This window comes from Phascolarctos cinereus, unplaced genomic scaffold, assembly GCF_003287225.1.
Source record: "Phascolarctos cinereus isolate Bilbo 61053 unplaced genomic scaffold, phaCin_HiC Scaffold_2;HRSCAF=192, whole genome shotgun sequence".
NCBI classification, from domain to species: domain Eukaryota; kingdom Metazoa; phylum Chordata; class Mammalia; order Diprotodontia; family Phascolarctidae; genus Phascolarctos; species Phascolarctos cinereus.
In genome coordinates this window covers 199,984,138-200,229,179 of record NW_027555625.1, presented here as the reverse complement: position 1 = coordinate 200,229,179, position 245,042 = coordinate 199,984,138, and the positions used below count along the sequence as shown (strand labels likewise).

Below are 245,042 nucleotides of genomic sequence, written 5' to 3'. Positions count from 1 at the left end.
TCTAATGGGGGAAAACAACACACAAAAGAAAGCTAAAAAAAGAGGATATATCTATGACACGGCACAAGAGACCATAAGGAAGTGAAGATATGGTTGGCCTGGGCATCGTTAAATGGAGATTTGAGTTCTCAAAGACTTAAGCCAGGAATGGGAGGAAAGATATGGGATGACAATTCATGAGGATGATTGGATCAAGTGAGTTTTTTAAAAGATTGAGGACACATGGGCATGTTTCTACCCAGTAGGGAAGCAGCCAGTAGATAAGGAGAGATGGGAAGGAGAGGCCCTAGGGGCAAGATGGTGTTATACTGCTCTTTTTATGTAAAATTTTGTATTTTAGGCTTTACTTACAACTGTAGCATTACTTGGACAGATAGGAATAGAGTAACCCAGCCTCAAGGCACAGACCCCTCTTAGGCTTTTGTCTTTGTCTATTAGGTTTGTAAATGAACAACAGTTTTAGAGAAATTCATTTTTGTATTATACATCATCCTCTCTGGGCTTTATTTCTCCCACCTAAAGTCTTGGACCAATTTAGAAAGTTGTTGTAGCCAGCTCCTTTGAATTGCTAAGTTCTAGGGGGAGGACCATTGTTCCACTGCCTGTTTCAGTTTGCTTCCCCACACTCTCCCACTAATTATAAATGGAGCATAGATGAATTGGGTGAAACCTTGTTTTAGATCCCAGCCCCAACACTTACTAACTGTGACCCCTAAATAATGCACAAATTATCCCCAACTCCATTTTACATCAGCTACGTTCAGCTCCTCCTTGAGTTTGCCATTATGCACAAGTGTTGCCCTTCAATGTTTACGAACCCTTAAATTCTTTAATCTGATCATAATCTTTTATCATTCTAGCTTTCCCTTGACTTATAACCCCTAACCCTTTTCTTTGTTCTCACTGTGACTTTTAATCCCGACACCCCTCAGTTCTTTACCAGACCAACATTATCTATACTATCCTCCCTTGCCAATCTCTGCCCAATTCTACACTATCTTCTATAACTGAAGGTCTTGCCCCCTTGTCTGTTGCCAGTCATGCCTTACCAAACCCCAACCTTGACTTACTCTTGCAATCCTTCATATTCACACACTACTGAATGGAGCTAGAAAAAAATCAGGAGACCATGTTTACTGAGTCCACTACAAATTTAAGTTAGATAATCTAGACTGGATTCTCAATACACCAAAGCAATAATTTTACATCTCTCTAATTGATTAGTCATCCAACCTTCCACAGTGGCTATTCCAAGCCATTTAATCCCTCCTCATGTCTTCCATGGCACCTCCTTCCATCTATGCTCACTGACAAAGACTAGGAGCATACTTCAGTTGAAAAAATTAAGACTACTTGCTGAGAGCTCCCTTGTCTCCCCATGTTACTTACTTAGATGCCTTCCACTGTTATCTTCTCCTTCATTCTGATCTCACATAAAGAGGCAGTCCCCCTTGCCAAAGCAAACCCCTATACATGTACTTCCCATCTGGTCTTTGATAGTTTGCCCCCACTATCATCACTCTCCTACTAGTATTCAATCTCTCCTTATCTACTGGCTGCTTCCCTACTGCATACAAACATGCCCATGTCTCCTCAATCTTTTAAAAAACTCACTTGATCCAATCATCCCCATGAATTATCCCATATCTTTCCTCCCATTCCGGGCTTAAGTCTTTAAGAACTCAGTATAAAATCAATGCCCACATTTCTTTTCCTCTCACTCTCTTTTTAACTCTCTACAATTTACCTTCTGACTTCATCAAATAATTATGCTCTTTCCAAATTCCAATGATCTTCAATTGCCAAATCAAAGTACTTTTTCTCAATTCTCACCCTTCTTGTCAGCTCTGTAGCCTTTGACAATGTTCATCATCCACCTCTGGTTGCTTTTTCATTTGCAATGAAACTTTCCTCTCTCCTAGTTCTCACCTACCTGTCTGACTGCTCCTTCTCAGTCTCTTTTGCTGGATCTTTATCTAGATAATGTCCTCTAACCATAAGTATCACCCAAGGTTATATCCTGGGCTCTTTTTTCCACCTGTACTATCTCACTAATGATCTCATCAGTTCCCATGGATTTGCTTATCTCTATGCAGATGATTCCCATATCTTTGTATCTAGCCCTAACTTCTCTCTGCTCTAGTCTTATATCACCAATATCCTTTTGGACACCTCAAAATGAATGTCCTCTATATATTTTAAACTCAACATGTACAAAACAGAACTTGATATATTCCCCATTGTCACTCCTCAATCATCCCTTCCCTCTTCTGAACTTCCCTAGGGTACCACCATTCTCTACATCACATAAGCTCCCAATCTATGTCATATGGGATTTTTTTTTTAGGCAATTGGGGTTAAGTGACTTGCCCAGGGTCACACAGCTAGTAAGTGTCAAGTGTTTGGTCTGAGGCCAGATTTGAACTCATGTCCTCCTGACTTCAGGGCCAGTGCTCTATCCACTGTGCCACCTAGCTGTCCCCCCGTAATGGATTTCTTACTTCCTCTCATCCCACATATCCAATCTGTTCCCAAGTCAAATTGTTTGTTTCTACCTTCATAATATGTCATATGTGTGTATATATATGTGTGTGTATATTTGTATATATATATATATATATGTGTGTGTGTGTATATATATATATATATATACACACACACACATACACGTACATATATATTATATATACATATATAATATATAATCTTTTGTCTAGGCTACTACAGTAACCTTCTAACTAGTCTCCCTCCCAAGGAAGACCACCCTAATTCATCCTCCTCTTAGCTGCCAAGGTGAATTTTCTAAAGTATAGATCTGACCATGCCACCCTACTTCCCTCCTACCCCCACTAAATTAACTGCCTCTGGCTCTTCAAAATCCCTTGCTACCTTTCCATCCCTCTTAGACTTTTTTCTCCTTTGTGCATTATATAATTCATCTATACTAGCCTCCTTGCAATTACTGATACGTGCCACTCCATCTCCTTCCTCCATGTCTTTGCACTCGCTTGCCCCCTATATCTAGAATACTTGCTCTTCTCCCTTCCAGCTTTTTGTTTCCCCCTAACTTGTTCAAGAGTCAATTCAAATCCTGCCTTCTGTCAGAAACCTTTTATGGTACCTCTTAGCTGCTACTCTCTTCCCTACCTTCCATTTATTAGATAAATATAGATAGATAGATAGATAGATAGTATATGTATATCCACTTTTCCTGATATATATATACACACACACACACACACACACACACACACACACACACACATATATATATATATATATATATATATCTTATTTTACAATATATTAAAATTAAATATATATTACTTTTTTGCATATTGTCTCCCCTAAATTCAAATCTGGCCTCAGACACTAGCTGTGTGACTCTGGGCAGGTTGCTTAACCCTATTTGCCTCAGTTTCCTTATCTGTAAAATGAGCTGGAGAAGGAAATGGCAAACTACTCCTGTATCTTTGCCAAGAAAACCTCAGATGGGGTCATGAAGAGTCAGACACAACTGAAATGACTGAATGACAACAAATTAGAATGTGAACTTCTTAGGAGCAGGGAACATGTTTCTGTCATCCTTTGTATTCCCAGCACTTAGTACAGTACCTGGCACATAGCAAGTGCTTAAAAAATGCTTACAAGTAATTCTAAAGATTTTATAAAAATAAAAAAGTAAATATGTGTCAGCAAGTTAACGTTTTTTCACTCACTTTTGGAGCGGGCAGTAATCATATCCCCTGATTTTTCCATTCTTTTGCTCTCTTTCTAGGGATGTGCTACTAAATATTTAACAACAAAATGCACACATGACACACTTTTAAGACTAATCTTCATTATTAGCATTTTTGCCATTGCTTTCTTGAGTCTAGACAATCAACAAAACAAGAAATTAAGCCCTAATTTGTAACATTTACTGAATTCTGAGTTATAAATGTTCACACTGAAAATTTCAAAATCTTGTGCTAGCTGGCTCCAGTATGCCCCCTTTAAAATCTTCCCTTCTTTGAGATCTTGAAAAGTTATCCCTTAGCACCTTCAAAATGGTATCACCTTCAGCACAGGTATCTTCTAGGTATACTGGCTCTAGTCTAGCTACCTGTCTTGACTTCAGCTTCTTAAATTCCATTTTCTTCTGCCTCACATTGAATGATCACGTATTTCACATTGGGTCCTAAGTTCCAAATTGTGTTCATTCCGCTATCACTGATGGTGAATATAAATTGGTAACGGATTAGGGGGCAGAAGGGAATCCTTACCAACTTTCACTAGTTATGATTGCTGTACCCTCAAAATAAACGAGGTGCTAGGATTCCTAGGATCTTTTGGACTTAATCTTAGGATGCCAGTGAAGAAAAAGGTACAAAATAATTGCCCAATTTTTGCTCTATAAAGAGACACTTAATAGGGATTATCAGAATATAGACCCTAGAGAAATTCTTAGTTCAGCAACAAACACACCAATCTAGTATAAGTAAACTACCAAGCACACTGGGGAAACCCACCAACAAATGCAAATCTATTGCTAAATCTTCAATAATTCCAGAATTATCAGTACACAATTATTCCTATAAATCAGAGGGCACTGGATAGGATTACTTCTTATGGGGCTAGTTAGACATACCTGAACTTCATTCACAAAGGTTTTCCTAGCAGAGAAAAAAGGAAAAGGGGGAGAAAAAGGCTTCTAATCGCTTTTATGGGTGGCTGGGTGGTACAGTGGATAGAGCACCGAGTTCAAATCTGGCCTCAGACACTTATTAGCTGTGTGATCCTGGGCATGTAACTTAACTCTGTTTGCCTCAGTTTCCTCATCTGTAAAGTGAGCTGGAAAGGGAAATGGCAAACTATTCTAGTATCTTTGCCAAGAAAACCTCAAATGGGATCATGAAGAGTCAGACATGAATGAAACAACTGAAATTGGTTTTGAGTGCATGATCAAACCAATTCTGCCAACTCTTTCACCCCCTCAGGAGAACCTGTGAGCTGTCTTTCCATTTGGTTCCAACTTCTCGTGTCTTTTGGTTTCATCTACATTTTGAATTGAGGATATCATTATTATTATGGTTCTATTCTGGTTCTGTTCCTCCAGGATTAAATCAACTTCAGCATTAGATAAAGAACTCAGAGTACCAAGGGTGGGAGTAAGGGAATCAGCATTTATTGAGCACCTACTATATGCCAGGCGGTGAACTAAGCACTTTACAAAGATCTCATGTGATTCTCACAATGACCTTGAGAGCTAGGTGCTATTGTTTCCCTCACTTTACAGTTAGAGAAGCTGAGGCAAAGAGGCTAAATGGCTTGTCCAGGATCATACAGCTAGGATGCGTCTTGAGGCCAGCTTTGAATGCGAGGCTTCCTAACACCAGGCCCATTCCTCTAGTCACCGAGTCACCTAATTGCCTAAAAAATGTTTATAAGGTGGGACAGTTATTAAAGAATACTAGCTTCCTAGTCAGGATCCACTTCAATTCAAATCATGCCTCTGATATTTATTAGCCAGACCTGATTGTGGGCAAGTCTTTTAATTTCTTTGGTTCTTATGGCAACGACTTTACAAAGCTGTTTTATATGTTTAAATAATATATTTAAAGTACTTTGGGATCGTGCTTAGATGTTCTGTTCTCTTTCTTACCACTGCACTTGTGCAGTTGGGAAGTGAGCCATGTAGGACTGAAGGCTTTTTGGTATTTTTCTTTGTCTCACGGGTTGCCATTGCTAAAAAATTCATCATCATGAGTCCAATTTGCTGGTGACGACCCCAGCTGATTAGTCCTCAAATGGTATGTTAGATGACCATATTTAAGGCCAGTTTCCAGAATGGTAGAACTTGCTAGAACTTGTCTTCTGTTAGTATAACCTTTGATTAGCCAGGGTTACCACCTCCACACCACCATGGAGTGGGATGAGTAATGGACAGATTAAATTAAATACTTGTTTTCTACTCTTTTCTTCTGGAAGACAGACTAATGAAAGATCCTGGTTAATTGGTCATAGAATAGGAAACTCTGAAGGACCTAAGTAAAAACATAAAAACCTCTCCTCATTAATACTGATTTTTTTTTCTTATCTTAGAACAAAAAAGGACATGAAAAGGGATTTGAAGTCAAGACCTAACACTTTGAGGTAGATAGTGACTTTCCACTAATGGTAGCAGTAAGTTAGGCAGTGGAACCAATTGTCCCAGTAGATATTTGAGGCATCAGAATCATCAAGAGAAAATCATGTGACATATAATACAGGAAAATAGCCCACATGACTCAAAGTCATGTTTTCTGTCATCTGATTTTTTTTAATAAATCAGGGCAAGAAAATAACCCACTAATAGTGGGTTTCTAGGGAGATTTTATATCAGAGGTCATGAGCTTCTTGACATTTTCCTATTAAAAATTAGTCACAAACCATAATGTGAGCAGTTGAAATGCTAGCTATATGAGGTTAGTTACTAATGGTGTGTGACTCAGTGTGTGTAGCTATCTTTGCACCAATTCACATTCTAAGACACGGATTTAATATAAATCTTTCTATGCCATCACACACACACACACACACACACACATATATATATATATATATATATATACACACACACACACACGTGTGTGTGTGTGTGTGTATGTCTCCTATATATTCCAACAACTGGGCTGTCAATCCTGAAAGGCAATCCTTTTATTCTTTCCTGATTGACTTTTTCACATTCCATAAAACAACTGTTCTTTCCTCAAGTAATCACAACAACAAGGGTAGCTAGTACTTACATATAGTGTCTACTATGTGTCAGGCACATATGCTTTTTATAAATATTACCTCATTTGATCCTCACAACAAACCTGTGAGATAGGTACTATTATTATCCTCATTTTACACTTAAGGAAATTTAGGCAAACAGAAGTTAAGTAACTTGCCCAAAGTCACATAGTAAGTAAGTGTCCATGGCAGCATTTGAACTCAAATCTTCCTGACTCTAGTCCCAGCACTCTAGCCGCTGTAATACCTAGCTGACTAGAAGTACCCAATACCACTTCCAAATCACCATCTCTCAGCAGATGACCCTGCCTCCTCCTTTATTGAATAGAGTCCATCTATCTTGAGCTTCTTCATTTCCACTCTTTCATACCTCACAACTCTTCTACACCTTTATTCATCTTCTGCTTCTTCACTCTAGTCCAGTAGAAGAGATGGTTCTTTTCTGGGCTATGGTTAACTTATATGTTGTGCTCTTGATCCCACCCCCTTATTGTCTTCTCTATGAGGTTGCCCCACTCATCATTCCTTGCTTTTCACCTTAAATTTCTTGTATTCTACTGGTTCCTCACTGATGCTTCTAAACATGCCCAGGATTTCTTTATCTTTAAAAAAAAAAAAAACCCTTTCATTTGCCTCTTGTCATTCTTCCAAACTACTATCCTTATTTACCTTGGCTTTCGTTGTCAGACTTCTAGAAAGGCGTAGTTTCCACTCTGTGTTTCTATTTCCTCACCACCTATTGACTTCTAACCCCTTATAGTCTGACTTATGACCCCACCACTCTATAGGAATTGCTCTCTCAAAGGTTACCAGTGGTACTTTAACTGCTAAATCTTTTTTGCTGTTTCTTAATCTTTGACTTCTTTGAACTTTCTGCAGGTTTGACCATTGTGGGCCACCCTCCCTGATTAGGTAGTCTCACCTTTGTTAACTTCTGTGACATTATTTGCTTCTGGTTCTCATCCTAACTACCTGACTGTTCCTTCTTAGTGTTCTTTATTGGATTCATCTCACTCCCTAAGCATGATTGACCCCAAGGCTCTGATCTGTGGGCTCTGCTGTTCTATCTTGAATCTATGCTTCTCTTTTATTCTCCTGGGTTCAAGTATCATTGCTATGCAGATCTTTCTCCTGAACTCCAGTCATACATCTCTAGTGGACATGTCTCCCTGAACATCCCTTTGACACCTCAAATTCCACATGTCCAAAACAAAACACATAATCTGTAAAGTATATGGCAATTATTATCATTAGTCGTAATAAGCAGTAGTAGTAGTGGTAGTGGTGGTGGTGGTGGTGGTGGTGGTAGTAGTAGGAGTAGAAGTAGGAATAGTAGTAATTGTAGTTTTCCCTGACCACCCTAATTATATGTCCACACGTTGTATCACTCTTCCAACCCCAGTTTCATTCCAAACTCATTCCGCTTCTAAACTTCCCTATTTCCATGTAAGTTACCACCATTCTTCCAGTCTCCCAGTCACAATCTCCTTGTTACCTTTGATTGCTCTCTAATTTCAAAATTATCATTGACTTTTTAATTGTCAAATCTGATGGCCTTTATCCAGTCCTTATCATCTTGGCTTCTCAGTAGCATTTGACACTGTTAGCCACATGCTTCCCCTGGATATCACTGTTCTTGTTTGGTTCTCCTCTTACCTACCTGACCACTCCTTCTCAATCTCCCTTGATAATCCCTGATCAATCATTATCCATATCCTACCCCCAACTCTAACAGTATCACAGGTTCTGTCCTAATCATTCTTTCTTCTCTCTGTATACTTTCTTAGTTGGTGAGTTCATCAATTCCATGGATTTAATTATCATATCTGTGCAGATCTCACATATTTCTATATATCGAGAAACTCTCTGAGAAATACTAGCCTGATACTTAGATCAGAAGAGTCTATCTGTACAGCTGTCATCCTAAGACTAGAGGAGATTATGTGCTAAGAAGAGATGTCACACCCAACTAGGAATGGAACAATGAGAACAGCATGATGACATTACCAAAAGACCTGGTGACCCTATAGCATCAGAGGGCCCCTCCACATATATTCTCAATCTATAGGTATCTTATTTGTGATTACTATGTGTAATCACACCCTAGTATATATATTTGTGAAAGAGCATTCCCCAGATTTATGGGAAGAATATTAAAATACAATTTTTTTTTACTATACTATTTCATTAAATACCTTTTCTTTGAAGTAATTGTGTTTTCTGGTTAAGTAAAAAAATAAAAATTCCAAAGACCTATGGGAGCTTTTAGCTAGATGGGAACACACAGTGTTTCTTGAACCTGGAGTAGGTGTTTTCCAGTTTGTCCCTATGTGTGAGAAGGGGATGACCCAAGAACCACACCTAAATTGGGACTAAGATTACCTTGGACTACCAGCACAGCAGGATAAGCCTTCATACCTAACCTGGCCCAAGTGATTGCAGACCTAAAGAATGGAGATTCCCAGGTCCATGTAGTCTAGGAACCACATATATGAAGTTGTAGAAATACCTGAATGTCTCATGTATCATTTTATTGCAGTAGTGGGTAAATTAGATTTCAGAATGTCAGGTATCCCCTGGAGAATATTTTTTCTTTTTAAAATCAAACTTGACCTATAAAGAACTCTGAAAATGTGTTTATGGGCTTAAAAATAAAATTAAACCAAGTTCCTTAGGGCTACCTGACTTTTGTCGATGGCATTGTTCATGTTTCCCTTATTTCAAGTTCAATTGAACTTAATCAGACACCATTTTACGTGATGTTTTATCTAGACTTTTTCTGTGTAATAGCAGAGTTGAAGAGAAGCAAGGGTAAACAGAAAATAGTCCAATTAAACTAGATTACTAAAAATCCCCTTGCTCAATGTCATAAGTACCAGAGCCTGTATTCCCTATAGAAGGAAAAGCAGTTGGCAACTACTCATACAGGAATGATGCAACCTCGATGCCCATAAATTTAAAGGGAATTATTCTTTTCTACACCACTAAGGCCCTCTCAGACATCATGACAGTGTGCGGGTGACACTATGCTCTTGTAAACTATGGCAGTAGACAGCAACCTTTGGCAGGCCTTACCAGGACAGTGAATGTGGACATGGCAACAGATTCTTTGTCCTTTATCTTTAACCAATGTAACAGAATCCAAGGCTTAGGCATGTTAGGATTTGTAGTCTCAGAGAGAGCATTATTTTCTTAAAATGGAACGGCTCTTGCCTGGATTATTACCAGTTTTGAGTAGGAGGGTGGAATTTGTTTCTGTGCAGCAGGAAATTAGAGAGAGAAGGGGAGCTGAGTTACAATGAGAAAGAGAACCATGGCGTTGCTATGGCAGCCAGGTCCCAGAGGACATCTTGCCACGTGTGTCTGGATCGAGGACTAAGATGACCGTCTACCCTCAGAGCATTCTCTGGTTTATGTAACAAAGAACTCAGAAAGTGCCTACCGAGTGGCTGCTCCTTGGAGAACTGAGGAAAAGCCAGAACAGATTTTAAATCCCCCTTCACTAATTCTTTGCATGCTTGTGTGTGCTAATATGTGCCTTATATGATTGCTCTTTCAATACCTTCCCTATTCTACTTTTGCATAAAAATTCATGATGGACCATGAATGTTATAGGCTGTTTATGTTATGTACAAAGGTAAGAGAATACAAGATGCTAGTTGCTAGCTTAAATACATATAAGTTAACAGGACAACTCTGTTCAGATAGCCAGGATTTTCATCTTGCCTTGGGGACTCAAGAATTATGTTATGGTTATATTAATAGCTTTCATGAGCACCCTGAAATTAGCAGAGCAAGAAATCCATATGGATCTGAAGGCCATTGCCTCAAGGTTAAAATCTAAGCTTATTGTCTATAGCTATAAGTTGTTTTGAACATGGGGTTCCGGGCAAAACCTCCAGTCTTCATACTGAGATTACATAGGTTTCAGCAAGGACTGGGGAGTAAAACAGGAGGCTGTGGCTAGACATCTCCCTCCATTCAGCTCTGTGAGTGTGGATGAGGGCAGATGGAAGTGAGAGCAAAAGTACTCTACTACAAAGCACCAGAGAGACTATTTAAAGCCAGGCTTGCCAACAGGCATTGGAAACTATAAAGTCAGAGCAACACTAGCAGTTTCTAAGCTGTCCCAAACTCTGTACCCAGTGCCTCTACCATGCATCAGGCTCCTACGCCCAGTGAGGTGTGAGCTATGGCTCTTGGATTCTGCTCAATCTCCCAAATTTGGCAGTCCTACATCTCTGCTAATCTTGCAGTGGTGACCCTCTTCTCCTTGACTCATTCTTCCATCTTCTGCATATCATCCCCACATTGCAAATTACAATACTCTCTGGATGGTTGTCAAAGAAAGGATCCTCTGAAAACATTCCCTGAACCTGTAGGCACCCATCTCCTACTACTGATTTCTTTGGTGATGTCCACCTATAGGAGGTATGGCCAAGACAGTACAGAACTCATATATTCCTTCCTCTATGAGACAGTGACTAAGTACAGGTGATTGCCCAAGTGTTCACACATATATGTAACGCCTCCTTCTTGTATTCATGCTTACAGGCTGGGTGCTATGGTCTGCATTCCTAAAGCTCATAAGCCCACACCTTTGTGCTTCCTATTAACAACCAGCCAGTGGACACAAGTGACTCTTAGCAAAGCCATTAACTTAAATGGCATTAAAAGAACATTAGTTACAAAACAGTCTTAGCCCCAACCCCATAAACTTCGGTTATATGCTACGAATACACATAGTATCCATGGCATTAGCGGGCTCAAACTTAGAATGGGATGGTAGTGAGGCACATGTTTAGGATATCAATGTGCAAGGAAATTCATAAATATGGAGACTGCAAGGACTGGAAATCCTTTCTGGTTTTCTAGAATCCTCATGCAAACTCTTATGTGCAGCATCTCTGCTGGGCAGGTTGCTATTATCTATTGTAATTATCACCATGGACCTAAATTATACCTTACAGCTTTCTTAGATAAATATGCTATGACTAGCTGTGACAGTGTTTTGTCAAAAAAGTTTTTGTTGGGAGGGAGCTAAGATGGCAAAGAACAAGTTGTTATTGTTCTCTTTAGAGCAATGAAGGAAAGTGGATTTTGTTCTTTTGTTTCTATTCATTTTGGGGACTGGCCCAGGCCAGACACAGTTCCTTCCCTTCTTGGCTGTGCTTGTGACTCTGCAGACTTTACCACCATGCCCTGTTCCCTACCTTTTCAGCTCTCTTTTAGGTATTATCTTCTATTATTAGAATATAGTAAGGACCTTGAGAGAAAGGGCTGTCTTTCTTTTTGCTTGTATTTGTATCCCCAGTGCTTAGCACAGTGCCTGGCTAATTAATATTGTTTGACCTTTACCTTTAACCAATTAACAATTGGTTAAAGTGCTTTGTGTAGACTGCTGGAGGCAGAATGATTTTAACTGTACTGACAATGATCAAAGTCTTTATTAAGCACTAAGTGCTTAATAAATAAGTGTTTTTTACCTTGATGCCTTTATTCTAGCGCCCCCCTCCATCCCTACAAAGCATCATATCGTAGAATGAAAATATCTGATGTCTAATAGATATAATTCTGGGCCCAGTACCACTCTTGAAAGTAGAGATAGTAAAGGAGTGAGAATTCAACCAAAGCCCTAATCTTACTCCCCCAAAACATGGAAATTGTATTCTCTCTGGAGAAAGGACAGGCTGGATCCCAGCTCAAGTATTTATCTATCCATGCTACATAGGTTGTCCTTGGTCCCTGTGGTTTGGGTTTAAACCATCACATAACAGATTTAGCAAACTAGAAATGCTTTGGAGTTTATGGTTCATATACTCACTAACTCCTCTCCTGTTCACAGAATCCCTCTCTAATTCTTTTTAGGTTAAGTTCAGGTGCCATCTCGCTTAGGAAATCTTCCTTGATGTCTCCTTGGTTGTTAGTGTCCTCTCTTTCCTCAAATTATTTTGTATTTATTTACCTGTTTACATGTTTTATCCCCCAGTCAAATGTAAGCTTCTTGATGGAAATGAGCATCTTAATTGTTGTCTTTGTACTGCCAGCACCCAACATGGCACCTCATTTGGTAAGTCAACAAGAATTTGTTAAGCACCTACTATGTGCTAGTTACTTCCCTGTTCTTAAGGAGCCTGGAGAGGATGGCATGCAAACAACTATGATAATATACAGGATAAACGGGAGGTAGTCTCAGAGAGAAGGCTTCTTTAAGAAGGTAGAACTTTAGCTACAACTTGAAGAAAGAGAAACTGGGAGGTATAAATGAAGAGGGAGAGAAGTCTAGGCATAGAGGACAGTCAGTGAAAATGCTGGGGGTCCAGAGATGGGATATTTTGTACAAGGCAAAGCAAGGAGGCCAGTGACACTAGACTGTAGAGTATATGGAGGGGAGGAAGGTGTAAGAAGATTAGAATGGTAGGAGGGGACCATGTTATGAAGGGCTTTGAAATCCAGAGAATTTTATATTTGATCCAGAAGGTAATAAGGAGCCGCTGGAGTTTATTGAATGATTTATTAATGAGTTTAGAGTAAGACATGGTCAGACCTATACTTCAGGAAAATCATTTTGACAGCTGAGTGGAAGATGGATTGAAATGGGGAGATGTTTGAGGCAGGCTTTTGCAATAACCCAGGCATGAGGTGATGAGGACCTATATTAGGACAGTGTCAGAGGAGAGAAGAGTGCACATGACAGAGATGTTAACAAAGGTAGAAACAACAGGACTTAATTAATTGGATGCAGGGGATGAGAGAGAATGAGGTTGAGGATGACACCTAGGTTGTGAGCCTGGATGAGAATGGTGGTACTCTTGATACTAACAGAGATATTAAGAAAGGGGGAGATTTTAGGAGAAAAGATGTTGAGTTCAGTTTTGGAGGTTTTGAGTTTAAGATGTGTATGGGATATCCAAATCAAGGTATCTAAGTGGCATTTGGAGCTTGGAAGCAGGGTTAGAGCTGGACAAGTAGATCTGAGAGTCATCTGCATAAAGATGATAATTGAACCCACAGGAGCTGAAGAGACCACTAAACACATAATAGGTGCTTGCTAAGTATTTATTGAATCTAATTGCTAAGTGCTTGTTGAATGTGTAAAGGGAGTCTTTTGAAGTCTAGAAAATGGGTGAGCTCACAGGCCTCCACCTAGGGGGTGGAGGGATTAGTTTACTCTCTTTAGTTTTTTGTTTCTTTAACTACCAGAAAGAAGCACAGGGCAAATAAAACTCTGTGATACAATCATTCTATTTAATTAAATAAACATCTATTAAGTGCCTCCTGAAGTCATCCTCTGATGCTCTGTGGTTTGGAGGTATCAAGCCACTAGTTTCTTATTTTTGTTTTCCTGGACTTATAACTTCATCACTGTGGGAAACTTCTCATGTGAGAATTCCCTTCACCAAGACAGGTAAGTTATCTGCAACTTCTACTCCTAGAGAATTGCCTTGGGCACTGAGAGGTCAAGTGACTTGCCCTTGGTCAGGGAGGAACTATGTGTCAGAGTGAGGCCTTGAACTCAGGTCTTGTGGCTTTAAGTCCATAAGAGCTAAGTCAATGGAGCACAAGCTCTGTCAGGAACCGTTAAGCCAGAAAGGCTTTGAGTATGGGCCAGATGGTAAGCTATATGTTGGCTGAGGGCCCATCTAGCTAAGTTCAGGGGGGTTACTAGGTTGTCTGCATGATAATGATATTTTTGGCTATAAAAGTGCTAAAAGACAGTCTGTCAAGTCAAGGAAAGGTTCCAATCTGTATTGGTCAGGAGAACACCCACTCCAGTGAAACCACGGATCCCTGGAGAATGGAAGGAGGGAGTATCTACTCTGTGTAAGGTATTTGGCTAGGTGCTTGGGAAGTAGAAATAATAATACACTACACTTAGTATAGTAATAATAACTGAAGATTTTACATATATATATACTTATATATTATATATATATCTTAAGCTTTACAAAGTGCTCAAGGGAGATAATGTATACAACTGTATGAGGCAGCTACCATGGGAAGACTTATTTTCACGAAATCCATGCCTCAGACATTTATTAGCTGTGTGATCCTGGACAAGTCCTGTGACCCTTTTTGCCTCAGTTTCCTCAGCTGTAAAATGAGCTGGAGAAGGAAATGGCAAACCACTCCAATATCTTTGCCAAGAAAACCCTAAATGGGACCATGGAGAATTGGACATAACTGAAAAACAAGATCTTTATAGTTATTTCTTTTAGCTTGGTGTCATCTGTAAACATAATAATGTTATCTATGCTCTCATTCAAGTCATTGACAAAACTGTTAAACAGCAAAAAATCTTTAGTGACTTCTTATGGCAACCAGGATAAAATGTAAAATCCTCAGCCTGGTATTTATTTAAAGCCCTCCACAAAATGCCTTCTACCAATCTTTGCTTGTCTTATTTTTCATTTCTTTTTTCATGTACTCTCAGTTCTAGTCAAACTGCCCTGCTTTCGGTTCTCTGTCAGGGACATCTCATCTCCCTCTTCTGTACCCTTGCAAAGGTGATCTTTTACCTGTGGAATATAGTTCTGATTTATCTCCACCAGGCAGCTAGGTGGTACAGCAGGTAGAGGGCTAGGCTTAGAGTCATGAAGACCCAAGTTCAAATCTACCCTTAGACACTTAACTAGTTTTGTGATCCTGGGCAAATCACTTAACCTCTGTTTGTCTCATTTTCCTCAGTTGTTAAATGGGGATAATAATAATAATACCTACTTTACAATGCTGTTTTGAGGATCAATTTGTAAAGCACTTAGCACAATACCTGGCACATAGTATACATTACATAAATACTTATTCCCTTCTCCTGTTCCCACCTCTTAGAATTGCTAACTTCCTTCAAAACAGCTCAGGTGCTACAAGAAGCCTTTCCTGATATATTCAATTGTTAGTTATATGTCCCCTACACATAAGGATCAAGAAGAAAAGACTTAATCTTAAGGGGTGGACGTGTGAAGGTTGGGCACCATGCCTGGCTTTTATTATCTGTATTTTCAACCAATCAATATTGATTAAATATCTGCTGTGTGTCAGACACTGAACTGGGGATACAAAAAGAGGCCAAAAAAAAGTCTCTGCCCTCAAGGAGCTTACAATCTAATGGGAGAGAAAACATTCAAACAAATATATGTAAAGCAAGCTACACATAGGATAAACTGGAAATAATTAACAGATGGAAGACCCTGGAATTAAGGGAGGTTAGGAGGGCTTCCTGTAGGAGGTGAGATTTTAATTGGGACTTAAAGGAAGCCAGAGAGGTCAGCAGTCTGAGTGGAGAAGGGAGAGCATTCTAGGCATTGGGGGTATCCATAGAGAATGCCCAGAGCTGAGAGATGGAGTGTCTTGTTTGTTGAACAACCAGCCCAAATGTCACTGGATCTAAGAGTACATGTTAGGGAGTAAAGTATAATAGTTCTGGAAAGGTAGGAGGGGGCTAGATTCTGAAGGACTTTGAATGCCAAACAGTGAATTTTGTATTTGCTCCTGGAGGCAGTAAGTAGCCAACAGAGTTTATTGAGTGGGGGTAGGGGGGACACAAGATTGGACCTGTGCTTTAGGAAAATCACTTTAATGGCTGAATGGGGGATGGATAGGAGTGGGAAGAGGGCTGAGGTAGACAGACCCATTAGTAGGCTATTGCAGTAATCAAGGTGTGAGGTGATGTTGGCCTGTACTAGAGTTGGGGCAGTGTCAGAGAAGAGAAGGGGGAATATTCAAAAGATGTCGCAAAGGTGAAATAGGCCTTGGCAATAGCTCAGATGTAGGGGTTGAGAGAGATCCAAGATGACTCCTAGGTTGCAATCCTGAGGTACTGAGAGGATGGCATTGCCCTTGGCATTGCCCTCTACACTAACAGGGAAGGTAAGGGGAGTGAGGGGGAGGGTTTAGGGGGAAAGATGATGAGTTCTGTTTTGGACATATTGAGTTTAAGGTGTCTATTGGACATCTAGTTTGAGAAGTCTGAAAGGCAGTTGGACATGTGAGATTGGAAGTCAGCAGAGATTGGACTAGGAAAGGTAGACATAAGAATCATCAGCATAGAGATGAGTATTTTTTTTTATCACTTTTTTGTTCCTAGAACACGCTAGCAGATTGGTAGTAGCAGGCCTCCCCAAAAGGATAGAGCCCAGAGTTTGTAGCAAGTAGCATTACCTAATAGAGTGAGACCATGGTTTGTGAGACCAGAAGAGTGACCAGATCACTGGACTGCAGAGGAGGCTTAGAGAGAGGGAGAGGCAGGATGCTACTGCCCAGGGGGAGTAGGCCCAGAGAAAGCAGTGCAAATACCTCGCCAGATGCAAGATCCCATTGCAAGGATGTGAATTGAATCTCTGCATAGCTGTGTTACCTACATGTATGCACCTCCATACACGTGCCCTGGTCCCATGTACCCTGTATGGGTGTTCTCCTTATGTTTGATCACTGTGTATTTCTACTCTTTCCACTTATGTTGTATTTTGGGGGAAAGCATACCCTGTTTTGGATTATACTTACCTGTGAACTTCCCCCAGATTGTAAGCTCCCTAAAGGTAGCCACTATAGTGTTTTGTTCTTCTGTCATTGGTGCCTTGCACATAGTAGCCCTTTAATAAATGTTTATTGCTTTGAATTGCAAAGAATCTTAGAGGTCATCTACTTCAAAACACACCTGATCAGCAATCTCCTCTACAGCAACTTTTACAAGTGGTCACCCAATAATCCTACTTGAAGAATGCCAATGTCAGGTGATTTACTACTGCCCAGGACAGTCCACTTTTGGGCATCCTCAGCTCCATAATTTTGCAGAGGAGGAGTCAAATGCCCAGGTCAGGTCGCACCATGAATGTCAAGAGTTAGGTCTTCGGGCCTCCAAATCCACTTCCCTTTACATATGGGAAGAGCTGGTATTTGGTGCCCTGTTCTTCCCCGACCCGCTCCCTTCGTTCCTCCTCCTCCCCCTTTTTTCCCTTCCTCTCCTCCCTCCTATCCACTTTCCTGCCTTCCTCTCTCCTTTCCTCCTCCTCCTCCCTCTCCTTCCCTTCCTTTCCCTCCCTCCTCCTCCCTCCTTTCTGCCCCCCTCGCCCCGCCCTCCCCTCTCCCCCCTTCCTCCTCCCCCCTCCTCAGATGCTTCTCCTCTCCGCCCTCCGCCCTCCCCTCACGGCGGCACGTGATCTGTCAGTTCGAGGGAGAAGGAGGAAAATGGCCGCTCGGGCTGAGCCGTAGACGGCGACTCGGACCCCCCTTCTTTTCAGTCTGACAGCGCCAGCGGCAAAGAGGGCTCCTCTGCGGGGCCCCGAAAGAGGCCCCAGCCGGGCTTCCAGACGGTGAGTGGTGGACGGCGGGGACGGGGAGCGGGACGTCCATCCTGTTGGGCGGTGGCAGCAGCTTTGTGGAGAGTGGGGAGGGGCTGCTGGTGGCGCTGGCGGGGCCGGGGTGGGGTGGGGAGCGACTGTGTGTGTGTGTGTGTGTGTGTGTGTGTGTGTGTGTGGACACAGGAGGGAGCGAGCGGGTGTGTGTGTGGGTGTGTGGACGGACACAGGAGGGAGCGAGCGGGGTATGTGTGTGGGGGCACAGGACGGAGCTAGCGGTGGGTGGGTGTGCACAGAAGGGCGCTAGCGGTGGGTATGTGTATTCAGTGTGTGTGTTCACAGGAGGGAGCTAGCGGTGGGTGGGTGTGTTCACTGGAGGGAGCTAGGATGGGTGTGCGCGCGCGTGTGCACAGGAGGGATCCAGCGGTGGGTGTGTGTTCACAGAGGAGAGGGTATGTGGGTATGTTCACAAGAGTGAGCTAGTGGGGTGTGTGGGTGTGGTCACGGAGCGACTCTGGGATGTGTGAGGAGGGAGCAAACGGAGTGTGTGTTCATAGAGGATAGAGCTAGCGGGGTGTGTGTGTGTATAGCATTATATTTTCCTCATGTGAAATGAGGAAATTGAACCAAATGAGCTCCATGGTCTCTTTGCAGCTGAATATTCTGAAGCTATGAAAATGTGGCAGAGGCAGAATAAATGTATCAGTACATACATGTGTGTGCATTTATGCATACCCACCGATATAAAAACATATTAATGTACGTGTGTATGTACGTACATATGTATATCTGTCTCCCCAGCACAATTTTTGTATAGTCCCTTACCTGCCCGGGAGCCTGGATGGTCTTTACCTCTGCTCAGTCGAGGCTGATAAACAAAAGGTGGCTGTGGACGTCGGGTGGGGCTGCGGCAGCTGCAGTGATTTTTCTCAAGATCCTGCCAGGTGGAGGGGCTGGGCTGCTTGCTTCTGAGGGGCCAGGGCTTTGGGAGATTCTGGCTCTTATTACCTTTGCTACCTGATAACTTTGCTTGTTTCTGAGGCCCTTTCCTTTAGGGTTTTTTTCTTTAGTTTGTTTAAAGATTCAGATCCAGCCTTTGCCACTTGCTGTTCTGTGTGACCTTGAGCAAGTTATTTAATCCAGGCCATAGTTTCCTCAACTGTAAAAAGAGGGAGTTGTCTTCTAAAGTACCTACTCTCTCTCTAAGTATAAAATTCTATGAAGCACAACTGTGTGAGGTAGACAATGCAAATTTATCGTGATTTGTAGATGAGGAATCTGAGGTTGAGCCAAATAGTGACATGGCCAAAAATGTCAGAAATTGAGTTTAACCCAGGTGTTTCTACTCTGAAGTCCTTTGTCCTTCTCATTATGCCAGGCTACCACATACTCAATTTGGGATTGTATGGTAATGCATAGGGGCAGCTAGGTGGCACAGTGGATACAGCAGTGGGCTTGGAATTGGAGAGACTCCTCTTTATGAGTTCAAATCTGGTCTCAGACAGTAGCTGTGTGATCCTGGGCAAGTCACTTAATCCCTTTTGCCTCAGTTTCCTTATCTGTAAAATGAGCTGGAGAAGGAAATGGCAAACCACTCCAGTTTCTCTGCCAAGAAAACCTCAAATGGAGTCATGAAGAGTCAGACACAAAGACAAAGTAATAACGTATACAAAATTCGTAATCATAAGGTACTAAATTTATATACGTGAATGTGTGTATATATATATTTGTGCATATATACACATCTTCACTCACACACACTCACACATAACCTGAAGACCCAGTGGCCCTCAGGTTAAGAGCCCCTGTGCTTGATGATCTCTTAGACCCTTTCCAGTTTTGTGACACAATTTTTAAATGGTTGGCTAAATAGTATATATGTGTATTTGTGTCTCTATATTTATATATACACTATTATAACAAGCACCTTTACATAATTGAGCTTGATGACATTTAACCAATCATTTTAAAATCTAGAAGCTCAAATCATAGAATTTAGAACTAGAAAAAAGTATCTTGAGGATGATCTAATCATTTTACTAAGGCTCAGAAAAGTGCATTAAGTGGTATCCTGGTAAATGTTTAACAGCTGGCTCTCAAGAAGAAAAAAAGTCCCTACAATCAAACAATAAATTAAGCCCTGATTAGTAGCATTGGGTTTCCAAAATATAAATGCTTATATTGAAAATTTAACAATCAACTTGAACTGGTGCAAGCTTGCTCCAAAACAACCTTTTTGTGTATGTCTTGGACCCCTTTGGTATTTTGGTGAAGCCGTGGACCCATAAGTTATTCTGAGAAGAGTAATGTTTTTAAGTATATAAAATAAAATACAAAAGACTACAAAGGGAACGAGTTATATTGAAACAGTTATTAAAGTATTTGAAAAACAACTTCATGGAGCTCAGGTTAATAACACCTGGACTAGATAATCTCTCAGACACTTTCCAGTTTTGTAACACACATTTATAAATAGCTAAATGTCATCAAATCAGGCTTTCAAGGGCATCCTTTTAAAAAATGAATGCTAATAACTTTCATTAATATAGTCCATCAGGGTTACAAAGGATGTTTTCATGCATTATCTCTGATTTTCACAGCCACCTTGGTAGGTAGGTAGTACATTCTTGCCCCTGTTTTATTCATATGCATTTGGTTTTTTACTTCTTCGTAACAGTACTTAGCTCTTAAAATAGGGATTTAGTGACACTACCTTAGAGGTTTAGTGCCACTTGCTTATATAGGAACAGTAAATGGACAAACAGAGGGAAGGCTGTGAACTCTAAAGACTCACTGGTTAATTCTTCTGGGCAGAAAGATTACCTGTCTTTAGTGCTGCCTTGTATGTTCAGGCCCATTCAGATAAGTAGTTTATAATTTACTCTCTTAGTTCAGAGCAGATCAGTATTTGGAGAGACAGTGGAAAAAGCCCCAGACCAGGAGCCAAAAGACTCAGTTTCTTGTTTCTTACTCAATATTGTGGAGTCTTGGACAACACTTAATGTCTCTCAGACTTAGTTTCTTCATTTTAAAAACTTAGATATCGTAATGTCTGCTTTGCCAACAGGTTTATTGTATCAGTGTGTATGAAAATGCTTTGTGAGCTATAATATTGAAGTAATCTTTTCCCTCTTCAGCTTTATTTTATATTAAATTTCCTTCACATATTTTTTTTTGTACTAGTCAAACTGACCTGCTGGTTTCTTCTGATATTTAATACTCCATTTCCCTACTCTGTACTTTTGGATAAGACCCTCCTTCACTCCTACCCTTCTCCCACGATGTCTGTAATGAATACTCTCCTCTCTTCTTTGTAGAATCCCTAAATTTCATTCTTTCCTTCTTTCTTATTTTTTTTTGCTTGAGGCAGGTGTTAATATTATAATCATTTTATGTATCTTAAAAGTTTAAACAATCTTTTTCAAATTTGATTTATTTTAATTTCAGTTTTGAATTTTTTCCCTCCCTTCCCCCCCCCAACCCCCTTAAGAAAGCCAGAAGAAAAACAAACTATTGGAGTAGTTTTTTAAAAAGACCTGTGCCTTGCACATAGTAGATCTGAAGTGTTTATTGAATTGAATTTGTCTCGTCTTTATGAGCTGTTATAGCTAAGTCATCCCCCAGTGATCAATTCTCTGTACCAATGTAAGTTATTTTAAAATATCCTACTTAATACATTTAGATCATTGGGTTAAGCATGTTTGTCTTTAGGTACTATTTACTGAATCTATGGCAGGACTTAAGTCATAAAAATTTCTGGTTCTTGACAGTTCTGTGATTCTACTAGAGAAATAAATGGAACAACATGATTTCAGACTGGAAGGATATCACAAAATCATGAAAAATTCTGGAAGACAAGAACAGTAATGCTTCCTAACTATTTTACTCACTGGTAAAGCTCTCACTGTGTGCCCTGCTATAAAGGCTCTATCTGATGCTCTGCCAGTAACTGCTCTTTGACCTTGAGCAGGTCATGTGACCTCACTGAACCTCAATTTCCCCATGTATAAGTAGGACATTGGTGTGTGAGAAAATGAAAAGTTGTACTGATTTAGGGAAAGCTGGTGGCACAGTGGACAGAATGCAGGGCCTGGAGTCAAGAAACCGAGTTCAAATACAGCCTCAGACACTTACTAACTCTGGGACCCTCATTTAATCGCTGTTTACCTCAATTTCCTCATCCATAAAATGAGAACAATAAGAGCACCTACCTTCCAGTGTGTGATGAGGATTAAATTAGATAATAGTGATAAAGCACTTCACACAGTGCATGGCTCAAAGTAAGCAGAATATAGATATTAGCTATTATTTTATTATTAGGTGACCTCGGAGGTCTATTTCAGCTCAGTCTATTATAGATCCTATGTACAAGCTTATTTATCCTAGCTTTAGTTAGCTAGGTGTTTATACAAATATAAGTTATAGAGAACATAAGTATTGCAATTTTGTTAAAAATATTTACATGTCAGCTTCTGTATGCTATTTAATATATATGAATTACACTGGCCCCATTGCAGATTTTGAAAAGAAATTTTGTTTTAGAGATATATAGAATTGAAGGTACTGTCTCCAGGATTGTGTGTATGGAAATTACTTTCAGAAAGAATTGTTCAGAGAACAATTAATTGTGGATTTAGAATCAGAGGATTTGGTTTTAAATTCTGGCTTTACCACTGATTGACAGTCTGTGAAACCTTGGGCAAGTAACTTCACTTATCTGGCTTCATTTCCCTCTTTTGTGAAGTGAAGGGGTGAACTAGCTGACTTTTGAGGTTCGTTCTACCTATAAATATGTGATACTATGATTGCCTAATTGCCTAAGGTACTAGGTAGCTAGTGTATGGCTTTTAGGTAAAATTAAGCTTCCTGAGATTTTTAGCCACAAAAATTCATACGTAATTAGCCAGCACTCATGTAGGCAAGTAGAATTTAAGCATCTGTGTACTTCTGTGGTTGTATTTGTTAGATTTTATGCTAGCAGGCTTAAATCAGTAAATATAATTGAAACTAAAAGTAATGATCTCATTCAGGTAGCACATATTTCTGATCATGTGGCCCACTATTGAATGAAAAACACATATATGTCCGTGGTCCAAGACATAGCGGAATAGTGGAATGTTGTTGTTGTTTGTCCTTTGTTCTTCAAGAGGACCAATGACATCATGAGGGTGATGACTTGCTAGTGAGTTGGATTTAAGTGAGGCAGAGTTTCTCAAAGTCACCCGCTTAAGTATGTTGGACCTGGAATCAGGAGTTCAATTCAGTTAAAGCTGTGAGACTTTCTAGCTTTGTGACTTTGGCTACTTCTCTGATAAAATGAAGACAGTAATACTTTTATGTACTCATTGCTTCACAAATCCATGGCAAGGACAGTGCCTGTAGTGCTTGTAGCTTAAAGCTATATAAACATATGAGACTATTATAAAGCATGAGTCCTTGTTTATTCTCTTCCCAAAGATTTTTGCTTCAGCCTTGTTAAATGGTAGGTTAAAAGTCATTCTTTTCAATAAACATTCATTAAGCTCTTACTTTGTGCCAGGCATTGTGCTAAGTGCTGAGAATACAAATATAAATAAAATAAAAGTAAAGACAGTGCCTGCCCTCAGAGAGCTTATAAGCTAATAGGAGAAAAAACAAACAAAAAAAGAAGCTACAAAGGTTAGCAAAGAAGGTACCTGATAAATGGGTGTGTTGGAGAGTTTCAGGGAAGTCCAAAATCAGTAAGGTTGGTGGGAAGTGGAGGAAAAAACCTGCTGAGCCCCTGGTCCTTCCCTCCAGTCATAGGGGAAGAGGATACTAATGAGATGAAGACCAGGCAAATTCAGTCTTACAGTATAATGAAATTTCTCAATGATAGTTTCATAGGGAAGGAATATATGTTAGAGAGTTCCAACATAGGTGGTTTACTCATTTAAAAAGCACAAACTTACTGCAATAAGGAAATTTTCAGTTTTTTGATTTGGTGGTTCTGGGGGTAGGGAATAAGTAGCAAGATATGGGGTTTTAAATTTGTAATGAATTTATTGTGAGGGGGGGAAGCAATTGCTACTTCAAGCTTCAGTGTTGAGGGTGTTACATCTAAGAAGAATGTTTAATGAAAGGGGGTGGGAAAGGAGATTGGAGGCTGAGAAGTTTGCATTAGGAAGTCTGAATCTGTTTTCCTCTTTTGTCAATTGAAGATCAAGACTCAGGGAATCAAGTAGGAGCTTAAAGGGCTAGAAACAAGCTGTGGTATCTGAAGAATAGAGTCAAAATCAGGAATTCTAATAATGTTTGGAGACTTGCTGAATATGTTTGTAGTGGAGATTCCTTTTTTGAGGAGTTAAGTTAAATGGCCTTTGTGGTCTCTTCCATTTGGAAAATTATGTGATTCTGTAGTTCTGAATACCAGTCAAATGAGGGAATTGAACTAGACAAAGAGAGATCTCAGTTGTACTCAGTTTGACTATTGGATTTGTGTTTCCCAGTTTTTCCTGAAGCATCTTAAGCCCTGTTGGCCTTGCTTTTTTTTTTTTTTGGTGAGGTGATGGGGGTTAAGTGACTTGCCCAAGGTCACACAGCTAGTAAGTGTTAAGTGTCTGAAGTTGGATTTGAACTCAGGTCCTCCTGACTCCAAGGCCAGAGCTCTACTCACTGCGCCACCTAGCTGCCCCAGTCCTGCTTTTCTCATGGTAACAAAAGAGACCCTGCTGCTTATGTGAAAAAAAAAATGTTCACAGTCTTGAGTTTTTATTTCCATTAGTCAAGAAAATATATAAAGCTTTTGTTACAAGTGACCCATAGGACAGACTACTTTCTTACCTCAGTCTTTGTGAGAATGGTCAATGCCAGTTCTTGGTATTCAAATACTTCTGTGATCTCATCAGTTTGGCTGATGAAGATCATAGTCCATATATCTGTCCGTCCTTTGCTACTATTGTTCTCCCATAAGGTCTTCACAGAGGGTCAGCCCAATGTGCTAGAGACCTTCCTCATTTTCTCTTGATGCAATATGACCAGCCCTTATCTCCCTATCATACATTTCCTTTATGCCATTTTAATGAAGGTGATAAAAATAGCTAGCATCTATATATGACTTTAAAGTTTGCAAAGCACTTTGACAACAACCCTGGGAGGTTGGTGCTATTATTATTCTCATTTTACAGTTGAGGAAACTGAGGCAGACAGAAGTTAACTGACTTTCCCTATATCATATAACCAGTAAGTGCCTTTGGCAGCATTTGAATTCAAATCTTCCTGACTCCAGGCCTATCATTTTCTCCACTGTGTCACCTTGCTGACTATCTTTTACTCTTGTTCTTAAAAGTTCCCTACTGATTGTATGTTTACCTGCTCAGTCTCACTATGTTCCTCCATTGCCTTCTCTGTGATATTCACTTTGTTTCTTTGGAGAATGTTGTATGTCATGTTTTGCTGCCTTGTAATATCACTGGTAGAATGCTGATATTAAAAAGATGTGGTGTTCTGCCTGGGAAGATCTTTGTGTCATTAAAGAAGCTTTCTAGTTTCCTAAAGGCAATCCAGAGGCAGCCAGGTGGCTCATTGGGTAGAGTGCCTGGTCTGGAGTCAGGAAAGACCTGAGTACAAATGTGGCCTGAGACACTTACTAGCTGTGTGACCTAAGCAAGTCAATTAACCTCTGTTTGCCTCAGTTCACTAGGGAAGGAAATGACAAACCACCCCAGTATCCTTTTGAAGAAAACCCCATGGACAGTATTGACATGCTGTGGTCCACAGGGTCATAGAAAGTTGGATGTTATGACTGAAAGGCTGAACAGCAGTAAAGGCAATCCAGCATACTCTGATCCTGTTCCACTCTAGGCCCATCTCATTGTCCATTTGTGCTGCCTATTGTAGATGTGCATGTGTTCTCATCCAGTTACTCTTATCATCTCTTGTTTTTAGTGATGTATTTTCTATTGTCCATTTTCCATTTTGTATTATTAGTTACTTGTTTAAATAATTCAAGGATGAGATATTTCAAATATAAACCATATCTTTTTTGCATTAATTCTCCTAATATTTTGCCAATTCTAAAATTTGCTTCTACGAGTTGGTGGTCTTGTTGTGCAAACTTAAGTGTCAATAATTAATCTTTTCCGACTATTGAAATATAATGTTTCATATTTTTGTGTGTGATGTTATTCAGTGTCAGGAAGCTATGAATTCTTTTCTCGAAGTAATCGTGATTTAAAGGTATGAAACTTCTGAGTAGTTTACAAATAGTTGGCATCTCTCATCCCTTCTTTCTGAACTTTGCATTCTGATTTATTTCTTACCATCTTTACTTTTCCCCACCTTTTCATTGAAGTCACCAGTTATCAAAACGTATGTTGATTTACTTTGGTGTAGGGTGGAGTGTAGATCTTGTCAAGTTCTTCCTAAAACTTTTTCTACTTCTTCATCCTCTTCAACTTTTGTTAGTGTGTGAGTTGAAATTATTCTTGTGGTCATTTTAAAAAAATATTTATCATCAGTACTTCAATATGAGATACCAAAAAGCCTTAACATTTGTTGTTTCTATTTGCTTTTGGATGTACACTAAAACAAACATTCCCTTTGCCTCTTCGAGAGCCCATGAGTGTTCTTTTCCTTTAGTTGTAGCTTCCTTCTTGTTTTTTGTTTATAGCAAGAATGTCATGATTAATAGATTCACTTCCCCCACATTATGTCTATTTGTCTTTGGACGAGGGACTCACGTTTTGAGTTAGTTGTTGTTGTTGAGTCCTGGCAGCCTTAATTCCATATTTTGATTCATCCAGCTTAGCATTTTGCATGATGTACATGTAAGTTAAATAAATAAGGTGACAATATACAGCCCTATTATACTCCTTTTTCAATCTTAAACCAGCCAGTTATTCCATGTTCGATTCTAACTTTTGCCCCTTGGCCTGCATGTATAGGTTCCTCAGGAGACAAGTAAAATGATCTGGTGCTCCCATCTCTTTGAGGACTTGCTACATTTTGTTGTGATCCACAGTCAAAAGCTTTAGTGTAGTCAATGAAGCAAAAGTAGATGTTTTTCTGGAACTCATTTGCTTTCTCCTTAATACAGAGAATGTTGGCAATTTGGTCTCTAGTTCCTCTGCCTTTTTGAAAACCAGCCTCCTCTTCTGATAATTTTTAGGTCACATTTTGCTGAAGTCTTGCTTGAAGAGTCTTAAGCATGGCTTTGCTGGTGCGTGAAATGAGTGCAATTGTTCAGTATTTTGAACATTCCTTGGCATCGCCCTTCTTAAGGGTTGGGACATAAACTGATCTTTCCAATCCAGTGGCCACTCTTGAGTTTTCCAAATTTGCTGGCATATCAAGTGCAGCACTTTAATAGCATTATCTTTTAGCATTTTAAATAGCCCAGCTGCAATTCCATCACCTCCACTAGCCTTATTGTTAGCAGTGCTTCCTAAGGCCTTGGCTTTATTCTCCAAGATGTCTGGCCCTAGTTCAGTAACCACACCATTGTGAGTATTGGTTATGTTGAGCTCTTTCTGGTATAATTCTTTTGTCTATTCTTGCCACTTCTTAATCTCTTCTGCTTCTGTTAAGTCCTACGTCCCATTTGATCCCTACTAATGATCCACTGGAGAAGGAAATGGCAAAACACTCCAGTACCTTTGCCAAGAAAATTCCATGGACAATACTAAAATGATAAAAGAGATGACGTTGGAAGATGAGTCCCTCAGGTTGGAAGGTATCTAGTACACTAGTGGGGAAGAGTTGAGGACAACTACATGTAGTTTCAGTACTAATGAAGTGGCTGGGCTAAATCTGAAGGGGATGCTCAGCTGCAGATGCATCTGGCAATGAAAGAAAATTCCAGTGCTGTAAAAATTAATATTGCATAGAACCTGGAATGTAAATCAGTGAATCAAGGAAAGCTGAATGTGGTTAAACAGGAGATGGAAGATTAAACATTGATATATTGGGTATCAGTGAACTCAAATGGATGTGAATGAGTGAATTTAATTCAGGGGATCTCTATGTATACTAGTGTGGGCAATAATCCCTTAGAATAAATGGAGTAGCCTTCATAGTCAATAAAATGGTGGGGTTCAATCTCAAAAATGACTGAATGATGTCTATTTGATTCCAGAGGAAACCATTCAACATCACAGTAATACAAATTGGCCAAAGTTGATCAACTCTATGAAAACCTACGACAACTTCTAGAAATAACACCACAAAAAGATGTCACATTTATCATAAAGGATAGGAATGCTAATGTAGGAAATCAAAAGATAATTGGAATAAAAGGCAGGTTTGGCTTTGGGATACAAAATGAAGCAGGGCAGAGACTATAGAGTTTCGTCAAGATGACTACTCTTTTTCAACAGCCCAAAAGGTGACTCTACGTATGGACATCGCCAGATGGGCGATATAGAAATCAGATTGATTATGTACTTTGTAACCAAAGGAAAATACTTTCATTTAACTGAAAGGTCAGTTAAAACAAGACATGTAGCTGACTGTGGCTCAGATCATGAGCTTCTTATTGCAAAATTCAGACGTAAATTGAAGAAAGTAGGGGAAACTATCAAACAATATAGGTATAACCTAAATGACTACCTTATGAATATAAGGTGGAAGTGATGAATAGATTTAAGGAATTAGATCTGGTAGTTAGAGTGCCTGAAGAACTATGCACAGAGGTGTGCAGTTTTGTACAGGAGGCAGCAACAAAAATCATTCCAAAGAAAAAGAAGAGGAAGAAAGCAAAATGGCTATCTGATGAAGCTTTACATATAACTGATGAAAGAAAGAAAGTGAAAGGTAAAGGAGAAAGGAAAGATATACCCAACTGGATGCAGAATTCCAGAAGATAGCAAGGAGAGATAAGAAGGTTTTCTTAAATAAGCAACGTAAAGATTTATTATTATTTGTTCTAAGTCACTATTCTGTGAATATGTGTCTTAAGAAATGACACTTAAAACTCTAAATGTTCTATTTGTTCATGTGCCATGTGATAATAATGATTGCTTTAAGGTTTGTAAAGAGCTTTACATAGATTCTCGTGTATGTGCTCTTGGCTTTTCCTCTAGAAGTTAGAGTTTTGATTAACTAGTAACAAAAGACTTTGGTAGTGATGGTAAATAAATATAAGATCATTTTTAGGAGTTATGTTGTGGTCAGAAACTGTGGTCTGCCTCTGTTAAGGAGTAAAGACAGAATATACATTTGGAAATCTAGAAAGAAATATGAAATTAGTAACTGAACTCTTAAGATTTCTATTAAAGAACTTTTTTCACTGTAGCTTGTTGATATGAAATGAAAAGGACTGATTTAAAATGAAATTGTCTTTAGAAGGTATGGATTTATAGATGACTTTTACTACCTTTTTTGTTTTTGCTTTCTAACCACGTTCTTAAATATACTTTAATTTTTTTTAATAGCCACTAACTGAAGCTTTTCTGTGAAGATGGCAAACCTCTTGAGTGATAGTCTGCTGACTTATGTAGAAGAGGAAAATATTCCTGGCCTAAAAGCATTTCTAGAAAAATGCAAGGATGTGGATGAAAGAAATGAGGTAAGTCAAAGACTTATCATAGATTGTTTTTTTAATTGAAAATTTAAATTAGGTATTTTCATTTAAAAATAGTTTATTATTTTTATTTTTCAAGTAACAATTATTTTAAAAATATGTCCTTCTCACTATTCCCCCTCACTCTAGTGACCAAGTGAAAAAACAACAAAAAACTCAAAAAACTGTCCCTCAATATGTAGCTATGTTGTCCAGCAAAACAAATCCCCACATTAGTAATGTCTGAAAATGAATGTCTCTTCCTGCATTTTAAATTCATCACTTCTCTATTAGGAGTGAAATGGTTTGTTTTGTCTTCATTCTTTTGGACTCAAGGTTTACCATTGCTGTGATCGGAATTCGAAAGTCTTTCAGTTTTTTTTTCCTATAATGTCATCGTTGCATAAATTGTTCTTTTGGTTCCTGACTGTTGTTTTCTGCTTCAATTCACAAAAGTGTTCCCAGTTTCCTCTGAAATGGTCCATTTCATCATATTCAATAATATTCTATTACGTTAATATACCACAATTTGTTTAGTCATTTCCCATTAGAAGAACACTACCTTTATTATCAATTTTTGGCTACCGCAGAAAGAGCTGCAATAAATCTTTTTATACAAATAGATACTTCTCTATTTTTATTGATATCTTTTGGGGTATAGTCCTAGTAGTGATGTAGCTGGATCAAAGGGGATGTACATTTTGGTAATTTTCTGGGCATAGTTCCAAATTGCTTTGCAGAGTGGTTAGATCAATTCACAGTTCTGCCAACAGAGTACTAGTATACTTGTTTTCTGACAGCCCTTCCAACATGTCATTTTCTTTTTTGTCATCTTTGCCACTCTGGTGGTTGTTATATGGAATCTCAAAGTTGATTTAATTTACATTTCTACAGTTATTAGTGATTTAGAGCTTTTTTCCCACAGTATTTTTGATAGCTTGGATTTCTTCCTTTAAAAATTGCCCATTCATATCCGTTGATGATTTATCCATTGAGGAAATGGCTTTTGTCTTATAAGTTGTAAATAATTCCTTTTGTTCTTGGATGTGATACCGCTATCAGAAAAATTTGTTAACAGAGATTTTTTCCGGGTACCTGTTTCCCTTCAAAATTTTACTGCATTATATTTGTGCAAACCTTTTTAAATTTTATGTAGTCAAATTTGTCCATTTTATCTTTTGTGATCTCTGTCACTTGTTTGTTTAGGAACTCCTGTCCATAGAGCTGAAAGGTTAATTTCTTCCTTGCTCTTCCAACTTGCTCCTCTGATTATGCGACCATTGATATCTAGATTATGTGTCCATTTGGAGCTAATCATGGTATATGATGTGTGAGTCATTGTTCTAAACTTAATTTGTGCTGTTTGTTGTTGACTACTGTCCAATTTTCCCAGCAGTTATAACTATCCAGAATTAAGTCATTCCATGTGATGCCATGGATAGGGTTCTGGCTCTGGAGTTAGAAAGTCTCACCTTTCTGAGTTCAAATCTGGCCACAGATACTAGCTGTGTTATCCTGGGCAAGTCACTTAACCCTGTTTGCCTCAGTTTTCCCATCTGTAAAATGAGCTGTTCTGTCGAAAAGGCAAACCATTCCAGTATCTTTGCCAAGAAAACCCCAAATGGGGTCATGAAGAGTCAGGCACAATTGAAAAATGACTGAACAACAAAACCTCTGACTCCAAAGCTAGTGCTCTTTCCTTGACATCCTACTACTTAGAGAGGGTTGATTCTGTAGATTGATTCTATAAGTAAACTGGTATCATATGCAAAGAATAGTAATTTTGTTTGTTAGCCTGTTGCTTATTTATTTCCTCATTTCTTTTTCTTCTGTACTGTTATATTTGGCATTCAGCTTAGCATTTAGCTTCAGTGTTCATCAAGAATATTGGTCTGTGAAATTTCTTGTTTTTGGAAATACATTCTTAATTTATTAGAATTTTTGAGTTAAGTTGTACGTTAGTGTTTAGGGTTGGTGTTTTTTATTTCATGAATTGAAATTTGATTCCTAAATAAGGACATAGAGCCACAGAGTCAGAAGAGATCTTTAGGCCCTGCAGCTACTTAGCTGTGTGGCATCAGGCAATTAACTTAATCTTCCTAGATTACCTTAGTCTAGTCTGTAAGACAAGAGTGTTGGGCTCTGGTGATTTTTAAGGGCTCCTAGCTCTGAAATATATTTCTTCGACTCTATAAAATCATATAGTAGTTATATCATCTCTGTTTCCAGACTGATGAACATATACAATATAGACGTCTATTCTCTTCTTGAAAATCTCTGCCAGTTGGAGACTCTAAAGTGTTCCTTTTATGCTTCATTCAAATGGTCAAAGGTTAATTTTGTATGGATATTTATATGGATCTGTGTTCACATTAGTGTGGTGCAGGTCATAGCCCTTTTACAATTTATCATTCTGTTCAATTCTTGTTCATGGTTTTGTGTGTATCCTCCATAGAAATTCACTTAAAAACGTAAGCAAAAGAGGACCACAGAAAACCGAGGAACATTTTATATTTCTTTTTCATTGATAGCCATGGCCAAAGTAAAGTGTACCAATGGTCATTAGGCTTCTTGTGATAACCTTCTCTATATTTAACCAGGCTGATGATTATTGGTCAACAGACACCATTGAAGTTGATAACTGGACCTATACTGAAAGCCTTTCTAGTTTAGTAAAACCTGCCAGAACTCATTTTTTTACTGACATAGCCTCTGAGAACCTGCAGTCACTGCAGCCTCATAAGACAGGATTAGAATAGGACTTTTATACTAATAGGACTGTTAATAATTGAAGCAATATAAAAGGTGCTATCAGGGAGTTCTGTGACTGGAAAAGGAGATGGGCAAGTGGGCAGTCATGTTGCAAAAACAAAGGATAACTGATGTCACTTGCTCCGTTGGTATCTCAATTTAATTCAGTAACTATTAAGCTCCTACTATGTGCTAGATACTCTGCTAAGCACTAAAAATACAAATAAAAAAAGAAAGACAGCCCCCACTCTCAAGAACTCACAATCTAATGGGGGATGACAATGTATAAGAGGAGGCTGGAAAGTTAGGATCATGTTGCAGGGTACTCAGTGTGAGGGCATCTTGTACCACGAAGTTGAACCCACGAAGAACTGCAAGTGAAAAGTGAAGTCAGCTGTAAAATCTAGGTTGTGCCCTCTGTAAAGGAAGGTTTTGGGTTGATTTTAGTGTTCCATCGTCTAGCCATCCATTCAGAGGTCAGAAGAGGCTAAGGGATTTGGGAAAGTATTGAGTATATTTGAGGCTTTGTATCTAATTGCCACATTATTAAGATAAATAGAGGAAGTTAATTGCCTAATTTCAAATTATATTATAAAACAGTAATCATGAAAGGGGCAGCTAGGTGGCCCAGTGGGTAGAATGCTGGACCTGGAGTAAGGAAAACTCATCTTCTTGAGTTCAGAACTGGCCTCAGATGTTTAGTATCTTTGTGACTCTGGCCAATTTACTTAACCCTGTTTGCCTCAGTTTCCTCATCTGTAAAAAAGAAATGGAGAGGAAAATGGCAAACCACTCTAGTATCTTTGCCAGGAAGACCCCAAATGGGGTTACAAAGAGTTGGGTACAACTGAAAACAACTCAACAACAACAACAAATCATGATAATTATTTGGCACATGTTAAAAAAAAAGAATAGACCTGAGAAACAAGGTTAGGCAAGATCCCGAAGCATTTGAACATAGTAACTCAGTGTTAAATGAACTGAAAATATACTTGTTGGGGAAAGACTTTCTTCTTGAGAACTTACAGGAAAACTGGAAAGCAGTTTAGTAGAAATTAAGATTGGGACCATCACCATTTCCTCATGTCTGGAATGCACTCCCTCCTCACATTTGCCTCAGAATTCCTCACTTTCTTCAAAATGCAGCTCAAGCACCACTTTTTACATGACACTTTTCCTTAACACCCCAATTCCTAATGCTCCTCTCTTTAAATACCTTATGTGTCTTTATGTTTTTTGTTGTCTCCTCTAGTGGATGTAAGCTCTTTGATAGCAGAGATGTATTTTTTTAAAATTTTGTCCTCTGTATCTTCAAACTGTTGGTTATATAATAGGAACATAACAGATGATTATTGATTCATTGATTGTCCAGAACCAAATAGTAATCATTACTGGTTTAATGTCAGCTTAGAAGGAATCTGTAATTGGCCCCATGTTTAACAATTTTATTGGTAACTCGGATAAAAGTATAGATGGTTTGCTTATCAGATCTTCAGATGGCACAAAGCTAGGAAAGATAGCTGATATATTAGATCACAGTCAAGATCCAAAAAGGTATCAACTGGATTGAATTTTAGAGTGAATTTTAAGACAAAATTGAATAGGAATATATGTAAAAGTCTTACACTTGTGTTAAAAAAATTAGCGTCATGAGAACAAAATGGGATAGGCATAAGTGTATAGATGTTTGAAAAAGATTGGGAGGTATTAGTGGATTGTAGGCTTAATGTTAGTCAACTGTGTGAGTCTGCAGTACATCATTGGATATGTGTTCTTACTTATGGGTATTCCTTCCAGTGATGTGGATTATATCACATCCATGCTGATTTCTTGACCTATGTGACTGTTGTCCATTTAATCCCACAAGTTCACCATGGTTAAGGGGAGTTGGTGGTATTCAGCATTCTCTTCCTGCAGCTCTTTTGAAATCATGTTAATACCAGTAGAGCAGGCTGTCCATTAGTTATCTCTCTTACTATGTGACCATACTGACTTAAAAATAAGAGTATAAATTGGAGCTAATGAATATTTATCACATGAAGTTTTCTAGTGAGGCATCTTAGAAGAGGACTAATTTTTAAAATCTTTTATTAGAAATCTTTGTTTGATCTTCACTTGAATTCAGTAGACATTTACTGAGTGCCTACAGACTCACTGTGAAACTTGAGATATAACTCTTTTATAGACATTCTTATTTGGAATAGCAAATTGTAAATAGATTTCTTCTTTGGAAGACAGAGGAATTAAATTCTGCTTCACAGCTATTTTCATAGTCAAAATGAATCAGAACAAATAACTTCATTTAGTAAAGAAAAAAAGGTGACATCAGTAGACATTTAAAAAGAGCTTTTTTATTTTGTTGCTGTAAGGTATGTGGTCTGTTCATCATAGAATATAACATAGGATTATGTACAAAATATTGCTTAATGAATATAAATGAATATCATATCTAATCAGTGAATGATTACATCTAATTTGATGAAAAGTAGAATAATAATAGAATTTGCATCTATTTAGATTGTTTGATTATAGTTCCCTCTAAAGTTTAGGGAAATACTGTTAAATATTTTGATTCTTTAACTGCTGAGGTACATTATTTTATTTTCACAGAAATCTAAAGATAATTACATCTGCTATTCTTCACCCTTTAGTACCTCAAGTAAATTACTTAGGCAATTTTATTTTTTCTTTCTGTCCAGTAATATAATATCCAGTGCATGTATGAATGAATTGAAATACAGTAAACTCTTGTTAAGCTAGAATGCTAGTTAATTAGTGCTCTAGCTAATGGATTTTTTTTTCTGGCTGAGTATTTACCAGAAAGCAGAAAACATTTTTTTTTGTTTTAGTTCTTGTTGAAAATCTTCCATAAAATGATTTTATCTATGTTCCTGCTTTAGTAAGAACCACACAGTGAGAAAACTCATGCATTTCACACAGAATTATTATTGTGATCAGATGAGACAATAGGAATACACTTTTGTATATTGTTAAACATAGCATAGATATACTAAGATCAGTTCATAAAGTAATGCAAGTGATTTTTAAAACCTTTATCAGAATTTTATCTAAATGAGTGTTATCCCCTTTAAAATTAGTTTCCTTGAGACCAACCATCCCAGAATATCGATAATGATGAATGATACCTACCTCCTAACAGAGAGGAAATGGACTCAGTTTGTTGGATGAGATATACATTTTTGGATATAACTGTCATGAGAATTTGTTTTGCTGAAGGCTTTTGGGAAATGGAGAGAATAAATAATTGTTAATTGAAAAAATAAAGATTAAAAAAAGAAGAAATAGTTAATTGCCTTGAGAGTTTATATACTCATTCCAAATAATGCTGGCATTGCTTAAAATTACTGTAAGTTCTATGATTCTGTTTTGGAATTTTCTTTGGAGCCTGAAGTGCTTTCTTTGAAATATTAAAAATTATGGCAAATTTTAATCCTTTCAAGAGTGTATTTGATTTTTTGCCAAAAATTACTAGGTGTCAAGTCTAATCAGTAAAGTAGGTGAACAAGCTGGGCAATCTTATTTTGTGTTTATAAAGCAGATGTGACTATAAAATGATAAACCAAAATTCTTGTTTGGGAAACTGGTTCTGAAGATATTTTCAAGGGAGACATTTCCAGAAACACTTAAAAGCATAAGCATACTTGAAATAAGTAGATAGCCTCCCAGAGATACTGCTTTAAAAGACAACAGAATGGAATATATGGTATGTTTGTAAACAAAACCAGTTTTATTCATTTATTACTAGAGTCCTCCTTCCTGATAAAGGACCTTTCAGTGACCCAGGATGATTATTTCTGAAAATCAGTTAATTTTGTTTGGTGTTGTAAACATAGAGGTTTAATATTTTGGGTTTAAGTGTTGTCTTTTTCGTAAGTTATCTTTTAACTTAGTATGTAATTTCAGCCTATTTTTGTTGTCATGTGCTGTTCTTTCTGAGCCTTCTGTGGACAGTATTTGAAGATTCATAGATTTATCAGCTTAAATGAATAGCCATTGCTAGTCCTTACCTTATTTCTGCTGAATTGCTTTCCAATTTTCTTATCAGTTTTTAATCTGAGCATGTTAATACTAATACTATACATTTATGCCCCTCCTTGAAAACAAACAATGAGGAAATAGAGATTTAGAGTGAGAAAGTAGAGACCATTTATTCCTTCCCCCTCATTTTATAGGTGAAGAAACAACCTCAGAAGATCAAATGATTGCCTCAAGTTACACATGCAGCAGAGCTGACATTTGAATAGGGTTCCTTTGACCCTAAATCTTATGTTCTTTATACTATACAACATATAGAATTTGAAAGAAATATAAATTCTTTCAGATAATTTTAGATGACAGAAATAAAGACATAAATAGAAATAATACATCATTTGTCATCATACATAAACTAGCCTAGTGGACAAGTGGGGGCAGGGAGACAGGAACTGAACTCTAAAATACTAAATTCAGCACATCCATGAAAGGAAAGAGTGTACCCAAGATGGTGCTAGGGCTAGGTTTAAAAAAAAAAAATACATTCAAAAGTGAGGGAAGATGGGAAGGGTAGTGCCTTTGCAAGATAAAAAAAGAATAATAAAATACCTTTTAGGGCATAGATGGACTATATTTACCAGGGTTACTTGCAATAACTTGTAGGTATTATTTATCCTTAAAAAGTTATGGAGAATATAAGAACTTCAAGGCTAAGGCTCAGATGTGAAAATATTGACTTATTTTTATAAGAGAAAAGAAAGTGGAATCTTTGTATTATAAGCCAATGATGTTTATTTAAATTCCTGGCAAAATTCTAGAATGTATTATTAAAGAGATGGCTTGTGAGTATTTAGTCTTCTCAGACTAACCTAATTTAATTTAGTTCTTAGATTACTAGGTCAAGGGAATGTTCTACATATTATGTATCTGAAATTTAGCAAAGTATGGAATGGCAGAGATGAAGAGAAGTGGAGTGATAAATTAGTTGATGGTTTTGGAGCAGTTTGAATGATCAGACCCAGAATACTGATTAAAAGGTAATGTGGTATATGATTGTGATGGAATACTACTGGGCTATAAGAAATGATGAGCAAGTAGATTTTAGAAAAGCATGAAAATGCTTGCATGAAATAATGAGTAGTAGAGTGAGCAGAACCAAGAGAATCACAGTAACAGCTATATTGTTTGAAAAAAAAAGTAAATAAGCTGTTCTGAGTATTATAAATATTTAAATCAGCTACAAAGGACCTGTGAAGGAATATGCTATCCACTTCCAAAGAAAGAACTGATAAATACAAGTATGCAGAGGTATGCGTAGTATGGTTTTATGCACGTGTGCATGTACACACACACACACACACACACACACACACACACACACACACACACGTATATCAAATGGTGCCACTTCTCTAGTGTGAGGTGGAGAAAGAGGTAGGTAGGGAGACAGTTTAGAGCTTAAAATGTAACAAAAATTTTTTTTTAAAAAGGTAATGTTGATATCCCTTTTGATCTAGCTATACAAGTGCTAAGCCTATGCCACAGAGAGGATCAAAGGAGGAAAAAAATCCTGTATATACAAAAATATTAATGGCAGCTCTTTTTATGGTGGCAAAAAACTGGAAACTGAAGACATGCCTCTCAGTTGGGTAATAGCTGAACAAATTATGGTTTATTAATATAACGAATTCTGTTGTGCTATGAAAAATGAGGAAATGGATGCTTTTAAAGTAACACGGAAAGACTTGTATGAACTGATGTAGAATGAAGTGAGCAGAACCAGAATAACACTTAATATCAATATTAGTAAAGTGTTGAATTTTAAAGTCTTGCATAAACTAAAGAAGAATGAATTGAGCAGAACTGGGAGACCAGTTTATAAGAACAACACTGTAAAAACAAACAACTTTGAAAGCTTTAAGAACTCTGATTATAACAAGGACCATGATTCCAAAGGATTAATGGCAAAACATGTTATCTCTCACCTGACAGAGAAGTGATGAAATTAGGGTGCAAAATGAGACATTTTTTAGATACAACCATTGAAGGAGTTTTGCTTGACTATACGTATTTGTTACAAGAAGTTCTTTTTCTTTCTTTCTTTTTTTTTCTAGTGGGGCAAGGAATTGGAGGGACAGAAAATGGATTGATGTTAACTAAATTTAATTTGCTTGGACAGAGGTCTTTTGAGTGCCATAGTGGCCTGTCTTTAGCACTCATTTATTCAAAATTTTCGCAAGTAATTTAGATTAAGTCACAGATGATCTACTTATTAAATTTTCAGGGACTTTAAACTTAAAGATAAAACTAGTCTATTGGTTGACAAATGATGGCTAGAATGATGAGCTAAATCTAATAAAATGAAATTAAATGGGGACAAATGTAAAACACTGTAGTTGGGCTCAGAATATCAGCTGCATAAATGCAGGATGGGGGAAGCAAGCTAAGTAAATGTGAAATAGGTCTTGGGTTTAGAGGCAAATTTAGCTTGTTGCAAGGAACTCTAAAAATTAGAGTAATAAAATTTTCAACCACAGTAACTGTGAACGGCCAACTGTCCAAGTCACAGAAGGGTTGCAGTGTGTATTAGTAGAGGGAGTAGTTACATCAAGAAATCAAAGATATTGAAATATTCAGAGTTTCAATAATATTTCTGAATCATAGCATAATGTCTATAGGTAGCTGGAATTTTAATCTTGCCTTCATGAAAATCTTATTTCTGTTTTATTTGACCTGGCATTTTAATAAAAGCTAGGTTTTTTGACAAGTCATGTATTTTTCTCTTATTCCAGTGTGGACAGACTCCATTGATGTTAGCTGCTGAAAATGGCAATCTTGAGATAGTAAAAGAGCTACTTAAGAATGGAGCTAATTGCAATCTGGAAGATGTGGTATGAAATTTATTCATATTCTCTTATTTCTTTGCTTAAAAAACCTTTGATATTTAAATAAGTTTAAAATTTTATTTCCATGTATACAAATTAAATGCCTACTCTAGTGTTTTGTTTATATTTTTCTTTGAATTTATACATGTGTTTTAAAGTGTCTGACAGCTATTTCTGTCCATTGTCTAGAATAAATCATTTTGGGCCTTCTCTTTAGTTTAGTAGATGGTGAATCATTTTCTTAAGCATCATTACACAGTCTTTAAGTTTTAGTTATAGTAAATGATTACTTAAGTTACTGTGCTAGTAGAAATTTAGTGAAATGCCAGAGCAGGTAGTTGTAAAATCATTTCTAAACAATTATTACTGAATACTTTTAGGATGCAGTAGACAAATCTTTATATTGAGAAAAGTTGCATTTCAGGGCTAATCAAACCATTCCAATGTCCACTTCATTTTGTTTGTAGTTTAAATCTTTTTCTCAATATTGAATGAAATTTATTTTTGAAATGGTGAAATGTGTGTGTTTTTTAAGGATAACTGGACAGCCCTTATATCAGCAGCAAAAGAAGGTCATATAGCTGTTGTGAAGGAGCTACTTAAATGCAATGTTAATTTGGAACATAAAGATATGGTGCGTATATTTCCTAACATGTTACTAATTATATGCATTTTAGAGGCGTAGTCTTTTATTTTTAAGTAAATGAAATGATAGTAAAGCATTTTAAACTATGCAATTACCTATAAGATGTAATAACATTTTATCCATTAAACCTATAGGAATATAGACCTTTTTAGAATTTTTAAGTCAGTGTCAGTTTATTTGAGAGCTTAATATTCTGACATCTCTTTCAACATAACTTACTGCCCTTGGAGATTTTTTCTTCATAGGACTGCTTTGCTGCATTTTAAAATATTTGGAAAAATTACTTTGGTTTTCTACAAGTATGAATTTGGGAGGTAGAAAGTATAGTATTTTCACACTGTCCCCATTAAAAAAATTGTCATTGTTGAAGATTATAGCTTTCAATATATTTTTTCGCATTTTTAATAATTTAGTTCAGTTTAGGCATGCCACACAATTTTCAATTTTACAGCATGATTCATAATTCTCATTAGGTGATTTTGACATTTTTAGAAAATGTAGAAATGAACAAAGGAAATTCATATTTGTTGGATTTGAAAGTGTTCAGTTGTTAATTTAATCATTATTAAGCTTAACTTTTTATTGTTATTTTATCTTCCTTTGTGTATTAAACTGTCCCCTGCTAATTGACTATAAAATTGGTCTGATTAAAAATTCCTAGAAATGTACATCTCTAATTTGGTCCAAAACAAATCCTGTAAAAACTTTGTTTAAGCTAAGTTTAATATAAATATTAAGTTAATATTTATATTGCTGCTTCTCAATCATAAAACATATATGAAAGGCATACTATGTTCCAGGCATTGTGCGAGGAGCTGGCAATAGGAAGACAGAAATGAAATAGTTTCTGTTTTCAGGGAGCTTACATTTTATCAGGGAGACAGCATATGCAAAACTGAAAAGAATATGTGATCCTTCCAGGTATTGTAGCTGGGAGTTTCTTGCTGCATATTGGAGAGGTTATGCATGGCCCTGCCCAAACTGAAGCAAAGCTTCACTCTTACTGAAAGTAGGTCCATAGCATTGACTTGTCTGGACAATGGGGACCCCTATTGTGGTGATTGTGGTAGATGGAAAATTCTTTGATCCATGTGGGTAACCCATTAGAGGCACCCTGGTGTAGTTCAAAGAATGTTGGATTTGGGATGAAAGAACCTGGACCTCTGCCTTACCACCTGAGGCTTTGAAGCATTGAAGCATGCCTTTTGTTGTGATGGATTTCTTTTGAGTCTGGTGAAGTGTCTGGACCCCTTCTCAGAATAATATTCTTATATGCATAAAACACTGAGGAAATCAATTATATTGCAATATGGTTATCAAAATATTTTAAAAACAAGGTCTTGACTTTAGGTCAAGAACTTCTGGTATAGTGGAAAGAATGCTAGATTTGGAGTTGAGAGGGCCAATCCTGCCTTTGCCACTGTACTATCCTCCTCAGCACCCTCAGTTACCGCTCCCCTCTGATTGGAAGGCTTCAGGGCAGACCAATAAACTCCTCCCAAACTCCTTTCCCTTATACAGGGCTCAGAACTTACTCTAGCTAACTTTTCATTTTCTTTTTCTTTTTTTTTAGCGAGGCAGTTGAGGTTAAGTGTCTTGCCCAGAGTGACACAGCTAGAAAGTATTATGTGTCTGAGGCAGGATTTGAACTCAGGTCCTTCTGACTCCAGGGCTGGTGCTCTAACCACTGTGCCACCTAGCTGTCCCAAAGTTTCCTTTTTTTTCCTTTTTGGTGAGGCAATTGGGGTTAAGTGACTTGCCTAGGGTTGCACAGCTAGTAAGTATCAAGTGTCTGAGGTTGGATTTAACTCTTCATTTTCTGTGAGCTTCACTGCTTGATTTCAGCTTCATGAACATCATGTCCCCAGCTAGACATTTTGTGGTAGCCACTCAACCCCACTCCTTTTGAATGTTATCTTCCCCATTAGATTGTAGCTCCTTGAAGGCAGAGACTGTCTTTTTCTTATTTGAATCTTGCTTAGCAGAGTGCCTGACACGTAGTAGGAATAATGTTTATTGTTATGACTATGACTACCCATGTGACCTTGGGTGAACCACTTAAACTTTTTAGGCTCCAATTTTCTCAGCTGCAAAATGAAGGGTTTGCAGCTATCAAATAGGTAGCAGTAATTAAAACCAATGAAACCAAGTTCCTTGAAATCAGGGACTGTTATGGTCTTGGTATCCTTAGTGCTTAGCAGAGTGCTTGGCATATTATAAGCCTTTGATAAATGCTTGTTAACTGACTGACTGAAACCCATTGCTGAGGAGATTGTGGAGATAGGTATACTCATTGATTACTGTTAGAATTGCAAACTTTTAACCTTTTGAAAAGGATTTTGTCAGTTTTCAGTGGAAATTTTTAAAAAACCGTATTCTTTGACACAGTAATTCTCTTGTTGAAACTACCCTGAAAGTTTTGGCAGGAACAAGAAGTGGGCCTATGTTTAGAGATTTTCATAAAGGCATTATATAGAATTACAATAAAATTAGGGGAATAGTTAAATAAATTGTGGTATGTTAATATAGTGGAATGCTTAAATGCAACTAAGATAGACAAATATGAGGAATACAAATGAGTCCATGAGCAGTTTCAATTAAGTGATGAGGTCAAAAGCCAGCTGCCCAGAAAGAAGTAGGAGAAATGTGAGGAGCCCATTTTTTCTAGATGTTTGGATGCTAGTTTAAGAATTACTCACATGATGATTTTTTTTAAGATTGAGGAGGTGTGGTCATTCTGTCTCTTTACCTCTCTGGGCCTTATTTTTTGGGCCTTTCTGGCTCAGAGTGAATGTACAAAGTAACTGATTCTCTTTTGGCCAGCAACCCTGAGGATCTTCTCCCAGTTTGATTTTTTTTTTTTTAAATTGAAGGGGCCATTTCCTTGACTGACTCCTTTAAGGCCTGTTCACTGAATGGGCATTGCCTCACTCAAAATGAGAACTTGAAAAGACTTTAGCTTAAAAGAGCCAAGGTCTCCCACTGCATCTTGGGCCATCTCCAGTTGTCCTGATTGCTGTGTGGCAACTGGACCCAGATGACTCTGGAGGAGGAGAAAGTGAAGCTGGTGACTTTGCACAGCCCTCCCTCACTCAAATCAAAGTTAGTTTCAAGACATGTCATCATCTCCCTGATGTCATGGTCTTCTTTGAGAACGAAGGAAAAACCACCAGAACTTTGAATTAGTTTGTATAAGTTTTTCCGGGTTTTTCTGAAATCATCCTTCTTGTCATTTTTTATAGCACAGTAATACTCCATTACTACAACTTGTTCAGCCATTGCCCAGTTGATAGGCATCTCCTCAATCTCCAGTTCTTAGCCACCACAAAAAGAGCTGCTAACTGTGGATCAAAGGGTATGCATAATTTGATTGTGCATACTTCCAAATTTGTTCTCCAGAATGGTTGGATCAGTTCACAACTCTACCTACAGGGCGTTATTGTCCCAGTTTTCCCACATCCCTTCCAACATCTATGATTTTCCTTTTTATGGCTGTACTTTATGCTATAAAGCCCCACCTAGTAATTCTATCATTCCATAATTAACTGATTTCCAGTATGAGTGGATTTAAACATTTAGCAATTGTAAAAGTAAACCAGACTTTCAGACCATCAGAAGATTGCAGAGGGGTTTTAAATGTAATCATGGTTGAATCAGTCTTAAATCTAATTGGCTAAATAGTGCAGAAGAAGCTGCCCAGTTGCAGAGACTATATAGAATTAATTGCACGTGTGCTGTTAGGGAGGTATCAGTGAGATCTCTCCAGTATGCCAGATTAACACATTAATAATGCATGAATACTTTGAAAATGTATTCAGACCCAGCACCACCCTCCTTACAGTCATGCATATCTTGAAAACAAATTACAACACCCTTGATGACTTGGATAACCCATTCTATGATCCCTTTACTTCAGTCAAATTATAGATCACTGAAATACTGTAAGAGTATAGCTCTGGGACCAGATTGAATTAATACTAGATCTGGAAGAAGACTGAACCAGAGGGACATATTTTAACCACTGTTTTTAATATATCACACAAATACAACTGTGTCCCAAAGGAGTGGCAGTTGTTAATAATTATTTTAAAATATAAAAAAGATAATAGGAATCGGCCTTCGAGCTGTAGACCTATATCCCTGGGTAACACCATCTTGTCTAAATGACTCATCAATTGCAGTTTGAGAAATGGGCGCATCAGTAGGAATCAAAAAGGCTTCATGCCTACTGACAGCAACAGTGAACGTAGTTTTCTGTTGTGGTCTGTCCTGCATGAAGCCAAACATAAAAGGAAAATGTTTGGGGCAGCCTGGCTGCGCAGTATAAGTGAGATTGCTGTACCACATGGGCAAGATTGCCTTTTTATGGGACCAAATGTGTGTCCATATTGATTGATGATTGGGAGAAGAGGATGCTCTTTATACAATTTGAAATACAAAATCAGGGGACCCTAGTAATATCTGAGGAAAATACCTATTCTTTCCTTGCAGTCCCCCTTTGGATTCCATGACACATTCTGTCAAGGATGTAGTAACCAACATGACTATAGACTTAGACCTCATGGATAAGTCTAAATTGGCTCCTTGGCAGAAAACTTTCATCTTGCCCTGCTTCTTTTTCCACCTTAAGAACTATTGTTCCTCAAGAGTGCCCTCAAACTTTTGTACAGAACAGTTTTTTTTTTTAAATGTCAAGAGATGACTACAGCTCCCTCAGAGAGCCAGTGTTGAGCTTCTGTGTCTCCCCTATAAATGGAGTGGGTGAACCTACTACCCTAGTTGTAGCAGCAGACATAAGTCAGGTGACTTATGGGATGAGGCTTCTGGCATCAGCTGATCTGAGTTGACTGTCCCACAATTCTCTTAGCAACATAGTGAGGAAAAGAATCAAATATGACCCTCAAACAGAAGACCCAACTATTGATTTAAATGGCTCCGTGGAAGAAGAATTTGGAAATGAGAACACAGTAGCATTTAAAATCTAGTCTTGGCTGTGGAGATGATTATCACCTAAAATTTCAGTTGGGTGGAGAGCAAATAATGGTGTCCTTGCTCTGTGGCTGAATGATAGTCTGTTGGCCTGAAGGAGTGAAGAACTTGAAATAAATGCTGGGATATTATTTTAGATGGTAGTTTTTCTGCAAACCTGACTAGGGTAAAGTATAGTTACCTTGATGGCTTTAGCTTCAAAAATTTTTTGAGGGAGAGATCCTTTACCCAGTTCATGGACTGGTGATTCATTCACAGAGCCAGACTGGTCTGTGTTCCATTGAATGCGACTCAGAGATTTGGCTGTGTAGATAAGCAGTGTTGTTTATGTGGGGCATCAAATGAAATACTCCGATGTGTCCTCTGCCACTGTGCTCCTCACCTGATTGGGGCTATTATGTGATGGCACAGTGATTTCTTAAAGAGACTTAGTGCCATTAAAGTGCCAAGAAAAACAGACAGATTGAGATTTGGGTAGATTTAACACTTCCAGGGCTGAGAGAGGCCTTAAGACTGGATTTAGTAATTTAGACATCTTAGTATCATACTCTTTGAAAAAAGATATTCTGCCTTTCAGTCAGCCAGAGCCAGCAAAATTGAAAAATATCAGATAGTTTGTCAGCTGCTGACCTAGGAAGGCTACAGGGTATACTGCAGCATGCTGATAGGGCCTTTAGAATGTGAGATCCGTATTTTGTTCTCTAAATTAAAGATCAGTATGAGGTATGCTAGCCTGATGAACAAGTTGATGGTACAGTACTCTTATCAGGTGGAGCAGGGACACATACATAGAGCACATAACCAGAGTTAGCCAATGTACAGAATGAATTCTTGAGACAAATATAGTAAGAAGCGACTGTGTTTCCTTATTAATTTATACCCAGTATTCTATGAATTTTTTGTGTGATCTGTCTAATGATTAACATTAATCTCTTTGGATTTTATATTGCATTCTTACTATTATGAAGTATTTGATTGTTTAACCCTATAAAATGTAGCATATAATTGAAATGCCTGTAAACCTGTTCACTTAACCATTAATATTTATAAACCATAATAATTTAGTTTTTGTTATTTTATAGGTGAGGAAACCAAAGCTCTGGGAATTGAAATGATTTGATCAGGATCATAGAATTAAGAAGTATTAAGTTATGATTTGAACCCAGTTCTCTTGAGATCAAGTCTAGTGCTTTTTTCATTACAGTCTGCTCTCTGTCCACAGTCTTAAATGTCAGTATTACTGGATAACAGGAGTCTTTATATCCACAACACCTACTACTTAATAGACCTTTAATAAATAAATGTAAGAATTTAATCTCCTAGAGAGCAGCATATCTTTTTAGCCATGTAGAGTTTAAAGAGATTGTTCCAAAGTTGCGATATATTACAACCTTCTCCTGTAAGGAAGAAGAGCTTCTAAAGCTTTTGTGTCCTAGTAGCTGATATGTTGTGATGTATTATAATCTTCAGAATGTCTTTGGATTGAGGGTGAGTCATTTAATGTAATATGCCTTCTCAAGAAGGGATCTGCAGCGCTACCAGTAGTGCATCTAGACAGGCTTACTGAGAGGGAACAACTATCAATACAAGTTCTTGTTGCAAGTTAAATGCTATAGGTGCAACTAGGTGGTGCAGTGTATAGAGCACTGGCCCTGAAGTCAGGAAGACCTGAGTTCACATTCGGCCTCAGACCAAACCCTTGACACCAGGTGTGTTAAGTGCAAGTCACTTAACCCTAATTGCCAAAAATAAATAAATAAGAAATTTAAAAAGCAAGTTAAATGCTATAGAGGAGTACTTATGGAAATACTGTAAGGAGAGGCAGTGGGATGTAATGGAAAGCATGCCAGATTTTTGAGGATATGGTACATCGGTTACGATCATAGGTGCACTCCGTATATCACGGGACTTCAGTTTCCTCATCTACAAAAAGAAATGATTGAATTAGATTACCCAACCCTTCTCCAACCCTTCTATCTCAAAATTCTATTATCTCTAAAACCCCAGTATGATTAAAATACTGTTAGCAGATCTGATTCCTGTTCCCTGTACGATTGTTGGTTTTGTGATAATCTTAGGAAAATAATTTCAGTCCTGCATGGTATTATATCTGCTCTTTACTCTTCCACCCCTTCTCACAATGATTTTGTTAGAATTAGTAGTGGTTAATATATATAAGTACTTTTGTGTCATAGGCTAAATCGCCTGTGATAAGTCTCTACTGGAAAAAAATAGTTTTTATAATGTTCTTTGTTTTCTTTAGGGGGGATGGACAGCTCTTATGTGGGCATGTTATAAAGGCCGTACAGAAGTAGTAGACTTGCTACTTTCAAAAGGTGCCAATCCAAATGTCACTGGACTGGTAAGCTTTCGTTAAAAATTATTTGCAAAAGTAAACAATCATATTTCTCTGGATACTAGAAATTGATTAGAGTTTATCCTTTTTATTACATAAAAATAAATATTGATGAAATAGTTGTTCTGTTTAGGAAAATTTCATCACAGCTGCAGGATAGATAGAATGCTAAAGATTATCATGAGCAATAAACAATGAGAACACTGCTGAAAATTTTTTTTCTAATTATTTGCTATTGGTTATTTTAAGCAGTTACCATAAGACTCTAATGTTATTTGTAAAAAATAACAAATGTAAAATGCTAATATATTAAATAGTAAGTGATCTCACCAGGCATAGTAGCATATACCTACAATCCCTGGTACTAAGAATGCTCAGTCTAATGGATTGCTTGAATTTAGGAGTTCTGAGCTGCAGTTGGGCTAAAACCTATTGAACGTCTACACTGAGTCTAGCACCAGTATGATGATCTCCTAGGGAGCAGGTGACCACCTTGGGTGGGACAAACCCAGGATAGAAACAAAGCAGGATGAGCTTCTGTGCTAATGAGGAGTGGGACTGGGCTCATGAATAGTTTGGGCAAGATAGGGAGTGTCAAAAAAAAAAGTAATTTTTGGAGTTTAATTTTTAATTCCCACTAATTATAATGAGAAGTAAATTCCATCTGGCTTAAGCATTTAGAAATGCTCATAAATTCTAGATGTCAGGTTTTAGTGGAATTTAGTACTTCTATACTATGTATGTGAAATTATTTGAAAGACTGATAAAGAAAACTTTTATATTCTTATGACTTATACCTGCTGAACTAGTTACTCAAATGAAATGTGTTTGGTACATAAAATCGTTGAGGCTGATTGTGTCCTTTTAATGCTTTTATTAATAATTCAAACTATTCCTCAGTATAGAGAAGTGTGTTTGTGGGGGATATGCAATATGTAGATTTAACTTTAGCTTTTTTGACATTTATTTTGAGTATTTTTGATAACCTCTTACTAATTACATAAATATTTGCTAAATAGAAATGTAAGACCATTAATATACAAAATGTATAACCATAAAAGATTATTTCTTAAGCCTAAGATTTTCTTTATGTTTTCAATATTTCAGCAATACAATGTATATCCAGTCATTTGGGCTGCTGGGCGAGGTCATGCAGATATTGTATATCTGTTACTGAAAAATGGAGCTAAAGTCAATTGTACTGATAAGGTAGGTTTATTTTAAAGCTATTCTTAATTAGAGTTGATATCACGCCCCTCTTAGTGTATACAGGAACTAGGAGGATGCCCGTAAACAGTTTTGAGGGCATTAAGGACTGATATTCTAGGTATTTGAAAGAGAAAGTTTATTAAAGGCCTGAAAAAAATTGCAGAGTATTATTACCAAAAGATAATGAAGATTGTTAATAGCTACCAGCATGTGCCTAAAGGATTTCCTCAAGGTCATATCAAGTCTTAAAAGAGGGTAAATATCAGAGTTGGATTTCCAGTGTTGCTTTTCTGACTCCAAAGCCAGTGTTGTTATCCCCCACAGGTGGTGGCACAGTTATTCCCCTAAGGTGGTGGCAGTAGAAACAAAAAAGAAGGAAATCAGGTTAGAATTATCTGGCCTCCTTGTTTGCATGAGAGAGTGAAGATTCAAGGATAATTCTGAGGTTTTGAGCTTGAGTGACTGAGAGAATTATGTCATTAAAAGTCCTAGGAGACATCTGAAGGGGAACTGGTTTTGATAAAAAGTTGATAAATATACGTTAAGCTTGAGGTGATGGTAGGATATTTTTATGGAGATATATAGCAGCCAGTCTAATTTTCAACATCAAAATGATTAAGGTTGGAGATACAGCTTTTGGAGTCACATATAAGTGATAGTTCGATCTGTTAAGGGGCACCTCTTAACTTGTCTTCTTGAGTTGTCATATTTTCCAGAAACACAGGACCCAGAGTGTTCAGGAAGCCCTGAACATGTTGAGGACATGTTCACCCCCTCCTTTCCACCCCTCTGCCCTGAGCTGACATAATTTGATGTTTACACCCCTTCCTGGATTCCCTGTATGTCCTTGGAAGTTAAACCAGCTACAGAGACAGGAATCAGTCTGCTCCAAACGAGAAGCTATGCAGCTGGGATCGTTGTAGATAAGCAGACCATCCTGTCTTCGGGGTCTAGCAGTACCCAAGGGAAAGGAATGCTGCTTTTGCCATTGTCTTTCTTCTCCCCTTCCAGAAGGGATTAATCCTTTCCACATCCCTACTACTTTCTTCTTCTTCCCACGCATTTAGGAAGAGATTGCTGTCCCTCCTCCTCCCTTTGCTACAATTTCATAAATATACAGGCTTCCGTTTGGATTGTGAATTCCTTGCACCTGGAGTTCTATATGCATGTTCATTTCTCTTGAAAAAATCCAGTTGTAACACATGTCTCGTGGACTTGTGCTATTTTTTTTTTTTTGGTTAACAGATCTGTGAAAGTTCATATAATTTCTTTCTAATTGTATTCTGTTAATACCTGTGACTTAGGGCAAGTCACTGAACTGCTTTTGGACCAATTTTCTCTTCATGAAATGAAGGGATAGGTGATCTAAGGTGTCAAGAGTTATAAATCTTTGATTCTATAATCCTATGAAGAGAAGCAAAATAGGTCACTGGAGAATGGTAGTAGAGTTAAGGGCAGGATTTTTCTTTTAGGATGAGAAAACTTAAGCATATTTATATTCAGAAGAAAAAGAAGCAGCAGAACTAGGGAAGCAAAGTGTAACAAAAAATAGTTTAATTAATGGAGCAAGGCCCTAGAGGAATCAGGAGAGGATGAGGATCAATAACATAGTAAAGTAGGGGTTAGCTTTAAGAAGAAGGTCACTCTCATACTTTGAGACAGGAGGCAAAGGAAAATAATTTAAAAGATGGAAATAGTGAGTTTTTGGTAAATGGAGTAGGTGGAATGATGAAGGATCTTGTACTACACAACCCTGATCCTCCCAGTAGAGCAGGAGGCAAGTTTATCTGCTCAGAGTAAGGAAGGCAAAGGTGGAGTTGGAGGCTTGAGGAATGTGAAAAAAAATTTGGAATTACAGTGGAGAAAAAGATAGGGAGTCAATAAAGAATGAACAAAAGATTTACCAAATAATAATAAAGGCCTAATTGAGACATGAGTTTGTATGATTCAAGTGATGAATGAAGTTCTAAGCATGACATAACTGGTATAAAGAGTTACATAAATCTTTTCAAAGTATGATTTTAATCGAATTGAGTGTGAAATTTTTTTTTACTGACATATACTTAATATATACATGTTAATAACTTTAAATTTATCTTACAGTATGGAACTACCCCCTTTGGTTTGGGCTGCACGTAAGGGCCATTTGGAGTGTGTTAAGCACTTACTGCATATGGGAGCAGATGTTGATCAAGAAGGAGCTGTAAGTTGTGTGTGTGTATGTGTGTGTGTATATGTATGTATATGCATGCATATGTATGTGTTAAAACTGGAAGAGCCATAAGACATCATATTTTTGTTTATCCAAAGAGAAAGGTGATTAACTTTTAGGCAGCGAAAATAAATATCTCTGCATATATATGAAGCTGTTTTCCACATTTAGATGGAATTAATATGGAAAAAATTCTCTTTTAAAGTAGTCACATAGTAGATTACTTACATGTTGTGTTTTAAATTTTCACATTTAGGAATTTAATGTTAACATGAGTATTTTTGTAGGCTAAAGTTAATTTTAGTAAGTGGCAAAACTTAAAATTTCCAAGTAAAGCAGAAAAAATAATTCAAATTATTTTCAAATCCATAGTTTCAAAGATTATTTGTATACTGCCTTGAAAGACTTTCTTAAACATTTTAAAATGAATATTATTTTTATCCTTGGCAGCATATAGCGTATATTGCCTTTTGAGTAAACAGATTAAAACTGGCATGGAATCAAAGGTGAAACTTTTTACATTGTTAAGCACATCAACATCTGTCTTTTGATCATCCATTAGTGACAAACATTTTGCTACATAATACTTTGAGAGATTGAAGAAGAACCTAAGGTTATTTTCCCTTGAAGAGTTTTAATTGGAGCATATGCTTCATGAACAGTATAAAATAGCCTATTGTGAAATGCTGTGAAAATGTGTTATAGATAAAGGTGTAAGTATAGTGCTACAGGAATTTAACAATTTTTTATTGTTACAGGACTGCCATAAAGATAATTCACTGCCTGATTCTTTGATCCAGTGTTAGCTTCTTGAGGGTCAGCTTTCTGTCTACCCCAAGTAAAGATAAAATTTTCTGAGAACTATAACATGATTTTAGGCAATGGCATTATAACCACCTGTTTGCATAAGCCTTTGGCTACTTAATTCAGTAAACATTTATCGGTCACTTAGTTTTTATATGTTACTCTGTTGGTAAATAATGATATATAGTTGGATAGGGTAGACTTTGTTGGATGAATAAATGGAATTTTGCATAACTATTGATGATATTCTGTAGGTATTAAGTGCTGAAGTGGAAGTCAGAAGACAGCATGATTTTTAAAATTGAAGAACATTATGGGCATTATGGAGTTTGTTGAACCTTAAGTTCCTATTATGTTAATTGGTTCTTGAAACCTAAGATCTGGATAATTATGTTAACAACTCATTTTTATATATTAGTTACAGGTTTATAAAGTGATTTTTACCCAACCCTGAGAGGTAGAATCCAAAGAATCATAGGATTCAGACCTGAGTTCAGATTTAATCTTGAGAGACTGAATTGACTTTTCTTAAGGTCATAGTCCAAAAGAGATCATAAATCCTCATATGGAAATTATTTAACTTGAGGGAGAGAAATTAAAAATTCCTATATTCTTTTTTTTAGAGTCAAAGCTTAAGACAAAGTGAATTCCTTGTAGAAAGATAGGTGTTTGGGAATGACAGTCACTCTTTTAGAGTACAGATAGTATATTGTCATGACCTGAAAGAGAGCCTCATTTCAGAAAAAGGAGAGTTGCTGAGACATTGGCTAATACGGTTTTTAAATTAACATGAAAGATAAAATGTATTATATTTCTTGATATTGGCTTGTAACTGTTGCCATATTGATATTCTTGCAGTTTTTCTTAATGTTTTATAAAAATAATTATGATAGTAATTTGAAATCAATAACTTATTTTTGAGTTTTAGTTAGAACATATTGTTACGTCTTGATTATGTATGTCAGATGTTGATTTAACAAAAAAGGTAGTTTTGATTGTTGTTTAAAACTTGATTGTATTATAGGCCTTTTATATATTAATTCTTGAAACACATAGTATGAAGAGGTAATGAACCCAGTAATGAATCTTTAACAACTGAGCATTTTATTTCTTTATTATTAGTAGATATATTGCAATACCTGCATCATTGAGATCACAAAGCCATTAAAATATCATTGATATTTCTTTGGTTTGTTATTTCCTTGAGCATTTTAATACTAAAGGACTTTTAGCAAGTATATCAATCAGATTTTTGAGAATGACAGTCTTAGAAATGTAAGTGGTCTTCTTCAGTATGCACTAATAATCTTTTTTTTTTTAATTGAAGAATTCAATGACTGCACTTATTGTGGCAGTAAAGGGTGGCTACACACAGACAGTAAAGGAAATTTTGAAAAGGAATCCAAATGTGAATTTAACAGATAAAGATGGAAATACAGCTTTGATGATTGCATCAAAGGAGGGACACATTGAAATTGTACAGGATTTACTTGATGCTGGAACATATGTAAATATTCCTGATAGGGTAAGTGATGAGTCATAAAAATTTCCTTCTGAAGAGTAACTACATTAACCAATGAAGTTGATTAGAAAATGTCTTACATACTTGTGTTATATATTCCTCAGATGCTTAGTATATATTTTTTGCCATCAGTTAACAAATTTATTTTAATTCATCCTCTGTTCACCAAGAATCTATTTAAAGTTTCTGTTATGTGTTAAGCACTGTATTAGGTGCTGGGGCTTGTGTTGTGGTTTGGTCCTTCATTTTCGAAGAGAACCATGACATCAGGGAGATGATGGCGTGACTTTCAATTGACTTTGATTTGAGTGAGGGAGGGCTGTGTAAAGTCACTAGCCTCATTTTCTCCTCCAGAGCCAGATAGTGATCAGGGTGACTGGAGATGGCCCAGGATTAGATGGGGGACCTTGGCCCTTTTAAATTAAGGTCTTTTCAAGTTCTGACTTTGAGTGAGGCAATGCCCATTCAGTGAATAGGCCTTTTGAAGAAGTGAGTCAAGGGATGGCTCCTTTAATAAAAAAAGAGACAAAAGTCAAAAAAGAGCTAGTCCTTTTCTTTGAGGAGCTCACATTCTACTGAAACAGCATGTATGCAGAAAATGCAAAATTGTTTGCTTTTTTTGAGTAAATGTGATTTTTTCAGTAAAGGGAGCTCCTAGGAAGAAATGCTGTGTGTGTGTGTGTATATATATGTATGTATGTATGTATGTATGTGTGTATATATATATGTGTGTGGGTATATATATATGTGTATATATATATGTGTGTGTGTGTGTGTGTGTGTGTGTGTATATATATATGTATATATATAAATAAAAAAAGTACAGATGGGGGAAATTATGATCTTATAGAGGGCCCTGGGTGCACTGAGAGGTTAGGTGACTTGCCCTGAGTCACAGTGGGTTTGTATATGTCTAAGGTGTATCTTCTTGATTTTAAAGTGGGCATGATACCTCTCTCTAAATGCACTGTTTATACCTAGTCATTTAAAAATACATTTTGAAATCAACATCATTAAAAACTATGTATTTTATGCCAAAGTTTTGTGGTTTTGTTATTTTAAAGACTTTGTGTAATATTAGTATATGATTACTCTTACTTTTCTTGCTCACTTTACATTGCCACAGACATCAGCAATTTAATATTGATTGCTCTAAATCTAATAGTTTAGTTTAATTGTCCTGAGTAGGAGTATTTAGTAGTACATTAAAAGTGTATTTAAGGGGGCAGTTAGGTGATGCAATGGATAGAGCACCAGTCCTGGAGTCGAGAGGACCTGAGTTCAAATCCGACTTCAGACACTTGCCTAGCTGTGTGGACCCTGGGCAAGTCACTGAATCCCAGTTGCCTCACAAAAGAAAAAAAAAAGCATATTTAAAAGATTAACCAGTAAGAGGTTAGTACAAAAGTAACATTAAAAACAAAACGTCTCATTTTTTTCAAGTTTAGTTAAGTATTATTTTCTACTTCTAGGTCCCTAATTAGAATAGTTGTCTTCAATTCAACCATCAGCTTTATCAATACCTTGTGTTCTACACTTAAAGGTGTACATTTTGTTTCTTTTTTTTGGGGGGGGTTTGAGTTTTTGTTTTTAAAGTGAGGTCTACATGTCATCATGGAGTGACCAGGTAGGAGGGGGATACTGCTAGTCCAAAGGCTCCTGCCCACATCAAGTACTCCTTTCTCCATTAGCTTTGTTACCTTTGGACACTGAAGTTAGTGGGGACACCAAGTCTCCTGGATCCCTCTAGAAAACAATACATCTTTGTCCTCTCGCCACAGTATGGGGCATTCCCTCTTAAGCCCCTGATACATTGGGCCAGGAGAAAGAGCAGATATACATGTTCCTCATTGCCACTTCCAGACCATGCATTTGCGCTGTCATTCAGCAACTTTTCTTACTTTTAAGGTTCACTTCCTCTGTCTCTGACACCTAGTAAAGATTTTTGTTGAAGTCTGTCAGCTTCCAGATCTTTCTCTTTTTTCAAGGAGTTTCTTAGATACTCTCCTGGATTATAAACCTTACCCTCTTTCTGAAGTATTTCGGTATACACATTATTCATGTCACCTTGAACACCATTCTTATGACTCATATTTTCTCTCTACCTCAGCCACCTACAGGAATAGTCACATTTTAAGTTTTTACATCATCTATTACTAGGTTTCTTGTATGGTCTTGGATTCTGAAAGTCTTTTCTCTAAACATGACTTATCTTTCTATTGCTCCCTCAGCTTCACTTCTCTTAAACATTCTTACCACATCATCTAAGCCTTCTACCCTTTCCTCTTCTCCCAATCTATCACCCTCTGTCTGGCCTTTCTTGTTTTCATAGTCTGCATCTCATTGTTGATCATTTCAGTTGACATTTTTGCCTCCCCCAGAATCCCACATTCATTTGCTTTTGCCACTCAGAGCTCTACCCTGGGCTAACTGTACCGTTCTCTTTTCTCTGCTACTCCTAGCAGTCTAGTGAAGCCTATAGACCCCTTTGTTTACATGCTTGAAATAAAATAAATAAGATTACAAAGGAAACTAATTTTGTTGAAATAAAGTTATCAAAATATTTTTAAAAATTCAAGTTCGCGGACCCTGGATTAAGAACTCCTGTACTGTCATGTTGTTGAACATTGCTGGCAAATGTCATGTAACTCTACCAACGAGATCCATTATGAATTTATGTTCTTATCTCAGATGGGCCTTTATTGCTTCTTGGCAATCTTTTAATTTTTTTTTTCTGATTGAGTCCTTGTCACATACCCCACAGTAGCTGTAATAAACTATCTTCTGTCCCCAGCGCGCCCCCCCCAATACTACCTTCTCTCTTAAAATGAGAACCTCTCCTTCTACTGAGAAGAAAGTCCAAATGGACATAATCTTTCGCTTTTCTCGTCTTGTAAAACTTAAAACACCTCTACATCATTCCTCATTTTTTCTTTTCCTGTGGTTTATAAAGAGGTAAGGGGTCCTTCTTCCCAAAGTTAATCTTTTTTGTGCCATTGGTATTATCCTCTCCTATCTCTTTTGGCCATTCTCTTTCTTTAATCTTAAATTTTCCCTTATTTACTGATTCCTTGTGGATTGGTGTTGGGGATAGAACACTACAGTCAGGAAAACTTGTGTTTGAATTCTAGTTCAAATATACTTAATCTCTCTGATCCTCAGTTTCCTTATCTGTTAGGAAAAAAAAGGGGGGGGAGGATAGTAATAATAGCACCTTTCACATAGGGTCATTATGAGAAGCATATGAAATAATGTATATAATATACTTTGTAAACCTTAAAAACTATACAAATATGAGCTATTGCATTATGTCACCATGCATATACCTTTCTATCCCTAAAAAAAATGTTCAACCTTGTTTCAAGCCATTAATCTATAATAATTCTACTTTTACAATTAGATTACTAGAAAGAGTCATCAGCAATTATTGCTTCCATTTCTTCACTTCTCCTTACTTTTTTACCTCTGTATTCTGGTTTCTAACCCTGCTGTTGAACTGAAACTCCTTTCCAGGATTGTCAGTGATAGTTTAACAGCTTAATGTGTGTTTGTCCCCTCAGGTCTTATCCTATTTGACCTTTCCTCAACTTGGCTACTCTATAATACAATTAAGATTAAGATCCCCTACACCAGGCAGGGGTGGGGAACCTGTGGCCTCTGGGCCACACATGGCCTTCTAGATCCTTGGGTGTGGCCTTTTGACTGAGTCCAAGTTTTATGGAACGAATCTTTTTATTAAGGGGATTTGTTCTGTGAAGTTTGGAATTCAATCAGAGGGCTGCACTTCAGGACTTAGAGGGTCTATGTGGTCGTCAACCTGCAGGTTTCCCACCCCTGCCCTAGACCATTGTAATACCCTTGTAATTGTACTCTGAGCTGCCATTCCTCACCTTCTGCAATCCATTTACCACACAGCTTCCAAGTTAATACTCTTAAATCACAGGTCTCACCATGGTACTATAAAAAATCTTCAGTGACTTTCTTTTGCCCCTAGATGCATAGGAGTTCTTAACCTGGGGTCTGTAAACTTGTTTTAAAGGATATTTTGATAACTTTTTCAACATAATTGGATTTTTTTGTAATACTGTGTCTTTTAATTTTATGCATCTAAAAACATCTGAGAAAGGATATGTAGGTTTTACCATATTGCTAAAAGGGGCCCATGGTACAAAAAAAGTTAAACAAACAAACAAAAAACCTTATTCTGGGGTAAAATAGTGGGTAAATTTTCTTAGCCTGGAATTTAAAGCCCTATGAGAGCTCATCTGTAACTTATTTTCTCAGGAACCTGGGACACTTGATAGATTAAATATCTTGCTCTTGATCACTTAGCTCATATGTGTCAGAGATAGGACTTGAACCTTGGTCTTCCTAACTCCAAGACCAGGTCCATATCTCCTACTATGCCATGTTGTTCTTCTCTGCCCTGAGAGACTAGCTAACCAAGCTCATTAGAGTTGTGTATCAGGTAAGAATAAGTAGATTTTGTGTAGACAGTTTAATAAGCAGTCCTGTGAATAAGGTGCATGAACTTTGGTTTTGGTGCATGCATATGGACTTTGTGTTGTGACCTCTTTTGGCTTCTCAGATGGCTCTTTTGATGGTTTTGTCTCCTGCTTCTTATCAGTTCTGGATAGTTGAAGTTGTCATATTGAGGTCTAGATAGGTGATGTATCATTTTGATTTTAGTACAAATGAGCTATGGGAAGCTTATCGTAAGGAAATTTTTTGTGAGTTTTTGTCTCTATTCTTTTCTAGGTATTAAAAACATATTGTTGTAAAGACGAAGGCCAGCTGACTCTTTCAGCTAGGTCTCATTTGCCATTAAACTCTGTTTATCATCATGGACTCTGTTTATCGTCATGGTTCCAAATCTTCATGAGATCTCAATGGACAGTTCTTTCAGCATTGAGTCAACATTGCTGCTTTCTAAATTGATACAGAACTCATTTATAAACCAGAAAATTAACTTACTAATTTTCTGTATGGGATTTTTCATTCACAAAACTCAAATATTTCTTTCTGTTCTTCAGGATATTTATTCTCTTCTTAGTACCAGAATAGTTGGGAAAACCAAGTTAATGATCAGAAATTACATTTTGAAAATAGTTATGGGGTGAAGGGAGTCATATAACCATATAAGGAGTATTTTCATCAGAATATGTGGTAGCCTTCTAAGAAGTTACCCTTCTATACTGTATGATCATAGGAGAGGGTGAGGAAATAAGCATTACCCCTTGAATGGGTCTGAGACTCACTGACAGGGTATTACTATCTAACTCCTTTTTCTAGATTTCATAGTGACGATTACCTTTCTTTTTTGCACTTATCATTGACTCTTTATTCCAGCATATTTTTATCATGCTATAATTTCCAAATTTATGTTGTATGTACTGGCAGCTATGTCGATGATGATAGTTTGCCTTTCCTTAATGTTTTACTCTGGTGCTTCATTGTTGCATAAACAATTACTCTAGTTTCAAAAGCTATATCAGCAAGATACTTTAGCGTGTTCTCCCAAAGTGAAAAAGCTTCAGATGAGTGTCATCCTAGAACTAGCCTTGTTAAATTTAGAGAGGCTTATAAAAAGGTTATCCACCAGGTGGTAAACTTTTGATTACAGCATGTCACAAAACCGTCTCCTCAGACATGGAGGAATTGCAGTCTGCATTGGCAGAGGTAGTACCTAGTCCCAACAAACTTTGAAATCTTTTGAAGTACTAAAGATATAGGCTTTGCTCCAAATCAGATTTTTAAGAAAATATGTTTTATTAAATTTCAAATCTTAGTTAATTCTTTCTCATCATCAATTCATTGTTTTTCAGAGTGGAGACACTGTGCTAATTGGTGCTGTCAGGGGTAGTCATGTTGAAATTGTTCGAGCCCTCCTACACAAATATGCTGACATAGATATTAGAGGACACGTAAGTATAACTACATTATTTTTAGTTAGAATACAAATATGATGTTTTAGCAAACATCCACTATCTTAAAAACCAAAAACTTTAACTTGTAAAATCTAGCAGGTTTTTGTATACTTGAGTTATTCTAAAATTGCTTTGGAAAAAATCCTGTGAATCAGGGATAGGAGCAAGAACTGGACTTGTGATTTCATTGTGATAGGGAATTCCCATCAGAAGGGAGTATTCTCTGCTGGTGCAAGTCTTCTCTGCAGTTTATAGAGAGTTGCCCATTGAACTGACTGAGATTTAAGCAGCTTTTTAAGGGTCACAGAGCCAGCATTTGTCAGAGGCAGGCTTTGAACCTAGGTCTTCCTGGCTTTGACTCTGCCCTCTATTCGCTGCTCCATGCTATCTGAAGTCGGGCTACTTTTCTTAGCTTTTAGGATTTTTCTTAGGATAAAAAGTAGAATTTATCAGCTTCTACCCATTTTAATTTCTACGTTTTTTTAGCATATGCTTCTCCAGAAGAGTTGTAATGATCATCCATACTAAGAAAGAAAAAGGTAGAGAGCCTGTGTACAAAACACATATCTGAACGAGACTTATTGGAGGATATTCTTTATGGCTAAGACTGAGAGACTGAAAATGCTGCAGAGTTTGAAATCTGAATCAGATCATCTTTGGTTGAGAGGAAGGTAGCAGCTGCAAAGATGGTTTGCAGCTTTTCCTTTTGTTTGGGAAAGGCCCTGTATCTGATATATGTCATGATATTTTACCAGTTACTTGCTTACCTGGGATTCTATGGCATCGAGTGCTGGGGAAACAAGATACGATGTGGGCGGTTCTAAGCTTTGAGATCATTGAGAATTATAATTTTAGTTTAAGTGGGGTGAAGAGCACAGAATTATAATGCTCATTTTATTTCACACTACTTGAAGGTTTATTAACAAGGGTGAGAAAATCTATTATCTTTGATCCCAGGTGCTGTGGGGCCTTTTGGATTTAGGCTGATACTTACTTATGAAGTGGAATTTTTGAAGATTTGAGGGACTGTCTTAGCCAGTTTAGTAGTATAAGGCAAAGATAGAGGAATCATTTAAATCTGCAAAAGTATGGAGGATAATAAACAGTTTGTATAAGTGTGAGTATGTCAAAGGTGTTTTTCTCTCTTTAACTTGATAACCTCGCTGTTAACTGGAAGAATGACTTCAGGATGTCTTCTTATATGAGAGGATACAGGCTCTTGGAGAGAGGGGAGGGCTTACAGTTTTCCCTTGGGACTTCATATGTGAATGCTATCTTAGATTCTGGGGGGGAAAAAAGTATGCAGGGTAAGTAGTGGAGAAAAAAACTAAAACACCAATGATTTTAATTTTAGGGGAAAAACTATCAATATATCAATGGATAAATGTGCATAAGCACCTGTAATTTCTCTAAAAAGCAGTGTTAATTCATTTAAATTCACCACGGAAAGATAGCACTTGCAGTTACAAAATTGCTAAATAGTGAATATTATTTGAAGGGCTACCGCAGTCACAAACCAATGAAATGAATTGTGACAGTCATACCATAGCTGGCCCTGCTGCATAGTGCCGTGTTATATTTTTATTGCATTATGTCTCAAAGGCATATAAAGGCTGTGTATTCTGTCTCCATTCATCTGGGTAGAAATGTATTTATTCTAGCTATTCTTTGCACTAGTCACTGGATACACTTCCACAGCATTTCTTTTACTTTCATATTTAAACTCCCATCTTCACCCCAACCCTTTCTCACTCAGCAAGTGACTTTTTCTTCTACTCTGCTGAGAAAATCGAGGCCCTAATTTCTTATCACACATTAATACTGCTTTATATCTTCACCTACCATTTGCTTTACATGCAGAGAATCAGGTTGCCCTTCTCCTTGCTCATTCTAACCACTACGGTTGCCTCCTTTCTATCTCTTTTAGGAGCTTGCTGCAGTGATCATTCACTCTTTTATCTTTAGATTCTCCCTATCAGCTAACTCCTTTTCTGTTGCCTACAAACATGTTCATATGTCCCCTATTCTTAGAAAACCTTTATTTGACTCTTCCAAACGCTCAAGCTTTTGTCTTAAATTTTCCCTTTGTTTCCCTGCTGAATTCCTAGAGTATTCTACACTAGTTCCCTCCATTTCTTACCACTCCTTATTAATTCTAACCCTTTATAGCCAAGCTTGTGAAGTCACCATTGTACTGCAACCACTTTTTGTAAGGTGACCAGAGACCTTTTAATCCAGCCAGTCAACAAGCATTTGTTAGAAGTTTATATATACTGTTTTGTGCTAAGGAATGAGGATACAAAAAAAAGGCAAAAAACCCAACCCTCCACCCCCCCAAAAAAAACCCAACCCAGTCCCTACCCTGAAGGAACATACAGTTGAATAGGGGAGATAATATGAGAAATAAAAGGTAATTACAGAGTAGGTAGAAAGTAGTCTTAGGGAGGAAAGCACTAGCAACTGGGGGCACCAGGATAGGCCTCTTATAGAAGGTGAGGTTTGAACCAAGCCTTGAAGGAAGCCAGGTAAACTTAAGAGGTAGAGAGAAAGAGATGGAACATTGTAGGCATGGGGGACAGCCAAAACAAAGTCACAGAGATGTTAGATTAAACATTTTGTGTTAGGAACAGTAAGTAGACGAGTATGGCTGGAGGAGAGTGTTAGAAGACTAGAAGGGTTGGAAGGAATCAAGTTATGAGGAACTTTAATTGTAAAACGGAGAAATTTCTGTTTGATCCTGGAGGTAACAGGGAGCTCCTAGAGTTTATTCAGCAGGCTAGACTTATATTATGCTTTGAAAAAAAATTCTGGCAGCATAATAGAAGGATTGGAGTGAGGAGAGACTTGATACAGGAAGAATAATTAAAAGGTTATTCTGGTAGTTTAAGTGACAAGTGTTAAGGACCTAAATTAGGGTTGTCTTTCTATGATAGGAGAGAAGGGGATATATATGAGAGGCATTGTGATGGTAGTAATGATAAGAATTGACAATGGGTTGGCTATGTGGAATGAGTGAAAATGGGGAATGTCATAAGTCTGGGTGAGTGGGAGGAAGGTAGCGCCCTCAGCAGTAGTAAGGAAGTTTAGAAGTGGGGAGGTTTGGGGGCAGAGAGATACTGAGTTGTCTTTTGGATATATTAAGTTTGAGATATCCAGTGTACATCCGGTTTAGATGTCTAAGAGGCAGTCTTACATGTAGCTTAGTAGAGAGACCAGGGTTGCATGTGTGAAAATGGAAATCAGTCTGGCTGTAGATATTTGAACCTTTTGGAGCTGATGGTATCATCAAGTAAGGTAGTATCGAATAAAAAGAGAAAGGGGTCAAGGACTGAGCCTTGGATATCACCTACAGTTAGAGGGTGTGCTATGGATGAAGAACCAACAAATGGAGGCTGTGAAGAAGCCTTCTGACAGATAGGAAAAGAACTAGGAGGCATCATTGTCACAAAAACCTAGAGAGGACAGCATCCAGCAAGAGCAGGTGGTCAGTAGACTCAAATGCTGCCGTAAGGTCAGGGAGTATCAGGCTTGAGAATAGCCCATTAAATCAATCAGTAATCACTCAAGAGATATTTATTAAGTACCTACTATGTGACAAGCACAGTGCTAATGCTTAAGTATTAGATTTGGCAGTTAAGAGATTATTGGTAACTTTGGAGACAGAGTTGCAGTTAAATAATGAGTTTAGAAACCAGCTTACAGAAGCTTGTTGTGGAGGCACTGCTGAGAGACTTTTTTTTCAAGGAGTGTAGCCATTAAAGTGGGGAGAGATAGAGGATAATAGTGAATGGGATTAGATATATCAAGTGAGGGTTTTTTAAGTATGGGGCAGTCATGGGCATGATTGTAGGCGGTAGAAAAGCAACTAGTAGACAAGGAGAGATTTAAGATGAGAAACTTTTCTGGAAAAGATGGGATGGGGATAGGCCAATACTTAGTAGCTGTGTGACTGTGGATAAATTACTTAATCTCTCTTTGCCTGAGTTTTCTTGTCTGTAAAATGACAACTCTGGTACCTACCTTATAGGATTGTTGTTAGGCTCAAATAAAATGTACACGATGTGTACTTTAAAGTGAATATTTATTATTTCTGCCATGAATATTATTGATATTTAATATCCCCACAGCATCACTTTTTACATTACGTTTTGTATTAAAACATCTTCTTATTTTATAGGATAATAAAACTGCTCTGTATTGGGCTGTTGAAAAAGGCAATGCAGCAATGGTGAGAGATATCCTGCAGTGCAATCCAGATACTGAAATATGCTCAAAGGTTTGTGTTTAGCTTAATAAAAATTGAAATAAAACAGGAATATTTAGTTCCCTTGGTCTCATCATATCATTAAAAAAAGTTTATGGTTTTTTTTATTTCTCTTATAATTGAAAATCTTCAGTTAGGTACTATTCTAGTGAAGATAGTCCTAATTTATTGACAATAAATTGTGGTTAATATCATGGGAGCAGGTGATTAAGAGCTGCACAGAATGGGAAGGTGTAGATGGGATTGGTGTTATTAGAGGGAATGCCCCTATCAATATGAATATAGATATATTTGAATATTAGAAAGTAACTTTGTGGAAAGTATCCAGGCTGTTAGGTTACAGTTCTGGTCTGCAGTATTTTTCAGATTTGCATTTTATTGTGTCTGCATGGTATTTTAGCAATATTAATATATTATTATAATATGATAATTACGTTATTATAATGTATAATATATACTACAATAATAATTACATAAGTAATTATAATAATGAATATAAAATTAACTTCATATAGCTTAGGTAAAGAAAAACTTATTTTAAGGCAAATTTTTAACATGAGACCATCTTAAACTGAACTTTGTTAACGAGATATACCTCCTTTTTTTAGGATTTGTAAATTCTTTAAGTTCATAACATTTTAGTGTAATTTGTTTTTAAAAATACCGTAGTTAATTAAAGTTTTCAGTTTAGTAAACATGAAAAACATTTTTCTCCTTAGGATGGTGAAACACCACTTATAAAGGCCACGAAGATGAGAAATATTGAAGTGGTTGAACTTCTGCTAGATAAAGGAGCTAAGGTGTCTGCTGTAGATAAGGTAAAAAAGGGAAGAAAACCCCACAAACTCATACCAGTAATTTCTATGTAGAGGTAGTATTTTAGATAGCAATCCTTTGACCAGTTTTGTCCATTTATGCTCATGAGTGTTAAGGTCTGTTTTTGTGGAGAGAAGGGATACTTTGAGTGGTTACGTGTATGATTGTGAAATTCTGTTGTCTTTTCAGTTAGTAATATTAGTATGTCGTGTCAAAATAAGGAACTAGTGTGATAAAAATCTGTTTGAATTTCTTTTTATGTTAGTTGTAATAGGCCATTGTTGGACTTAATATTGAGCCCTTTCCAACTTAGTGTAGGATCTGTGGAGTTTGTGTTCCACTGGAATAGCCTTCAGGAACCCAAGGCCATCTCCAAATTATGGTAAGGCATTGAAGGGGTGGGTATGTTAGTGGAGGATATATATATTACATTTAATTACTTACAGTCAGAGAACACTTGAAGAACATTTTGATTGAGAACAAGTCATATATTAATTTGAACTGTTAGCTGTTCTTTAAAGTTATTCCCTAGGGACTTTGATAAAGTAACATTTTGTATTTACTTTGTATTTTGAGAGGGGCAGCTAGGTGACACAGTGGAGAGAATGCTGGGCCTGGAATCAGGAAGGCTCCTCTTCCTGAGTTCAAAGTTGACCTCAGACACTTACTAGCTGTGTGACCCTGGGGAAGTCACTGAGCCATTTGCCTATTTCCTCATCTGTAAAATGAGCTGGAGAAGGAAATGGCAAACTACTCCATTATCTTTGCCAAGAAAACCCCAAAAGGGGTCATGAAGAGTCAGACACAACTGAAAAACAACTAGACACCAAAATCATATGCTGAGAAAATAGCAAACGTCAGTAAATACTTGATAAATTGAACAGTTCATCCGAATGTTAGCTTTTTCAACAAATATTTACTCACCTCTTTTGTAATGTGCTATTTGTCACTTCTTGCCTCCACCTCAAATTACCTTTCTTCTTTTAAGATGCATTTTAAACACTGTCTTCTGCATGAAGATACCTTTCTTGACCTTCCCAACTTCTAATACCCTTCCTCCCAAACTACCTTATATTTAACTACTTTTTAAGAATAGGAATTTTTTTTTTGTTCTTTGTACTTGTATTCTCAGTTGTTAAGATGGTGCCTTGCAAATAGTAAGTGCTTAATGAAGGGTTATGGATTTATTGGTGGTCCTCACTCTTAATGACTTAAAAGTAGGAGGAAATAGTTGCAACAGTATCTGTAGTAGGAAGGAAGTATGTAATAAGTGACATATGAGTAGTACAGATTAAGATTTTAAAGATTCAGAGGCATTACTCTTGTTTAGGAGAATCAGAGAAGGCATTTGAGCTTGGCCTTAGAGGATGAGTTAGTTTAGAGTATGGTAGGGAAAGATACATCTTTCCACGTGCATTCCCGGCAAAATGGACAACATGAGAAAGGTATGAAAGCACCATGTAAGTTAAAGGAATGGTAAAAGTAGTCTAAATTGAGCTAAAGAATTGGACCTGTATCAGGAAGTAACATTAAATGAGTCTGGAAAAGTAGATTTGTACTGCATTGTGGCAGAACTTGAATACTAAGGAATTGAATTTAGAATTTATTTGGTAGACACTGGTTTTATGAGGGGGATGACAAATGTAATCAAAGTGGTGGCTATAGAGTCTGGGGACTGTTTGACCCAAAGAGTCCACTACTAGGCAGTCATATGTCCCACGGAGGTCAAGAACAAAAGTAAAGGTTCTGTGTAATACCAAAATATTCATAGCAGTACTTTTTTGTGGAAATATGGAATTCAGTGGGGAGGCTGTTTGCAGTAGTCTAGACTTGAGCTCTCAAACTCCAAATGTTAATTGCAGAAATAGGAAGGACTTCCCAGTCCTCAGATACTGGTTCCTCAACCCTTTGTCCTCTACTATTTCTTGCAGCAAATTAGCTTCCCTGGAATTGTATTCTTCTGGTTTCCTTTCTGCTTCTCTGGCTATTTCACTGACTCCTCTTTGAGAGATTGTAGACTAGTTTCAGTGATAGAATGTGAGCTCCCTGAGGGCATGGGGCTCTGTATTTCTAATGCTTATTGTAGTCCTTGGGACATGGTAGGCATTTAATAAATTTTTGTTGATTGATAGTAACTACTTGCCCTCCCTCTAATTCCTGCCAAACAGACAAAACCCACAAAACCCTAAACCCTGTTCTTTAAATATTATTTCTGGTTCTTTTTGGTCTGTTTTTTGAGAAATCTGTCAATGAAAAGAAGGAGAATTTGGGGAGTAACTGAAGAGAAGCAAGAAATTTTTTTTTTAATTATAGGAATGACAAATGCATTTTTAGGGAAAGAAAAAGGAGCCAGTAGAGAAAGAAGGAAAACTTGTAAGATGAAAACTTATAACAGAGAGAGGGATTGAAGGAACAAGGTTCTGGAGAAAATTAGAAAAGATGGAAACCAGTGAACAGATGGAAAGAAAGCATCTTTCTCATAAAATAGAGGGAAAGATTAAAGTAGGTAAAATTAGAGATATTTTAAATGGATAGAGGAAGGCATGGTGATAGATGGAATAGGAAGAAGAGTACAAAGAGCTTTTGCCAGATAATGTCAGTAAAGTAGATGACTTTCTCTAGTGATGATGAGGAATGTGGGTTAGAATTATTCATTTGAGAAGTATTGAAAAAGTTTGAAAGAGTTATGTGTGACTGAATTAGGAAATGATTTAAAAGAGATGATCAGATAGCAATTGAAACCTTTTTAAGATTAGATAACATTAAACCATAGCAGATCTAGTTAACATATTTTCCAGACTTAGGTACAGCATTGCTAGATTTCTCAAGAATGAAATTAGAGAAAAAATAGAATTGGAATGAGACATGCTGGTAATTGGCATAGAAAGTATAACAATCACAGAAAATGAAATTAAGTATACCAAAAAAGAAATAATAAAAAAGGAAATTCTGTTGTAGACAGATTTAGAGGATCTGACCAAATATTTAAAGAGAAATTAGTTCCCATGACATTCAGCTTATTCTTAATGACAAGAAAGTACTTAGCAAAATACCTTTTATGAGACAAATATGTTCCTAATGCCTTAACCAGGCAGGGCTAAGCAGAGAAAGAGACATAGAGAACATCACTAATAGTTACTGACACAACAATTTTAAACAAAATCATAGTGAAAACACCACAACAGCATAGCCAAAAATATTTCATTATGACCATGTTAGAATTATCCAGCAATTCACATATAGTTGTGGTAGTGAAGACTTGGAAAGAAAGTAGAGTCTTTTGATTAGTGAGAGGTTAAACAGATTGTTTTATATCAGTGTAATGGAATATAAGAAGCAGTGTAATGGAATATAAGAATATGAGGAATTCAGAAAAACATTGGAAGACATGTCAACTGATGAGCACGACATAAGCAGACCCAACGAGACAAAATACGTAACGACTAAAGCAATGTAGATGGAAGGAAAAAAAATTATTAATAGAGTCTTTGCAATCCCAAAGACTATACTTGGCTCTAATTGGATTTTCTTTACTGTTTTTGTTTCTTTATTATTACCAGGAAAAGTTCTAGATACGAATGAGATTAAAGGAGAGAAAGGTTAGGGGTTGGGAGATTGTGACTTAGAATAGTAAGTATAGATGAAAAGGATAATGATACTAGGCTGTTTCTCATTTAGTTTGAATTTGTGAGGTTTGATTGTGTATAAATGCATGAAAACCCAAATATTTGTCATAATTTTGTAGAAAGGAGATACTCCTCTCCATATTGCCATTCGTGGCAGAAGCCGGAAGCTAGCAGAACTTCTTTTAAGAAATCCAAAAGATGGACGACTGCTTTATAGGCCAAACAAAGCAGGAGAGACACCATATAACATTGACTGTAGCCATCAGAAAAGTATTTTAACTCAAATATTTGGAGCCAGTAAGTATTGTTTTATGTGAGAGTGAGTTTATTTTACTTTAATGAAATACATTTCCATTATGAAAGCATAAAGTAATCAAATATTTCAAGGAATATGTGTTTGTGTGTGTAATTATATGCATTTATTGATTTAATTGATCTATCTACCTGTGTCATATTTATGGAACAAAAATTCCTGAACTACTTTTACATTGTCACATACCTGAAATAGATATTCTGTGAAATATTAAATATGCAAAGTTTTAATATGGGAAAATATGAACGTTATAAAGTAAGTGTTCATGTGTGGCCTTTTAAATATATTAAGGAAGCTTTAAACACAATTTATTAATATTTCTAATAGATCCAGAAAACAATTCTAGGTACAAAAGTGCTTAAAAGCCATTTCCATTTAGTTTCTTATTTTGGCACACATTTATTTAGATTTAATTTTTAATTTTTTTGAGGGCTGTTTACATTATCTCTTCCTTTTATTTGTAAGGTAATTTTTTTTTGTTTTCCTTGATTATATGAATCCAAAAAAGTAATAATATTTCATATTACTTTGAAATGATATAAGTAAAACCATCTTTTAATACAGTTGTGTGATGTTTTTAATTCACAGGACATTTATCTCCAACTGATGCAGATGGAGACATGCTTGGTTATGATTTGTATAGCAGTGCTCTGGCTGATATTCTTAGTGAGCCAACCATGCAACCCCCCATTTGTGTGGGATTGTATGCCCAGTGGGGAAGTGGGAAATCTTTTTTGCTCAAGAAATTAGAAGGTAAAGTGATTGAACTAATTTTTATATTCATAAGAACTTCTTATATAGTAAGTTTTTAGATTATCATTAAAAATATTTCTAAAGAAAAGAATTGTATGTAGGATTTTGTAAAGTGTGATATTATCCCTGTTGTGGCACCCCAAGCCCTACCTTTACCTGGATGAAATTCAGTCTCTAGGGGCTGGCCTCAAATCATGTCTCCTGAGAGTAAGGACTGTTTTTTCCCCCTTTTTTTTCCCCCAGTGTTTAGTGTTGTGTGTCAGGCAAATAGTAGGTGCTTAATAAATGTTAAGTGACTGACTGACTTTGGCTTATTTTGTCCCCATCTAGAGTTTATTTTGAAACTTCAAAATATAGCTTGTGTCTAGGTTTTCACCAAGTAGTGTGGTTAAAACGATCTTAGCTCTCCTGCAACCATGCAAAGCAACAAAGTATAGTAGGCACAAGACAGCTTTTTTTCACTTCATAGAAAAATATAAAAGCACATAAAAGATTCACAGTGGCCTATAATAGCAAAATTATTTTCCCCTTTCCATTGTTTCCTTTCACCCTAGGGACGTATACTGACCTTTAGCCATACAGAACTACCTAAAAAGGTTGTACTTTCTTAGGAGAGAAATGAATTTCAGAGGTAATAGAGTCACCCTTTCTTTTACTCCCATGGTCCTAAGAACTTGAACTTTTCTCCAGAAGGAAGTGAACCTAGGTGTCTTAAAGAAGCAACTTCTTTCCCATCTGAATTGTAGTACTAGAATAATTCGTGGTAGTAACACATGGCAAAGTCCAGGTTTTTGCTTTTCTGTATCAGGGTTGAGTACTTTCTTGATCCTCAAATCTCTAGGGCCAGATGTGTGATCCTCAGTTTAAGAACTCTTGACATTCCTCCAGAAGGCTTGAATTCTGAAACTCTGAGTGTCTAATGACATAGATTCCCCCTCAACAGCAAAATGCCATTCCTGAGTCTAAGAGGTCAGGTCCCTGTCTCTCTACAGCTGAATCCAAAATCCCCTCCTCCATTTAGGATATTTTGTGATATGGCTGCATTGGCTTCTGCAACCATTTCGATAAGAGGTTCCATCACCATATCTCATTGCCATGGCCAGGGAAACCCTATGCAATTGTATGTGTAAGTAAGAGAGAATTTGCAACTAATTGTACCTGGTATTCCTATCCTTCCCTTCCCTTCCCCCAATTTTCCAGTTTGCTCTTAAGTGTCTGTTTTTTGGTTCATGTGCAGCTCTCACACAGTGGCCTGAACCAATCAGATCATCCTGAAATACTGAGATTTAATCATCCATCCTCAGTAAGTCAAATAAGTTGACTCACAAGTATTCAGCATTCATTGCCCCCAAGTATCCTTGATTTGCTTAGCAGGTCATATTCCTTGGGCAGGTAAAAGTGACAAATAATGCTTTACCTCTACAACCAGAAGTGGATCAGACAATCTTGATCACATTTATCTCCTTTTGAAACAGATGGAGAGATACTTAGTTATGAAATAGGCAAAAGTGCTTGTGTGGAATTGTATGCACATTGGGGAAGTGGGAAATCTATCAGTCTCAAAAAATTGGAAAGTAAAGTAATTGACCCAATTGGTGGATTTGCACCTGCTTTCAGGATGCATTTTCAAAAAGTTATCACACCACGAGTTTTTATAAGCAAATTGTTTTGTTGTAAATTTCTGGAAAAAATAAAAAAAAATTAAGTAGAATGAGACGTTAAAAATTACTAACATGCGCTTATTCCATTTTTTTCTGTTTTACAGATGTTTTGAAAATATTAGAACTTCAAAATGACTTTGTATGTGCTCATTTCTGTTCTTAAGAGTTTTGTCTTATTTCTCTTTCAGATGAGATGAAAACTTTTGCTGGACAACAAATTGAACCTCTTTTCCAGTTCTCATGGCTTATAGTATTTCTTACACTGTTGCTCTGTGGAGGGTTGGGTTTATTGCTTGCTTTTACTGTGGACCTGAAACTTGGAATAGCAGTGGCATTAAGCTTCTTGTCACTCCTGTATATATTCTTTAGTAAGTCTTTGCTTTTATTCTTTTCACACATTGAAAAATATGTCAGACTTCATTGTTTTATTTAATATGATTGACATTTTGATTTTTTGTATTGAAAGTTAAAAATACTATTGCTGGAAGTATAATATATGAATGTAATAGTATGAGTGGAAAAGTTTAACCACAAATTACATACACTTGCCTGCTAATTCTTTTTATCACACTAATTGGCTTGGGAAACAAGCTGTATTCTAATTGGTTTCAGTGTCTTTCAAAATGTATGTAAAATTTCTTTTATCAGACATAAGCATCATTATAAGAAAGCCTCTTAGTTATATATTGCCTACATTAGACTTTATTTAAATGAAATTATGTCATTATATTTTTCTAGTTGCAGATTGAATAGCTCCTCTACTTTAGAGGAGTACTGGCTATCATTGCATTTTTCCTGAAACAAAGGAGATAAAAATAATTCCTAATCCTTCATCTGAGTGTTGTCTTCGTTTGCAAGAAGAGAACTGTTTATGTATTCTACTACTATATGAACCATAGATTTGTTTTTCTAATTATATTTTACTTAGGCTAACATTAAATGAGCCCATAGACCCTAAATGTAAAGCAGTGAGAGGTGGGTGGTAGGTAGTATAATTGGATGGCCCTGGATTATGGCATTTGGTATGCAGAAGTTGGCATTAAATTTAAAAGTAACGTAGTGCATTATTCACTTGTGAGTCATTGAATTAAATCTGACTACTTGAATTTTATTCCTTTGGGAAATGAATGTGAAACTGATTACCTAAAATGCTTTTATTGGGTTTATTTTTATGTTTCAGCTGTAATTTACTTTGGTGGTCGAAGGGAAGGGGAAAGTTGGAATTGGGCCTGGGTGGTAAGCACTAGGTTAGCAAGACATATTGGCTACTTGGAACTCCTCCTCAAACTGATGTTTGTAAACCCCCCTGAATTGCCAGAGCAAACTACAAAAGCTTTACCTGTCAGGTGAGCCGAATGATTTTTGTTTTTCATTTCTTCCTTGAAAATACCATGCTATGTTCAGTCAAAAGTAAAAATGTAATGGATTAAGGAAAAATTTCTCTTCTGGTTATGTTAATTTTTTAGTATGTACAAAATTCTATGGAACATAAAATTTTAAAAGTTTGGTGGTTTAATAGCTAAATCTGTTAATAATTTGTTGCCATGAATGATTTAATGTTTTATTAGTTTGCAGATATTTCCTAATTAAGCATAATAGCAAGTTGATAAAGAATTTATATTCATAATTATATTCGTATACATATTTTAGACATGGAAACTCAGAAGCAAAGATGCCTTAGTCTTCTTAGAAAATCAGCTACACTTGTAACAGAAACTAGATTATGAATAATTTTATTTAGAATTCTCTTGATTTTCTTAAATTTATTTTGCAGTTTGAAAGTATTATTTGCTATGACTTTTTATCCATTAGACTTGTTCCTTTTGGCTTCAGAGCATAGATCAAAGAACAATAGAGGGAAGTTGCAAAAAAAGCAAATCAGCCTTGAGATCAGGAAAAACATATTTACCATCATTAGCTATCTGAAGGCAGAGTGAGGGGCTTCAGGAGGTGACAGAATGGGTTTCCCCAGTTTCCTACTCTGTGTGTGTGTGTGTGTGTGTGTGTGTGTGTGTGTGTGTGTGCGCATGTGTATAGATCTGCCTGATTTTCTTCCTATCTATCTAGCTAGCTATGTAGCTTTCACATAATTGTCTGCATGTTGTCTCTTCCATTAGACTTTGAACTCCTTGAGATTAGGGACTGTCTTTTGCCTTTCTTTGTACCCCAGCACTTATCACAGTGCCTGGCATATAATAGTAGATGCTTGATAAACGTTTATTGATGACTGGCTGAATATGAGGAATTCACAGAAATTTTGGAATATTTCTTTGGATCTGATGCAGAGTAAAATAGAGAACCAGAAGAATAATAAACACAATTCCCATAATAATGTACCTGAAAAAAATAATAAAAGTAACTCTTAAGTAAGTATAATAACCAATCTAGTCCTGAAGAACAACTAGTAAAGCACAGCTTCTTTATCTAAGCATAGAGCTATGGAATCATGGGGACAGAATGTTGTATATACATTGTCAGACTTAGTCATTTTATCAGTTTTTATTTGGGGCTTAACTGTTTATCTTTGTTGAAATGTACGATTCAGTTCCAGAGGTGGAAGTGGGGTTCCTCTATCCAGGAATGGATGTGATATTAAAAAAAGGCATTTATTAAATTTATGAAGTTAAAAAAAATTAGTTTGTGGACAAGGTCCACAGCAGCCTTTTTACAGGTAGCTAGATGCATGCAGTGGAGAGAGTGCTGGGCCCAGAGTCAGGAAGACCTCAAATGTGGCCTCAGACATTTACTAGGTGTTTAACCTAGGGCAAGTCGCTTAGCCCTGTTTACCTCAGTTTCCTCACCTATAAATGAGGTGGGGAAGGAAATGGCAAGCCACTCTAGTATCTTTGCCCAGAAAACTCCAAGTGGAGTCATGAATAGTCGGACATGACTGAAACGACTCCACAGCAACAACAAACAAACCTGGTCATGCGTCTTAAAGGAAGAGAGTGACTCTGAGATAGAAATAAGGAAGGAGTGCATTCCTGGTGTGTTGGAATGGCCAGTTCAAAGGCCTGGAGATGGGCAATGTGAGTATCATGTATGAAGATGAAAGAAAAAAGCAGTTTGGCTGGATTGTAAAATCACTGAGTATGGGAAGGGAAAGTAATGTCCAGTGAGGTTGAAAGGCTAGGTTCTCTAGGGCTTTGAGTGTGGAGTTTATATTTGATCCTATATTAGATCCTAGATAGAAAGCCCCCGGAGTTGCTTGAGTAAAGGAGTCTCATAGCTCTATTTCTTTAAAGGAATATTACTTTGTTAGTAGTATATAGGTCATATAGTTTATTTCTGCATCTCCTTACCACCTGATTATCGATTTCATGGTCCCAGTTTTGTTCTTTTATCTACTCCTTGATACTTGTATTTCACAAAACGCTCTATTCCTTTATAATGAAAAGAGTGCTTAATGTGTGGTTGGGAACATCTGGGTTTAAATCCCATTTCTGATCCTGACCTTCTGTCCCTGGTAGTTGGAGTTACTCTCTTATCCTAATTCTGCTTCATTGTATATATCTAACCTCAACCCTGGTTTCCTCATATATAAAATGGGGATACTTGCAGTATCTATCTCACAGGTTTGTTGTGAGGCTCAAATAAGAAATGTATGTAAAGTTCTTTGCAGAGTATAAAGCATTATATAGATGTCAACAATTACAGTTTGTGGAATTTAGAAAAATTGATTGCAATTTTAGAAAATATCTATGATAATAACTAGAGAGAGCCAACCTTGAAGCCAAGAAAATCTTGGTTCAAGTCTTGCCTTTGATCATGTTGGCTATGTGTTTTTTATTGTTTGGTTTTGTTCAGCAGTTTGTGACCCGATTTCGGGTTTTCTTGACAAACATACTGGAGTAGTTTGCTGTTTCCTTCTCTGGCTCATTTTACAGAAGAAATAAATGTCTGAGGCCAGATTTGAACTCAGGAAAATGAGTTTTCTTACTCTAGGCCCGACACTCCATCCATTTCGCCACCTAGCTGCCCTATTGGCTACATAACCCTAAGCAAACCATAACCTCTCCATACTCTAGGTAATTGTCTACTAAGGCTATAAAGAGAGTGTTTCCTCACCTGAGAGTTCCCTAGACTAATGAAATCAAAGGTATAGTTCCTATATGGTATATAAACATGTACATACATATCTTTTAAGACAATTTGACTGCTCTGGTTTTTGTATTGTCTTCTTGTAATCATTTTCCATCAAGGTGTGCTAAGAAGATGATTTCTTCCCTCCCTTTCATTAATTAAGAGATTATTTCCATCTAACTTTACTAGTAGGCGTTCTATAGCAATTGTCATCTCTTCACTTATTAATCATATGACCTCACCGAACCTCACTTTTTTTTTAGCAAAATAAAGGCATTGGGCAAAATGGGCCCTAAGGCCCCCTTTCATATTTAATATTTTGTGATCTTTTTCTTCTCATTGGATAAAAACCATTTTTTTAAAAATTGACATTTGTCAGACCTAATTCATGTTCCTTGACTGTTTGAAAATGTAGAGGTTTTTTTATATTTCTATTTAGAAAAAAAGATTAATTAAAAGACAATGAAATAATCCAACTGGTTTATAAGACTGTTGTAATCCAAATTTTATTCAAATAATGACAAAATATATTTTTCTTTTTTAAAAAGGTTTCTATTTACAGATTACAATAGACTCTCTAGTGTGGGTGGAGAAACTTCTTTGGCTGAGATGATTGCAACTCTTTCTGATGCTTGTGAAAGAGAATTTGGTTTCTTAGCCACAAGACTTTTTCGGGTATTCAAGACTGAAGATACACAGGGTAGAACTTTTATATTTCTTTGTTTTGTATTTTAATGTAATAGTTTTATTTATTTCTTTTTATATATATTTTAAATTCCTCATAGCATGTTGTCTTGTATCGTAATAATTTTATATTGTACTTTGACTATTGAATTAAGTTATCTAGACATTAGAAGCATAAATAATGTCCAAAACTCTTTTTATGTATTACAGGAAAAAAAAAGTGGAAGAAAACTTGCTGCCTTCCATCTTTTATCATCTTCATTTTCATCTTGGGTTGTATTATTGCTGGAATCACTCTCCTTGCTATATTTAGAGTTGACCAAAAACATATGACAGTGAATGCTATTCTTATATCAATTGCATCTATTGTTGGTTTGGCCTTCATTTTAAACTGTCGTACTTGGTGGAGAGTACTAGACTCTATCCTGAATTCTCAGCGTAAACGTCTCCATAATGCAGCAACCAAACTGCACAAGTTGAAAAGTGAAGGTTTCATGAAGGTAACTAAATATTGAAATATTTACAACAAAAACTCTAGCTCATAGATTTTCTAGGATTATAAGCATTGAGCTGTGTTTAAAACATTGTGACCTTAAAAATTTTTAGGTTTAATTTCATTTGGAATTAAATTCAGGTATATTCCTTAGCTGTGGATATGCTGTAAAGCTTTCTCTTGGCATCTCTCATCCACTGAGATCAATTATTATCTCTACACAGATCACTTTTAATGGCCATTGTCTACATGAAACTTTTCTTGATTTCTTTAGATGCTTGTTTTGTTCTTTCCCCTTGATTTACTGTGTATGTATTTGTAAATTCATGTTGTCTTCTTTGATAAAATGTGAGCTCCTTGAGGGCAGAAACTGTTTCATTTTTGTCATTGTATCCTTACCATCTAGCACAGTGCCTGGCACCCAGTAAGTGCTTCATAAATGCTTGGTGATGGGTGAATATATGTCCTACTATATAGCTTTCTATTTATGCTATTCTATATCAAAGGGCTTTTCAGGGCTTTCCATAAATAGTAATTATTTCTTTTATAGTAGAAAAAAGGAATAGATATTAGCTCTGCCCAAGGAAACTGAGGCAAGGCAGAATGACATAATAGAAAAAACATTGTTAGTTTGGAGACCTGGGTTCTCTGAGCCTTAGTTTTCTTACTTGTAAAATGAAAGCAATGGATCATGATCTCTAAGTCCCCTTCCAGTAGTGAATTTTTTAATTCCAAGTACCTTGATCATAGCTTTCAGGTAGACCAAAGATGTATAAATTTGATCTCTTTAATCTGTTTTCCTGGTCAGTTGTTTTCCTGTCAGATATTTTATCTTTTCTTCTATTTTTTTTTCCCAGTCTTTTACTTTGTTTGTTATTTCTTGTTATCTCATGGAGTCATTCCATTTAGCCAGTTCTAATTTTTAAGGCATTATTTTCTGCAGCAAGGTTTTGTACCTCTTTTATCAAGCTATTGATTCTTTTTTCATAACTTTCTTGGTTAGCTCATTTCTTTTCCCATTTTTCCTCTACATTTCTTATTTGATTTTTTTACATCACTTTTTTTTTTAGCTCTTTAACTCTTCTAGGAATTCTTTTAGGGCCTATGTCCAATCTGCATTTTTTCCTTGAGGCTTTGCTTGTAGATATCTTCAAGTCATTTTTTCCTTCTGTGTTGGTCTTGAGTTTCCTGTCATCACAGAAACTGTGGTCAGCTTCTTTTTTTGTTTGTTTGTTTGCTCATTCTTCCAGCCTACTTCTTGACTTTGGCTTTGCTCATTTCTGGGGGGATGTGGGAAAAGTTTGTCACTTTCTCCTCAGTCTGGGGGAACCTGAAGTTTTTGGTGCTTCTAAAGTGATGTGATCCAGGGAGAAGTCTTTTCACAGCCCTCCTTATCTGAATTCTGGAAGTCACTGACCCAGATTTGGGTTTGTTGGATTTTGTATAGTTGAGTTTAAGTAGACTGTGGCTGAACTTAGTCACTGTTGGCCTGTTGTGAGATTCTGCAGTTTCAGAGAGACTGAGCTGCTGGCTGCCCTTTGATCTTAGCTTCTGCCCTGGTTTTTCCATTGTAGTCTTTGTTCTGGTCTAAAAGTTAGAACTGAGTCATTTCTTTGATCTTGGGCTCAGAGCCACACAAGCTCAGTTTCTGGAATTTATTGCTCTGCTTTCCTGGATCTGTGACCTAGAACATCGGGTGACAGAGCTGCCAGATGGCTCCTGCCCCCATCACTAGTTGAGGAGTCTCCTGGGATTCTGCCTTGGTGCTTGCTCCTGTCTTGCTGCCACTGCCACCACCCTGTACTCCTGACCAACTTCTGCCTTAGCATCTGTAGACTTTTTTGTTTCTCTTCCTAAGTTGCCCTGGGCTGGAAAAATGACTCACTGTGACTTTCTCTTGGCTTTTTATCAGTCTGGCATGTTTTCTAAGTTGTGGAGGAGTGTGTGTGTGTATGTGTTGGTAAAGCTAAGCAAAAATGCCACTCTGCCATTTTGGTTCCACCCTCTAAGTAACTTGATCGAAGTAATGTAATATCATGAATGAAACCAGAATTTGAAGCTAGGATTCTAGACTCTTGAGTCTGTATTTGTTTTACTGGAGTATTTTGCATTAATATTAAAATAAAAAACAGCTTTCTTTTATGAAATATTTCATTATAACTTAAATGCTTTCTTTTGAACAGGTTCTGAAATGTGAAGTGGAATTGATGGCTAGAATGGCAAAAACCATAGACAGCTTCACTCAGAATCAGACGAGACTAGTGGTCATCATTGATGGGCTAGATGCTTGTGAACAAGACAAAGTCCTACAGATGTTAGACACAGTATGTTTTCAGTCATTTTAATTTAGTCAAAGAGTTTTATGTACTTGGTGGTTTACTATAGAGGCCAAATTTTATATTATTTTAACTGAAGTAAATTTGAGAGTTTTGCATTAAAAGTAGATGCCACAGGGTGTATTATGTTTCCTTTTTTATTAATAATTTTTGTGAGTAATTTTCAACTCTTTACATGGTTTTGATTTATCAGTAGTAATAAAAGATAGTATTTCTTAGGTGGAAACATCAAGCTCAAATATTTAACATTAAAAAAACAGATCTTATAGAAGATATGACAGCTGAAAAAACAGTGTAGTAAAGAGCAATGAATTTGGAGTCAGGGGATATATACTTGAATTTTCGCTTTGCTGTTCACTAACTCTGTGACCTTGGACCAATCTTTTAACCTCTTAGAGCTTCAGTTTCCTTATCTGTAAAATTAAGCTATTAGACTAGATGGCCTGTAAGTTTTTTTCTTATCTTACAACTTATATTTTAAGTCTAATGAGGATGTGTGATAGAAATGGTGAAGGTGTTTCTCTAGGGGTTTCTGTGAGTCATCACAGATGGTTGTGGACAGAACTGGAGGTGGTAGTGGGGAACCCCAAGTGCTGTTAATAAGCAGGACACATTAGGTATACTTCTAAGCAGTAGCATGAAGCACCACACCATAGACCATAAAGATGAGTATAAAGATACTGTAACCCATAAAGATGGTACCTGTGCTCAGTCTAGTTGAGAGAAAGGCTTTAAAAATAATTATGGAGGGACCAAATCATAGAGCAATGTGTATATGGGAAAGTGGGAGAGGAGAAGTGGGGAACCTCTGGAGTCTACCCTTTCTCTCTTCTCCCCTACCCAGAAAAAATTTGAATCACAGTGGAGAGAAGTAATCAATAGTTAGTCAGTTGATGAAGAATGTACCAGTGATTACACTTAGAGTAAACTATGTCAACTCTTACTCCTAAAACTTTTTCAGTAAAAGCAGTTTATACTGAAGATTTTTATAGTGAATCAGAAAAGATACACTTCCAGAAGGAAAGATGCAAAATAAGAATATTGGGAATGATACATCTCTATCAGCAGGACTTAACCTCAAACAAAGAAAACCATGGATTTTCTGATAACTCTTTTCTGTGGTAACAAAATATAAAACCTCACCTTGGAAATGTCCGTGACCAAGATGATGACTAAATGTTGTGTTTTGAGATTGATTGGGCTGTGGAGAGATGTGATATTAAAAAACTTTATTTTTTAAAGAATCTTTTAAAATTATTGTGGGAGTTACTTTTTAAAAAGTTTAAAATTAGAGATAATTCATGCTTCATATGTAAATTTCAAGACATTTGCTGATTTAGTAGTTACATGTGATTAGTTTTAAAGGTCTATAAAAAGGACATGACGGGCAGCTAAGTGGCACAGAGGACAGCAGCCCTGAAGTCAGGAGTACCTGAGTTCAAATCCGGCCTCAGACCAAACACTTGACACTTACTAGCTGTGTGACCCTGGGCAAGTCACTTAACCCCAATTGCCTAAAAAAAAAACAAAACAAAAAAACAAACAAAAAAAGGACATGATACTTTTCGAAGAATCTCATAATTAGTCACAGTTATTAGCACATTAAGAAGGAAGCCCTATGTTTCTGACTCTTTAAATGTTCAAATGAAAAGCGACTATATAACTTCAGCTTTACGTAAACCTGTCTAGCTTCCATAAAAAAAACCTTATAGAGAAGAATTATTATATTGCAAGGAAATTGATTTGAAAATAAATTATTAGACAAAATAGAAATATGAAAGCTTTTTTCCTGTGTATATTTTTTGTTTAATAAAATGCAAAAAAGCATGGCTTTGCTCTTAGAATGCTACAGAAGCTTAGCTCCTAATAGAAACAAGAAAAAAAATCAACTTCTTGACATGATACAGTTTGAATAACCCTAACAGGTCTTGTCTTATTTTCATGGTTTTCTAACTTAAATAGTCATTGCGGGAGTAATTTAGTATTTTCAGAGTGCCTCTTTGAGTTATCTGTATAAAGAAACTTTGGTAAACATTTATTCCAGAACCTAAGGTCAGTATTAAGGAAGCTGTTTCTTTTGAAAAGCAAGCCACTACCAAAAATAATTCTCATTCATATACACATGGACACATATTGTTATACACATACACACAGTACATACACATATATACACACGTATTTATACATAACTATATTTCTTAAATACATTTTGCTTCTTTTGGTTTTATTATACATTTGTTAGAACATATAAATTATTGATTTACTTGATGAAATCCAATTTGAACTTTAGCAAGGTCAATTTTCTCATTAATATACTAGTATAATAATAAGCTGATATTGGTAAATTTTGGTAAATATTTCATGAATTTTGTAAATATTCACAATAAGTCCAGATTTTAGATAATGCAAACAGTGTTATCCCCCTTAAATAGGTCTTTAAAATACTTGATGAAAGATCTTACCACTTTTCTACTGAGTCTGTTAAGTTCTGAGTGGCTTTTTAAATTTTTAATAGTATATATAATGTTAAGTTTTTTTGAATTATGAGCCATTTGAAAAAAATCTATACTAGCATTTTTAAAAGCTTTGCCATAAATAAATATTTTCTTTATTTTAAAATATTTTTATTTTCTTTTTTGATGCTTAAAAGATGTAATGAATTGTCTATATATACAGTGAGTATCCATCATTATCATGCAATAGTTATACAACTATTGTGAGAGGTTAACTGCCTCTGAATTTACCCAACATTTTCTTAAAACCAGTTGATTCAGCACTGTGTGCTGTGCATCAGCTCCATAACTCTCACGTCCTATCTGTCTCTTCTCTTTACAATGACACAGTTACACAGTTCAAACTAGTTTAAAAAGTAAAAAAATAAAAAATGAAAAATGAAAAATTTAAACAGGCATAAAGCAGTTCGAACTGCTAAAACCAGTCAAAACTGGCCCAAACCAGTTCTAACGGGCCCAAACATCAAAACCAATGCAAAAGAGCAAAAGCCATTTCAAAATGGCAAAAAACAGTTCCAAACCAGTTCAAACCGGTAAAAACCAATTCAAACCAGTCAAAATGGGTTCAAACCCAGCCAAAACCAGTTCATACTAGACAAAACCAGTTCAAACTGGCCAAAACCAGCTGAAACTGGCTCAAACCAGTTCAAACCGGCCAAAACTAGTTCAAACTGGCTGAAACCAGCCAGCCCAAACCAGTTCAAATTCGTCAAAGCCAGCCCAAACCAGTTCAGACTGGTCAAGACCTGTTTAAAACAGCTTTAAACCAGTTCAAACCGGCTGAAACCAGGTAGAGGTGTGCTTCCAACGTGGACAATGTACTGTCCCAAACTTTGGGGATTTGTACAGCTGTTTTCAGAGATACTTCTGGGGACCTGTAAATTTTCAGTTATTCCAAGGTGTTATGATAAGGGGCGAGGTGTTTACTCCTTTCCTGGCCTGTGCTCTGGTCTGTGGGTGACCACAAGCACCCTTTTTTATCTTGGAACTATGAGGAGAATTTGCTCTTCACCACCACTACAAGCTCTACCATGCCAGTGCTCCTCCTCACCCCAGGACTGTGACCCAGATCCAAGCACAGACAAAGCAAGAGATTCCTCCCTCAACACTGACAGAAAGATCCCTGCAATCCTCCTCTGATCAGCCACTGGGTTCCCCCTCAGTCAGTAGGCATGAAGCTGAGAAAGCAGCGTTGGCCCCAGGGCGGTGCTTGGGAACTGGGGCTGAAACCTAGCTTCTCTCTCACTACAGAAACAGACTTTTCCCACTGACCTTCTAAGTTGTCTTTGGCGTTTGTGGTTTGAGAGGTCTGGAAACCACCACAGCTGCCTGTGATTCAGTCCTCTGTGGCCTGTTCCAGGTTCACTGTGGTCTGCATGCCCACACCAAACTGTGCTTCTCTCCCAGCCTGGTGCGATATACCTTTCTGATCGACCATCCGGGTTGTCTTGGGCTGGAAGTTTGTTTCACTCTGTCTTTTTGTGGGTTCTGCTGCTTTAGAATTTGTTTAGAGCAATTTTTTATAGGTGTTTGGAGGGGTTTGGGGGAGAGCTCAAGCAAGTCACTGCTTTCACTCTGCCATCTTGGCTCCGCCCCATAAATGATATTTTCTTGAAAATTCCTTCAGTGTTGAATTTGAAGGTCGCTTCAGACTTTTATACTAGTGGTAAATGTTGATTAAGATGCTGCCTGACTTTTAATGTATATTTCTAATACTTTTATCCAGGTGCATCTATCCTAAGTAAAAAACTGTAGTTCTTCCTTATTGACTTAATCACATTGAGATTCATAAATTTACATTTAGCTGCTTTAGGCAAATTTTGCATTTTTGCCCATTTTATTATTTGGTTTAAAGTGGGAGTTATTAATGGTTTTTTTGTGTCATAGTCTCCTTTAGCATTGTGGTAAAGACTATAGAGCATTCTCAGAATAATGTTTTTAAATGCATAAAATAAAATACATGGGATTACAAAGGTAACTAATTGTGTTGAAATATACCTATCAAAATAATAATTTAATAAAAGAACACAGATTTGAAGTTAATCCTTCTTGATTTAAAGTAAGAATTCTTCTCTTGGGTATTTTCCTGATTCAGATGAAATAACAGTCTTAAGAGGGGAGAGAAAAATGAGTGAGAAAATGAATGTCTTTCCCAAAATACCAAAAATTTATTAAACTCAAACAGTAAAAATAATTATAATGTAAATGATAATATGGTAAGAGTTTGGAGAGCTATAAAAGAAAAAAAATACTATGAAATATCCAGTTGGTGTTGAGGAAAGCTTTGTAAAAAGGAAGTTTATCTGATGGCCTTGGAGAATGACTTTAAGGTCTTGCAAAGCACTTCACGAAAAGTCTGGATTGTAGGTAATGCAAGCAATATTATCTCCATTTTATGGATCAAGCAACTGAAACTCAGAAGCATAAAGTAAGTTCCCCCTAGACATGCCGCTAATAAATATCAGAATTGGGAGTTGAATTTGGGTCTTTTGACTTCTGAAAACCAATACTTTTTTAATCACACTGCTTCTTGAAGAGATTCATATTTCTTCTGTCACCATCAAACAACATTTTGGAGATGTCAAGGGAAGAAAAGATGAAGTGAGGGAGGGAGAAAAAGAAAGAAAGATAGATAGGTAGATAGATAGATAGATAGATAGATAGATAGATAGATAGATAGATAGATAGATTTACGAAGCACCTTCTATGTGCCAGGCACTATGCTGAACACTTTTTACAGATATCATTTGATCCTCACAACAATCCTGGAAGGTAGGCACTATTCTTATCCCCATATACAATTGAAGAAACTGAGGTATAGAGAAGTTAAATGACTTGTCCAGGTCACACAGCTAGTGTTTGAGGTCATATTTGAACCTGGGTATTCTTGACCTCCAGGTATAGAGATCTGGCTGCCTCAAAAAGCACACATTTCATTTTTCTCATATAGAAATTGTAAGCTCTTGAGAGTTATGGATGATGTCTCCTATTGCATTTCGTAGCATTGATTGTTTCCCAGTATAGTGTTTCTTATTAATTTATATCAAATACAAGTGTATATGTGTGTCTATATGTGAATATATGTCAATGTATGTCAAAATATATATGTATGTAAACTTTTCTTGTGTTACAGGTCCGAGTTCTGTTTTCAAAAGGTCCATTCATTGCTATTTTTGCAAGTGACCCACACATTATCATAAAGGCAATTAACCAGAACCTCAACAGTGTACTTCGTGATTCAAATATAAATGGTCATGACTACATGCGCAATATAGTTCATTTGCCTGTTTTCCTTAATAGTCGTGGATTAAGCAGTGCAAGAAAATTTCTCGTAACTGCCACTTCAAATGGAGAAGTTGTATGTTCTGATAGCGCAGGTAAAAACCAAGCCTCTAAAATATTAAAGTTCTTAGAACAGCTAAAAATTCTACTTGCTTTTAAAGAGAATACTTTTAACTTAAATATACTTTGGAGAGTTGTGACTGCTTACTTAAAGTAACAATAACACAGAAGCATTTCAGTGTGTAAATTGTTTGTCTTTGTAAATTATTTTAAGGATTACATGAAGATACTGACAGAAGAGTTTCGCAGAACAGCCTTGGGGAAATGACCAAACTTGGCAGCAAGACAGCCCTCAACAGACGGGTAAGATGCTTGTTTTCAGTCAGACTTCTGGGTTGAAACAAAGGTAAAATGTGTTATTAAAACCTTTTATAGCTATTGAATTATTAGTTTCCAAACGAAATTTATCATTGAATTTCCTTGCAGCAGTTTCAAGTTGGATTTCAGGGACTGTCTGAGTGTAGAGCCATAGTAACTCAATGCTGCTGTATACTTAGATGTGCCCCATCTTGCTCCTTCCATCCTTTTGCTCTCTTCTTTTGCTGCTAGGGAAGAACTTACACTACAGATATGGTGGCCATATCTACCTTCATTTACCTTAAATAAAGCTGAGCAATTTATTGTCTTTTCACACTGTTTTGAGAAGACGAAAGATATAAGGTAGTAAAGAGTTGGAAGTCAAAGGGAATTTCAAGGTCAAGGTAGGTGTAGTTGGAACATTTCAGGATCATATTAATAGAATGTGGTTGCAGCAAATCAAACAGTAGAACATTTCTCATAGTTCTTTAGGATGTAAATGTCTAGTTTACCTGCAGCACCTTTTAGTAATTTCAAGCTCTGAATAAGTACAATAAAACAAGGCCTAGGATTTTGATTGTACACACTGTTCTTCATTCCCCAAAGTCCTCTTTCAGTGTTGGCTTCAGATCAAAGTACTGTCATGAAACAGTTTACCTTATAGGTGAGTTCCAAGACTATTGCTTGTTCAGCATCAGAGAGTAAAAGTTGTGTCATCATACCATTAAATTTGTAACTCATGCTCTGCTTATGTTCTGTGCTGTCTCCCCCAAATCTGGTTTCAGGAAGACCTAAGTTCAAATCTAACCTCACACACTTACTGGCTATGTGACCCTGTGCAAGTTATTTAACCTTTGTTTACTTCCGTTTCCTTAATTCTTAAATAGGGATAATAATAGCATTGACCTCCTAGAGTTGTTGTGAGGATCAAATAATATTTATGAAAAAGAGTTCTGTTGAGTTTTGTTTCCTTTTTCTGATGGTTCCTCCTATTGGTTTTAATTTTTACTTACAACACCACTAATGTGAAAATATGTTTAATAGGAATGTAAATATATAGCCTATATCAGATTGTGCGCAGTCTTGGGGAGGGTGGTGGGGAGGAAGGGGGAGAAAAATTTTAAACTCAAAAGCATATGGAAGTGATTTTCTATAAATCAAAATAAATTAATAAAATAAAGAAAATTTAAAAAAATAAAAAAGTTTAGCACAGTGTCTGGAACATAGAAGGCACTATATAAATGCTTTATTCTTTCCCTTCTTCCCAAAACTGATTCTTGTTCTAGGTCTACCACTAACTTACTCCTTGATATTGGACAAATGTTTACTACTGGTGAGAGGCAGTGTAGGGTAGTGGAATGAGCTCAGGATGTCGATCCAGAGGGCCTAGGTTTGAATTCTGCCTTTTCTGTTGCTATCTATATGACTTGGACCAAATCACTTTAAGTTCTCTAGGCCTTAGTTTTACCATCTCTAAAATGGAGGGATTGGACTAGATAATCTCTAATATCCTTCCCAGGTTTAAATCTGATTCTTTGATCCTGTGATCCTACTGTGGTATGTATTTTGATTTTTAAAAATTACTAATATCTGGCCCTGAGAAAAAGTGCCTTGAGCAGTTAGGATAAGGCATTATACAAACTCAAAGTGAGTAGAATTAGCTATGATTTTCCCTGTTTTAGGCAAAACCAAATAGTAGATGCACAGTAAATATTAATTACATTTAAAGGGAAAATCTGAACTTCAAAACTCAGACAAACCAGGGAGACAAATCATATCTTTAAAGAATGAACTTCTTCAGCAGTTGTAAGGCATGTCTCTTTACAAAATTAAGTATATACATGTTGTATTAACATAGCTCTGTAAATTGAGTCACACCTGTATTTGAAAGTGTTTTTCACAAAATACTTCTGTTATTCAGTAAAAACAAATACTTTCATTGCTACTGTATGTAATTTTTACAATCATTTTGATAATTTTCTGTTTTCTTTTTGAGAATCTGAATTTTTCTGGTAGTAAAGTATTGATCAGAATATTTTCTTCTTTTGAGAGGTAGGCACCATAGCATAGTGGATAGAGAGCCAGCCTTGAAGCCAGGAAGGTACAAGTTCAAGTTTTGCCTCTGACACAGATTGTCTGTTTTATCCCTGGGCAAATCACAGCCTCTTTCTGTTCAGGGCAGCTCTGTAAGAGTATAAGTTGCATAAAAGATGTCAACTTGGTATTTGTAGGAGTTTCCTCACCTGAACGAAAGTGATATAAGAAATTTCTTATACCAGTGAAAGGACAGGTTCAGCCCTTCTCACTGTTCTCTTTTTCAAGTTCCTAGATTCTCTGACTTGTCATATGAATGAATTCTCATTTGCATTGTGTTGTTTTTAGGATACTTACCGAAGAAGACAAATGCAGCGGAGCATTACACGTCAGATGTCTTTTGATCTTACGAAACTATTAGTAACAGAGGACTGGTTCAGTGATATCAGTCCTCAGACTATGAGAAGACTACTTAATATTGTTTCTGTGACAGGTAAGTTTTTTACTCTTGTTCTCTTTACTATAGGAAATAATCTCTGACAGTCTCAAATGACATTTTCAGAAAGATGTTAAAGTAACATAATGTAGTGTGCTTACAAGATTTGCATTGCTAAGAATGCAGTAGAAACTGTTTTTAAAACTGTTTTTCACTTCTTTAAAACCTTGTTCCATAATACAACAAATCCTTAGTGAAATAGCTACACATTTAAAATTCAGCTTATGTTTGGGATGTTAAAAAAAATGTTGATAATCAAACATTTGAAAACTCAAATGGATCTATCATCTCACTGATAGCAGCATTCTCCCCAACCATGTGGATCAAAATCTTTTTGTGTGCTTATTCTGAATGGTTCTTTTTTGGTTCTTTGATCAGTTTACCTCAGGGTTCACTACGTGTGCTATGGGCTTTCCTCAGTTTCTTTTAACATTGTACTGATACCAGGGGATCGTAGGAACTGTCTAATGGTTTTTTCAAATACTTAAGACTGCTGCAGTACAAGATGACCAAGTGTCTCATCAAATAATGATTGTTGTTGTCTTTGAACACATTATAAAATAAAGTTCTCCAAAGAATCAGTGATTTTTTATTCCATTTAGTTGTAATATCCTATTGCCTTCTGTTTTTATTTATACCAAGAATGCTAAGATTTAATGTGATTGAGTTCCCCCAGGGATATGTCCTCTCAATGATCTGTTAGTGTTTCTCTCTCTCCCTCAATTGACCCCCAGCATTTACCTTGTATCTATTGCTTATGTACATAAAAATATCTCTGTGGATAGATGAAAATTTCTTTGAAGGCAGGGACTATTTCTCTTTTTTCTTTGAATACCAAATGCTTAGCACAGTGCATGTATGCAGCATAGTAGGTGAATGCATGCAACATAGTAGCTGAATAAATGCTTATTAATTGATTGATTGGTCACGGGCTAAGGATTTCACATTTAGACTGTTAGCATTTAAGTTAATGTTTATAAATAGTTCTAAAAACCATGTGAATCTTAGCTTCCTTTGTTACCCTTTTGTATCACTTTGTGATTATCCCTGCAGGAATGGAATGGAGCTGGATCATGGGTTACTGTGACCACCAAAAAGTTCCATACTAAGTGTGGTATGGAATTCCCACTTAGTTATTCTGAGCCTTAGAAAATGTCTATTAGAATTATCGTACTCAAAGACTTTCCAGCATTTTAGGACCTACTCTGTTCCCTTGTCATAGATATGAGGAACACAGGATAATTTCCATTTCATGATGAGTCATTACAGTAGGACTTTCTAGAATCTGATTTTGAACTCAGATTAAATTTTATATAAAATTTTATATTTATATAATTTACCATAATAATAATCACATTAGTGTTGGGATTTAATATTTATAGAACTAGTTTTTATAATTATCTCATTCACTGAAAGAACAGAGTTTGAATTTATAGAAGATAATCGATCAGCACAGATTTATTAAGTACCTGTCATGCCCCAACCAGTGAGCTAGACCCTGAGGATACAAACAATAAAGGGAGACAGTTCTTGTGTCATGGAGCATTTATTTTACTCTAGGAAAGATTGCAATATGTTCACAGATAAATAAATACATACATATGAAATAAAAACAAGTGATTTTTTTTTTTGGAGGAAAATGAGAGTGGTTGGAACTAACATAGAAGGCAAGCAGGAAAGGCCTTTAGAAGTTGGTAGTATTGGAGCTGAGCCTGGAAGGGAGCCGAATTCCCAAGCAGTGAAGGTGAAGAGGAGAACCTTTCAGGATGAGGGGCAGTCTGAGTAATCAGGCATCTTGTGGAGAGTAATATGTAAGCAGCTTGAAAAGGTAGTCTGGCTACCAAGGTGTTGCAGTGTATAGAGGGCTGGGCCAGGAATCAGGGAGAGCTGAGTTCAAATTTAGTAGCTTTGTGACTTGATTAAGTCACTTGACCTCTCAGCCTCAGTTTTCTTACCTGTAAAATGGGGATAATAGTAGCACCTGCCTCCCAGGATTGTTGTAAGGGTCAAATGAGATAATATTTGTAAAGCACTTAGCACAGTGCCTGGCATATAATAGGCACTATATAAACACTAGTTATTATAGTAATTATAAAAATAGTAATTATTACCTAAATTGTGAAGAATTTCAAATGCCAAATAAGAGAATTTATATTTTATTCTAGAGTCATTAGGGGGCTTGTTGAAGTTTCTTGAGCAAGAGGAGTGATATGGTCAGACCTGCATCTTAGAAATATCAGAGGTTCATAGATTTAGAGCTGAAAGGGACCTTAGGGAGTCATCAAGTGTAACTCTCTCATTTTCAGCTGAGGAAACAGAATCTCATGCCAGGTGACGTGACTTGTCCAGGATCATGCAACTAGTAAAGTACCAAAAACAGGATTTGAAAATAGATCTTCCTGAGTTCAAGTCCATCTTGCTCTGCACCATGTCATGTTGCCTCTTTCATTTGAGTAGCTCTGTGGAGAATGGATTAGGGAGGGGAGAGATGCATGCTGGGGAACCAATTAGGAACCAGTGGTCCAGGTGAGAGATAATGAGGGCCCCAACTAAGATGGTAGAAATTTGAATGTAGAGAAGATGATGAGTGAGCAACATGTAATGGGGGTAGACTTGGTGAGACTCGATAGCTTATCATTTATTCAGTAGTGAATGAGAATGAAGACTTGAGGATGATGCTAATATATTATAAGCCTAGTTAGCTGAAAAATTGGTAGTGCCTTGACATAAATAGAGAAGGTAAGAGAAAGGGTTTGTTTAGGGGGAAAAATAGTAAGTTCTGTTTTAGACATGTTCATTTTTAGATACATATGGGACATCCAGGTAGAAATGTCTAGGAGACATTTAAAGTTAGAAGGTCATGGTGAGGGTGAAGAGCAAGGTTTGGGGCTGCATGGCAGAGGCAGAGGTGGAATGACATCGGGAATTTCAGAGGTTGTGAATATGGACGTAAAACATTTTAGATGATAGCAAGATCAAGTGTGTGATAATCTCTGTGTGTAGCTGAGGTGGAGTAGCAAAATAAGTGGGAAATGAGTAAGATGAACTGAGAGCTAAGGGGTGTTGATGTGTATGTTTATGTTTCCTAGTTTTATGAAGACAGGAGTTGAGAAGGAAAGAAAGACTGGGTCAGCCACTGAACTCATTGAAGAAAGGAGAGTGGCCTGGAGGTTGTAGATAATAGTTATCAGCATTTTGATTGGGTTGATTAATCCTCAAAGTTGGAGAGATAACTGAATAGTGGAAGTAGAAGGAGAGTCTGAAAGTGGTAGTGAATGAGAGGAACAAGTGAAAGTATAGCAAGTGCCAGCAGGAGTGGCCACAGAGGCTGTGTAGCACCAGGAGGGAGCCAAGTCTAAGAGATCCAGAATATGAAATAAGTAGGAGAGAAAAAAGTTTCTGATAAAAGAAAGTTTGTTACCTACGGAGCACATATTCACAAGAACACGCTTGAAGGGATGGGCAGCTTTGTAATGGGCATTGGGTTGAGGGGAATGAGGATAAGGGAGCAGCAGAGGGCAGTGGAAAACGCAGTTTATATGAAGACAGTTGAGAGTTCGAGATCGTTGGAATGGGGAGGCTATGACTGGGTGGGAATTTGTTAAACATCATTACTGAATGAATTTGGGAAGTTATTAACTTCATTAAGGGCTTGGTATCTGGATGATACTCTTTCACTCTGCTCTGATGAAGAGGCCAGTTGGGGGAATTGGTGGAATAGTGTTCCTCTGCTTTTAACTATAGGCGGGTTAGGCCAGGGGATAAGTGGAGGGAATAGGAAGGAATGATGTCTCTCTGTCAGCTCTGGAAAGGAAGGGTTCCCTGCAAATGGAAAGAGGCTAGCCCAGAGGACCTGCCCTGGGAGTTAGAGGCTAGGTAAAGAATCTTGCATAGGATGGAAGGAATCTCTCTGATCCCCTGTTGAAGGAAGAGGCACAGGAAACTGGCTTGAGGCACCTTCTCTTTTATTGCCCCCCCCCTTTAGATTATTCTTTTGTTCCACACCTCTCCTCACAGATTCTCCCTTCTTCAAGGAACTTATTCTGTAACCTGTCCTTTGAATGTCATTCTATCAAAATTTATCACCCAGTCTAAATCATAGTGGCAATTTCCCCCCTGGCCTTAAGGTCATTCTTCTTCCTTTCTCACATTCTTTTGCTTTTTCCGCAACTGTTCCCCAACTTATACCAGGGGACTTCAGCCTGCATGTTGATAGTTTCCTAACCATCCTAATATCTTATCAAATCTGTGACCAGCTCTTCAGCTCCACCTCAGCTGTGCATAGGTACGGCTCCAGTCTAGATTCACCACCCCCTAAAAAATATTTCACTTCCGTGATCAAGAACTGTGGCATTCCTTTATCTTATCCCAACCCCTTTTAAATTCCCTCTCTCCCTGTGCCTTACCCCTCTTAAATCTATTCTGTATTCTCACAATGACCTCCAATCTCTCCACCCCTCAGTACTTTCTCAAGCCCTTCCCTTTGCACTTACTTCCCTTTCCTCCCTACCTTTTAGTTAACTAGTTCAAACACTACAGTATACTCTAAACTCAAATTCCCTCCCCCCTTATTAAATAGCTACTCTGGATTGCTCCTACCAGCTGTCTTTTTTATTCCATCTCGCATGTTGCTTAATGGAACTGCAGAAAATCATGCTGCTCTGCCGTCTTTGTCTATCACAGATTTAAGTTTTCTAATTCTAGCTAACCTCTGACTTCATCTAGGTAGTCTTTTCATTTCTAGCTGATTCTCTGGGCAAGTCACTTAAATGCTTTCTGTCTCAATTTCCTCAAGTGTAAAATGGTTATAAGTAGCACCTACCTCCCAAGGTTGTTGTGAGGATCAAATGAGGTAATTTTTGTAAAGTGCTTTGCACAGTGCTTGACATGTAGACACTTAATAAGTATTTGCTGAGTGACTGAAGAAGTATCCTGGTTTCACTCTGGCCCATTGCATAGAAAGACATACAGAGTATTTAATACTGGAGAGGATGGTAAGAGATGAAGTGTCATGTCTGAAAAGAGTTTGAGAAGAACAGTTTTATTTAAGAAACAGTTTGTTAATTGTAGCGTAGAAATTCCTTAGAGCTTAATGGAAGTGTAGGTTAGGGGCTACTAGGGAAATGGGAGGAGTACAGCCAAGAGAGAAAGGGAAGAAGTTGTCAGAGTATAGTGTTGGGGAAGTGAGAATTCACCCAGGCATTCTTTGATTTTGTATCATAGAGATGCAGAAATGAGGAAGAGAGTTTGATAGCAATAGTACAGTAGGGTTTTTTTTAGGTGTATGCAGCAATTTCACTTGGGTGTACACTTAGCAAATTTTATTTTTGAAGGTGAATATTGTTTTACATACAATTTTAAAGGCTATCTTACTCATCAAATTAAAAAATTAAAAGTCATCTTTTAAGAAAATTAAGAATTAAACTTTTAAAATGAGACAGTCTGGGTTTTGTTTTGGGTTTTTTTTTGTCATTTGGTTATACCTGGGTATAAACTATTGAGTCAGTTTTATAGTGTAAATAACATGCAAATAAATACTCTATCAGATTTATCAACCCACAGTTTTTTTCCTAATTCTTTTCATGTCTAAGTGCCAGAGCAATAATACACTTAAATCCTTTAAGTTCTCTGCATAATATCTATGAATTGTATTATCACTGTTGTGGTTTTATTTAAATGTTTTCAGGATCTTACTTGTTTGTTTCTTTAGTCTGGGACTAAAATCTTTCATTCATGAGTCCCTGGCTCTTAAACATCTTAGAGATTTATATAATCTAAATGACTTTATTAGCCAGCATAACCTATTTTCAGAAAGCCAGTCTATACTTTAACTTACTGAATAACTTGCTGCAGAGGTCCGCATATCAATCATATCTAAAGTGGGTAGTTTTAGGATTCCTGAAATGTATAGTAAGGTACACATAGTCTTAGGATAGCATAAGATATTATAGTTCTGGAATGAACATTAAAAAAACCTTTTCAGGTAGGTTTATGAGATCTTTGTTTTCATTGTGTATATATATAAAATACAAAAAAAAATCATTATACTAATAGCTATGATCAACTTATAGTCAAATAATTACTTAAAGAACCTAGAAAATTCACCACAGCTAAGATGATCACAAAAAATAAAATCAATGTTGACATACTTGGTGTTTTACTTTGTTTAGAGCAAAGTTAAATTATGTAATTTGTCTTCTGGACAGTCTGCTAATTTTTTTTGCTTGTACTTATGTTAATTTATAAAACATTATATTTTCTTACTCTATAGGACGGTTATTGAGAGCCAATCAAATTAATTTCAATTGGGATAGGCTTGCTAGCTGGATCAACATTACAGAGCAATGGCCCTACCGAACTTCATGGCTTATACTGTATTTGGAGGAAACTGAAGGTGTTCCAGATCAAATGACATTAAAAACCATCTATGAGAGGTATTATAATTGTTAACTCATGCTTTTTTTTTGTCTTTTAAGTTGATTTGTAGTTTCTTTATGTGCTAAAAGTGTTATAGAGTATGCAAAGTGAATATTTGTACATTGAACCAAATTTTCCTTTTGATATTTACTGTAATTTCAGAGTTGTGTTCCCATATATCCTTTGGTGCCAGTATGTAATAGATTCAACACTTTCATGCAGGAATATTTTGCCTTTATTGGTATATAGCACAAATTAACACTTAGTATACATATTCTTGTAGATGGACATATACACTCATGTGAACACACACCAAAATAGATAATAAAATTCTCTTTTCATTGAGCATTTTTATTTACTGCAGGGAGTAATGAAAACAGTCATACCACCCAAACTGCTACTCTGGTTATTTAGAAAAATGTCATGCTTAGAAGACCTATGTGGAAGTGCTTTCTCAAGTAGCTTAGAAAATAGTAATTGTCCCTGATTATCATTAAACGATAAAAGTATTGGTATCCCAATAAATTAAGTGGTATGTTAATTGATAAACCGTAAACATACATGGACCCTAATAAGTTAAAGAAGTTCGTCTAATTTCTTCACCTAATAAGAAGTGTTGACTGACTGTAGTCCTGGCTCTGACGCAAAATAAAAGATTTGTCTGATCTTGTGATTGCCATATTTGGTCAGATTTACAAATTGGACCTTAAGTGAGTATAGTTAAAATGAAGTTTCTCTTTAGTTACTCATCAAGCATTCACTGTGTCCTGTGGTATCTCAGAAATGTTTGTAAGATGAAAAATTACTAAATGAAAAACTCATCCACAGCCACTACCTTCCTTATCCATTTATTTGCCTAGTCTTGTTAATTTTACTCTCTCAAGATGCCTGTCCTCTTCTTACCATTTACAGAGTTACTGTTCTAGTTTAGTACCTCATAATCTCTCTCCTGAACTGCTGTAGTCACCTGCTAATTGGATCCCTACTTCCAACCTGTGTCATCTCCATTTATCTTCCAATAGGCTGCCAAAATAATTTTCATTGTGTGTGTGTGTGTGTGTGTGTGTGTGTGTCTTATCACATGAATACCCTTCTTAAGAAACTTTTTTGACATATTTTTTCTGATAAAGTACAAACTCCCTTTCTTGGCTTTTAAAGTTTTTCACAATTTAACTCCAACTCTCTTCTAGACTTATTTCACATTACTTTCCTTATATTTATTACCTTCTAACCATACTGACTTGTTCCTCCTTACCAAACTCAGAATTTTGTCTCCCACCTGTGTGACTTTGCATAGGATTTCCCTAATGCCTGGAAATGCTTTTCCTTCTTGTCTCTGCTTCTGATGAACTTCAAGGTTCAGCTCATTTTCCACCTCTTATAGGAAACCTTTCCTGATTCCTCACTTTTTGTGCTCTTTTCCTCCTCAGATCACAATCTGTATTTTTTTATCAGTTCATATTTTGTATCATCTCAGTAGAATATAAGTTCCTTGAAGAGAATATGTTAGTAGCACAGTGCCCTGCAGATAGTAAGGGCTTAAATGCTTAATTGAATTGTGGTAATATTGCTAGAAATACTCATGGACATAGTCTTGCCATCATGGAGAGAAAATTATGGCTTTTACCAGACCAGAAGTTTAGAACTTAGAAACAATTAATATGTGGCCATGAAAATTTAATTCTTTTATGAGTTAAGAGTATAGACATTAGCTTTATAGGTTTCCTTTCATTATTAGAGGTCAGTTTCTTATTCTTTCAGTTTCATTTAACAAGTCTGTTAGCCTGTAGGCAGCCTACAAGGTTCTATCCTGGGCCCTCTTTTCTTCTCCCTCTATACTGTTTCCCTTGGGGATCCTTTAAGACCCATAGATTTAATTACCATACATATTCTGATGATTCTTCAGTCTACCTTTCCCACACCAATCTCTCTGCTGACCTCCAGTGTCACATCTCTAGCTGCCTTTCAGATATCTTGAACTGAATGTAGATATCTTAAACTCAACATGTTCAGAACAGAACTCATTATCTTTCCCCCTAAACCATCTTCCCTCCCCACCTTTCCTATTACCATAGAGGGCAACACTATCCTCCCAGTCCCATAAGTTTGCATTCTAAGAGTCATCCTAGATTACCTACTCTCTCTTTTTACCGTATCTAAGCTGTTGCCAAGGCTTTTTGATTTCACTTTTGCAACAGTTTTTGAGCTGCCTTCCTCAAGTCTCTCCCCATAGCAATTCATCCTCTTTTCAGCCACTAAAGTGATTTTCCTAAAACGCAGGTCTGCCTGTGTCATCCCCCTACTCAGTGAACTCAGTTGGCTTCCTTTTACCTCCAAGAATAAATTCAAAATGCTCTGTTTGACATTCAAAGCCCTTTATAACCTAGCCCTACCCTATCTTTCCAGTCTTTTTAAACTATCTGCAACCTGTAATCTTTGATCCAGTGATTGTGGGCATTTCTTAGCTCCGGGCATTTTCTCTAGCTTTACCTCATAACCTGGATTCCTCTCTCTTCTTATTTCTGCCTTTTGACTTCCCTGGCTTCTTTTAAGTCTCAGCAAATATTCTGATCTTCTATAGGAAGCCTTTACCAACCTGTCTTGATTCTAGTGTTCATCCTATATATCTCTTGTTTTTATATATTGCTTGCTTCTTGTCTCACTGACTAGATGGTAAACCCCTCAAGGGCAAAAACTGTCTTTTGCCTCTTTTTGAATCCCCAGCACTTAGCGTAGAACCTGGGATGTTTATTAATTGTTTGATTGATTTTTACCATGCTATGCTTTTACTATTATTTAAGTATTGAAGTTTTTTATTATTTTATTATTTAATTATTGAAGTTTTTTTTAGCATTGACCATATGTTAAATTCATACTTTGTATATAACAGGCAGTTAGTTGTTGAATTAATGAATTGTTCAGAATTGAAGCTGTTAATTTTGTGTGAAGTATAAATTTTCTTTACTAATATATTACTAATAATATTAAGGGTCATATAAAATATTTGGTAGTATTTTATTTCAGTCATAATGTATAAACTTTAAATTCATGTTCTCAACTTTTAGCTAAATGTTTTCTTTCCATTTATGTATTATAAGAATTAAATAAGTGTACACATTAATCACCCCTTAAAAAATAATTTGATTGAGCTAATAAAGTTACTTGAGTGGATATGTGATCTCATCAAGTTGGATGTTCCCTCCAGTTATGCAAATTGTAGATCATAACCCATCCATACCTGTCCATCTTTTGTGACTTTTGTCCATGGTCTCCCATAATTTTACCACAACCTTTGGTTGACCCAAAGGACTGGAAGCCTTTCCTGATTTCTCCTGACATCACAAGAATACCAGTGGAGTACTCTGTCTGGGCTGGGCCCTTGTCATCGCTACCCATTACCACATGACCATTTTCTCTTTCTTAGCATTTTCCTGATGACTTCTTTTATTCTTTTCTCTTTCAAAGTACTTCATTGGTTATGTGTTGTAGCCTCCACAAACCTACACATAGCTCTCCATTGCTCTCTATGTCATCATTTTCAGTTAATTGGAGACTGTACCATGTATCACAGTCATAAGTCAACTCTGGTACAGTATTGGTATTAAAAAGATGAGCTTTTGTTTCTGGGAGATGGTGGGATCATTGAAGCAGCTTTTCAGTTTCTTGAAGACGCTCCATCCTGCTCTCTTCCTCCTTTTTAATTCTAGGCCTACATCATCCATTTGTACTGTCTATCTATACAACCATCTATTTAGATTATCTGTCCAAAAATATGTTATAATCTTAGCAGAAGACATTCTTCATCCACTTAGCTTTTTATTTCTGGCTGAGGAGGCTAAACTTTTTTCAGTGGTTACGTATTTATTTTAGCAGCCATTGCAGTCAGTGCAAAGTTTAATTCTCCCATCACAGTGTCATCTACAAGCAAGAGCATCTGGAGCACTTTGCCATTTAGAGTCCTTCAATTGGACTCTGCACTAGATCACCTCTATTACAGTGGCAAAAACCTTTGAACATAAGGCGAACCCCCTTTTTATGTCTTGCCTGATATTTACTATTAGAGAGTCATAGAACAGCATTATTTCTGTTTTAATATCATTCGAACAATCTTGAATGATTTTGCGCAATGGATGGGAGGCTCAGTGGTTGGAAAAGAGCCTTCAAGGTGGTGTTTGTTCTACACTACCAACTAAGGTATTTTTTCCATTATCAACAAACATTAAGCACAGTGGGAACTTATGTGCTCTACTTCTTTCAGTTAATTTGGAGGTGATGAAGATGTGATTGATTGTAATGTCATTTTAAAAAATATTTTGTTTCCCCAATTACATGTAAAAACAATTTTCAACATTTTTTTAAAGTTTTGAGTTCCAAATTTTATCCCTCTCTCCCTGTGACAGTAAGCAATCTGATATAGGTTGTACACGTGCAATCATATAAAACATTTCCATATTTGTCATTTTGTATAAGAAGACTGGAAGAAAAAGAAAGAATATACTTCAGTCCATATTCGGACAACATCAGTTCTTTCTCTGGAGGTGGATAGCATTTTTCATCATAAGTCGTTTGGGGTTATCTTAGATCATTGTATTGCTGAGAATAGCTAAGTCATTTACAGTTGATCGTCATACAGTATTGCTGTTACTGTGTACAACATTTTCCTGGTTCTGCTCACTTCACACTGTATCAGTTCATATAAGTGTTTCCAGGTTTTTCTGAAATCATCCTGCTTGTCATTTCTTATAGCACGATAGTATTCCGTTACATTCATATATCACAGCTTGTTCAGCCATTCCCCAATTGATGGGCATCTCTTGATCTCCAATTCTTAGCTGCCACAAAAAGAGCTGCTGCAAATATTTTTGTACAAGTAGGTCATTTTTCCTTTTTTTTTTTTTGTGTGTGTGTTTTTGTGATATAGACCTAGTAGTGGTGTTGCTGGATCAAAGGGAATGCACAATAAACTTATTGAGGATATCTTTTGATGTTTGTGTAGATGAGTCATGAATCTTTTTTACAGGGAAAAAATATAAGCACTTAGGTTTATGTCTGCTGTCATTCTTGTTTACCTTTTGTGGTATTAATAATTTCAGAGATTTTTTTCCTATCTACTTTGTGAATTGATCCCACAGTGCCCTTATAGTTGTGTTGCTTCCAGGATGTATCTTCTATATGTATACTTAGTCTATTCTGCTGCTTTTTTCATCTTTGTTCTCCTTATTGCCATTTTTACCCACTCTATAAACATACCTAGGACTATGATTTTAGAATCCAACTAGAGTACCTCTATTGTTCTTGATGGGGAACAGGGTTAGTTATGAAAATATTTGCAAATATTTTCCATTTTTTTCTTTTGTTTGTTGTCTTTGTTGAGCTTTATTCATTAAATTCTCTTAACTTGACTTAGTTGAGTCTCTTGCCAAACTTTCTTACTTCTTCCTTCTACTCTGTGAGGTAGATGTCATCATAGTCATCTTCATCCAGTCATCTATCATCTTTCCTCTTAAAATTTTTACAAATATGTTTAGAGTGGAAAGAGTGCTGGATTTGGAACCAAGAGGTCCTGGATTCAAATTCTATCTTGTCACTTAAGACCTTAACTTCTCTGGGCCTCGTTTTCCTCAAGTCGAATAAACATTTATTTAGTGTCTGTGATGTGCCAGATACTATACTAAACACTAGGGATACAAAAAAGAGCTAAAGATAAATTCACAGAAAACAACTATGTACAAATAAAATATATGCAGGATACATTGGAGATAATTTCAGAGGGAAGGGACTAATATTAAGGAGGAATTGGGAAAGTCTTCCTCTAGAAGGTGGGATTTTATCTGAGACTTGAAGGAAGCAGGGAAAGGTAGAAGATAGAGATGAAGAGGGAGAGAATCCCAGTCATGGGGGATATCCAGGAAAACTACCCAGAGTTGAGAGAGAGAGAATTTCTTGAGTGAGGAACAGCAAGGAGGTCAGTTTACTGGCTTGCAGAATACAGTGGTGGGGGATTGATGAGATGTAACATCTACAATACAAGAAGGGTAGGAAGGTGCTAAAATATGAAAGGTTTAAACTATAAACAGGATTTTATATTTGATCTTGGAGATAATAGGGAACCACTGGAGTTTTTTGGATAGGGGCTGACATTGTCTGACCTGTGCTTTAGGAAGATCACTTTGGCAGCTGAGTGAAGGATGCACTGGAGTTGGGAGAGACTTGTGACATTGAAACCATCCTGTAGGTTATTGCAGTAATCTATATGTGAGATGATAAAGACCAGCACCACAGTGGTAGTATTGTTAAAAGAGAGAAGGGGATGTATACATTTATGTCTTGAATTGTAAAATGATAGGCTTGGACTAGATGATCTAGAAAATCCCTTTTGTCACTAATTTTGTAATGTTATAATCCTATATTTGAAATTGTTGCCTTTGGCTACCTTCTTACGCCCGTTTGTAAATATATACAGTGTTGCTGACTGAGGTGTTTTTGTCTCCATGTTTTGGTCATTGATTTACATTGGTTAAAATTCTGTATTAAATTATTATAGTCAATGTCAATATAATTTCTGCTATTCATGACTTGTTTTCACTATCAATTGCTTAAGAAGTGGGAGATCTCACATTTATAATACCACTTGCTAATTTAAAATTTATAGACAGTTGAAAAACTCTGATTAACAGTTGTTTTGTTATAAATAGGGTAAAACACTTATCTTTGTAACATTGGAACTTTTAGATAGAACCAATTCACGATTCTAGAAAACCCATAGTTGCATTTCACATCTAATATGTGTAGTGCTTTATTTGATGTGACAGTTCTTTGACTTGGAAGAGCTTGGGAGTGGGTAACAACATATACATATATTTCACAGGGATGCAAAAGTGTCAAATTAATATTGTGGGTGAAATCTAAAGTAAGAATGCATAAGCCTTTATTATTATTTTTTAAAATATACCTGATGCCTTTAAAACATCAAATTGCTCTTCCAGGTTTCTTCCTAACTCTGAAAAAGATAAACAGAATACATTCAAAATTAATTTAAAAAACATAACCATTGTAAATTACTGTTTAGCACATAGAAGTGAAACTTTACAATAAGTACTTTAAAAAGATGTTTGATAATTTTTCACCTGCTACTTACTAAAACTTTTGTTCTAGTATTTGTAAAGTGTTAGTAGTATTTATATTCCTTTCATGGATTTTCATTCTTCTAAGTCTTACTTTGTTTTAATTAAACAATAAATCACTTACAAAAAAAGATGTACACATTGTGCTAAGTAAGTGTTCCAGTAGATGGCAGTGCTACATAATTATTTAGGGCCTTTGTGAAGAAGAACTCAATTGTGGTCTTTCATACTTTAGAAAGCCATTTTTCTGTTTGCAAAATTAATGACTTGATTTCTTTCCTCTTGGTACTATTATAATATTAAGCTTTATTACCAAAAATTAAATGCTTCTCTCTATATACAAGTACTTAATTATGAATGTTCAGTAGACTATAACAAAAGTAATTTTGTGTAATTAAAAAGTTAGATCTATACATCTTTTGCAAAATATTTGACTTTATTACAAAATATCTTTCCTATTTAATGTAGCATTTGTGTTAATACTTAAGACATTTCTTTAAATGAGTGGTAATAATTGAATTAAAGATGAGATGTACCTTTTAGATTTTACCTTTATCATTTAGAAACCAATTCTTTGCCCTTGGAGGAAAAATAATGTCTGAGAGACTGGCTGCCTTTTTGTAGAGGGACTATGGGCCTTGGTTCAAGTTTTAGAAGCAGCATAGGAGAGTCTGAAGGTATTTTGAGGAAGAAATGTCTGAATTGGATGGTATATCTATGGAATTAGTGTCTTGGGGACAATTTCTTCACTCCTGAGATTACTGGGGAAAGGTATTTGAACTTCTTGAGCTGTAGTTGTATCCTATTGGAACAAGTGCCTTCTGGGGTTCCTGTCTTAAGGTGAAACAAAGAAGTGAGAAAGAATATGATGAAAATTGTCTGAAATTAATAAATATTAAAAGTAATGATACTAGCACACATTTATGTTTTGTTATGCAACCTATATAACATTTTCCTCAGAAGAGCCCTCTAAGGATGGATGGTTCCAATGTGTTCCCCATTGTAGTAGTGGGGAGAAGCTCTGAGAGGTCAAGTGATCTTCTTGCCAGGGATCCTATGACCAGTAAGTGGTAGAAGCCCAGTATTTTTTCTTTCAAAACAATTTTTTGACATTCTGAACTTAGCAATCAACAAAAGGAACTTTAGCATATACAGTGAACAGAAAGAGGATTGTACATGAAACTACACATTTCTGTTACATAGTTTGTCTTATTTTAAAAGTATGTAATAAATTCAGCACGTTAATTTCAAGACTATTCCACTTGTTTCTTTCTCTCAGAAATTCTTTATGTTCTCTTTTGTCCATTAAAAAAAATTCTTCATTAAATTCTTTAAAAGTTATTTTGGCATCTCTATCAGTAGCTCCTGCTTCTTTCCCTAATCTCTGCCCTCCTTCCAAATTAAAAATAAAAACCCCTCCCTCATAACAAATAAGCATAATCAAGCAAAACAAATCAACACATTGACCATGTTTTTCTTTAAGAGGAAACCTTCTGCTAGATATCCTTTATTACCTAGTTATGTCTCATTTTGCACCTCTAGTCCATCACCTTTCTGTCAAGAGTTGGGAAACACATTTTATAATCATTCCTTTGGAATCATGGCTGGTTATTGTATTGATCACAGCTCTTGAGCCTTTCAGAGTTGCTTTTCCTTACAGTGTTGTATTTATGTATAAATCAGGGTTTCTTTACCCAAGATCTGGGAACTTATTTTGTAATATTTTGATACATATTGCATTATAATTAACTTCTTAGTCTTTCACTTCTTTTGCTGACCTCTATTTCAAGCTCAGTTTATGACTTGGGGCTTTACTCACCTTCCTTTCTTCTCTCCATTCCACCTTCGAATGGTGTGATCAATTCATATTTGTTCCCGAGCTCTATTTCCTGGGCTTCTACTGAAAGCTTTCCGCTCTCTTGACGTTTTCACCATCAAAGCACTGTCAGACTTCATGATTTCTGTTCACGGTTTTGTATTCTTCTGGCCTCACTGAGGGTATTCCACTTAAGGTGATGTTTCAGTCTTTAGTCTGTATGTTGCTGTGGGCTTCTGGCCTGTGCATTTGAGCTGGTGCTGGTTTCCTTGGCAGCACCTGACTTCTTTCAGCATCTATGGTTTCTGTTGATCTTTCTGTGTAGTCCTGGTTGGTTGAAGGAGTTTATCATGTTTCTCTTTGAATTTCTTAATAATTATTCAGTCTGTTAACTCTTTTTGAGAATCATTAGATTGTATTTTGAAGAGTTCGTATCTTCTATAAACTTTCATGCTGTTGTTCAGTGCTCTTTTATTTAAAGATCTTTTAATTAAATAATTTTAAAAGATAATACGATTGGATTTCAGTGAAACTTTTACATTTTCGTATTCCCATGTATATACTTTAGTGTACTCTATAGAAAAATTGAAGTGACATGCTGCTCTTAGGCTTTTGTGTTAGTGATCATTGTTAGTATTTTGTTAATAGAATATTTGATATCATTTCTTTTATTGAATATGTATTTCATAATAATTCCTGTAAGGTTTTTGATGTTAGAGAACAAAAAAAGCTGATATGATATACAGTTTCTTCAACTTTCAGGTTACAAGAAACTAAAAAGAGTAGCTAATATTGGCAGACAAAATTGAAATCTTTCTACCCCTTATCTTCTCCCAAAATTTCAACAGAAAGAGTAACAAGATAAATTTCAATAGGGATAAATGTTATATCCTCCATTTGCCTTTCAAAAAAGCAATTGTAGAAATGCAAGACTATATAGCTTAGAAAGCAATTCCAATGAAAGAGATTTGGGGGCTTTAGTGGATTCTGTGTTAATACTCAGAATAATTCAGCAGTTCGATGTTGCATCCAAATGTAATCTTAGTCTTCCATTGATAATAACTGATATGACATTTTAAGATTTACAAAGTGCTTTGTTACAATAATTCTGTAAAGTAAGTACTACAAGAATCATTGTTCCCATTTTGTAGAAGATGAAGCTAAGGAGTTAATTGACTTTCATTCTGGAATTCTCCCTATAAGAAAAGAGCTGCTTGCTTGGGGGCAGATGGTGGAAACCCTAGAAAAGTGGGAGCATATCCAGTGTTCTTCAGAGAGGGTATTTTTTTTTAAACCAAAAATGGAAAGCTAAAAAAAGCCTTAGGTGAGCACTGCAGCATTGCCACAGTCTGGATGCAGGTTTGAAGGTTCAGTAGAACTTCTCTGCTGCAGGCTTGGGGTTACCATGTAACTTACTTGGAGAGGCACTTGCGAATAAATGAAGGAATCATAATGGGTTAGAGAAAATGTTCAGGGCTCCTTATTTTAAAGTCTGTCGTCCTAGAGAACCCTTCGTTCTAATTGCTGTAGTTAGTGGCCTTTGTTTAATTGCCTTGGTAAAATTACTTCACATATTGAATATTGGTTTACTTACCAGTTAAAAATGGTATAAAACAATATTTGCACTAGCTACTTAACAAGGTCAAAGAAAACGTTTTACAAACCTTAAAGTGCTATAAAGATACATGAGTTATGATAATAATCAGTTAACAAGAATTTATTAAGCACTTAGTATATGCCAGGCTCTAAGAATATAAAGACAAAGTTGAAATACTCTCTCTTCTCAAGGAGCCTGTATTTTGCAAGGGAAATAATGTGTAAATATATAGAGTATTTATACATAGCAGATAAAAGATAATTAAGGGTGGTGGGAGTACCAGCAGCTTGGGTGTGTGGTGAGTGGACTGAACTTTGAAGGAAACTAGGGATTCCAAGAGGTGGAGGTGAGGGAGGCTGTGCTTTCCACTGGTGGCAGATGATATGTGCTAAGGCCTGGAGATAGATGGGAGATAAAATTTTATTTGTGAGGACCTGCAAGATCAGCCTGACTTGACCATAGAGTGAATGAAAAGGAGAGTAATATGTACAAGTATGGAAAGGTAGGTTGGAGCTAGTTGTAAAGGACTTTCAGTGCCAACCAGAGGAGTTTGCATTTGATCCAAGAGGCATGGAAGACCCATTGGAGGTTTTTTTGAATAGCATGATGCTTCATGATTTATAGTCATATAGCACTGTGGGGAGAAAACTGATATTACAAAGATAGATTTTTATGCTAGAGAGAGCTAAGAATCTTTGCAGAATTTTCCAAATGCAATCCTTTCTGCTCACCTTCCATTTATTTTAGGACCCAGGTCATTGTTCATAGGTGGTGCTTGTCAACGATATGTTTATTATTATGCAAACTCAGGCTATACCTTCAACTGAATGTCATAATTTATATTAAGTATTCTGTGTGGATTACTACACTTATCACTTTAGAGAGTGGCTGTGGGACTTGTTGAGGAATCTTTGGAGTATTCTGGACCTTGATGCAATAGGCACTTTGACATCCAGGAACACTTTGAAAACCTTGTTTGTAAGGAATTGGACTTAGCTCAGGACAGCCTCCATAGTAGTGATAAACTTTTTTGGTCAGTGGTATAAATATAGGGTTTTATGTTCCAGTGAATTCCTTTCATAAATTTCATTTGAGGAAGCATCCCTGCCACTCTTGCTCACTTCAAACATGGAGTAGCTCTTAACTCCCTCGACACTACTTCTCCACCTTGCCCTTGTGTGGGGAATTGATTCCACCTCCAGCCCCTAATTCTTTCCCTTTACATTTTAGCTCTTTTATAGATTGTCTTCTTCCACTAGAATGTAAGCTCCTTAAGTTCAGAGGTTGTCTTCCCTTTTGTTTATGTTTGTATTCTCAATACTTAGCATATTCTTGACACATAGTAAGCACTTAAGTGCTTTATTTATCTGTTTTTGCTTGGTATCTGACTAATATCATTGAACAAAGTTTTTTCTTTAATTTTATCTATCAAGGAATTTTGTATGGTCTATGAATTTTGTATTCATCCATGGATGCATGTATTTGAATATATTCATGGAAAATTCATGGTTTTGTTGCTTTAAAAAACTTAGGTGAGAAGATGTTAGTAACTGCCAACCTATACACTTATTTTCTTTACCTTTCTAGCAGCAAGTAGGTGGCCTCATTAGTCCTCTGGAATCATATTTGGTTATTACATTAATGTGAGTTGCTAATTCTTTCAAAATTGTTTACATTTACCATATTGTTGTCATTATATAAATTGTTTTCCAGATAAATGATCTCCATATTTTACAGCACAATAGTATTACATTACATTTAAATACCATAACTTATTTATTCATTCCCCAATTTATGAGTACCCTATCAGATTCCTATTCTTTGCCATGCTAAAAAGAGCTATAAATATGTTTGTATATATTTACCTTATTTTTCTTAAGAATAATCCTTTCCTTAGTCTACACTTCCTCTAATTCCCTCTTCCTTCTTCTCTTCTTTCTCTCCTATTTCCTTTTTGAGTGAAATGTATTTCTGTACCCAATTCTGTGTGTATTCTCCCTTACAAAATGGTATTTTGATTAGATGCAACAGAGTAGACTTAAAGGCTCTTCTCCATTTAATCCTTAGATGATACTAATGGAGAAAATGAACTTTTTATTATTCTAAGTGAATCTTTTTTCCACTAGTGTTGGTTCAAACTGGAAAGTCACAGTTACCTTTTTGGAATAGAAAGTGTAAGGATTGGTATTGGATTTGTATCAGCTTCCATTTATTTATTGTCTCTTTGCAGATGACTTCCAAATCTACAAATTCATTTTCTAGTCCCCAGTCCCATATCAGCAGTAACATCATGAACATATCCACTTAGATATTCTGTTAACATATTGAACTCCAAAGAAGTTCCAGAAAATGGAATTTCTTATCCTTCTTATTTCTGTAGATGGTACCACAATCCTTCTGTTCACCTAAATTCACAGCTTTGGAGTCATCTTTGTCTCTTCCATTTCACCTCACCTTTCATTATCTAGTTATTTGCCACATCTTGTCATCTATTTCTGTGGTGTAACCACATTTGAATCTACCTTACATCAATCTTTTTTCTATTCACAGAGTTACCGGTTGATCTTTCTGCTTGTAGTGTCTCCTCTCTTCAATTTGTTCATCATGTAGCTGCCAAAATAATTTTCTTAAAGCATAGGGTTGACCATGTTACTTCTCTTGTTCAAAATTTTCAGTGGCTCCCCATTGATTCTGGGATAAAACAAAAACTCTTATTTAAACGCACCACTGGCTGGTCTTTCTAGACATTTCACATTAACACCTCCTCTATAAAACTGTTTATCTGGGAAGTCATAAAGATGGTAAATGGATATTTAGAGGAGTTACGTGCCCTTTCCAGAACCAACGGTAGTATTAGTTTGAGTAGTATTCCCAGAGTAAAAGTTAGAAGGCAAGTTGGGATCAGCAGGAGGGCATGGCCCAGGTCAGATGTCTGGGCTGGCTGGCTGAAGAAGATATGAAACATGATCTATTTTGAGACCAAATAGATATAATGGACTAGGAGTTTGTATTTATTTACCATTCATCTCCAAGATGGTAATTTCAAAGTTTTGTGGGTTAAATCTCCCAAGGCATGGTCCTAGGAGGTGTAGTAGTATAGAGGGTGCAGTTGTTGGCTGCATGACAGAAAGCTGCCAGAGTAGGCAGCTAACTGGTATATGAAGCATGCTGTGATCAGAGGTCAGATTGAAGGGCATTGAATCCATCTCGTATGAGGATAGGTTGATGTAATTAAGGATATTTCAACTGGAGAAGAGAAAACGGGTGCTGGGGCAGAAGAAGGAGAGAAAGAGACTTGATCTCTTTAAACCATCTTCAAGTATTTGAAGGGCTGTTGTGAGGGAGAATCTAGACTTTGTCTGTTTGGCCCCAGAGGTAAGAACCAAGATCAGTAGGTAGGAATTACAAGGAGATAAATTTATCAGGATATTAGGAAAAAAAGTCATCTTAATTAGAGCAGTCCAAAAGTGGAATGGGATGCCTCAGGAAGTAGTAATTTCCCCCTTATTAGAGGTATTTGGGTTAGATGACCATTTGTTTGGTATGTTAGTTATAGTAGAGATTTCTTTTGGGTATGAGTAAGTGGACTTTGAGATCTTGTGGTAGCAGTGGTATCTGTTTTGTGAAGGTTGGGTTGGTTTTTCCTTAAAGAGGCAAGGAGGCTGTCTTCCTGATTTGATTGGTCTGAGAGATTAGAGCTTGAACAAATGGTGTGACTTCCTAGCTGCTTGAGATATTTAAAAGCCTAGCCTACAAGGAGGCTCCTCAGGCTTCACTGAATTCTACTGCCTTGTGAGTCAGTATACCTCTCTGATTAGATATTGAGACAGAGGGGAGCCACTTACACCTAAATCAATATTGTATGCTTACTGATTTTGTGGTTGAATAAACTTCTTTTATTAAATATGTTATGATTCATGAGTGTCTCAGTGTCAGTGAGCCAGAACTACTGGCCTGACCTGATTGGCCTGACCCAGAAGAAGTCTCTTTCATCTGTAAATTTGTGCTATTTATTATGTAGTATTCTCTGAAAAAGCTTGTTTGCTTAAGCTTTATATGTTATTTGCTTCATGCAAATGAAATAAGAATATGATAGAGGCCTAAGTTTATTCTTAGACTTTTTTTGTGTCCATTTATTATTTTTTTCATCCAACTGGCCTTTTACTGAAGACTTTTGTTTACCTAAGACTGGACCTAACTTTGCACATGTTTGAGAATGTAGAGTATAATGGGAAGGGGGAAAGATACAAAGAAAAATGACATAATGTAGTCATCTTGAGGAACTCATAGTCTGATTGGAGTATAAAAGAGCCTTTAAAAAAGTGGCAGAAAAGTTACAAATAATTTTAAAAATCTGATTTGTATAAAATGGCCAATTTTTGGTATGTTTTTCATATTTGATCATGTTGCTTAATCACTTATCTTTCATCAGGGCACTAAAGTTTTCAACCTAAAAAATGTTTTGAAGTATTAACATTTTTTCCTGTCAAAACTTCGTGGGCTTCTTGAAAGACAATTAATTGGAGAATACTCTATGTTTTACTTGTGGAGAATGTGATAAAGTGAAAAGTAAGAAGTAAAATAAACCAGGTAGCCTTTTTAGAGAATTAATAAGGAAATAATGTAATATAGTAAACACACTAAAATGTGTTTGTAATAAATGAAGTCTTAGATGATAACTTGGTCATCCTATTATATTTAAATTAGAGTGATATCATTTCTGTTTTTGGTTAAATAGTAGTTGAATACTTTTGCTTCTGTCACTTGAATATGAAAAAAGTTGCCTTTATAGGCCAAAAGTATCAGTAGGATATAATTGGTATGCATTCCTTTGATTATTAAGGAAATCTGATTTAGTAAAACAATCAGAAAATAGTATTTTTTAGCACTAGTAGTAAAATTTATTTTTTTTCCCATAAAAAGCCTCATTTATTTTTATAGCAATTTGATGACACATCTGCTTGCTTTATGCAGTTGAAAAAGAAAATGTTGGTTCTTGGTGTTTGGTAAAATTGCTTTGTTAAATTATTTTCTAAATTGTTCAACTTTTAACAAATGACATTTGATACTAACACTGGAAAGCAATTTCAGCTAATTAAGTAGATCCTTCTATAAACCATTGGAACATTAAGATGACATACTGTTCATTCAGGATTATTTTAATTGGTACAATTATTGTAATTTTGTTGCAATTATGTGTTGAGCTAAAAGCTTTTGTCTAAATCATTTGAGGGTTTTTGTTAACATACATAAGTAAGAAAAGGAGTAACATAAAAACTGAAGATAAGCATTATCTTGTCTACTTTTTTATTATAGTATTTTAGACAACCATTGAATTATTTCTATATAAAACTCCACTTCAGATATTTTCAGTAAACCTTTTAAGAAGTAGCAGAAAATTGTAAAAGATCAGATTAAACAGTTTTCTTAAAGATGATCATATTTTTAATTTCTGTTTTGACATTATTTAACAGTTATTTAGGAAGATATTTTGAGAATACCTTTATGATAGTGGAGCAGTGTACCTTTTTTGATTTTTATTAATGTATTTATTAACTTATTCATATATTTATTAATAAAGGAAGATATTTTGAGAATACCTTTATGGTAGTAGAGCAGAGTACCTTTTTTGATTTTATTAATAGTTAATAGTTTCATAAATTCTGAAGTTATCTCAGCTTATCTATTTTCCATTGCATTCATACATTATGGTCTCTGGTTCATTTCCTTGTCAGCCCACAGAAATATGTGATACTTGGTCTAATCTAGTTTTAAATAATTCAAAGAATGGTGTTTCTATTGCTTTTCTTAGGAGATTTTTCATAACAAAAGACTTGTATTATGATACTTTGCCTAACATTAAGCTAAGTTTTCATTAACTTAATTTTATGTCTTTGTATTATTTTATTCCTCCCTTGACTCTCACTAGTTTCCTTTTCCTTCAAGTGTTAGTTGATTGTTGTTACAGCTTTCCAGTATTTTGTCCAAATTATACAGTCTTCCTTCTTTTACATACATATCAAAGTTGTAAGTGTGATTTGGAGTGAAAATAAGATTCTAGTTGTGTGAACTATTGAGTCTATCCCTTTGTTATTTTTGTAAGTTTTCTTTACTTTTCTAATTTTGAGGTACCAAGATCACTGCTATGTACTGATCCATGAATTGTTTTATGAGTGTCATATGGAAGTCTTTGTACATCCCCTAGAAGCAGTGTCTTCTTGCACTCAGTAAGCATTTAATAGATACGTATTACTTTCACTTGAATTGAATTATCCTCACATCTCTTCCAGGGTGCCTTCTTAAACAAAGAGAAGTGATGGCTTCCTCTAGCCTCATTTTCTTTAAGTATAGAAGTTAATCATTGAACAAATATTTCTTTATTGGCTACCTTATATATAATTATTTCCTCCTCTCTTCATTCCACAAAATACCTATGCTTTAAAAAACATGGCTATGCTTTATTAATTATTCAACATTTATATTCTCCTTCCAGTGCCGTATCATACTGTGAAGGTGACCCTTGGTTTTAGAAGCTTATTCTAGCAGGTTCCAAGCAGTGGTAGATTTTCCCATGCTGGTAATGTAATATACAAAGGTGAAACAGAAGACTTATCGACCTGGTGAAAGAATGTGTGTCTGTAATTGGAGGGCTATCCTAGCTGTATTCAGAAAGACTCATCCCTAAACAGTTCAAGTGATAAATATTTTTTGAGCACAGCCACTCGCGAAGCAACTCCATGCAGATTATTCATTTTTGTTTTAATCAGGAAGTAAAAAACAAAATCTTTTTGTTTTAAATGATAACCCTGTTTTAGCCCTTACCTAAAGTTCATTCCTTGCAGAGTAATCATTTGTTTTGTGTTTTGCTGGTTGGTTTCTCCACTTCTTGCATAGAATACTTGGTTAGCTGAGTAGCAACACTTGGGAATGTTGTAAGGGTTAAACTAATTGACCTTTATGGGCCCTGTCAACTCTGAAAATCCATGATTTAGTTGTTTCCCATTTTTTAATTTAAAATGACAACCTGATCCATCAAATGGCTTTATACTTTTCTGCAGAAAAAAGAATCATGAAATTTGAGAGTTAGAAAGGAATTTAGCAGCCAGCTAATCAAACCCACACATGAAAGGAACCTCTACTATAGCATACCTACCTGACAGGTGGCTGTCCAGCCTCTGCATGAAGACCAGCCTCTGAGGAGGAGGGGTGACATCTCTTGAGGCAACAAGCTGTTTCACTTTTGGACTGCTCTAATTGCTAGCAAGTTTTTTATGAAATCAAGACTAAATTTTCTTCTTTGCCACTTCTACGCTTTGCTCCTGATTTTGCCCTCTGGAGCCAGATGACAAGAATAATCTCTTCTCCACTTGACAGCCCTTCAAGTACATGAAAGTATCTATGATATTCTCTCTAGTCTCCTATTCTCCAGGTAAAACATGCCCAGTTTCTTTAGTTGCTTATCATATAACATGAAGTCAAGGTCCTTCACTATCGTGGTTGCCCTTCTCTGTCCACTTTCCAGTTTTTTGATGATATTCTTAAACCATGGCTGTCAGATTGAACACAGTACCACCAGAAGAGGTCTGATTAGGACAGAGAGGAGAGTGCATTTAGGCCATCACCTCACTATTCCTGAAAATCGTGTCTCCTCTTAATGTATCCCAAAATCACATTAACATTTTTGGCTGCCACATCACTCTGATTCGTGTTGAGCTTGCAATCCATTAAAATCCCTAAATCTTTTTCAGAACAACTGCTGCCTTTCTATGCTTTCCCAGTCTTATACATGTGAAGATGATTTCTTTATCAAGGTGGAAACTTTTGCATTTATCTTTGTTGAATTTCAGCTTAATTAGATTAATCTCAGTGTTTGTCTGTCATGATTCTTTTGGTTCCTGATTCTGTTAGCTATCTTACATAGCTTTGTGTCATGTGCAAATTTGATAAGCATGCTATCTGTACCTTTATGTAAGTCATTGAGAAAAATGTTAAAGGACGCAAGGTTAGTCACAGACCCCTAGGAGTATACTGCTGAAGAACTCCTGTTGTGTTGATATCAGATCATTAACAGTTACTCTTTGAGTAGCTATTCAGTCAGTTCTGAATCTATTTAATTGTATTATTGTTTAATTCGTATCTTGCCATCTTCACTACAAGAGTTGTATAAGATATTTTATGAAATGCTTTGCTAAAATCTAGTAAAACTATACCCACAGCATTTTTATCATCTACTAATTTAGTAAGTCTTTTAAAAAAGGAAATAAAATTTGTCTGGCATGACCTCTTTATTGATGAAGCCATGTTGACCCTTTGTAGTCAACACTTCTCCAACTAGATGTTTGCCAATAATCTCTTCAACTATCCATTTTAGAATTTCTCCAGGATCCAGTGTGGTTGAGATATTAACTTTTTAAAAATTATCTTTGGTTTTATATAGTTTTATAATTGAATCAGAGTTATAAAAGTAATTGTGCTTTGACTTGCTTATTTTCATAAATAGTTTATTTAATTTTCACTGATTACCCACCAGTCATTTATTATTGTATTGCAGTATATGAACATTTCTTGGAGGGCCTTTAATTTTTTAGAAGGCTAAATGTATCTTTTTAAGAAGTGAAAAACATATGTATATGATTGATTGATGCTATATATATTTGATTGATACTATATATACTTGATATAATTGATACTATTATTGTTTGCCTTCTCAGTGGGTAGGGGAAGGGCTGGAGGGAGGGAGAGAATTTAGAACTCAGAATTTTAAAAAATGAAAGCTAAAATAGGTAAATAAAAAAAGAAGATAGAACAAAAGATAGAGAAAAACAAGAAAGTGTAAAAAAATTGATTTATATAACACCCCAAGTAGTCACCTTTATAGTACTGATCAGTTCTTCTTGATTCTAGCCACAGATTTTGCCTGGACATCTTTTAGAATATCAATTTTAATGTAACAAACTGGTATGTTTGTTTGCAGAAGCCTTTGTAACAATTTGTATTGATCAGATGGCTCTAATTTTTGGCTAGGTAGCTTTATTAAAGTATAGCTTTAATTGAATAGAGAAAAACATTCTACGACGGTTTTTTTTTTACTCATGATGGAGTTTTCAATGTTTTATACTAATTTATCATGAAAAGTAAGGTCATAAATTTAGAGCTAGAAAAGACCTTTGTGAACAAGGAGTGGGGTGGAATCACCAAGTACAGTACTCCTACTTCACAGATGGGAAAGCTAAAGCCCAAAGAAGTTAATTAGCTTACAGAATGTGTCAAGGCTAGTCATTGAAGAAGTGGGCATTTGAACCCAAGATCTTTACCTCCAAATCCAGTACTCTTTCCACCATACTAGTCTACATAATAATCTTTTTAAATATTCTAAATATTGCTGATTAGCAATATAAAGATCCAAGACAATTCTAAAGGACCTATGGTGAAAAATGCTCTCTACCTCCAGAGAAAGAGCTACTGGAATCGAATGCTTATAGAAATATACTTTTTTTAAAACTTCATTTTTCTTGTTTGTGTGTGCATGCATGCATATATTTTCTTTCACAGCATTATTAAGAAGGGAAAATTAAATAAATATTGCTGATTATTTATGGTTGAATTTTTCTTGAAGTTGGTTGTGAAATGCCTAAAATATCACGTAGAAATTTTTCATTAAAATTTTTTTGTTTGCCAGTATTAAATATAATTTAAAAAGGAAGTTTAAAGAGAATGAGATTAGGAAAAAAAATTACTTCTTTTCTGTTATAAAAGCAAACTCTAGCTGTGGTCTTTGCAGCATTCAGTTCATTCTTTTCTCAATTTTCGTTGACCTTGGTATTCTTCATTCACTGGTGTCCTGGGCCTTTGCCAGTTGTCTTGACTTTTGCCTTACCACCGTGCTTTGATACCTCTGGAGTAGAGAGTGAGGCTGATAACTTTGTGCATCTCTGCCTCACTTAAATCCAGTTCATATGCAAGGCAAGACATTACCTTTGTGATGTCATTGGTTCTCTTTGAGAACAAAGGACAAGCAACATTCACCAAAATTCAAGACTTGAAAGAGTTTGAGATATCAAGATTTCCAGTGATATATCTGGTTTCTAGTTTTAGCTCTGCTATTAAGTAGTTGTGTGACCTTGTATAAGTTACTTAACTTCTCTGGGCCCCAGCTCCTTCATCAGTCAATGGTCTCTACAATCGCTTTGATTCTGCTAGTTTTCTAAGCAGTTAATATCATTTCAAAATCAGAGACTCCTCAAAGAATCTAAGTTTAGAATAAAATAAAAGCAAAATAAAATGAATTTTTAAGCAAAAGGATAAAAGGAATTTTAGGGTTCTAGTTAAGTGTGACACAAATGGTCTTTGGTGGTATTATCTTAGAAGTCCACAAGTTGGTGATATTTCCTATGCAAGTACGGCAGGCTTTTCAAATCAGGTAATGAAATTCAGTTCCTTCCCCCACCTTTCTGGTACAGAATAAAGAGAAGACAGGATTGTGTGAACACTTGTGTTTAGAAACTTGAAGTAGGATTTTTGATACTTTATATGATTTTTTTTGTATAGTGTTTTAAAAAACATACAGAATCAATAAATTCATAAAACTCAAGTGTTTATTAATGACCTACTTAGTGCCATAGTGGGTCTTATGGGGATGCTTAACCTGTCTTCCAAGAGGTCTACTAAGTTAGATGTATGCCTCATATGTTTTCATAAATAGTAAAATTCAAAACCACAAGCAAATGAGTGGGGTATATTTCTTTTTATCAAGTGGTGCCATTTGCTTTAACTTCAATAATATGTTTTGTGATCTTATTCTTTTGATACTAAGTTGTGGTAAAGGGGTTTTTGTGCCTCCCTTCTTTACACTGCATATATGTACATAGTTGTTTGCATGTTTTCTCCCCAGTCAAAATATAAGTTCTTTGAGGACAAGGATTGTTTGTTTGCCTTTCTTTGTTATCTCTGGCACATAGCATAGTTCCTGGCACATAGTAAGCATTAGCTAATTGCTAAATGGTGATGATGATGAAGATGATGGTGATAGATCATTGTCATCATTGTCATCATCATCATTATTGTCATCCTGATCCTGCAGTTACATGAGATGCCATCTATTCCTATTGGAGAGAATACTAGTGTTACTGAAGTCCATGGATCCACTGAAGCTGATCCAAGCTACCTCTTGTGAGGAAAAAATAAAGAGAAATGAAGTCCATTAAAACCAATCAACATATCAGTCATATCATATATGTGTTTTTCCATATCCATAGTCTCCCATATCTTCAAAGATTGAAAGGAAATGCATTTTTTCAACTCTTCTGCAGGGACAAGTTTGGTCATTATAATTATAGTTATTTTTTTTTTACTAATGTTTAAATTTCTTTGGTCATTGTGTTTATTGCTTTTCTGTTTCTTCTTACGAACTCTATATTAGTGTATTTAAATCTTTCTGTGCTTCTCTGAATTTTTCATTTTTGTCATTTATTACAGTGCAGTAGCATTCTATTTTAAAATGTAATATTGTTTAGCCATTTCCTATCCAGAGGGCATCTACTTTGTTTCTAAATCTTTGCTACCTTAAAAGGTACAGTTACGCATATATTGGTGTTTATCTGATCTTTTTTTTTTTTTTTTAGTCCTGAACTCCTTTGGCATATGCCTAGCATTGTGATCTCTGGGTCAAAGAGTATGTACGTTTTAGTCACATTTTTTTTTAAAGGTTAACTCTAAAATGTTTTCCAAAGTAGTTGGACTAGTCCATAGCATCACCAAAAGCTGATATATATATTTCTGTATCTTGTCCACATTATTTTTGTTTTTTGTCTTCTTTGCCATTTTTATTGGTGATGAGTGAAAATCAGTTTTGATTTTCATTTTTCTTATTAGTGATTTGGAGCAGTATGAATTAGTTAATAATACCTCGCAATTCTTCTTTTCAGAATTGTTTGCCTGAGTTTCTTTGGGAAGATAGGCACACTAGTGCATTGTTGGTGGAACTATATATTAGCACAACCATTTTGGAAAACAATTTGGGTCACTTAGCCTTTTATCTAGCTAGATTCTTAGCCCATAAATGCAGTGACAACCAGATTGTTATTTCACTTCTCCTAGAATATGGTAGATATTTGGGGATGGAGGAGAGTGAGTGGGTAAAAATTAAACAAATCCATGGACTATACTAACATAGGATCTTAGTTTGTCTCTCCTCATTTTTCAGTTTACCTAATAATAATAATAATAATAATATAATAATAATAATAATAATAATAATAATAATCTCAGTAATTTGGTTTCTACCTAGGTTTTTTAAAAAGATATTTCCAAAACTATATACCTGTATGTGTGTGAAACCTTGAGGGTTCCAACATAGCTTTCTTACTGAAGCAACAAATGGCGCTCCATGAATTTCTAAAAGAGACCAAATTTCTGATAATACTGGACAATAAATAGTGAAGATGAGACATTGTAATCCAGTAAATTCAATTAGCATTGACCACATGCAGACTTCTTACAATATACTTTTAAAAATTGCTGCACATTTAACTAGGTGGTACTGGCAAAAATAGCCATTTTCATTCTTTTTCAGAGTAGATTTAATTTGTACAATTCTGTTACACTCTAGATAGAGTTATTATATTATATATTGCTTAAATCATGTTTTATTTTAAAATGAAGACTCTAGTTCTGGCTTTCAGTTCTAGGAGTAATACTTAAAATATTGCCAAACTTCTTGTGATATTGTTTAAGAAATTGATTGAATTTCTTCGCTAATTATAGATCTTTTCAAGGTATGACTATCACCTTTAAACAACTAACTTTAAAAGAAACATAGCAGAATTCATATATACAAATAAATACTGTCTTCAGAATAATCACTTTGACAGGGTATACATTTATAAGTAATTCTTAAACTTTTTTGGATTTCTTTTGAAACTTCCCTTGAGGATATTGCATGTTCTTTTAAAAATCCTCACTGACAGCTGAAATGATGAATTTGATTTTGAGAAATAGTTTTTTCATTTTGAATTGTATCTAGTGAGTAAAGTAAGTGATTAAGCTTAGTGGTATATTTTTGGCATTTGATTGATTTAAGGGGGAAAGGAAAGGAGTAAGCACTATATGGGATCTACTTGGTGCCAGGTACTATGCTTAGTGCTTTACAAATATTATGTCACTTGATCTCAACCAGCAGTTATTAAGTAGACATTTCCGTGCCAGGCATTGTGCTACATCTTGAAGTGCCAAAGGCAAAAAAGGAAGCAATATTTGATCTCAAAGAGTTATATTTTTATTAGGGCAGCAGCATGTACCTAGAAAATTAAATACAAAATAACTACCTAGTAATTTCCAGGAGGACATCACTAGCAAATTTGTAGGAGGTGGCACTTGAACTGAGTTTTCAAAGGAAACTCAGGATCCTAAGATAGGGAGAGAAGGGAGTCCATTGGAGGCACTAGGTGCAGGGTGTGCAGAGGCATAGAGACAGGAGATGGAATGTCACGTGCATGAAAATGTGAAACACAGAGTGAATGCAGAAATGTCCCCTAAGCCTGGAAAGGGAGTCTGGAGCCAGATCGTGGAGGACTTCAAAAGTAAAATACAGTAGTTTCTATTTTAACTTAGGGAAAAAGAAACCACCGGAGCTTCTTGAGCATCAAGGTCAGACCTGTGCTTTAGGAATATCACTGGAATATCATTTTGTAGAGAATTGTAGAAACACTTGTCTAAACTTAAGCTTAGAGATGTAAGCAGAGCCAGGAAAACAGCCTTTATAATCACTCTAGCAGGGTAAATGGAATCAGAAAAGGAAACTTAAAAGAGAGCTAGTGGGTGCAATGGATGAAAAGCTGGTCTTGGAGTAAAGAAGACCTGGATTCAAGTTCTCCCTGTGACAGATATCAGTAGTGTGACACTAGTGAGTCACTTAACCTCTCAGTGTCCCCTGACAGTTCTCTTAAGAATATAAAGTTGAGGAAGACTAACTGATACACGTTTATGGGGGAATTTTCTTTGCACTAAAACCCAAACAAAACCAAAAAAGGGAGGACAGAAAGTTAAATAATTATAATAACAATGTTCAGCCTCAAGAGAAGTGGTTTTTGTTGTTGTTGTTGTGGGGTGGTTTTTTTTTTTGTGCTACAGTTGGGGTTAAATGACTTGCCCAGGGTCACACAGCACAAATAAGTGTCAGGTGTCTGAAGCTGGATTTGAACTAAGGTACTCCTGACTCCAAGGCCGGAACTTTATCCACTGAGCCACCTAGCTGCCCCCTAGCCTCAAGAAAAGTGGAGAAAATATGCCTCTTCCCTTCATGGAGAGTTAGGAGACTGAGTATGTAATGATACATATGCTGTCTGGCATGGCTTATGTGATAATCTTCTGAACTACTTCCCCCCCCCCCCTTTTTAATCTTAGTTATAATCTTTGTTGAGTAGGGTGATGGGGAAACGTGAGTTTTCAGTAATAGGCATTGATACTTCTTTAAAGGAGGATCACTTTTGGCATCTGTTTGGAGGATGGATTGCAGAGTGGACAGACAAAAGGCTGGGAGACAGATTAGACCCCGAAATATGGAATGTGACTTGACTGAAAAGGAATGAGATTTATTTTCTTATGTGATTTAATTAGCTAATTCTTAAAAGCATTTCAGAAAAGGAATCTAAAAAATACTCAGAACAGTAGCAAATGCATAATTTTCTAGCTTTCGAAGGACAGCATACAGGTGATTTGTGACTATTTTGTATTTAAAACAGGAAAAGGAAAAGGAAAATTAAATCTGCTTCAGTACTTTTTAGTGAGAGTTTTCAGTGTTCCATGATGGGAAAAAAAATCAAGTTTTAAGGTCACTCATTGAAATATATAATTTTTTCTGGCTGTTAGCCTACTAACAATGAAAATATTTGATTCTTTATATAAATCAAGTCTGAGCATAAATAATGTTTCTAAATAGTATGTTTGGGAGTCTAACCCCAGTCAAAAAGATCAGGTCCTTTCTTGGGACAAGCCCCCAAAGACATAAAAAAGTTAGAGTATCAGCTTTCTAGTAAAAAATATCATTCAAATATTTGTTATTTTAGGGACACTAGACCAGTATTTTTTGGTTTTGGATTGTTTTTGGATCGTTTTTCCTTACTAGCCAGCCTTAAAATAGGTCATCACAAAATTCCAATGAACTAAATAATTGCAGAATTTTCCTTCCAAATCAAGAAACCAATTTTATTGTTTAATATGTTACATATTTAAATATGTAGCTTACACATACTTTGTATTGAATAGTACAACACTTAGCATCTGCATTTATTAAGTGGTTAGGATTTTTATCTTTTTTTTTTTAGGCAGTTGGAGTTAAGTTACTTGCCCAGGGTCACACAACTAGTAAGTGTCAAGTGTTTGGTCTGAGGCCGGATTTGAATTCAGATCCTCCTGACTTCAGGGCTGGTACTCTATACACTGTGCCACCTAGCTGCCCCTGGCTTTATGTCTTAAAAATTATTTTGGTGTATTTTAATGGTAGACATTTGTAAGTGTACTTTTAAGATTTTCAGCATTTATTTATACCTGTAGTCATAATCATGTTGAGACTTTTCTCTGGTAAAGGCTTGCTAATATCTTTTGATTTTTTTGTCACAAATAACTCATTTACTATTAAGTGAGTTTTTTCTGTGCTTAGTGCAGCCACCAGCGCTGTAGACCATTTATTATAATAGTCTATTAGACCCTTCTAGAATATTTGGTTTATTTAAATGCAAGCTTCTTGGTTAATCCTGTAATTCTACTTGAACAACCACAGATCTCTTGTTTAAATCATAGGATCTTAGGATTTAGAAATGAGACCTTCGAGGTCATTCAGGCCTCAGCCTCAACCTCAGCCTCAGCCTCCCAGGTCCATTTGATAACAGTTACCAAACCTCTTAAGAAGACTTCTTTTCCCCATTATGTTCTATGAGCCTGTGCTTTGTGAAATCGTAGCAAAGGAATTCTATGCTTTTAATTTTAAAGACATAGATTCAAATCCAATCTGTGACACATACTAGTTATTTGACCACAGTCAAGTCATTTAATTTCTCTGAGCCTCATTTAATACCTATAGTGTCTAGACAATCTCTCAGGTAAGATGTAATTGGATTGGCATATTGCTGTACAAAATGATGAGCAGGTTGATTTAGAAAAACATGCAAAGACTTGGACGTATGAAGGAAGATGTATTCACCTTCAGAGAAGCAGATGACAAGTGGAAATAAACATAGTATGGTCTTAAATATATGTCTGTGACTGTATATATTGTATACATGTATATGTTTATAGAGATCTGTGTGCATGTATATGTATCCATGCTTAATTATAGCCTTCTTTAGGTTGGTGGGGGGAGGGAGGGAAAATAAAATAAACAGTGCATAGCAAAGAACCAGCAAGGAAGCAAAGAAAAGCTGAGCAGCTTTGAAAACAATATGTAGTGTTTATTATATAGACTGTCTTGAAATGGAAATTTATTCTTTTATATTGAATTCTCTCTTGTGGTCTGTGGTGTACATGACAGTTTTTTTTTCTCATTTTATATTTAAGCTTAAAATAAAAAAAAAATTACCAAAAAATACCTATCGTATCTGCCTCAGATGTTATCAAGCTTCAGTGTGAGGATCAAACGAAATCATATGTAAAGTATTTTGCAAATCTTTTTTTCAGGCCAGCAGGTAGTGGGCCTGGAATCAGGAAGACCTTAAGTTCAAATCCTGCTGTACAGTTAATAGCTATGTAACTTGAGGCAAATCACTTAACTTCTGCCTTCCTCAGTTTCCTTATTTGTAAAATGAGGATAGTAATAACATCTGCTTCCAAGGGTTGTCTTGAGGATCAAATAAGATAGTATCAGTAAGATAAAATGCTAATGCTATTATTGTTATAATTATTAATGTAAAGCCTTTTGTGAACTTTATATAAAGTGCTATATAAATGTTAGTTTGTTACCACCACTGGAAAGCATTAAAGGAATTCTCATTCTTCACAAATGTTAATTGAATCATACAGATTTAATATACTTGCCCAAATGGTGATAAATACACACAGAATGTTCCAGACATAATGTACAAATTAGTTACAAATAAATTAATATTTGTTACTTGCTGGCATCTGTCTAAGAACTTTTTTGGAACTGTTAGTCACAGGGTGAAAGAGGATGCCTAATCTAGAAATGTGAAGCTTATGAGAAGGTGTAGAGATAGAGTGCAGCAAAATCTCGGAAAAGCCTGGTTCAGAATCTGTTGCTTTGGCCACTGTCCAACTCTGTGATTCTGGATAAGTCTCTTAAATGCTAGTGCCTCCAAAGATTTCTCTCCTAAGACAGAGGTGATTTGAAATCTTCGTTGATGCAGGAAGTTGCTGCGCCAAAGATTCCACATTGACAACACCATAGTTCTTTCAAATATTCGTGTAAAAAAAAAACTCATTGAAGTTTACTAAATCATTTTCCTAAAGAAAGAAGAGAAAAAACCTTGCTTGTGGTGACTGACAAGGTATTTGTGTATTGGGGATGTGGGGTTGGGAGTTGGATTTTTGTTGACCTTCAGTTTCTCATTTCCCTAAATCTCTTCATTTATTCTACTGAATAGACTCCAGTACTGAGGGTCCTCAAATAGGTGGGACTTTTTTCCCCCACTTTTTATTCTGGCCGTTTCCCTTCTGTCTAAATTGTAATAGGACCTTCTCTAAAACTCAATATCTACTCTTAGGAAGCATAAGTTGAGGCAGGAAGATAACTTCATTGTAGTAGGCTAGGTGTGTGATAATGAAGGTCCATACTGACTAACATGGTGGCTATAAGAAAAGATGTCCAAGAAATACTGCAGAGGTGAAATTGGTAAGATCTGGCCACTGATTGAATATGAAGAGGTGGTGCAAGTGTCAGAAATAGAGAGGTTGGAAGGATAGGTAAATTTCTGAAAGAGTAAGTTTAGTTTGGGGAATGTTAACACAGAAGTAGAAATGGCCTGTGGGCATTTGGAGGTTGGCTGAGGGTTTAGGACTAGAAATATAAATGTGGGAGATCTTTTTGTAGAGGTGATGATTGAAGCCATCTTTATAGTCTACCTCTAAGATTTGTTGTTAGGACTAAATGGGATAGTTAATGTCAAAAGTACTTTAAGAAATAATTTTAATTTAAAGCCATTGCCATTCTTATTGTCCTTTCCAAAAACGTATAGAGTGTTTTTAGTCCCTTCCACACATATGCTGGTTAAATTAATATAAGGTTAAATGTAGTAAGGTTAAAATATACATGTATCTTTTCTATTCAGTTCAACACATTAAGTGCCTACTATCCAAGGCATTGTGCTTCATTCTGAGAATATGAGGACAAAAATGAAACAGTTCTTGCCCTCAGTAAGCTTATATTCTAACGGTTCTGGCAAAAATACTTGTTATCTATGTCTCTTGATACTGCATACTTAAGAAACTGTGTCTTCATTGAAAAGGTCAAGATTTATGTTACTGAGAAAATAGACCAAGGCATCCAGCCATTCTAGAGAGCAGTTTGGAACTTTGCTCAGTGGGCTATAAAAATGTGCATACCCTTTGAATCCAGCAATACCACTTCTAGGTCTGTACCCCAAAGAGGTCATAAAAATGGGAAAAGGACCTATATGTGCAAAAATATTTATAGTAGCTGTTTTTGTGGTGGCCAAGAATTGGAAATTGAGGGGACGCCCATCAATTGGGGAATGGCTGAACAAGTTGTGATATATGAATATGATGGAATGCTATTGTGCTATAAGAAGTAATGAATATAATGGAATACTATTGTGCTATAAGAAGTGATGGACTTCAGAAAAACCTGGGAAGACTTATATGAACTGATCCTGAGTGAAGTGAGCAGAACCAGGATAACATTGTACACAGTAACAGCCACATTATGTGATGACTAATTTTGATAGACTTATCTCTTCTAAGCAATGCAAGGATCTAAGACAACTCCAAAAGACTCACGATGGGAAATGCTGTTGACATCCAGAGAAAGAAGTATGGAGTGTGAATGCGGATCAAAACATACTATTTGATCTCCTTTTTCTTTTGTTGTTTTATCTTGTCTCTTCTTTCTTGTGGTTCCTCCCATTGGTTGTAATACTTCTTTACAACATGACTAATGTGAATATAGGTTTAATAGGAATGTGTATGTAGAACCTAATGCCTCTTTGGGAAGGGGAGGGGAAAAAATTGTAAACTCAAAAGCTTATGGAAGTTAATGTTGAAAACTAAAAATTAATTAAAAAATTAAAAAAAGATCAGGGCAGCTTGTATAACTTCCCTCCACCCAGTAAGACCATTTTCATCCTTCAAGGCATTGCTTAGGTGTCAACTCCCCCATGATACTTCACTATTCTCACCCCTTTGTATTTTTTTTTTTTGCTGAACTCCTATGATATGTACTTGTGATATGTACCACAATTTAGCATTTAATTATATTCTGTAAGGTCATACAAGTCTTCTGAGATTTCTCAGAAACTGTATCCATTATATCTTAAGGCACCATAATAATTCTATTACATACATATACCATAATTTGTTCAGTCATTGCCCAATTGATGGTTACCATCCTCTTGTTAGTTCCAATTCTACCAACAATGCACTAATGTGACTATTTTCTTGCATCTCCTCCAACATTTGTCATTTTCTTCTTTTGTCAGCTTTGCTAATATAGTTAGTATGAAATAAAACATCATTTTCCTCTGAAAACTTCCTGTTCATATGCTTTGACCATTTAACAATTGGAGATTGTCTTTTATTCTTGTAAATTTAATCATTACCTTATATGTGTTGGAATTGAGATCTTAATCAGAGAAACTTGCTGCAAATATTTTTCTCAGTTAACTTTCCCTCCTAATTTTAGCTCCTTTGATTTTATTGTGCAAAAACTTTAAAAATTTTCTGTAATCAAAATTGACTGTTTTATCTTCTGTGATTTCCTTATCCCTTCTTTGGTCATTGATGCTTATTTTATCCACAGGCTGAAAGATATTTTCTTCCTTGCTTCTCTAATTTGTTTATAATGAGATCATTTATATTTAAGCTATGTATACATTTGTAACATATGTTGTTACTTGCAAAGTGATAGTCTATACCTAATTCTGTCAGACTGTGTGTTGTACATACTGAGACCATCAACTCTCTGTGAGGAAGTGGGTATAATTCTTTATCATTGATATTCTGAGATCATGGTTGGTCAGTGAATTGATTAGAAATCTTAAAGTCCTTTAAAATTCTTCCTTTTTACAATTTTGTTACTGCCTAAATTATTCTCCTGCTTCTGTTCACTTAACTCTGTGTCAATGTTTACAAATCCAAAGCCAGTTATTGGGGTAAAAATTCACTCTTCAACAGAAAGTGTTTGGAGAACTGGAAAGCAGTATTTTAAATTTTGCCTTGTTGAGGCTTCTGTTACAGTATTTAAAGTGAATCTCGTTTTTACATATGAAGTGACTGGGCAACTGTCTTAGATAAAGTATAAGGAATACAAATTTTCTCAAAAGAAGTTTTAAAACATTTCAAATGAGAATTACATGAACGTATTATAAGTCTATTCATATATTTACACATACATACATACACAAATACACATGCATATACAAATATAAGCACATATACTTTGGCCAAGGATTAAATGCAGGCCTCTAGAAAACTATCACTTATAGGCAAAATATTTTAAAATTATTTAGAAAGTGGCACTAAGAAGTATTATTCTGTTGGTATTATAAAAATGATATTGCATTAAATTACTGCCTCGTTGATACGTAAGATGTTATAATGCTTTTGTAAGTCATTTTGCTACAAATATTTTTAGTTTATGGGATTCATAATATTGGATATTTGAATCAATACTTATTTAAAGAATGAAATCTCTTTTAAAATCCTTTATCTACTCTCCATTTGAAAAATGTAACTGCAAAACAAGGGCACATGTGATTTCAATGGACCATTGCCAAAAGATTATCATTTACATAAATACCTCCTTCAGCAGAACACTTTAATGTATTGAGCTCAGAAGGTTAGAATAGAGAATTCAGTCTGTAAACCAGCAGTAGACTGTTGGCTTGTGAACAGCAGTATTGTTCATCGTTCTCAGAACACTGTTCACATTCAGGCTTGAGCAGAACTGGCATTAAAATTTCACTAATTTGTTTCATGTGACTTGTCAGCTGTGTGTTTTTATTTAAATTTTTTTTTTGCCTTTTAAAAGTATTTTGTAGTTTCAAACAACTGAAATAGGTGGACTATCTTTTTAACTGCTTAATATTTGCTTTTGGTCAGAGTTGCATAGTTTACTAGAAAAATTGTATGTCTTTAGGAAGTCCTTAGTCTCAGTCTTTATTCAATTTTTGATTACTATTTAATAAGGAAATTGAAGGCTGTTATAGTAGAGTTATTGAGCAGTTGTAGCCATTAAGTTTGGGAAGCTTTTTATCCCTCCCCCATCCCCGCCCCTGCCTTTTTTTTTTTTTGTGACAGAGATCTTCTGAATTTGCACTGTATAAGAAGCCATCATTGTTCTAGTCTGAAATTAACATACTTTATTATCTCCTCCCTAGAATCCTATTCTTTTCTTGGCTAATTTTATTGTCATGCAGTTCTTCTTATGTTTGGATGTTAGCCAAATGTTGAATCTCACTATTGGGAGTAGTAGAAATATTGTTGCTGGAGTAGACCACTGTTATAATTTGTTTGAGTTTATTTCAGTGGAGATTTGAAAGAGTTAATAATCTTCTTTCTGAAAGTACTCCTTTGGCTGGCTGAATTTGGCAGTAATCTTAAATTACTTTGAGAATTAAAAACTTTGAAAACTCTAGGTTTGTTTAATTTTGTTCTGTAATGATACCAATTCCATGAAGAATGAATTTTTTTCTATTAAAAACAGTTCAGATATTTTGTGTGGACTTCAATTTAATTTATATATATGTGTGTGTGTGTGTATATTTATATCTTATAGTCTTGTGGTTTGTCAACAGGCAGTTGCTACACAGACCACTCTCCCAAATGCTGGAAGTGCTGGGCCTAGAATCGGGAAGACCTGAATTCAAATGTAGCCTCAGACATTTATTAACTCTGTGACCCTGAACAAATCACTTAATCTCTGTTTGCCTCAGTTTCCTCATCTGTAAAATGGGGATAATAATAGCACCTACCTCTTAGGGTTGTTATGAGGATTAAATGAGGTATTTGTAGAATGCTTAGCACAGTGGCTGGAATATAATGAACTGTTATATTTGCTTATGAATGCTTATATGTGTAAATGCTCATTCCCTCCTTCCTAAGCGCCTCTTTGCTTTTTCTGGATGTAGAACAAGCTGTATAAGTTGGAATAGTGGTAGCCATACCAGTACTTTCCAGGTGGCACACCATCTTGCTTATTTGACCTTTATAAGTCTTCTGATAAGACTTTTTTGAGGAAGGCAAAAGGAGAAGGGGACAGCAGAGGGTGAGATGGATAGTGTCAAGGAAGCAATGAACATGAACAGACTTCAAGAGAGATAGAGGAGGATATGTGTGCGTGTTATGGTCAGTGGGGTCATGAAAACTGTAGGGTCAGAAACGACTAAATGACTGAACAATAAAATCTTTTGAAGCTTCATGGTAGAGTGGAGATGACTTTGTGTTCTCAAAGGCTATGGTAGCAAAGTGCAGGTTCTGCTGAGAAGATTTTGAATGTGGCCGTAACAACATATAATTTCTCTGCTTTTTAAGGACCTGCTTTGTGTAAAAAGGCTTATTGTTTATAGGCTGGCTATTAGTGGCAATCGTTTTTTCTTGTGAAGACCTATGAAACAAATAAGCTGTAAAAAAATAAATAAGCTGCAAATAGCCTTCAGTCCTGTACAGTCCTTCTCAACTAATGCTGTGCTGGTAGCAGAAAACTTGTCAGAGGGTGCCAAGAGTCACGTTGCTTTTAGATTTTCTATAAATAGTGCTGTAGTTATTGGTGGGGTGTGTGGGCTGAGGATTAGCATCAGCATCTCTAGTGTGAGGGTATGCCAAGCCCTTTTCAGGGCTGCTCATCCACCGTTGGTGTCCACCTGTCTCCCAACTCTCACCTGTGGGTTCCAAGAAGCTATAGCATGCTCAGCAGACACCATGGTAAAAACTGTCTCGACAGATGGGCTAAACTAGGTTGAAGGTAACTCACAGACTTCAGACCTGTTGATGAGGTAAGGGGATGTCTATCCCAAGCATATGAAGACTTCCCCTGGCAGAAGTGTGTGAATAAGAACAATTTGTTCCAGTGTCCATGAAGGCAGCTGAAGTAGGTGCTGTAGAGCACTCAGAGCTTGGTTAGACATTGACTACATCTTAGGTCATTGCCAGACTTTTGTCTAGCCACTGGACTTTGATGCTTCTAGAAGAGAGAGTGAGGCTGAAGACTTCATGCAGCTCTGCTTCACTTAAACCCAACTCATATGCAAGTCAAGACATCACTTTGTGATGTCATTGGTCTTTTTCAAAAATGAAGGATAAACAACAATAATTATTGGTACTCTGAGATCCTTGTCCAGCAACTTCAGAAGGAACTGAATTGTAGAAAGGTTGATATTCCCAATATAAATGAAGCTAGGTGACGAAAAGAATCTGTACCTAAATGTTGGAAAATATGTCTCAGAATCAAAAAATAAAAGAGGCCAAACATTTGTGGACCACAGAGAAACATCAAGCTTGCATATAATGAATACTTGCTTTAAAAAGAAAGCCAGAAGAATCTAAATGTGATAATCTCCAAATGGTATTCAAAAAAATGCATTTTGTGTTTTAACAGATATGAAACAACTGGTAAATAATGTGCAATCCCTGTCTTTATCAGCTTTCTGCATCCAACCAAACTGTCAGCTTATTATGAAGTTAAAATCAATAACAAATTGGGGGAAACAATAAAAGTAAGAATATGTAGAACACAATTGAGGTAACTTCACCTTACCAACTTAAATGAGCTGTTGATACTGAAAAACAGAAAATGGATAAAAGAACAGAAGAAAGAAAGAAACAAGCATTTATTAAGAGCATATTTTGTACCAGCCGCTGTGCTAGGTGTTTTACAAATATGTCACTTGATTCTTGAAACAACCCTGGAAGCTAGGTGCTATTATTATCCCCATTTTACAAATGAAGAAACTGAGGCAGACAAGTGACTTGCCCAGAGTAACACAGCTAATAAATGTTGGAGTCAGATTTGAACTCAGATCTTCTTGACTTATAGATGACATAAGCTATCACCATTTCCTTGGGAATTTTGACTAACATAAAACAATCACTATAAAGAAGAGACCAAACGAGCATAGAAACTATCTTAGCTGCAAACATTTAGCCTCCTTTCCATTCATAGATAAATAAGGGCAACCGAAGGCTAATATTGGTTTAGAATATAAACTCATCTTTATAAGCTTATGGAGTGGGTTAATGTAAGACTATGAGCAATATTGCCTCATACAGCAGCCAAACCAGATCATCTGAAGTCTTTTCTAGTCGCAGTGGTCTACTTGTCATTTCCTCATAGCTATTCCATTTTCTGCCTCTCTGCCTTTGTACAGGATGTCCACCATACCTGACCTCTTCTCACTCCTTATCTCAGCTTTTTACCTAATTCCTTTGAAGGCCTAGCTCAGATGCCACTGAAGTCACATGAAGCCTTTGTTAGTGTTCTCCCTTCAACTGAAATTACTGTTTATTTAGTTTGTATTTACATTATCTGTTATGCATTGTTTCCTTATGTAGAATGCAAACTCCTTGAGGTTAGAGACTGTTTCATTTTTGTGTTTGTATCTTCTGCATCTAGTACAATGCCTGGTACGTATTAAGTACTTATCAGATGCTTTTTGAATTAAATGAGCGTGAAGCCATATCCCAGCCCTGTCAGAAGCCTGATAAAATATAAGTAGGAGATAGAATTAGTCACAGTAGGACAGTTCCTAGGTGTACGTGCAAAGCCTTTTAGAATGCAGGGCTACCTCAGCACTTGGGTTCCAGGACTGATTGGACTGAGCAGCAAGCCTCAGACCAATGTGAGCTCCAGCATTGCATTGGGCCCATTAGGATGAAATTTGAGGTTGAAACCAAGTCCCAGTTGAGTATTGTGCAAAAGAAAAGGAGAAAAGACCACCCAAGGCCAGAAATTTCAGTGGACCACCAAGAGACCAAGATAGAATCCAGAGATCAAAGGAGAGAATGGAGCCTAATAGTAGTCATCCCATCCAGATCAGCATTTATATCCAGACGCTATGGGGGGAAAGGCCCAAAAAAAGCCTATTCAACATAACCAAGGTTGCTAGAGGGTATTGCCTGAGTACAAAATTCCAAACCAAAATTAGAAACTGAAAATATGAGTAAGCAGAAGAAAATACTGATAACAATTAGGAAATACTCTAGATTACGAAAAGCCCAAGAGGAACCCCATCCCAAATGAGAATAACCCCACTAAGCCATTTGAGGGGGGAAATGGCTATGGCTTGACCACAGAGACTATGAGAATGGCTAAAAGAAATGAAGCAAAAGATTTTTAAAATGAAATAAGAGTTTGAGAAGAAAAAATAGGTTAGAATAGAATGTAGAAAACATTATCTAATTAATATATTCCCAGAATGATAGAATGGATGAAACAAGACTTAGTGATTCCATGAGACAAGAAGATGTATTAGAATAGTCAGCAGTCCTTTATTTAGATTCTGCTATGTGCCAGGCACTATGCCAAGGTGTGGGGATTTAAAGAAATACAAAAATTGTCCCTGCTTTCATGGTACAGTCTAATGGGGGAGTGGGGTGGAGAGGGAGACAGTGTACAAACAGTTATGTATTTATACAAGAAATATCGAGATAATCTCAGAATGAAGACACTGGTATCAAAAGGGATTGGAGAAGGTTTTTTGCAGAAAGTGGGACTTTAGCTGAAACTTGAAAGAATATAAGAGGCAGAAATGAGGAATGAATTCTAAGCATGGGGAATAGCCTGTAAAAATGCTCAGAAGATGAGTGTCATTGTCAGTATTATCAGGATGTTTTATTTCTTTTTTCTTTTTTTGTAAATTTTAAAAATTTGTTTTAAACTTAAATACAAAAATGAGAAAAGAAAAAAACAACACTGCCGTGTACACAGCAGAACATGAGAGGATTCAGTATAAAACAATGAATTTCCATTTCAAGAAAACTTATGTAACAAATGCTCTACATTATTTCAAAGCTGCCCAACTTATCTTTGATTCCTTGTAGGTTTTCTTTTGTTCTTTGCTGTGCACTTTTTACTTCACTTTCCTCCCCTCCCTTCTCCTCTCCTCTGCCGTAAAAAAAGGCTACAGTTAAGCAAGGATACACCCCCCCCCCAAATATACATTTATACCTTCATACAGATATATGTAATACTGTACTATGCTTATTTCCATTTGTCATCAGTTTCTGTAATGGTGGATAGCATCTTCCTTCATAAGTCTAAGTCTTTTGATGTTTTTCTAAATCAACCAGCTCATTATTTCTTACACCACAGCAATATTCCAGCCCAGTTACAGCATATCTGAGATATTGTCTATGAAAGTTTTCCCCCAATTTTCTGTATTCCTTCTATTCTTGGCTGCATAGTTTTTATTATATAAGAAAATTTTAATTTAAAATAATCAAAATTATCCATTTTACACTTCCACAATACTCTCACCTTATGATATAGCTTAAGGTCTGGTACAGCTGAATCTACTTCCTTTACATCTTTTTTCCTGGTTTCTTTGAAGTTCCTGATCTTTTGTTCTTCCAAATGAACTTTGTTATTATTTTTTCTACTTCAGTAGATAATTTTTTGGTAATTTAATTGGGATGGCATTAAATAAATAGATTTGTTAGGTAAAATTGTTTTTTTTAATTGGGTTTATTTCATTATTGGTTTTACCTACCCATTAACAATAAATATTACCTCAGTTATTTAGACCTGTCTTTATTTGTGTAAAAAGTATTTTATGTTTATGTTCATATAGTTCCTATGTCTATTTTGGCAGGTATACCCTCAGGTATGTTTTATTCTATCTGATTATTTTAAATGGTCTAAAGCAATATAGAATAATTTTGTTGATACATGCTATAGTTTCCCTATTTTTCTCTTCTGATTAAACCTATTTTAGCTTTGACTTTGTCTGAGATCATGATTACTATCCCTGCTTTTTTTTTACATAATAAATTCTGTTCCTGCCCTTTATTTTATCTTTGTATGTATCTCTCTCTTTTTTTGTTTTAGTGTTTCCTGGACACAACATATTGTTGAATTCAAATTTTTAATCTGCTGTCCATTTCTATTTTATGGGTAAATTCATACCATTCACATTCTAAGCTATAATTACTTGTGTATTTTCCTCCTTCCTATTTTTCCTCACTATATTCTTCACCCTATTTACTCTATCCTTCCTCACTCTTCTGCTTTACTTCTACCTCCTGCCTTGCCCTCCTATTCCTTAACCTGCCCACCCCTCCGAGAGTCCCTCTCTTTTCCTTTCCCCCAACTCTATCCCCTTGCCTTCTTATTTCTTTCTGAATTTAGAACACTTTTATACCCCTCTAGACATATATGTTCTTCCCTCTTTTACCCAATCCCCAATGACAGTAAGGTATTAGCTCTACCTACCCTCCCCCCTACTATCTTCTTCTGTGTCAGTTTTTCCTTTTATGCCTCATTTGTATGAGATAATTACTCCTTTTTATCTCTCCCTACACAGTTTTATTTTTTTAGAATCACCCCATCACACTCAGCTCAACCCAAACCTTTCTTTTAAATTACCCAAATAATAATGACAGTCCTAAGAATGCTGATAATATTTTCATGTGTAAGAGGTAAACAATTTGATCTTATTGAGTCCTTTATAATTAGCCTTTAATATTTAGCTTACATTTCTCCTGGATGTTATATGTTGAATTTTCCTTTAAGTTCTGCTGTTTTTGTCACAAGTAACTGAAAGTCTTTCAGTTCATTAAACTTAACTTTGCTGGGTAGATTACCCTTGGTCATAGTCCCAGCTCTTTTGCTGTACAAAATACAGTATTCCAAGACCTACTGTTCTTCAACTTAGTAGCTGCTAGATCTTGTGTAATTACCTTAGTGTAGCACCATGGTATTTAAATTCTTTTTTTCTTGCTTCTTGCTTCCAACATTTTCTCCTTAACCTGGGAGCTTTGAAACTTGGCTGTGATATTCCTGGAAGTTTTTCTCCTGGGTTCTCTTTCAGGTGGTGATCAGTGGATTTTTTTCTATTTCTGCTTTGCCTTCTAGTTCCAGAACTTCAGGGCAGTTTTCCTTGATAATTTCTTGTAATATATCAAGATTCTTTTTCTTTTTAATCATAAGCTTCAGATAGTCCAACTATTTTTATATTTCTCCTGAATCTATTCTCCAGATTAGTTGTTTTTCTGATGAGATGTTTCATGTTATCTTTTATTTTTTCATTCTTTTGATTTTGTTGTATTATTTCTTGGTGTCTTAGAATTTCATTAGCTTTCCCCTGTCCATTTCTAGTTTTCAAGGAATTTTCTTCCTTAAGTAATTTTTCCTTTCATAATTTTCTTGATTTTCTTGGATTGCCCTTTTTTTCTTCTAATTTTTCCTCGATCTCTCTTATTTGATTTTAAAAGTCTTTTTTAGGTTCTTTCAAGAACTCTTTTTATGGTCCCAAGCACCATAAAAATTTTGGCTTTTTTTTTTTTAGCTCCGTTATCTTCCTTTCAATATGAGCCCAGATCTTCTCTATCCCCATAGTAGCTGTCTGTGGTTGGGTTCTTTCTCCTTTGCTTACTCATCTTTATTCATTTATTCATTCATTTATTTAGCAGCTATTAGTGTAATTAAGGTATGGCGAATGATGCCCCAAATCTCAGGTCCTTCTTACTGTTATTTTCTGAGATCTGTCCCAGGGCCCAACCTTCGGCTTTCCTCTCCACTCCCCAGCCATGCTGTCCTGCAAATGATCTTGCTCCCTGTGATCTCTAAGGGCTGCAAACTACAGCTGTCCTCTCTACCCTGGGAGTGAAAGCAGAGACTCTGCTTTCTTTCAAGTGGACACAGCCATCAGGGTCCCTGCCCCTCTGCTAATGCACTCATCAGGTGTGTACTAGTTTATTCTCCCCTACAGCTGCAGCCAGGGACTGTCTGGTTAGCACAGCTATGCTTGGCATCCCTCAACAGTAGAAGGTCCTTCAGTCTCCTCCTACTTAGCCTTCAAAGCCCACACTGTCCACCAGAAGAAGTTTCTGAGGCAGAGGCTGCCCCCCCAACCCCAGCTGCCCCCAGGGCTTGTTGCTTGTGGATTCTGCAGAGCCTGGAGGTATTTGCACTTCATTCAGGCTGAACCTCCTCCCCTGGAGGTTGAGTCTTTCTTGGGGTCTTTTTAAGTTGTCTTAAGAGGACAGCTGCTTTACCCCAACTTGTGTTTATTTCCTCTGCTTTATGTTCCCTCTGAAGCAATGTTCTGTCTCTTTTTGTGGAAGAAATTTTGTGAGCTGAAAGTTGAATCCTCTCATCAAGTTTCCCACATTTTATTTCCTAAAATTTTATATGAAGTAATAATTATGAATTATAATTAGTGTTATCCACAAATCATAAAAACTTTTGTCAGTCAACTATCATTTAGGAAGCATTTATTAAGTTCCAGGGACTGTGTATTGAATGCCAGAGATGCAAAAAGTGACAAATAGCAAACAGCCCCTGCTTTCAGGGAGCTCACAGTCTAAGGGAGGAGATAGCAACAAACAACTATGTCCAGAAAAGATATTTAGAAAATAAGATTAAGAAGGACTAGGAAAAGCTTGCAAAAAGTAAGATTGAAATTTCAAGGAAGCCAACGAAGGTAGGAAGTGGAGATGAGTAGGGAGTGAGTTCCAGGTGTGGGAAAGGGACAGCTACTGAGTACTCTGAATTGAGAGATGGGAGTGTCATGTGTGAAGAACAACAAGGAGGCCAAGTGTCACAATTATAGAGTATGTTGGTAGGGGTGAGGGATGGGGTGTACAGTGTAAGAATACAGGAAAGACAAGAAGGGGCTAGGTTATGAGCAGTTTAAAAGCCAGAGAATTTTGTATTTGAACCTGGAGATAAGGGGCACCTGAATTTATGGATTAGAGAGGTGACCTGGTCAGACCTGTGCTTTAGGAAGTCCATTTTGACAACTGAGTGGAGGATAGAATTCAGTGGAGAGAGACTTTTGAGGTAGGGAGACCAACCAGCAGGTTATTGCAGGTGTGAGGTGATGAAGACTTATTCTAGGCTGGTGGCAGCGTCAGAGGAGAATAGGTGGGATGTATGAGAGAGAGAGAGATGTATGAGATAAGACAGAAGCAACAGGACTTGGCCACTGACTACAGGGTAAAAAAAACTGAGAATGACACCTGGGTTGTGTGCCTGAGTGATTAGAAGGATGGTGGTACCTTTAATAGTAACAGCAAGAAGGTAAGGTATGGGGGAAAGATAGTGACTTCAGCTTTGGATATGAGTTTAATATGTGGCTGGAACATCCAATTCAAGATGTGTAAATGGCAGCTGGAGATGCAAGACTGGAGGTCCCAAAAGAGGACAAATGAATCTGAAAATCATTTGTATAGAAATGGTAATTGAATTCATGCAAATTCATAAGATAAGAAGAGAAGAATGCCCAGGGCAGAGCCCTGTGGCTCTGTGTGACACACAGTTAGCAAAGTGTTACCTGATGAAGATGGAACAAAGGAGACTGAGAAGGAGAGGTCACATAGTTAGGAGGAGAACCAGGAGATAGTAGTGTCTCAAAAACACTAGCGACAAGAGAGTTTCAAGGAGAAGGTAATTCACAATGTCAAGGGTTACAGAGGTCAGTAAGGGTGAGGATTGAGAAAAGACCATTAGAATTGACAGTTCTGAGAGCATTGGTAACTTTGAGGAGAGCAGCTTTGCCTCAGTGATAAGGTATCCAGACTACGAAGAGAGTGAGAGGAAAGGAAATGGAGGTGTCTATTATAGATGCCCTTCTCCAGGAGTTTCATCACAAGAGGGAGGAGAGAGCTATAGGATGATAGAAATGACAGGACTTGTGAAGATGGTTGACTCAACTGAGGGGTTTTTTGAGGATTAATGAGTCATGGAAATGTTATAGGCAGTAGGGAAGCAGCCAGTAGAAAGGAATAGATTAAAGGTAAGTGAAAGAATGGAGGTAACAGAGCAATGTGCTGGAGAAAATGGGAAGGAACAGGATCACTTCTGCATATAGAGGGATTTGCCTTGGCAAGAAGGGCCACTCTTTTCATGTGACACAGGGATAAAAGGAGGAGATAGTAGCAGAAGGTATCTTAGTGATGTCAGATGAAGAGGAAGGTAAATTTGTTGGCCTTTTCAGAAAATAAGGCTAAAACTAGTTCAGTCACTATAGTTGAAAACTGTCGATGTATTGGTCTAATAATTTCTTTCATGAAATGTGTTTTAAACTGTTATCTAATATGCTTTCCTTAATCTTCAGTTTTAATTGTAATGCTTTCTGTTAAAATACAATTTTTAACCATTTTGCTTTGTTGTATTTTTCCAAAAAGATATTTGTCACATTTTTCAAATTAAATTTTTATTAATAACTTTTGTTTTTTCAGTGCCTACATTTCTGTCTGTATATGTATCCCTCTCTTGTTCAGAGATCCATCTCTTTTTTTTTTAAAAGAATTTATAAAAAAGAAAAGGAACAAGAGGAGAAAAAAATCAGTAAAATTGATCAACGCATCAAAAAAATGATAATCTTTTTAATATTTTATCCCCTGGAATCCTCTACCTCTTCAAAAGCAATAAGGAGAGGGGAGATGTTTTCTCATGTCTCTTCTTTGCGGCTATCTTTGTTTTTTGTAATTTTGTAATTTCAGTTACATTATGGTGATGTTTCTTTTTATTTACCTTGTTGGTGTCATGCTTCTTGTTTGGCGCCGTTTACTTTGAATTTGTTGATGTAAGTCTTTTCATGCTTTTCTACGTTTATCACATTTATAATTTCTTATAGCACAGAATATTCCATTACCTTCATGTATAACAGTTTTGTTTACCCATGACTCAGTTGATAGACATTTACTTTGTTTCTAGTTCTTTTCTATCCCAAAAAGTGCTTCTATAAATATTTTGTTTTTATTTGAGACTTCCTTTTTATCAGTGTTGGATTTGGGGTATATGCCTAGCAGAGGCAGTTGATAGCACAGTAGATTGAGTGCTGGCCCTGGAGTCTGGAAGAAAAGGTCTTAGTTCAAATTTTGCCTCAGACACATATTGGCTGTGTGACCCTGGGCAAGTCAGTTAACCTCTGTTTGCCTCAGTTTCTACGTTTGTAAAATGAAAATAATAATAACATCTATCTCTCAGGGTTGTTGTGAGGATAAAATGTGATAATATTTGTTAAAAGCACAGTACCTGGCACATAATAGGCACTATGTAAATGCTTATTGCCTTCCCTTTGTAGAATTTCCATCAAATGATATGGATATTTTAGCCTCTTATTCACATAATTCTATATTGCTTTTCAGAATGCTTTTTATATCTCCAATAGTGTATTAGTGTGTCTGTCTTTCCAGACCCCTTCAGTCTTTTCATCTGTTACCATCTTTGCCAGTTTTCTAGGGGAAAGGTGAAACCTCTGGGTTATTTTGATTTGCAGTTTTTAAAAAATTTTAGTGCTTTGAAGCAGTCTTTCAGATGTTAATAGTTTGCAGTTCTTTTGAGAACTGCTTGTTCATATCATCCAACCATTTATGTATCAGAGAATAGTTTTTGGTGTTATATTTTAGTTTTTCATATATAAAAATGCACAAAGCTTCACATACATACATATACATACACATATATGTATATATACATATATATGATAAACTTTTATCTGATAAATTTGTGGCAAATGAATTTTCCCATTCTGCTTCTTACCTTCTTGTCCTAGATGTAAGAAGCCTTTGAATGTTATGTAATCAGAATTATCTCTTTAAAAATGTTTTTAATTGCCTCTATCCTTTGTTTGGTTAAGAATATATCCAGTTATAACTATGAAAGATACATGTTCTACTTCCCTTATGAGCTGATCTTTAATATTAAAGTTGCATATCCATTTTCAGTTTATTGTGTAATATAGCATAAAATATTGGTCTAAACCTATTTTTTCCAGATTCTTTCCAGTTTTTCCAGCAGTTCGTATCAAATGGGGAGGTTTTTTCCCAAATAACTTATATATATATGATTTATTAAAAATTGAGTTATTGAATTATGTTATTTCTGATTCTATTTTATCTAGTCTGTTTCATTTATGTATTTTTCTAACCAATATCAACAAGTTTTGATGACTGTTGCTATTACTTAGTTTTTAAGAGAAACAAAATATTTTTGTTAAACCTTTTAGCAGAATCTGCTTTTACATTGATAATATTGACTATTTTACATTGGTGTCTTTATTTCTTTTTTTTTTCAAAGAATATCAAAGAATATCCCAACAACTAAAGATGTTGAGCCATTACTTGAAATTGACGGTGACATAAGGAACTTTGAAGTGTTTTTGTCTTCACGAACACCAGTTCTTGTGGCTCGAGATGTAAAAACCTTTTTGCCATGTACTGTAAACCTGGATCCCAAGCTTCGAGAAATTATTGCAGGTGGGTAATAGTGATTAGATTTTTTTTTAAGTATGTAAAGTTTTCATGATACTTGAGGCTCTCAAAGCTTCACTATTTCTTACTCAATTTATTAAATTTCTCCTGGGACAATGGATGGCAGCATAATTTACTGCTTTCTATGCATTTTGTGATCTAGCTACACTGACTTACCAGCAGTTCCATGTAACACTCTTTCTTTTTGGTCTGAGAGTCAGCATGATGAATTCTAGTCCTGGCTCTGCTAATAACTATCTCTCTGATCTTTGGTATGTCAATTCATTTCACTGACTTGAGTTCCTATCTAGAATCAAGAGGTTGTACTAGTTTTCTAAGGTTCTTTCCAATAATAAGTTTATGCATTTTATAGATGACTCTGACAATGCTGTATCTGTTTTCGATCTGCCTTTTAAGGATATATTGTAAGGATAAATTCTAAGATATATTGTAGGTAATTAATACCTTATCTTATGGGAGAATTAAGGAGTTATAATAGCTAAAATAAGAATTAGCTATAGAACTTTAAGATTTGCAAGGTGTTTTACAAATGGTGCTATTATTATCCTCATTTTGCCTTTGAATGAGGATGATGAAGAAGAAAGAGGTTAAGTGACTTACCCAAAATTACATGGCGAGGGCATCTCTAAAGCTGGATTTCAATTCAGCTCTTCCAGACTCCAGATTTAGTTTTGTATCCTCTAGGTCACTTAGTTGTCTTTTTAATAGATTCTTCATAGGATTGTTGTAAGCATCAAATGAAACAATATATAAAGCAGTTTGCAAATCTTGAAGTATTATTATAAATCTTAGCTATTATTACCAAATTATTTTTTCCTGTAAGTTTTCTTTCTGTGTATCCATCTCTCTATCTGTTTTTCAAGGGAATTGTGAATTTTTAAATGAAAGAGAGGAAGCTATTAAGATAACTTCACTTAAATAATGCTGGGCTTAAAGGCAGGAAGACTTGTATTCAAATCCCACCTCAGACACTTACTAGCTGTGTTATCCTGGACTAGTCACTTAGCCTCTTTAGCCTCAGGCTCCTAATAAAACATTGAGGAGGTTCTACTTGATGGTCTCTGAGATTCATTTCACATATAAATCAATTATCCTTTGAAAATAATAGTATTAAACATTAGATTTCTTAAAGAGCAAGTAGACTTACACTTTTAAAACAAATAGAATTTGGTTATCTTTAACATTAATCCCTAACTATTAACAATAGCAACTTAATCTAATCTGATTCTTATTCTTCTTTCTAATGTACTTTGATGAATTTATTATTTAAGAAAGTGAGAAAATTATACTTCAGTTTTCACTGAGTTCCTTAGTACTTTCTTTGAAGGTGGATAGTATTTTTTTCATCATGAGTCCTTTAGAATTTCTCGGATCACTGCAGTGTAGCTAAGTTTTTCACAGTTGATCAACAACATTGCTGTTAACTGTGCACAGTGGTGTCCCGGTTCCTCTCACTTTATTTTGCATTAGTTCGTGTAAGTCTTGCTATATATTTTTCTGAAACTGTTGCGGTGTAAGAGGTTGAGAGGTTGTGACCCCTCAAAGACTGAAGTACACAATGGGTTGTCTGGAATGAATTCACAGACTCAAGCATTCTTTAAGCCAAGGTGGCAAAGTTTATTGTTATGCTTTTCAGGGGGCAAGGATTCTTAAAGGATCCTGTGAGAGACTGAGAATGCAGCTAGGGTTTATATGGAAAAGAGCATGGGAAAGAAATGCCAGGGACACTGATGAGGTAATCCAAAGGTGCAGATGTCTTTGGGGGCTATGGATGGGGAAAGTACAGGGAGTATACCAGACAGGGAGGGAGATGACAGAGGTATGGATCTTTGGAGTCTGGCAGGAGAAAAAGTCCTTGGGCTGGCCAAGGACAAAACTCCTTGGGCTGGGCAAGGCACCCCTCTCCCTCTGTCTTGATGAGAGAATGTTCTGCAACAAGGGAAAGCTTTCTTGCAAGACAGTAACTTACTAAGGAGTTGGGAGGCTTCCGGAGACATGATCTGAGGGCTAGGGCCTGAGCAGCCCAGCACTCTCTCACCCAGCTTTGTGTAGCTGCACCAGGGAGAGGTAAGGGTTGTGCTGGGGCCCATGCATGAGTAACTGCTAGGCATAGTGTCCTTGGGCTGGGGAGAAACTGTCAGGGACAGTGTTTCTGAGGCTGGGGAGAAATTGGGGTCCAAGTAAAAGCACCCAAACATAAGCACCCAAGCGTAATCACCCAAGCACCACATCAAAACTAATCCCTTTGTCATTTCTTATAGCACAATAGTACACTATCACAATCGTATGCCACATGTTCAGCCATCCTCCAATTAATGCGCATCCCCTTAATTTCCAAATCTTTGCCACCACAAAAAGAGCTGCAATAAATATTTTTGTCCATGCAAGTCCTTTTCCTTTGATCTCTTTGAGAGACAATAGGGCTATTATTAGGTCAAAGGGTATGCATAGTTTTATAGCTCTTTGGGCATAGTTCCAAATTGCTCTCTAGGCTGGTTAGACCAGTTTATACCTTTGCCAGCAGTTTATTAGTGTGCCTGTTTTCCCTCATCCCCTCCAACATTTGTCATTTCTAATAAATGTAAGGAGGTACCTGATAGATGTTTTAATTTGCCTTTCTCTAATCAGTAGTGACTTAGAGCATTTTTTGTATGACTATAAATAACTTTGATTTCTTCTTCTGAAAACTGCCTGTTCATATCCTTTGACCATTTATCAAATGGCGAATGGCTCTTATTTTTATAAATTTAACTCAATTCTCTATATATTTGGGAAATGAGGCCTTTATTAGAGAAACTTTCTTTAAATATTTTGATATTACTTCATTGTCTATGGTACCTTTTAGCAAAATAGTTTCCCTGATTATTTCTTTTAATTAGATTTCTTTTTCCTTTTGCTTTTCTGATATCATGATTGCTACTCCTGCCTTTTTTTTACTTCAGTTGATATGTGATAGATTCTGCTCCAGCTCTTTATTTTAACTCTGAATTTGTCTTTCTGTTTCAAATGTGTCTCTTATAAATAACATATTGTTAGATTCTGGTTTCTAATCCATTTTGCTATCAGCTTCCATTCTATGGGTGAGCTTATCCCATTCACAGTCACAGTTATGATTACCGTGTATTTTCCTCCATCCTATTTTCTTCTATTTATCCTTCTCTCTCTTTTTTTATCCTGTTTCTCCTGAAAAATCTTTTTGCTTCTTTTTTATCTGCCTTCCTTTTTATCATTCTCTTGCTTCCCTCTCCCATTTCTCCTACCCCCAATATATCTTATCCCCTTTCCTCCTATTTTCCAGTTGGGTAAGATAGATTTCTGTAACCAACTGAGTGTGTGTATATTCTTCCTTCTTTGAACCAATTATGATGAGCATTACACACCCACCCCTCTTTTCCCCCTTTACCATAAAAATTCTTCCTTGTGCTTTTATGTGAGAAAAATTGTCCCATTCTACCATTCTACCTCTCCCTTCCTCCTTCTAGTGCATCCCTCTTTCTCACCCCTTCATTTTTTTTTTGTAGATCATCAACAAAATCAATTCACACTTTTGCCCTCTGTCTATGTAGACTCCTTCTGACTGTCCTAATAATAATAATAATACTAAAGTTCTTAGGAGTTATATGATTCATCTTCCCATGTAAGAATGTAAATGGTTTAACTTTATTGAGTCCTTTATGATCATTCTTTCACGTTTACCTTTTTCATGCTTCTTTTGAGTTTTGTGTTTGCTTGTCAAATTTTCTACAGTGATCCCATCCACATTGCAGGGATTAGGGACGTAGGGCCCCGCAGTCTGGAAAATCTGTTTAAAATTTTTTGGCCCTCTCTTCATATCAGAGAAGGAATCTGAATTATTATGGTATTAAAAGATAAAATATATTGATAATAGACAATACTATACACATAGTTTATGCATTTCTGAGCTTCTAAACTTTCATGTGTCATTTGTAGCTTCTGCAATACTTCCCCCAAAATTCCCATTTAATTTCTCATGCCAACCTGTAGTATATTGAAACTGCGATGGGAAGAGTTACTGTGTGGAAGGGATAACTGTATTCAGCTCTAGTCTTTTCATCAGGAATGCTTTAAAGTCCTCTTTTTCCTCAAATGTCTATTTTTTCCCCCTGAAGGATTATAATCAGTTTTGGTGGGTAGGTTATTGTAATCCTAGCTCCTTTCCTTTCTGGAATATCATATCCCAAGCCCTCTGATCCTTTAATGTAGAAGCTGCTAAATCTTGTGTGATCCTTACAGTAGTTCCATGGTGTTTGAATGGATACTTTCTGGCTGCTTGGAATATTTTCTTCTTGACCTGGGAGAATTTTGATATAATGTTCTTCGGAGTTTTCATTTGGGGATTTCTTTCAGGAGGTGATCAGTGAATTCTTTGGCAGTTTTCTTCATATTTTCTTGAAAGATGATGTCTAGGCTGCTTTATTTTTTGGGTTGCTGATCGTGGTTTTCAGGTAGTCTTATAATTCTTAAATTATCTCTCTTTAATCTGTTTTCCAAGTCAGCTGTTTTTCCAGTGAGATATGTCACATTTTCTTCTATTTTTTCACTTTTCCTTTATTGTTTCTTGATGTCTCATGGAGTCATTGGCTTCCTCTTGCCCTATTCTAATTTTTAAGGAATTATTTCCTGCAGTGAGCTTTTGTATCTCTTTTTCCATTTTGTCAGTTTTATTTTTTAAGAAGTCCTTTTCTTTGGTGAATTTTTGCACCTCCTTTTCCATTTGGCCTATTCTACTTTTTAAGGAGTTTTTTTATTCAGTGAATTTTTATGCGTCTTTTACCATTAGACATCCACAAATATCTCCAGCTCTTTGTCATAAAAGCTGCTTGTCTTACTTTGCTTGCCCTACGTTGTTTAAAAAAAAAAGTTTGAACCCAAATTGAAGACATTTACCCATATGAAATGTATGAAATATTTTGGTTTAATGAATAGAAAGGCAACTTGTATTCAGATTCCACTTCTGATAACAGACTGGCTACGTGATGGTGGACAAGTCACTGAACTCAAATGTGACGGGTAGAATTAATACTACAATTACAGAATAGTTGTTGATCTGCATTGGTTGAGGAATTTTCCTATATACAACATTCCTTACCTGTTTTATATCAAAATGTAAATAAAGTTAGCCTCTCATGGCCTATTTTTATGCAGCCGTGCTAGCTGTTTGCCATCATCATTTCCATTTTTATATGTTTGCTAACCATAGCTTTAATAATGCATTCCACAATTTTAACAGCAACAGCAATAATAATGATAATAATAACAATCACTAATATATAATGCTTACTATGTACCAGGCACTGTGATGAACACTTTACAATTACTATCTCATTTGATCCTCACAACAGTCCTGTGAAGTAAATGATATTATTATCCTCATTTTACAGATGAGCAAAGCAAAAAGAGGTTAAATTACATGACTAGAATCACACAACTAGTAAATGTCTGAGGCTAGATTTGAACTCAGGCCTTCCTGACTCCAGGCTGCAATTTTTACCAGGAATTGCAGTCAGATTTGTTGATGTATAGTTTTCAGGTATCATCCTTTATCCATTTTTAAAATGGAGACAGTATTTCTTCTTGGTCCTGTGGAGGCTTCCTGAACTAACTGAACCAGGTAGTTTTCTTGCTGACTTGTTTTCTCTTCCCTCAGGCCTCACTCTCCAAGTAGTTCTTTTAGTCAAATTTCAACAGAAACAAGAAAGTGGTGAGAAAATCTTTAGCGATTTAAGGGAAAGGAAGATTTGGTAAAGGTTGAAAGGAGTCATCAATATAAAGGGAATTTGAAAGGCTTTAAAGAATATAAAATACAAAATATTATCAAGATGCATTTTAATAGTTAACTGGAAAGATTTTAATTTAAATTCTAAATTCTTAAGTTGAGAAATTTTATTTTTGTCTTTCGGGTCAGGAAATAAATTTCGTTACTGGGTATCTGTAAGATTAATAGGAAAAACTTCTAGGGGCAGTTAGGTGGCGCAGTGGATAGAGCACTGGCTCTGAAGTCAGGAGGACATGAGTTCAAATCCAGTCTCAAACCAAATACTTGACACCTATTAGCTGTGTGACCTTGGGCAAGTCACTTAACCCTGATTGCCTAAAACAAACAAACAAACAAATAGGAAAAACTTCTTTGTATCTAGAACCTTAAAGTTTATAGAGCATTATCAGGGATAAGTAAATAGGAAGAACATTACATGTCCCTTGGAAAGTGGTCTTTTAGATTTCCTGAAGTTCCCTAGGCATTAGGAAGTTCAAATTGGGCCCTCTTTACTATGTTTGGCAGAAATGTGACATTTTAAATGTTTTATAATAATTAAAGGTTTCAAGTGATTTATCATGTAATGTTTATTTTCATTCTCTCCTGCTACTCCAACAAGAATGTTTTCTGGGGAACAGCAGATAACTCTTGTCCCTAAGAGTTCTAGTAGAGTATATATTTTGGTGGAGAGAGGAGACAAAGTCTGTTTCACCAGACTAAATTCACATTTTCCCTTTGTTACTGTAAGCAAACCAGACTTCTAGGTCTGTTAGTCAAGAAGCATCAAGTAAGCTCCAGTTATGTTCAGGTGACCCAAAGTAAGAAGGGATAGCTAATATACTGGATAATAAATTCAGGAACCAGGAACTATAAAGATCTTGACAGGGAAGCATTATTTACTTTATATTTTTCTCTGTCATTCTTTGAAACTAATAGCTTCCATTGACGTTCAGAATTTATTCTCTAACTGTGGAATAAAAATTGTCTGTCATGAGAGCTAATTGATGGATACAGCCATGAAAATCATGACATCAAAATGGTGAAAAGTTCATATTAGGAAGTTCTTATACTCTATTAATTATCATCAAGGCTAGAGTAATATATGAAAACAGAAGAACATGGTGTAAAGCCAGAGACCTTAAACAGCACTGCCTGTTAAAGAGATGAAACAGAACATTAATGACAAGACAATGTGTTCTCTGTTTATCCTAAGTAGGTGGGTTATTCTGCTTTGGAAAGCTTAGAGAATTGTGGTGAGGGAAACCTTTCCAGTGTTCTTATCTCTGACAAGTTAATAATATTATCTTTTTTTTTTTAAACCAGAATAGCTAGTTGAGAAAGTAGTAGGTTGGTTGACCTGCTCAAGGAAAGACACTTTGATTTCCTATACCATTATTCTCTATTTCTCATTTGATATTAACGTTATTGTACTGTAGTTATTTTTACATGTACATGTCACTCCTAAACTGAAATATAAGTTCCAATGCAACAGCTAGCTTATGCATCTTATTTTTTTAATATCTCAAAGTGCGATACATTAGTAGAGATGATGCTAATATGTCATAAAGTAAGAGTGAACCCATTTTGTGTGAATTCTCTGTAACTTTGGGTTTCTAAAAGCTGCTTCCATACTTAGCTACTGGTAGAATATCAAGACAGATTTGGAAATCAAAGTGACTTAACGTAAAGTGTATTGTACTTTAATACTAGCACCTTTGCTGCTAGAGACTCAAACGTTATGTTTCTGCCTTTGTTTTTGTGCCACTGTATTTTTTAAAATTATTTTTAATGTGGTAGCTAGGTGGTCCAGTGAATAGAACACTAGGCTTGGAATTAGGAAGATTCATCTTTATTAGTTCAGATTTGGCCTCAGACACTCACTAGCTAAGTGAGTTATATGATCCTGGGCAAGTCACTTAACGCTGTTTGTCTGTTTTTTATCTGTAAAATGAGCTGGAGAAGAAAATAGCTATTTTAGTAAATCTGTCAAGAAAACACCAAATGAGGTTGTAAAAAGTTGAATACAAATGACTGAACAACAACAACAAATTTTTTTAATAGTGTTTCATGGGGATAAGAAAAGTTATCAAATATTGGGGGACTTTACTGATAGCCTGCATCCATCTCTGCACCTTATGTTAGGTTTTAGGTGGAAAAAGTTTTTCTGTCAGATGTTATGTGAGTGACAACTGACTATTAACTCTAATAAGCTTTTCCTTTTAACATACTAAATTCACACAGCAATGCGTATAATTGAAGTTAAACTAGCGTTAGACATTGGACATTTTCAGATTCCCTTGGAGAATGAGAACTGTGAACAAAATAGAATTTAAGAGCCCACAGTTGATTATTTCCCCCTGGTAATAGTGCTAAAGTACTGTAGGAGTTTTGACATAGCATATCATCTTCAGTTTGTTTAATAAAATTGAAATTATGGTAATATTTTAAATTTTGTTGCCATTTGGAAATGGCCTGTTACCTTTAAAAAACTGAGACTAGCAACAATATCTTATTTTGCTAACTAGAGCTAGTGATTTTGTGTTTTTAAAATTTTTTTTTCAACAAAGAAATGAAAGGCTATTTTGAAATTGATCCTCTAATTTTCTCATTGATCAGCTGAGTTTTAATCATCTGAATTAGTACTGCCCTTTCTTAAGCACCTTGTTTCTAGAAGTCTGTCAGCTAGCTTTAATTGTATTAATAATTTGTGTAAATCAGCAGTTCTTTAATTCCAGATTTCTTTGATTTGAGCAAGTCAAAATCATTTATCCTACTTGAATGTGATATGGGCTATAAAAAAAATAGAGATTTAAATTATACTTTTCTTTCTTTCCACTGTCTGTGAATAATTCAATATTTTAGATGTTCGTGCTGCAAGAGAACAGATTGGGGGACTTCAGTATTCCACTATGCAGCTAGATGTGAATCCTCGAGCCCCGTCTCCATTTAGTCTGCCTGCAACTCTGAGTTCTTCAACTTCTTTTAATGGACCGTTTCCTGGTAATATGATATCACCACAACCTCCTAGCAGCTCTTACAGTGGCCTGACAGGACCTCAGCATCCCTTCTATAACAGGGTAAGTCAATGCTACTGTCTTGTCATTTCAAGAATTTGCTTTTAATGTGATGCCATAATTAAGTAGTTTGTGGTTTTCTTGAACTTGTATTTTGTTCTTAAAATACAAAGGAAACTATAAAGATTGTATTTAAAATACTTGACTATTGAGGTAAATATTCAAGAAAGAAGAGAGAAATTAAATTAGAATGAGTTCTAAGTATAATCCAAATATAAGATGTACTTTTTACTTTCATAGGGAAATAATTTTGATATAGTATGTATAATCAGGCAATCAGAATTTGTTCTAATGTGCATATATTTTCTATAACATATACACACTGATATAAATAGAAACATGATTTAACTTGAAGATCATCCTCAGTTTTTGTTTATGCATGTTTCACTTGTCTTGTTTAATGTTTAAAATTGACAGTTGAGGTAGCTAGGTGGCAGCATAGCTATGGATAGGAGTTGGGCCTGGAATCAGGAAGACCTGAATTCAAATGTGGCTTCAGACGCTTATCAGTTGTGTAACCCTGAGCAAGTCACTTGGCCTTTGTTTATTTCAGTTTCCTCATCTGTAAAATGGGGATACTAACAGTACCTATGTACCAGAGTTGTTGTGAGGATGAGTTGAGTTAATATTTGCCAAAAAAAAAAAAAAAGAAAAAGAAAAAGCTTAGCGTAATGCCTGGTACACTCTTAGGTAATCTATAAATGCTCATTCTCTTCACCTTCCTGTTTATTTGGATCTTTCGAAACTTTGGTCAATTTTTTGTTTTTGGTATTTTTTGTACCTCAAAAAATAAAGTTAGTAAAAATAGAAAACTACTGAAATTCAAAACTCAGTTTTTAGTGTTGATTTTTATAGTTAAATATGACATTTTACATATTTATGAATGCAAAGTAAAATTTGAGAAGCATGCATTTTTTCTTACAAATGTAAATTTATAGGAATTGTACTTGAATATAAACAGTATAATCTATATGTTATGATTCTCAGTAACGTAGAGCTGCGAATTCATAATAAATGTGTAAAACTACTTTTACTTTCTAGAAGTTCACACTCATGAACCATGACTTTGGATGCACTAGGGAATTTGTGACTGGGGAAATGGAAACCAGCTTAAATAAATTCAAACAGGATTGATCTTACACAACCAAATTGAAGAGGACAGAACCATCTTTTGTTGATTAGTCATCCTAAACAATAGTTCTTGCATCGAGGCAAATTTGGTAAATCCTAGATTTGTGCTTTGTGGTTCCATGGCAGCAACTTATCTTCAGCAACCTCCACGCTGAGTTTGGGTTCTACAACTACTACCTAGGGCCATTGTTGATAGGAAAAATCAACCTGCCAGAATACATTACATTTAGGATGCTGTGCAAGGACTGTTGATGTAAAGAATGCACAGTTTATGAGGATTTAAAAAATACTAATTTAGAAAGGGAAACTCAAATAAAATTCAATATGTAATTAGTAAGGTCATTGGCCACAGACATCTTATGTCAGTTGCCTTGATTATTCTACCTTTCTTACTAGAACAGAAATAAATTTCCTAAGTGAAATTTTAATGCAACAACTTTCATCATAAAATTTCTCTGTAGAAGCAGCAGTTTGGCAAGCAAAGGTCATGTTTCTACACTATTTTAGTCTAGTGGAAATGTTATTCTTGTAAATTTTATGTTAAATCACTTACCGGTCAAAATTCATACTTTAGCACTGATTGTGTCAATTGATAGTTAGATACTAATTCAGAGTTTGAGATTCAGAAAACATCTTTTAAAAGTGAGATAGTGAGAGAAAAGTAATATAGATAACTAGGCTGAGTAGTCACTAACATTGATTGCTATTTTCTCAAGATTATAGTGTTTTTGACCCATTTTTCTGAGGAATAGCCTTTTTTGTCCTTGATAGTGAAAGCAGAATAATACTCTTGGGACTAAAAAAAACCAGACAGGTTTCAGAAACTTAATAGAATTAAGACTTATGAACTTTAATTTAGATCTACCATAGCTAGGGTGAAATTTTTAAACAAAATTTCAGTTTATCCAATTATAATATTGTCATAAAGTTTGAGTTGAGCAGTGTGTTACACTTTTTCAATAACATACTTGCTTATTAAAAATTACTACTAAGTCTTAATGTAATTCTGCCCTTCAGGTCACTGCCAGGGGGTATAATATAGCTGAGGTTCTTTTTAGCATATTAGAATAGCTAAACTACCTTGGATGATATCTAAGTTAGATCCTTCTGGTAGTATTCTTTATATAGAATGACTACTTAATTGTGAATTGGTTGTACTGTGTATTTTGTTTACTGGAAGCAAAAAGGAGCCAAACTTCAGTTTTTAAAAAAAATATAATATCTTTTGTGTTGATAGAATAGAGCAAAAATGTAAATAATTCCACTCTCTTGAATTTGTTTTTAATATAATATTATCTGTGCAAAATAAATAAAGGTTTTTTGGGATTCTTTTTAGTTTACACATTAGGCTTTAAAAAGAGGAATTGTGTTTTGTTGGATTGATTAAGTTTCTTTTGATCATAATATAATTTGATTTCTGTAATTGTTTATCCCCCTTTTTTGTTACATGTTTCTTTCCATAGCCATTCTTTGTCCCATATGTTAATCCGCCAAGGTATTACCCTGGCAGTTTCCAACATCTCATCTCACGTCCATCTATAAAAACGAGTTTTTCCAGAGATCAGAACAGTGGCCTAGTAAGTATGTGAAGGGTAATGAAAATTTTGATCTAGATAAACATAGATGACCTTAAAAAATAAGTCTGGTAATTTCCTTTCAGTACAAATAATATAAATTATTTAATAACAATCTCTAAGAATTACTAAGCTATTGCTAATGCAAAATGTATTTTGTTTATGTTTAATTAGTAACTATATAGAAGGAAAATTACTTTCAGTGTTAGTAGTGAATATTAACTTGTTTGCAGTCATAATCTTCTGTTTTACAATAGTTTTCCTGTATTTTTTTTAATGAAAGTTGCCATCTATGAATTCTCATTTGTTTTTCAGTGGACTTGAACATGAAATAGCTAAAAATACTTACTGTGTTATATAAATGAGAGGTTTTGAAAGACCATCCTAAAGCATTTTGTTAAACAAATTAGTTAAAATTATTTTTAAAAATATTAGAAGAAAACAAAATGGAAACAAAATACATTTTGTATTTAAATATACTTTATGTCCAGTCCTTTATGATAACTCTGTTTTATTCAAATTTAAATAATTTCAAAAGGGAAAAAAAAACTACCATTATGTATCTGTTCAAAGAGAAAAATACACTTCCCCCTTAACTAAATTTTTCTGAAAAGATTTAGAACTCAGAAAAAATTAATTAACTTGCCCCTTTAATTCTAAAATAATGTTACTACCAGAAAAAGTTACTGAAAGGTTTTTTTTTTAAAACTTAATTATATCTATAAAATGTTTACTTAATATTATGATACTCTTGAACATCATTTTCATTCATTGTCATATTTTGGTTGAAGCCTTAATTGATTTACCCATATTGTATTGTTTTGTTGTGTTGTTAGGAAGTTATCAAGGAGGATGCTGCTGAGGGGCTTTCTTCACCCACAGACTCCTCAATGGTAATAACTGAGTAGTCATGTGGTGTGGAACTCTAGCATCTCATTGCTTTTCAACAGTAATGATCTTATATTAATTGTAATTTTAGCAATTCACTAACGCTGCATTTGTGTTGTGATGGGCAACTAGCATAGCATAGCTAAACACTAATAAGTTTAGTTTTTTTAAAATAAATTTAAAAGCTAGTGTGTTTATTTACCCCGTAAGCCCTTTCTTTCCCCTATCTTACCTGTTCTTGAATTACCAAAAATGTATTTTTCCAGTGTTATTATTTATTTTTATTATTTAGTATTTATTGTTGCAGTTTTTATCAGTAGTTCATCACTGATTTGTAAGAACTCTTGTACATTCCTAATTCTTTAGCACTAAATCTTTTATAACTAAAGTGTGATTTATCATTTACTCTAGTCTTTATCACTACCATAATGTTGTTGTAGTTAGTGCTGTAATGGAGAGAATAATTTTGCTTTTAAATACCTGAAATAATCATTCAAGAGCAACAGTGTTGAAATTGGAATCATATTCAGTAACTCCTACTTAAACCTATATCTGCAATTTGTACTCATATCATAAATGCCATATTTCTTTCTTTTCTATAGTAACCCACAGACTATATATAGTAAAATAAATTTGCTGCTAGAACTACAAAGATATCTTATCATACAAGAATAGTCATTTTTCGCTAGCATCTTAACATATGAATTCTTCTTAGTTGCAAGAAATTTTAATGTAAGGTTTTTCTCGTGTTCTTGTGCTTATTAGTAAAACATGAATTTAGCATAAGAGCTTTGAAATAAACACTATATATATTAAATAAAATTCAGTTCTTTTGAACTCCTTCCATGTACTTCCTGCTATTTATTTTATTTAATAGTGCATTATTGCACATGTAGGTATGATCAGTCTTGGTTCTAAAGCTCTTTTGAAATGTGAGACAGTCGATTGAACTAATTTAGTGAATTGTATCCTGAATTTCTACATTCTTGTGAACTTGATGTGCTTTTAAGTCAACTTTAAGATTCCAGTTTGTATTAATGGTAGTAGAAAAAAGATGAAATTATTTTTTGTGCGTCTATGAGAGTGTAAATTCTTCTGAATCATTAACATCTCAGTAGATATATTCAGGTCTTTTCAATTAGCCACAAATGATGAACACAGTAGCCCATAATTCTATTGAAATGTTTAGGGAGTTTTTCATTCATAAATCAGTTGACACTATATACCATAATAGTTTTTCCTTAAAGAGTCTTTATTACATATGTACATGATTACAAATGTTATTCTTTATGCTAAAAAATCTTGTGAAATATGAAAACGAGACACAAGCATATTTTGAATATTAACCCTGGCCAGTGTTAATTTAATAGTATTATCGATGCATCATAACCAAATTTCAGTGTAATGCCTTGATGCTTATCTGTAGTGTCATTAGGCCAATTATTTTGTCAGTTGGTGATAACCCCAGCTTAATTCATATTAGTCTTAATTCCCTTTAATATCAGTGTGCTTACCTATGACATTATTCTTTATGTGTGCATTAACTTTGTTCAGATAAGACTAATTTTTCCCTTGAAAGTTGGGTCACCCAATATCAAATGTCATCACAAGTATTAATGATGTTAGGTGAGATATGCCTTTACTATGACCAGCTTAAGAGTCGTAATAGTTTGAACATGTTAAATTAGTTAGCGTTCTACTCTAATGTATAAATATTTTAATAACTAGAGTATTCTGTGATCTTCCATTTAGGGATAGTCTTCAAAGTTCCTTTTTGAGGAAGGAGAGAATATACTAAGTGAAATGTTTAAAAGATGCTAAAAATAAGAAATAATTTTATATTTCTGCATGTTTAGTAAATTTGCTATACCATTTTGCTGTTTATAATATTAAAAGACAATGCTGTCATGTCCCTAGTATATGAATTCTTTGCTTTAAAACAAAATTAACAACTACAATAGCATATGAGATTGGTTTTTATAGACTAGAGAATTAATTAGTAAAAATAAGCAAAGACATTGTTCAACTTGTTGGGAGTTAACTCAGTAGTGGAACTGAAAAGAAATCTATAAGGATGTTTTTCTGTGATCTTCTAACCAAGGCAACATATAAACATTTTAAAATATAAATGTTTTAACTAAAAGAAGTATTATAAAAATACCAATATTTCATTATTACACTTCATTCTTGAAAATTATGTCAAAAATACATTATTTTAAATTATATTTTTATAGGAAAAGCATTAAATGTGTTCCTGACCAAGGATTAAATAAAAATAAGACAAATAGTGAGAAAATTAAAAGTAGAGTAATAATAAAGCCCTATATTCATTTTAAATAATAAAATTAGGCCTCAAGTTCTATAGAATAGGCATGTGTATATTGTTGACAGTTAGCAACAAACATTTTTTAGCCACTTGCTGTATGCAAAATACTTTGCCAAGTTCTCAGGATATAAGAATTTAAATTGGTTTGGCTTCTGCCATGAAGGAGTATACTTCTTTAGTACATCAGTACTTTTACATGGGCGTGGTAACTCATTCTGATAAGTATCAAACCTCCTATGACTTATGGGCTTTAAGAGATGTTATGACCAAAAAATTTATTACCCTGTAGCCTGGTAATGACTACCCATTGTACTATGTAGGTATCAGAAAATGCTACATACTTCAGTGCACTTTTGTGAATATTCCGTACATCAGTGCAGATTTCAACCTAATCATGCCATCTTATCAAATATAATTGCCCATTCTCTCATAGGATCCTCCACAAAGAATCCATCTTATCTGATACAGGTCTTCCTCTAAATCTTTTATATTTCAGGAATAGCAGTTTAGTACTTGTCGTGGATAAAGATAGTAGATTAAAAACTCTCACTCATTTTACTTTAGTTCATAATGCTTTCAACGTTCAGAGGTTAACCATTAGTCATTTGGGTGGTCTTTGTCTCTTAAAGAATGATTCCTAATGTAGTTTGAATCCCAGTGCATTATTTTCCTTGCATTAAATTTTCTTGTAGTAAGTGGTGACATTGAGAATCGTTCAGTAAATTGTTTTTGAGTTGTACTTTCAAATTTCTCAAGTGGGTTTTCAGCAAATGCTTTTTGTTGATAATGGTAATAGTATTTCAGTATTTAATTTTAAAAAGTAAAGAACTTTTCTAGTTCTTGATTAATTGATAAATCATTTAAAAGTAAAGCTGCTCACTGTCAGACTAAATAAAGGGCACCAGGAAATAATGTGCTATAAAGTCAATCTGTTATATTTATTTCCAGTGCCTCTTTCATTTTAACAGCTATCAACATTATTTTCAACTTAACAACTAGCAGCAACAACCAAAACCATAAAAACGATTACCAGGTCTTTAAAACAGTGATAAAAGGAGCTTCAGAATACTTTTCAAAGAATTATTAAGATTGTCTAGGGAAGAAAAATATGTATGCCTTTATGTTTATATATTAGTTTAACCTAGAATAAAGAGATAAATGGATGCTTAATTAGTTAATTTCATACAAGTAGAAGGCTTAAGTATGAAATGGCTTAAGTTGAGGAATTACCTATATATTCCTTTGTTCAGTTCTGGTTTAGAATATCCTAATCTGCTTTTAAAAGAACTTTTGTCCTTATACCCAAACCATACTTTTAACTATCTCTGCTTAGGAGGAGCCCAAGACAAGAAAGATAAAGATGCCATGGGTAAGGAATAAGGTGCATTCAGAACTGTTCTAAAGCCTGTTCACTGTAGCTGCTCATGTTGTCTAGTATTCATCAGTTCTTGTTAGTTTGTGAATCAGTTTGAAAAATGAAAATAATTAAAATAATGTTCAAAGTATAACCCCATCCCCTCCTTTTTTTTAGCTCAAAACCAGATAAGTTATTCTTTATTGTCTTTTGAAGGGTAACTTTAAAAAAAGTAATTTATCCCATACTTGATACATACATACATACATATTTGTATACACATGTACTAGTTTCAATGCTTAGGTATTATAACCATCAAAAACTTAAATGATAAAATAAATTTCATTTAAGTTTGTTGTTTTTGTTTTGCTAGGCAGTGGGGTTAAGTGACTTGTCCAGGATCACACAGCTAGTAAGTGTCAAGTGTCTGAGGTCGGATTTGAACTCAGGTCCTCCAGACTCCCGGGCTGGTACTCTATTCCACTGCGCCACCTAGCTGCCCCCCATTTAAGTTTTATGAAAGTTGATGGTTTTCAAAAGATTGCTGTGAAAACAAACCTTACAAATGTAGTGTTATATAAAACCTGTCGTTCAGACTCTCCATCTGCCAATTAATATTTCATTTGTGGCTATGATTTTGATTTGAAGTAGCAAAGCCACATTTTCCTACATTATTAGCACTAGTTTGTTTTTTAATGAATTATTTCCTTATAGCAAAATAATATTAGTTTCAGATACTCTTAAAGTTTCCAGGATCAGTTGCATTCACAACCATTTTGTGTAGTTTAAAGTGCTCAATCTTGGCTACTTCGAAACAAAAGTATGATGTTAGTAGAACCATACTGCAAGGATATAATAAATAAGCTTTAATGAGTTAGTGTTGTCAACTAACTTGATATATTAATAGCAGTACAAATTGTTCTAGAATATCTAACACCTGTAAGGTTTGATAAGGTAATTGTCGCATGCTTTGACTTTAATTAGAATTTTAAAAATCTGCATTACTATAGAAACGTATTAAAAATAGCATATCAATGCTTCCCACAATCATTTTTAGTTTCTTACTGCATGCAATAAAGGTTTTTTCCTTAAAATGCCATGGTTTGAGTTTGTTCCTCATACTCTGTAAACCTATTGTAAAATAATGGAGTATTTTCTTTAAAATATATTCCTGGACATGCTCACTGTTATGTAATGTTTATTTGAGTTAAATAATTTTATATATTACCATTAGTAAAATAATAGAACTTTTGTTGTTAGAAAGAAATAAAAAAAGTAAATAACCCTCAACTGTAATTTCTCAAATTAGGAAAATATTCTTTATTAATTTCAAACTATAATTTTGTATTTACATTTAATAATTGGTCAATTCTGAAGTTTCATAGACTGGATACACCTGAATTTCACTTCATATAAAATGTCTGAAACCAGAATATATCAATATTATATATCAAATATTGATGTCCCATAATATATTGTCACAGAGTTAGATTCCAGGGTTGTTTTTTTTTAAATAAAATGAATGATAGAAGTGCTACTATTTATATTAGTCATTACAGGTTGTGTTTGATGTCTTCATCTTAATATTATCTTTCATTCTGTTTTATTCCTTTCTTGAAGCAGTGTAAATCTGGGCTTAACAAACAGAGACAGGTACAGCAACTTTTTGTGAATTCTCATTCACTTACCTTATTAGAATTGTTTAGAAGCTATCCTTGGCACTTTCAGGCTGGGCTGAAAATAAACCAATGCTCATTTTGATTTTTTTGTTTAGTTTGCAAAGCTGCTTTTAGCTTTTTGCATGGCATGAATTTCTGGCTAATGATTTCTAAGTATATTTATTAAAGAAAATAAAGCCAATATTCTGTCAAAACATGTTTTGACACAAAATAAATTATCCCCAAAGTAATTTAACTTTTTAAAAGTACTGGACCCTTTAAAAGTATGTAGGTGTTGCTTTTTTGAAGAATAATTCAGATTTGTGTGCAACTTTTTGAAGTTTACATTTTAGGAAGTACTTCCAACATGCTAGTTTTTGTACTTAATGTTAAAATAAGTTTTCTTTGCCACTAAAGCTTGTTGACTTAAAATAAGAATACAGCTAAATTTTAGTCTTCCCATTGAAATAATCCATGTGTTCACTATGAATTAATGCATTTAAATATTTTTAATTTGAAAATAATTAAAGCACAAATTGGAAAAAATTAAATTAACTAAGGTTATTGGCACTTTGATACTTTTTTAATTTCCTAAGTTTTCCGCCAGTAATAACATTTATGTAGTACTTTAAGGTTTACAGAAGTCTTTCTTGATATAGCAGCCCTTTGAGGTAGGTATTATAGAGAAGGAAACTGAGGTACTGAGAAATTAAGTGACCTACTCTTTGTTGTTAAACAGCTAGTAAAGTTTTGAGGGCAGGATTTGAACTCAGAGATTTTTTTTAAACTCCAAAATGTACTGTGTACTATACCAAAAAGATACGATATGGTAGGTTATTTTTATTCAAGATCCATTTCAGAATAATTATTATCTGTGATTATTGTTCTGGAAAGGACCTTGCAGTTAAAATTAAAGATATTGCACTGATTAATTCCAAACTTTCCAAATATGTCTTACTAATGAATTTTAAATGAGCAGAACTTTTATTTATTCATATGGATAGATTTTGAATATATCACATAAGTTTGTTAGAATTATAGTGTTAGTGAATTTTAAAACTGCCTAATAGTTTAGGTTTCTTTGTTTTTTGTTTTTTTGGCTAGGCAGTGGGGTTAAGTGACTTGCCCAGGGTCACACAGCTAGTTAAGTGTTATGTGTCTGGGTCTGGATTTGAACTCGGATCCTCCTGAATCCAGGGCCGGTGTTTTATCCATTGTGCCACCTAGCTGCCCCCCATAGTTCAGTGTTTTAAGCAGTCAAGATAAGGTAATAGCAGTGTGAATTCTTACTATTTTCTTCTTTTTTTATTTTTTATTATTTTTAAATTTTTTTCTTCCTTTTGTAAACTATTTTTATGTTCCTTAAAAGTAGCTGCTTATCTAAAAAAGTATAATTAGAAATGAATGATTAGCTGAGAGACTTGAAACGACTTTGCCATGTTTTTTAAATTTAATTTTATTCTTTTCATATAACAAAAATCTGCTTTATCTTCCTTCTGCTCCCTCAATTGAAAAACAAAGAAAAAAAGGAAAACAAAGCTTTTATAATAAATGTGAATGATTAAGGAAAGCAAATTTCTGCATTAGCCATGTCTGATAACTATGTCTCATTCTGTACTCTTAAGTTCCTCCTCTGTCAAGAACAAAAACAGAATGTTTCATCATCATTTCTTTGGAATTATGATTGATGATTACATTGATTGGAGTTCTTAAATCTTTCAAAGTTACTTGCATTTACAGAGTTGTTGTGATTGTATACACTGTTGTCCTGGTTCTGCTCACTTTACTCTATATCAATTCATACAAGTTTTCGCAGGTTTCTCTGAAATCGTCTTCTTCATTATTTCTGTGGCACAGCGGTATTCCATTATGTTCACATATTATGTTTGGTTCAGCTATTTCTCAATTTATTGGCACTTCATTTCTAGTTCTTTTATGCAACATAAGGGACTCCAAAAGATATTTTGTTCATATCAGCCCTTCTTTGATCTCTTTTGGGGGTTAGGCATTTTTATAGTACTGTTAGATTAAAGGGTATGCACAGTTTAGTAACCTTTTGGACCCAATTACAAATTGCTCTACAGAATGGTTATTTCAGTATCACTCTGTAATATTATAGTTAGTTTTGATTTGAGAAAAAAAAATTTCAAGTAGCATAGAGATGCAAGATGTTATACATCATTTAAAACAAGAAAACCATAGCCTAGAAGGCTTTTCTCTAATGCAGTGTCTTACACAAATATGGTTTTAACAATATTTTATTTTTCCCAATTGTATCTAAAATAATTTTCGACATTTGTTTTTTAAAAATTTTGAGTTCCCCATTCTCTACATACCTTTCCCACTCTCCACCCTGAGATAGTAAACAATTTAATGTAAGTTATATATGTGCAGTCATGCAAAACATATTTCTTTATCAGTCATGTTGTGAAAGAAAACACGAACAACTCTCCCTCCCCAAAATAAAGAAAGTGAAAACCAGTATGCTTCGATCTGCATTCAGATTCCATCATTTCTTTCTCTGGAGGTAGATAGCATTTTTCATCATAAGTCCTTTGGAATTGTCTTATATCATTGTGTTGCTGAGAATAGCTAAGTCATTTACAATTCTTCATTGTAAAGTATTGCTGTACAATATTCTGCCCTGGAACGGTGACCAGGAATGCCGCTCCTTCTCACCCTGGAACTGTGACCTGGGTCTGTGACCCAGATCCCCGTTTGGGCAACACAACAAAGTTCTGCACTCAGTGTCAGCAAAGTGTTCCCTGTAATCTCTTTCTGACCCTTGTCAGAACCTCTTATTGTTTATGGGCTGAGAGCTCAGGGAGTCACTGCTACTGGTTCAATATCCCCCAAGACCTGTACTAGCTTGTTGGGTCAGGGCCTGCTTCTGGCTTGCCTGGTGGTGCTGAGCCTTGCTGCAGGTTTGAACTGGGATTGCAGGCCTCAGGGTCTTGCAGGGCCTTGTTCCTGACTTGCCTGTGCTGGACTGTGCTCCACTCTTACTTCAGTGAAACAGACCTTCCCTATTTACCTTCTAAGTTGTCTTGAGCTAGAAATTGTTTTACCCTGTCCTTTTGTTGGCTATGCAGTCCAGAAGTTGTTTTGAGGTGTAGTTTTTTAGAGGGCAATTTGGGAGAGCTTAGGCAAGTTTCTGCCTTATTCTGCCATCTTAGCTCTGCTCTCTCCATGTAAATGTTAAAATCAGATAAAATGCATTGACAATTACAAAAAGAAGTCATTTGACTCTTCACTTAATGTCAAACAAAACATAAAACAGAAAGATAGGCATTCACCAAAGGTGTTTTCCTCTGCCATTATACAGCCTCGTTGCTACCAGTAATGCTGTCTTTGATACAAATTGTCTTTCTTCCTAAGCCTTATACATAAAACTCAAAATCTACCTCCCATTTCCATGCCTTTGCACAAGTTGCCCCCTATTTCTGGAATTCATTTTTTCTGCAACACTTTCTCTTTGATGCTCTGGTTTCCTTCATACCTCCCCTTAAGCATCACCTGCTTTCTGAGGTCTTTCTTGATTCCCCCAACTGCTGGTACTCTCCCCAGTTACCTACTTTCTTTCTTTCCCTCTTTCTTTCTTCTCTACAATTTTATATTTACCCCTTTCTTCCCTGAGAGGATGTATGTTCCTTCAGAGCAGGTACTCTTTCATTTTCTCTTTGGAACCCCAGAACTTAGCACAATACATAGACTGGTGTATGTCATTAAAAACAGTTTGACCAAAGATATGAACAAGCAGTTTTCAGATGAATTAATCAAATCTATCTATAGTCCTATGAGAAAATGCTCTAAATCACTATTAATGAGGGAAATGCAGATTAAAAGAACTCGGAGGTACCACCCCATACCTATCAGATTGGCTAATAAAACAGAAAAGGAAAATGATAAATGTTGGAGGGGATGAGGGAAAATAGAGACACTAATGCCTAGCCTAAGGGATGCAGTTGTTTGAACAAACTTGGCCTAGATCTGAATAAGAATGAAAAAATGGGCTGGATTATATTTGGGAAATAGTGTAGCCCATCTTTTCAATATCCCTATTCTTCCAGATAATATCACAGATACTATTACAACCTCTGAAGAATAAAAATATGATGAATAAAATGCATTATGTGTGTATGTATGTCTTACATACACACACACACACACATATACTGATATACATATGTGTATATGTATATATACAAACACACTGTAACATTTCCAATGGATAGTTCGGCACCAGAAGTAGTCTAAAAAGTATCATTATGAGTCTCTTTCAGCACAGGTCCCTGTATATAGTTCTGTCAAATTGGAGTATGGTTTGGGTCATCATCATCCATTCAAATTTATAGTTGATAAGTCTCTTTCTGAAGTTCCATAGGAACAAGTTAAATGGCATGAATTCAAAATGAAAAGCATTTAATCGAACAGTGGCAAGGTTGTGACAAGCAGTTAATCCAAGTATCAATATGCCTAACACACATACTAGGTAAATTCTTTCCTCCCCTCAAAGGAAGACTTTGAGTCAACTCTTTGTACCATTCCCACTGTATTGTCAGCACAGCAGAAGGGACACACAGCCAGTTTCACTCATGGTGCTGCTTGTGGAAGCTATTTTGCCAAATCAGCTTCTCTTCATATTCAATTTGGCAGGGGTAGAGAATGCAGCTAACTTTAGGTAAATGAGGCCATGAGTTTCATTCATTTTCAAAGTCTGGACAGGATGCCATGTTTCAGGAACATTATACTAGATATTTACCTACTTTCTCTACAAACTCATTGTTCTCTTCTCTATATTGCTCCAGTACTCTGGTTGCCTAATGATTCATTATCCATGTACTTGGCTCAGCAAGGTCTTTATGAAGGTGCCATTTTTCTAGGTCTCCTGTCTCTAATTTCTACTCATTGGACTTTCTAGAGACCTTCTTTTCAAACCTCTCAGGTGTCAGAACTTGTTCACAGCCTCTTGGACTTGTAAACCAGAGCCTTCTGGGAAATAGTCTAGAGATTTTCTCCCAGAAACCAAGTATATATCAAACCAGACCCCAAAGCATTGTAAGAGTATGGAAGCCATGTAGAGAAATGACCTTATATCTAAATCTGTCTTTATTCAGAAAAATTGGTCTACATAGATGTATTAGGGATATCTGAAATTCTTCAAATCTCACCTAAAATTCCACTTTCTACAAGAGTTCTGATCCCCTCTACTTGTTAAATGCTTTCTGTTTGGAATTACTGCTCATTTACCCAGTCTATTTCTTGTATATACAAAATTGTTTGCTTATTGTTGCCTTCATTAGAATTTTCGGTTCTTGAGTATATGTGTTTACCTTTTTTTGTATCCGCAGTGCCTTGTACATAGTAAACACTTAATCATTACTTGTTTCCTTTTTTTTTTTAATATGAAATTCTCTAGTGAATTAGAGTAAAAGTGTTAGAACATTCCATTCCTAACCATTGAAACAACTTCTATGTGCTGTTATGAGATTGGGAGTTGTGTATGTTTTTGAATGAGTAAAACCTCCCTTTTCTCTATGATTCATTACTGGAATGTATTTCATGCAATTGTTCTATTAGCACAATATAATTCAATTGTGGTTGCATGTGCATTTATAGACTTAACATTAGATATTTTAATTCTACATAAAAATGACAAAAGCTATAAATATTTAAGATTTATGTTCAGGTATGTGTTTTGTTAACTAAAACAGTAAATGAAAAATAATTGGAACGTAAACCTTGTGATTTTATAGTTAACGTCATATACTATAATTACAGTATTCCAGGAGAGGCAGCATGGCACGGAGGAGAGAATGTTTACTATGGAGTCAGGAGGACCTCGGTTGAAGTTCCATCTTTGACATCTGTTAGTTTTGTGACCCTAACCAAGTTACTTACACTTTCAGTGCTCTAGGCAATTTTGCTGAGACAATTAGTACAGAGATTGTGCTAGACTGTATTTCTAGAGGAAACTCGTCATTGAGATTTACCTGTACTAGTGAAATCACAGATCCAGCCCCTACCCTCTATATAGACTATGCACTGGAAAAAAAAAAAAGCAACACAAAACTTTAAAGATCATCTAGTTAAGACTCATTTTACAGATTGAAGTCAAGAGATACCCAGGGTAACACAGCTATTTAGGTATGTTACTGTCAGTAGTATCAGGACATACTGCCACATTTTCTTTCCTAAAATTTTATATGAAGTAATACTTATAAATTATATTTATTATCCGCAAATTATATAATCTCATTTCAGTTGGCTAGCTTTTATTAAGCACTGAGAGTACAAATAAAGGAAAAATAAATAGCTCTGCTGTCAATGAGCTTGTAGAGCAGACAACATGTATATGATTATGTTGTTGTTTTTCAGTTGTGTCTGACCCTTCATGACCCCTTTTGGGTTTTTTCTTGGCAAGAATACTAGAGAGGTTTACCATTTCCTTCTCCAATTCATTTTATAGTTGAGGAAAATGAGGCAAACAGGGAGCTCAGGCCTTCCGGACTTACAGGCCTGGCACTCTGTCCATTGTGCCGCCTAGGTACCTGTAAACAACTATGTACAGATAACGTGTATACAGAATAATTTGGAGATAAACTTAGAGGGAAGACACTAAGATTAAAGAGGACCTTTTTTTTTAAGCACAGTTTTTTTTTCATTTGCTAAGTATCTCTCCCACCTAATAAGGCAAGAAAAACAAAACCTATTACAGATACATCTAGTCATGCAAAACAAATGTCTATATAAGCCATGTTTCTTTCTCCTCACCCCTCCCAGAAAAAAAATCAAGAAAAAGAAAACAAGTACGCTTCATTATGCACTCTGAATCCATCATCTCTGTATCTGGATATGGATAGCATGTTTCATCATGAGTTCTTTGAAGTTGTGGTGGGTCATTATATTGATCAGAATTACTAAGACTTTCACCAAGTTGATTGTCTTTACAATATTGCTGTTACTGTGTAGATTGTTCTCCTGATTCTGCTCACTTTACTTTGTATCATTTCATGCAGATGTTCCCAGGCTTTTCTAAAATTGTATCCTTCATCATTTCCTACAGCATGATAGTATTCCATCACATTCATATATCATAATTTGTTCTGCTGTCCCCCAGTTGATGGACATCCCCTCAGTTTATAATTCTTGGCTGCACAAAAGGAACTGCTATAAATAATTTTGTACATAGGTCCTTTTCCACTTTCTTTGATCTCTTTGGACTGTAGCCATAGTAACAGTATTGCAATTTACAGTATTTCCATTGGCAACGTATGACTGTGAAAGTTGGACTATAATGAAAGCTGGGCGCTGTAGGATCAATGTTCTTAAGTTTTGGTGCTGGAGTCTCTCTTACACAGTAAGGAGGTAAAATCAGTCAGTAATTAAAGACTTTAACTCAAGCTGTTCACTGGAAGGTCAGATACTGAAACTGAAGCTTAAATACTTTGGCTACATACGGAGAAGACAGGACTCATTGGAAAAGACCCTAATGTTTGGAAGGATTGAAGGCGAAAGGAAAAGGGGATGGCAGAGGATGCGATGGATAGGTAGTAACATGGAAACAATGAAATGAACTTGGAACATGAATGAGAGACATTGGAGGACAGCAGGGTCTAGTGTGCATGAGGCATGAAGAGTTGGACATGACTAAACAAAAGCAGTATTGCTGGGTCAAAGAGCATGCACAGTTTAATAGCCTTTTAAGCATATTACAAATTGCTTTCTGGAATGATTCGACTAGTTCGCAGTTCCACTGGCTACAATAGGGTCCTTGTTTTCACACATCCTCTCCATTATTTGTCATTTTCTTTCTTTCTTGTCTACTTTTTTCATATGACTTTTAATAACTTTGATTTCTTCCTCTGAAAACTGCCTGTTCATATCCTTTGACCATTTATCAGTTGGGGAGTGGCTCTTTTTCCTGTAAGTTTGATTCATTTCCCTATATATTTCAGAAATGAGACCTTTTTCAGAGAAACTTATGGCAAAGATTTTTTTTACAGTTTACTACTTTTCTTCTAATTTTACCTGCGTTGATTTTGTTTTTTTGCAAAATCTTTTAAATTTTATGTAATAAATTTTTTTCACTTCCCGTAAGCCTTCATATCTCTTTTTTAGTCACAGACTCTTCCTCTATCCATAGATCCGACGAGGGATTTCTTCCCTGCTGCACAAATTTGTTATCATTCTTCATATCTAAATCATTCACTAATTTTGAATTTATTTGGTAAGTGGTGTGAGATGTTCTGTGCCTAGTTTCTGTCTAACTATTTTCAAATTTTCACAACAATTTTTGTCAAATAGTGAGTTCTTGGCCCATGTTTGTGATATGTTGCTATAATCTCCTTGCTACTATTTTATTAAAAGTTTTACATCAGTTTTCATTAGGGAAATTTATCTATAGTTTTCTCTGTAATTTGCTCTTCCTGGTTTAGGTATCAAAACCATATTTGTGTCCTAGAAGGAATTTGATGGGACTCCTTTTTCTGTTGTTTTTTTTTTTCCCCAAATAGTTCATATAGTAATGGAATTAATTGTTCCTTAAAGGTTTGGGGGAATTCATCTTTAAATAATCTATCCCTACAGTTTTTTCTTAGGTAGCTAATTTATGGCTTATTCAGTTTCTTTTTCTAAGATACAGTTCCTGGGCAATTTATATTGCTGTAAATATTGATATTTAATTTAAATTGTTTTATTTGGCTGTATAATTGGGCAAAATAGAGCCTAAAAATTGGTTTTATTGGTTGTGAATTCATCTTTTTCTTTTTTGATACTGTTAATTTGGTTTTCTTTATTTTAAAAATTAAAATAAACAATGGTTTTTCAATTTTATTTTTTCCAAAAAACATCTTCCAGTTTTATTTAGTATTTGAATGATTTTTTATACTTTAAATTTCATTAATTTTTCCTTTCATTTTCAGGAATTCTGTTTTGATTTTTAATTGGGGAGTTTTAATTTCTTGTTTTCCTAATTTATTTGCACAACCAATTTGTCGATTTTTCTCTTCTGTCAATGTAAGCATTTAAAGATATAAATTTTCCTTAAATATTGCTTTGGCTGAATCTCACAAATTTTCTCATATTGTCTCATTGTGGTCATTATCTTTTTTGAAATTTTTTGTTGTTTCTGTGACTTGTTCTTTGAGCCATTCATTCTTTAGGATTAGATTATTTGGTTTCTAATTCTTTTGAACCTATGCTTCAAAAACCCTTAATTGAATGTAATTGTATCGTATTGTAGTCAGAAAAATATGCATTTAATATTTCTGCTTTTCTGCATTTGTTGATGAGGTTTTTATGCCTTAGTATAGGTCAGTTTTTGTGGAGGTGCCGTGTATGTCTTTATAAATGCACACACACAAATAGATATATTCTTTTCCGTTCCCATTTAATATTCTCTAGAGAGCTAGCATGTCTAACTTTTCTAAAGTTCTCTTCATCTCCTTAATTTTTTTTCTGAATGGTACAATAGACAGCTGGCTGGGCCTAGAGTCAGAAGGACCTGATTCAAATCTGGTCTCAGATACTTGCTAGCTGTGTGACCCTGGGCAATTAATTTGACCTCTGTTTGCCTGTTTCCTAGTCTATAAAATGGGATTAATAGGGCACTTGCCTACCATGGTTTTTGTTCACATTAAATGAGATAAGTGTAAAGTGCTTAGCATAGTGCCTGACACATAGTAAGCATGAATGTTAGATATTGTTGGGTTTTTTTCATATTATTTATCTAGTTCTGAGTTGAATAAATATGATTTTACTATCTATTTCTTCCTATAATTCATCTAATTTTTCTTTCGAGAATTTGGATTCTGTGCCACTTTGCTGCATATATATTCAGTATTGGTATGGTACCTATTAATAAAATATTGTTTCTCTGTTTATCTTAGATCTATTTTTGCTTTTGCTTTGTCTGAGATCATGATTACCACCTCTGCCTTTTTTACTATAGCTTAAGCATAGTAGAATCTGCTTCAGCCTCTCGTTTAACTTTATGTATACCTTTCTGTTTCAAAGGTATTTCCTATAAACAATTTATTATTGGATTCTGGCTTCTAATCATTCTGCTATATATAGGTGAGCTTATCTCATTCACATTCATAGTTATGATTGCTGATTTCACATTTCCCTTTATCCTCTTTCCTTATACTTAGACTTCTCCTTAGAATTCTGTTTTGCTTAATACCACTGCCTCCTTTTTATCTACTGTCCCTCTTATTCCCCCCCCAACCTTTCTCTTAACCCTTTTCCCTCCTATTTCTCTAGTAAGATAAATTTCTGTACCCAGTGGAGTATGTATCTGTATTCTTTCCTCCTTGAACCAGTTCAGATGAGAGTGAGGTTCATGTGTTCCCACAGCTTCCTCCATTATATAAATTCTTCTTTAAATGCCCCATTTATATGAGATAATTTCCTTCTCATCTCTTCCACCTTCTCCTAGTGCATTCCTCTCTGCCACCCTTCCATTGTTCTTTTGAGATCATCCCAGCATAATAAAATCACACCTAGTCCCTCCATCTAACTAGACTCTGTCTGAGATCCCTAATGATGAAAAAGTCCTGATGGGTTACATGTGTCCTCTCCCCATTTAAGAATCTAGGTAGTATATGTTGTATCCCTTATGATTTTACCTTCATGTTTATCTTTTTCTGTTTCTCTTGAGTCCTGCATTTGAAAATCAAATTTTCTATTCAGCTCTGGTCTTTTCATCAAAATTGCTTGGAAGTCCTCTATTTCATTAAAAATCACCCTTTTCCCCCTGCAAGATTATATTCAGTTTTGCTGGTTTGGTTATTCTTGTTTGTAATCCTAGCTCCTTTGCCTTCTAGAATATCATATTCTAAGCCTCCCATTCTTTTTTAGTGATGGCTACTAAATCCTGTGTATCCTAATTGTGGTTTCAGGACATTTAAATTATTTCTTTTTGGCTGCCTGCGGTATTTTTTACTTGACCTGAGAGTTCTGGATTTTTAGATTCCTGGGAGTTTTCATTTTGAGATTTCCTTTTGGAGGTGACTGGTGCATTCTTTTGATTTGTACTTTGCCCTGTATTTCTCAGAAATATGTCACTCCTTTATAATTTCTTGAAATATATTTAGATTCTTTTTGTTCATGGCTTTCAGGTGGACCAACAATTTTAAAATTATCTCTCCTTTATCAGTTTTCCAGGTTACTTGTTTTTCTTATGAGATATTTCACAGTTTATTCCATTTTTTCAATCTTTTAACTTTTTTTATTATTTTTTTCATAGCTTTTTTGGCTAATTCTGGTTTTTAAGGAGTTATTTTCTTTAGTAATGTTCTTTAACTTGTGTACAAAGCTATCAATTCTCTTTTCATAACATTCTTCCAAAGCTCTCATTTCCCCCCATTTTTTTCCTCTACCACTCTTATTTGGTTTTTAAAATCTATTTTTTTCTTTTATCTCTTTAACTCTTTTCGGAATTTTTGTTGGGCTTGTGTTAGAGCTGCACTTTTCTTTGAAGGTTTGCTTGTGCGTATTTTCTACTTGTTCTCTTCTGTGTTTATGTTAAGGCTTCCCTTTGTTTTGAGTTTCCTACCCTGGTTATTCCCCCAAAGGCTTAGAGGTTAGGGCTAAAGGTTAGCAATGGGTTTTCCCTCTGCTTTTGGTTTCAGAGTCACAGAGTAATATTTTTGTAAGTTGTTCTTTGCTCCCTACACAACTAGGCCTTTCTCACTCATAGCTGCTTCTCTCTGCCCTGGAACTGGGTAATGAGTGATAAAGCTGGCAGCTGGCACTTGTTGCTGTTCCTAGTGATGATTTAGGGGTCACTTGTGATGTCTTTCTGCCATACTGTTTCCAGTCTTGAGGTTCAGTCTCAGCCCCTTTAGTCTCTAGGTGCTGGAATGCTCCACTCTGCAGCCCCTGCACTTATAGCCAGTCACCATCCCAGTGTCTGCAGACCTCCCTATCTTCCTAAGCTGCCCTGGACTATAAAAATGATTCACTGTGACTTTATCTTGGCTTTTCTGATCAGAATTTAGTCTCACACATTTCCTAGATTGTTATGGGAAATGTGTAGTGGGCGAGCTAGGCAAAGTTTTGACTCTCGTTCTACCATCTCAACTCTGCCTCCTGAGAAAAGCTTCTTAAGAAGGTGAGACTACCTGAAACTTGAAGAAAGCTAAGAGGTAGAGAGGAGTAGAGGTTTCTAAGCGTGGGGGACAATAAATGAAAATGTTTGGAGTTGGGGGAAAATGTTATGTTCAAGAAACAGCAAGAACTCCCATGTCACTGGATCACAGAGTACGTGAAAGGAAGAAAGGACATTTATTAATGCCTGCTGTGTTCCAGGCACTGTGTTAAGTACTTTACAGATATCTTGTTTGATCTTCAGTAATCTTGGGAGCTAGGTGCTATTGTTATGCCATTTTATAATTGAGGAAACAAAGGTAGACAAAGGTTAAATGACTTGTTTGGAATCACACAGCTGGTAAGTGTCTGAGGTGGGATTTGAACTCAGGTCTTCTTAACTCCAGACCTCACTCTCTGTCCTCTCTACTACTTAGTTGCCTCATTTGGAAGGAACTGGAGGGAAGTAAGCTATTAGACTAGAAGAGTAGAAGGGAGCCAGGTTATAAATGGCTTTGAAAGTCAAACAGAGGATTTTTATATTTGATCCTAGAGGTAATAGGAGGCCACTGGAGTTTTTTAAATAGGAGACTGACATAATCAGATCTTTCTTTGTAGAAGATCATTTTGACATCTGAGTAGAAGATGGATTGGGGTGAGGAGAGACTTGAGGCAGGGAGACCAGTAAGTATACTATTGCAAAAGTAATCCAGACCTGAAGTGATAGAGGTCTATACAAGGGTTGTCATAAGTCAGAGGAGAGAAGGAAGCATATACGAGATTAATGAAAGAAGGCAGAATGGACACGAGTTAGCAGCAGATTATCAGGGGTATGAGAGAGGGTGAAGAGTCAAAGGTGACAACTGGGTCTTGATGAGGAGGAGGGTGGTGCTACCCTTAACATTAGTAGGAAGGTTACAGGGAAGCACTTGGGGATGAGGGGATAATTCAGTTTGGACATGTTGAATTTAAGATGTTTCTGGGACATCTACTTTGAGATGTCTAAAAGATGATTTGAGATGTGAGACTAGAAGTTAGAAATATTAGGGCTGAAGTCCATTTGAGAACCATATATATAGAAATACAAATGAAAATCATTGGAATTGAGATTACCTAGTATAAAGAGAGGAGATAGCATAGCGTTAGACAGAAATTTGGGAGATCCCTCACTGTTAGCTGGAGAAACCTGAGTGAGAATCAACCGAAGGAGAAAGAGAAGTTAGATAGAAGAACCAGGAAATAATGATGTCATGAAAACATAGAAGGAAGTACGTGAAAGTAAAGCGTGATCTGCAGTGTAAAAGGCTTAATTTTTTAAATAGCTATATTGTATCCTAGAATTCTCTTTCTTCCTATGCAAATTCATCAAGTGAAAAATTTATCATATGACATTAGCCTAATGCTGGACCTAGTATCAGTCTATTCAGTTTCTAAAATAAAGATTACATTTTTCTTGGCCTTTGAAGAGTATAAGATTTTTATCTTCAAGTTGGGCAAGTGACTAAAAAACATTTTGTGCATTGTTTTTAAAAGTAGTCTAGAGTGAATTTTTATAAAGACATTCAACTATAGTTCTAAGCAAAGAATAAATATATCATAGAGCACATAGTATGTGCAGTAATATGAAATTGTATATTTTATAAATGTTCATTGAATTTATTGAATAATAGGAATTTTATCTAAATATGAAACTTAATGAATATTTAAATGAACAAGTTATTGCTTATTTAGGGAAACTACTAAAGTAGCTAGAACCTACAATTACATCTTTCATGTAATTACAGTCTTTGAAAGAATTCTTGGAATATTTGCATACTATGAAATCTTTAAGGATAGACTGTTATTTTTCACTGATGGTTTAAACATTCACCTACCTAAATTCAAGAGATTGGACCAATCATCTCTAAGGACCTTTCTTATGTATGTTATCTTAAATTATATTTTAACCACAATGATAGTTATCATTGTTTATGACTATAAAATTTTTTATTAAACTAAGCTTGTGCTTGCCTAGATTTCTTTGGGCTTAGATGGGTCTGTATTGCTGTCTGAGTATTTTTAGGTTTAGTCAGTTCTTCATCTATTACAGACTTTTGTGCCTTTAAAATTCATTTATCTGATAGTAACCATATTGATCCTTTACATATAACTGTATGTTGTTATTCACTAGTAATTTACTTTGAATAGTACTTGTTACTTGGAGACATTTTTTCCCTAGTGTTGAAAGGTTAGAACCTTGCCTTACGACGAGAGAATAGAATTCATTACATAGATGTACTTTCTAACCTAGTAATCTACCTCTGTCTAGACAAATGAATAAAGCGTTCCTTGGATATATCTTGAAAACTTAAATCTATGCTTTTTGAATATATTCTTGCCTTTTACATAGCTAGTAGTGTTTTTAACTAAATTATAGACTAGTGATTATTGATTTAAAAACTTAATTTAACTGAGTCTAATAACATTTTTATGAGTAAGATGATTTTAAGAGTATGATGTGATTCAGTATGTCTTTCTTTGCTTTTCACTTATCTTCTCTCTAAAAAAGCTTCATACTGATATTGTATACAATAGTATTTTATATAGGAAATATTAGTATTTATTTGATATTAAGTGACATAATTCAGTTAAAATAATACCAAACATGAAAATAAATAGTGCTTATAATGTAGAAATATTGATAATTTTTTGTTTTTCTAAAGTACCTGATACCTTAGTCTTTTAGTTTGTCGTGATGTACTTTGTGTCTGTATTTTCTTTGTGATTATGTATTTTTTAAATAAAATGAATGCTTTTACCTCCAGTATGTTCTACATCATGGTTTCCTCATCTTTTTCTATCAATGATGTGATTGTCAATTTGCTGGAGATCATGAGGGGGTTATTTAAGTGCCATTTGTATGACTTCATCCATTACTCCAAACATGTTCATACATATACACAAAATATAGTGTACTTGTAAGTGTGTGTGGAGTGGGTGGTGTACACCTACAAATACAAATGTCATTTGTGTATGTTTCAACTAGAGTTCAATGCCATGTTAATATCTAACATTTAACAACAATTCTACGGTAGTCTTGGAGGCTAATGTATCCTCTGTAATTCAAATCATGTAATTTTTACTTGGAGGTAGGTTTCTTAAATGATCTTCTAGAATGGTCTTGGTTTCTACTAAGAGTAATATATCAAGTTCCCCCAGCTGGTGTTTATGGTGGTGAGTACAAGAATTAAAGACAGTCTTTATTCTCCCTTTAGTGTTTACACATGCCTATCCTGATGCAGAATCGACAGAGGGGGACAGGAAAAGCAGTATGTCACTCCATACTGATCTGCCCTTGCTACAAATAACTATTATAAGCTACTCTTATTTTTGCCTTTTAAATAATAGATTTAAATTTTTTTGATATGGTATCTTCAACTAATGACATAACTAAGAAATAAATCTACTTTTCTTTTTCATGATGGGCTGCATACATTGTTACAAGGGAAATTTAAAATTCTACCAGCATTTACTTAAAATATAGCAGATACCAGAAATCTTTAGGATTTTTATGTTTGTTTTTTTATTTTGGTTAAGGCATTCTATAAGGTGCGTTATAGAATTTGGGAGGAAACACATAAATAATTGTATTTGGGGGTTATTTTTTTTCTTTTGGTGTTTGTAGACACTTGGATTCTCTATGTAAGTGAGCTTTTTTTTTAATATACTTTCCTCAAAGTTTATCTCTTTTGTTTTTCTCTTGATTAAGGCATATTCAGAAAACACTCTTCCATTTGGGCTTGCTTGGTGGCTAAATGTCCTAGCCTTCTGTTTTCCTGTTTTAGAAATTTGTGATTTGAATGAAACTACAGCTTTTCCATAGTGAGGCCACACATTGGCAGTCTAACATTTTAAAATAATTTTGTACTATGTCTTAAGTAATATTCCCTTCCCATTTTATCAGTATAGGTGATTTTGGACTATTCCTTATGATAATTTCTTAAATTATTGAATTCAGTGTTAATTGTGTTGTTTTTATAGCTCCACACCATGAGATTTTGCACACCTGCATCACAAAACTTTGTATCTATAAAACATTTTAAAAATAACTATAAATGCATATTTTTTTCCCTTCCCTAGGGAACAGTGTCAGCACAGTCAGTGACATTGAACTCAATGAATGTGGATTCTGTGTGTGAGAAACTGAAACAAATAGAGGGCCTGGACCAAAGTATGATGCCACAGTACTGTGCAACAATAAAAAAGGTGACGTATGTAGTTATATACCAGACTAATATTTGAATGAGAGAAAAAATGAGGTTGTATAAAGTGAAGCCAATGAATTTAACCTCTTTTTTTGTTTTGTTTTGTTTTTTGGCAATTGTTGGGGTTAAGTGACTTGCCCAGGGTCACACAGCTAGTAAGTGTCAAGTGTCTGATCTGAGGCTGGATTTGAACTCAGGTCCTCCTGACTCCAGGGCCGGTGCTTTATCCACTGGGCCACCTAGCTGCCCCAAATTTAACCTCTTAAAGTGTACTCCCTCAAGAGCAGAAAAACCCAAATCTAAACATGATTCTGTCTTCATCATCCCAAGTTTTCAGTTTTTTCCCATTAATTTGTAACATGAGTGTGATATCTAAAAATAAACAACACTTTCAGAAACTATTACTGTAGTCAAATGGCATTACCACTTTGATTTTTAGCTCTATTTTCAGTTGAGAACCTCATCTTTTGTGTTCTTTCTCATTTTTCAGTTATTTGTATGCTTTGAATCATTATCAAAATTTGTCAGATTTAATGCAGTTTTTTAAAAAAATTGATGTTTTTAGAACCTGTTAACTTTATGATTGTGTAATTGTTCACTAATGATTTTGGGTTGGCGCAGTTATCCTGAAAGAAAGAGTTATGTGTCCTCCTAGCCAGTATACCTATAATTTGATTAGCTACCATTAATTGACTTTTAGCACCTGCTAAGTCAAATAGCCATGCGTTGAAGTAGAAAGGCTTCACTTTGATTACTCACCTTGCAGTTGAGCACATTTCCAGCAAGTTATGTTATCTTAATCAAGAATATTTTCATTAAAAATGTATCAATATAGTGAAGAATGAGTGTTCCTCTACTGAATCACAAGCTCTGTGAGGTCCTATTGAACTAGAAAGCATTTGAGTATAGGTTCAAGGGATAAACTCTGAACTTCTTGCTTCAGAATCATCCCAGTCTTATCCCTAGGAAGTTAATCATGATATCATAAGTTTTTTGACACAACAGCTCACGAAACAGATAATCACAAATATTATTGTGATTCTTAAAAGAAGGTTAGTTTAGAGCCAGGATTAGGGAAATATAAACACATGCTATAATGAACTTTCTTTCTAGTCCTCAGCTGTTATTCTAACCCTAGTTCCTTCCTCTTTTCTCTACCCCGGTAACTGTCTTTAGTTGGTCTCTGGTCTAGCCACAACTCTTAAGTTTTGAATAAGGGCTGAATTTTTTTTACCTCCTATTTGTTAAAATCTGTTTATTGCCATTTATTAAAATCCCTGGAGCTTTTCTTCTATTGCTCATTTTAAATGAAAATATTTTGGTAGTATGGGCTTTTTTTTTTTACCATGGTAGCTGGTGCTTACTTAGCTCTCTCTCACAGTTTCTCTATATCTGTTTAAAGGAAGAAACTGGCTTTTGTGGAAAAAGAGATATATAAGGTGAATGGTCCTTTTCTAATTAGAAGACAGTAATTGTCTTCCACCAAACTATTCCCCTGATCTTTGAAATTAGAATCTGTGTAAAACTTAATTTAAAATTAGCATTTGATTGACTTGTTAGGAGCCTTTGCTGGTTTTTTTTTTAAAACAATATAGCCAGGCCTTTGATACAGACTTTTATACATTTAAAGGATCCATGCCTCCTTTCCAGAACCTTCAAACAGGGCAGTGTGCCACTTAAAAGAGATTATAACATATCTTCTACATAAATGAGATGAACTACCCTATCATTTCTTTTTCTTTTCTTTTCTTCCCTCCCCTTCCCTCCCCTACCCGTTGGGTCAAGTGACTTGCCCAGAGTCACACAGCTAGTAAGGTTTATGTGTCTGAGGCTGGATTTGAACTCAGGTCCTCCTGACTCCAGGGCCAGTGTTCTGTCCAATGCACTGCTCCTACCCTATCTTTTCTTACTGTATTTGAGAAATCACATAAACTTGTTCTTTATTCTTGAATAAATCAATGAATGAAAGAAAAGGCATGTATTAATTGCTTGCTATATGCAAAGTACTTTGTTAAGAGGTGAGGGTGCTGTGCACAAACAGAAATGCAGAGGCAGTCCCAGCTTTCAGGGAGTTCATATTCTAATGTGGGAGAGAACACATAAAAGAGGTTTCGACTGCAAGTCAAATAGAAAAATCTGATGGACCTTAGGGTGGAATGGCAAAAATGAAATGATGCATTTTCTTTAATGACATTTCATTGGATACATCCATATGTGTTTCTGTCGAACAGGGCCAGTGACTTGGTGAGAACTTTCTTTTTCTGGATCTGCTGTGGCTACTGAGGAGTCAGAAGCTATAACATAGCTGTTAGAAGTGATGGTTGAGTCAGTGGATGGTTTGACTTGCTTGGCACGTCCTTCCTTCTTTTTCCTTCAGAGTTCCTTCCTCTTCACATAGGCTAGATTTTCTACCCTGCTGGGGGAAGTTAATAGGAATGGGGAACCCCTTTCTTACAAGTTTGCTTCCCTGAATGATGATTTCAGGGTCTGGGCTGGGAACGGGGATGATGGGCACTATTATTCCCAGGGTCCTGGGCTATCTTCAGTAGAATCTGAGAGGAGTTGTTGGTTAAGGGGGTGGCACATGCCACTACCTCTCTCTTTCTTGAATGCCTTACTACTTCTCAGACTTTTAGTGCTAGGCAATTATTCTTGTTGAGGACCAAGATTTCAGTAAGGATTCACAAACATTTATATGTATTTGTTATAAATTAATGGATTGAGAGTCCTGATGATTATAGTTGTAACCCCCCAAAAAAAAACAAATTTGTCTACATTCATATCACAATGACATCTTTACAGGTGGGAAGGTGTCAGAATCACAGAACTTCAGAGTTGGAAAGGATCTCAGTAGTCATTTGCTGCAACTCATATCTGAAAAAAAATCCCCATTACAACATACCCATTAAGTCAGCCATTTCTTAAAGACCTCCAGTGGTCTCTTTATACTACAGAATGGTACTTCCCATATGTGCATAAAGTAGTTAAATTATAATGCAGCATATAATTAGTTCCTCCGCCAAAGTCCATTCTAATCTCTGATCATGATATGAAAGTGAGCCTGCATTCTCAAAGGCTATCCTCCCTTGTGCATGCTTTACTAGTACCTACCAGTTTGAAGGGACTTGAAATACAGGACTACATGACAAACACTCAGCCTTGAATCAACTAGCTGAGTACAAGAGGAAGGCCCGTGAGAAGATTTAAATCAAAGAATGTGATTTTGGGGTGACTACTGTTCATGAAATTTTTATTAAGTATTGTGATTTGCTTTGGAGGAGAGTTTCCACACTGATGAAGTTAGATTTTTGAATTCGTGAAGGACATGATAAATTGCCAAAATAAGTAGCAAACATTAAGTGCTGTAAGAGTTCAGAGACTGGAAAAGTCTGGAGTGAATGAGGTGCTACTTAAACTGGCCCCTAAAGTGCTAGTAGGATTTAAGTAGGCAGAGATGGATGGGCTTATGACTTACTCATCTTTTGCCTAATAAAGTTCTTGAAATTGTTGGAATAATATCCTGATTATTAAAGTAAAATGATAATGAATAAGGATTCTTCGTTACAACCTTTTGTAATCTGTAACAGTTTTCTTTAAAATGGATTAAATGGAGATGCTAGGTGGCACAGTAGATAGAGCTGCAGCCTTGGAGTCAAGCGGACCTGAGTTCAAATGTGGCCTCAGACACATGACACTTACTAGCTGTGTGACCCTGGGCAAGTCACTTAACCTCCCCCCCCCAATTGCCTAAGCAAAAAAAAAAAAAAGGATTAAATATTTAGTTCAGAAATCTGTCATGTTGCTTTTGTGTTAATATATATTTATTCAGTTTTTAATTTAATCAGGCAAATATTAATGGCCGTGTACTGGCTCAGTGTAACATTGAGGAGTTGAAGAAAGAAATGAACATGCATTTTGGGGACTGGCATCTTTTCAGAAGTATGGTAAGACTGAATAATTTTTATTCACTTCTTTGTCCAGAGCTAGTAAGAAATCCACCAAGAATTTATTAAATACCTCTTCTGTGTCCAGCATTGTGCTCAGTGCTAGGGGAACAAAGACAAAAATAAAAAAGCAGCTTCTCTCAAGGAGCTTACTTTCTATTGGGGGTGGGGGTGGGGGTGGGAGGATATGTACATATATAAATGTATAAAGCATAGGTACAAAATAAATAGTAATTAAAGTAGTTCCTGTTATTAATCCAGTAAGATGTAATCCAAGTATTTATTTGTTCCTCATATATGAAGAACGTTAATAGCATTTCTGATTTTATATATAGATGTTTTCCAAACCACACCTAAAGTATTTTGTGCTGAAGTTTAGTTTACAGCACCTTTGTTCATTTTCGTGGCTTGTATTAAATATCACATTGTTTTCTTCATCTCAGTTGTATTTCAAAGTAGTACTGATAGTACAGTGCACAAATTATAGGGCAGTGTTGCTCTTAATTTAAAATGTTCAGTATCTATTACATTATTACTTACTAAAGGCATTATAGGTAGCCATATATACTGTTGGAAATTTATTTAAAATGTATTTTCAGATTTCCTGCTGTCTAATATAACCAGGAATTTTAAAAATAACTTTTAAGACCTGATTTTCCATTAGCACCAGTAATACTGTTTTTCCTTGTTCTGTTAAGGTACTTGATATGAGAAATGCAGAAAACCATACAATTCCTGAAGAATCACATGTAATGTCAGATCATGCTGATATCTCAGTCCCTCATGGCGAATCTCTTCGTCGCTCATTACATAATGAATTGCCACATACGGAGCTTTCTAGTCATACTCCCTACACATTGAACTTCAGTTTTGAAGAACTGAACACTATTGGTCTTGATGAAGCTCCTCCACGCCACAGTAATTTAAGTTGGCAGGTACTTAATTAAATTTTGCCTTTAGTGTCTGAAGTAAAAGGAAAATGTATTATTTGCAGGGAAAATATTGGTCATATTTTATTCATTTGGTATTTTCAAATTGGATTAGATTAAGTAATAAATGGTTAAAGCTTAAGTTCATTACAAAACTGTATATACACAAAATAGTAAAAGAACTATAGCAGTTTTTTCTAATCACTTTCTCATCTGATGTTAAATGTAACTGAAAATATTAAAAACGATAGATATTTTAGTATGCAGGTTCTTTCTCTGGATGTGCTACAGAAAAGGAAGGAAGAGGACAGGTGAAGAGCAGGAAGAAGAAAGTGAGAAGCAAAAAAAGATGAATGAGGGAAAGAAGAGCCAGAGAAGGAATGCATGAGCAGGATTTAGGAAATGAAGGAAAGAAAAGGGAAAAGATAAAAGGATAAATTTGAGAGAATGAAAAATAGAAATCAGCTATAAGGAAACTCAATTTAAAGGAAAAAATATTCAGGAGAAGCAGTTCATATAATTCATGGTACGTCTACTATTATTTAATAAGGATAATTTTTTCTTGAACTAATGGGAAACATTTTTATTCATTTCTCTTGTATTTCCTTTTTTTTTTCTTTTAATTTCTGTCTCCCATTCCTTTTTCATTTTGTCTTCCTTTCATTATGAGTTGTTAGAGTCTAGCTTTTAATGCCTGTCATCTCAGGGCCAAAACTAGGGTTTTGGGTTGTTGTGTTTTTTTAAGTTAGAAAATAGAGTTTTTTAAAAATATTCTGTTGAATTTTTTTTAAAAGACTAGTTAAAGGAGAGAATAGGTCAAAACTTTATTCTCCTTCCCTTATTTGTCCCCCACCCTCCCAACATGATTAGCTGCTTTTCTTCCTTCTGGGTTGTTTTTAGTATCTTTAGAATTCATTGGTATTCTATGGTTCGTGTTTCTTACTGTGACCTAAAATCTGACCTTTTTTTAAATTGATAAGTGGCAGAATTCTTGTAATCAATATCAGATTGTGAGTGAATGTAAGAAGGGAAACAGGACATTTCTCTCTCATTGGGGGCTCACTATTTTGTTCCACATCTTTACTTTTTACCTTTTTTCCTCTAGTTTTTCCTTACCCCTTTCCTTGGATTCTGTGTTTGTTTTCCTACTCCATATTTTCCTTATAACTTATTGGATCCTTTTAAATTTAAATTAATTCTGATATCTAAGCTGCACTACACTTATAGAAGCATCCAGAACAAAAAGAAAAATAGTCCTACAGTGCCATAGATCAGAATACATGGAGTATTATTTTTAATTCTGAATACCACACATCAGGAAAGACATTGACAAACAAGGTTACACTTAGAGAAGGGCTACCAAAATGGCAAAGGGACATAACGTCATGTTGTGAGAGAAATAGTTGAAGAAATTAGGGAAATTTATTCTGGAGAAGAGAAGACTTGGAAATGCTGGATTGTGATTGCTGTCTTTGAATGTTTGAAGGACTTATATGAAATAGGGATTATATTTATTCTGTTTTACTATGGAGGTAAGAACTACAAATAACATGTGAAAGTCACAGCAGACAAATTTTGGCTCACTAGAAGAATTTGCTATCACTTGGAGCTGTTTAAAAATGGGATTAAATAGCTTCATGAGATAGTGATTTCCCATTTACTGCAGGTGTTCAAGAAGAGAATTGGTTACTACTTTAGGGAGTGTTAAGAAGGATTCTTTCATTTTCAAATTAAATGTTAAAAAGGATTCATTCACAGACAAGTTTTTGTTTCTTCATGACATCAGCAGCTGTCCAGAATTCTCTAATTCCAACTTGATTGAAAACCTGTTCTCTCATCTCGTCTTATCTTTTTTAATGCAACTCCAAATCTTATAGCTCCTTTTCTCTTGTTCTTTTGCATCATTTATTCACTTTGTATGTTTTTCCTTGTACCTTTTTCTTCCCTGAATTTGGTACTTGAGTGGAAAAGTACAGTCACAAACAAGTAATATTGATTATTTTTTTGTGTTTGACATTGTGCAGTATATAGTGACGGTCCATATGTTAAGAACCTGTGACTTATTTGATGCATTATGTATAATTTTCCTCCACTTAACTCATCTATAACTTATGGTTTTAGAGACTTGTCTGAAGTTCAGAGTGATAATATGTAGGAGTACAATTTATTAAAAAAAATTTTTTTTTCAGTTAAAGAAAATCTACCTCCTTCCCCCCCCCTTAAAAAAAGAAGGAAAACCAAAATTCTTATAATAAATATGTATAAGCAAGCAAAACATTTAGGACATTCTCACATATCCTAATGAACATATGTTCCGGTGTGCACTCTGAGGTCACTACCTCTCTTATCAAGAAGTGTGGTAGGTTGTTTCATTATGAGGCCTCTGAAATCCTAGTTAGTCATTACATTGATCAGAATTCTTCAATCTTCCAAAGTTGTTAGACAAGTAACTTCTGAAACTATGTTGAAAACTAACATTTTAATGTTAAAAGATTTCTTTTCTCTTTCTCCTGCTTCTTTCCCTTTTTTCAATGACACTATTTTATTAGTCTTATTAATTTACCAAAGTGACAGTTTGTAGATATAAAAAAAGTGCCAAGATTGTTTGATGATACAAGTGCTAATTACTGTGTATTTTAAAATATTACTCTAAATAAATTTGCTAAAAATCTTTACATAAAATAATTTTAAAATAATGTCAGAATTGAAGAATTTCTAAAACTGCTTGAGCTATAGAACTTCAGTGGAAGTAATAATTAATTTTTCGTTATATGTTGATAATTTTAAGTTACTTTTGAGAACTCTAGGATTTCAAAATTCCTGGTATTTGTTATTCTTCTTTATTGCTTAGTTGAATTCTTAAAGTATTTTCTTTTTTCTGTCTTCACAGTCACAAACTCGCAGAACCCCAAGTCTTTCAAGTCTCAATTCACAGGATTCCAGTATTGAAATCTCAAAACTTACTGATAAGGTTCAGGCAGAATATAGAGATGCCTATAGAGAATATATTGCTCAGATGTCTCAGCTAGAAGGGGGTGCAAGTTCTGCAACAATTAGTGGCAGATCTTCTCCACACAGCACAGGGCTATACTATATGGGTCAGAGTTCATCAGGGGGCTCCATTCATTCCTCTATAGAGCAAGAAAAAGGAAAGGATAGTGAACTGAAACAAGATGATGCAAGGAAGTCATTTCTGATCAAGAGGGGAGATGTTATAGATTATTCATCTTCAGGTGTTTCCACTAATGATGCATCTCCTTTGGATCCTATCACTGAAGAAGATGAAAAATCTGATCAATCTGGAAGTAAACTTCTTCCAGGAAAGAAATCTTCAGAAAGACCAAGCCTCTTCCAGACAGATTTAAAACTAAAAGGAAGTGGGCTGCGCTATCAGAAACTTCCAAGTGATGAAGATGAGTCTGGGACAGAAGAATCAGATAATACTCCACTTCTCAAAGAAGATAAAGATAAAAAAGCAGAAGGAAAAGTAGATAGAATACCTAAATCTCCAGAACAAAGCACAGAGCCTATTAGAACCTTCATTAAAGCAAAAGAGTATTTATCAGATGCCCTCCTAGACAAAAAAGATTCCTCTGATTCAGGAGTAAGGTCTAATGAAAGTTCTCCAAATCATTCTCTTCACAATGAAGTTGCTGATGATTCTCATCTTGAAAAGGCCAACCTTATAGAACTTGAAGATGATAGCCACAATGGAAAACAGGGAATACCACATAGCTTAAGTGGCCTTCAAGATCCAGTTGTAGCACGTATGTCCATTTGCTCAGAAGACAAGAAGAGTCCTTCAGAATGCAGCTTGATTGCTAGTAGCCCTGAGGAAAATTGGCCAGCTGTAACTGGTCAAAAAGGCTATAACTTGAATCGAACACCCAGTACTATGACCCTAAATAACAACACTGCTCCATCCAATAGAGCTAACCAAAATTTTGATGAAACAGAAGGAATTAGGGACATCTCTCAAGTTATTATGCGGCCTGGTTCCAGTTCTAACTCAAGTGGTATTCAGAATGAAAATCTGAAAAGCATGACCCATAAACGAAGCCAACGTTCAAGTTACACAAGGCTTTCAAAAGATTCTTCAGAGCTTCATACGGTGACCTCTTCTGACAGTGCAGGTTTTGGTGAAGAAAGAGAAAGCATTCTTTAAGGGAAACAAGAAAAAAAAAGTCATTATTATGCCTCAAAGTCAAGATTTTCTTAAAAGCTCATCAAACAAGAATTTAGTAGTTAGTTTTTAAAAACTTTGAGGAAAAAGCAATTGAAAGAATGGAATTCCAGTTTTTATTTTTAAAAGTTTTTGTGGTTAACTGGCTTCATGTATTTTAAAGTGGAAATCTAAGGCTAAATCTGAGAGTAATGAACCTTATGTTAAATCTTAAAAGCATTGTGTGCAAATGTAAAGAAAGTGAGACTATTATAGTTCCCTTTTAGAAAACAAAATTTCCTTTTTGGGGGACTGAAATAATGTATAAAGTTGAGTAATTTATAAATCCAATCTTGCAGGCATTTATTAAGCCCCTTTATATGCAAGGCCTTATGCTGTGCTCTGGGCATTAAAAAGACGGTACAAACAGTCCCTTGAACTAAAGCAGCTAACATTCCACTGACAACCATTGTTGAGCCACTTTTCTGCATGAAAAAGCAAATATTCCCTATGGTTATATTTTGAAGAACTAAACAGATAATTTAGTAGGACTTTAAGAAAGTAAGTTAATAGTGCCCAGTGTTAGGCCCAAGAAGCTCTGATTTTTTCTTTCCTTTTTTCCATGCTTCTTGATTGAGATTCTTTATATTACTGAACACTTGGGAATAGGTATACCTATTATTAGCCAGAGTGGGTACATTATACTTTGTTATTTACAGCCCTGAAATTAATCATCTACTTATCTGTTGGTTCAAGAGCTAAGCTCATGAAAACACTTAGCTATAATGGCACTTCATGAATCAGAATGAGAATATGGTACATTTTCCCCTAATATGCTTGATTTTTCTGCTATATTGGTATGTTTAATTATATGGCCACTTATGAAAAAAATATAGCAGCCTGCTAGTAATTGCATTTTTAGCAGTTATGACTGTTTCATCCAATAAAGATTGTGTGTTTCCTGTGAACAAAGCATTATACTAAAATCTGTTTGGGGAGACTTGTGCATATAATCAGCATGCCAGTATTTCTTAAATGAATAAATGAGCAAATTGAACTATTTGTACATGAAACAGTTGCATAACAATTCAAGATAGTGTATTATTAGAAGAAAAAAAAATCCAAAACTGAAGGAAAATGTACCCATTTTATTTATTCCTAAACTACTGCATCATTTTTTCTTATTTGGAGAGGAAAGCATCATGGAACCTTTCATTTAAACCTCTGTAACAAAGCAGGAGGACAGAAATGCTCAAAATCAATGTGAATATAAACAGTTGTTTATTCCCACATTTACTGGAATTTCTAATTCCCACATTTACTGGAATATCTAAATTTGAATGTGTGGGTTAGTAAGTACATCACAGTCACCGCAGTGATCTACTGTTGTCTTTAGAAGTAACTTTATTTATGAGCACACACCTGATAGTCACAACTAGGAAGAAATACATATGTGCAAAGTGTAAGGATCATATGGTTTTAATTGAATAATCATATTGTGATGGATATTTAATAGTTAATATCTTTTCATTAATAAATGAATCATTAACTGGATTGGAATCTTTGAATTATGGCACTAAGTAGTTGCTTCTTTATGGTACTCAATGAAGACTGCATTATTGTTGTGTGTTATCTAATAACTCATAAAATAATACTTCATATTATCTTTCATCAAAAGAAGTATTTGTCCAGTTACAAAACAAGGACTGGGCTGGTTATTGACAGGTTATTAGCTTTTAGGATTTAATAATCAGCACATTAATATGTGAAGCTCTGTGATTAGTTTAGGCCAACTATTTCATTCCTTTTAGATGAGTAATTGTGATATCAGTGTCATTTTAACACATGCCTTTATCCTCGAAATGAATTTGCATGGTTTTCAGAACTTGAATATCAAGTCTGTAGATTTAGAAGACAATAAAAAATTGGCATGCCATTTTTGACTCAGGAGTATTTATTTATTGTAATGATAATTCATGCTCTGAGCTGTTTGTATGTTTGCTTTTTTGTGACTTATTGATGCACTTTACATGTTCCATTTCACATTAATTTACTTGTCTAAAGTCTTCACCAATAATTATTCCTGTGATTGAACCAATCATTTAAGTAAATGACTTATATGAGTATTTGATGATTAACCCTTCTAGTGCACTAAATGATACACTAATGAGCTAAAAAATTCATTATGTACCAGCTAACACACACTGTAGCCCTACAGCTACAGCCCCAGAAATAGCTTACTCACCAATAGTACTCTAGGGAAAATAAGTCATTTCTATGACTTTCATCCCAGAGAAGTATACTTTTTAGTAAAGATGGAAAATTTTTTTACTATAAATAATTCTTATTATGCATTCACTTTTCTCAGTGTAGTTAATAGTACTTTTCCAAAATTTATACTCCATTTAGCCATTCCTGAGTTACAGTTTAGTTTCTCTCTGCTTATTGCTGTGCTCAGAGAAGTGGATATAAAAAGAATTCTGAATACTTTTACTTTAGCCACAGATAATTTTCCTGTCATAGCATAATCTCTAAGCACTTGTCTCTATCTTGGCCACATGGTAATATTCACATGAATGACATTACTTCTGTTTTTTTGTTTTTGTTTCTGGCTAGGCAGTGGGATTAAGTGACTTGCCCAAGGTCACACAGCTAGTTAATGTTATGTGTCTGAGGCCGAATTTAAATTCAGGCCCTCTTGAATCCAGGGCTGGTACTCTGTCCACTTTGCCACCTAGCTGCCGCCAAATGACATTACTTCTGGGGGAAAAAAATGAACAACAAAAAAAAGCCGATATCTTACAGATGATTTATTTGTCACATTTACAGATGATTATACAAAATATTACATCATGTAAAACTTTAAAAGTGCCATAACTATGTGATCACTTTTTTATTATCATGAAATAAAAAGTCTCATTCTATTATATTCTCATGTTACTTTTGTGTAACGGTTAAAATAGTTTTTTCTGACTGACCAAATAGTTGTTTTAGCAAGTTATCTAACAAAAGTCTACATGTAATCATAGTATTAATTAATTATAAAAATAATGTTTTGCATGTTTTATTCCTACAGTAGAATTGATCTTTAATATGTTGTTTTTCTTATAAAAGCTAAGCATGAGGAAGTATTTTTTGAATGGGGAGACTATTAGCTTTTCTTCTTTATGATTGATTAAGATAACAAGTGTAACATCATATGTAATATCTCTGGTTATACTTGGGATTCTCAGCCTCTTTGGAATGACTATAAAGTTTAGTAGCTTCAGAAAAAATACTTGCTGGGTGAAGTTGATTCTTGTGAGAGTAAGTCTTGAGACAGTGTGAAAAAATTAGAGAAAATAAGACAAAACAAAAAAATTAATGTGTAATGATGTTAGATAATGTGGATTTCTACAGCCAACTTTTAAATATTAAAGAGCCAATTGCTTAGGTCCATAGCTTTTCTTCACTTCTTGGCTTTTTGCCATTTCTGCTTGTTTAAACATCTCCCAGAGAATGTGCAAAGAGGAAAAGAAAAAGATAAAATATGAACCATTTTTTGCAAGTTTTTTTCATGAGAAATGTCCTAGCCTGGAAAATCCGAAACCCTGGATAAAATTAGACTTTGGACTTTCCCTACTCTGATACTTCTGTTTTCTACTGGCAAGGAAAATGCAGAATTGATCATAAGAATGTAAATGAAAGGTAAAGACATACTAATGTAGAGTAGTATGCCTGATCTGTGTATTTGAGTGCTCATGGTGGAAAAGGTTGAGAATCTCTGGGTAAAACCACCTAAGGAATAGAGAGATCATCATAGTATCTTACATAATTTTAAACCCTTTCATGTCTAGGAAGAAAATGACATCCAAGGTAATGGCATCTGAAAAGGAGAATTCAGTCTGAAATAAGGTATGTGGAAGTGAAACTACTGTATCCAAATATTCAAAGTCCTGTGATAAAAATTTATAGTAGGTTTTAGGAGAGTGTTTGAAGATAGTTCTTTGTAATTGAGTAGTTCTAGATCCTGTAATTCATAGTTAAATGTCATTTCAACAGTATCATCAGAGACAGGTAAGAAATATCCAAAATAAATGTCCCATGTTGACTCCTACATCATAAAGTTGTAGGAGCCCCTTAGGGTGGACTGCTGATATAAACAGTGTGAAATATTTCATTGTGTTCAGTTATGTTACACCATGGGGATAAAACAGTGATAAAATACTAGCCTCCAAACATGGAACTTTGAATGACATCTCAAAAACTGTGTGTTCAACTTATTATCATATGCATAAAGCATTTTGAAGGAAAAATATAAATCTTTTTCATTCTCTAAACCAGTCTACAGGATAAGCACATATATGTGTATATGTTATAGTCAGCTGAAGTAAGATCATGACATCCACAAAGTCCAGCTTCTAGCCAATCAAAACTAATTGATTGCTAGCCCCCAGTTCAGTATAAAACAGTTTTGTTGAAAATATACATATATGTATACTGGGTATTGTATTTCTTTCCTTCTCAGTGGATGGTGGAGGGAGGGGAAAGAATTTGGAACTAGAAAAAAAAGTTTAAAAAATAAAAGTCTAAGCCTACACACTGAAAAACATGGTATTAGAACCCATTTCATCTCCAAGGTTATTACTCTCTATCTTTGATGTAAGTGGACTTTAGTGGAGTTAAGCTTTATGTTAGAATATGATTATTGAATAAAGATGATTAAAAAATGATAAAAAGGAAAATATACATATATGTAAAATATAACTGTAGTTGCAATATTAAATTTATTTAACTTTTAAGTATGTATGTTAAAAATGCCAATTAATGTATAGAAAAACCTTCACACTCCATTCAAGTTGGTATCAGCTTATGTTGAGCTAAAATGTATTGTAGGAAAAATTTATAACAAAATCATTCTGGTACTTGTCTCTCAGATGATGTCTGAAGTAGATTTGATTTCTGATTAATTACATGATGTGACAAATAGTGAAGTTCCAGTGTAGAAGTATTTTTGAGAGGAGAATAGTTACAGAAATATGGCAAGGGATAAATCAATCTACAAATTGTAGTTGTTGAATAACTCTAATACATGATGAGCTTCCTAATTTAGTCTAATTGGAAAGGTCAGCTTGAATTTCAAGTTAACAATCTTGAGTCATGCTTAAATTATCTTCAAATAATTTTATCAAACTTCTTACAAAATATTAAGGTATAGTCATGTTATCTGCTTAAATTAACTGAAAAAAACTCAATTGTAATGAGCATAATTTGCATGCAGTCAGTGTGCTGAAGTTCTTAATTTTTTTTTCCTCTTTAAGCAGGTTAGATATGTTCTCCTTAATCTTTTGATAGTACTATAAATCTGTGATAGCACCCCAGACAAATAATTGTACCCTCTGGATTATTGGAGACTGAATTAATGTTATATTAAAGTACAGAAAATTAGGTTGTGTTCCCAATATTACATAAAGTAAGGAGTGGTAGAGAAATGTTAAGAACAAGGAAGGATACTGTTAACCAGTAAGTACCAGAAATGTAATAGTAATCATTTTTAACTGGCATTTTCTTTATACCTATCTCTTCTATTTGCTATCAAGGCAAAGTGGATTCTATCTCTTTCTTATTATCCTACCTACTGAGCAAAGCAATATTGCTTTCTCTCCTGATTGACAAATAACTTTTCCTCACAGTTAATTCTTCTCTCCAAAAATAAGTGAGAAAAGAAGAGGCTGCCTTGCCAATGAATAATCCTGCTATCCAGTGGTATCCAAGGGATCTGAGAAGAAAACATCAAATTTAACTGTAGTTATTTTCTGTAGTACAGCGGTTGAGTTAAAGTTTTTCTTAGAACTAAGTGTTTTAAGCAGCATAAAATTTTGAGACAAGTACAGATTTATGACAGCATGTATGCAATTAGGTATAAACCAACATTACATGTTCTTCGCATTTTCATGCCAAACTTTTAATAAAAAATACATTTTTTCTAACCCTTAATTTTCTGATCCCTGTTCAGTGAAAATATTTTTCTCCCTAGGACCTTCAGATTACACACTTTTATTCCAACTAAATTTTCTCTGCTTCAGCTTTTAAGGTTGCCTATCATTCTTTTCAACTTCAGTTTTTTCAATCCAGTTTTCTCTTCACTTTTCACATATATTCCTCTTTTTTTTTTTCAATTTGGAAATATCTTAAGGGAGGCAGCTCCGATTAAACTATTACTTTGCATCTGTTTGAAAAACAAACTAAATCTTTTGGAGAAGACTTGGTGGGGAATGTAGCAACTGTCTCCAAATATTTGAAGGGCAATCATTTGGTGGAAAAACTGGACAAACTCTAGTAGGTGCCAGAGAAGAGAATTAAGACAAGTGGGTAGATGTTTCAGAGGGAGATTTTGTTTCAACACAGTATAAAAGAAAAAAAAAACCCAACATGCATGATGATTAAAGAGTGTTTTAGCCTTAGAGTCAGGAGGACCTCGGTTCAGATCCTTTCTCTGAAACATACTAGCGTTATGACTATTGGAAAATCATTTAACTTTTTAATTTTGAGACCATTATTACTGACAAGTGGCTGAGTTGAACCTCTGGAGGGAATTTCCATGCTGGGAATTCCTTACACCAATGAAATCTGAGGCCAGAACCTAATTAACTCAGTAAGGGAAATTACTTTAACAGTTAATTCTGTTTGAAAAACTGATGAGGTAGAGATCATCCAGAGAGGGCAACCAGAAGAATCTCAGCACCTTGCCTTATTTCAAGAAGCTAGGGATGTTAAGAGAAACCTTAGAGAGGACATAAAAGCCATCTTTAAATATTTGAAAGACTGTCTTATAGTAAGGGGTAAGATTTATTCTACTTGACCCTACATGGCAGAAGTAGGAGAAATTGGTCAAAAATTTATTGGTTGATGTAAAGAGACAAATTTAGATTTGAGTAAAAAAAAAATTGTCTACAGGGAGTAGAATGGAGCAAGAAAATAACTAAGCTTCCAAAAATGAAATGGATTGCCACTGGAGGTATAATGGATTTTCCTTAATTATGGATTGTTAAGCAAAAACTAGATAACCAATTGTCATGTATATCATAGAAAGGATTCTTGTTCAAGTAGGAGGTGGATTAAATGGCCCCTGAATTCCCTTCCAACCATGTGAATCTCTGAGAATGGAATAGGCTTCCTTGTGAAGTAATGAATCCCTCATAACTGAAAAAGTTCAAGAAGAAGCTGGTTGACCACTTTTTAGGATAGTTGTGGAGGGCATTTGTAATCAAAGACAGGGTTGGGTTAGAACTTAAGATTCTCTTCTGATTATGAAATTCAGTGCTTTTATTCCTAATGTGTAGTGGATTACAAGTATAAGAACAAGAAAGTTTGTGGTTATCTAGTTACTCCTCAATTCTTTGCCATAGGGCTTCCAAAAAACATCCTTAAACTAACATAAATCATCTACCATTTTATATTATCCAAGCTCTTTTTCCCCATTAGTGTGCATAATTGAGAATTGATTATCCCAAAATTTTATGTAATGAGTGATCTTTCTCCTAGAGGGATTTGACCTACTTATGATTAATTTGTTTAGAATTTAACATAGTTTTATGGGCTTTTGAATGTCTGTTCTTGTTGCTGCTGTTCCCACCATAACTGATCTTTTTTAACAATAGAAGATTTGTTACTTGTTTGTTCTGTTCCACTCCCAGCAAGGCAAGTTAGCTGAGGTACATTGAAATTGTTGGCATCTCCAGCTTCCTGCATGCTCACTTCCTTTCCTATAACATTGGCAAAAACTAATAGAGGTCAGTGGATGCCCAGTCCCTTCTTTGCTGGGGGGTGGGAAGAACCTGCCATGCCGTCAGCTGACATCAGTCATGCTGCACTTCATTCCCTCCTGTTCAACCACTTCCTCCACAACTTCCTAGCCAGCTTTATTGCTGCCTTTCCTTTCCCCCATCCTATACTCTTAGGACTGTGAACTATGATCAAATCAACTCTACCATTGAGTCTGTGTTTGTGTCATTTTACTATTGTATGACCCCATTAACCGTCTCTGTAACTCATTAAGACAAAGTTACCTTCCCTTACTACTACATCCATATGTGTATTGTGTGCTCCATTAGAATGTAAGCCTTTGAGGACCAGGACTGTCTTTGCTTTTGCATTTATATCTCCAGAACTTAGCACAGTTGGCACATTGTAAGCACTTAGTAAGTGCTTCATTTTTCACCTTCCTTCTATCTGAGTTTAAAAACAAAAAGGTAAGGCTTGACTATGGAATTTTGGTTTAAAGCTAAGTTTGTTGGAATCCACCTGTATTGAGGTTTCTAGTTCTTACAAGTTGTATCATGCTAATGCATGTCAATATACCTTTTTTTCAGTAACATCATCATGTTGGTGATTCAAATTCAGCTTGATCTCTTTGATTCTAAATCATTTGATGTTGTATTCATGTTTAACCCATTCATTATTCTAGATACTACTGTTATCTTTACAAGTGACATTTGGTCTATTAGAGTATTTCTTTGTTGGAGTTCTTATTTTATCTTCATTCTGTTTTGAGTTGAACCATTTTTTTTTTCTCATTTGCCAAAATAGCTTTGAATTCTAGTCACATTTTGCTCTGCCAGTTCTGGGATTATGAAAATTGCTTAACAAAAGCCTTCATATTCTTATAAAATTTATTTCAGCAGTATTTTGGTTTTTGCAGCAGCTAATTTTTAAATAAAATCAGTAGGGCTATTATTGCATGAAAGTGGATGACTTTGTTTTTATTCTGTATTTCTTTTATGTTCCCCATATTTTTATGATCCCTTGAATTAAGTTAGCATGCTAAAGCATGTACATAAGGTCCACTACCTTTCCCTGACTTAATGCTGTTTGACTTAACCAAGTAATTTGTTTCTTTCTACATCTGACCTTGCCAATGTCTTTTTAATGTTTTTTTTCTTTTTAAATTAAGTGGTATTTTTTTCAGTCAATGAAAATCTGCCTTCTATCCCCACCTTTTCACTGTTTCCCTTCCTCCCCACCAAGAAAAAAAACACCCAACACTTCAGTATAAACACATATAGTCAAGCAAAACTAAAATCCCATAATAACTATTTTTTTAAAAAATCTCAGTCTGTTCTCTGAGTTTATCACCTCTCCATCAGGATGTGTGTAACTTATTTCAGCATGAGTCCTTTGGAACCATGGTTGGTCATTGGGCTGATTAGAGTCCCTATAGAATCTTTACAGTATTATTGTCATTGTATATACATATTTTGATTCCACTCATTTTGCCCTGTTTCAGTTGATACTGATTCAAGACTGAGAAGACGTATTTGAAGTCTTCACAGATTTCTCTGAAACCATCTCCTTCATTACATCTCACCAGCATAATAATATTCAATCACATTCACATACCATACCTTGTTCAGCCATTCCCCAATGGACAGGCATCTCCTCAGTTTCCACATCTTTTATTATTATTTTTAACATTAAAAAACATTCCAATTTCTCTGTCATCCATTGAGAATGTAAGCAATATGGTACTCATTATACATATGAAGTCATGCAAAACATATTTCTGTATTAGCTATGTTGCAAAAAACAAGAAATATAAAGTGAAAAATAATATGCATCAGTCTGCACTTAGAATTTATCCTTTCTATCTGGAGGTGGGTAATACTTTTCATCATGAGTGAAGCCTTTGGAATTATCTTGGATCACTGTATTGATCAGAGTAGCTAAATCTTTCACAGTTGGTCACTACTATGATATTAACAGTCATTGTGTACAATGTTGTCCTGGTTCTGCTCAGTTTACTTTGCATCAGCTCATGTAAGTCTTTACAGTTTTTTTTAAACTATGCACCTCATCATTTCTTATCGCATCGTGTATTCCATCACAATCATATATCACAACTTGTTTAGCCATTCCCCAGTTGATGGTTCCTCTCAGTTTCCAATTCTTTGCCACCACAGGAATAGCTGCTATAAAATTTTTGGTACATCTTTAGAGTTTGTTTTACTTATGACCAATATCTCCCTTAATCTACTCTTCCACCACTTTCCTTCTCCCTTTTCCCTCTTTCCCTGTTGATTGAAATATAATCCTGTACTCAACCGTGTGTGTGAAGTTCAAATGTCACCTGCTTTCCCACCCTTCTTCCTGTGTACCCTGATTATGTAAGATAATTTTTCCTTCCTCTCTTTTCTTCTTCTCCTTTTCCATTCTCCTTTAAAGATCATCAAAACATAACCATTCCTGATCCCTTTTTAGAATTAGTCTCCCCCCCTACAGCCTCTGATAATGGGGTTCAGATGAGACATATATATCATATCCCCATATTGGTATGTAAATAATTTATCCTTGTATAGTCCCTTATGATTATTCACTGATGTTTACCTTTTAAAATTTTTTACTTTGAGTCCTGTGTTTGCCCTTCAAAGTTTCTACATCGTTCTAGTCTTTTCATTAGGAATACTTAAACATCCTGTATTTCATTAGATGTTCATTTCTGCTCTCCCTACTCCCCATAGGATTAAAATATAACTCAGTTTTGCTGGTAAGTTACTCTTTCTTGTAAACCTGTATATTTTGCCTTTTAGAATATTATATTCCAAGCTCTTTGCTCCTTAATAGGGGTGGCTGCTAAATCATGTGTGATCCCAGCTGTAGTTTCTTGGTACTTAAATTCTTTCTGTGTGTCTGCTTGAACATGAACTGGATTTTGACTCTGACATTCCTGGGAGGTATCATTTTGGGAATTCAGAAGGTGGATTCTTTCTGTTCCTATTTTTCTGCTCTGTTCCTAAGAGTTCTAGGCAGTTTTCTTTTATGATTTCTTGAAGTATGATACCTAGGCACTGTTTTTGGTCATGTATTTCAGATGTACAATGATGATTAAATTACCTCTCCATCTCTTATCCATGTTAATTGTTTTTGCTACGAAACATTTTCTTCTATTTTTTCAAACTTTTGACTTTGTTTTGATATTTTTTTTTATGTTATGGATCATCATCTTATACTTGATCCGTTGTAATTTTTCAGAGAGTTTGTTGCTGTGGTAAAGTTTTATACCTCTTTTGCCAAGTTGTCAATTTCCTTTTAATTCTTTCTTCCATGTTTCTTATTTATTTTACATTTTTTTTCTTCTAGAGTTCTCATTTCATTTATAAAAGCATTGTTAAAATTCTTACTTCATCTCTTCCAGGATTTCTAGTTGAATTTATGTTCAAGCTGTGTTTTCTTTGAGGCTTTTATTATTGATGTTTTGGAATCATTCTCTTCTTTTGGGTTTGTGTCTTGTATCTGTTTCACCATAATAGCTTTTTATGATGGCATTCTCTTTTGTTTGCTCATTTTTCTAGCCTACTTCCTGACTTTGGACTTGCTGTTAGGGCCCAGTTCTGTGCTCATCTGGAGGTAATGTCTGGGCTGATTTCGTGTCCTTTATGATTTTGCTTTCTTGGGGAGTACTGAGTGTTATGTTGTTCCAGAATCTTATGGACAGATCAGATTAGAGAGCAAAAAGCTTTTAGTGATCCAAAATAGTGTGATAACTGCCCTCCTGGTTTGAGCTCTGTAAGTTCCTGACCTGAGTTTGGATCTGAGCAACACATCTGTGGGCCAGTAGACTATTGCTAGACTTATTTACTCTTGGCCAAACTGGAAAGCTCTGCTATTTCAATCACAGAACTGCAGGCTCCTCTTTGGTCTGAGATTCCTGCCCTCATTATTTTACTGAAGGCTTCAGACTGGCTTGGATACTAGAACTAAGCCCTATTCTGCTCCTGAGTTCAGAACCATAGGGCTGCTGCTTGGTTCTGAACTTGCTTCTTGTTCAGTACAAAGCCTAGGGTCCTCTTCCATTCCCTTCTACCCCTAGGTACAGGTCCCCTCTTCAGTCCATCCTGTATCTATGACCCTAAATGAGTAGTGACAGCTTCTAGTGTGACCTACACAAGATCAGACTCCTCTGTGCTCTTCTTGACATAGTATATATCTTCTCCCTGCCCTGAAATGTTCTGGTCATTCCTGGCTGGGTTCCATTCCCAGTCCTCAGGCTCCTCTATCTCTATCTCTTTTTGCTAAGAAAATGACTTGCTTTGATTTTTTTTAGTTTTCCAGTTAAGATTCAGTTTTGTGCATTTTTTTAGATTTTTGTAGAGGTGCTGTGGACCTTCTTAGTTTTATGTTTTTTGTTTTAACCTTTGAATACAGGCAAGCAACAAGTATTTATTAAGCATTTGCCATGCACTTTACTAAGTGCTGAGGATATAAATACAAGCAAAAGAAAGACAGTCCTTGCCCTCAAGAAGCATACATTCTAATGGCAAATGACTACATAAAAAGGAGCTAAAAAGCTGGGGTGCAAAGGGGAGACAAACCACAGTGGTAAAATCCAATAATGTGACCTTGAGAATGAAGAATGGCCAGACTCAGCCCATCATCTGATGACGCAGGCCCCTGCTTCACCAATGTGAATATAGGGGTAGCCTGGCAGAGGGATGGATGTTCCAGAGTGAGAAGGACCCTGAGTTTCAGGGTCAGAAGGTAATTGAGTCCTGGTGACAAAGTCTAGGGACCTGGAATCATAGCCAGGAAGGGAATATGTACATAAGAACAATAATTTTAACTTAATTAAGTTTTCTTTAATTTAACATGTTCATATTAATGCTGAGTACTAATAGACCAGAATGCTTTGATGTACTCATGATGTCATCAACATGGATATTCCCTCTAGGAGCCCATCCGTGCCTTTTCATCCTGTACAAAACTTGCCCACAAATCCTTTACAGTGTCTGTCCAGAATTGTGGGAGGCTTCATGAATGAAAACATTTTCTAAGTGCTTACTATGTACAGAGCACTGTGCTGTATGATGAGAATACAAATAAAAAAGCCACGTAAGCTTCTTGTGAGCAGACACTTTCATTCTAATAGGGAAAGACATTATGTATAGGACATTTTCAGCTACAAATCAGATGGAAAGGTTCACCGAAGCTTAGGTACAGCAGCAAAGCAGAAGGTGATGCAGCTTCCTTAATGGCATTTCCATTGATAAAACATTTATTCGTTTCTGACCTTGAACCATTCAACAATATCAAAGTCTTGGGTGGCATGAATCCTTTTTTTTTTTTTTCAACAGGTCTTTAGTAGCTGTTGTTGAGGAAACAAAAGTAGTTGCCATCCAGGTTGATTCTCCATGGGAATTAACTTTCTGTTATGATAGTTGAAGGGGCTGGGCTGGACACAGGAGGGCATTGCTACTCCCAGGGCTGTTGGGCTAAGAGTCTAGGTCTGGTTCCATCAGAATCTTAGGGATTGTGGTAATGACTTGCCTTGCCTGGGACCTGCTGCCTCTGGTCTTTCAGAGTGCTTTGTTGCTTTCAGCTAGGCCGCCTTGCCTATCCCATAGGTGGCCATTATTGGGAATGCCTGGCTGTTTCTCCACAGAGGTGCTTCCCTGATGACAGCTGCATGAGGTAGTCTGGAAGCCAGATCTTATAGGGGGGTTGGAGAGATGCTGTGCTGCTATTCTCAGGGCCCTTGGGCTAACTTGCTCATTGGTAGTAGTTAGCAGTTTCTGGTGGGCCACTTCTTCCCAAGGGTTGCTTCTCTCAGATCTGGCTGTGTATCTAGGTAATCTACATCTAAATAGATCTAGAAGTAGGTTGAGTGGACATATCACTTGACTATGTGGATATAAACTGTCTATTACCCTCAGTGTCTTTATATGACTGTTTCACTTCCTTTTTCAGTTGTGCATCTTCCCTGATGAAATCATTTATGCCACTTGTCCTATACAGTGATTTTTTGCTATATTGCAGCCTACTCATGGCCACCATATGCCTCTCCATTGCCCTTTGGATGAACTGTAAATTTTAATTCTTCGGACAGTATGGCATTTTATGACTTAAAGCTGTACAGCATTGCTGGAAGAATATTGATATTTAAGAGTTGGGCCTTTGTTTCAAAGGAAACAGGAAAGGAAGTAAACTCCAATGACTCGCTGTTGTCTCTATTGTCAAATATGAACTGGTCTGTTTGACATTTAAAGCTCTTCACTACCTGGCCCCTTCCCACTTTTCCACTCTTCTCACACTTTGCATTCTGTCTGTACTGGTCGACTTGGTGTTCTACGTCAGGATGCTCTGGTCTCCATCTCTTTGCATTGCCTGTCCCTGATATCTGGAATGTACTCACTCCTCGCTTCTGCCTTTTGGAACCTCTGGTTTCTTTCAAGACTAAGCTCAAGTGGGGGGTAGCTAGGTGGCACAATGGATAGAACACTGGCCCTGGATTCAGGAGGACATAAGTTCAAATCTGGCCTCAGACACATAACACTTACTAGCTGTGTGACCCTAGGCAAGTCACTTAACCCCATTGACTAATCAAAAAAAAAAAAAAAGTAAGCTCAAGTACCATCTTTTTTTCATGAATGCCTTTCAGGTCTCTCCAGATTGTGGACCCCTCCTGAAACTCTCCTGTATATATTCTGTATATATTTATAGTTGTATATGTTATCTCCCATTAGGTGTTAGTAGGGACTATTTCATTTTGTCTGTCAAGGACAAAAGTGAAACAGAAGCAGCTTGGTGGCACAATGTGTAGAGTACTGGGCCTGGATTTTGGAAGACTGAAGTTCAGATGTGGCCTCAGACATTTACTAACCCTGAGCAAGTTGTTTAACCTCTGTTTGCCTCTATTTCCTCATCTATAAAGTGGCAATAATAATAATAATAATACCTGTCTCCAAGGGTTGTTTCAAGGGTCAAATGAGATAATAATTGTAAAGTTCTTAACACTGTACCTGGCATATAGTGAGCACTATAGAATGTTAGCTATTATCAAGCAGTAGTAATGTCATGAATGCTGATCAAAGTGCCTTTTACATAGTGAACATTTAAATGTTTGTAGATTGATTGACAGAAGCATTAAAAAGTCTATAGAGCTTCTTGAATGCAATCCAGAATATTATCCTCTTCCTATCAATGCTGGTCCTGTTTATTGTTTATCTTTAATGTCTACACAAACCAGCTATACAGTTGTCAATATAGCTATAACATGGATGTGTCAAACTCACCAGCAGCAAGCACTGGAAAATTCACACGTGCAGCCAGCCTGAACTACATTAAAATGTAATTGGGAAATGTTTAACATGATAAAAAGGGAGCCAAGAGGGCAGAGTAAGGCATGAGCTTGCTTGAACTCTCCCAAATTCCCCTCCAAACAACTTTAAAATAATGCCTCAAAATGAATTCTGAGTGACAGAACCAATGAAAAGGATGAGGTAAAACAATTTTCCAGCATAAGACCACTTAGTATGGTGACAGCAAAAGTTTGTCTCACTTAGGTGGGAGTGGAGTGCAGTCTAGTGTAGATGGCCTAGGCAAGCCAGTAGAAGACCAAACCCCAGCAAACCAGCAGTGAGGCCCTGCACCCTGGCATATACCAGCAGTGAGACATACCACACTGGCACATGCCAGCAGTGAGGACCCGGGCCTTCTCCCTTATCCCTGGTGTAAGCCAGCAGGCAGGCCCCATACCCAAGCAGGAGCCAGCAGTAGTCCATGCCCCCCTGCAAGCCAGTGCAGGCCTTGGGGCGCAACTGAATCAGCAGTAGGCACTTGCAGAGCTCTCAACCCACAGACAGTAAGGGGGTCAGATAACTAGTCAGGAGATTACAGGAGACACTTTGCTGGCACTGGGTACAGGACTTGCATTGCCCATGAAGAGATCTGGGTCACAGACTCAGGTCACAATTCCACAGTGAAAAGATGCAATACACAATATAGAGTGCAGCCACAGAGGAGTGGAGATCCTGGTCATAGGTCCAGGGTAGAAAAGAATGCTTGTGGTCATTCGTATATCAGAGCACAGGACAGAACAGCAGTGAACACACCTCTCCTTAGATCATACTGTCTTGGAAGGACCAAAAACTTACAGGTCTCCAGAATTAGCTCTGAAAACAGCAGCATGAAAAGCCTGATGCTTAGGATAGTGCCCCCTCCACCCCAGGAACTGTGCTTAGTTTTAATCTGAAGTTGAAAGTCAAGAAATGGGCTGGAAAAATGAGTTTTAAAAAAGCCCACTGGGGGGGGGCAGAGCTAAGATGGCAGAGTAAAAGTAGTGACTTGCTTGAGCTCTCCCCCAAGCCCCTCCAATACGTATAAAAAATGGCTCTAAACAAATTCTAAAGCAACAGAACCCACAAAAAGAGTGAAACAAATTGCCAGCTCAAGACAACCTGGGTGGTTGATCAGAAAGGTATATCACACCAGGGAGGAGAGAAGGACGAAGTTCGGAGTGGGCAGCAGTAAACCTGGAACTGGCATCAGAGGGCTGAATTGTGGGCAGCTGTGACGGTTTCCAGACTTCTTAACCCATGAATGCCAAAGACAATTTAGAAGGTCAGTGGGAGAAGTCTGTGCACTGTGAGAGAAGCATTTTGGTCTCAGCTCCAATCCCTGAGCGTGGCCCTGGGGTGGTGCCTGCCTCCTGAGCTTCTGGCCCAGACTGAGGGGGAATCAAGTGGCTGATGAGAGGGGGATTGCAGAGATCTCTTTGCTGAGGCAGGATTCTCTTGCTTTGCCCTTGCTTGTATCTGGGTCACAGTTCTGGGTGGCGGTCCTGGGGTGAGGAGGAGCACTGGCGTGGTGGAGCTTGTAGTGGCAGTGAAGAGAAAATCCTCCATGAAGTTCCAAGACAGAAAAGAGTGCTTGTGGTCATTCACAGACCAGAGCACAGGCCAGTAAAGGAGTAAACACCTCACCCTTGATCATAGCACCTTGGAAGAACTGAAAATTTACAGGTCCCTACAAGTATCTCTGAAAACAGCTGCACAAAACCCCTAAAGCTTGGAACAGTACATTCCCCACACTGGAAACAGACCCCTACCTTCATGAAGAGTTTATAACTCAAGTAATTGGCCGGGATCATGAGCAAGCAGCACAAAAAGAGACTATATCGTCTTACTTTGGTGACAAAGAAGATCAAAACATACAACCAGAAGACAACAGAGCCAAAGCTCCTAGATCCAAAGCCTCCAAGAAAAATATGAATTGATCCCAGGCCGTAGAAGAGCTCAGAAAGGATTTTGAAAAGCAAGTAAGAAAAATAGAGGGAAAAACTGAGAGTGATGCAAGAAAATGATGAAAAACAAGTCAGCGGCTTGCTAAAAGAGACCCCAAAAAAAATACTGAAGAAAATAACACCTTAAAAAAATAGCCTAACCCAAATGGCAAAAGAGATCCAAAAAGTCAATGAGGAGAAGAATGCCCTAAAAAGCAAAATTGACCAAATGGAAAAGGAAGTCCAAAAGCTTACTGAAGAAAATACTTCCTTAAAAATTTGAATGGAGCTAGTGACTTTATGTGAAATAAAGGCATTGTAAAAACTAATCCAAAAGAATGGAAAAATAGAAGAGAATGTGAAATATCTCATTGGAAAAACAACTGACCTGGAAAATAGATCAAGGAGAGAAAATTTAAAAATTATTGGACTATTTGAAAGCCATGATCAAAAGAAGAGCCTAGACATCATCTTTCAAAAATGTATCAAGGAAAACTGCCCTGATAAAATATTTAGAACCAGAAGGCAAAATAGAAATGGAAAGAATCCACAATCCTGAAAGAGACCCAAAGGAAAACTCCTAGGAATATTGTAGCCAAATTCCAGATTCCAGGTCAAGGAGAAAATATTGCAAGCAGCCAGAAAGAAACAATTCAAGTAGTATTGGAAACACAATCAGGTAACACAAGATTTAGCAGCTTCTACATTAAGGGACTGGAGGGCTTGGAATATGATATTCCGGAGGGCAAAGGAGCTAGGATTACAACCAAGAATTACCTACCCAGCAAAACTGGAGTATAATCCTGCAGGGTAAAAAATGATCATTTGGTGAAATAGGGGACTTTCAAACATGCTTGATGAAAAGACCAGAGCTGAGTAGAAAATTTGACTTTCAAATACAAGACTCCAGTGAAACATTAAGAGGTGAACAGGAAAGGGAAATCATAAGAGACTTATTAAGGTGGGACTGTATATTCCTGCGTGGAAAGATGATATTTGTTAACTCATGAGTCCTTTGTCAGTATTAGGGTAGTGGGAGGGAAAAAATTATATGTATGTATATATGAATAGATAGAGGGCACAGGGTGAGTTGAAGATGAAGGGATGATATCTGGAAAATAAAATTAAGGGGTGAGAGAGGATTATACTGGGAGAAGGAGAAAGGGAGAGGTTAGAATGGGGTAAATTACCTCACATGAAATAGATAAGAAAAGGCTTTTACAGGGGACGGAAAATGGGAAGGTGAAAAGAAATGAGTGAATCTTATTTTCATAGGATTTGGCTTAGGGAGGGAATAACATAGACGATTGGGTATGGAAATCTATCTTACCCTATAGGAAAATAAAGGGGAAAGGGGACAAGAGAGCAGGGGGATGATAGAGGGAAGGGCAGATTGGAGGAGGGGATAATCAGAAGCAGGGTCAAAAGAGAGAATAGAATAAATGGGGGGGTAGGATAGGATTAGTTTTTCACAATGTGACTACTATGAAAGTGTTTTGCATGACTACATATCTATAACCTGTATTGAATTGTTTGCCTTTTCAATGAGAGTGGGTGGAAAGGGAGGGAGAAAATTTGTAACCCAAAGTTTTAAAAACACATGTTTAAAAAATTAATTAAAAACCCTACTGGTCCTGGAGTCAGGAGGATCTGAATTCAAATCCGGCCTCAGACACTTGGCACTTAACTAGCTGTGTGACCCTGGGCAAGTCACTTAACCCCATTGCCTATGCAAAAAAAAAAAAAAAGACTTGGTCATAGAAAATTACTATAATGACAGGGAAGATCAAAACACAAACTGAGACAGGGACAACAATGTCAAAATGGCTGCATGAGAAGCCTTAAAGAAAAATGTAAATTGGTATCTAGCCCAAAAAGAACTCTTAGAAGAGTTCAAAAAGGATTTTTAGAATTAAGAGAGGTAGAAGAAAAATTGGGAAAAGAAATGAGAGTAATACAATGGAATCGTGAAAAAAGAGTCAGCAGTTTGGTAAAGGAAGCACAAAAAGTGAAAAAAAAATGTACAAAATTCACTGAAGAAAGCTTATTAAAAATTAGAGTTGGCCAAATGGTAAAGGAGGTACAAAAATTTACTGAAAAAAAAAACTCCTTGAAAAGAACTGGCCAAATGGAAAAGTAGGTACAAAAGCTCACTGAAGAAAATAATTCCTTAAAAAATAGAGTGTGGCAAGTGGAAGCTAATGACTCCATGAGTCATCAAGAAACAATAAAACAAAATCAAAAGAAGGAAAAAAAATAGAAGGAAATGTGAAATATCTCGTTGGAAAAACAACTGACCTAGAAAATAAATTGAGGAGATACAATTTAACATTTATTAGAGTACCTGAAAGCCATCATCAAAAAAAGAGCCTAGACATCACCTTTCAATAAATTATCAAGGAAAACTGCCCATATCCTAGAACCAGTGGGTAAAACAGAAGTCGAAAGAATCTGCCGATCTCCTCCTGAAAGAGATCCCAAAATGAAAACTCCCAGAATGTCATACCTAAATTCCAGAGCTTCTAGGTCAAGGAGAAAATACTGCAAGCAGCCAGAAAGAAAAAATTCAGATATCATGAAGCCACAGTAAGGCTTACACAGGATTTAGTAGCTTCTACATTAAAGAATTAGAAGGCTTGGAATATAATGTTCCAGAGAGCAAAGAAGCTAGGATTACAATCAAGAATCACCTACCCAGAAAAACTGAGTATAATCCTTCAAGGTGGGGAAAATGTATATTCAATGAAGTAGAGGACTTTCGAGCATTCCTGATGAAAAGACCAGAGCTGAATAAAAACTTTGACTTTCAAATACAAGACTCAAGAGAAACTTTAAAAAAGTAAATGGGAAAGAGAAATCGTAAGGGATTCAATAAGGTTAAACTATTTACTTCCTACATGGGAGGATATTTATAATTCCTAATAACTTTATCATCATTATTAAGGCAGCTAGAAGGAGTATACAGAGAAGGCACAGGTGTAAGTTGAATGTGATGGGATATCTTAAAAAAAAAAACAATGAAGGGGTGAGAAAGAGACACTGGAAGAATGGGGAAAACTCTTGCAAAAAGCTTTTACAGTGGAGGGGAAAATGGGGGGTGGAGTGGCAGGCTTTTCTTGAACCTTACTGTCATCAGAATTGTCTCAAAAAGGGAATAACATACCCACTTAATTGGGTGTAGAAATCTATCTTACCCTATAGGGAAATAGGAAAGGAGGGGAATAAGAGAAAAGGAGGGGACAGAAAGAAGAGAGGGTGAATTGGGGGAGGTAGTCAGAAGCAAAACACTTTTGAGGAGGGACAGGATGGGGGGAGAGAGGGAGGAAGAGAGACGCCAGCGAGCATAGGATGGAGGGAAATACACAGTTATCATAACTGAATATAAATGGGATGAACTCATAAAACAAAAGCAGCAGAGTGGATTAAAAAACCAGAATCCTATAATATGTTGTTTACAAGAAATGTATATGAAGCAGAGAGATACATGGAGTCAAGGGGCTGGAGCAGAATGTAGTATGTTTCAGTTTAAGTTAAAAAAAAAAAAGCAAGGGTAGCGATCGTCATCTCAGACAAAGCAAAAGCCAAAATGGATCTTTTAATAAGCTCAGAAACTTGCTAAAGTTACCATAGACAATGAAGTAATAGTAATACCAAACATATGCACCAAATAGTATAGCACCAAATTTTTAAAGAAGTGAACTATAGGAGGAAATAGTAAAACTATATTAGTGGAGGACCTTAACTTTCCCCTCTCAGAATTAGATAAATCTAACAAAAAGAATTAAAAATAAAAAAGTTAGATGAATAGAATTTTAGAAAAGTTTTATGCTAGACCTCTGGAGAAAATTGATTGGGAATAGAAAGGAATATACCTTTTTCCTTAGTAGTACATGGCACCTATACAAAGACTGACCATGTATTAGGGCATAATGTAATAAAAATTACATTTAAGAAAAGACCTTGGGAAGATAACTGAAAAAGTGATTGAAAACTGATTCTAATCATAAGGAATGAGTGGGTCAAAGAACAAATCATAAAAACAGTTTCATTAAAGAGAGTGACAACAATGAGACTACCAAAATTTATGAGATGCAACCAAAGCAGTACTTGAAAAATTTGTGTCTGTAAATACTTCAATAAAGCAGAGACAGCAAATCAATTCATTGGGCATGCAATTAAAACAGAAAAAGAACACATTTAAAACCCCCAATTAAAAACCAAATTTCAAATCCTGAAAACCAAAGGAGAGATTAATAAATTTGAAAGTAAGAAAACCATTGAACTAACAAAACTAAGGGTTGGTTATATGGGGAAGAACAATAAAATGATAAATTATTGGTTAATTTGATTAAAAACCAAAAATAATAAATTACCAGTATCAAAATTGAAAAGGGTGAATTTGCCACAAATGAAGATGAAATCAAAGCAATCATTTGGAGATATTTGGCCCAATTATATGCCAATAAAGATGATGATCTAAGGGAAATGGATGAATACTTACGAAAATATAAATTGCTGAGGTTAACAGAAGAGGAAATAAAATATTTAACCCCATCATAGAAAAAGAAATCGAACAAGTCATCAGTGGACTCCCTGGGAAAAAATCCCTAGGGCCAGATGGATTTACAAGTGGATTCTACCAAACATTTAAAGAACGTTTAATTCTAATATTATATAAACTATTTGGAAAAAATAGGCAAATTCCTTTTACAACACAAATATGGTGCTGATACCTAAACCAAGAAGAATGAAAACAGAAACTGTAGACAAACCTTCCTAATGAATATTGGTGCAAAAAAAATTAAAATACTAACGAGGAGTTTATAGCAGTATATCATGAGGATCATACACTGTGACCAGGTGGGGTTTATACTAGGAAAGCAAGACTGGTTCAATATTGGGAAAACTATTAGCATAGTTGACCACATTAATAACAAAACCAATAGAATTGAGGTATGATTATCTCAATAGGTGCAAGAAAAATTTTAACAAAATACAACACCCATTCCTATTAAAAACATTAGCATAGGAATAAATGGAACTTTTCTTAAAATTATAAATAATATTTATCTGAAACCATCTTCAAGCATCTGTAATGAGAATGAGTTAGAAGCCTTTCTAATAAGATTAAGAGTGAAGTCATGATGCCCATTACCAGCACTGTTGTTCAATATTGTGCTAGAACCGTTAGCTATAGTAGTAAGAGCAGAAAAAAATTGAAGGAATTAGAATAGGCAATGAGAAAACAAAACTATTACTCTTTGCAGATGATATGATGGTATACTTGAAAGACTTCTAAAGAAATCAGAACTAATTGAAATAATTAAAAATTTTAGCAGAGTTGCAGGATATAAAAGAAACCCATATAAATCATCAGCATTTCTATATATTACCAACAAAGCCCAGTAGCAAGAGATAGGAGAGAAATTCCATTTAAAATAGCAGCAGACAATAAAAAATACTTAGGAGTCTACTTGCCAAGATAAACTCAGGAACTGTATAAACACAATTACAAAACATTTCACACAAAGTCAGATCTGAACAATTGGAATATAATAAAAATGACAATAATCCTTAATTTAATTTACTTGGTAAGATACCAATCATTGACAAAACAATTATTTTGTAGAGCTAGAAATAATAAAATTCATCTGGAAGAACAAAAAGTCAAGAATATCAAGGGAATTAATTGGGCAAAAATGTAAGGAAAGTGGCCTGGCCATACCAGATCTCAAATTGTATTATAGAGTGCTAATCATCAAAAGCAATCTGGTACTAGCTAAGAAAAAGAGTGGTAGATCAGTGGAATAGACAAGGTACACAGTATACAGTAGTTAGCTAGCATTTGATAAACCCAAAGATCTAAGATTTTGGGACAGTAACTCACTATTTGACAAAAACTGTAAAACAATGTGGCAGAAACTAGGTACAGACCAACATTTCACTCTGTATACCAAAATAAGGTCAAAATGGGTATATGCTATGGACATGAAGTGTGGTACCATAAGCAAATTAGGAAAGCATGAAATAGTTTACCAGTCAGATCTATGGATGAGGGAAGAATTTATGACCAAACGTGACATAGGATCACAGGATATAAGATGGATAAGTTTGATTATGTTAAATTTAAAAGTTTTTGTGCAAACAAAATGCAGCCAAAATTAGAAAGCAGAAAGCTGGGGAAAACTTTTTTAGAGCAAGTGTCTCTGATAAAGGCCTTATTTCTCAAATATATAAACAACTAGTCAAATTTATAAGAATACAAGTAATTCCCCAGTTGATAAATGGCAGAAGGATATAAGCAGGCCGTTTATAGAAGAAATCAAAGTCATGTGAAAAAATTCTCTAAATCACCACTGATTTAAAAAATGCAAAGTAAACCAACCCAAGTACCATCTGACACCTATCAAACTGACTAATATGATAGAAAAAGAAAATGATAAATGTTAGAGGGGATGTGGGAAAATCGGAACACTGATGCATTGTTAGTAGTTAGAATGTGATCCAGCTATTCTGTAGAGCAATTTGAAACTGGCTCAAAGAGCTATAAAACTGTATATCCTTTGACTCAGCAATGCCACTATTAGGTCTGTACCCCAAAGAAATAAAAGAAAAATGAAAAAGACTTATATGCATAAATTATTTATAGCAGCTCTTTTAGTGGTGGCAAAGAACTGGAAACTGAGGGGATACCCATCAATTGGGAAATGGCTGAACAAGTTGTGATATGTGATTGTAGTGGAATACTATTGTGCTGTAAGAAATGACAAGCAGGATGATTCAGGAAAAAATTTGAAAGATGTGACTTACATGAACTGATGAAAAGCGAAGTAAGCCGAACCAGGAGAACACTGTACACAGTAACTGCAATATTTCACAATGATTGGCTGTTAATGACAACTCTTCTCAGCAATACAACAATTCAAGACAATTCCAAAGAACTCATTATGAAAAAATGTTATCCATCTCTAGAGAAAGAACTGATGGAACTGATCTGAATGCAGATCGAAGCATGCTATTTTTCACTTTTTGTGTGGGTTTTTTGTGTTTGTATTTTGTTTTACAACATGACTAATATGGAAATATGTTTTGCATTATTGCACATGTATAACCTATTGAAATTGCTTTCTGTTTCATGGAAGGGATAGAAGAGGTAGGGAGGGAGCAAATTTGGAACTCAGATTTTTTAAAAAAAACATGTTAAAAGTTGGTTTTACATGTAATCAGGAAATAAAATATTAAAAACAAAAACAAAAAACTCAAAAATGTAATATGACACAGATAATGTTAATTTGCAGTTTTCTAAAACAGTAGGCTACTGACATTTCTATTTGAGTTTGATACTACTGGGACTCTGGACAGTAGGCATCATTGTACCACTTCGTTTTTCCTCAGTGCATTCTTAGGCCATATTCTTTTGAGTGATTATGGATCTAGATTAGCAGTCTCTACAGTGTTATTGGGTTCATTCAATCAACACAATGTCATCTGCCAACAGGAATATTTGGATGATTTCACTATCTCTGCATAACTCATCTTCCACTTGGACTCTGTACTGTACTTTATAGAAATACTAACCATATTTGGTGACTTTATATCACTTTTTTTTATGCTTTGCTTTTTTATTTCCCTTGTTTTATCTTTCAAACAACTATATATGATTGCTTTATCTTTAAATTTTTTTTTTAATTTTATTTTTAGATCCTCATTTTCTTTCTCCTATTTCTTCTCCTTTCCCCAACTGAGAAAACAAGAAAAACAGAATCCTTGTTATAAACATGTATTTTCAAGCAAGACAAATTCCTATATTGGCCATGTCAAAAAAAAAAAAAGTCTTAACCTCTCCTCTGAGACCATCACTTTTCTATCAGGAGGTGGGCAGCATGTTTCATCTTGTGGCCTCTGGAATAGTGGTTGGTTATTGTGTTGATTGTAGTTCCCTAAGTCAGAAACTTTATGTGATTTTGATATTCGTGAGAAACACTTTTAAGGTGGGGTTTTGTGCTAAAAATAGTCAAATGCTTTTTAACAGAAAACATACAATAAGCATAGTGGGATCTTATATTCTCTGTACCTTTTCAGTTATTTCTATGGCTGTAAGAATATGGTCTGTGAAAGTCTACCTATTCTTTTCTATACTTTAATTATTCTCTTGATATATGTGTATAATATGCTCATAAAGATTTTTAAGGAATGTAAAAGCAAATGTTGGTAATTATATTTTCTTAATCTCTTTTTTTGGTAATAATTTTATTGTCTCCCCCCCCAACAATTGTTATCCTCTATTTTAGATGTCTGGAGGATCAGTCCCTCAATGCTGTCAAAATTATGTTGACTCCAGCATGAACTTCCTCTATGTATACTTGATCTAGTCCAGTTGCTCTTACTATATTTTTTTCCTAATATCTTTTCTACCTCTTCATTCAGCAAATGACTCTGATGTTGGAGTTCAGTGTGGTGGCTTTCTTGTGACTGATGGCTAAAAAAAATTGTTATGGAAATCTTCTTAGAATTTTTCTGGTTTTTACTTAAGTTTGTCTTTCTAAAAATCTAAGTTTTCAGTAATTCGCTTACTCTCTCCACACTCCAACACACATGTGTTACTGTTCTTATCCTTTAATGTTCTTAGGAAATGGTGATAATCTTGCATTAATGTTTGTTCTTTAATCAGTGTGAATATTACACTTTTAAAAAATCGGTACTTCATGGAGCTTTTCGGAGATGGTTCCTTTGCCAGAAACTACCTTTAAAACAGAAGGAAAGAAATATATATATATATATATATGTATGTATGTATGTTAGGCTAGGACAGTGACCATTATCTATTTCAGAATAAAGAACTAAATATCAAATATGCATAAGTATTTAAGTAAATTGAAAGAGAAAACAAGCATCTGTAAAAATATATGGCATATTGAAGAAAAAAAAATGTGGCCTAGCCACATATTAATTTGAGTAACTTCTACCTTATCTGACCCACTGAACCATTACCAATCTACCACTGAACATCTCTGGATCTCAGTTCCTTCATTTCTAAAGTGAGGATATTTGAAGAAAGCTATCATCCCCTGCATCCCCCAAGTCTCCTCTTCAAACAAAGCCCCCCTAATTCTTTAGTCATTCCTCACATTAACAGTTTCCAGGACTTTTATGACCTAACCATACCTTTTCTAGATTTATTTCAGTTTGTGCGCCTCTTAAAAATGAGGCACTTAGAAGTAAATACATTTGTCTTGATATAGTCTGACTAGAGATAAATATTGTTATCGCATTTACTTTTGGAGTAGTCTTTCCTTGGACTACCATTGAGTATTTGGTCCCCAAGTCCTAAATCTTGTTCACTTGAACTGTTAAATCAGGTAGGTCTCTTCTAATTTTTTTTTAACTTAAGTGAAGGACTTTACATTTTTCTCTTGTAAATTTTAACTTTTTGAATCATAATTTTGTTTAAGCAATTTACTAATACTCTCGGGTTTTTCATCAGTCATCAGGTTTGTCATTTGTCTCTTCTGTACTGGAAGTAATACAACTATTCTGCCTTGATCCACCACAAATTTATGTTACTTAAACTGGATGGGTCCTTACTGCAGCAAAGCAGTCCTTGTATTCCCTATTTGATTGTTTATCCTACTGCCCACAGCAGCTATTCCAAATCTTCTTGCCTCCCATAGCATTACCATCATGCCACCTTCTCAGAAGAGGTCCTTGTCTCATACTTTATTAAAAAAGAAGAGGGCATTTACAATGATCTCCACTAGTCTTTATCCCTATATTTTAAAACATCCCTCATTCTTCTCCTTTATTCCAGTTTGATGAAGATGTAGCCCTTCTCACCAAGGCCAGCACTCATCCCCTCTCTTGTATATTTAAGCTATCCCTATATATTGGCTTATTTCTTGCAGTCTACCATCACAGCTAGCTCTTTTACTCTAAAAAAAAACCAAAAGCCTTTCACTTGACCCTAGCATCCCCTTAAAATACCATCTTATATGTCTCTTTCCTTTCACAGCAGAATTCACAAACTCCTGAAATACAGCTTACATTTATTGTCTCCACTTTCCTACTTTTCAACCATTTATAGACTGGCTTCTGATCTAATCACTCAACTGAAATTATTTTCCAAAGTTTCCAATAATCTCTTAATTGTCAAATATGATGATATTTTCTCAATCTTTTCCTTTCTTTACCTCTCTGCAACATTTGATATTATTGACCACTTTCCCCCCAGATGATCTGTGGCATTTAATATTATTCTCATTCCTCCCAGATATATATTTTCCTTTCTAGACTTTCATGACACTTCTCTCTTGTTTCTTCTCTTCTCCAATCTCTTTGACAGTTCTTTTTTAGTCTCCTTTGCTATATCATCATCTGTGTCATGTCTCCTTACAGTGAGAATGTCCCGTGCTCTGTTCTAGGCCTTCCTTTTTCTCTCTATTGTTGGTGACTTCATAAGTGTACGTGAGAGTAATTGTCATCTCTGTGCTGATGACAATCACTTTATACCCAGCCCTAGTCTCTCTTCTGAGCTCCAGTTCCAACTCACCAACTACCTGTTGAACATTTCCAGTTGGATATCCAGTAGACATCTCAAATTCAACATGACATGTCTAGAATAAAACTCATTAGCTTCTCCCCTCCCCATTCCAAATTTCTCTGTGTCTTTTACATTCACTGCCATTCTTCTAGTCACCCCAGTTTGCTTCCTTAGTGTCATCCTTATTCCTAAGGAGTAAGTACTCCTTACTCTCACTCCCTCCCTGCTCCGGCCTATGTAACATAACAGTTGCTACTTCCACTTGAGATAAATTCCCATTCTCTCTATTCACACAGCTACCATTCATTACCTCTTGCCTAGACTATTGTAAAGGCCTCCCAATTGGCCTACCTGCATCAAATCTCTGCACTCCAATCCGTCTTCCACTCAGCTTCCAAAGTTTCTTAAGGCATAGGTTGGGAAATGTTGCACAGACTCCAGTGGTTCCCTTTTACCTCTAGAATCAAATATAAATGCTTTTATTTGGCATTTAAAGTCTGTCACAACCTGGTCTCAACCTATACATATTATTTTCCTTTACATACTTTCTAACCTAGTCAAACTGACCCTTTCGCTGTTCTTTTGCCTGGACTCAAGGTAACCTAAATTCAAATTTAGCTTCAGACATTTACTAGCTCTATGAACCTTGGCAAGTAACTTGACCTCTGCCTCTGCTTCTCCAACCATAAAATGAGGATAGTAATAGCATCTATCTTCAATGTCTTTTTGAGGATCAAACAAGGTAATATTTATGAAGCTCTTTGCATGATGTCAGGTACATAGTAGGCTTGTTTGCTTCCTTCCATCCTTATACACCACACTCTATCTTCTTCTCCAAGCCTTGCATTGACTGTCCCCTGTGAGTGGAATGCATTGTCTCTTTGCCTCTGCCTCTTAGAATTCTTAGTCTCTTTCAAGGATCATTTCAAGTGTCACCTTCTACCGGAAGCCTTTTCTAATCCCCCCAATTGCTGGTGATCCCCCCTCAATTACCTTTTGTAATGCCCCCCCTGAGCTACCCTTTAGATAGCAATTGGTTGGTTGGGTCCCCCAGGGCACACCTACCCAGCATTCAAGGCACTACTAGCTCAAGAGCTCCCACTGGGGTCTTAATATTCAACCAGTTAACATTAGCCGAAAGTAAAAGCATTTTTTGGAATAACATGGCATGAACAGTGGTTACAAAATCTCACCATAACCTTGGGGAGCATTCTTCCATGAATAAATACACACAACAGTGGAAACAGTAGGCACATACTAGTGGAGAGACACATATAGGAAACCCTTGTAGCCAATGGTAGTCACAGTGGCACTTCATGGACCTAGTATCTTTTCTTATGATATCCTTATGTTAACTCCCACTTGACATAGCTTTACTACAGGCAGGTCACTTTCCTGAACTCCTGTTCCTCTTAGAAGCTCAGCTTGACTCCACAGCTGGGCTGTCCAGACCTGCTCTCCGATAGGACCTATATTTCAAATTAAGCAAGTTGCTCTGTAGCAAAATGTCATTGTTGATGCCTGTATGTTTGGGATAGGGGGTGGGAGAGTAGAGTAAATGGAAGAACAATTCTCTCAAGATCTGAATTCTTCTTTTATATCTGTCTCTCCTTTTGACTGCCAGAGATGACTCCTTGGAGCTTGCTTGCACCTTTTAAAGGCTTTAGGGAGTGGCTTATCCTTCAGTCAGCCAGTGTGTAGCTGCCTTATAATTTCATCAAGTTTATTGAGGAAGTACTTCACATAAAGGGGGGGGGAGAAATAGAACACACATTTATTACACATCTATTATGTGCCAGACAATGTGCTAAGCTCTTTACAAATATTCTTTTCTTTGATCCTCTCAATAACCTTGGCAGGGGAGTAGGTACTATTATTACCTCCATTTTGAAGAAACTGAGGCAGACAGGCTAAATGACTTTACCAGGGTCAGCTAGTCAGTATCTAAGACAGGATTTAAACTTGGGTCTTCCTGACTCCAGGTCCAGCACTCTATCTATTATACTACTTAACTGCCTCAGACAGGTGGTAAAGAAGCATAAACTCTTTACACTTCTGTTATCTTGGTCCATGAGAATCCAAAGGGGCACACCTTTTGTAAGTGAAAATTGGCTATTACAAAGTATGAAAGAGCTGAACCTTTATGAGCTACCTGCTTATTCATTATGTCTTGTAATTTCATCAAATGAGTTGAGAAGAGAAGGGAAAAGATGATTCAATTCATCAGGGGTCCATGAGCAACTATTTGCTATACTTGTACACATACATACATATACATACTTATATATCCACACATTTTCCTCTAATAGAATGTAAGTTCCTTGACGTCAAGGACTATTTCACTTTTGTCTTCATATTGCCAGTACCTAACACATAGTAGACTATGCTTAATAAATACTTATTGATCGGTTAGAATATTGAATAAGACAATGCCAGTAACAGGACCAGATTGGCATCTGGGAGAAAACGTGATGGAATTATAGCTCTCTTTGAATCAAGTTATATAGTATAGCTTCATTATTTTCTTTCAAGGAGAAGATTCTCAGCATCATTTACTCATCTAAAGATGGAAGTAGAAAATTTAAAAGTAACAAATCATATGAATGATTCTTGAATTGTCTTGCCACTGTTTCCCCATCTTATCATGTACAACTGGATATTAATGTAAATAAAAATGGTTGACTGCAATTTCTCTGAGAAAGTAAGATTCTTTAAACATTGTCGTTCAAGCTCATAGAATGTGTTGCAACATGTTTCTGCATGCAGTATTAGTACTTTCAAGATCATCCAGTTGATCTTGTGCTAGCAGCTATGGTAAACAAATTTGTGTTCTATGATCATGTAAGAATAAATTATTTTGTTTAGAAGAAAGAACATCAGAATCACAGAATTTTAAAGTTGGAAGAGATGTGAGTGGCCAAAAAAGCTATTGGCATCTTGGTTAAATTAAGGGAAACATAGCTTTCAGGAATGAGGTACTTAGTTACTCTGCTCTCTGCTCTGGTCATAGACTACATCTGGAGTATTTTATTCAGTACAGGAACACTAAGAAGCTGGAGACTATATAATAGGTAGCAGTTATGATGGTGAAGGACCTTGAATCCATGTTGTTTAAGGAGTAATTAAAAGAACTAGAGCTTGAAGAAGAGAAGAATGGGAATTATGATAACTGTCTTCAAGTATTTGAAATGCTGTCAGAGACATTGGCCTTGTTCTTTTTGACCCTAGAGGGCAGATCCAGTGGAAATGGACAGAAATTTCAAAGAGACAAATTTAGGTTTAATTCCAGGAAAACTTCACAACAAATAGAACTATATAAAAGTAGAATGCTCCGTTTTGGGAGGTAATGTATTCCTCTCATTTCTGGTTAATTGTCTTCAAATTGAGACACCAGGGCACATTGTAGGGAAAGGAGGTGGCCTTAATGGCATTTTCCTCAGTGGAGGATGAAAGAACTGAGGAGCTCTAATTCCTAGTGTATTCAAATCACACTGCCTGAAGGTTTGGTTACATAACCTACTTCTACTTACTAATGGTAACACACAGTAGGGATAACACTGATAATATGCAATCATAAAATTCCATTTTAAAAGTAATTGTTTCAGTCATTTTCTCTACTAAGTCTTTAACCCAAGCTGCTAAGTTATGTTACCTAGGGTTTCACTCCTCCCTGCTCTATTTCTTCTTAGTAGGGATATTGTTAGACAATGAGATCAAACTATGTGCAAAGCTAATTCTGCCTGTGAAATTTAATATGTTAAAAATTATGGGGATTCAGAAGTAGTTGTATGGCAAAGTATCCATCTCTAGGGATAGGGACAAGATAGAAGGAATAGGGGGATCCTAAAGGTATCTCAGCTATTAGAAACATTCAGCAAACCAAAACAGGCTATCTCAGGTTTCACTCATGTTATGCAGATTTAAGTAGCTAGACTTGGTGTTGGACCAGGAATCTCAATACTTTTATGAAGATTTTTTTATGATGCCAAAACAACTATTCAGTGGGAAAGAGGAATGTCATTGCTGCTAAAGGATCAAGAATAAAGTGAATGATTCCTCCTGATGCCAAAGAATCCATGAACTAAAATAGGATTGGAAACACCCTTGAAGATGCAGATGGTAGCTGGACACTCCTCTTTGAATTAACTGCTTTTATGCAAATGTCCATCCATGTGGCTCATTTGTAAATTATGTCAACCTTCTAGAGGATGCAGGAAGAAGACATGGTTAATTCCACTGCTCTTCTGAGTGCTATGATGATATTATATGAGATGACATGACTATGCTGCAAAATATAGAAACTGTATTTTGCAAAAATTAAAGATAAATGAAGCTTGACAAAAGATTTGCAAGGAAATGTAAAATACTCAAACTTTATATCTGATATCTGCATTTAAATTTCCTACTCAGATGACATCTCTCATGTTCTGTGTTATTTACAGGGATCACTCCTAACAGACTCAGCACAAAAATGTCCATGCATACATTTTATTTGCCTCTATCTGGCACTTGCTTTCAGTGAAATTTAATAAAATGCTTTGTTTAAATTAGATGTCCCTATTGGTGAAAAAGCTGTATGCTTTAAATATGAGTTTTTGGACTGTCATTTTCCATTAATTCCAATTTTAGAGCAGTTAAAACCATTTTCCCTCAACAGAAAGATTCACTGTAAATATCAAGATAATGAATTAACAAGGGGAAAAAAGCTAACTCTTAAAAGGAAATTCCTCGGTATCTTTTTTGCTTTGGTATATGTGAAATATAATGGAAATATAAAGTCAGTGAACCAGCCTAGGGGCCATTACTTCGAGCATGTGCAGACAGTCACTGCTTAGTTCTAGTAAACTGTGTGGAACCTTGGTGATGCTAGCTTCCAGCCATGCATGACTCATTGTGAGAGATTGTATTATTTGATGATAAAGAGTTCTCTAGTTGATTATTGAGGTTGAATACCTGATAAAGCAAGGGCTTTTGTTGGGATCTGATGAAGAATTTCCTAAACCAGAACTTGGGGATGATTCATCTTCTGCCTTTCTTTCTTTTGGCTTTTGAAGAGCAAGCACAACTTTGAGCAGCATTCTGAGAGCATGTTGGAGTGAGGGGCAAAAAACCCCATTCTTACACATAACCTTCATGCTATTGTCAGTCCGTGTGGTGACTATGTAAGCCTGAGCCTAGATTTGGATAGCATCTTTGGTGTCTCCATCCTTAAGCAGGTGATCAAGAAGCAAACTTGAGATATATGTATCCAGGTGGCAACCTTGTGAGTTCTAAATTTGAAGATCTTGTGAAACCTTCAAGTATCAGTGGTTGCAGAGTTCCTGGAGTGACAGTGGCTGACATTAGGGGCAGTATTTCCACTTCAGAGAGTTCATCTACCAACCAAAGGACTGGCCTAACTTGGCCTTTTTCCCACAGAGTGCTGGGGTGAAATGTGAAATATCCAAATAGCAGTATTGCAAAACTGCTTCATGATCTGATGAGAACTACAATGTTAGCCTCCTAACCAATTATAACCATAGTTATTGTAGTTACAAATTGTTACTAAGTCCTGTTAATGCATATTATTGTTCCCTCATGCTTAGTATTCCTTTCTGTGTAGGAATAAATTAATTGACCCATACTTGATTTTGTACATTGAGTACCTTTTTTGCTTTCTCCTCTGGGGAGACCCAAACAGGAACCTTACCTCAAATTGTATTTACCATAATCTATAAGGGGTTGCACCCCATGGTTAGATGTCAGCCTTCTCCAGAATGAACCCTGTCACAATCATTGTTTTATGGCTAGTTAAAAGAAAGAGAGAACAGGTCCCTCAGCTCTTGTTCTCCCAGGATCTGTTCCTCTATGTTAGATAAGAGTTCACCATAACTACTGATGTATGTCAGAGTAAGTGGGTGGAATTTCTGTGAATGAAACATCGTGTAGATGGAAAGGGAAATGAAGAAGAATAAAGCTAGCTACCGCAATTGAAGTATAAATAGTGTGGTACAGTGGAGAGAACCTTGGATTTGGAGTTAAAATAACTGGCTGCCAAATCCCACCCCTGCTACTTATTACTTATATGATTTAGGGCAGGTTACTTATCTTCTCCAGGCTTCACTTCCCTTATTATCTCTAAAATGAGATCGGACTAGGTGATCTCCAAGGTCCTTTCCAGCTTTTATTCTTAGTATACTATACTATAGTATAGTATGGTATGGTGTGGTGTGGTGTGGTGTGGTATGGTATAGTATAGGACCTAAATTTTGTTAATGAATCACAATAATTTCTAGAATTAGTCATTATTATTATTATCTCTTCATACTCATATATAGTCTATGTTTACACCTACCTAAGTCATATTTATTATCCCAGCTTGACCTTTTGAGGTTAATATCAGAGAGGATAACTACCCTCTTACCAAACATCCCTTGTTGCTAACAAGACAAAATAATGGCCTAGAAGGGCTAGAGTTTTAGTAGTCAAGCATGGTATTTATTTTTCTTTTTTAAATACATTTATTAATAACTTTTTTTACATCATCTAGATTTTTCCCTCTTCCTAACTTCCAGAGAGCCATCTCTTACAATAAGGAATTTTTAGAAAGAAATGAAGAGAAAAGACAGTAAAATCTTTAATTAAATTTAAAATATATATGTATGCATATATCTGAAAATATATGCGATGTTCCATAACCATGGATCACCAACATTGCAAAAGTGGGGAGAGATGTTTTCTCATTTCTTTGAGGTCAAGTTTGTTTTTTATAATTTGGCAGCATTCTCTTTTTATGTTTTATGTTTTTATTCTTTTTTGTTTTATGGTTTTCATTTTTTGGTAATCATTTTGTACATTGTTTTCTTGGCTTTACTAACATCACTCAATACCAGTTCATTTAACTCTTTCCCAACATAACATTTCTTACAGTTGTACTTATTTTCCTTCCTCCTGCTTTCCAGGGTTTGGATATTATCTTTATGCATTGATTCCATTGCAGTGTAGAATAGTAAAAAAAAAAAAAACTATTCTGCCTGCTACTTTACTACATGTATGTTCTTTTCAAGTTCAGTATCATACTTCCCCTGGACATTTGTCAGACGTTAATCCACTAGTCAAAGCATCAGAAAAAATAAGACCTTAGATTTAAGAACTGTACCAAAAGGTAAGGGAAGAATCTTAATTGAAAATCCTTGAAACTAAGTTCATATTTCTCTTTAGTGTAGGAGCTCTAAATCTATCTTTGGTTGTGAATAATCTCTTATTGTGTTGCTTCTCCATTTTGTTTAGAAATGCCATTTAAAATTTCTATCCCTGCAACAGTAAAATAGATACAAAAAATAGAATTTGGTGGCTTCCTTTTCATATGCTGTCACCATCTCTTTCTTGCATATAGCTGCCAGTGAGAAATGTTTTCTTCCCTTTTACCAATGATTTGGCTATGGAAACTCGGAAGACTTGGGCTCTTGCCTATAACCGAGAATATAAAGGCTTTACACACACACACACACACACACACACACACACACAGAGTTTTTTTGGAATGCAAATCAACATAAGATTCAGAATTCAAATTTCTTCATCTGTCTAGAACTGTTGCACAAAAGCTACCTATCCTTTTATGCATATTTTGATGGACAGCATTTTCAGAACTCTGGTCCTTTTATGTACTTGAAGCAAGTCTTAGACACAGCCAAGACCAGTGTTTTCAATACCTCTTGTCTTTCTAAATGTTTTTACATCTCTGGGTATGGTGAATTTCCCAGTGTATGGGGCAGGTTGGGTTGTTAAACCCTGCAAAGAGAAAAAGGTGGATGCTGCTAACATCAGCCTATCGAACTGACTTAACTTGATACAGGGGCAGCTATGTGGCACAATGGATAGAGTACTAGCCTGAAGTCAGAAAGACTCATCTTCCTGAGTTCCAATCCACACTTATTAGCTATGTGACCCTGTGCAAGTCACTTAACCCTATTTGCCTCAGTTCCTCATCTGTAAAATGAGCTAGAGAAGGAAATGGCAAACAGCTCCAGTATCTCTGGCAAGAAAACCCCATATGGGGTTAGGAAGAGTCAGACATGACTGAAACAACTGAACAACAACAAACTTGATACAGCCAAACTTGATACAGTAACTGTACAACTATAATTTACAAATGGCATATGACTCTAAAGCAATAAGATCATTTTTGTAAGTTTACACATAAAAATCAGTCTGATCCCTTTATTGTTCAGGTCACTTAACCAGTGACTCTATAAAGCCATGTATATTCTTCCTACTGCCCATTTAACCACACATCCATAAAGATATAAGTTAGGGAGAGTATCACATGTAACTCTTAAGGAGGCTGGATTAGTTTAATACAGAGGTAATGCAGTGTGATGCAAAAAACATTGGATCTGGACCTACTTTCTGTACATCTTTGAATAGGCCATTTAGCTCCTAAGTCCTCAGTTTTCTCCACTGTAAAATGAGTGGATTGACCTAGATGATACCTAAGCCAGTTACAGCTCTAAATTTGTAATACTGTAATTTTACCATGATGAAATTAAGCACTCCCACAGAAGATCAGAGGTAAGTAACCTTTCTGCCTCAGGTATGAAATTCCGATATTTCTGGTCCTCTGGACAATAAATAAGGATGTTTATAGGGTTTATAATAGATTTGTCACTTCCACATTAGATCACAAAATTCTACATGGGGTTCAGACTTTTAATTTGACAAATCATGTGTATATAGTAACTGAACATCTAATTTTGGAGTTAGTACTTTCTGTATTTTAAAAGTGCAGGTAACATAACAGAAACCTTTTTATTCATGTTATATAAAGAGTATATACAACAAAGCAGCTTTCAGGCTTAGACTGGCTGCATCTGCCTATGAAAGGCTAGAAATGAGAAGAGAAGAGATAATGACCTTGTCCCCTGTCTTAGCTAATGCCTGGGTCTTTTCTCTCCCCATTCATATACAGAAGAGAATGGAAGAGGCGAGGATTTGAAAACTGGAGAGTCCTGAACTACAGAGTTCTTTAGTAGATTAGGGACAATAACCATTACCTGGTATGTAGTCTTTGGAGATTACAAAATGGAAAGTATATAAGAGGATCATCATAACTTAAGGTGAAATGTCTGACAGACTCAAGCCCTGGACCTGGGAGAGGAATCAAAGAAAATGCTAAACCTGAAGCCATCAGCTAACAGAGAACCTTGTTCTTTGTTCTAAAGGCTTGGTCCATTGTACTAGATGTGAGGACTAAGAGAACAAGGTAGGTAGGTCTTTTTGCTGGTCCTTAGTTAAGGGTTTTCTGCCTTTTCTAAAAAAACAACCACCAAAAAGCACAAGCTTTGTTTAAACTGAAAGTTATTTGGTAGGGTTCTTTCTCAGTTTTTTAGAATAATTTGTGAAAATGGTTGTTCTAATTCACAGCTCCACCAACAATACATTAGTGCACCTGGTTTTCCACCCCAATATTGACTGTTGGTGAATTTGGCAAGTTGGCCCGTTTATTGGGTATGGGATGAAACCTCAAGATTGTTTTAATGTGTAATTATTATTAGTTATTTGGAGCATGCTTTCATATGATTGTTAATTGTTTGCAATTCTTCTCTGAGAATTATTTGTTTATAACCTTTGACTACCTGTCTATTGGACAATAGCTTTTGGGCTTATATTTCTATTTGTTGTCTGTATGTCATACATCAGAGATATTTAGTACAATTTTTCCCTTTTGACTGCTTCCCTTATCACAGATGCATTAATTTTGTTTGTGCATAAGTTTTCCAATTTTCTGTAATCTAATTGCCTCTTTCTCTTGTTTGCTTAAGAATTCAGTCCCTATCTGTAGCTGTGAAAGGCATGTGGTCTGTTTCTCTTCTAATTTTTCATGGGATAATATTTAACATTCAGGTCACAAATCCATTTGGAATTTATTGTGAAATATGTTATAAGATGTTAGTCTCACTCTAAGCCTAATTTCTCTCAGACTACTTTCTAGTTTTCCTATCAGTTTTTGTCAAATAGGGAGTACTTTTCTAGGTAATTTATGCCTTCATTTATTGAACACTGGTATATTGTATTCAATTATTTCTGATTCTTCCTTGTAGAGTTTTGCTCCATTGATGTACTTTTTTATTTTTTTAAACCACTGCCAACTGGTTTGAGGTCTAGACATGTTATTTCACCTTTATTCCTACCTGTTTTCAATGTTTTTCTTGATATTCTAGATCTTTTGTTAATTTTATGTTTCGTAAAGCTTTATAAAGTATTCCTTTGGTAATGTGATTGATATAATACTAAATTGGTAAATTAGCTTTTGAAGTATTATCACTTTTGTTGTCTTCGCATGCCCCAGCCATTAGTTTTGAGTACTCCTTTTTATCTTTAAGGAGTACTTTGTGATTGAACTAATAACAGGTATTGAGTTTTATTTGGTAGACTGACTCCCAAATATTTTATGCATTTAATAGTTATTTTTAATATAACTTCTCATTCTATTATTGTTTCCTAGGTCTTTAATTTTATGGAAATAATGTTGATTTTAGTGGTTTTAGCTTGTAGCCTGCAACTTTCCTGAAGCTATTGTCTTAGAATTTTTGCTGATTCCCTAGGATTTAGTAAGTAAATCATATCATCAGCTAATAGGGATAGTTATCTCCTCTTTGATTCTCTTTATGCCTGTAATTTCATTCTCTTAATACTATTGCTAGAATTTCTAGAATTGTCAAATAATGGTGATGAAAGGGAACATTCTTGCTTTAATCCTCTATTTACTTGGAAAGCTTCTAGTGTGTCTTTATTGCTTGTAATGCTTGCTTTTGGTTTTGGACAGTTAATTTAAAATATATTGAATATGATTCCTTATAAATTTTAGAGTTTTTTTAAGCATAAGTGAGTTTTTACGTTGAGATAATCATGTGGTTCTGGATAGTTTTGCTTTAAATAAGTTGTGTTGATTGTTTTCCTAATGCTGAGCCATCCTTATATTGATGTTATAAATCCAACTTGATTCTAGTGAATAACTTTTTGGAAAAATTGCTGTAATCTTTTAACCAGGATTTTATTTTTAAAATTTAACTCAATATTCATTAGTGATATTAGTCTATCGTTATCTTTCTTTGTTTTATCCTTCCCTAGTTTGGGGTATTAGAACTATATTTGTCTCATAAAAGGTATTTGGTAGAATGCTTTCTCAATTTTTGAGGATAATTTGTGTAGTATGGATATTAATAGATTTTTAAAGGTAGTAGAATTGTTCTATAAATTCATGAGAGCTAGGAGTTTTTCCCTTTGGTTGTTCCTTTACAAGTAGTTCTATTTCCTTTTCTGAAATTGGATTATTTAAGATTTCTGTTTGGTGTTCTGGTGTTCTGTTAGTTTTAGTATTTTATGTTTTCAAAGCTAATGTTCTATTTTGTGTTCTCAGGTTTCTTTTTTTGTATGTAACTACACATAGATGGTTCTGATAATTCATTTAATTTTTTTCTGTTTTGTTGTAATTTTACCTTTGTCCTTTTTAATTATATTGATTTGATTTTCTGTCCTTTTTAAAACCTGTTTAGCTAAAGATTTATCAATTTTGTTAGTTTTTAAAGAACCAGTTTTTAGTTTTCCTCATCACTTCTGTAGTATTTTTGATTTCCAACTTATGTATTCTCTAATTGTCAGGATTTTATCTTGTATCCTTATTTGTGGTGTGTCTATTTGTTGGCTTTCAAATTTTTAAAATTCATGTTCAATTCATGAATCCTCTTTTCCTGTTTAGTTGTAACAAGACTGTAGACTTACATTTTAGCCCACACATGCACTAGAAGGTGAAATCCCCAGAGAAGAGCTCTAGCTATGTTATCCTTTAAAAATCTAGCAGTTAACTCTCTTTCCCCCCAGGATAGAGGGGGTTCTTCTCATTCTATTTGCTTGAACTCCCATTCTGGTGTTTTTATTACAGTAAACTGATAGAAAACTATCCCAAAATATCTCTAAGGTTCTGAAACAGAAAGCAGGGAACTACATTCTGATTTTCTGGAAATTGGATTCCCCAAGCTTTCATATGGGTTAGTACCAGGAAGGGACAATTGTACATGCCTGAAGAGGAGGGCCTTATTGGCTAATCCTTTGTTACATATCTTTATAGGTGTATAATTTTTCTTAATTCTTCTTTATGTGCATCTCAGAAATTTTGGTATGTTTTCTTATCATTATTGTTCTTTTACATAATTATTAATTGTTCTGTGATCTGTTTTTGATTCATTCATTTAATTTTTTTTCCTATTAAGCTTTTATTTTTTCCTCCTTCCCATCTCTCCCTCCCCAATTGGGGGAGACCTCTTATAATAATTTATAAGGTTATAAGAGGGTAACCTCTAGTAACAAATTTGTATAGTCAAGCAAAACAAAGTTTCATATTGACCATTTCAAAAAATGTGTATCTCATTGTGCATCACCTGTTGGTTATGAGGTAGGTTATCATATATCATTTGTCATCTGGAATCAGTTGATCATTATGCTAATTAGGGTTCTTAAATCTTTCAAAATTGTTCATTTTTACAATGTTGTCATAGTATATGTATTTTTTCCTAGTTCTGATCATTTCACTTTGTATCAGTTCATACAAGTCTTCCCAGGCCTCTGAAACCATTTCCTCAACATGTCTTACAATATAATAGTTTTCAATTATATCTGTATACTATAATTAGTTCAGCCACTCCCCAATTGATAGGCACCCCTACATTTTTAATTCTTTACTCCTGCAAAAGAACTATTACAAATATATGCATATATATACAAACAGATGTATTTGTGTGTATATATATGCTTGTATAGGTATACATATTTCTGTAGGTTATATACAAAATAGGATCTTTTCTGTTTCATTTGTTTTTTTTTTTTAAGGATACTTGCCTAATAGTGGTATAGCTGGGTCAAATGGTATATACACTTTGTGGTGATTTTTTGTGCACAGTTCCAAATTGCTTTCAAGAATGGCTGTGCCAATTCACAGTTCTACCAAGATAGCATTAGTGTTCCTCGTTTCCTGAAGCCCCTCCAACATTTGTCATTTTCTGTTTCTGTCAACTTTGCCAATCTGATGAGTGTGAGACACAATCTCGGTTTTGCTTTAATGTGCATTTCTTTAACTGCTAGTGATTTTGCATATTTTTGATTTAGTTGTTGATAGCTTGTATTTTTCTCTTGAGAACTGCCTGTTCAAGTCCTTTGGCCATTTTTTTCTATTGGAGAATGAATCTTACTCTTATAAATTTGAATTAGTTTCTTATATAGCTTGCAAATGAGACCTTTATCAGAAAAAATTTGCTGCAAAGATTTTTCTCACTTAGTTTTTTTCCTTATAATTTTAGCTGCATTGGATTTCTTTATCCCAAAACTTTTATATAATCAAAATTGTTCACTTTATCTTCTTTGATCTTCTCTGTAACTTGTTTGGTTATGAACTCTTCCCCTATCAATAGATCTGAATGGTAATCACTTCTTGCTCTTCTAAGTTGTTTATTATACAACCTTTTATTTATAGGCCTTTTATCCACTTGGAGCTTGTCTTGGTATATGCTATGAGGTGTTGGTCTACACCTAATTTCTGTCATACTGCTATCCAGTTTTCCCTGCAGTTTTTATGAAATAGTGAATCCTTACCCCAACTCATGCTGTGGGGAGAAAAGAGTAGGAGGCAGAACAGATGGTTGGGTGCCCCCTTGAGATTCTGGAAAGTAAGTTCCTTTAGATGAATTTCATTATTTTTTTCTAGCCCTACAAAAGTAATCTTTTGGTAGTATTGGTTGGTATGGCACTGAATAAGTAAATTAATTTGGTAGCATTATCATTTTTATATTGGTTTGGCAAGTACATGAACAGTCAATATTTCTTTGTCTTTATTTCTATAAAGAATATTTTATAGTTGTATTTATATATTTCCTATATATGTTTTGGTAGGTAGATTCCTAAGTATTTTAAATGAGATTTTTCGTTCTTTCTCTTCCTACTGGTTTTTATTGGGGGTAGACAGCATGCTGATGATCTAAATAAATTTATTTTACATCCTGTAACTTTGCTGCAGTTGTTAGGCAGCTAGATGATACAATAGGTAGAGTTCTGGTGCCAGATTAAGAAAGGTCTGAGTTTGAAACTTGCCTCTGATATGTACTAGCTGTGTCACCCTGGAGAAGTCACTTAGCCTTTCTCAGACTTACCCTTGAAAAAGAGGGTAAGAATAGCACCTACTTCACAGAGTTATGGAGGTTAAATGATATTAGATACGTAATATATTTTATAAAAAGTACTATATGCATACTAGCAATTATTGTTTCAGTTAGTTTTTAGTTACTTCTAGGGTTCTCTACACCATCGTGTCATCTGCAAAAAGGGATTACAAAATCCCTTTACCTGGCCTTATTTCCTCAATTTGTTTTTCTTATTTCATTGTTATAGCTAGCATTTCTAATACTATATCTTTATGATGTTTTTTGTATCCTCAATTAACAAATGTTTAGGTGCCTACTCTGTACAAAGTGCTGAACTAAGCCCTGGGGATACAAAGGGAAGCAAGAGACTGTCTCTGGCTTTCAAGGAGTTCACAGTTTAAAGGGGTACTCAATATTTTACTTTAAAACTTTGGATTAACATCATTAGGAATGTTAGTCTGTCTCTTCTCTCTCCATTAGAATGAAAGCAAATTCAACTAGAATTCATGAAAGAGATGAAACAAGAGTCTAAAAAAGAGTTAAAATATATTTTTAGAAATGAAATGAGAGTCCTAGAAAAATAAACTGGTAAAGAAATGAGAGTTATGGGGGGGGAAAGAATTGGAAAGGGAATTAATACCTTGGCACAAGAGATGTAAAACTTTACACAAGCACCAAATTTCCTGAAAATTTGAATGGACTATATAGAAGCCAATGACTCCATGAAATAATAAGAAATATTAAAATGACGTCAAAAGACTAAAAGAAAAAGTGGAGAAAATGTTAGAAATCTCATTGCAGAAACAACTAAACTAAAAAAAATACGAAAAAATATTAATAGTAATTGGGTTCCCTGAATACCCTGACCAAAAAAGAGCATAGACATCCTAATTTCGAGAAATTTTAAAAGAAAACTGTCCAAATCTTTTAGAACTAGGAGGCAAAGTAGAAATAGAATCAACTAATTAGCCCCTGAAAGAAACCTCAAAATTAAAACTCCTAGGACAATTATAGTAAAAATCTAGAGCTTTCAGGTCAAAGATAAAGTACTGCAAACAACCAGAAAGAAAGATTTCAAGTATCAAGGAGCCACAATAAAGATCATACATGATTTATTAGGTATCATTGTGATAAAGTAGAAAACTTGAAATACCATATTCCAGAAGGCAGCGGATAGCCTATAGGCTTAAAAAAGAATAATTTATCTAGCAAAATTTAGAATAATCATACAGGGATAAAAATAGACCTTCAATGAAATAGAGGATTTCCCAACATTCCTAATAAAAATCCCAGAGCCACATAGACAATTTAAAGTTCAAGCACTAGAGTTAAGAGAAACATAAGGTAAACACAATTGAATCATAAGGAACTAAACAAGAATAAATTGTTTAAGAAATGTTTACGTTTCTAATATGGAAAGATGGTATGTATTCCCTTTGAACCTTATCATCTCCAGGAGTCATAGAAGAAGTCTAATTAGACAAGGCCTAAGAGTGGTTAGTTATGTCTTGATGATCTTAAGAATAGAATGGAAAAAGAGAAATGTACACTTCTCTCAGGAAAATAAAAGGGAAAAAATAAAAAGGGAAATTAGAGGGAGGGTAACTTAAAGGAGGGATTAGTCCTAAGTAAAATAAACTCTAACTAAGGACATACTCTATCAGTACCAAATAATTTTTATGATTACTGTTTCATATTATAAGCTGATTCTATAATTGCTACTTCCTCTTCATTCATACTTTTAAAAAATTATTTTTCTTGAGATTCTAGACTCTTGTTCTTCTAAATGAATTTTGTTATTATTTTATCTAGCTCTTTAATTTACTTCCATGGTATTTTTATTAGTATGGCAGTAAAACTCTTAATTAATTTAGGTAGTACCATAGTTATTATTATTATTTGCATGGCTTAGCCATGAGTATCCATATTTCAAGTTATTAAATGTCATTCTTTATTTCTTTAAAAATGTTTTATAATTATTTTTATATCTTGATTTTGCCTTAGTAGTTTGGCTCCCAGATATTTTATGCATTTTGTATTTATTTCAAGTGGGATTTCTGTTTCTAGTTTTACTTCCTGACTTTTGTTATTGTTATATAAAGTGCTGTTGATTTTTGTGAATTGATTTTGTGTCCTTCTGTTATTCTGAAGCTATTGTCTCAGTTTCTTTGCTGATTCACTAGGATTTAATAAGTAAATTATTGTGTCAGCAAATATGGATGTTTTTGGCTCCTTTTTGCTAGTGTTTATATTTGTAATTTCTTTCTCCTGTCTTGTTGCTATTGCTAATATTCCTATAATGATATCAAATAACACTGGGGGAAGGCAGAATCTTCTATTTATTTGGAAAGCTTTTAGTGCTTCTGTGTTACAGATAATATTAGTACTGACAAATGGTTCTGTATCAGAAATGGACATATTTTTATTATAGGAAATGACACTGAAGAAGATGCTTTGCCATAAAACCCTAAGGTCCTTTAGGTCTTTCTATCTCACTTGTCACTGAAACCTTTTGTTTCTGTTGTCTCTCCCTGTTAGAATGTGAGCTTCTTTAGAGTGGTTATTATTTATATCAACAGTGCTTTGTTACATAATAGGCACTTAATAGATGTTTTCTTATTCATTCATTTCTTATAGATAGGAATATCTTCCAAATGTTTCTATTTATAAATGCCATTGTTTTAATTTCATCATATTTTAGAATATGGCAGATCCACCTAAATGAAATATATAACTCGACAGGATTTAGCTTCCTATCCACATAAGAAAAACCAAGTGAATGAAGAATGCCTAGCATTCAGACTATTGGATTAAACAATCCATGGAACTGATCAGTCAATCAGTCAACAGTCAGCCAATTTATTAAGTGCCTTCTCTGTGCCAAGAACATGGGGATACAAAGGAAAAAAATGAAACAGCCCCTGCCCTCAAGGAGTTTACAATCTATTGGGAAAGATAGTATTTACATAATGTATATTTTGTAGTACTTGGTCAGCTGCTATATATAGACTGGGGATTGAACCCAGAACTGAATAGGAAGAGAGTGAACTGGATTGCCTTTGGAAAACTGCTCAATGCTTTTAATGACCCTAATCTTCTATCTGAGACAAAGACCTGTCTTTTTTATATCAATATTCTTGCAGTGATGCTGTGTTGTAGATTGTGAGTCATTGAGCACCACAGTCTCAAGAAATTTAAGTTACAGGTCACTTAAAGGGCAATGGAGAAACATCTACTATATGTGTTGTGGGTAAAATTGTTGATGCCAGAACAAATCAGAGTCAGGACCAGAAGTTTAGGAACCAAGGAGGATTTATTGAGTTTGCCAGCAAAAGAGCCCCTGAAAGAATACAAGGACAAAGCTTATATAGGTTTCAATTTAAGCAGGAGGTGAATTGGGTATGGGGCAGATAGGTGTCACAGTGAATAGAGTGCTGGACCTGGAGTCAAGAGAACTCATCTTCCTGGCTTCAAATATGGCCTTAGACACGAACTATATGACCCTGGACAAGTCACTTAACTCTGTTTGCCTCCATTTTCTCATCTGCAAAATGTGCTGGAGAAGGAAATGGCAAACCACTCCAATATCTTTTCCCAGAAAACCCCAAATGAGGTCATGAAGAATTGGACATGACTGAACAACAATGAGAATTGGATGTGGGTTACCTCTGGATTGGACAGGGATTGTTGCTGAGGCCTTGCAGGGCAGGAATAGGGGAGATGGCATCCCTTGATTGATTGGACAGGACCTGTTGCTCGGGCTAGTAACAGGGAAGGCTCTTCCTCAGGTTAACTATCTCTCCTAACCCTACCCTAATAGATAGGACTATTTGCTGTTTCAGCAGAAAGGAAGGGGGTAGGGAAGGAGGAGGATGGGCTGCAATACAAACAGGGGGCAAGATAGAGGAACTACAAAATGGATTTGCTTTAGCTTTATTGGCTACCCACAGTGTGAATAGGGAAGAATTTTTAAAGATAAATGTGTAAAGGATGCCATCAGAGTCAGTAAATATTTATTAAGTGCTTAATGTATGCAAGGCACTATGCTAAGTGATGGAGAATACAGCTCTTAAGGAAGGTCACAATCTAATGGGAGAGACAACATGCAAACAACTAGGTACAAACAAACTATGTATAATGAATAAATAGGAAATAATCCACAGAGGGAAATCACTAGAGTTAAGAGAGATTGGGAAAGGCTTCCTTTAGAAGGTGGGATTTAAGTTGGGACTTGAAGGAAGCCAGTGAAGCCTGGAAGTGGATATGAGGAGGGAAAACATTCCAGGCATGAGGCCTGTGAAATGACAGTTGGTTAAAATGCCCAGAGTCAGGAGATAAGGTGTTTTGTTCAAGGAACAGCAAGGTGATCAGTGTCATTGGATTGAAGAGTACATGATAGGGTATAAGACACTGGAAAGGTGGGGTTGAGGGCTAGGTTATGAAGGGCTTTGATTACCAGAGAATTTTATATTTGATTGTGGAGGTGATAGGGAGCCACTGGAGTTTATTGAGTAGGCGTGTCATGTGGTTGGACCTGGGCTTTATAAAAATCACTTTGTCTATTGAGTGGAGAATGGACTGGAATGGAGAGAGACTCATGTCATGGAGACTAAACAGCAAACTATTGCAATGGTCCAGACATGAAGAGATGAGGGCCTGTACCAGGGTGGTAGCAATATCACGGGAGAGAAGGGGGCATATTGGAGAGATGTTACAAAGGTGAAATCAAAAGGCTTTGGCAACAGATTGGATATGGGGGCAAGATATAGTGAGGAGTCAAGTTTAACACCTAGGTTGTGAGCTGGGGGACTAGAGGGATATGGTATCCTCCACAGTAATAGGGAAGTTTCAAAGAATGGCAGGTTTTGGAGGAATGACAATGAGTTCATTTTTGAGTTCATACTAAGTTTAAGATGTCTATGGAACATTTAGTTGAAGATGACCAGTAGGCAGATGGAGATATAAGACTGGAAGTCAGCAGAGATGTTAGGTCTGGTTAAGTAGATTTGAGAATCATCAGCATAGAGATGGTAATTGAATCCATGAGAGATCACCAAATGAAACAGTAAAGAGGGAGAAAAGGGACCAGGACAGAGTTCTGTGGAATACCCATAGAGTTCTGTGGAATACCCATAGACTGAAAAGAAGTCAGATGAGACCAAGAGAGAGTAGTGTCCTGAAAACCTAGAGAGGAGAGCTTCAAGAAGAGGGTGATTAACAATGTCAAAGTTTCAAAGAAGTCAAGAAGAATGATGATTGAGTAAAGGCCATTGAATTTGGCAATTAAGAGATCACTTCCATATAGAGTCAAAAAGAGTCTGAAGAGAAGTGGAGGCACCTATTGTAAGTGGCCTTCTCAAGGAGAATAGCCATAAAAGTGAGGAGAGTTGTAGGACATTAGTTAGTGGCGATGGAAAAATGAAGTGATTTTTTTTTGAGGATGAGGGAAATATGGGCATATTTGGAAGAAGTAGGGAAGCAGCTAATAGATGGGGGAAAGGTTGAATATAAATGAGAGAAGATGACAAGAGGGGTCAGTCTGCTGGAGAAGATGGGATGGAATGGAATCATTGATGCAGGTGTCATGTGAGACAAGAGGAGATAGTAGTAGAATGCATTTGGGTAATATGTGAGATGAGGAGGGAAGAAGAGAGATCTCTCAGTTAATATCCTCAATTTTTTTTCAGTAAAATATGAAGCAAGATTCTTAATTGGGAGGATGGGGGGAGGGGAAACCATAGGAGGCTTGAGGAGGGATAAAAAGGTTTGGGAAGAGCCACTGTAGAGTGTGATAGTGAGTCGATAAGACAGATATGGAAGGATTACCCAACAGCAGTGAAGCCCCATTTAAGGTTATGTCACATAAATTTGTAGTGGACCTTGTCAGGATGGTTGCATGATTTTTTTCTACTTTTGTTCAGCAGGAATACGAATGAAGGCTCTGGATGTATGAATAATCCAAGGCTAAGGTTTTGCAGGGCACAGTCAACAATATGATAAGTTGGCAAGGGACACAAGCATAGAGTTGAACTCCTTCACCAAGGAGTCAGGATGGTGAAAAGAGAAAGCTAGTACAGGGGTGATGGTTAGGGAGAGATCTGAGGAGGTCAGGGCCTGGGGATCATGGTGTGGACAGAGAGCAGGGTTTGGCAATGAAAGACAGAGGGAGGGAAGGAAATCCAATAAATTGTGATCAGGTAAGGTAATTTCAGAGTTCATGAATGCATTGATGGGTGATGGCAGCAAGATGCAGGGAATGACTATTTGTGTGTGTGGCTGAGAAAGTGGAAGAATAGGCAATGGGAAATTAATAAATTGATAAACTAGGAGACTAGAGTGTTAGAGAGAGTACCCATATGTATGTTGAAATCTCCTAATCTGAGGGTGAGAGTTGAGGAGGAGAGAAAGATTGAGAGCCATGGAACTGAATCCATTGCGAAAGAAAGGGGAGTGTCGTAGTGGTCTGTAGACAACAATTATCAGGATTTTGATTACGTAATAGATGAGAATTTTATGAACCTCAAAGAAAGAGAGGTTACTGAATGATGGTGGTAGGGAGCAAATCTGGATGTGGTAGTGGGGAGTATGGTGTATTCCAACTTCACCTCAGCCAGTACATTGATGGGGAGGGTGAGGGTAGAGGAATGAATGAAAGCGTAAACCAATGCTGCAAAGAACAGACAGGGAGGCTGTCTCATCAGGAGGAAAACAGGTCTCTGTGACAGCCAGGAGATGGAATAAGTGGAAAAACAAATGATTTAAAATGAAAGCAAATTTGTTTCTTGTGTTGCAAGCCTTCCAGAGGGCACGGTGAAAGAGGTGAGTATCTTTTGGTTGGGACTTTGAGGGGGGAGGATAAGGGGAATGGGAACAGGGAATCAGAAGGGTAGTGTATCTGGGAAGGAAAGGCAGTCTGATCATGTAGTGAGCATGAGTATTAAACTTGTGCAAGGTTGTACAACCAACTTTCTGGAGAAAAATGTATACTACTCTTAAGTTTAATCTGTATTATTAACATTTTTCTCTATCACTTTCTTAAGTTTAGACAATGAGCAAAACAATAAATGAAGCTCTGATTTCTCATAAACTGAGTCAAGCTGGCTCCAGCATAGCCCTGAACCTACAGAATGTCTATATGCTCCACTGGTATCTACACAGGGTCAAGATAGCCTCAGCATATTGGGTAAACCCCCATGGAAAATTTGTGAGAAGACACGGACAAGATCATAGAGGATGAGCGGGTGTTAATGAGTTGTTACCTCTATTATTCCTAAACTGGTAAGGTTATGATTCTGTTGAAGCGTTTTGAAAATACTACATTTTCTCCTGTGGTTTATTAATCTAAGACAGAAATGCTTGTTGCAAAGATTTATTTGTACTAAACAGTGAGTAGCTGCCTTCTCTTTTTAGGCCAGAAGGTGGTGCTCAGGCTCCATCATCTGGGCTCTCCTGCTTTGAAGGGTAGGGTTTTGAAAGAAACACAGCATACAATCCAATCCTCTTATTATATAGATGAGAAAACTGAGGCCCAGGTGGATGAAGTGACATGTTCAAAAGTAAAGAAATAAGCCTGGATTTATACTCAGGTCCTCTGATTCCAAATCTAGTACATTTAAGAGAAAGGGACAAAGATAGGAATTGGAGCTGTGATTTCATTGGTGTAGGGAACTCTTAGGTGAGGCAAATTCCTTCTTCCAGTGCAGGTTGGCACTTTCTCCTCATCTTATAGCCTTAGAAGATAACTGATTTTCATTCTTAAAGTAGACTAATTTATATTTTAATCCTCAAACTTTTTTTAAACAACTGATGCCTAGGGACTTACAAATGCACTACTATAATGTCCATTATTCCCAATCCCAGCACCCCTCAGCATTTTCAAAACAGTGTCTTCCCCTTAAAATTAGATACTTATTTATGAAGCAGAAAAGCTACTTTCACACACTCCCAAGAAGGTGGAATTTAGATTGGTTGAGAGTAAGGGAATGTCCAAAGAGTGGCCAGCCCCAAGATGTTCAGCAAATGATGGGGAAAACGTGTAAGTGCAATATGCCAGTTATTATCATCATCTACTTTGGATTTATTCCCAGCATACAGGAACTGGTCTAGTTGGGGTTCTCTTTAGGAACAGACCTTTTTCCTTCAAACTCAGTAAATGTCCTCAAATAGTGAAGGTAATGGAAAGCAGTATTAGATATTTTCCAAATTTTCATTCCTTACCTTGCTTGTGATCAACATTTATTGATCCTGTGCAAGCAGAGGTGCTATAAAACAGGTATCATGATATATTGGGAAGAGTTCAAATCTTGACTCTACCACATACTAGTTGTATGATCCTGAGTAATTTCTCCTCTCTCTCAAAATATTGTCATATAAAAGCAACTAACAGTAAAATGCTAGCATATGCCTAGTATCAAATGACCTGTGTAGGGGAGTACTACAAAAGGATTGTGGTGAGAGGTACTTGCCATAGTTCACACCAGCACTTGAACTTTTAGCTTTATTTGTTTTTTTAATCTTACTGATTTATTCTTTGGATGAAGCATTTGCACCTCCTTTTTAGTGCTATTATTTTATAGCCAACTTCTTCACTGCCTCACTTAGGCTGTACTTCCCCCAGAGGAGGGTTTTGAGAGGAGAAGTATGAGAAAGAGAGGAAGTGGGCAGCTTCATTTTGTCCAGATGCCCAACATAGAGAATAAGACCAAAGACCTAATGTTGCCTCCTCGGGCAGGAAAAATAGGAATTTCAGAATTGCAATGATATGAAGAAAACCAAACAGCAAACCTTAGTCCTGTAGTGTGAAATATTCATAGAGCATCACCTTTTGCATTCCTTTTGGAGGGAGGTAAAGAGGGAATGAGAATAGAATGGTGACTTAAACGAAGTCCTGTTCAGTCACTCTGCTCTGACAGCTTCTAGCCAGCAGAGGGAAACCGTCTTCAAAAGATGGTTATGTGCTCTTGCTGAATAGTTGTAACTTGGATTGATTGTAGCTGGCGTGTAATGCAAGGCTTGGTTTTCCCCTTGCATCCCTAACTACTTTCTCTTCTCTCAATTCAAGGCTTCAACCAGTACCCAGAGTTCATCAATCGCTGGGAACTGGTTTATCCCTAGATTGTGACTGGCACAATAAGAGATCAAGCCCAGCTTTCTGGTTCCCCCTTCCAGTCTTTCCCCACACTGGAGCCCTAAATGGGTGGTAGATTTTGTCAAAGGCAAGGAAAGGCAGGTACTGGTAGACTCTGTGGCACCACCCACACACCTGTTCAGTCCAGTGAAAGTGGCCCCAGGTGAGATCTCCTCTAGGGCAGTAGGAAGCTATAGTAAATGGACTTAAGATTTAATGGTCTCACAACTAGAAAAGGGGGACACGGATAAACCATTATATATTAAATAGCCAGATTGAGGGAGTTGGATGAGGAAGATGAATATAAAGCCTGTTGTCATAGCGCTTTTTCTTAAGTGTCTTATTATAGATTAATTCAATTCTGATGGAGAAGCAAATCGGTCAAAGAGCAGCCAAAATTTAATCAGTTACATATCAGAGTTCTTCCAGTTCTTAGTTATGTCAGAGGTTCTACAACTATTTTTTGAAATTAAAAGGCTGTTCACATACAGATTCTTGTAAATTCAGAAAGGTAGCTGCTAGCCCACCCCTTCTACATTGAAGCCAACTTTATTCTAATTGAAAAATGAAATAGTCTTAGTTCCACAGCTCTTACTAACTTTAGATTAAACTAAAAGGAAATGCCATAGCCGCTCAGAACTTAAAATAATATTCACTGGTAAGGATCAGGGGAAAATTCCGAGTGAATTTCTGTAGACTTTACAGTTAACCAAACTTTTGCCGCCGGCCCCCCCCCCCCCAATTTAGCAGTGTGTGCCTCACATATGATAACATTTGCTCAGGATCATATTTCCAATCTCTATTAAGAGGCAAGGTGGGAAGAGAGGGGAAGACAAGGTTAAGAATGAGTGAGATTCAAAAATCATGCAGATATTGGTTATTCACTTCAAGCATGTTTTATTAATCATATACATTCTACATAAATTTGAACTTGTATTTATTTGGATTCAATTATGACATAACATAATAAAAATCAAAGCACTGGTCCTCCGAAATAAAGCAGGCAATCACCATTCAATAAACACACTTGATTTATTTTGTATAAAAGGGTTAAGTTTACAACTAAACTTTTATAAAAAGTTTAGCATGATTTAAGTACATCATTACACTTTTTGCAGAAATGTACATCTCTGCCACTATACAAGAAAACTCTAATTAAAGAGTTCACAAGGTTTCACTCAATATATATATATATATATATATTTATATATAAATATATACACAGTATTCAGTAGGCTTTGTCAAAAAAGGTAATTTCTGACCAAAAGACTTCATTTAAGTAACTGAACACTGGATCCTTCTAGTACTCACGCTCCACCTTTGAAAAAAGGCAAAGTCTGCTTAAAATGGGCAATTCCTTGTGAGTTTTAACGTTTCGCTCCCCATGGTGGGAATAGTATATAAAGAAAACCTTCCGACTGCAGAAAGGGCATTTAAAAGTCTCTTCATAAATAACATCAGTCCAGGTCATAGAACACGCTGGGGTTGGGGATAAGGGGTATTCATGCTCAATTTTTCTTTCTTTTTGTTTAAAGGTCCATTTAACTTGATGTTGACCTCTCTCATTACATGGTTGAAAAATAAAGTTCAGCGCCTGAAAAGATCCTGTAGAATTTTTGTTGTTGTTGTGCAAAAAAAAAGAGTCGTGAACACCTGCAAAAGATTGAGAGAGGAGAGAGGCATGTTTAGGAGAATGTAACATAAGGGCAGAGATCCGGACAGACTGGCGCCAGGGAGGAAGCCACAGTTTGAACATTTAACCAAACACTCAAAGATTGGGCAAACCCTGGCGTCCAGATGCAACACACACACTGCCTCAAAAGCGCAAATTAAACATTAAAATAGCAGACATTCAGGAGGAAAAACTTAACAATCCAATCTCTTATTTGGATCTCCAAGCAGAGCTCAGAGGCGCCAGTCTGCCTCTTATAGCAATTATTTTATTAAAAACAGCCACTTATTTAACTGATACAGAAGACAGTCCCAGATCACCAGATTTCAGGGGCAGGACAGTAATCCTCCGTTACCCATAACTCCCAGAAGGGTTAGAGTTTTAGGGAAGAAGAGTCCACCATGGAATTTCTGATAATAAGATTAATTTCCAGGAAGGTTAACACTTTATATAATCAAAGTAACAGCAGAGAACAGCCTGGACAAAATTCCCTCCACGGGCCAACACACATTTCATGTGAGCCACTATCACAGTGAATTACAGACGTGGTTTTAAAAAGGAAATTTCTGTTTGGTCAGCGATGAAACAGGCATTTCCAGGTTGTTAGAAGCCCATTACTTTTGCTGAGATTAAATGAACAGTACTGTCAACAGTGCTCATTTTTAAAGTAAAATTTCAGGAACAATTTCACAACAGGACCTTTAGAATTAAATGAGGAAAAAGACACCAGGCATAACACTTCGCCATTCAACACAGAAGCTACAAACACTCACCATATATTTAGCCACAGAGTGCTTTGCTCTCATTTGACATTAGCTCTGAGGGGAATTCAGAAGCCTGTAAGCGGGGGGGAGAAAGGGAGAGGAAAGAATGGAAGCACAATGTTAGCATCTAAAACGTGAAAACCTTGTAAAGTATTCTTATAGAACTTCCAGTTACCCTTTCACAAATCTATGACAATTCGTATTTACAAACACAAGGTGTAACATCTCGAGAACTTATTAGCAGTTTCAGTACTAATTCAATCTATTTCAAGTTATTTTGATTAACAACAACAACAAAAATACTTAACACTAACCACCTAATTGTCTCAACAGTGGGGTTGTTAGTGACAGCCAGCACAAGGAATTATCTACGTATGAACTGGCCAAAGAGGGGTGGGGAGGGGGTGGTGGTAGAGAACCACGGGCAGACATTTACCTGTAAGGAAAGGATGCTGATGTCTGTGTTTAAAGTGGTCAGAGGTGTCCTAGAAGATGGATTTTGTCCCGGCCTCTGGTGATGAAGGCTGACAATGCTGGGATGCGAGTCTAGAGCTATTTGCAGGTCCAAGATGTAGTCAATAACATGCTGCAGGATTTCCATCTTGCTCACTTTCTTGTTCTGGGGGATGCTGGGCACCAGCTCCTTCAATTTGGAGTAGCAGTCGTTCATATTGTAGAGCAAACTCATGGGATCATCCACCGGGGTTTTGCTACGGGATATACCCAGGTTGTGGTCAGAGAGGCTGTTTTTCCTAACAGATCTCACAGGACTGAAGGCTTTCATGTTGAACGCACAGCACAGAAAGAGAGAGAGTGGTTGCTTCTAGCGCTCTGCCTGACAGAAGCAGCCTACCCTCCGTAGCTCTACTCAGAAAAGCTCTCTGGGCTCTCAGAATGAAGCTGTAGGCTGTCGAGGCTGCTTTTATTCTAACACACTAGGACGACCAAATCCAATTTCTCTCGGCTGTTATTGGTGGAACTTGACTTGTCCATCAGCCTAGAAGGACGCTGCCATTGGTGGGAGTGAAAGCTCAAAGAACGTTCAGTCCTTCCGCGTTCTAAGCCAATCTTCAAGAAGTGGGGGGCGTGGCCAAGGGAGCCCAGCTGGGGTGGTAAATACTGTGCGGTTGCCACAGATCCCTGGAAAAGGAGGAAGACTGTAGGGAAGGAGATTAGGTGTAAACGTATTTAGAAAATTTAAAATGTGCTTTCTTGAATTTTAATTCCAGTGATTAAGTAGTTAGAGGCACACAAACTCTGGTGAATTTAAGAGTACGGGGTATGTAATAATGGCCTTTCCATACATACCTTTTGAACTTTTAACTACCTAAAGTTGTAATGGCTTAAAGTTTAGCGTAGGGAAGTGGAATCCAAAGTAGAATGTAACAAATGGAATACCATTGAGAAAAAGGAAAAGTATTCCAGCAGTCATAGCAAATAATACTGTTCCTGAAAATTGATGCTTTTAAAGGTAGATTAACTGAGCTACGAATGGTGTTCTTTAAAGTACATTTTAAAACAAAGTTGGTAGGCACACATTGATTCTCGTTTAGTTCGGAAAGTCGTAAGCTGGAGCTAGGTGGGAGGTATAATTGTAGAAGTGGTGAAATAAATGTATAACTGAAACTTGGCACTCCGTCCATTAGCCAGAAAGCTCTGAAAACTAGAGCTCTTCACAAAACGTTGTTTTCCCTTTGGTGAGAGGGGCTGGACTATTTTAAATGATCATGTTAATCGGAAATCATTAAGTAAATTTGCATATTGAAACTACATTTACATACGTTGCCCTTGAAAGCCCGCTGGTCTGCTCCCTCCAGGGTAAGTGGCATACTACTGTAATTAATTATGCACCAATAATTGTTTGTGGTGACACTTCTCCTTGCTCTTGTACTTCATAAGCATTGTGACAGGTAGCTATTTCTATAGCCAAGGATAAGTATCTTCCAAAAGTATTTAATTTTTTTTAAAGACAGCTTGTTTGCGATTTTTCTGAGTTTTTAAAAACACTTCACTGAATCTAGCCACCGTTTTACTTCAATAAACCCTAATTGAGAAATTGTCTGTACTTACACATACAGACTAAAAAAGACGGAGAATCTTATTATATTTTCAGTTGCTTTATACTACTTCCTATGAAAGGAGCATCTGATTTTTTTGTGTGTGTTTTGTAATATAATTTATCTCTTTTGGGTTTGGTAATGAGTTAGAGAAGATCAGTAGTCCTCTGAGAAACGCAACTTAAGCTAGTCTAAAGTTTATCAAATTTAGTCTATTACAAATCTGCACCACACTACCTTGAGGAAGATGAGGCATAACTAGTAGTTGTATGCAATATTGTAAACTATGGATACATTCCTCCTGGTCCTCTCCACCACCACCACCGCTCCTTAATGTTGACTTCTTCAGCTGGTGCAGGAAGATCTCAGAATGCTCAGTTTTGCTTACTGTGGGGTAATTGAACAATGTGACTCATTGGTCTCTGAGTTTTTAATCTGGGACTAAATTGTACCTAGAATAATTCAGGTAATTTCAAGTTTTGAGGATGAGGAGGGATGGAGTTGGATGGCTCCTAGTATTGTTGAAATCTGCCACAGACTCAGGCAAGAATTACAAATAAGCAAATTTCAATAAAAATGAAAGAGGCTGATTGCTCCAGAATCTTTAGTCATTTCATCATTAAAGTAACAAAATGTCTGATATTAAATCAGGAAGTGATTTATGACCATAGCTTTACCACATTTTACCTTTTTAATGTAATGATTTAATGCAGGTGTTACTGTCCCATGACTGCCACAAGGGAACAGATTTTTTTGTATTGACACTCTTAGTGAGTGCTGTCGTACTTTTAATGTCAACATGTTCAGATTTCTGAAATTATTATCATTATTATTGGACAATGAAATGATGTGAACTTGACATATTCTTAGTTGTTTTCCAAGAACAATGCCTGCCTCCATCATAGTCAGCTTCATTACTCTAACAGTGGTTCTGCTATTTAGGTGTGGAATTGTTGTTTTGTTGTTGCCTGAAAAGTGGATTAAACCAGTATGCTCCCTCCCCAGATGATCATTTTGAACTCATAGGAAAACTCATATATGCTTAAAATTTTTAAGAAGTTTCCAGTCTGATTCTACAGAACTACCATTGATCAACAATCTAATTTTATATTTAAGATAGGTGTCACAAAGTTGTAAAAGTAAGTGATAAAAATAACCGAGTAATTTAGTTGCAGATTTCTCTCTCAGAGGTACCAATGTTAACCTTTTAAATTATGTGTTAGAAAAGTGTTGCTACAGCATTATTTTCTGTGTAGGTTTTAATGAATAGAATTCCATCCATTTAAGCATATGTATTTGCATTTGAAGACTCCAAAGTTCAAATGATCCCAGCTGGAAGAGAGGGTCTTGGAATGACTAAACTTGTATGTGGCAAAAAGGTGTGAAAGGTTTCCTGTGGGGTGGTAGGTGGTTTTTTTTTCCCTCTCCTCCCCCCCCCTTAATTACATAGTATACACCCTCAACCCCATGAGTTCTGGAAGTCCCCTTTATATTTTAAGACTTGCTCATTTGTCCTGGTATCTTTATTCCAAATACTATAGTTGCTGCTAACATCTGTGTCCAGGCCATTTCTGCTCTAATCAGAAGCAGCTCTCTGTTGGGTGCACAGGCAGCCACAGCTCATGCATTGCAAGGGGCTGGGAGAAAGGAGGCGGCTTTGCAATTACTGTGTGATGCAATGTGATGGGGGGGGTGAGGGGCAAGGGAGACGCGGGGAGGAAGAGAAGGGGGGGCTGAAATTCTCAAGGTCCTTTTTGCACATCTGGCGCAATTGGGATTTCTCTCCTTTCTTCCCCCTGGTTTTGTTCTCACAGCTGTGTCCATTTCGCCTGTGACCCCCTGAGTGATCCCTGACAGGTGATGAATTGGCAGCAGCAGCAACAGCAGCGAACAACCCAGGCCGCTGCAGAGCCGGAGCCGCGAGCCCCGGAGCAGACTCTCTGGCGCCAGGCGCGTGACGCCGCCCATTCACCGCCGCCCTCCAGCCTTGTCCTCGCGGCGCCGCTCAGGCGGCTGCCACGGCAACCGGGGCTGTCAGTCAGCGGGCTCTCCCAGCTGATCAATGCCTCTGAGACAGGGGCAGTTTCATGCCTCACCTCGGCCCTTGGCTGCTCCAGGGCCAGCAAGCACCTGCAGCCAGTTGCATGTCTTAAGTTACTAGTTATTTGTGGGAGGGAAAGAAAAAGAGCGAGAAGAGAAAAATCTTCCTTTGCAAAGTTTTGCGAGGGAAAAATGGTAAAAGCATAATGTAATTCAAGTTTTGCCAAAATAAAATATTTTTTTCAAGCTAGGCTGTGCTGGAATGGAAGGCTAGAAGGTGGTGTTAGGAAGGTTACTTTTTCTAGCAAATACTGATATTTTTCTCCCTTTTTTATATCCGCAATGAATGACTTTGATCCCAAGGCTCCTAAAGATATCCTTAAAGAGTTTTCTTTCCTTCTGGAGTCCTTCCCTTAGGAACCGCAGATTATACAAAATGCCATTTTATTTTTCCGTAGAAGCCCCTCAGGGAGGATGTCCACAGTTTCTTCCCCCCCCCACCCTGCGGCTTTTCCTTTACCCCTCCAGCGACTGTAGGGCAGTAAGCCAGAAGTGGGAACAAGCCAGTTTACACCCCTCATTACCACTACAAAGTGAACATCCAAATTTAGTCCAGAGCGAAGACTGCATTTTAAACCAAAAAAGATAAAGAGTATAGAAACTTAAAGACAGCTTGTTGAGACTTCCTCTGTCTTTGGTTTATCTTGAAGGAAAGTTCCCCATTAAGAGCCAGATGCAAACATTCCCATATAGTTTATGGCATCCGGAATCATCCATGATCTACCACTGCAATCTGAAAGTGCTAATAATTATCATCTTTCCTCAACTGATTTAATATGTATGTCGTCGGCTGAGCTTTAGAAAAACAGAGTGGGGATGGGGAATGGAAAATATTCCTGATTATGTTATCTAGTTAAAGGGTTTGTTGTGGTTTTCGAGGAAACAGCATGTGGATTACGAGTCCATGTTTTTTACTTGTTTATTTAATACGTTGGCAAAGGAAGTCGTTAGCCTGAAACAAGATTCAATTCAACAGTTATTACGAACTTTCTATGTGCAAAGCACTGTGCAATTCTTTGGGGTTGCAAAGATGAAAAGTAAGTCCTTACCCTCAAGGAGCTTAAGATCTACTGAGGGTAACTACACAGATGTGCATAGTACAAGGTGGGGAACAATGGAGAAGTGGACAAAACAGGATTGATTCTAAGAAAATTTAAGGAGGGATAGACAACTGAATTTTATTTTAAACTATCTTCAAATGGAAGATGTTTATTGTTCACCTTTTAGGTACTTTTGAAAATATAGTAGTATATGACCTCTAGTTTTACTCTTAACAAATCAGTAATAAATTACATTAACAAAACGGTTCAGCTTATAAAATGGATTATTACTTTCCAAACCCACAATTTTGAATAATTCCTTCAAGAATTCCAATGCTGGCTTATTTGCCCCAAGATTTTTAACTGGACCAGGTAAAATGTCTTTCTAAATCAATTGCTTTCAACTGTCTGATTCCCTTTAGAGATATCGCCTTTCAGATCCGTTCAAAGAAAGCAGAGTTTGAGAAGTTTTTTTGGAAAGGTTGATTTAACTACCAGCACTGCAAATATTTAGTTACAAATGCTGTGAAGTGCACCGATCTGTAACAGCGTTTTGCTTTCACAAAGGATTTTCCTGTTACTTTTGTTCCGGTCACAAAATTAAAAAGAAAATTAACTTGAGCTAGAGATAAGGTCTGGAAAACAATCTGGAGCTGCCAGCGTGTTGGTGGGAGCTCCGCAGGCTGGCGTCAGGAAGTCTGCGCCTCCTTCTAGGACAGCGGCTCCGCTCTGCGCAGCTGCGCTCAGCACAATTAGCTTGTAGTAACAATCCGGCTTGTAGGCGGCCTCTTCCCCTCAAAGTGCTTTTCTATCCTGATCCCTCACATCTTGACGCTGGAAATCAAATCACAAACTGACCACTGTTTGGCCAACATCATCTGTGGGAATTCATTAACATCCATCTCAAAGAGCGGTTTTGTCCAGAATTAAACTACATCTTAACATTATAATGTAGCGTAGAAAGAAAAACCTGAGTCCCTGCCTTTTGAGTTCCTAACAAGAAACACATTGTGCACTATTTTTTTTTTCTTGGCCGAAACCACCTATGTGCTGCCGGTTGGGATAAAGTTAGCCAATACAATGACTTCACTTCAACTTTTAAAGAACTCGAGCGGCCCGGAGCCCCACGTGCACCACCTCGGAATAGGTCTGTCTGCCTCATCCCTTCGCTGGGCGCTCTGGCAAAGCTCTTTTGTTGACAGCCTTCGCTCCGTTCTTCTCACCCGCTGACACATTTTCTCCACAATACGTACTCTGCAGACAAGTCCTTAGCCTGGAGTTAAGTCAGAGCTTTTCATCTGCCTGTAAGGGCTGTTTTCGCACTCAAGGCTTCCGTAGTTCCATGCTAGCAAGTTGGGAGGGTGGGGGGTTCTCTTTTCTGTCTCTCTTTTGGCATACTCTCCGGCTGTACCTGTGTCGGGTATTTTTCTTTCCTTTTTCTTAAAAAAAAAAACCAAAACAGCGCAGTCACCATCTCCATTTTGTTGGGGAAGCGCCGCTCAGCTCTCCGCAACCTCCGTGCCACGCGCCTGTCGCGTGCCGTCAAAGCCCAAACCATCCCGGGAGGCTCGGGCGACCCGGGTTCCCGAGGCAGCCCCGGAAGGGGGGCCAGGGGCGGGACCAAGGGACCTGCGTCGGCTAAGGGATCTGCCTAGTAAGTGGAGACCCCAGGGTGCGGGCGCGGCGGGGGATTGGAGGGGATCCTGGTGACGCAAGGTCAAGTTAGAGCCCGCCTGGGAGGCGGTGCCATCCACTGCACCTAGGGCGCTAGGACGTCCCAATTCGGGAGCAGAGACTGTAGCTTTAACCCCACCCCAGCACAGCTCGTCAGGAGCGTGACCAAAGCTCGGGATAGTCGGTCTGTCACTGCCCGCGGAGAGGCTCTCCAGGGGCGCCTCCCAGTACGTCTAGAACTGTGCCCACATTTTACAGATAAAGAAACTGAGGCACAGCTGGGCCAAAGAACTTGTCCAAAGTAACGAAGGTGGTAAGTGGCAGAGCCCAGTATACTTGCACCAGGTACTCTGACTCTAAATCCATTGTGTTTGCACTGCACCACAGATGCCTTACCAAGTCACCGATCCTGGAGATAGTATACATGGTGATTGAGAAAGGAGTGCAGTTATTTGTTTTAAATTTTTATTGATTTTTTTTAACCTCAACGATATTTCCCAGTGTTATCTTCCCTCCCCTCACAAAGAGATAACCCTTAGAACAAAGGATAAAAAAGGGGAAAAATTCTCCCAAACTAAACCATTATGTCAACTAAGTCCTAAGTGATATTCAGTGTTCCACACCCATAGTTCCCTTTCCCCATCCCCACCCCCATCCCCACTTCTGCAAACTTTGTGAAAGTTTTGTAACACCTGCTACATATACATCCTCCTTTGCATTTGACATCTGAGTGACCTGCCTGGGAATCCAGGTTCTTCCCTTTACTCTCTGTGTGATCTAACAAAAATCAGTTTTCTTTTCTAGGCCTCATTTGTAAAACGAGCAACTGAACTAGTCCAGGGATGGGGAACCTGTGGCCTGTAGGCCATACTGACCATCTAGGTCCTTGGGTGTGGCTCTTTGAATCCAAACTCCACAGAACAAATCCCCTTAATAATGGGATTTGTTCTGTAAAACTTGGACTCAGTCAAAAGGCCTCACCCAATGATGGCCACATGTGGCCTTGAGGCCTCAGGTTCTCCACCCTTAAACTAGACCATCTCTAAGGCTCCTTCCAGCACTAAATCCCATGACCCTAAGTGTAGGTTGAATATTTACATTTTAAAAATCAGTGTACAGGATAAGTTGCCAGCTCAGTCTCTGGCCTAGATCAATTGACCAGGATTCTAGCCCCAGCTGTTCTGCCCAGGAGGGGAGCAAACCCGGGGCCTCAGTTTCCTTGACCACAGAATGAGGATAATACTACTCTCCTTGTCAACTTTATAGGATTGCTGTGAAGAACCAGTGGAAAGAATTGGAAATTGGGAGCCTTGGGTTCTACTGCCAGCTGTGCCACTAGCTAGTTGTTTGACCTTGGGCAGTACACTTTCCTTCTGGACTTCATTTTCTTTAAGTAAATGAAATGGAGTGAATGAGAAACCTAAAGTCCTTTCCAGTTCATAAGATCTTGTAATTTTGTGAGAGAATGTATGTGAAAGCACTTTGTAAGTTGTAAAAGTTCTTCGTATTTAATGAATTGTTAAACTCTAGAATCTAAGTACTGGAGTACATTCTTTGCCCATGGACCTTTGGGGAAGGGCTGGTTTTCAGGGGGTTTGTGAACCTGAAAGGAGGATAATGACATCTTTTTTTTTTTAATTGGCCTCTAACAGAAATTTAGCATTTCTTTAAATTATCTAAAAACATTATTTTGAAAAGGGGTCCATAAACTTTGCCAGACCAAAACCATAACTCAAAAGAGGTTAAGAATCCCTATTTTAATAGAATAAATGGAACTCAAAAGTGGGAAGGGCAGTATAGATTTATCTAGTTCAAATCTTGTCATTTTACAGTAAATAATTTTATAGTTAATAGATGATTCAGGTCTAGAGCTCAGGCCTCCTCACTCTCAGTGCAAAGGACTCTTTTCACTACTTAAATAATTATTTCTTATGTGAACTATGCATCCCCAGACTTTCCCCTGATCCTTTCTAACCAAAGGTTAATCTCTCAGACAGGGAGAAGAGGTAAATAAGGGGAACAGGTAACCTACAAGACTCTAAATCTAGCAGTTAGAGCTGTTCCCTTGGGTGTAAAGTGTAAAGTTTTTAGGCCTCAGCGTTCTGGCTTGACATTTCAGGAGCATCCAACAGTAAAGCATTATGGTTTTTAAAAGAAAATCCCTCAATGTGTTAAGCCACAGGTTTTATTATTATTGGTGAGGATATATTTACTTATTATATGGAAGGAACCATGTTAAGTCCTCTATAGAAGATTTGCAGAGATATGTGGATAAAATCTGCGCCCTTGAGGGGAGTACCCATACCAAATGAGATCACAGATGCATTGGAGCATTGAAATAGTTTTTAAAATTAACTGTGGGAGGCAACATGGTAAAGTGGAAAGAGCACTGATTCTACTGTCAGAGAATGTGGGGTCAGCTTTCATCTCTGATGCTTAATCCTATGTAATCTGGGGCAAGTTACTTTACTTTTCTTGGCTTCAGTTTCCCCATCTATTAAATTAGGAGTTGCACTAGATGGACTCTGAGGTCCCATCTGGCTCTAGTTCTGTAATTCTGTGATACTCTGGCAGTAGTGTAACAATTTTGCTGTTATAGCAGTTGACTAGAACAAATATTTCTTAAGCATATACAAGGCACTATGCTAACTGCTATATTAAACAAAAGGATTAAACAAACAAAAGAGACATGGTTCTTGCCCTCTAGGAGTTTACAGTGTAATAATAATATAGTATAATAAGATACCCCTCCTGGATCACTGCCTTGTCTTGGTTGAGGGGCTTGCATAGCTCGATGAAACTATGAACTATGCCACGTGGGGTTACCCGAGATGGACAGGTCATAGTGCAGAGTTCCAGCAAAAGGTAATACACTAGACACTTCCGCTTCTGGGAGCCAAGATGGTGAAGTGAAAAGGTAGTCACTGTCACTCTCCCCTATCAACCTCTGAAAACCCAGAAAATATCACCCCAGAAAAAAAACCCTGGAACAGCTGAACTAGAAGAAAGAGGGAGCAGCAGTGCAGCAGCCCAGCAAACGGGTCTCCCAGTGCCTCAGCAAAAATAAGGGAGCAGAACTACAAGGGGCCCCAGGCAGATAAGTACCCTGCTGCATTCATCTGAAAGGAGGTGAAGAAACAACCTAAAGCTTCCTAAACCCCAGCCTTGCTGTTCCAGCCCAACACCAGGTGAGCTGTAGAGCCCTGCAGCCTCCAATTGTGAAGAAATCCTGAAGCCCAGGTGAACAGGCAAACACCAACACCTGGACCTCTGAGTGCCTCAGTGAGGGGGGGAACTGGTGGAAACCAGCTCAGAAAACCACCAGGTGCCTTGCACTCTACCTCAAAGGAATCTCCAGTGCATTAGCAGAAAGAGGGAGACAACACTGCAGGGGGCCCCAGGCAGATAAACACCCTGCAGCACCCATCTAAAAGGAGCTGAAGAAAGCTAAAGGAAAGGAAAAGCAGGCAACCTAGAATTGCCTGAAAGTTCCAGCCTTGCTGATTCCAGCCCAACAGAGGTAAGCTGCCAGAAACCTACAGCCTCCAATTGCCAACAGCAGAGGCCCCAGCACACAAAGCCAGTGACCAAGACCTAGGCTCCCAACACAAGAAGCTTGGGTCAGCCCTCTGTTCCCCAGCAGGAGAGCTCAATCTCTTTAAAGGCCAGGGAATAAAGAAACACCATGAGTAAAAAGAAACATACCATAGATTCATATTATGAGAAGAGTGAAGATCAAGACAGAAATTCTGAAGAGGACAACATTGTCAACAAACCCACATCTGCAACCAAAAGGGAATATGAACTGGTCTGAAGCCCAAAAAGCCTTCTTAGAAGAGCTCAAGAAGGATTTTAATAGTCAAATGAGAGAGGTAGAAGAGTCCTTCAAAAATACAATTGGCCAATTGGAAAAAAAATACACTGAAGAAAACAAGTCCCTAAAAAACACAATTGGCCAATTGAAGAAGGAAGAACAAAAACTAACAGAAGAAAACAATCTGTTAAAAACTAGAATTGGACAAATGGAAACTAATGTCTCTATGAGAGAGCAAGAATCAGTCAAACAGAAACAAAAAAATGAAAAAATAGATGAAAATGTAAAATACCTCATCAGTAAAACAACGACCTGGAAAATCGACTCAGGAGAGACAATTTAAAAATTATTGGACTACCTGAAAATCATGATGAAAAAAAGAGCCTGGACAGTATCTTTCAGGAAATCATAAAGGAAAACTGCCCTGAAGTCCTAGAACCAGAAGGGAAAATAACCATAGAAAGAATCCACCATCACCACCTGAAAGAGATCCCAAATTGACAACCAAGGAATATAATAGCAAAATTCCAAAATTACCAGATGAAAGAGAAGGTGCTGCAAGCAGCCAGAAAGAAACAATTTAAATATCATGGAACCACAGTCAGGATTACACAGGACCTTGCAGCTTCTACATTAAAAGACCGCAGGGCATGGAACATGATATTCCATAAGGCAAAGGAGCTTGGATGCAGCCAAGGATCAATTACCCAGCAAAAATGAGCATCATTTTTCAAGGGAGGAGATGGATATTCAATGAAA

The 245,042-nt window shown here is 36.1% G+C and overlaps 3 protein-coding genes and 1 long non-coding RNA gene across 5 annotated transcripts; 3 read left to right on the top strand and 1 right to left on the bottom strand.

The window, feature by feature from the left end:
- Positions 1 to 17,901: 17,901 nt before the first annotated feature.
- KIDINS220 (kinase D interacting substrate 220) lies at positions 17,902 to 182,231 on the top strand. The gene is given in 30 exon segments (XM_078149758.1): positions 17,902 to 18,065; positions 29,441 to 29,574; positions 39,105 to 39,203; positions 39,733 to 39,831; positions 47,096 to 47,194; positions 48,296 to 48,397; positions 50,501 to 50,512; positions 50,514 to 50,600; positions 52,741 to 52,938; positions 58,761 to 58,859; positions 63,040 to 63,138; positions 63,846 to 63,944; positions 67,688 to 67,865; positions 68,470 to 68,634; positions 70,484 to 70,663; positions 71,476 to 71,641; positions 74,927 to 75,078; positions 75,273 to 75,562; positions 77,739 to 77,879; positions 83,538 to 83,781; positions 83,961 to 84,049; positions 86,426 to 86,570; positions 92,845 to 93,007; positions 136,949 to 137,127; positions 145,781 to 145,995; positions 148,587 to 148,700; positions 171,136 to 171,261; positions 175,106 to 175,204; positions 175,903 to 176,139; positions 179,024 to 182,231. Coding segments are annotated over 29 exon segments (5,259 nt in total). The 5' UTR covers positions 17,902 to 18,065; positions 29,441 to 29,466; the 3' UTR covers positions 180,299 to 182,231.
- Positions 182,232 to 183,387: 1,156 nt separating this feature from the next.
- Positions 183,388 to 186,264, top strand: LOC144455608 (uncharacterized). Its single transcript, XR_013484331.1, has 2 exons — positions 183,388 to 184,189; positions 185,968 to 186,264. It is a non-coding gene; the product is annotated as an uncharacterized LOC144455608 (long non-coding RNA).
- Positions 186,265 to 232,035: 45,771 nt separating this feature from the next.
- ID2 (inhibitor of DNA binding 2) lies at positions 232,036 to 234,496 on the bottom strand. 2 transcript variants are annotated; one of them, XM_020992675.2, is made up of 3 exons: positions 234,035 to 234,494; positions 233,608 to 233,671; positions 232,036 to 232,815 (listed from the first exon to the last, which is right to left on the bottom strand). In XM_020992675.2, exons 1-2 carry the CDS (start codon positions 234,380 to 234,382, stop codon positions 233,615 to 233,617), a joined length of 405 nt encoding a protein of 134 aa, XP_020848334.1. In that variant the 5' UTR covers positions 234,383 to 234,494; the 3' UTR covers positions 232,036 to 232,815; positions 233,608 to 233,614. The 2 variants fall into 2 exon arrangements, with proteins under 2 accessions (XP_020848334.1, XP_078005882.1); XM_078149756.1 differs by lacking the exon at positions 233,608 to 233,671 and having other exon boundaries at positions 234,035 to 234,496.
- A 110-nt stretch (positions 234,497 to 234,606) lies between these two features.
- Positions 234,607 to 239,058, top strand: LOC144455840 (uncharacterized). Its single transcript, XM_078149757.1, has 2 exons — positions 234,607 to 235,416; positions 237,470 to 239,058. The coding sequence occupies exon 2, from the start codon at positions 237,516 to 237,518 to the stop codon at positions 237,900 to 237,902; it is 387 nt and encodes a 128-aa protein (XP_078005883.1). The 5' UTR covers positions 234,607 to 235,416; positions 237,470 to 237,515; the 3' UTR covers positions 237,903 to 239,058.
- The last annotated feature ends 5,984 nt before the right edge of the window (positions 239,059 to 245,042 follow it).

Bases quoted from the DNA above. Each gene is read 5' to 3' on its own strand.
- ID2 (XM_078149756.1), bottom strand. From the start codon at position 234,382: ATGAAAGCCTTCAGTCCTGTGAGATCTGTTAGGAAAAACAGCCTCTCT. The intron at 232,816-234,034 runs GTAAATGTCTGC...AATCTTTTGCAG, and splicing joins TCAGCATCCTTTCCTTACAG to GTGTTCACGACTCTTTTTTT.
- LOC144455840 (XM_078149757.1), top strand. From the start codon at position 237,516: ATGAATTGGCAGCAGCAGCAACAGCAGCGAACAACCCAGGCCGCTGCA.